The sequence below is a fragment of the Monodon monoceros genome, unplaced genomic scaffold, assembly GCF_005190385.1.
Source record: "Monodon monoceros isolate NGI ecotype Baffin Bay Population unplaced genomic scaffold, NGI_Narwhal_1 Super_Scaffold_4, whole genome shotgun sequence".
Classification (NCBI taxonomy): domain Eukaryota; kingdom Metazoa; phylum Chordata; class Mammalia; order Artiodactyla; family Monodontidae; genus Monodon; species Monodon monoceros.
In genome coordinates, this window is record NW_021703781.1 from 71,474,890 (window position 1) to 71,763,247 (window position 288,358).

Genomic DNA, 288,358 nt, shown 5'->3' on the forward strand with positions numbered 1-288,358 from the left:
TGTGTTTCCATACAAATTGTGAAATTTTTTGTTCTAGTTCTGTGAAAAATGCCATTGGTAGTTCGATACGGATTGCATTGAATCTGTAGATTGCTTTGGGTAGTATAGTTATTTTCACAGTGTTGATTCTTCCAATCCAAGAACATGGTATATCTCTCCCTCTGTTTGTCTCATCTTTAATTTCTTTCATCAGTGTCTTATAGTTTTCTGCATACAGGTCTTTCGCCTCCTTAGGTAGGTTTATTCCTAGGTATTTTATTCTTTTTGTTGCAATAGTAAATGGGAGTGTGTCCTTAATTTCTCTTTGATTTTTCATCATTAGTGTATAGGAATGCAAGAGTTTTCTGTGCATTAATTTTGTATCCTGCTACTTTACCAGATTCATTGGTGAGCTCTGGTAGTTTTCTGGTAGCATCTTTAGGATTCTCTATGTATAGTGAATATCATGTCATCTGCATACAGTGACAGTTTTACTCCTTCTTTTCTGATTTGGATTCCTTTTATTTCTCTTTCTTCTCTGACTGCTGTGGCTAAAACTTCCAAAACTATGTTGAATAATAGTGGTGAGAGTGGGCAACCTCGTCTTGTTCCTGATCTTAGTGGAAATGGTTTCATTTTTTCACCATTGACAGTGATGTTGGCTGTGGGTTTGTCATATATGGCCTTTATTATGTTGAGATAAATTCCCTATATGCCTACTTTCTGGAGGGTTTTTTTTTTTTTATCATAAATGGGTGTTGAATTTTGTCGAAAGCTGTTTCTGCATCTATTGAGATGATCATATGGTTTTTCTCCTTCAGTTTGTTAATATCGTTTATCGCATTGATTGATTTGCGTATACTGAAGGATCCTTGCATTCCTGGAATACACCCCACTTGATCATGGTGTATGATCCTTTTAATGTGCTGTTGGATTCTGTTTGCTAGTATTTTGTTGAGGAGTTTTGCATCTATGTTCATCAGTGATATTGGCCTGTAGTTTTCTTTTTTGTGGCATCTTTGTCTGGTTTTGGTATCAGAGTGACGGTGGCCTCGTGGAATGAGTTTGGGAGTGTTCCTCCCTCTGCTATATTTTGGAAGAGTTTGAGAGTTAGAGGTGTTAGCTCTTCTCTAAATGTTTGATAGAATTCGCCTGTGAAGCCATCTGGTCCTGGGCTTTTGTTTGTTGGAAGATCTTTAATCACAGTCTCAATTTCAGTGCTTGTGATTGGTCTGTTTACATTTTCTGTTTCTTCCTGGTTCAGTCTCAGAAGTTGTGCTTTTCTAAGAATTTTTGTCAGTTTCTTCCAGCTTGTCCATTTTATTGGCATATAGTTGCTTGTAGTAACCTCTCATGATCCTTTGTATTTCTGCAGTGTCAGTTGTTACTTCTTTTTCATTTCGAATTCTATTGATTTGAGTCTTCTCCCTTTTTTTCTTGATGAGTCTGGCTAATGGTTTATCAATTTTGTTTATCTTCTCAAAGAACCAGCTTTTAGTTTTATTGATATTTGCTATTGTTTCCTTCATTTCTTTTTCATTTATTTCTGATCTGATCTTTATGATTTCTTTGCTTCTGCTAACTTTGGGAGTTTTTTGTTCTTCTTTCTCTAAATGCTTTAGGTGTAAGGTTAGGTTGTTTATTTAAGATGTTTCTTGTTTCTTGAGGTAGGATTGTGTTACTATAAACTTCCCTCTTAGAACTGCTTTTGCTGTGTCCCATAGGTTTTGGGTTGTCGTGTTTTCATTGTCATTGTTTCTAGGTATTTTTTGATTTCCTCTTTGATTTCTTCAGTGATCTCTTGGTTATTTAGTAGTGTGTTGTTTAGCCTCCATGTGTTTGTATTTTTTATAGTTTTTTCCTGTAACTTATATCTAGTCTCATAGCATTGTGGTCAGAAAAGATACTTGATAAGATTTTAATTTTCTTAGATTTACCAAGGCTTGATTTGTGACCCAAGATATTATCTGTCCTGGAGAATATTCCATGAGCACTTGAGAAGAAAGTGTCATCTGCTGTTTTTGGATGGAATGTCCTATAAATATCAATTAGTCCATCTTGTTTAATGTATCATTTAAAGCTTGTGTTTCCTTATTTATTTTCATTTCGGATGATCTGTCTATTGGTGAAAGTGGGGTGTTAAAGTCCCCTACTATGATTGTGTTAGTGTCGATTTCCCCTTTTATGGCTGTTAGCATTTGCCTTGTGTATTGAGGTGCTCCTATGTTGGGTGCATAAGTATTTACAATTGTTATATCTTCTTCTTGGATTGATCCCTTGATCATTAAGTAGTGTCCTTCTTTGTCTCTTGTAATAGTCTTTATTTTAAAAGTCTGTTTTGTCTGATATGAGAATTGCTACTCCAGCTTTCTTTTGATTTCCATTTGCATGGAATATCTTTTTCCATCCCCTTACTTTCAGTCTGTATGTGTCCCTAGGTCTGAAGTGGGTCTCTTGTAGACAGCATATAGACGGGTCTTGTTTTTGTGTCCATTCAACTGGTCTGTGTCTTTTGGTTGGAGCATTTAATCCATTTACATTTAAGGTAATTATCAATATGTATGTTCCTATTACCATTTTCTTAATTGTTTTGGGTTTGTTATTGTAGGTCTTTTCCTTCCGTTGTGTTTTCTGCCTAGAGAAGTTCCTTTAGCATTTGTTGTAGAGCTGGTTTGGTGGTGCTGAATTCTCTTAGCTTTTGCTTGTCTGTAAAGGTTTTCTTTGTTTGTTTCTTTTTGCTGTACGCGGGCCTCTCACTGTTGTGGCCTCTCCCGTTGCAAAGCACAGGCTCCGGACGCGCAGGCTTAGCGGCCGTGGCTCACGGGCCTAGCCGCTCTGCGGCATGTGGGATCTTCCCGGACCGGGGTACGAACGCGTGTCCCCTGCATCGGCAGGCGGTCTCTCAACCACTGCACCACCAGGGAAGCCCGTCTGTAAAGGTTTTAATTTCTCAAATCGGAACGAGATCCTTGCTGGGTAGAGTAATCTTGGTTGCAGGTTTTTCCCTTTCATCACTTTAAATATGTCCTGCCACTCCCTTCTGCCTTGCGGAGTTTCTGCTGAAAGATCAGCTGTTAAACTTATGGGGATTCCCTTGTATGTTAATTGTTGCTTTTCCCTTGCTGCTTTTAATATTTTTTCTTTGTATTTAATTTTTGATAATTTGTTTAATATGTGTCTTGGCATGTTTCTCCTTGGATTTATACTGTATGGGAGTCTCTGTGCTTCCTGGACTTGATTGACTATTCCTTGCCCATATTAGGGAAGTTTTCAACTATAATCTCTCAAATATTTTCTCAGTCCCTTTTTGTTTCTCTTCTTCTTCTGGGACCCCTGTAATTCGAATATTGGTGTATTTAATGTTGTCCCAGAGGTCTCTAATACTGTCCTCAATTCTTTTCATTCTTTTTTCTTTATTCTGCTCTGTGGTAGTTATTTCCACCTTGCATCTTCCAGGTCAGTTATCCGTTCTGCTTCAGTTATTCTGCTATTGATTCCTTCTAGAGAATTTTAAATTTCATTTATTGTGTTGTTCATCATTGTTTGTTTGCTCTTTAGTTCTTCTAGGTCCTTGTTAAATTTTTCTTCTGTTTTCTCCATTCTATTTCCAAGATTTTGGATTATCTTTACTATCATTACTCTGAATTCATTTTCAGGTAGACTGCGTATTTCCTTTTCATTTGTTTGGTCTGGTGAGCTTTTACCTTGCTCCTTCATCTGCTGTGTATTTCTCTGTCTTCTCATTTTGCTTAACTTACTGTGTTTGGGGGTCTCTGTGTCTCAGGCTGCAGGTTCATAGTTCCCATTGTTTTTGGTGTCTGCTCCCAGTGGGTAAGGTTGGTTCAGTGAGTTGTGTAGGCTTCCTGGTGGAGGGGACTGGTGCCTGTGTTCTAGTGGATGAGGCTGGATCTTGTCTTTCTGGTGGGTGGCACCACGTCCGGTGGTGTGTTTTGGGGTGTCTATAAACTTATTATGATTTTAGGTAGCCTCTCTGCTAATGGGTGGGTTTGTGTTCCTATCATGCTAGTCGTTTGGCTTAGGGTGTCCAGATCTGTAGCTTGCTGGTTGTTGAGTGGAGCTGGGTCTTAGCATTGAGATGGAGATCGCTGGGAGAGCTTTCGCCATTTGATATTACGTGGGGCTGGGACGTCCCTGGTGGACCAGTGTCGTGAACTTGGCTGTCCCACCTCAGATGCTCAGGCCTGACACCTGGCCAGAGCACCAAGACCCTGTCAGCCACATGGCTCAGAAGAAAAGGGAGAAAAAGAGAGAAAGAAAGAAAATGAAGGAAGGAAGGAAGAAAGAAAATAAAGTTATTAAAATAGAAAAAATTATTAAAAATAAAAAAGTAATAAAAAAAGAGAGAAAGAAGAGAGCAATAAAACGAAAAAAGAAATCCACCAATGATATCAAGCGCTAAAAACTACACTAAAAACATAACAAAACCCAAAATGCACAGTCAGAACCCTAGGACAAATGGCAAAAACAAAGCTTTTTGGAAATCTGAGGTCTTCTGCCAGTGTCCAGTAGGTGTTCTGTAGGAGCTTTTCCACATGTAGATGTAGTTTTGATGTATTTGTGGGGAGGAAGGTGATCTTCACGTCTTACTCCTCTGCCATCTTGAAGGCGCCCCTTGAGATCTATATTCTTGAACACCTTTTCTTTCTGTCCTTCCTCCCTCAGTGAAACACAGTAGCCTAGCATTGGATGGGGCTTTGAGATCCCCTGGTCCTGCCTAATGTGTCTTACAAGGTGAATTTCTCCACTCTCTGTTTTTGTCTCAGTCTTCTTCAGGTATAGAGTCCCTACAACCTTCCCTAGAAGACTTTTCTATTTTTTGTTTCTCACTACAAACAAAGAGCAAGTCCCTTTCTCTCACCTTCTTCCTTCCCTCCCTCCCTCCCTCCCTCTCTCTCTCTCCCTCCATCTGTTTACATCATTTTATTTCTACCAGGGAATGTTATGTATTTAATTCAATTCATAAACTATTTATTAAGGATGCCTGGGGCTTAGCAGAGTGCTCTCCATAAATATTTATTGAATAAAGATATGTGCTAGGCTAAAAAGAAGACTAATTTAAGCCAGACAGGATCCCTGGCCTCAAATAGTTGCCCACCAGCTAAGGAAACTGACACAAAAACAGTTCCTCACAGTACAAGGCAGGGAGAATCAGGCACTGACGAGGCAGTTCACTTGGGGGGGCTCTCCAAGGATTCTGCCCTGCAAGGTTCCAACAGGTTGGGTTTGTTTCACGATTCCATTAGGAGCTCACTTCAGTGGTCAGCTTATCTTAAAGCGCTGATTCGTGGTTTGCCCCAAACTGTGTCTAATGATCTTTTGCCTCAAAAGAAGGAAATTAAAAAAAAACTCATATAAGGCTCTTCAGGCCATTGTTCAGGATGGATTTAATAGCACTGTTTCCAGTGGCATGAATTTGTTAGGGTGGCTTTGCTGGCAGTAGTGAGCAGAGAGGTGACAAAGCGGGAAAGAGAGTGTGGACGTGTGAGACTCGCTCAGCTGTGTGCATTTGACTTTGTTACACAGTCAGCGTCCCCTAAGTCAGTGATTTCCACTTGTATCATTAGCACGTCAAAGAATTGGATGGACGTTTGCAGGTGAGTGTGTAATTTCTGACCTCCTCCGTAGAACGCTCATTCCACCAGTGAAATATATGTGCCCTTTACTACAGCTCTGCAAGACTCCCTGCCGTCCTCGTAACATGCTCTTCTCTCTTACCACCTGATGTTAGCTTCCCAGGGTTGCCAGAACCAATGACCACAAACCGGGTGGCTTAAAACCACAGAATTTTATTCTCACACTGTTGTGGAGGCCAGAGTCTGAAGTTAAAGTGTCGACAGGCCTGTGTCCCTCTGCAGGCTCTAGGGGAGAATTCTTCCTGACCTCTTCTGGTGGCTCCAGCCATCCTCGGTGTCCCTGTCTTGCAGCTGCATCACCCCAGCTTCCTCTCCTGTGTTCTCTGTGTCTTCACATCTTTCTCTTCTTAGGAAGACACCAGGCATTGAATTTAGGGCCCATCCTAATCCAGTATGACCTCATCTTAACTTGAATACATCTGCAATGACGCCATTTCCAAATAAGATCATGTTCACAGGTATTGTGGGTTAACACTTGAGCATATGTTTCTGGAGGGACACAGTACAACCCACGCAAACCTCACCCTCCGAGATGTAGCTGGACTCTGAATACTTCTCAGCATCTCCAGTGTTACCACCGCAGTCCCGACCACTTGGGCGAGGATAAGCCTCCTGAGGAGCTTCCTGCTTCCTCTCCAGTCTCCACCGTCCGTTCCCTAACCTGCAGCCACAGCTGTCTATCGAAAATACACATCACTGTGTTTCTTTCAGGAACTGAAAACCAAACCAGAACCACCACAAGTAACCCTGCAGTGGCTTCCCATTGGCCTTGGAGTAACACCAAGTCCTTATGAGGCCTCTCCCTTGGTTCACTGCCACCTGCCACTCCCTCCCACTCCTCAAATGCCCTGAACTTCCTCCTGTCTATGCTGTCGGCACTTGCGGTGGCCTCTGCCTGGGAATCTCTGCATGCCGTTTGCAAGCCAGGCTCCATCTTTCTTCCAGGTCTCATTTCCCATGTTGTCTTTCCGAGAGAGGCCATCCCTCATCTGATCCACAGTATCCATCCTGCCCTGATTCCCACCCCGCGTCCTCTCATCCTTCACACTGTTTGCCTTTCTACCCAGCAGTTACAGTCGCCTACATCATCTTATTTTCATTTACTTTAATTAGGTGTTGTCTACCTCTGCTTCCCTTTAAAATGTAAATCCCATTAGGGCAGGAGCCTGGTCTCTCTTGGTGCCTTTGTGTCCCCAGTGCCTGGACAGCATCTAGCACAAGTAGGTGCTCAAAATTATCTGTTGAGAGAATGAATGGAGGGATGGAATGACTACATTTTTTTTTTGATCACAGCAGAGCTTTTCAAGTAAGTTGATGGCACTGGGTTTTCTGATCTCCTAGACATGGAAGATGAAGAGAAGGCAATTAGAAGAGGAAGGGGGTGCTGTAGGCAGTGAGGAGGGAATCCACTCAAAAAGCACCACCAGTGTTCAAACACGTAGTGTGATTAGGGGACATTTCACATGGGGGCAGATGGAGCTAGCCCCCCAGCAGCCCAGGAAGGCATGCATGCACACATGAGGCTGTGTGAGCAGCAGGGACTCTGAGCCCTGCCCCTGCCCCTGTCCCCTCCCAGCTCCTGCTGTGTCCCTCCTCCCTCGGCCGCCTGGCCCCAAGCCTTTCCTGTTTCCCCCCGACCCGCTCCCACGAAGTGCAGGGCAGGCAGTACCGCCTCCGGGCCTGACGGTGGTCTCTTGATGCTGCCCAAACCACTGGTCACGGGGAGCCACTCTGTGCTGGGCCCCAAGCAGGGCTGGGGGAAAGGCCCTTGCTCTGGCTCTGATGAGAACAGCAAACATTCCTTGGTTCATTCTCTGTACCAGACACTTTACATACATAAACTCACCACATTTCACCAAAGATGGTTTCCTCCCATCCCCCACAGTGTAACATTTCTAAAATGGGGGTGTGTCTTACAATCCGTGACATGATCGACCCAGTGAAATCCAGCCTTCAGTCCTGCCAGCAGCCCTGTGAGGAGGGCAGTATCATTCTTCCACTTAAGGAAGGGGCACAGGGGCTTATGTCACTGGTGGTACGGGGTCGAGCTGGGATTCGGCTGGAGCCCAGAGCCCAAGCTTTTCACGGCTACACTTCATGCCACACCTTGTTACCTGGACACCAGACCACACCATTATCTGCCCCTTCCTCCTGTCCGTCACTTTTGTGACCAGGAGGTCTATGAGCACACACCTGTGTTAAAAATTAATAAACAGAAACCTCAGTTAAATAGAGTAGGGAGACCAGAATGCAGAGCTCTCATGCCCTGTGAGGAGAGCAGAGCCCAAAAGGAAGAGGAAAGGTTCCTCTTCTTTCCTGACAAGAACTCAGCCAATGACAAACCATAGACTCTGTGTACTATATCCTCCACCTTCATTGTCCTCTCTATACAAGAGTTCTCCTTCCCTCCTTCCCTTGCGTGTGGGGACTCGCAGGTGGCTTTCCGTGGTTTTAGACCCCAAGCTGCAATTTTCTGCTCATGCTGAATAAACCCATCTTTGCTGGAGAGATAGCCGGCAGTCGTCTTGTTCTAGATCGCCACCTGCAAACAAACTCTTTCATACTTCTCAGTCCAACAAAAGACCACCCTGAATGGTCCTTTACACACTCAGAAGGGCCACTGGGTCACCTGCTCCACAAAGAGGTTGTCTCTGAACCCCAATCTGGGCTTTCCTGGAGACCTTGCCTATAAGCTAAGTGCTCTTAGATGCAAGGAAAGGATCCCTGGCCTGCATCGACTTCACAAGAGGACACTCATTTTCTCACTTACCCAGAGATCCAGGGTAGAGGGGAGGTGGGGTCCTGTCCAGGCTTAATTCAGTGGCTTACTAATGCTTCCAAGGACTCAGGTATCTGCCATCCTCAGGGTGTTGTCATGGCTCCCCTCACGGGGGACATAATTATGTCCCAAAGAGAAGAGAGTCCTTATCTCCTTCTCATCTCTGTTAATTTGGACACCAAACCAAACCAAAATAAAACACGCAAAAAACAAATGATCAACCGTCCCCACCCCTTCCCTGAAGTCCCCCACGATGTCCCATTGGCCGAGTTTGGGTTACATGTTCAGGCTGTAGCTGTAAGGCAGGCTGCGAGAGCAAGTACCTGGCCATATCGGGCTGGACAGTATGATGTGACAAATAGCACAGTTTCGTGCAGCCATGGATATTCAGTGATGCCGAACTTGAATCCCCAACAAGGTTTAACTGAGCTCATTATCCTCAGTATAAGCAGCTGGGGAAGTAGGCTGTATATTTTAGAAAGCGTTGTATCCTTCAAGCTTAAAAATAAAGGGTTTCGGGCTTCCCTGGTGGCGCAGTGGTTGAGAGCCCGCCTGCCGATGCAGGGGACACGGGTTCGTGCCCCGCTCCGGGAAGATCCCACATGCCGCGGAGCGGCTGGGCCCGTGAGCCATGGCCGCTGAGCCTGCGCGTCCGGAGCCTGTGCTCCGCAACGGGAGAGGCCACAACAGTGAGAGGCCCGCGTACCGGAAAAAAAAAAAAAAAAAAAAAGGGTTTCATCTTTATGTGTCACTTGTCTGAGAAATTCATTAAGTAGAACCCCTCATCTTCTGAAAATTCCATATTAATTAGGTATTATTTTAAGTGAATAACTTGATCTTCCAGTTGGCCGTTCATGGCAAAGAAATCCTGGTGCATGATTGCAGATTTTTGAGCTCTGACAAATTTGTACAGTCTAGCTGATTCTTAAACAGACTTCACGGATTGCTTTTAAGATGCCTCCATTGTTTTCCTTTTCTCTTGATTTTTTTAGCAGAGTAGAGAAAAATGGACAAAAACTGAAATTTAAGTAATGCCCAGGCGTTTTTGCTCTGGGCAGAGTATTGGTGGAATGAGACACTTGAGATGCACGGTTTCAGAAAGTTTTGGGCTTATTCTTGAGCAGTTGAATAAAATATGTCCATTTTCTCTTGTGATTCTTAGATGTCCCTCATCAAATTGATAGAACTGTTATGTTTTACAGTGGAAAGGTACATCAAAAATCCAGAGATAGTTTCATTTCTTAAATGAATGATTAATAGTGTATCAACGTGCTTAATATTCATATAATCATATATATTTTTTACTACTGAAGAAACTGAGGCCCAGATGACTTATTTAAAGTCACAGGTAGTTACTGGCAGAAGAGCATAAACTTAACCAAAGCACATTGCCACACCGCCGCCTGGATGGAACATTTAACAAGCATTATAGTTATGATGACTTCTTTGCCTTTTCTCTCATTTTCTTCTCGTGTTGTATCAGGAAATGCATCTGGGAAGTGCAAACACTGTAACCCAAATTATATCTAATGATGAATAAGAGTCACAGTAGCCTCCTTGCCAGTGAAACTTGCTTCTAACCTTTACAACTGCACTGACTGGAATAAATGAAGCTCTGGAAGGGTCTGTACAATCATATTTAGTTACCTTGGTGACCTTATCCCGGAAAACATTATAAAGGCAGGTTTTTCTGTGTACAGGGAATGTGTAGAATATAAGATTTCTGTCAAAAAGCACTTGAATGGTCTTTAAACGATTGATGTTCCCATATGACTGTCTGCTTAGGATCATAAATATTTACAAGGCTGACATTTGATATTTTTTATGAAAGTAGAGAAAACACTTGAGCTGCCATTTAAGCTTTGGAGAGGAATTTGCTTTTGCTTTTTGGAGATGAATGTGTTTGTGGTAGTCCTTGGTATCGATTGTCTCATTGCTAGCTTTTAGGAGACTTCCATCTTGAGGCAGACACAAACGTCATTAACATCTTGGAAAAATGTGCTGGTATAAGCTCCCCGAAGGTCAGCGGAATATCATACGCATATTCAGAGACCCTGCAGCACTTAGCGCTCTATCTAGTTAGCAGAAATGTTTATTGATTCTCTTTTATGGGCCAGGCCCACACCGTGCTGTGGAGTAAGGGATGAGTGAGACATACCCAAACTTTCAGACTTCGCGGGCCCAGTGTGCAGCACGATGTTGACCATGCCCCATTCAGTTCCTTATCAGAGTCAATAAGAGAATGAAAGACATTTTTCCTCTGGTTTGTAACTTCGTTAGCAGCATGCAGTGTGGATAAGTGAGATGGAGTTTTTATTATCATTACCATCAGATGCATTAGCAGGTGATATTATGCACCAAGCGCTTTCTCATTTTACTTATCCACTCAATAACCCGAGGAAGAAGGTACTGTTGGTTACATTCCCATTTTGCAGATCACGTTCAGAGGCATAGAGTGGTTATGTAACAGGGCCAAAGTCACAGAGCTAGTAGGGAGGAACTGAGTTTCAACCCAGGTGGTCTGACTTCTGAGTTTATCGTTATTAGCCGCTGAGTAAATCGCCTCTCATTTCATCTGCTGTACTCTCTATTCACCCGCTGACTAGCTGCTGTTGTCAATATCTGGCCAAACATATGCATGCCTACCGTGTTCTCTTCTCTCCTTTGTGTTGTGCTTGGATGCTCAGTTGCTGAGGAGGCCAGGAGAAGGTTGGACAGGAGAAGTATGTGAGCCGCAGATCCCCTCAAAGTACAGCTAAGAAGCCTTGATCTAGAGATCTGCCTCTCCATTGAATGGGACCAACAATTTCAAAGGAGCATCATGTTGAAGAATGAAAAGCCAGGGGTGTGTGGACCACTGCTACTGACTGGTTTTCCAGCTCCGCGGCTAGCGACTTCACGTCGTTAGTTTGACATCGGCCTTGGTAGGAGTACTTACGCTGTGGAAATCAGTAAACTCTACAGATCAGGCCCTCCCCCAACCAGAGCCAGCAGTTAAATATTGACTAGCACACCTTTGGAAAAGACTGAAAGTCACCGAAAATCACTTTAGCTTTAATTCCTTCCTGAACAGCAGGATGTCCCTGCTCTGGAGTCAGGCTCCCAGATCCCAGCCACAATCACCGCCTGGCACCGCTGGTTTATTTTCCTCCTCTTAATCACCTCTCCTCTCTTTCTGAAATTCCATTCTGAAGGTTCCTCCATACTTTCCCATCTCCATCCCAATGCTTCGACCAACTTCTGGGCTCTCCTCTGGACTGTGGTAACAGCTTCCTAGCTTGTGCCTCTGGACCAAGTCTTGCCCTGTCCAGCAACTGTCAACACCCTGGTTAACCAGTGGAGTGTGATCTTTCTAAAACACAAGTTCGATCTATTGCTCATCACCTATTTTAAAAGAAGCACCCTCACTCGTTGTTGGCTTTTCAGATCTGTTTCTACCCTTCGTATCCAGCTTCCTCTTGGGCTGCTCCCCCTGCACCACCATATATTTTAGCCTCACTGAGCTCTGCTGCTGGAAGGGGTCACTCTGAGTCCCCACAGGATTTTGTACAGGCTGTGATGATCATACTCACCCCTTATGTTGAAATCTGTGAATTCCTGTGTCTTTCTCTGATCTCTGTGGTCCTTGCGTGCCAGGAAGATGAGTTACTGAATCACTGTTGTAGGTATCCGTTGGTTTGTTTACTCCTTACCAGTCCATCGTTTCTGGGGGGAACCGATCATCTGACCCCAACTCCTACTCTGTTTCTGTGGTTCTATGTGGCAGCACTTTTGAACCCCCGGCCAAGATGTTACAGGACCTTGGTTCAAGATGGACCACGCACTATCGTTCCTGATATCTTGGAACTGAAAGACAGCAAGAGCAAGAGACAGAGAGAGAGAGCAGGGAAAGGAGAGCAAGCTCTTAATGCCTGGATGGTGGGATGTGAAATTCAGAATATGGCAGCCATATTCTGAAGAGTGGCCCCAGGTTAAAAGGAACGTAGCCTCCAGTGGAAGACACGACCTGCCGATGTATACAGCAAAGCATAGATGAGAGACTTGAAAAGAGGGATTCCTAGCTGTGTTCTGTCCTTGAGGCTGGGCTGCCATTAAAATACTGTGATATCACAGCATCTTTCCAATAAAGAGAACTGCTTGGTTAATCTAGTTTGGGTTGGTATTCTCTAGCAATCTCTATCAGGTAGGCAGAGTAATACCTGCTCTGAGATAACCACATCCTAATCCCTGGAATCTGTGAACATTTTACATTGTATAGCAAAGGGGAATTAAGGGAGCAGATCAAATCAGAGTTGTTAATTAACTGACTTTAAGATAGGGAGATTATCCTGAATTATGTGCATGGACCCAGCATAATCACAAGGGTCCTTAAGGGTGGAAGACGGAGGCAGCAAAGGAGGTCAGGGTCCCCAGGTGTGGGGAGGATCCAGTTTGCTGTTGCTGACTGTGAAGATGCAGGAAGGGGACACGAGGAAAGCAGGTGGCCTCTAGAAGCTGGAAAAGGCAAGGAAATAGATTTTCCCCTGGAGCCTCCGGAAGGAACCCAGCCCTGCATTCCTTGATTTTAGCCCCGTAAGACACATGTTGGACTTGTGATCCACAGAACTGTAAGACAGCACATCTCTGTTGTTTTAAGCCACAAGGTTTGTCACAGCAAAAATAGAAAGTTAACACCTCTAGCAGCCTTACAACCTCGGAGAACATTTCTACTCTCAGTATTTCAAACTTTAAAATTCTTTCTCTGAACACTTCTCTCCATTTTTGCTCTGTGGTCTTAGCAAGTTCCTTAACTATTGTTTATGTTCTTCAGTCTCTGCCTCCATACGCACATATTTCACTTTCCTCCTAACTATGCAAATCTTCTAACAGCATTGCTGGCACATGGAGAGATAGCCAGTAGAGTAGCGATAGTAGCGGTGCTTTTTGCTATTATCCTAACAGAGGGATTTCTCGTCTCTATAGAACCTAGAGTAATGCTCCTCTTATAAGTAGTTCCTTAAAAAATATTTGTGAAACTGAACTAAGAGTATGTTGATAAAACACACAAAAACAATTTCTTACAATTTCTGGCTAGCTTTAATTAAGGAAAACTTCAAAATGTTAAAACCGGTCAAACTCCCACCCACCACATTTTTAGGTAAAATTGTAAAGCAGCATCAGCATATATGTCCTACATCTCCTGTATATTTCTTTTTGAGAACTCAAATGTTTGATATTTATCCTTCTTTTCTGGCTTTTCATCTTTAAGTACAAAATATATTGGTTTCTGTCTTATGATGTTTCAATGACAAACTGAAGCCATCTATGTTTCTTAAAGATGAAATGAACCTATCAGCACATACAATTTGTTTAATTAAGAGCTCCTCCTGGGGCTTCCCTGGTGGCGCAGTGGTTGAGAGTCCGCCTGCCGATGCAGGGGACACGGGCTCGTGCCCAGGTCCGGGAAGATCCCAGGTGCCGCGGAGCGGCTAGGCCCGTGAGCCATGGCCGCTGAGCCTGCGCGTCCGGAGCCTGTGCTCCGCAACGGGAGAGGCCGCAACAGTGAGAGGCCTGCGAAAAAAAGAACTCCTAATTTATATTCAGCCGACCAACTTATATGTCTTAAGACCTTCATATTGATTTTACTTTTATTTTTCTTCAATATTTTAAATGAGCAGGATACCCCATAGCTCAAGAGATTTAGTAGCCGTTCCTTCTCTCGAGTTTTATTGCCTCCTGAAGTCTGTCTATAACGTCTTTGTCATTAATGTGGGACTTTAGTTGCTATTTACAACATTTAATTACATTCTGAGTTGTCACAAGTTTGTAAATAGCAGCTAAATTTTTATAGTAAAATAAGCATTTTGTTTAAATTTAATTCAGAGCTCTGCGTGAGCTACTATAGATGGGATTAAGTTAATTTGCTTGGGTTTTAATTAACACATTACTGAAAGGAAAGGACACATAGTGAAGTTTGTAGCCAGGCTCGGGAGCTGGAGTTCAGATCTCAGTTTGAACTCAATTTCAGTTTGATGTAAGAAATAAAACATTGCAGATCTATGTAAAATCCCTGTTTCTGCCCCTCCCCCATCCTACTTCTCTCCTCCTTAAAGAGTAACTTGTCATAAAGTTGGTGAGTGTCATTCTTATGCTTTAAATATTAATCTTACATGTTTTTAAACTTTGCATAAACGGTATCCTACCATGCATATATTTTTTTCCAGCTTCCTTCTGTTATATAACATTTTGCTTTTGAGGCTTATCCATTTCAATGTAGCTCTTATTCATTCATTTGAAATGCTTTGCCATGATCGTTTATTCTTCCGTTCTCCTATCAGTGGATTTTGAAATTGTGTCCAGTTTTTCGCTTTTAGAAACAATGCTGCAGTGAACATTTTTGTATATGACCTTGAGAGAGAGGTTGTCTAGATTGGAAACACAGGTATGAAAATGCTAGACTTCAGCACGAGTACATCTTAAACCTTCCCTATCTGGTCAAGTTGCCCCCCAAAATGATTGGCACACCAGCTGTGTGTATAAGTCCTGTTTCTCCACATTCTCACTCTTTCAGGGATCCCAAGACCACTTCTTAGTTCATTGATTTCCTAGAAGGACTCACAAAATTCAGAAGTAGTTTTTACTCATGGCTATGATTTATTACAGTGAGTGAATACAAAGCAGGATCAAAAAAGGAAAAGGGCACTTGGGGCCAAGTCTGGGGAGACCAGGTGTGAGCTTCCAGAAGTTCTATCCCATTGGAGTTGTACAGGACATGCTTATTCCTTTGGCAGCTAACTGCAGCAACATGTATGAGGTGTTGTGTGTCCAGGGAAGGTTTACTGGAGCCTAAGGGTCTGGAAATTTTAATGAAGGCTGGTCATACGGCGCATATTGCCTTTGTGATCAGCCATAGTTACTGAAGCTCCAGACCTGCAGAAGGAAAGAAGCTGTTCACATAAATCACATTGTTTTTGCATAAATTATCTAAACAAGCTGTGCAACAAAGTTAAAGTATATAAAAAGCCCTTATCAGTTAGTAGCGTAGGGAATAGTCCAATATCCAATAGCTCAGTTCCCAGGAGCTAGCCAAGGGCTAGTCATACAAGCAGGCCCTCCTGAGAATGTACAAGATTTGAGCAATCAGGCCTGCTGAGTTAAGTTTTCTACACACTTGCCAACACTGATATTTTCATTTTAAACTCTTAGCCAATTTGATGAGTGTGAAATAATCTCATTAGTATTTCAATTTGTATTTTCTTGATTACAGGTGAGACTGAATGAGTTTCCTCTTCCGTGAATTGTCTGTTCATATTTATACCTTTTTTTCCATTAGGATTTTGGTCTTTTCCTTATTGACTTGCAATTCTTTCTGCATTTTGAATATTAATCTTATGTTGGATATGTGTTTCAAATAGTTTTGCTCCATCTGTAAGTTACTTTTTCCTTACATTCCTAGTTTTTAAAAGTTATTCTATGAACTAGTGTTGAATGTTAGAAAAAGATTTTTCTTCATTCCTTGATGTATTAGTTTCTTGTGGCAGCTGTGACAAACTGCCACAAAGTGGATCACTCAAAACAATACAAATGTATTCCCTCACAATTCTGGAGGCCAGAAGTCTGAAATTAAGGTGTCAGCAGGGTTGGTTCTTCTGGAGCCTCTAAGGGAGAATCCATTCCACGCCTCTCTCCCAGCTCCTGGTATCTACCAGCAATCCTTGACATTCCTTGGCTAGTAGCTGAATTACTCCAGTCCAGTCGGTCTTCACCTCATCTTCTCTGCTCTGTCTTTCCAGTGTGTTTCTTATAAGAACACTTATCATTGATTTTAGGGTCCACCTGGATAATCCAGGATGATTTCCTCATCTCAGAATCTTTAACTATATATGCAAACACATTTTTTTCCAAGTAAAGTAACATTCAGAGGCTCAGGGGTTAGGACAAGGACATACCTTTTGGAGGGCCACCATGCAACCTACTAAAATTGAGGTAATCCTGTCATTTTCTCCCTTAATCTGTTAATGTCGTAGATTATATTTATAGATATTCTGACTTCAAAGCATTCTTGCAATCATAGGATAAATCCTAGTTGGCCCTAAGTTTTAATAGAATGTGTGTGTATGTGTGTGTGTGAGTCAAATGCAATTTCCTTCTATTTTAGTCAGCATTTTTTTTTTTAGAGGTTTTTGTTTTTTGTGGTACGCGGGCCTCTCACTGTTGTGGCCTCTCCCGTTGCGGAGCCCAGGCTCCGGACACTCAGGCTCAGCGACCGTGGCTCACGGGCCCAGCCGCCCCACGGCATGTGGGATCTTCCCGGACCGGGGCACGAACCCGTGTCCCCTGCATCTGCAGGCAGACTCTCAACCACTGTGCCACCAGGGAAGCCCTTATTCAGCATTTTAAATTTGTGTTCATAACTAAGATTAGGCTGTAATTTATTTTCTTTTCCAGTTTTATTTTCAATTTCCTATAAAATGATTCAACAGCCTTCCCTCTTCTTCTGTTCCCTGGAATCGTTTGCGTAAGGCAAGGACACTTGCCTTTCAAGCCAGTTTGACCTTACTGGGGCTCAGTTTCCTCATAGGTCAAATGAGGATAATGCTGGTACCAACTTTGAGGATGGTTCACATTTGATGAGATAAGACTTGTGGTGAAGAGCTTGGCACACAGTGAGTGCCCGGCAAGGTTGGCCACTGGTACTGAAGGTGACACTTCTTTTGCAGAACACCTGACTTTGCAGTTGTTGATTCCTCCTGAAACTGTCCTCTCTTGAGAATTCTCTGATGTTAGCCCAAGCTTCAAGTGAGGAGCAGCTGGTTTAGAGGAAAGAATATTGGACTAGAGGTCAGAAAATCTGGCACAGTGGTTTATTGCTTGGGTACTTTTGATCAAAACACTTATCCCTCTCTTTCCTGTTTTTGAACAGTTTTGTCTCTACTGCTTCCTGTACAGGGTCAGCAAGAGTATGAAAAAAAGTTCCAGGGACTTCCCTGGTGGTGCAGTGGGTAAGACTCCATGCTCCCAATGCAGGGGGCCTGGGTTTGATCCCTGCTTAGGGAACTAGATCCCACATGTATGCCACAATTTAAAGTTCGCATGCCATAACTAAGCAGCCCTCCTGCCGCAACTAAGGCCTGGCGCAACCAAATAAATATTTTTTTAAAAAGTTCCAGAGAGATTTTCTTTTACAAAAGCAGCTCTAAGTCCCACAAAATATTCCTAAGAGGTGTTGCTACTCTCTGAACCTTAGCCCATCCTCTTCCTGCCTGAAGAAAGAGCCTCATAGGTTGCTTTGTCCCCATCCACTCAAGAAAAGGGATTTACCTTATCCCAAGGTGACAAGGAACTTTGTCCATTAATGGATCAAGCAGATTTAGTTTGTCTTCCAAAAGGATTCAAGTTGATTAAGAACAATATTTAATGACTAAGAAGCGCTAACTGTTGATTAAAATACTGTTCAACCCAAGGAACCCTGCTGAGGTCACTACATGCATCCCACCAGCCCTCTGAGTCAGGTACTTTCTTATCCTCATATTATTGATGGGGACGTCAACACTTGGAAAGATGAAATAATTTGCCAAAGGTCACAGAAATGCAGACATTTATCTAATTCTTAAGTGTATTCCCAAATTTGACCACGACACAGACTTGCCAAAGAATAGGTGATGGAAATCCCAGAAAGTCTCACTCAAAGAGGAAGAGACTGGGAGCCCCAGGCATCTCTGAACAGCCAGTGTGGTGAGCTGGGGTCTGACCAGATGGTGGATGGAACATTAAAGGGCCTGCTGGGTGAGTGACCACTGTTTACTACATGCCATTCCCCATGCAGTGTGCTTAGGTACATCTATTCCCTTGATCTGAGCATCAATGCTAAAGAAATATAGACAACTAAGCTCATCCAGGAGGATCCAAAGCACAAGTTCAGACTATCTGTCCCCAGTAGTCATTGCCTTACTCAAAAAATGGGAGGAGGGGCAACAAACCATGAGCATACCATTAGTAAAACATGAGTGAAGACCCTAACCACACCTCACTTCGTTAGAAATTTCACACATAAAACATGACGATGACTGTGCAGTCTGCTCCAAAGATGAACAGACCCTTCACTGGTGTTCCCCAAAGCTCTGGGGACTGATTCATGGGCCTCGTGAGCCGCTGTAATCGGGCGTTATGAGAGCTGCTGCTTCTGCCGCCGTGGGAATAACAGCTGTCGGCGCCAATGTGTGGATCAGCCCTGCTATTAATGAGGCTCACAAAAGTCGTAAGGCACTTTTAAAAATTACAACTTATCTCCTATTTGGGTTGGTTAAAAGAGAAATGAAAACAAATTGGACTGTCAGATTGGGTAGCCCCTTACGGCTGGTGTAAAGGATTCAGAGAAAGTCATTATCTCAGTTGCAGAAGGCTTTCCTGTTCAATTTCTTAACCATGGTAATGAGGAAAATAAATGTGAAAGGAATGGCTTAGTGATGATATATGTCATCCTGAAGCCGTTTTATCACAGGGTGCCAGGATGTCCCAAAGCCTGACAGTATTGCTTCTGGAAGGCAGTTCTTCAAGGAGCAAGGACATTTTAGTTGTTATTTGTTAAAAATAGCATCTTGCACTTAACTAACCTAATTTCTGGGCCTACCTCTTTGGCCTTTCAGACTGACCCTTGCAGAATTTCTTTGGAATCAGTGCTATAATATATGCTGTCATCAGAGTTGGTCTCATAAGTGTTTGTTGAATGACTCTTAAGATTCTGGACGTGGAAGACCAAGTCTGATTTGGTTCTGTATTCCCACATCGTTGGGGAAGGTTTGATGAATGTATATTAAAGTTCTGGAGTGGAAAATTAGTCTAAGTTGCTTTCTGTACCTGAGACAGGGGTAGGTACTATATGGGATACAAAGATGCAGAAGACATGGTTCCTGCCCTTCAGAAAGCTGACCGTCAGAATTAGGATGAAAGACAGGCTTCATGTCACATGCCACTGCCATTTGGTTGGCCAGTTGGTAGTGGCTGCCTGGAGTGTGTGTTGAGAAAATGTTGAGATCTAGTCTGGGCTCAGCGGGAAAAACACTGTGATCAAATATAACATCTGCCATGGGTGAGTGGGGAGGAAGGTGGCAGAGTGCTACATCCATCCCTGCTTCAAAGAGCATAAATAACATAACGTAAAATAACATAAACAGCATAATGCAGTATAGCAAGTGTCAAGGAGCGCAAGAACTGTATAAATAATACTTGGTGGTAGTTCCACTGAGGGCAGGAATACCTTCCCTCTTCAGGGCCAGTGGTTGTCCTGGCCCACTGTGGACAGACTGCATGCACATCTTGGGGAAGGTGGCAGGTATCACCGTGCAGTTCAGACACATGTGATAGCAGCTGGACTCCAGAGATGGTCCTGAGAGCCAGGTAGAATAGCTTTGTGGTCATCTTGTAACTGACCGTATACCCTCTTCCCAATGCTGACAAGCCCCAGATGTTCCTTGGTCTTTGGAAGCTTCATAGAATTTGTCACATAGAAGAGCTTGCCCTTTAAAATCAGATGAAGGGGTTTTATTTCTTATGCCTAAAATGCAGCTTTGAGAAGCCCTCCAGGTTTGTTGATGGGAACAGATTAGAAACTCTATAGACTGAAAAGCTTACCATGCCATCGGCATACGGAATTCAGAGTAAGACTGACATTAAACCATAAACCATTATTTTTCAAAATGACGTGACACTTACATACATGTTGACGTTTAAATGGTTTCTTGCTGGATTTTAAAATTTCTCCTCACTCTCCCTTCTTTGCTGCTGCCTTTGCTCACTGGATAATCCAGTCCTGACTGCAGACCTCCCTCACAGACAGGCAAGGGGGTGGGGTGGGACCAAGAAGAGCACCTTCTGTCACTCTTGGACCATGCCCATATTTACTCCATGCTTCACCTGTTCCAACTCCAGTCTCTGAAAAATATACTTTCTATAAACTCTTCTTGATGCTGTTCCCAGTGGCTTTTTCGCTCTGCCCTCAGAGATAGTGAAGGGACAAAACAGAACAGGGTCAGAGGACGTGCTTGGCACCCAGAAGGAACTGTAATTCATCCTGACACCTTTGCTTTCAGGAGAGCTGAGGCTGCCAGAGAGGGGCATCTCCTGGCAGTCCGGTGGGCATCTTGGCGCTACTCCCACTCGGCATTAAAGCCTTCTCGAGTCCTCATAAGCCTGCTCGACTGAAACTAGACTTTGGGGAAATTCCTTGGCTCTAAATAATTCCAGTTGTAACACTCTGAAAAGACAGATGTCTCCCCCTAGGTATCAGGAGATATAAAAAGTTAATTCCATCTGCCACCGCATTCGTGAGCAAAGAGGGCATTAGTATCCAGCACTTCTCACATCCACCCCTGGAAGAAGAGTGTTAGTGGTGTCTGGTGACTTACCTATCCAGAGAGGAGAAGCTGAGGGCTGCATGGAGATTCTCTCCCCGCCTCTGCCTTGTTTTCCCAAGTGATGCCAAAAAGCCCATCTCGGTCCATTAATAAAACTCATGGCTGAGACACACTCATTCCAACCATCAGACTCAACACACATTTCTTGCTGTGTGTCCTGCCCTAGGCTGGACATTGGGAATCCAAAGACAGCTTCTGTCCTAACCAAGTCACAGTCCAGTAAGGGAGAAAGACACATAAATGAACATGTATGACCCAGTGTGATAAGGGCTGGGGGAATGTACCCCAGGACCATCCTTTATCATATTTCATAATCTATCCAATAGGAAGTCCTGATAAGATATTCAGAATCCGATCACCTCTGCTCAGAATCCTCTAATGTCTCCCCATTTCTCTTGTCACAAAACCCCAACTCCTCAGAATGGCCAACCAGGCTGCCACAGCCCGGTCCCCATGGCCTCTGTGAGCACCGTCTTGCTCATCACTTTGCCCCAGCCAAACGGGTCTCTTGCCCTAAGCCCTTGTAACTATCTGGTCCTCAGCCTGTAATGTTCCTCCCCAACATGGGTAACTCCCTATCCCCCTCAGGTTTGTGCTCAGATGTCATCTACTCAGTGAGGTCTACCCTGACCCCCTATTTTACATTGGAAGGCCCTTCCTCACCCCCCTGCTCTGGACCCGTCTTTCCCTGCTCTAAATTTCCCCGTGGCATTCATCATTGTCCAGTGTACTCTATTTCATTTACAGGTTATGTTTGTTGTTTGTGGTCCCCAGCTGAAGTGTAATCTCCACACGGCAAGGTTTTTGTCTGTTGGTTCCTGGATGTATCCCAGGGCCGAGGGTGGTGCCTGGCGCATATGTGGTAGATCCTCAGCGAATATTTGCCGGGTGAATGAGTGATGGCAGGCACGCACATGCTGCTGTGGGATCAGGAAGAAACAATCACAAGGGACTGGTGTGGATATCTGAAAGATTTCAGGCACGAGGATGTGGCTTCTGAACCGGGAGTTTTACAGGCAGCTAGAGCCATGGTGAGGACAGAGGAGTTGGGCTGCTTCTCAGACAGTGGGAATAGCGATCATAAAGGCACGGGGGCCAGGAAAAGAAAATTAAGAGAGTGCACTTGTTCCAATGACAATTTTATGACATCTAACTCTGCCTATCCGCAGACTCCTTATCTTAAATGATTCATCATGTTCTTTTAAAGTTCTGATATCTTGTAGGTTTAGCTGAACCTGAGTCAAAATTCCTTGGGTTTGCCATACTGCTCTGAAAACCAAATTCCTACCAGAAGATTGAAACTTGAAACCTGAAAATACGGGGTATTCTCACCCACTCCAGACAGAATCCTAAGATATTCAAAAGCATGAATCTATACATCTAAAGCTGTGTAGCTAGAAATCCAGAGATTCAGATTTATTGGAATTGATTCTCACGGGGAAAGGGGATGAAAATGTCCATTAAGTCAGCTGATTGCTGGTGGAACTCTCTCCACCCTGCCTTTCAGAGAGCAGAAGCTGGTTGAGTTTGACAACGTCCAATCCACATCTTTGAGGAATGTGACAAGATGCCAGCCATATGGAATGTTGGCTTGGATTTCACTCTGTGGGGACTCAAATAGCGTAGGTGAAGTGATATTGTCCAAATTTCTTCAGGATTATAAAGAAAATTATATTAAAATTCAGAAATTGTATATGTGAAACTTAAAAAACAACAGCAGAACTCTACAAGGTTGAGGTGTGGCATAGTAGAAAAAGCACTGGATTTTGAGGTCTAAACCCAGTATTAAAGTCCTGGCTCCATCTCCAGGGCCTTGACCAAATGACTTCACTTTTCCGAGCCCAGGTTGTGTCAGTAACAAACAGTAGGGTTGTTGTGTGAAAAGGCCCCACCAGGTGCTCAAAAATTATTAGTGAAATTGGAATCTGGAAGTTATAATTCAGGCAGGCATGCATGGATGTTTTGTAAATAAAAAGGAAGCTAAATCTAGAAATTACTTGTCAAAATGATGGAATGCAAAGATTACAGAAGGAGATGACAGTGACTTAGAGAACACCATTTTATATTCCCTAATGTTATTGATGAAGTTGGTATTCATTACTGTAACACCGATTCACTTGGGATTGAAATGGGATGCCAGATGCCTTGCTGAGGGAGCAGAGTCATAATTCATTACTGTTAAAATAAAATCATTAGGATGACATATTGCCAACATAAGGAACACAGTCACAAAGCTCTAGAAAAATAAATAGCTCATGAGCGAGCTTCCATTGGTAGGAATGCTTGAGTGATTATGATACTATAGCTCATTCTTTATCCCAAACTCATCACCAGACACTGGGCGAAGAAAACAAGAAGAGAAAGATTATGTTTAGGGAGAAAAGGCTGGAGCACTGTGTGCTTAACTGACCTATTTATAGTCTGTTTGCTGTGCAACTTGTCCTCTTTGGCTGAACAGTATCCAGACATCTTCTCATGTTTGAGCAATCTCCCACCTTCTGTGGCTTGGGAGGAGGCAGGGTCCACTGGGAGAGGGTGACAAAGTCACATCCTCCCTTTTGATGACCCCAGTGACAGAGAATGATCTCTGGTTTCATGTGCTTCCCCCGGGTATGGGATAAAGAAAAGCTCATGACTGAACAGTGTTTGGGGAATATTTTGGGGGGTACTTGGGGTGGGCAAGACACCTGTATTTATGTGAAAGTGTGAAGCAGCACATGGGATTTAGAGGATGAAAATACATTGCTCTTTGCGTATGACTTGCAAGGGAATGAGTGACAGGATTTGAGCATAAAACAGGGTAGATAATGAAAATGAAAGTGCTTTGCAAATTGTAAAGTACTGGAAAAATGATTTTCTACCTTCCAGGATTATTTACAAACTATATGAGACAGTATGTACCTGAAGTTGCTTTGTGGGTAATACCAAGTGCTGGCAAACATGCAGGAGAATGAATGGGAAACCTCATCCCCTTGCAGGAGCATGGTCAATTGGTGCTGCTGTTGGGAGAGCAATTTGTCAGCCTTTAGGGAAACTGGATATGCACATATTCTAAGACCCAGCCATTCCACTTCAAGGGAAATTTCTTACCTCCCAAAGAGACTTGTACAAGGATGTTTATCGCAAGGTTGTTTGTAATAACAAAGGGTTGGCAATAAATTAAATAGGCAGCAGTAAGAGGAATTGATAAATGTAGTATGTAAAAAGGAATATCATACAGCTGTTAAAATAACCATCTATGTACCAATCAAGCCCAACAGAAGAAAAGACAAAAGCCTCGACCAGTCACTTCACCAAACACTGAATAAACATATAAAAAGATTGTCAAGTTCATTGGTTAGCAATTGAAATTAAAGCCATATTTTACAACATTGGCACAAGTTTAACTCTGACACTGTTGAGACTTTGAGAAGCTTGGCGCCATTGGAATACTGGCGGGATACTCCCACTGCTGGTGGGAATGCCAACTGCTGCAACCACTTTGGACGATAATTTGGTATCGAGTGAAGTGGACGATGTGTGTACTCCTGACCCAGCAACTCCACTTTGTGGCATAGAGACCCTCCTGCACATATGCTTAAGAATATTCCTGCCAGCTTTGTGATAGTAAAAAACTGCAAAGAACCCAAACGTCTGAGGATGGGACATGGATAAATAATGATGTACAGCTATGAAAATGTTATTACAACAGTTACAACCATCTGCAGGAATGAATCTCACATACATAATGTTGATTTTAAAAAGTTGCATAAGAATACATATAATTCTCAATACTCTGTAATAACCTATATGGGAAAAGAATATGAAAAAGAATAGATATATGTGTATGTATAACTAAATCACTTTGCAGCACACCTGAAACTAACACAACATTGTAAATCAACTATACTTCAATATAAAATAAAAATTGAAAAAAGAATACATATAATTCCATTTATGTAAAGTTGAAAATCATGCAAAAGAAGATAACACATTATTTTGGAGTATATAATATATATGGCAAAAACCAGTAAAGAAAGGTAAGGAAATAATAAGCAAAAATTTGGGATTCAGTTACCTATTGTGTGAGGAAGTTTGGTCGGATTGGGGGCACCTTATTTCTATGGTACCGACAATCTAACAGCAGGTGATGGATCACCAGGTATTCATTTTATTGTTAATCTCAATACTCTTTATGTATATTAACATCAGTAAATCTCAAACATGTAATACTAAATGAAAAAAGTAAAAAGCCAAATGATATACCCAGCACAATACTGACTGTGGAACAAGAATCATCCACACTAGTCATGTATTGTTAAGAATGCCTCTGGGTGTAAATGAAGCCATACAGGGCAGCTATATGTTAGATAAACAAGAGTGTAATATAGCAGAATGGGAAGAGAATTAGGAGCTGGGTGAAGGAGCCAAAATAAATAAAATTTTGAAATATTAATGATAAAATGGGGCTCTTTGTGAACTCTTGATGCTAATATGGCACAAACTGACTTGAGGTGGGCATATTAACCACCACTCTAATTCTGTGATGCATTTGAAATCCCAAAGGAAAAGAAAGATTTCTTTTCAAACTGGAATAATCAAAATAAAGTGGTAATTCTTATAACATGTTTTGCTTGTTGGTAGGTTAAGAGTTATACCATGGAGATGGACCTAGAAACTATCATACAGAGTGAAGTAAGTCAGAAAGAGAAAAACAAATATCGTATATTAACACATATATGTGGAATCTGAAAAAAATGGCATAGACGATCTTACTTGCAAAGCAGAAGGAGAGACACAGATGTAGAGAACAAACATATGGGTACCAAGGGGAAAAGGGGGAGCGGGTTTAGGATGAATTGGGAGATTGGGATTGACATATATACACTATTGATACTATGTATAAAATAGATAACTCATGAGAACCTACTGTATAGCACAGGGAACTCTACTCAGTGCTCTGTGGTGCCCTAAATGGGAAGGAAATCCAAAAAAGAGGGGATATATGCATACGTATACTGCTTCACTTTGCCATACGGTATAAACTAACACAATATTGCAAAGCAGCTATACTCCAATAAATAAAGAGTTAAACCAAGGATACACAGTAGAAAAAAAAAGCTGTTTGCTAGTTGTCTCAAATTCTTAGTTGTAAGTCTGCCATGAACTGAAATGCATACTTAATTTCCTTCTCACCTCTTTTAAGATAAGTTATAAGGGATACCAGGGTTGATTCAAAATAGAGCTCTTTCATGGTTATTGTCAACGGAACCACCAGCATTAGGAGCCGTGGTCTACATTGATTTTGCCTTCTCTTATCACAATCCAACATTCTTTCATCTAAAATTTCTCTCAGATATGTCCCTTCTGTCTGTTTTCTCACTCCCCAGCAGCCATTACCACGTCACACCTTGAAAGGCTGATGTGGCCTGTATTCTGTTTATTCTGATTATAGCTGCTCTATTCCCAAGTCTGTCATTTCCGGGTGGTCAAAAATTCACCACCGGTATCTTCATTGTAAAGAATATTTGAATAATTTAATAATAGCCAAAGTGATAAGGCAGGGGGATAAAAACCATTATAGCAGCTAGAAAGGAAAAAATAAAAGTGTCCTTATTTTCAGAAGATATTATGCATCTAGAAAACCCCGGTGAATTTGTGGAAAGCTACTAGAACTAATAAGACACTTCATTCAGTGAGGTGGTCAGATGTGAAATAAATATGCAAATATCAGAGGCTTCCCCAGATGTCAGCAATACATTATTTAGGACGCATGATAAGAAAAAATGTCATTCCTGTAGCCCCCCTTGCCGGGGATGCTGGGTTCTCTTGTTTGAGCCCAGAGTGCCACAAGGTCTCTCATGAAAATGATCCCATCCACCTTTTGCCCTCAGCCCTTACCACCCCCTTCCAGAGGGCTTGGGGAGGGCAGATGTCACAGGAACTCCTCCACTGTCCTTGGCACATTTTTCCCACAGCACTTAAGAGCTGCAGCCCTGCCTCCAACACAGAGTCCTTCAACATTGTCCCTCCCAGTACGTTTAGCCCCTCAGAGTCACGTTTCCAACCACACTGCCAATTCAGAAGGCTCTCTATTCGCATCACTAAAAGGTCCACTTGGCTGGTTTTCCTAGGAAAATGGAACAGTCTCCTGAGATGGACTGTTGAAAACTCTTTCTCCTGCCAGACAGCAGTGGCTCATTTAGAGCTCTTAAATGACAGATTTCTTTCATTTTTTTAAGGCTCACCATTTCAGAAGCGATAGTTCTGGAAAAAAATTCTCTGTGATGGTAGAAACTCTGGCGTCATGTGTGCTGGGGGAGGGGGTTAAGTGGAAAGGGGCAAGAGAGGGTTTTCTGGGGGTGATGGAAGTGTCCTATACCATGTTTTGGGTGGTGGTTTCACAGGGGTACACAGCTGTCAAAAATCACTGAAGAGAATACTTGGGATCCATACATTTTATTGTCTGTAAATCATACAAAAATAGCCACAGCTCTCAAAAGTTAGGGTGCCTCACTATTGCCCAAAGGCTTCTTAATGCAGACATTTGGGGGGCTTGGGCCTCTCCCAGTGGAGTTTGGCGCTGTTCTGTGTGGTCTCAGACACGTGGACCTCTCGGGATGCCTTCACTGCAAGATAGAGTGCTGAGAGCATGAGATAAACAATTAAACCCTAAATGGCTGTAACACACAGGCCAGAGATGAACTCTGAAAGACATGTACCAGTAGATGGTCGATCTGAAATTTAAGTGAGGCAGAGAACTAGTTTCTCTTCCAAGCTCCTGAGAAATATTAATGTTATGTTAAAATATTAATGTTATGTGAAAATCACAGTGATCAAAAATCTCATTGTTCATTGGCCAGGTACATAACTACCTTTTTTTTCCTGTTGAAAATCTCTCTTATTAAGGAAATACTCTGAATAGTGCATGATCCAGGGTTCTTAATCTGAAGTGGTCAAGACAGAATGAGCCCCCTAATTTTAAATATATTAAATATACATCATGGAACTTAAAAAAAAAAATGCAGACATTTAACCCCAGAGATTCAGTCTGTGGACCATGGATGGGGTCGAGGAAGCTGCGCTTTTAACAAGCACTCGCAGGTAGTTCTTCCACCCTTTGGGAAACACAGACTTAGGCTCTGGGTTTTAGTCTGAGCGCCCCAGACACGGGTCTTGTTGTTTACAGGCTCCTGTGCAGTGTGGTAAGCATCACGTGGGCCTGCATCCTTTCCCCACGATACCCCTGACCCTGCCAGGCCTGGAAGCTTCTGTGGGCACATTTTAGAAGCACAGACCTGGAGTCATTGGCCACCTCTACTCTGGGAAGAACAGAAGCACAGCCTTAGCTAAGTCAGAAGAACTGTCACCTACAGGAAAGGTCAGGTCAGTTTGCTTTAAATGTCCAGAAAATGCTGTTGTCTCAGCAGGTACCCCACCCTTCTTCTGAGGTGGGATTTGAAGTTTGCCCACAAGCTTGCCCTCAATCAATCACAAGCCTTTCTAACTTCTCCTTCACCCTTGAGACATGGCTAGAAATTTCTACCACTAGAGTCACTGCCGTAGGGTGAGATGCAGTTTCTTTCCAGTAGGTCTATGCTAGAATGTAGAAAAGTGGCAAAGGGCAAGAAGAGGCTAAAGAAATTAGATTCAGGAAGAGACGCCAGGGTATCTAAAAGAGAAATAATCAGCACAAGAAAGGAAGAGGTTTGCCACATGATGGACCAGAACCAGTAACGGGGCCTCAGCGCAGAAAGAAAACAGGGGTTAAGTTACCCCCAACCTACCCCTGTTGGGGAATCACACACATCTTGGGGAGAAGAAAAGTTTGCAAAGTAAAACTGAAGTCAGTGGGCCCCCGGAAGTCCAAGTCATTCTGCTAGGGGTTTCTGTTAGTTATGTATTGCTATACAACAAATCACCCCAAAACTTGTTGTCCTAAAAACACCCAAACCTTATTTCGTAGTTTCTGTGGGTTGAGAGTTATTGAGCAGCTTAGCTGGATGGTATGGCTCAGGGTGTCTCACGAGTGATGTGCTGCAGTCAAGATGTCAGCCAGGGCCACTGTCATCTGAAGGCTTGGCTGGGCCTGGAGGATTCACCTCCAAGGCGGTGCCAGGCTGTGAGCAGAGGGCCCGGGTTCCTTCTACATGAACCTCTCCCCCAGATGCTTTGGTAGTCACAGCCTGGTGGTTGGCTTCCCCCACAGCAAGAGATCCAAGGAGAGCAGCAAGGAGAAAGCCATAGTGTCGTTTATGACCTAATATTGAAAGTCACACACCGTCATTTCCACCACATTCTATCTGTTAGACGTGAGTCATTAAGTACAGCCCACACTCAGTAAGGGCGGAATTCAGCTTCGCTTTTTGAATGGAGGAATATCAGAAAATTTGTTGATATATTTAAAAACCAGCACAGGATCTCACTCCTTCCTCCATCCCCCACAAAGAGAAAGAGGAATAAAAGAGGAAGAAGCTTACCTACAGTTTAGAGAGGTAAACATCTGAATTATCCCTTACGTGTAACACCTGTTATGATACGAGTCAATAAACCTCCTCATTGTTAAAGACATTTTGGGTTAGGTTTTCTGTCCTCACAGCCGAAAACATCCTAATGCTACAGGATGTAGCATGTCAGGGCTCATCATGCAAGTGGGCAGGTCGGATGGAGGTCAGTGAGGTAAGATCCTGTGCTCAGGAGAGCCCATCCTATCCCCAGGCCAAGGGAACGGATCATGATTAGTCTAAAGCCAGCCATGGTAATTCCATTCGCCTTGTCAAATTGGTTGGCTTAGGCCAGTGGTTCTCAAACTGGAGCAAGAGAGTCAGCCTCACCCCAGGATTTCGGATTCAGTAGGTCCAGGGTGGGCTGAGAAATGGCATTGCTAAGACGTTCCCAGGTACTGCTGCTGCTGGTCAAAGGACCACACTTCTGAGAACCACTGAATTAGGCCAGTGGAATGGTAAAGGGGGTCGTCTTCTAGGGGGCTCCTGGAGAAGACTTCGTACATGTTAAAGAGACCAAAAGAGAGGCAGGGTTTTGTTTGTTTGTTGCTCTTGGATGTTGGTGTGTGCAAGTGGGCTGCCAGGAGCCCTTCTGTGACTGTGAGGACCATAAGCCAGCAGACTCATGCTGGCAGAGCGGAAAGACGGTGAGAACGTGGGTCTGTGCTGACGTCCTGGAGTTTCCGAATTGACCAGGCCTGAAGCGCTTTACGACTACGCTTGATTTGTGAGATTATAAATTTCCTCATTGGTCAGGTCATTAGGAATTAGGTTTTCTGTTTTTTCAGCTGTAAAAAACCCCCAAACTCATACAAAATTTTAAGTTTATAATGCGTGTTGGCACATTGTCTTCCAAAAAACTGCACCAATTTACACTCCCTTTAACAGAATGTCCGAGTGCTTCCTTCCCTACACCCTTGTCGACACTGGGTAATAGCATTTTTAAAATCTGTACTAGTTTGACAGGTGAAAAATGACACCTCTTGGTGTTAACTTGCATTTCCGCGATTACTAGTGAGACTGAGAATTTTTTTAATATTCATTCTTCTTGAAGCAGATGCAGTGTAGACAAGAGACTGAGCTATAAGCATAATGTCTCTATGATAATCACCGTTGATTACTTTTGGTTACTCAGTTGGGACTGAAAATATGTAGCTTAGGCTATGAACTCTGTTGCAAGCTTGGGTCCACTGTCACACTTGGCAGTAGCTCTGTTTGGGCAGAGGCTTCAAATCTGTCCTGATCACCTGCAAAGAGTCTCATCCCCGAGTTTTATATTCCCCCCTTTGGATCTTTTTAGCTTGAGTTACGTGCTTCTGTGGCTGCCATTCCTCTCCTCTCCAAAGTGGTCAAGAGTATAAACAGTGCTGACAAAGGCTCCCTTTCTGAAGATGTGTTAAAAATTCATTCTAAAAGCAAGGGGGAAATCCTTAGACACTTTGCTGCTGCATAAAGCAAAATGCAGCAGATGACTGAGGCCAGATACGTGTCAGGTTGAAGATCATTGCTCACAGCAGGCTATTTGTATACAGCTGTACCTCCAGCATCATGTATTAGAGTGATGGAGCTTTAGAAATGATGTTTCTGACAAGGAGGCGTGGAGGCTTGGAAGCTGGTACAGTTTCTGCCAGTTCCCAGAAACAAAGACTTGTCAGGATTCTTGCTCAAAGTCTGCTCCTGATGTATTTTTTCCCCTGTTTGTGTTTGAAGTTGGAGGCAGCTAGGTAAACAAAAGATTGCCTTAAGGAATATGATTCTTCACTGGAGAGGTCAAAAAGTTAGACTGAATAAGCCACAGTGAGGGCATAAATTGTGTTTTCTTTATTAAACACACACACACACACACACACACACAAACACTGCCTGGCACACACTCAGTGCTCAAGCCTATATGCTGAGTGAAGGAATGAAAGTACACAGACATCTCTGGGCATTGCCGTTCTCTCATTGATCTGTAGTACGATGAAATCTCTGTTACTGGTTTTGAATTGAAGCTCCCTGGCTCATCAAATAACTAAGTTGTTGAGATTATCCATGACGTTCGTGGGAAACTGGGGCTCCAACCTGGCCAAAAGAATGATCTTGGGGTGGCTTGTTGCCCAGGGATGAAGGTTACTGGGCTGGCTGTTTCAACAAGGCTCCCAGGATATCTGCTGCGTTTACCAGGACGGGGCACCTGGGCATCAGCCGTGCGAACTGAAATCCCTGGTGTGGGGAAGCTCCTGGAGTGACTCTGCCTGTCAGGAGTGACTCACACTGACCAAGCACACAGAGCAGAGTCTTTATGAACTGACACCGAGGACTGTTATTGTGAAGAGGTGTCAGGCAACTGAATTGTGTGGCCAGAATGTTCTCTCTCGATGTGAAGGCACAATGGTAAGCCAGTTAGCATCAGGAGAGGTTGTTTGTCAAGTTAGAAAGTTAAAGGACATGTCAGGCAGGGACAGAAGCACCTGGAAAGCACAGAGGTATGAGAGAATGTCTCCTGTTTGAAAAGCCACAGTTATTCCAGTATTATCCGTGGGTGAAGGACCAGGGTGGGCAAGCAGGACAGGAAACTGAGGGAGGTAGGCAGGGGATAGATCACGAGTGATGTGGATCAGGTGCAAAAAAGTTGGAGTTTTTTCCCTCCTCCCACTCCCCACAGAGAGAAATCCCTTTATTTATGTCTATTATAAAAGCAATACATGTCTATTACAAAAAATATATATATAGTTAAGCAAAAAGAACAAAAAAAATCACCAACCATCCCTTCCACGCACAGATGACCAGTCTTATGTCTTGTTACTTGTTCTTCTACGTATGAACAATAAAATGCTATTTTCTAATTAGACTTTTCATTTAACAGTATATCCTGAACATATTTTGTATGTCGGTTTACGTATTTCGGCCGTATCTTGTAAAATGATACAAAGTATCTCCTTGCATGTACAGATAAAAGTGAGTGGTGGCCATTTAAGTTATTCCAACTTTTTCCTATTATAAATAATGCTGTGATGAATCACCCTTTGCCTGTATCTTTGGCATATGACTGCTGATTTCCATAGGATAAATTTCCATAAGTGAGATTGGTGTGTCAAAGGGCATAAATAGAGTTCAGACTTTTTGTCATATCCAAACCCTTTCCAACATTTTCTCAGAAGCAGCCTCACAGCACAGAATAGTAAACACATTCTGCAGGCTGAGTCCATACAGCCAGCCAGGAACAGCGTTATTTTAAAGCCTTTGGTTTCATCCCGAAGTCTTATACAACCTTTTCAAAGTAACTCCATGTTATATATACATTAAAAGAGAGTTTTCCCTCCCAAGTTTTTAAGTAAAATCATAGCTTCAGGAAGGTGTGCTGTGTTTGTTCTTGAGCTTCCTGTAGACCTAAGAGTTGGCACAATGCTTAGTATGCACTGGGGAGGTGTACCCCAGTATTAGAAGCTTGGTGTAGATGCTGAGGATGTCCACTGGACAACGATGTGATCAGATGGTCAGATTGGCAGGTGGAGGGAGGCACCTGGAAGGCGCTGGGGCGGGAAGCTTGGGAAGTGGTTACTGGAAGATTGAAGGGGAGCTGTGCTGAGGCTGAGTTGGAGCGATTGTGGTGGAAGTGGAGAGGAGGGATGGAAAGAGCGAGATAGGGTGGTTACCCTTTGCCTAACTGGTTATGAGGAACGAAGGATACTGAGGAATCTAGGATGATATGTATGTTTCTGTTTTAACCTGACAGATGATCAAGTGAAAAGTTTGTTCCTTCCCATCATGTTTTACCTTGACCAACAGAAAAGCTCCTTGGTCACTTAATGGTCAGTAACAGTATTTGTATTACCTGTGGTGGTTGACTTAGCTGGTTTTGATATTCTGTTTCTGGAAGATGTCTCTGATACGTGTATGGAACGAGGCAGTGCATAATATGTAGGTAAGTAACAAATAAATACAACCTGGCTCTTAATCTAGGCAAGTCCTTTCCATGGGTGACATGAACCCAAGGGGAAAGAACAACCAAGCATTTGGATTAAAGCCAGGCATAATGGGGCAGGAGAGGGTGGGAATTGGTTGTGAATTGAATGCACAGACCTCTAATCTCAGATACACTGGTCTGATACACTAATACTTTTAAAGTATTTAAATTTTTAAAACTTAATTCAACCAAGCAACTCTTTCCTCAGTTCTCCCTGTTTACCATTACCAAATAGCCAGTTTTACTAATTTTTGACACTTCTTTAAAATGTATGGGGTGGCTCATTGGAAATCTGCTTTTAGTCCTAATCTTATTTTATTTTAAATAGAGCTTTGAGTTGGAGTTCTGGAAGCTTTCATTTGATTGGATTTGATTCTTGTGGGGTAGCCCCTCATTTACTTTTGCCTTTTTAATTTTCATTTTTATTTTCTCTTCTCTTAACTTCTGGAGACAGAAAACAAGGCTCTAGCTTGATGCTGGGGTACTTGAAGCCTGACACTTGGAGAAGGAGCTACTTGTCCTGAGGCAGGCATAGGATCTTCATTCTTTATTTCCCTTTATTAAGAAATGTTTTCCCCTTTCTTTTTTTTTAAATTGTATTTATTTATTTACTTTTGGCTGCACTGGGTCTTCGTTGCTACGCATGGGCTTTCTCTAGTTGCGGCAAGCGGGAGCTACTCTTCGTCGTGATGCGCGGGCTTCTCATTTCACTGGCTTCTCTTGTTGCGGAACACAGGCTCGAGGCGCGCGGGCTCAGTAGTTGCGGCACGTGGGCTCAGTAGTTGTGGCTCGTGTGCTCTAGAGCACGAGCTCAGTAGTTGTGATGCTCGGGCTTAGTTGCTCCGCAGCATGTGGGATCTTCCCGGACTAGGGCTTGAACCTGTGTCCCCTGCGTTGGCAGGTGGATTCTTAACCACTGTGCCACCAGCGAAGTCCCTCCCCTTTCTCAGTGTTATCCCGAATTTTATTTTCAAAATGGCAAAAAGTAAATTGGATTTCCTCCAGTGATCATGCAAAAGATGATCCTGTGCCTCTCTGCTCTCTCCCCATCTCCCTTCCTTCTCTCCTGTTTTTCTTTCATGTTTTTGCTCTTTTGTTTTTTCTTAGGGGGATACTGACTACCCACTTTTTACCAACACTATATGTACCCCCAAAGAAAGGTCAGTCCCAGCTACTCAACCTTGTATGAGCTTCCCCATCACCAGCTATGGGTTTTTTTTGCTGAGATCCTTCAGGAAAAATTGTTGTCATACACAGTCTTTGTGTTTAGTTGTGCTTATCAGTTCAACTGTTGAAAATCAGCAGCTAATTCTTTGTAAACAGAATCTCTGTGTCTTGTCCCCAAGAATTACAGAGGAGACTATTCTACAAAATGTAGATTATTGCTCAGATGGTTCACATACTGATATATTGATAGCTACAAAAGAACTTTTTATGCCCCTCTAATGTTTCCAAGAGTGTGGACAACTCATCAGTTACTAAAGTGAAATTAAAAAATATATATAGATTTTAAATGTGCGCTCTGACCAACTTGAAAAGGTGTCAGAATTTTGTGAAAAAATATTTGGAAGTTATATTGTCCTTTGAGTGTCTCATCAAACTTAGTTATCTGATATTTTGCTATTATTCATTCAGTGATGCATCTCTCTGGTATGGAGGGACTAAACATGTAATAAATGTAACATATTTTAATAAATAAGGGAAGCAGTTTGCCCTGGTTAGGATGGTATATACTTATTATAAGGGTCTCTGGAGCCATTCTGTTTTCAGATTCATCCTCCAGTTATTTAATTCCTTAAAACCATAGACAAACATTGTATAAACTAGTAAATCTTTCTAAATATTGCCTTGTCGCAAAAACTTTCATTAGTTATTTTCCAGGTCAAGTGGAAATAATTAAATAAAATAACCCCAAATTATTAAACAAAACAAAACAAAACTTCTAATTATCTGGACCATTCCCTGATGAAGCAAAAAGAGTTCCAAGCTCATCCTTGAGATCTGAGGCAGGCAAACTATTTGGTTTCCTTCAAGGCAACTCACAGGCAAACAGAGTTAGATGGTGTCTGTACCAGCACAGTTTTTATACTGATGAAAAGGACCTAAGTAAATACCAATTCAAAGAAGAGAAACATGTTTTGGGAAAAAACAGGGAAGTATGTTTCTGAGACAATATCAGTGTGTTGAGTATCAGCTGGACCCAAAGAGGGTGTCGTCCATCACCTGGTGGGAGGTCTAGGGAGAATAATGCATTGGAAACTGAAGATGGAAGAGGCTGGTGATATTTCTTTGATTTTTATGAGGTTCCAGAGGTGAGAGTTATAACCAGGCATTCCCTATTGTAGACATTTGCCAGTTTATGCTCTGATGTCGCAATGAATCTCCAGAAGGACTAAGCATGGGCAGGTGTTATTATTAAAGCTAATTAAATCACCCTGAGTTATGGCTTATCCTGGGCATTATCTAGCAGAATGAGCATAATAAAGTCTGGAGAAAACAAATAGATGAGGCTTGGTTAAGGAAGCAGTTCCACTGGTTTTTCTTTCACTTCAAAAACAAGTCCTCCCCAAATACCAGAAATTATTAAGTCTCGCTCACTGTGCTTTGAATTTTAGTAGTAATGCGTAATTGCAGTCTGACCTGGGTTTATCGTGGAGAAGCAGGAACTGATTTTCTTGTCTAGTTTTTTTTAAATCACATTTGCCAAGGTAATTAAATAAGAGGTTAAATCACAATAAATGTCCTGGGGCACTATAGTCACATCTTAGATGTGAAATAGCAGTGTCCCTCTTTCTACATCTCAATATAGCAAAGTCATTGATGGCTGAGGGACAGGCAGGGAGCAGATTAGTTTTCTAGGCTCTAAACAATAACTACATAATGGTTTGAAATGAAAATGCGAGTTAAATATCATTATTATAACAAAAAAAGGGGAGATGTAATGAACTCAAAAGCATCATCCATAGGAAAGCAATTTAAAATGTTCACTTAAAATACAGCCAGTTTGGGGAGGCAATGAGCAGGGGAAGAGTTTTGGAGCAAATACATTTTTTACTGAGGAATAATTGACACACAACATTATATTAGTTTCAGATGTACAACATAATGATTTGATATTTGTATATAATGTGAAATGATCATCACAAGTCTAGTTAACATCCATCACCATTCATAGTTACAAAAATTGTTTTTCTTGTGATGAGAAATTTTAAGATCTGTTCTCTTAGCAACTTTCAGATATGCAATACAGTGTTATTAACTACATTTGCCATGCTGTATGGAGCAAACACATTTGAAAGTTATGTAGTATCAGATTGTGTGTGTGTGTGTAAATGGATGCCTGGGTCATATATATGTATGTGTGTATGTGTATATGTACATACACACACACATGCATACATGTAAAGTTATAAGTATATTGGCAAAAATGAATGAAATAGAGGACATCGTTAATTAAATTAATTTTTATGATCCATGTACCTTGCCAAATAATTCACTTGGCTGGATATGGCATGGGGAAAATGTTTGAAATGAATTGCTGGTTCTGCTAAGCCTGTGGTGATTGTTAATTTTACATGTCAACTTGGCTAGGATATACTACTTAGTCTAAGTGTTGCTGTGGAGGTATTCTTGTAGAAATGGTTTTAACATCCACAGTCAGTTGACTTTAAGTAAAGGAGAGAGTGGGGTGGGCCTTATCCAATCAGATGAAGGTCCTAAGAGCAAAAACGGAGATTTCCTGGAGAAGAAATTCTGCCTCAAGACTGTAGCATCCTGCCTGAGTTTCCAGCCTGCTGGTCCTATGAGTTTCAAACTTGCCAAGCATCACAATCACAAAAACCAATTAAAAAAAATAGATCCCTGTATATATTCTGTATACATACATACGTGCATGTATATTTGTACATATCCTGCTCCCTGGTTCGGGCTCTCTGGGGAATTCTGGTTTGATACCGTCTCAGTTAGCCTTCCATATATCAGACAGTTTCAATCCTCCTTATACGTTTCTTGATTTGAATCTGAATTTTCAGTGACGTCATTTGATCATATTTAAATTATTTTACATTGATTTAAACCCAAATATTAAAATATGGATGGAATTCTGAAGAAGGCTTTTATCAGGGAGGAAGGTAACTGCGGTGATACAGTGAAATTCCATACTGTACTTTTTTGTCAGAGATTCAAATTTGGGATTTTTTTTTCCTTTGAGGTCTACGTTCTGATCTAGAAATCCAAAGCATGCATTTCTATGATAATATGATTTAGGCAGCTTTTAGATTTTCTGTGCATATATTTAAGAGAAATATGGCGTGGTCAGTTTTCTTTCAAATGGAAATAGATAGAAAGCCAGGAGTTTTGACTTCTCCCAGGGGTTTTGAGTTCTGTGGTGTGAAGCATTAAATGAAAACTGCTTCTCTGCTCACAACGCTTCTGACATCAAACGTGTGGGTTTTCTACACCAAGCAGTTTTCCAATTCTCTGAGGACACCAACTGGGTATCCTACAGTTAATTCAACATTAACTGCTTGGCGTTAGAGCAGACCCCATAGGTTGAGAGCTCAGATCCACAAGACTCAGATGCCAGTTGCAAATAGTGGGTCGCCAGGTTACCCACACCTTGTGTGACTTGGCTACACATCCGGAGTTCCCAAGGCCCCCTCCTCAGGTCCGCTGATTTGCTGTAACAGCTCACAGAACTCAGAGAAATCTTTTATTTACTATTACCAGTTTGTTATAAAGGATATTACAAAGGATACAAATGCACAGCCAGATGAAGAGGTGCAGAGGGTAAGGTCCAGAGGAGTACCAGTGCAAGAGCTCCTGTCCACACAGTTTGGGGAGGGACATGATTGCATTCACCACCCTGGAAGCTCCCTGAACCCCTTTATTTCGGGTTTTTATGGAGACTCCATTACGTAGGCACGATTGACTAAGTCATTGACCACTGGTGTTTTTTTTTGTTTTTTTTTTTTTTGCGCTACGTGGGCCTCTCACTGTTGTGGCCTCTCCCGTTGAGGAGCACAGGCTCCAGACGTGCAGGCTCAGCGGCCATGGCGCACGGGCCCAGCCGCTCCGCGGCATGTGGGATCTTCCCGGACCGGGGCACGAACCCGTGTCCCCTGCATCGGCAGGCGGACTCTCAACCGCTGCGCCACCAGGGAAGCCCGACCACTGGTGATTATTAACTCCACCTCCAGCCCCTCTCCCCTTTCTGGAGGTCAGGGGGTGAAACTGAAAATTCCGTCCCCCTAATCACATGGCTGGTATCTCTGGCAAATAGACCCCTTCCTGAAGTTATCAAAAGACATTCCTATTACCCCTGTCACTAAGAAAATTCCAAGGGTTTTAGGAACTCTGTGCCAAGAACCAGGGAAGAAGACCAAATATGTGTTTATTATGTCACAATATCACAGTGGTAGTGTTAAATTTGCTACCCTACAATAAAAAGAAAAAGCTTGCCAGAAGTGATATGACTAAAAACCAGATGATATAAATGCACTAACCAGTCAGCAAGGGTCTGCCATTTACCCGTTTCCCTTGCTGCAGGCTTCTGGGTGAAGAAGCCAGCCTGCCTGGAGCAATGGTCAGGAGGTCCTGGACCAACCCACCCTCGTGGGCTGCGAGTTGGAGGATGACCACACGCCTCTTGGGATGAGCCTGCTTGCAGGCCCGGTGTGTTCTGTCCACCCTCTGCTTTCTCCTAGGTGGTGAGGGCCCCCATGGTGCTGAGCTCTGTGTGTGCCTGAGCTGTTAGTTTATTTCTAGAGTGAAGGATTCAGAGCCTCGTTGTGGTTGCACTGGAAAGCCATGCCATCCAGCCCAGCGTTTGCAGTAAGAGAATGGAGTAGACGTGACATTTTGATCTTTGTCTGTCGGCTATCTGGGTCTTATTTGTCAGTTAGTTCCTAACTCCAGAGGAGAAGAAAAGAAATGTCATTTGTGAACTCCCTAAAGTCCCAACAGTGTTAGCTCAACAGTTCTTGAGCGCTGTACCAGATGGGGTCTCCACTAAACAGAAACCTACCTTGCTTAATTTCAGCAGAAAAGGAATGTATGGGAAGGAGATCAGGAAGCAAAACGGGAAGACAGGGCACCTTCATTTGGGTTATGGCCTGGAGCAAGGGCAGTTGGGCAGCCAGAACAAATGGTCACCCACAGTTCTAGTCTGGTTAGAGTCCCCGGATGCCCACTGGCCCTGAGACCTAGGACATGGCCTGTTGCCCCTGGACCTGAGATGCAGCCGTGGTCACCAACAGAATGGAGTCTACGCTGCCCTCTCTTTTTCTACTTCCCTCACTCCGGAGTCACAGGTTTAGGACGGGGCATCTGAATGGCTGAGCTGAAGTCACGCTTCCACTGCCTCAAGGACAGTGGGAGCAAGTGATTAGCCTTTGATGCTTGACTTCCGTAGCAGGAGGTCCTTATCCGAAAGGAGGGCATTAAAATAAACCAGCGAAGAAAACTCAACGAACATCACTAACCAGGGCTGGGTTCGCACATTAAACTTCATAGTTACTATCATTATGCCCATTTGGCAGATGAAGGCATTGAGCTTTAGAAAGGTTATGTGCCTTGCCTATGGCCACACAGCTAACAAGTGGATTATAAAAAGGTGGAAGGTGGTTTCAAACTCAGATCTGTCCAAGTTCAAAGAACAAGTACTGAGCTGCACCAACAATTGCCCCTGTGATCTTAATTTTCATTCGGTGTATTTAGAGAAACCCTCTACTATATGATTAACGCCTCCTGGTCTTGGTGGTCTGCAAAACAATCTCAAACCAAAGTGGCTCATCTCCTAAAGGCTTTCCAACTTTTTTTTTTTTTTAAAACTTGGCAAGAACATCTTCTCACCAGATAGTTTGGAAAAATCTCTTAACTTTAACCTGAGGATGTGCGTATATTTTTTGGTTTTGGATTAAAAGTGTTCTCTCTGTTGCTGAGTCATCTCTTCAATGTTTACTTGATGCTAGACCTTGCCATTCAGTGCAGGGAGGTGAAAAGATTCGAAATTGTAAATCAAAGCCTAACCATATCCACCCCAGAAAAATCTCATCATCACGAAAAGCCTCCTCCCAAGCCCTGAAACTGCCTCCTTCTTGCCTTCTCTCCCTGTGCTTTTATTGCATGTCTGATAAATTGCAAGAGTTACTCTTTTGAGCATGTCTGGAAACTTAGCAGATGGAAATAGTTATGTTTAGTTAATTCCCCTGATGTATAAGATAGTGGTAACTAAAAAAAACCCATTCTGCATTTGCCTCCCATGTGATTTGGCCTCCTCTTTCCTCATCACTGTGTTTTTGGAATCGAGTACAATGCAGGTGAAGCCTGTATAGGAGGCATCCCACACACAGATCATGGGGTTTACTGTCTGAGGAGGCCATCTCGTTCTGCTTAGCTGGACCCCCACCCAGAAACCTGAGACATCACCCCTCCCGGAAAGGGGTCCCTTCTGTGACTGCACTGACCACAGCATCCAAAGGAGGAATATCAGTGCAACAGATGCTCTGTCCACAGATGTCAGAGGAGTAGGTAGGTAGAAGAGCACAAGTGGCAGGAGTGGGCATAAAAGCTGGTCACGATGGCTCAACATGCTTCTAGCTGTAATCTGGGGACAGAGTCAAGCTTGAAAACAAAAAGAGAAGTTATAAGATAGTAAGTTTAGCTATGAATAATGTAGACTCAAAAAAATGGTGTCATAAGAAAAATGGGGGGTTATTTTTCTCATCTAAAGAGAAATCTATAAGGTGGGAAGTACAAGTATGGAAGGAAGTTATGAGGGACCCAGGATTCCTATACCTTTCTGTTCTGTCAGTGTATGACTCTGAATCTTAAGGTGGCCTCTTGGGCACAAACTGGCTGCTGGATCTTCAGCTGTCACATCTAAGTTCCAGGCAGGAAGGATAAGAAGGGTACAAGGTACATATCAGTTGGATTAGCTTCTTCCTGCTTCTCCTTCCTCCTTCCAGTAAACTTCCCCAGAATCTCCAACTCCCGTCATCTACTCAATACTCTCTTTCTGCTGTATGTATAGACCAGAACTTGGTTGTTCATAGGCCAAAAATATGGCTACTCCTCTCTGTAGGGGATGCTGAGGGATATAGGTTTTTTAGCTGGACATATTGCCTTTTTTAGCTGGACATTTCCCCTGATGTTAGGCATCAGGGGAAATCAATATGCTCTGTGGGGTAGCTTGAGGAATTTGCCAAGTTGTCTTCTCTCCTGGTGTTGTCATTTATAAAATTATCAAAGCAAACTTTGGCATACAAGTTTGCTATGAGCTGACCTCTCTACTTGTCTCAAATTTTACGCTGTTTTTTCTGTCCCCCGCCCCCCAATAGCTCTCTTTCCAGGTCTCTATGTGGCTGGCTTCTTAAGTGTCACCTTTTCATGGAAGCTGTTCCTGAAATTTAATGTCCCTGCCTGCCCAGTCACTCTCTGATCACACCACTCTGTTTTATTTTCTTCTTGCCACTCTCAGCCTGGGACAGGTTTATTTGTCTGTGGTCCATGTCTCCTCACCAGAATATGATCCCCTGGAGAGCAGGCACTTTGCTTCTCTTGTTCGGCCATTTCAGAATTCCTGTAGAAACATAGTTTGTGAGCTTACCGGACTTTGAGAAGAAATGACATTTCACAAATCACTGCTATGGCACTTACTTCCTGTGTGACGATGAATGAAGAACAGTAGCTTGAAGAATGCTGGATCTCTGGGGTCTCTCTTGAGCGTATGATCTGCCTCACTGCTCTACATTTGCCCCCAGCTCCTGGTTCAGATTTGGACCTCAACCAAATTGCAAGTTGGCACCTGACTTTGACCCCCAGGGTCACTCTAGAAGAGAAGGAAACTTGACTACAAAATCCCAGTAAGGTACAGGTGTGCCAGGCACCTGTGCTCTGTGATGGTGGGAATGATGGCTGAGTCTGCGGTCAAGAAGAGATGCGTACATCCCTCTGATGGATGGTGGCTGTCCCTGGAGTGCTGAGGGCTCAGGAAATGATTCCAGGCCTGGGCCTGGGGAGGCAGCTGTGGGGAGGTTCAGGCTGGCATCTGGCCTGGTAGGGCTGAGAAGCAGCTGAGATTCAGCTGTGGAAGTCAGCAGGAGTGCTCCATGCAGGCAAGAAGTGGAGCGAGGCCCTCGCCTCCCCAACTTCCCGCAGCCCTTGGATGTGGGAAAGGCCTCCTGAGCCTGCACTTCTCTTAGGTGGTCCCTTCTAGGGACATATTTACATGTTCATTTTCTGCTTTCTGAAGCCTGGAGCCTTCATCATTATACGTTTGGTGTGGGAGAGGGTAAAATGCCTCTGTTAGTCAGGGTTCTGCAGAGAAAGAGAAACAGAACCAGTAGGTTCTCCATAAAAAACAGAACCAGTACGGTATATAATAAATATCTATACTTATATCTGTATCTATCTCTATACATATATATGAAATATATAATATACACACATATATGCACGTGTATAAATGCATATATGCAAATAGATGCATGTCCACGTATGTATGTAAATATTAACATACATGTGTGTATATATTTACATTCCTGTATATGCAGAGAGAGAGAGTTATTTCAAGGAATTGACTTATGTCACTGTGGAGGCTGGCAAGTCCAAAATTTGCATGGCAGGTTGGAAATTCTCAGGCAGGAGCTGATGCTGCAGTCTTGAGAAGAGTTTCTTCTTTCTCAGGAAACCTCAGTTTTTGCTAAGTCCCTTCCACTGATTGGATGAGGCCCACCTACATTATCAAGGAACATCTCCTTTATTTAAAGTTAACAGATTGGAGATGTTTACCCCATCTACAAAATACCCCACAGCAACATCTAGACTAGTGTGTGATTGAATAACGGGGAACTGTCACCTAGCCAAGTTGACATGTAGAAGTAACCCTCACAGTGCCCCTGGGAAGAGTCCTGATTCAGCCCTATGCTTCGCCCTCTGCACCGCTGAATGAGGAGGACAGCATCACGGTCACATTTCTGCCTGACCGAATATTCACACACTTCAACCAGGAGGTGAGTGACACCCCTCCCCACGTCTCCTGCTTAGTTTGAAGCCCTGGGTGCAGCAAGAACCGTGCCACAGAGCTGTGGGTGTTCCAGGGAGTGTTGCCCTGCAGCTGTGCTTCTCAAAGCTGATTTCCCTAGCTACCTGCATCAGAATCACCAAGTGTTGTTAAAGTTCAGATTTCTGGGCCTGTCAGTACAGCTGAATCGGAACTCTTGCACTTTGCACAAGCTTCCAAGGTGTTTCAGAATCATTTCCATTCATGAGCCAGTAAAGATCTTGTGGTTTCACCATCCAGCAAATTTCTCTCAGGCTGGGCTGAAATGTATTATTTTAGGGTAATTTTCCTGGCATATTAATGCTTAATGATTTCCTTTAAACTTCTTCCCCCTTTGAATCCAATTTCGCAGAGCCCATTGAATAATTCAAGTTCACGTAATTATCTAGAGATCAGCCTCCCATTCTTTCCTTGGAGATGGATGTAGGCGAGAAATAGTTAAGTGGAAAACTCACTTCTCTCCTTCTCCAAGCAGCTCTTTGCAGGCATGAGCGTTCTGCAGAAACCTCAGTGCCTTTGAGATGGAGAGTGTGCACTTATTTTATTCCCACTGTGTACCGGGTATGGGTCTGATTTCTGTGTGGGAGCTTCTTTCTCTGCTTGCCTGGGGCTGCCTAGTTTGAGCCTCCTCAGCACCCCAAAGCCCAAAGCCTGCAGTTTGCGCGTAATTCCAGTATTCATTTGCGATTCAATTTATTTCCATGTAATATGCATGTACCTACTATGTGTAAGCACCATGCTAGGCTCTGGGGGAAGAGGAGGAAACAGATACAAACGTAAGGAAAAGGAGGTCCCTGCTGTCTGGGAGCTGTGGACCAATTGAGAGAGACATTATTAGAGTGCAAGAAAATATCAAGTCAGTCTAAGAGGAGGAGCAGACTGCTTCCTTCACAGAGTGGGGGGCAGGCTGTATGGAGGCAGTGTCGTCGCTGCAGGGTGAGAGGGAGCAAGTCGTCCAGAAGTCAAATGGGACCGCAGCGGGGAGAGCAGGAGGGTTGACAACCATGGCAAGCCCTCTGTGCATAAAAGATGTCAGGCTGTATTTTTGTAACCGGTTTTAGCTTGTACGTCTGGACTGTGGAGATGAATGGGCTTTGAGAAGCTCAGTACCTGGAACAGAGGCTGTTAAATGAGCACTGTTCAGTATGCGGCCAGCTGTGCTGACCAAACCCTGGGCAGGCTGCTCTCAGGTCTTCTCTCTCATCGTCACCGCAGCCAGCATGCTGCCCTCAAGCTCCCGGGACTGACAAACGGAGCGGAAAAGCAACCTCCCAAATCCAGTTTTCTCAGAAAAGAAAGGTTCTCCCAAAGAAGGGGTATTGGATAGACATCCTGTGACCTCTGAAATGTCTGGGTTCTGTCTTCCCAAGTAACAGGCGCTCCCGACATTTGAGGTGGTGGGCACGTGAGCACTTTGCCTGAGGTGGGGGATGGGAATTCTTTCAGTCCCACTGCCCTCCTTTTCAGAGTGACTTCAGACCTCAAGGGCTGCACACCTTCCTTAGAGAGAAGAGGGGTTTCTATCCCAGGTCCCTGCACTGGCTTTGAAATCCGGTGTGGCTCTAAACAGGGCAGGACAGATGCTCTCCTGATGGTCCAGTTGATTTTTCAGCTTCAATCCTGTTAACCTAATGCTACCCCTTGGGTTGCTGAGTAATCCCCACCAGAGTCTTCGGTACCTACCTAACTTCCGTTTGAGAGATTTCCGTGTGAGTTTGGGCACGTTGTTACCATGTGCAGGCACTCAGCAGTGTTTGCGAATTAAGACTGATGACATGGGCAGCCACCTACACAGATTGCTTAAAAGTCATTAATTCATGACATTAACGTGTTTGACGGATTTCTTCAGATACGAATCAGCTCATTTCTGGGAGGGTGGGGACATGTTGCCTCTAGCGTTTCCACATGACAGATCACCAAGTGACGGGTTTTCCCGAGAGTGGTCCCTCTACCACCTGCTCCTCAGGAACCCAAGGAACTGGTTAAAACTGCAGATTCCAGAGACGCACCCAGGTAAACGGAATCAGGTTCTCTGGGAATGGGACCAGGAACCTGTATATTTATCAAGCTCCCCAGGTGGAGTTTGAGGGCCCTGCCCTGGAGGTTCCCTATGCTGATCTTTGGCTCTTTCAAGGATGGCAACATACAAGAGGAGGCTTTCTGGTCACTTGAGAGATGTGTGGCTCGCTAAGAAGTTGCTTTGCTGGGTGCACAGTCAGGCAATTCAGAATCAAGGAATGAGGACGAACAGAGAAGAAAGAACAGAAAGACACAGGAGGACCCAGCCCACGCTGCTCACTAATTTTGTAGCCGTGATGGGCCCAAAAGTTTGAACTTTGCTGTATCTTGGGATCCTCCAATCAGGTCAAGGGGGAGGAGCCAGCAAGCCTGGAATTCCTTAAAATAGTGCCCCTCAGACTTGAGACTGCAGAGTAGATCAGAATCACTTGGAGGGCTTGTTGAACCGCAGTTTCTTGGGCTCCACTCCCAAAGATTCAGGTTCAGTATGTCTGGCGAGGGACCAGGACAAACAGCGGGGCCCAGGTGTAGGGTGCGGATGCAACTTCTTAGGAAGGGAACAGAGCTCTTGATCCTGAATAGGATGCCTCTTTTGGGGGGTGTAGAGGAGAAAAAAAAAAACCCTTTTCTCTCCAACTTCCTAGATTCTCTGGCTAGGGCCCTGGAAATTAAACTGACTGATTAACAAGAGAAAACCAGAGCTTATAGCACGTGCAGTATGCATACACACAGAAGAAACTCAGTGCTGAGTAACTCAGAGGGTTGGTTAGAACTTAGGCTTATATAGTTAACATTTGAGCAAAGAACAATAAACGTGTAGAGAAGTGACAAGGAACAGGAAAAGGGTTTTAGGCTTCCAAGGGTAGCAAAGAGTGGGAAGGCAAATATGTGGGGAGAACTAAGAGAAAATAGGGGTTATTCTGGTAAGGTTTGTTATGTAGATTCCTCTGGGTGCCATCTCTGGGCTGGTAAGTTCTCTCCAGTGATTTAAAGTCTGAGGCTGCTTTTAGGCAAATGTGGGGCAGGCAGAGAGCGATTTTTCGGCATATTAGCTTTTTCTCAGTAGTCTCCAACTCAAAAACTCCTTACACCAAAGTGGTGTATTTTGGGGTTGCATAGTCTGATCCCCTAGAAGGGCCGTGCTCACTCTTGGCCCCATCTCTGGATTTCCTCTCTCAGAACTCCTTGTGGCCAGCGTCAACCTGGTGTCTTCTAAGATGAGTGTCCCTCCCCTCATTCTGTGCTCCGTAAGGCAGGGGTCCCCAACCCCCTGGCCGCAGACGTGCAGTGGGCCACGGCCTGTTAGGAACCGAGCTGCACAGCAGGAGGTGAGCGACGGGGCGAGCGAGTGAAGCTTCATCGGCCGCTCCCTGTCGCTCCCCATCGCTCGCATTACCGCCTGAGCCACATCCCCCCCTTCCCCAGCACCCAGGTCCGTGGAAAAATTGTCTTCCACGAAACCGATCCCTGGTGCCAAAAAGGTTAGGGACCACTGCCATAAGGGATTGTGCCTAGACTGGGTTTCTGGAGAAGATAACATTAAAGGACATGCCCAAGCTCATATTCTGCGTGGGTTTTAGACCCTGGAAAGATCTTAGCAATCACCTCCAACGTCGTGCCGTTTGACATTTTTGTTGCTTGATTTCAGACATTGTTAATTGATCTCTGCGCTTTTTCCCACCAGGCTTGGATGCAGCCTCACAGTCCTTTCAGTACAATACCAAGTTTGATTTATTTAGGGTGATGCTTATTTATGACCTCGATCTAACCAAACTTCAGCTTCTACTTATGGAGACGTAGAAGGCTCGAGGAGGAGAGATGACTTGCTTAAAGCACAGAGCTGGGTCTGGGAATACCGGTACCCCGGCTCTAGGCTGAGGTTTTTTTCTTGCCTTAGTAAATGTTTAGTTTTTAATAATATTTTCCAGAAATCTCTGAATTGGAGCATAAATTTTAATAGCTAAAACATAAATTACATGGAATATAATATTTTTTCGTATAGCCTGGAAATTGCCTAAATGTTATAAAAAATTATAAAGGACTGAGTATCTAAATAAACATTGTTAAGTGGTAAGTCAAAACATTGGCAACCTGTTAAATTATGAAAATAACGAGTAGATTCTGCACTATCTGTAATTTAGGGTTGTAACTAGTGATTCATTTATTTCACTAAAAAGAGGGGAACAAGATAGCTTAATTTGCAAATACTCAAGTACCTGGCATTTGCAAATACAGAGCATGTATCACCTTGTTGAACCCTCATCTCCCACATCATTTTGATGTGCTATCAGCCCCCAACGTGTACACTTGCTACTATTCCTGCTGAATTTACAGTTCTCACATGGGGAAGCTGCATTCCTTATGACCATTGACCAAAAGCTTTGCAGGGTCATGTCCAAAGTGGAGAGCTGGCTAAGTCCAGCATAGAAAGCAGAGGTCGGTAGAGAGACCTCTCACTCCTAATGCCGGCCGAGGAATTAGGAATTCCTTCCAGCTCTCACACTGAATGCAGCTTTGTCCACTTTCCATCATTCTTAGACATCAGGAAGAAGAATTTAGAAACTCAGTGGAGGTGATTCCCACTGGAGGTGGCAGGAGGTTGTACTTGAGAATCCTGCCACATACCTCACATCAGCTCCTCAGCTAACCTCACCATTCTTCATTCTCATTTCATCCTTAACCCCACTCTTCTCTCTCTCTGTGGTTGTTACTTCTTTGCCAAGCCGTCAAGGTGGATAAATTTGTAACTTTAATAATGTGGTAAAGAACCTGGAGTTATTTTGCTCGGAAAAGGTGTATAAAGAAGGCTGCATAATTTTTGTTTCGTGTTTCCCCATAAGCAGCCCATCTGCTTACTCATCATGGCTTTTGGAATTTTAGCCTTTGCACCGGAAAAGTGTTCGGATTACTTTAAGCTTCAGGGATAATTAAGTCTATAAAATGCATGTTTGTTGCTTTTTTGGTTGAAAGTAGTAAAAAGAGGAGAAAACTGGAAAATGGGATGAAAATGTTCTAGAAAATTAACTCATAGTACATCTGTTAAAAATTCTGTAGCGGTATTAAGATACAGTTTCCCAAGGCTGCTTCTGAATAAGAAAAAATAGAATGCCTTATAGTAATTTGAAAAAAGAATCTTCTTGTTGAAGAAAACATAATTTCTGACCTTTCATTTATTCTTAGCTTTCCAATATAATACCCTATGTATAATACATACACGTGTGCACGCGTGCATGCATGTGCGCACGCGCGCGCACGCACACACACACACACACACACTCTGAGAGACCAACTGGGAAAAATTTTGCTGGCTAAGGAAGTCAAGATCTTACAGATAGTCTATTAAGATTTCAAATTCACATACAGGAGCTTTGTATTAATAAGTGGAAGTGGATTCTTTACTTGAGCTTGAATAAATTGGAAACAATTTAGAATTAAGATTCGAAAACCATGCTTTTTCTTCTCTTTAGATTGAATTCAGACTTGCTTTGAATTGAGCACTGAATAGTCCCATAATGTTTGTATTAGTTTATGCCTTACAAACTGCTTTCCCATTCATTATAGCTTTGGATCTTCCTGCAATTCTAAGTCACGTAGTGTGGTGATCATGATTATTTTTTTCTCTCCATGTTACAGATGAGGAAACAGTGCTCCAGAGAAATTGATGACTGTTCAGCATGAAGCAGCAAGTAGTGGTAAGGCTGGACATTGAATCCAAGTTATCATCACATTTTGTCTGTTATCGTCTAGTATCCAGTGTTTGCTCTGGGTTGGGTGCCAGACTGGGCACAGGGGCCAAAGGCAATAGAACTAGTCTGACCACAAGGACTCTCAACAGTAGAAGTGCAGAGTATACAAACTATGTGAAACTGTTGGATTGGGGAGGATTTACTGATTGATTCTGTCCAAGGGGAGCTGAAGGCCCTATAATGCTCCCCACAGTGATAGGCCCCCTGGGGGTTGAGGATGAGCGGGGTCGTTGGGTGGGGAGTTGGAGGACAGAGGGCAAAGAAAGGGAGACACAAATGTCCAGCGGCTGGGAAGACACAAATAGTCCAGTGGGACTCAACCCACAGTTTTGTGCCTTTTGAGCACTTCTGTTCACTAAAAGATGAAATTACTATTGGAATCTGTTCTTATTTTCTTGCCACTCCAAACTATACAATGGAACTGGGAATCCCTGAGAACTGGAATTTCTTATTGACTTCAGAAACACTAATTCTCATGAGGCCACGCTGTATGGTTAGACTCCTGGCTCTTACTGATGCTGTCAAAGAAGAAAACTTGTCTCTTTGCAAAGTTTCAGTTCAGTTTTTCCATTATTTTCTTTGACATAAAAAGGTAAAATCAATCCAAGAAGAATATTGGCAAACTCAAACCTGTCCGATTCATTAGTACATCGGTTTGAATAATACATATTTACTGATTGCTTTGTGACAGGACCACAAAAAAAGTTATATATGATATTCTTAAATTGTAATGAAATCGCTGTCACGTCTTTAGGGTCCAATATTCCTTGAGCAGCAGGTGATAAAATTCAAAATATCAGTGTATGCAATTTTGTGGGCTCTGCTGGAATGATTAATGGTTTGGCCTCGATTTGAATTGGGAAAGAGGTATAAGGCAAGATCAGTTATAGGTGAACTTGGACTTCATTACCATGGAGCAATTGGTAATTCAGCGCTGTTCTCTGAACGTATCTGGAGCTAGCGGGAAGGGGACAGTGAGTGAGGAATGCATGGTCTGGGCCATTGGGCTCCAACTGGGCTCAGATGGGGCTTGCTGGCACGTAGTCTTCTAATTGAACTGATACTACAACATAAACTCCTGGCCTTATTAGCTGCTTCATTTGTTATTTTCTGCTTACAGAAGTATATATCCTCACTGCTAAACATTTGCATATTATGAAATATCTGGCTTGCTAAGTGAGAATTCACCACCCCTCTCGCTATCTCAGAGAAAACCACCATTATGAATTGGGTATTCTTGCAATTATTTTTTTTTAATTTTATTGAAGTATAGTTGATTTACAATGTTGTGTGAGTTTCTGTTGCACAGCAAAATGACTCAGTTGCGTATATATATATATATTCTTTTTCATATTCTTTTCCATTACGGTTTATCACAGGATATTGAATATATTTCCCTGTGCTTTAGAGTAGAGAACCTTGTTGTTTATGCATCCTATATATACTAGTTTGCATCAGCTAATCCCAAGCTCCCAATCCCTGACCCCCCCACCCTTGGCAACCACAAGTCTGTTCTCTGTGTCTGAGTCTGTTTCTGTTTTGTAGATATGTTCATTTGTGTCATATTTTACATTCCACATATAAGTTATATCATATGGTCTTGCAATTATTTTTGTGCTCATACTGCCACTCATTTATTTATTAACATAGGAAAGATCAAGTAATATATTTTGAGCTTGATTTGTAACTTAATATCTCTCTGCATTAAAAATAAATAAATAAACAATCTCCATGGGCCTGGGCCTGGTTTGCCTCAGGCTGTCTCTGGTCAGCAGCTGCCTGGCTCTCCGTCCTCACTGTCCTCTAGTCAGGCCTCTTTCAGCTGCCAAAATAGCATTGTTCCAGGATTAATGTTTTCCTCAACTGGGGTCACTTAAGCGCACTGGGCGTGGGACAAGAGGTTGGCTCAGGCACTGGCTTATTCTTGCTGTGTGTGCCTGGTGCCCTGGGACCTTGCCTGGGTTTTTGTTTCTTTCTTGGCGGGTCTTCCTGCTCAAGGAAACTAAATAGTGGAATGGATCAGAATTTGCATTCTGGAGTTGGTGGCATCCAGGTTTCTTAATCTCAGTAAGCCTCAGTTTCCTTGTGTGTAAGTGGCAGTAGTAATGGTACCTACACTACAAATTTGTGCCTGTGAGGATTAATTGAAATCCTTTATGTAAAGCACTTAGCCCAGTGCCTGTGACATTGTAAGCTCCCAGTAAATGACAGTTTATATCCTCTGACTAGGTGTGCAGGCTCAGGAGGACAAGGACTGGCTGTCTTCTCCGTGCTGCATCCCCAGTGCTCGGCTCATGGAAGATTCTAGATAAATATTTGTTGAAGGGATGAATTCCCACTGGTTGCCTGAATTGATCAGGGGTCCTTTAAGACCCCTTTAAGATCAGGCCAGTCCTTCAAGCTGGAAGGAGAATCTAGAAAGGAGAGTTGGAAGGTCGGAGAAGAGTCATTAACCAGCCCTCCAGAAGTACTAACCTGGGTGGAAAAGTCGGAGCTTGCGGGTAAAACTGAGAAACTGCCGCTTAGGTCCCGCTGCTGGAGCGGGGCTACCCAGAGTCGAGGCCAGGGCAGAAGTCTCTTGTCTCTGTCTGAGGTGGGCCTGGACGTGCTGTTGGTCAGCAGGGTGGCATTTGGGAAGAAGAGCTGGATGCACTTTGAGGGGAGAGCAAGGGGAACTGAAACCCAGCTGCACTTCAGCCTCTCTTTTCCCCTTGCGTAGCCATGATGACCTTCCCGAAGTAATGGCGCTGCTTCCCTTCCCCACTGCAGATTGTAGCCAAATTTCTACCCTTGCCAGCTCTCCGCCAGATCCATAAATATGCCCCCAGCTCAGCCATGTTGATTCAGCCTATGAACCACTCTTTGAAACTGATTCCTGTGCTGGAGTAAAACACAACACTTCGGTCATCAAGCTGCTGCTGAATCCCACGGCTTTTTGCCAGGGTGATCGGAATGGCTTCCAACAGCCGGCTCTACCACGCTAGATCTCCTTACTCCTGTGAATGGAAGGTCCAGGGCCCAGGATGGGTATGCACAGATGTCCACTGTGTGGGTCTCTCTCCGAGTATAATGATGCTGAAGCTTATTAGCTGTGGTAGCAGCGAGGTCTTCTGGGACTTCTCTAGTCTATAATTGGTTTTTACTGTTGTGGGGTTCGTGAGTGTCAGAAATAATGAGATGACATTAGGTTCTGACATGGCATCATTAGAGGACTGGTAATGTAGATTATGAACATGCATTCATATAAAGGAGGGTAATAAATCAAGTGGACAAATGCTCCAGAAGTAATGAAGGTCGTGTCCAAATATATACTCTTTTGAGGTACATTAATACCAGCAATGAATAATTCTTGGCCCTATCCTCCGGAGGTTTGTAGGTGCCCAGCTAAAATAACAGTTCTCTGGCCATCAGGAAAACCCATGGTGAGCGTCTTTGTTAAGAAGTCTGAAGATCGTTTGTGCCACGGATAGGGTTGGGTGGGAGGCAGGGCACGTGATGGCACAGCTTTCCAAAATGGAATTCTCCCCAGCACAGTCTTATATGCCTCTACACGATTCCAGCAATATTATGGTTCTTGAAAAAAAATTGTTTAGCAGTTTATAACAGTCATTAAATTGCTCAGACTTATGAATGAGCATCATTTTCCCCTCCAAGAAACACTGCAAGCTATGTATTTTACCGCACTCGAGAATGAACCAGTGCAAAGGTTTGTCTCTGGATATAGAAGCCCTTTTCTCATGTGCTGGGTATTTATGAGAATTTGTACTGCTCTGCTCGTTATAAAATTCAGAACTTTTAGCACCATTGTTCAGAGGAAAGGGAAGGCTGGGAGCTACATTTGTGGGTTGCCAGTTATGTGGCAACCCTTTCCTACAAGTAGACTGTCAATCCAGATAAAGTGTTTTCAAAGGTCATGTCTTTTGCCCCCAAGCCAATATATCTAGTACTATCCCAATGATAGCCAAGTAGCACAAGCTTTTGGGGAGCGTGGAATGTCCATCAGTGCTGGTCCCTGCCTGTCCCTGTCTACCTCCATCTGTCCCAGTGTATCTCTTTCTGTCTCCATCCTTGTCTGTGTTCACTCTGTCGGAAACCCTCTCCTTACCTTATATTTTTTTTATGCTGAAGGATAATACACATACAGAAAAGCGCCCAAATCACGAGAACTCAGCTCAGGGCATTCTCGTAAACTCTAATCAGCATCCTAGAAGTCCCCTTCTAGTCCCTGCCTCTCTGCAAGGGCAGCCACACCCCTACCTTCTAACAGCATAGACACATTTGCCTGCTTCTACGCTTTACATGAGTGGAATCACGTGGCTTCTTTTCAACGGACATTTTGCGCATGCGGCTTGTCCACATTGTGCGTAGCTGCAAGCTGCTGATTCCCATTGCAGGCACTGTGGCACTGAGTGTGCACACCACAGTTTATTGATCCATTCTGCCGTCAGTAGGCCTTGGGAAGTTTCTGATTCGGGGCTGTTAAGGAGAGTGTCCCTAGGAACATTCTAGAACGTGTCCTCTGTTCAGCGTATGCCCACATTCCTGCCATGTACGTATTCAGAAGAAGAAGCGTTGGCTTCCTGTTCTTTTTATTGCAGCGTTTACCTATCCTTCAGCCACCTCAGTCCTCATCGAAATGAAGAGGGAGACAGTGCTGCTTAGGCCATAAACTCAGGTGTGCAAAAATATCACTTTATTTTTTTACTCAAATCTAAACTCTTAAGTTCTCACACTACCAGGCTGTGGGAATCCCATCCTAGTCATTTAGGGATTCCCTTTATTCCCAGGATTGTGACTGGAGCCAGGAAGGGGAAGGGGTCTCTAGCCGCCGTCAGTCCCTCTGCCGACCAGGTCACCGTTCAGGCCAAAGACTTGTTCTGCGCTGTGCTGGGGGGGGGTGCAGCTGCGGGGAGGCTGGGACCCTCGCCACCTCTGACCATCTCCTTCAGGGCCCCCCCCCCCGGTCTGACTGCCTCCCTGGGGGTCTCCAGATCCCTGCCGCTCTCCTCCTCACCTCAGGAGATCTCTTCTTCAGTGGGAAGACCCTCACTGCATCATCCTGCTTCTCTGGGACCCCTCTGCCACTTCCTCAAGTTCTGCCCAACTTGATGGGCCCAGGATTTGGGAAAACAAAAGCCAAGATGTTTCAGGCTCGTTGCGTTCTGCTCTGGCACATTGCTGTCACCTGCTTCAGTAGGGAAAGGTGACAATTCAGGAGAAAAATAGAAATCATCTCCAGGTGTCACAGTCTTTGCTTGGCTAACAGGTCGGGAGGGTGGTGGCTGGAGGCACATGTGACGTGGGTGGTGCCACTTGATGAGAGCTGCTGTCTGTGGCCTCAGGCACTGCCCAGGTATGGCGGTCTCTCTTTTATGGGACTCTTGTGATCCCTGTTTGTCCTCTCCCAGGAAGTGGGGAAAGGGTTTCAGGTGGAGAGAAGGAAGGCATGAGAGACTGCGAGCGAAGAAAGAGAAAGATGGAAGCTGTTGGGGGAACATAGGCACGGAGAGATTGTCAGCGAGAAGACACAAGTGTCAAAATACAACAGTTACCAACCTGGGACATGTGCTAAAGTGGCTGAAATGTTGACAGTCTGACAGCCTCATGTCCTGAGAGATGCCTGCAAGCTCCCGTGGTGGGAGAATGCTCACCCCTGTTTTCATTTTCTAGGACTTCCAGAACAAAGTACCACAAACCAGGTGGCTCAAAACAACAGACATTTATTCTCCCACGTTCTGATGTCTAGAAGTTCAGATTCAAGGTGTTGACAGGGCCATGCTTCCTCAGCAGGCTCTGGGGAAGAATCCTTCCTTGTCGCATCCTCGCTTCTGGTGGTTGCCAGCAATCTTGGCCTTCCTTGGCTGGCAGCTGTGACACTCCAGTTTCTGCCTGCATCTTCACATGGCCATCTCTGCATGCGTTTTCTTCTAAGAATGCCAGTCATTAGCTTAGGGCCCACCCTAATCCAGTGTGACCTCGCCTTAACTCATTATATCTGCAAAGACCCAATCTCCAAATAAGGTCTCATTATTATAAGGTATTGTCTCATGTGATTATGGAGGCTAAGTTCCACAATCTGCCCTTCAAACTGGAGACCCAGGAAGGCTAGTGATGTAGTTTCAAGGCCTGAGAGTTCTAGGGCCAGTGGCGTAGATTCCAGTCCAGGTCTGAAGGCCTGAGAATGAGGAGCAGGGAGGACAGGAGAAGATTGATGTCCCAGCTCAGGAGTCAGGCAGAGGGAGGAGGGCAAAGCCAGCCTTTCTCTGTCTTTTTGTTCTACTCAAGCCCTCAGTGGATTGAATGATGCCCATCTACATTGGGGAAGTCAATCTGCTTTACTCAGTCCACCAATTCAAATGCTAATCTCTTCTGGAAACACTGTCACAGACATGCAGAAATAATGTTTAATCAGATATCTGGGCATCCGATGGCCCAGTCAAGCTGACACATAAAATTAAGCAACACAGAGGCCGTTTATAAAGCTGTGAGCAGGGTTAAGAGAAAAAACTGATGGTTAGTGCAGGACCCTGGTATGTTTCTATCACCCCTTGGCTAGAGAGGGCAGTCGCTAGAGCCCAGAGGAGGAGCTGAAGCTGGAGGAGAGGGCCTCCCAACAGGAGCCATGGCCTTTGGTCGAGGGACCTGGCCAAACTGCAGAGACCAAGAATGGGCCAAGGGGCATACATACCCCAGCCTCACTTTCCTCCCTCCCTCCATTTCCTGGCAGTGCCTCTCATGGTGGAACCAAGTGCCAGTCCCGTGGGCAGTGTCCCTGAGGAGCTTCCAGGACACAGTGCAGAGTAGAGGAAGGTGGAGGGTGGAATTAGTGGGGGTTAGTGTAAACCATCCAGACTTGAAGCTGAGGTTCTTCTGCTGGTGTGAGCATGGGGTGAAGAGCAACAAGCCCAGAGAGTGGGCCTTGCCAGCATCCTGGGCTGAGAAGGAACAAGCCCAGAGAGTGGACGGAAATCCATGCCACTGAGAACACCCATTTGCAGCTAATGAGCTGCAATTCATTACATGCAATTTTTGCAGGACAGTTTCTAGTTCTCAGCCAGCAGAATCAGTTTCTTCTTTCCATGAAAGAAAAAGCAATCTAGACCTTTTTGGATAGAGAGTTAAGAAAACACCAAAATCTTATGGCCACAAATGGTTTTGCCAAGAGTCGGAGCACTCCTAGAACAGAGAATGACAAAGATACGCAAAGGACAGCTGATGCGATTATATTAAAGTAATTCAAACCATGGCACCTTAGATTGAGTCTAATAGTCTAAACATTTCAAATGGATACTAATTTATCTGGATAATTAACTCAGATTTTCTCCTCGGAGCATGGTCTCCCTTTTTTTGTATAGAATATCTAATTTATGAGAAGTAAAATTAAATCAATAGATTTTTCAGTAATATGGCACGTCTTTCTTTTTTTCCTTTTCTCCTTTTGACAAATGAACTCAAAGGTGACATACATAGATTTTTTTTTCCACCCGGAGGCATTTAAAACACATTTTTCATGTGTAAGTCAAATGAAACATTACATGTTAATCTGTACGGTGAGATTTATTGAGGTTTCTGGAGCTGTTAGGAGTTTTCAGATATGTGCTTAAAAACTTCTGGGTCATTTCTGTGATTTATTGTGAGGTAATACATAAATACACGTTTAGGTGCCCATTAAGAATAGATTTGAGTCCCGTAATCTGGAAATTACTCAGTTCTTTGTACTCCGTAATACATCACATTAGCTGGTGGTATAGAACCATTATGATATTAATGGTAATAGAAATATACTTACAGGAAGGTTAAAAGACAAGATCCACTTCTAACGGCTCTTTGAGCCACTTGGAGCAAGGTAATGCTTTGTTGGCATATTTGTAAAAATTTGAATAATGAGATTGTAAGATTTTTAAAATATTGCTGAGTGCTATTTTAAAATACCATATCTTGTAAAGTATTTTAAAATACAAGCTTTCGAAATAGCCAGATGGGGCTATTTTTTTCCTTTTCCGTTGTGAAGATGTCCAGGAGCCTGTGAAATGTATGTGTGAAGGGAGTCCCGAATGAAGCGTGCCAAGGAAGCTGTCTTCTGCCCTTCTGGGGATGGATGGACGCTATGTGGAAACTGGCAACTGCATCTACAGAAGCTGTGGGAACAATGGCGTGGGGTGTAGTATGAAGACCAGTGGGTCACTTGCTAAAATATGAACAGTGGGGGGTGGGGGTGGGGTGGGGAAGGATTTTGCCCTGAGGGTACATTAAAGCTCTAATAGTCTGCAGGCTCTCAGTTTAGTTTGGTCTTGATCATGTTGGTTCTGTTAGTGCTTCCCCCCCCCCCCCCCCTGAACTCTGTTGAGATGAGTAAGCTTTTTCAGTTTTTTCATTGTGGATGAAGCAATGCAGAAGCAATGCAGAAGCAATGCAGAAGCAATGCGGAAACTGAGACAAACACCCTAGGAGAATTGCAGATTCTTCACTCTAGGTACCTGGTTCAAAAACATCTGAATATTGGAGTTACTGGGACCCAAATTCTGCTGGGTCTTGAGCTCACGTTTAATAGTTTAATATGATGGCTAGCTGGTTTGAAAACAATCCTTGGTATTCATGACCTTTTCTTCTTTTCTAGAAGGCTTAAGGTGATAAAATACGCTGACTTCCTCCTGGCCGTAGGGAGCACGTAGGCATTGCTTCTTGGCTGTAGATGCGTATTCACATCATTTAAGGACATTCTGATGAATAAGTATCAGTGCTTAGCCACCTCCCCAAACCTATCGAATGAGATTCGAACGGCAAAGGCAAGGTGGGGTGTAGACCACTCCTTTCCCTCGAGTTTAGGCCCTGGAGGTGTTTTGTTGAGTGGGGGGGTTTTGTACGGAGAATAAAAGATTAGGTTGGGATGAGTCTCTGACATTGATGGGACTGATCTGACCCAGGGACTGTCTGAGTCATAGAGAGAAAGGCTATGGGGAAAGAATGAAGTGATGAGACATGATGGCGTAGCTTTGGGTGGGAGCCGTGACAACATATGAGGAAGAGAGGATGTCCCCCCTCCCAACACCTATGCATGGGGCACTGCGTGGCTTCAGAGCAGGAAAAGCAGCTTGTTCTGGCCCACGAAGGCTGGTGGCATTGGGAAGATGGAGTGACTTCCCCCTTTACTGCAGAATTAGCATCAACACTGTGGACACTGGCCTGCAGTGGAAGGACAGAAGAGAGGGCATGGACTGTTGTGAGCCTATCTGAAGACTCCCTGGTGACTCTTCAAAGTAGGGACGTGTGTGTGTGTGTGTGTGTGTGTGTGTGTGTGTGTGTGTGTAGACATACACATGCATTTCTTAAGAAGTTTGAGGGCCTGCATTATGCACACGAGGAAAGAGCTAGGGACACCTGATCTGATGCCCCTACTGTGACCCTCACTTGCAGCCACAGGCTGGGAATGCCAGGGTCATATGTTGATCTCGTCTTGGTCTTGGTTCCTACGTCAACTCGTGGGTGGACATGACCCACAGCGGCTAAGGGGAAAAGCAGAGGAACCATCGACATTTGTACCTGTCTTTAGTCCCCAACAAGTCCATGCTCCATGAGGTGCATACAGATCCCAGGGTCAATGCTACATTCTGCCCAAGCTCCGACTCCTTGCCTCCGCCGGTAGCAATATGAAATTCTCTTCATTAAAGACCAGATCAAAGGTTGCTCTCTCCAGGCAGTCTTCTTCAAGCTCCAGCAGCTACAAACTTCCAGTTTACTGGGACATAGCATTTGTGCTTCTCTTACTGGGGTCTACCATTTTCTTATTTGGGTAACTGTCAGTCACATACACATGTGGGACACATAGTGGGGCTCATCATTTGTACTCTTCCACTTTGCTACCAGATGGACACTCCTGGAAAAGGCAGAGCCCAACTGTCTACTCTATGGTACTTGTACTTTCAGTATCTGTGAACTGAGAATGGATATAATGACAAAATACTAGGGATAACTTGAGGGATACTTTCAAAGTAGGTTTTTAAAAAGAATTTCTATTTAGTCTTAACAGTGCCTATAGGGCTTATACAAATCTGGTGTCATTTTATTTTTTATGGGCATTAAAGAAGGATAAAAATGGTGATGTCTGTTGCCACATGTGTTCATGAACTCTTTAAAACTACTCCTCCCCCCGCCCCTCCCCCGCCCCCTCAGACCTGTGGCTAAGGATTACCAGTCATTGGGCTAAACTATCCTTTTGATTAAATCACATGGTCAAGATATAGCACTTTTGGGAGTTCCCTGGTGCTCTAGTGGTTAGGACTCGGAGCTTTCACTGCCGAGGCCCGGGTTCAAACCCTGGTCGGGGAACTGAGATCCTGCAAGCCCCACAGTGTGGCCAAAAACAAACAAACAAAAAATACAGCACTGTTGAGGATTTGACCAATGGCAGAACCCACCAACCTCCTGGCTTTGTGCAATTGCTTTGCTTTCCCACTGCATGTATTTTACTTTCTGTATGTATGCACAGGTTAGAACCAGCTTGTCTGCAAAAAGGAAAAGGTGATGTGACTGTATCTGTTTGAAGATAAATCCCGCCAACTGTGTAATGCTACCTGAGACCAAACTAGAAACAGTGCCTTGCTGCCACCTCTATTATAGCTGGGAGTTTCTTATCTGCTCTGGTCCTCACTCCTTAGCTCTCCCACCTGGGCAATCTCTTGGCTGGCCAACAAGCCATTGAACTTGTAAGAATAGAAACCTGATATTTATTCCTCAAAATTAGAATGAGGGGAAGAATGTAGATAGTCTTCTATGACTATAGCATTGGAAAGGAATCCTCCCAAATCCCATTTGTTTACTAAGTTTGATGGTGGTTGTACAGGTCAATGTTAGATAAACCAGTGCAAAGGCTGAGGAGCTCATGGGGTACCACATGGGCATCAGTCTTTATTTCCAGGTGGACTTGACAAGTTGGAAAAGGGAAAGTGTGTCATAAACATAACAAGATTCAAGCATCCAAGTGTTTTGTGGCCATTTGTTTCTAAAAGGGAAATATTGCTTCCTTATCAACTCACTTTATGGACTGACCACGCATAGCAGTTTCTGTGGGATAAATGATTAACATGAGTCAAAGCATAAAAAACCTTCTGTCTTCAGATATTTTAGCACCTTTGTGGGATTTCTCCATTCTTGTCTGGTATTAATTTGCCTCTGTGTGTTCAGGCAGGACAATGCCATTGCAGTTTCAGCTTTCTTTTTTAATAAATTCACACAAATTTGCTTCAGTAGTTCAAACATATGCAATCTTTTTCCTTTATCCTCAGCTGTTTTTGAATTTAGAATCTTGAGAGTGATGGGTGTTTCCTAATATAAATTTTCCTAAATTATTTTATAAAATTGAGGACCAAATGTAATTTCTGAACTTCATACAATCAATACATTCTTGCTATTGCTGTAGCAAGATTGAAGAAGGTTTCAATTACTTGAAGAAAATGTTCTAATTTTAATGAAGTACATTGTCTCATGCAAAGTTCTAGCCTCCACAGTTTTCTCTATCACATTTCTGACAGGTTTTATAATGCTTATTTCAACTCTGACAGTGTTCTAAGGATATATTCAATTATTCATTAATAATACATAAATTACCTTTTTTTCAAGGGAGTAACTGGGGTCGGAACCCAGGTTCCAGGCTGCTGGACAGTTGATTTGGTGCTATTCATCAGGGTCTAGTAGACACCTGTAAGGAGAGGTGGGGGAGGGGAGGGGGCTGTCCCTTCCTCTCAGAAATCTCCCTTGTAGCAGTTTACCCTAGCAGCTTGGTTTCTGCCCCTTGGTTCTCTAGTTTATTAAACTAAGAGTGAATTCTAGACCCAAGCTGACCCAATTAGATTTGTTCTCTTGAGAAAACAAATGCAGAGCCAGAAGCAGGTCATGGAGAGATGTTGTGTGACAGAGAGTTTGGCCTCTGTCCCTAGTTCCTGGGAGGGAGCTTCTAAACTCCTAGAGTATCCTGAGTGGCAGGAATGTCTTTGTTATTCATGGTGGCCAACTGGACCACACCTCGGTTGATGCTAAAATGACTCCAGCTGGGGCTGGTCACACCTGAAAGCCCAACCGTGTAGTTAGAGGGTTGGGCACTGGGCCAGGTGGGCTGGAGATCAAGTTCTGTCACGTGGCTGATGATTCAGCCAATCATGTCTGCCAGGCGTCACCCCAACACGAAGTCTGGTCACCCAGGCTTGGATGAGCTTTCTGGTCGGTGAGCAGGGATGTGCTTGGAGGATGATGTGCCCTGATCTCATGGGGGAGGACCTAAGAGCTCTGCATTTGAGACCCTCCCTGATCTTGCCCTGTACGTCTTCTCATTTGGTTAGTCCTTTAAAATAAAACTGCAGTTGTGAGCATAGTGCTTTCCTGAGTTCTGTGAATTATTCTAGTGAATTATTCAACCTGAATGGTTCGTAAGAAACTTCTGAATTTGTAGCCAGTTGTTCAGCAGTGCAGGTGGCCTGGGGACCCCAGAGCTCATGGCTGGTGTCTGAAGTGAGAGCAGTCTTGCTGGGGACTGAGCGCTTGCCCTGTGGAGGCTGTGCTAGGTCCTGAGGGTTGACATCAGTACCGAGTTGGCAGTACAGCAGTAACCAAGCTGTATTAATGTAGAAATTTAGAGAGAAGACTTCAGGCTCCTTAGCTATACCACAGCTCATGAGACACTGCAGTATCCTTCCAAGAATGCCATTTTATCCTTCCCCCACACTTCCTTCTAGCTAGAGTGGGACTACCATTTGCAAATCAAAGAAACTTTGGTAGTTCAGGCGGGAAAGGAGGCCATCAGAAGCCTGTGGTGCCCTCTCTCAGCTGGGATCTTGTTAAGTCCTACCTGTTCTGGTGCCCTAGAATCCGGCCAGGTGTAAGACCATGGTTCCTGCGTGACCCCATCCCATCTTGCATCCTCTGCCCCAAGTCTGGTTTAGGGCTGCAGCCTGACTCTGCTTTTCCTTCCTGGACAACTCTGCTGTCAGCCTGTACTGTAGTAGATGCTTGTGGGGAATATGGACAGGAGGACCTTGGGATACTTCCTCCAACAGTGACCTCTAGAGGCTGCCCTGGGCTGCTTTTATGTTAAGTTCTTCCGTGTGCCATCAACACCATTTTCTGTTTGGCTACTGTTTGGCCTATGTGTTCACATTTTTGGTGTTTTAGTTTTATTTAATGACAGAATAGAAGGAATTTTATTGTCTCCCTTTTTTCTGTAATTTCTAAATATTAAAGGCCGATTTATGGGTTACTAAGGGATATCCAATGATCTGTATTTCCAATATGCACTAATGGACAGTACAATTAATATTTAAAATATTTTCTAAAATATTTAAACTAAATTTTAGGCATAAAATGGTACGTACTGTTTTTTTTTTTTTCCTTTGTGGCCTCCCCTTATTTCCTGCTCTTTTCAGATTCCTTATGTTATTACTGGCATGCAGTTAATTGGACTGTCAGTACTGTTTTAGCTTTCTACTGAATTTAGAAAATCTTCCAGTGATTTCACTAATCTAAATTACATGTGAAAAAATTTTAAATGTACATGAAAAATTTTATGTGACCATATATCAGTGTTAGGAGTCTTTAGGGATGGAGACATCTGCAAGTTTCTAGAGCATTTCCGATAAGTACCAAACTTGGAAAGACTGCTTAATGGTTTTGTAATTCTTCTAAGTGTATATTTTTATAATGCCCTATCTGTTCCTCATAGTTAGCAATAGACTTCTTCAGATAAACAAAAAGGGGGATTGTAGTGCTTATTTAAATAGTCAGGAAGTAACCGACTCGTATTTTATACCAGGGCCAATCTTGGAATAGGGAGAAGAACCCAGAAGATTGATTTGGAGGAGGTCACTGAAGAGGAAAGAGCAGAGCAGTGTGAACCCTGGGGGCAGGGGGAAGGAAGCCCTTAGGAGGATTTAGAGGAGTTATGACAGAGAAAAGAAGGGAAAGGAGGTGTAAGCTACCCTGCAGTCACCTGTTACTGCCCTTGGTGTCCTTCCTAACCCTGGCTACAGTTTGCTGCCCAGGGCCTCCCAAGTGAATAAGCATTTATTACGGGAAACCCCTCCCTGGTGGATAGATTGTGTTCACAATGGAACTGTTGGTTAGGGTCACTCATCCCAGAGCTTCATCTCAAAATTCCAGTGACAGGTAACCTACGTGATTTTTTCCAGTTGCTTCTGGTGGATAAATTGATTTCTGATGCTTCACGCAAAGTGATTGGCCAGGGCTCAGCCTTGAGTTTATTAAACCTCCATCCCTGCCCATGCATCACCCTTGTCCTGTGGCCAACAGTCAAGCCTGGCTGACATTCAAACCTGGAACCCCAGGAGAACCAGAGAGAAAGATCAGTGTCAAGGAATGCTGCAGTTTCAGAGAACTGGAACCTTGGAAACTTGCACAGCTGAGATCTCACTTGATAAATCAACAGGCAACAGATTTCATTTTTTGTATTGTTGATATGCTTTTTAATTACAAACAATACACACTGCTAAAAATTCACACGCAACAGAAGAGTGTATATAGTGGAAAGCTTTGATGCGGTCACAGCCTCTTTTCTGCCCAATTCCCCAGGCATAGCACTGTCAGCAGTTTGATGTGTACTCTTCTGGGCCCTTAGCCGCGCCCGTGAACGGAAGCACACAGATACACACACTTCCAGAGCTTTTGTCCTTTTCATTTTGGCACGTGTTTTAGAGTCGACCTTTGTACCACCGTCTTGCTCTGCCTCAGTGTATTTCGTCATTCCCTATTGGTGGATATTTGGGTTGTTGCCACTTATTTGGTCATTCAGTAAATATTTATTGAGCATTTATTAAATGCCAGCCTCCAGTGGAGGCCAAGATTCCTGCCCTCATGGAGTTTCCTGCAATGGACACATGCACCGCCTTCTTGATCACAAGGCACATTTTGGGGTACAGTGTGTCAGACAGTATGAGGATTTCACATGTTGAGGGTCCTGCCCAAATACCACGTATCTAACTCTGGATTGTGTCTTTTAAAACTCTGTCGCTTTTATTTCTATGCAGAAGAGTAGTTTCTTTTCCAGAATCCTGTCTCCTCTGGACCTACGTGAAAGTGATTATATTTTAATCAGAAATGCTGAAAGAATAATGGAAGTCATAATGGAAGAGATGGCAGAGTGAATCAGGAAAAAAAGGGGTCCTTTTCTACGTCGTGGACATCATTTCTCTGTCTTCAACCAGGTGCCTGGAGAGGCGGCCAAGTCTATTTGGCAGTTTCCTCAGAAGAGACACTACCTGTGCTGAAACGGAAATCATGATTCTTGGAAGACATTCCCCCAATGTTCCAATGAATGAATCAGTGCAAATAACCTCACTAAACAGTTTCATCTAAGTTGCTTGGGAAGCATTTTCAACTAGTGCCAACTGGGACGGCAGGCCCATGTGGTTTGTTCACTCACGTCCTTGTAGCTGCAGTGGTTGCCCTACTGAGATTATGACAATTTGGGTGATCAGTAACACGTTCCTTTGTACATTGACTAAGACAAATGGTCTCCCCTGCTCTTTGGTGCAGGATGTTGGAATTTCAATCAAGTAGGCACCAAGGCAAGTACAATGGCATGAGTTCAGTCATTCATTCATAATAGTCATCCATTCAACAAACATTTACTGTGCCCCTGTGCCACTGTGGCACTGATCTAAGTCATGAGGAAGAAACTCATTGCCTGCCCTGTGGAGCCTACAGTGTAGTGAGAACCATGTATCAGATAATCAAACAATGAAACCCTACAACAGAAACTGTTTATCATATGTGCTAAAAATAAGAGGCACATGGTGATGGAGAGGCTGTAGAGGGAAATCTGACCTATTCATGAGGGATAAGGATGTCCTGAGAAAGTGATCCTTGAATGGAGATCTGATAAAGATGGGCTTTGAACCAGGTTCAGGGTGAGAGAAAAGCATTCCAGAAGGATGAAGCAGCAAGTACAAAGAGTCTGAGGTATGAGGGAGCATGCGCGTTCCAGGAATTGCGACGAGGCCATTGACCGAAGGTGAACAAGTCAGGATGGGTCTGAAGAGGAGGCGCTTAAATCGGTTATGCAGAGCCTGGTAGACACCGCTGGGAATTCCTGCTTTTTTATCCTAATACCAACGGGAAGCTGTTAAAAGGTTTCAAGAACAAGTGTCCGTGTGTGTGGATGTGTGCAATATACATGATTTAATTTCCATCTGGAAGGCTCTCAGCTGTGGTGTGGGGAGGGGGTGGGGACAGAGGTGGAGGAGCAGTTAAGTAACCAGTGAGAGATGATGGGAAGTTGGACTGAGAGAGTAGCAGCAATACTGACCTTTGAATGCAGTTCAGGAGATAGATGTGACAAGATGCAGTTTTGGATTTAGAAATGGAGGTGATACAGAGGTTCAGGGTGAAGGGTGGCATTTAAGTTCCTGACTTGTATACCAGATGGACGGTAGAGCCATTCACTGAGATGGAAAACACTGGAACAGAACCCAGGTAGACAAGGGAGTTGTCATAACTCTTGCAAAACAATGAGTTCTTCCTTTCGGTGCTCTCTGGGGCTTGCTTGTACGTGCCCTGCAGCTCCTTTCCACACAAGGAAGGAGCTACCCCTGAATTTTATGCCACCAGCACCTCTGGGAATAAGCTCTCAGATTTCTCTTCAATTAGCATCACCAAATTGCTATATTTTTCATACTCCTCAGGGAACTCAATTTAACCTCTGGGACTTGAGGGATGAGTAAGAGTTCCTGAGGTAGAGAGGATGAGGGAAGGACATTTTGGGCACAGAAATAAGTCAAAGTGCAGGGTATGTTTGGGGAAGGGCAGATGGCTGGGAGCTCCTGGAATGCAAGAGCACATGGACAGGGAAGTGGTGAGAGAAGAGGCAGAAATTTGAAAGGACCGGACAGTAGAGGCCCTCCTGTGCTAAGGAGGTTGGATTTGAACCTGCAGATGGCCGGGCTGCGCCAGATTTCTGAGAAAGGGAGTGGAAAGGGGCCGTCTTATCATTTAGAAAAAAATGACTCAAGGGACAAATTGAAGAATGCATTGGAAAGGTGAGATTTTAGAGACAAGTTTCTAGATTTAGGCAGTTGTTATGGGTTGGATCATGTCTCCCCAAAAACATATGTTGAAGCCCTAACCCCCTGTACCTATGAATGGGCTCTTATTTGGAAATGGGGTCTTTGCAGATGTTATCAAGTTAAGATGAGGGCCTTAGAGAGGATCTTAATCCAATATGACTGGTATCCTTATAAGAAGAGGGAAATTTTCACAGAGACACACGCAGGTAGACACACACAGGGAGGATGCCATGTGACAGTGATGGAGGCGGAGATGGGAGTGATGGCAGCTGCAAGGAATACTGAGATTGTCAGTGACATGAGAAACTAAGGGAAAGGCATGGAACAGATTATCCCCTAAAGCCTTTGAGAGAGCATGTTCCTGCCAACACCTTGATTTCAGGCTTCTGACCTTCAGAACTGTGAGAGGATACATTTCCGTGGTTTTAAGCCACCCAGGTTGTAATTTTTTAGAGCAGCTACAGGAAACTAATATAGCAGCCTTCAATATTTCCCAAAAACCAGCTAGCCTGGGACTCATACTAAGAATCTTCACAGAGATGGATGTGCAACCACAGGGAGAATTCAAAACTCAAACTTTATTGGTCAAAGGAGGTCCTTACAACATTCAGTCGTGCAGGCAAGTCCTCATGAGCCATGCTGCTACCGGCAGTGGAGCCATGATTACCTTCTGCCTCAGTGGACTCGATGAAGCCACCCTCAGGGGAGAGGGAGCAGTCACACTGAGACAGCCACGTGCTCCACTGAAACCTCAGCTCACGCCTGGAGTGCTAAGAGCTACAATGGAAATGCAAGAGTTATGACATACTCCGGATGCTTCTGAGGCTTTATAGCCTGAGGGTTGGTCTCTCTGACAACTAAAGTTGAGTCAGACTTGCCACTTGCCTCGCATGGTGAGGTTGCTGGTGGGGTGAGAAGGAAGCTTCTCGTCCTACCTTCGGGTTTAAGCTGCTGCCTCCCCCGTCACTGACTGTAGTGACCGGGTAGAAATGAAAAGTGAGAACCTCACTCCATTTAAAGAATGCAAATCAGAGCAACTAAGGGAAGCCATTGTTCACCCATCAAATTGGAAAACAATGAAAGGAAGTGCTGTTGGGGACAGGGGAAGGAGGCTGTGTGGCTGTCAGTCTCAGAACGCTGGCGGGAGTGGAAATGTTTGCAGCCTCTTAGGAGGATAATCTGGTAATGTCTGCCAAAATATTTAATGCATGTACACTTCCCTGTACATTGCAGGTAAGTTCCTACACGAGTATGAATTCACCCTATGGTTATGCTTGCAAAAATTTGCTAATTCATATGTGCAAGGATGCTCATTGTAGCACTGCTTATAATGGACAAAAAGAGCTAGAAACAACTTGTGGTAGTTAGTTTTACATATCAACTTGACTAGACTAAGGGATACCCAGGTAGCTGGTAAAAACATTATTTCTGGGTGTGTCTTTGGGAGGGTTTCTGGAAAAATATTAGCATTTGAATTGGTAGACTTAAGTAAAGAAGATCTCCCTCACCAATGCACGTGGGCATCGTCTATAACTAAAACAACCCAATTCAAAAATGGGCCAAGGATTTGAATAGACATTTCTCCAAAGAAGAGATACAAATGTCCAATACACACATGAACAGATACTCAATGTCACAATCATTAGGGAAATGCAACTCAAAACCACAGTGAGATACCACTTCGCACCCACAGATATTATCAAAAAATGGAGGGGCTTCCCTGGTGGCGCAGTGGTTGAGAGTCCGCCTGCCGATGCAGGGGACGCGGGTTCATGCCCCGGTCCGGGAAGATCCCACATGCTGCGGAGCAGCTGGGCCCTTGAGCCATGGCCGCTGAGCCTGTGTGTCCGGAGCCTGTGCTCCACAACGGGAGAGGCCACAACAGTGAGAGGCCCACGTACCGCAAAGAAAAAAAAAAAAGAAAGAAAAAAAAAAGGAAAAAAACAATTGTTGGTGAGGATGTGGAGAAAATGGAACTCTTGTACATTTCTTTTTTTTAATTTATTTTATTGAAGTCTAGTTGACTTACAAGGTTGTAATTTCTGCTGTACAGCAGAGTGCTTCAGTTATACGTATATATATTCTTCTTCATATTCTTTTCCGTTATAGTTTATCACAGGGATATTGAATAAAGTTCCCTGTGCTATACACTAGGACCTGTTGTTTATCCATTCTATATATAATAGTTTGCATCTATTAATCCCAAACTCCAAATCCCTCCCTCCCCCACACCCCCTCCCCCTTGGCAACCACAAGTCTGTTCTCTATGTCTGTGAGTCTGTTTCTGTTTTGTAGATAAGTTCATTTGTGTGGTATTTTAGATTCCACACGTAAGTGATATCATATGGTGTGTGTCTTTCTCTTTCTGACTTAGTTCACTTGGTATGATAACCTCTAGGTCCATTCATGTTGCCGCAAATGGCATTGTTTCACTCTTTTTTATGGCTGAGTAGTATTCCATTGTATATATGTGTACCACATTTTCTTTATCCATTCATCTGTTGATGGACATTTAGGTTGTTTCCATGTCTTGCCTCCTGTTAATAGTACTGCTATGAATATAGGGGTGCATGTATCTTTTTGAATTATAGTTTTCTCCAGATATATGCCCAGGAGTGGGATTGCTGGATCATACGGTAACTCTATTTTTAGTTTTTTGAGGAACCTTTATTTTTAGTTTAATTTTGTTTTCCATAGTGGCTGCACCAATTTACATTCCCACCAACAATGTAGGATGGTGGAACCCTTGTACATTTCTGGTGGAAATGTAAAATTGTGCAGCCGCTGTAGAAAATGGTTTGGTCGTTCCTCAGAAAGTTAGACACAGACTTAACCGTGTGATCCAGCACTTCCTCGTCTAGCTATATGCCCCAAAGAATTAAAAGCAGGGATTCAACAGTACATAGCCAAAAGGTGGAAGCAATCCCAGTTCCCGTCACAGGTGAATGGCTAAACAAAATATTGTCTATCCATACAATGGAGTGTTACTCAGCCATTAAGATGAATGGCGTTCTGTCACATGCTACAACGTGGATGAACCTCAGGAATATTGTGCTAAGTGACATAAGCCAGACACAAAAGGACAAAAATTGTATGATTCCGTTTGCATAAGGTACCTAAAATAGACAAATTCATAAAGACAGGTTACCAGGGCCTCAGGGGAGGGAAGGAGGAGAAGCTACTGTTTGTGGGTGTGGAGTTTCAGCTTGGGATGATGGAAAGCTTCGGAAATGGGTAGTGGTGATGGTTGCACATGGTTACACATTCAACGCTGTGACTGAATTGTACTCTTAAAATGCTAATTTTTATGTTATGCATATTTTACTGCAATAAAAAAGTAAAATAAAACATAAATTAAAAAAATAGAGATGTATGTGATATGAAATCACCTTCCACACATATATTAAGGGAAAAGTCAAGAACAGCATATATATATTTCTATATAAATATTTCTATATATTTCTATATAAAATAACCTTAATTGAATATTTTTAAAGCATATGCAAATATACACAGTTACATGCTTTAATATTTTACTGGAAGAATGTGCAAGAAATGTTGATAGTGGTTGTCTTTGCAGAGGACTGGAAGTAGGAGGGGAGAGCAAATGGTCCTTTTTTATTTTAAACATTTCTCTGTATAGTTTGAGGTCTTCTTTCCCCTTTCTGTGCATGATTATCTTATTAAAATAATGATGATGTAACGTAGGAGCAGGGAAGTTCCCTTGGACTCACTTTCTCACAGTCACAGGCCAGTCCTCTGTGGAACAGTCCTGAGCCTGGGGGCGGTAACGAGCCCAGCAGAGCCACTGGCCTCCCTGGGCCTGGAGTCCCTAGTCCTCTCCAGGACCACACGACATGGGGCAGGCTGACTACTGCAGTTACATCCTGGAATGAAGTAAACCCATTAGCCTGGGGCTCCAGTTTATGGAAGACCAGTCCATTTCACTTTATAGGCCAAATTACAGAAGTGTAGTCGTTTCAGTAATAGATAAAAGGGCACCATACATTTACTGAGGTACCTTGCCTCAGTAAGAGAGAGAGAGAACTAGTTATGTCTTTGAACAATCATCTGCTGTATGTTTAATGCCTGCAAATCAGAGATGTTAGCAGAGTCAAGTTTCCTGGAAGAAACATCGCACGCTCCTAGATGTGTATGGACTTCGCAGAGATTCAGTGGAACTGTTTACATTAGCATCAGTGTGAGGTGTAGTCATCATTCCATCTAACCTGTGACAATTGTGACAATGGAGTGGGGTTCTGATGTCTCCTAACTGCCTTCTTGGGGGAAAACAAATTCCTTGGGCCTGAGCTATTTGGTTCAAGGAGTTGTTTGCTAAAGTATATCACAGCCTAACAGGAAAGCAGTCCCACGTTTTCCTAGAAATTCAGAGAACGTGGTTGTCACTTGTGTAGGTCAGCTGTTACACTGAGCTTTTTGAGCTGGAGCTTTTCACACTGTCAAATGGCCCCAAGAGACACAAACAGACACCACTCCAGAACCACAAGGATGGGATTTTATTGAAATACCTGATTAATAAGAAGTTTCTAATTGATTCAAAAGTTTAATTTCCCTTTGGAGGAGGATTGATAATTTTAGAAATTAAAGTGCTACTGAGTGGGAAAAGAATCAAGTTTTTCAACAGTAGGTTTCAAAGCTGGAAGAAAAATATTTTATTTTGCTTAAACAGAAACTCTTCATTGTACTCAGTCAAGGGTGTTTCAGAGCACACAGTATATCTCTGGGGTACATGTTGTAGCTTCCTTGAGCAATCTCACCATAAAGTTAGTTCTAGTAAGGTCCTCCTGGAGGCTCCAGCCTTAGTTCCATGAGATATTTCAGTTAGGATGGTTAGTAGTAACAGAGCTGGCATCGCCAAAAATCCACATTGCAGCTAATGCTTAGATGCGGGAGCTTTTTCTGTTAGGAAGGAGGTGCTCATGCATTTCATTTGAAGAGGCATAAACTCCAAGTAATGATCACTTCTCCAGTTCCACTTGACAAGGAGGGTGTCTAATCATCACTAATTCCTTTGGTGTCTGCACTGTGGCACCAGCTGTGTGATGAGCATGTTTGGAATTAATCTGGATGTAATGTGGCATCCTTGTCATTAGCACTGGTTCATCTCCTCAAAACTAGAAGCTCCTGGGTACACTTTCTATGCAAATGCCTAAGACAGAGGGAACAGACTTGGCATCGGCATTTGTGGGGAGACAGGAAGGTGACACAAACCTCATTTCTGTGATGCTTGGTGACTCAGATGAAGTCCTCAGTGCAGCCTCAGAACGGCATCATCCCATCCCTAGGAATGCAGTCAGGACGAGATGGGAAGAAGGCACTGGGTGACAGGGACCGAGGAGAGGGCCAGCAGATGATCCTGTGCGTCAGGTCTCGCTGCTTTCCATGTCAGAGCTGTGCTCGAGGAAGTTGGTCTCATCTGAGACGAGAAGAACACAGTGGGCCTATTAGCCGGTATAAATTAGACTAATGTGGTAATGACTGCCTGCCAGTCCTTTTAGGAGTTATACCAAGAGAGACAGAGTATAGCCTTTTTTTAGTAGAATATTCTGGAGACAAATCATGATTCACTGTCATGTGCACATTCATCAACTGTGAGGTTCCCCCCCTCGTGCATCTGAAGCCGTAATTTGCATCATTTCCTTGTTTTTATTAACTTTGTTTTAGACTCAGCGGTTACTTGGTTTTTGTTGTTGTTTGTTTGTTTTGTGGTACGCGGGCCTCTGACTGTTGTGGCCTCTCCCGTTGCGGAGCACAGGCTCTGGACGCGCAGGCTCAGCGGCCATGGCTCACGGGCCCAGCCGCTCCGCGGCGTGTGGGATCCTCCCGGACTGGGGCACGAACCCGTGTCCCCTGCATCGGCAGGCGGACTGTCAACCGCTGCGCCACCAGGGAAGCCCAGACTCAGCGGTTTTGTTTGCTCACTGACTCAACCTTTTCCTAAAGAAGATAAAAGGAGGAGCAGGTCCTTCCAAGGTTTAGATCCACAGGTGTTAAGAGGGGGGCCAGGTCCCTCATTCCCCATCAGGCAGTTTCCTGGGATCATCGTTCTTGATGTTACCCTGTGTCTTTGCATGTGCTGATGTCCTGAACAGCCCCGTCCTCACCGTGCACCCCTGGGAACCTGCTCTTCTTTCCAATGTCTCCCCTGTGGAGCCTTCTCTGCCTCCCCCCAGATACCTGTTCATTCAGAAAACATTTGAAATGATGTAACAGGCCCTTGCTGGAGCACTGGAATAGCACAGTGGTTACAGCAGACCCAGCATCTGCCCTCCTAGAACTGAGAGGTTGGTGAGGGTTTTAGACAAAAAAGTAAGTAAATAGATAATCATAAATGGTTTAAACAGTGGCAGTTCATAAAAAGATAACTGGATGCTAGGACGGAGAATGATAAAGGAACTCAGAGGTAAGGAGGTGAGAGGAGGCCTCTTCGAGGAGGAGACTTGTAATCTGTCCCTCCGAGAATGAGAAGGAGACTGCTGCCCCTAAAGCAGGGGAAGGGAAGCAGAAGGAAGGAGCTCGAGGAGTCTGAGGGACTGGAGGAAGCCAGCGGGATGGGCGAGAGCGTGGATTAGGGGCTCCTTGTCTGGGTCTGCCAACCTTTTGCGCATGTTCCCATGCAGAGCGTGTTACAGTTCCCTGGGTTTGGTGTCTGCAAATCTGTCACCTGTCTCTGTGATCCAGTCATCTGGCATCATCAGCTCTTGGTCGCCTACTGGGTGCGTGGCAGGTACACAGCAGGTTTTTGAACGGAGGAGTCAACTCGGTGTCCTGTCTGTGCTGGGGACTGATTGTGTGCCTCCTTCAAAGCTGCTACCTGTAAAGGCAGGCAGCAGGTCCTCTGGGCATCAGCGGGCTGTGGTGCCACAGGTTCCATGGCTGGGATCGTCTCTGGTACCCTCAGTAGACACAGAACTGCCCAGACTGTGTTTCGTGGTTGGTGCGTTGATATTTCTACCTGCAGTCCTTGCTCTGGCTGACTCTGGTTGCTTGGATAACTTTGCAGCAACTTTGGCTTAATGCTGTAAATGAATTCCAGCGATGTAGTAATATAGATATTCCAGAATTTGGGGCTGGAACAGCCACGGGAGATCATCAGCTCAGCTTTCTCATTTAATGAAAACCAGAGGGTTAAGTGACTCATCCAAGGTCACATGATGAGGTATTGGCAGGAAGGAGACTTGCGCCTGGAGCCCTTGACCCCCAGGCATTGCTATTTCCACTATATACCTGGTCTCCAATTAGGCCTCAACTCTCCGTGTAGGAGAGTGGCGTGAAAGCATGGGCTTTGGGGTCAGGCTTCCTAGCTGCCTCTGCTTCACTGCCTATGCTTGGCTATGACATTGAGCAATGCCTCAGTTTCCCTATCTGAAAAATGGGGTAACAGCTAAATTTATCCTTTAGTGCAGTGACAATTAAATAAAATAATGCATACAAAGAACCTGGTCTTCAGTAAGAGCTTCTTAAATGTCAGCTATTATTATCTTTTCTCCAAGCACCATGCTGGAGTCAGTCGGCACATATTTTCAACAATCCTTTCCTCTATTTATGCACTTTTTTTCTAGCTACTGAACTGGATTTTATTTATCCATCTCTCCCTGGGCAAATGTCTGTACTGTTGGAAAACTTATAAATCCCAAGCTATTGTTTCCTTATTAAATTTTAGGAAACGACACAATGCTTATGATGTATTCTTGCCTAATGCTGACAGTGTTGGAAGGAGGCTTATTCTGATGAGAGAAGTTAGTCATGCACAAGCAGTGCAAATCGCGTGGAGGAGAAGGAGGTCTCTGTGGGGAGAAAAATGGCTTGAACTGTGGTCTTGAAAATGAAATTATAAATGAGACAAGGGATTTACATGCATAAAATCCATCATGATAAAGAGAAATGGAGAAAACGCAATTGGAAATGAGAAAGTATGAAAAGGCTTCAGTTGTCTAAATGAAACACTAAGCCTCATGTCTTCCATTTATCAGGTGTTTAATAAGGGTGTAAAGGGATGGGTGGGTAGGTTGGGAGTCGGCAGATGGGTGGACAGCCGGATGCATAGGTGGGTGGATGGATTTGCGGATGAGTAGATGGATGAGTGGACAGGTGGGTGGGGGGCGGATGGATGGGCAGGTGGATTAAAACCGAAGGGTCACCTGATTTTTGACAGTAAGACACCTGGGGCTCCACACCTCTGGCTGTGACACTGTCCAGTATACATTGTAAATTTCCAGAATGACCTGCAGAGGAGGCTGTGATGACTGCGGGGTCCCCACCTGCCCCCAGGAGAGCCTCAGGCCTCTTCACGCCTTCATGCCTTACGCTCTGATAGGCCTCAGTCACCACCGGAGCTTCCCAGGGGAGCATAGCCGCTGTGGCGGTTCTCTGTGCAGCACTTCGTCCTTTGACCCAGCCCTCCACCTCACCTGCCTCCCCAGCTTTTCCCCAGGACCATCTGGGACACTGGGATTACCGTCAGCAAAATTCCATACAACATCAGCCACTTCTCTGAATGTTTCTTCCACCTTCTTCTATCAGCAGAAGTTAAGCTGTTCCCTGAGTATCTGGCTTCTCCTACAACCCTCTCAAGAGTGGGCTATTGTTTTCGTACCGCATTTCTCAGAGCCCAGGGAAGGGTTAGGTGCCTTGCTCGCTCCCATTGCTGGCCCTGCCCGCCTCCCTTCAAAATCCCAGCTTCTCTCCAGCACGCGCCTCAGGCTGGCTCCCTGCTGTTACTCAGTGCTGCAGTCGTCATCTGCTCCTGGTCCCCCGCCTTTTCCACCCCCTCCTTCACTGCAGGTTCTAGCACATAATAATCACAGCTAACACTTGAATAGTGTTTCCTATGTGCCAGGCACTGTTCTAAGTGCTTGCTGTATTAACTTACCTTCACAACAACCCTCTAAGGGAAGCATTATGATTATCGCCATTTTAACGGTGAGGAAACTGAGGCACAGACAGGCTAAGTAATGTGTCCACGGTGATGCACTGCTAGTCCTTGATGGAGCCAGGGTTTGAACTCAGGCAGCCTGGTTCATTTTTCTATACCCCAACGCTTTGGTCATAATTCTTACTGATTTCAGCATCTTCTAGAGTAGTGCTATCCAATAGAAAGTTCTATCACGGGAATGTCCTACATCTGCACCTTCCAATGTAGTAGTGTGGACCCTTAAAATGAATTTTTAATTTGAGTTATTTTAAATGTGAGTAGCCAGATGTGGCTAGTGGCTGCCACACGGGACAGTGCAGCTCTGGAATCCATGCAGTGTCCAACTTTTTAGTTCCTTGTCTTGTTAGTGCCCAGCAATCGTTGCTTCCATCCTGTGTAAGCCCCAGGATTCCCATGGTCATACTCTAGTTCTCGTTTCTGTTGAAATGTCACTAAATCCAAGATCTTGGATTCAGGCATCTCACCCTGAGACCTACCTCGCCTGTATTTCCAGCACATTGTCTCCAGTGCCATCACATCAACAATTTTCAACATGATCCACACTTTCTAACATTTACCCTGCCGTGTTTTTACTGCCCAACACCGCTAACATCCAGACTTCTCATCTAGCTTAGAGATAAGATGACCCATTATTACAGTTAACGCCTTAAAGACATGTTTGACTGTGTAGCTAGTGACATCCAGGTCCTGGGGTCCTCATTTGCAGGGGATCCTTCCAGGACCCTGGGAGAGGCCCTAGAAAGGTCAAAAGGTCACACGTTATTGCAAAATTTGCAAAGTGAGATATTAAACCACAATCAGTTAAAAATCGCTGTCTTTTTCTATTCAAACTTCCCCTCTGTTGCAAATGCCTTTTTGTTGGGTAGGGTTGAGTTGGCCAGAGGCAGTTTTCGGATGTGGCTAAGGGGAAGTTGAGTTGGCGATGCACTTATTTTGGGTAAGTGGGATAACATCTGTGTATAGTTATGATATTACTAGCTGTCCTCATGTAGACGTGGCTTCTGGAATATTCCTACTGCCTTCTATGCTGACCCGTCCATCATCACAACACAAGGGGTCAGAGCCTGAGGTCATACGGTGATATGAGCGTGCCTTACAGTGCCCAGTACAGGAGATGTCTGGGTAGTGGGGGAGAACCAAGCTTCACAATGTGTGGACCCAGAAAGCAGTCTGTGGAAATTCCTCATAGATGCCTTGGAGGAAAGAATATCCTCAATGACACAACATTTATAAAAAATAGTGGATTTATAAGGGTGAATTCATGGGGAGAAATGCTGTGTGTGGGCAAAGGAGAAACTCCTGGGAGTTGTGAATGCTTAATTTGGGGGAAAGATTCTGTCAAGTTCTAGAGAAGACTATATAATTCTTCCCCCAAATTTGGCCTCTTCCCTAAGCAAATTCATGCAAGAAGCTGAAAGCCTCAGTTACTTAGTTTGTTCCATGGAATCAGCTTTGTTCAGGTGCTCGAGACATCGAGGAAACCTGCAGAGGACTTTCTCCGATACGTGAAAGCGCATTTTAAATTTAGACTTTTTTTAAAAACAGAGGCAGGAGCTAATGTTTTTATTATGTCTTTATGAGTATAGCTTGGTGTAACTTCTTAGCATTGCCACATATTTTAAAATAAATTTACTTTGCATATGTATCTACGTATATACACACAGGCACACACATCTGAGGGATTTTTTCATAGTCATAATTGAAGAGGATTTCTTAAAAATAAATAAAACTTTAAAGCAAAAAAAACGAAAAACACTTATAAATCCACTATTTTTTTGATGGGCATGATATATATAATAGAATCTATCACTTTTTCTGTATTTGTAGCATAAAACCTATAGCAGTATTACACACAGTAAGTATATCTGTGTGGAGTCACATGTTTGATTTCTGCAACCCTCATAAGAAAACAGATTATCAATCAACCTTGTTAGAGGAAAGACTGACTTATCTTTCTGTTCTCTAAGATTATTGTCACATGAATAGGCAAAAGAGGGCAGGAAAGAAAGTAATACAAAATTGTAATACAAAGTGATACAAGCTTTTATTAGACAGCTAATAAAAAATCATGTTATTTTTCTGGATTTTTGTGATGTCTGTAGTAAGCATTGAGTTTTAAACTTTTTTCTCATTCTAAAAAATTTCACTTTTGTATTTAATTTCATATTTGTGATTTCGTAAACTTTCTCTTAAAGAGGGCACCCAAAACATCTACATTTCAGGCCCCCCAAACCTGGGTTCCTCCTAATGCCAAAGCCTAACCCTTAACTCTCTGGTCCCGCCCCCCCCAACCCCGCTTCACACACACCTGATAGTGTTCCAGCCCTGATTAAACCAGACTTCTTGTTTACTGCCACCTGAGTGTCGCTGGAAGAAGACACATGACTGGGATGGCAGTTTCTGACCTCAAAATGGCTCTCGGCACCATCCTGACCCACGTTGTTTTTTGGTAGATGCACCTCCTTACTCTGTTTGATGACCATTTCACACCTGTGCTTTCGTCAAGCCTCCAACACCTTTCCCTGTCCACTCCCTTAGCTGTTCTCATGTCACTGAGAATACAGACGAGAACCTCCCTTCTTCCCCTGTCTGCCAGCCCGACTCCTCTGTGTTGTCCCTCCCGTCGTCAGTGACAATGGAAGAGCTCATGTTACAGTCTAAGGCAGCTACTCCACCAGGGCGGTAGCCCAGCTCTTCTGGCAAGTGCAAGACCTGTGAGCGTAACAGGGGCTGTGGGTGTCCCGCCCGTTCCCCTCAGCCCACCCGGGGCTGGAAGCCACGGGGAACAGCGCTGTAACCTACCAACAGTCCCCAAGGCTGTTCTTTGGCCATGAGTGTGGGGACGATGTGGAAGGACCGAGTAGCCCTTGGTCAGTAGGGGGCAGGAGTGAGAGGATAAATGCTCCAGCCCCTCACCCTCCGTGAAGCGGTTCTGATTCGAGGAGTCCCTGGCTGGACTGAGCCCCACGTCCACAGCCGTCAACACAGCCTCTGTTGACCTCCATCCCTTCCATGTCTTACTTTCCCAGGCTCTCAGTGTGCTTCATAAGACCAGCCTCCCGAGTTTTAACTACTTACACCTGAATCTTTGCTCAGGGCCTTCTGTCTTCAAACGGTGTCCCAAGCCCACTTGGTTCTTACCACCTTCACGGTCAGCGCCCCAGCCTAAGCCACCTTCATCTCGAGCCTGTAACACTGTGATGGGCTCTCAACTCCTCTCTGCTGTTTGTGCCCCATGTGGTCTATTCTACGCAGAGCAGCCAGATGGTCTTGATCTTTAAAATGCATAAATCAAATCATGTGACTTTCTTGCTGAATATCCTTGGATAGTTGCCTGTCAAATCCAAGCATCTCACCACGGTCCCCTCTGCCTCTCTGACGCTGTCCCATGCCCTCTCCCTGTCACCCAAGCTCCAGTAACACGTGTCTTTGCTCTTGAACGTGCCAATCTGCTTCTGCCTCAGACCCTCTGCTTCAAATCCTCCACCTCCGTGCCTTCCTGTGGCTGAGTCCTTCGCGTAAATTAAATCTCTGCCTGAGTGTTACCTCCTCAGAAAGGTGACCGCTCGGTGACAGAAGGAATAACGGTGCCTTAAAGACGGCGTATCCTAATCCGCAGAACCTGTGAATGTTTCTCTTACGTGTGGCAGGAAGAGACTTCTGTAATTCAATTAATGATCTTGACATGGAGATATTATCCTGAAATGGATGGCCGGTGTAATCACTATGTAACCCTTTTAAGGCAGGAGGATCAGGGCGAGAAAAGGCAATATAACAAGAGAGAGATGGAGCGCGGGGGCAGAGGGGGGGGGGGTAGAGAGAGAGAGAGGTGCTCTGCTGCTGGCTTTGGAGGTGGAGAATGGGGTCAGGAGCCAAGGAGTGCAGTCAGCCTGTAGAAGCTGGAAATGCAAAGAAATGGGTTCTTCCCTAGAGCCTCTGGAAGGAATACAGCTTTGCCAACATCTTGAATGTAGGGCTTTTGCCCCTCAGAAATGTAAGAGAATAAATCTGTGTTCATCTAAGGCACTAAGTGTGTAGCAATTTGTTACAACAGCACTAGGAAAGAAATACACCCGCCATGAACCTTTATCCTGTGTTATCTTCTCCACAGCACTGATCACAATCTGATCAGTAACATTTATGATTTATTTGTTTGTTTACTTGTTTGTTCCCTGTGACGCCCATTAGAATGTAAGCTCCCCGAGGGCAGGGACTCTGCACTGTCACTGCTCTGCTCCCAGCCGCATGTGGAGGTGGGGCTGTGTCTCTGCACGGTGTGTGTGGTCATACATGTGGCCCTGGCAATCCCATGCCTCATGCTGCTTGTTGAACGCGTGATGAAGACCGTTCTCCAGGATGACCATTGAAATATGCTCTCCTTTACCTACAGAGACAGGCTACCCTCCCTCCCTTAGCTGAACCTTCGTTTGAGTGTTTTCCTTCCCAGTATTGGTAGGTGTGCCCTGAGCCAGCCGTACCTACCACCTGATCTCCTCATGGGACCATGACATTGGCTTGGATCTTTTACTTTCCAGGACCATTCAGGTTACGCCTAATAATGTGCATGATTATAAGTATACTTCCCAATTAGAAAGATAAATCAGTGGTAGAGCTGGGCCTCCTAGGGGGACCAGGAAGCCATTTGGATTCCAGTGTCATTCTCAAGGTCACATTCTTAATCCCCCCACTCAAGGTGGCCATTCACTGTTCCCTTTTCTGGAGTTCAACCCTCATGGTAATGATACTTTCTGCCTATTTTTGCTACTGCTGTGAATGTCTTTCTGTCCTCATAGCTTCTGTGCACATGGACTTTGTACTGTCTCACATCACCTATGATTGCTACACTCTCTGCCTTTCAGAGTGGGGTAAATGCTTGATTTACATGCACCAAGGGGGCTCCTTGTTGTCGCCAACAGTGAAGGAAATCCAGGTTTTGTAGGCTTGCGATGTAAAGGGCTCTTGATCAAATTAGCACATAGATTAGCGAGGCTGCAAACTGAGCCCTGAACAGTTTGCATTGGGAGTCAGAAATTTACCAACTCATCTCCTCATTAAAGGAGAAATCACCTTGAACAGCCACCACAGGCTTGGTGAAATTAGCATTTTAAAACAATTGAATGCATTTTTTCATCTTTTATGTCGTTATAGGCTTTAATGGAGTAAATAGAGAAGGAAAAGTTAGTAAAATTCGAAAGGGAGAAATTAGGCTGGCTGCTAATCTGTAGCAGAATTAAACACAGACGCCTCAAAGGTATTTCTAGGCTGCTTTACAGAAAATAGCTAAATAATTCACTTGATGAATCCTCTTGTGGCAGCAAATGCCATGTCTTTAAAATGTTGTGACGTTTCTTTCCGAGTTTCTCTGGAAAGTTACACGAGGAAGGGTTTTTAGGTGGCAATGTTCAGAATCTCTAAGACGTTTTAGCCCTGTCATTTAGGGGAAGTGGAAATTGTCCCGGTGGACGGTGCAGCTACCCCTGGCCCTGGGGTGTGTGATAGGTGGAGGAAGAGGAAGCAGATCGCTACCACTCCGATTTTCTGGGAGAAACGTCTTCCAGTGACAGAATGGTAAAGATATGTTGCGTCTGTGAAACTGTATACTTGGTTCTGGGATTGTGGGTCTTTAAATGGCGGAATCATCAAAGGCAACCCTGGGGAGTGGATGGGGCTTGTTACCCTGAATCATTTCCTCAGGGCAATGCATTCGTTCATCAACAAATGTTTCTGAGCACCTGCCTGGCGTGATTTGGTGGTCAGCATGCCAGGCCTGGTTCCTGCCCTTTGGAAGCCTGCATTCTAATGGGACCATTACTGAGCACGAAAACACATTTTGAGAAGTGCTGAGGAAACAAACTGTGTCGTGATGGAGATCAGCAGAGGAGGCTTACTTATTACGTTTAAGCTGAAACCTGGAGATGAACTGGGTGGAGATGAGGAGTCATTTCTAGCGGAGGGATGGATTTGTGCAGAAGCCGAGAAGAGCTCCGTGCATTCCAGGAGCTGGGGAAGGCAGGCCTGCCTGAGTTAGAGCAGGCAACCAGGAGGGTGTCAGGGAAGAAAGACTTCCTTCTACCTTCTTAGGTTCAGTGCCTGGGGCCTGTGAATTTAACTGAAAAGACAGATTAACAGGTTAATATTTTACGTGCACAGAAGCATGCAGAAGAGAAGTGAAACTCAAAAAAAACACCAAGACTCAGGGACTTATATACCATTTTAACAAAGGAAAAGGGGGTTTGCATTTCAAGGGATGATAAACTGTGAAGAAGTGACTAGGAAATGTATGGGAGGAGCTAACAGAAGGTAAGGGTTATTTTAGTAAGGTGCAGTTATAGAGATTCATCTTGGTGCTGACTCTCCATCTCTGGTAATAAAGTATAGGAGGGGAGGGCACCTTCACAAAAGGAAATTTATGATCCGCTTCTATGAAGAAAAGTGAGGTAAGAGAACTCTTCCTGCATCTGTTGATTCTCAAATCCTTCAGTTCAAAGTCATCTTTGTGCCAAAGTGCATATTTTGGCCTGGTTTAACCCAATCCCCTTCAAGAGGCACAGGTGATGGGGGGCAGAGGACAGAGGCTATACAGTGGAGGGCTTGTGGGCCATGGTAAGGCTTTTGGATTTTATTCAATATGTGACAGGAGGTACAATTGAAGCAGTTTAAGCAAGGGAGTGACATAATCTGATTTACATGTTAAAAATGTGCTCTGGGGGCTTCCCTGGTGGCGCAGTGGTGGAGAGTCCGCCTGCCAATGCAGGGGACATGGGTTCGTGCCCCGGTCCGGGAAGATCTCACATGCGGCGGAGCGGCTGGGCCTGTGAGCCATGGCCGCTGAGGCCACAGCAGTGAGAGGCCCGCATACCGCAAAAGAAAAAAAAAAAAAATTTGCTCTGGTGTCTTTGGGGAGAATAATCATCTCACTCCACTCGTCTCCATTGGGGAAGTAAGCTCAGGAGACAGGGTGTGGAAGCTAATGTGAGGTCAGCCAGTCAGCAGAGAGCAATGGGTGTACTTGGGGGGGGGGCTGCTGGCCCTGGCTAGAGGCAGAAGCTGGGCAGGCTGCCGAGCGCAGTGACTGCTGCTGAAGCCAGGTCCAGAGGACACTCAGAATGAGGGGGCAGAGGCCCGGGGTCACCACGGGGCAGACTCTGCTGTGGTGCTTCAGGCCCCCCCACTGGGAAGAGAGCCATGGTTGGGCGACCTCCATGGGGTCCTGGGGAGCACCGGGGGCTCTAGGAGAGGTGAAGGGAAAACCACTCCCCTCACTTCTCAGCGTTGGGAACCTGGGGAGAAACCCTTGGGGTCAGAATGGTGGAGGCCCATAGAAAGAGGGCAGATGCTGTCTTTCCTACCTGGTGGACGGCGGACCAATGCCAAGGCCAAACTCACCATTTTTGCCTAGTTCCCTCCTATACACCCACCCCCCCCCCCCCCCCCCCCCCCACACACACTCACCCCCAGTCCTGAGAGTGAAGTGGACATGGCTGCTGAGGTAAGGCAGGAGTAGTGTGGAAAGTGGACCCTGACCTAATTATCTCTGTCGGAAGCTGAAGGCTCCATTTGGAATCAGAGAATGTGCCTGAAGTCTGAGGTTCTCCCCCCCAGCAATGGGGTTAACTACTTTCGAAAGTGAGCCCAAGGGCAGGACTTTGAATACATGTGCAAAGGAAGAGCAGAGCACTGTAACCTACCACAACTCCCCCTGCCCCAGGGGGAGCTCTCCTTAATTCTTTTCCTTCTCAGTAAATCAAAAATAAGGAAAAGACATAAAGTTTTCAGTCTTCAAACTGAATCTCTAAGGGGAAAACAAGCAGGTCTTGAGAAAGATTCACTTGTACTGTGTTGAAATATAAGATCTTAATCATAATGAGTGAACAACAACAACAAAAACAACCAACATGAAAACTATGTAATAACGCTGGAGAGAAGAAGGGAATGCAGGGAAGGACAAAACACGCAGCAGAAGGAAGAGAAGGAAGTGAAAGATACTTCTAACAAATGCTTTGCTATATAGAGGAGCTTAAATTCAGAAAAATAAGAGCTTAAAGAAGAGATAAAATACAGTAGTAGATATTGGGTTATAGATAGGGGAGATATTGAACTTAAAATAATAATGAACCTGCAAGAAAGAATACAAAATAAAGAAAACAAAATAAGAGCTAGAATAAAAAGCTGACTTATCATAATGAATGCAGAGAATAAAAACAAAGATATTGAAATGGAATGATCCACTTCAGAATAATTGGCATCCTTGACAAAGAATCCAATAAATGGAACAGAAATATTATTCAAATATATATTGGGGAAAAAAACCCATTTTCTTCCTAAAATGAAACCTCTCCTGATAAAGAGGCAGTAATGATCATTGTGTCTTTTTTACTGCCCAAAATAAAAAAATACAGAATGATCAATCCTAAGACGTCCCAATAAAGATAATAAAATGCAAAAGGAAAGAAAGAATTCTTCAGGTATCTAAGGGGCAAAGCAGGTCACATCTGAGGTGGAGCTTGGGCAAAAATAGATAAATGGGGACAATGTGGCAAAAGAGCTGGGTGAGCATTGAACTCGTGGCTGCATATAAAAAGAGCAAGTTGCATACCATAATTGTAGAGGGCAAATGTCGTAAACCTTTAAAATGTGCTCAATACTGTGACAGCAACAATGAGAATAACAAAGAAACAGGTGAAGGAGATTAAGAGGTATTAACTTCCAGTTGCAAAATAAATGAGTCACAGGCATGAAATGTACAGTGTGTGGGATACAGTCAGTAACAGTGTAACACCTTTGTACAGTGACAGACCATAACTAGAATTATCATGGTGGTCATTTTGAAATGCATAAAAATATCAAATCACATGTTGTGTTAACAGGAACTAACACAGTATTGTAGGTCAATTATACTTCAAAAACAAACAAACAAACAAACAGAAAAAGAGATCAGATTTGTGGTTACCAGAGGCAGGGCATGAGGGGAGTCAAAAGGTACAAATTTCCGGTTTAAGGTAAATAAGTACTTGGGATATAACGTACAACATGACAAATATAATTAACACTGCTGTATGTTTTATATGAAAATTGTTAAGAAGAGCTCTCATCTCAAGGAAAAAACTTTTTTCTATTTATTTAATTTTGTATCTGTATGAGCTGATGGGTGTTCACTAAACTTACTGTGATCATCATTTCATGATGTACGTAAGCTGAATCATTATGCTGTACATACATAATACATAACAGTATTGTGTTGTCAACTATATCTCAATAAAACTGGAAGAGAAAAGAACAGTAATATTGTAAATGAAAATTAGGGTTGTATTTGTGTGCGAGATGAGAAGAAGGAGAGAAATGTTTTTATTCATGGGGAGGATTAAATAGATGTATCAAATATTGGTAGGTCAACTAATAGAGATGTTCAAGCTTACTTATAAATGTATAAATATAACCACTTGAAGAACTAAAAGCAGATGAATAAGACTTTAAAAATATCAAAAGAAAAAGCAAATGCTCTAAATAAGACTGAGAAAAGATAACCCATATAGCAAAAAGAAGCACTGACAACTTAAAAAGAAGCAACACACAAAAGAAGACGATGGGATGAGGCAAAACAGCACCAGTAACTGTAAAAGAGCCAAACTCATTCCACTAAAGAAGAAAACCTCAGGCTCAGGTTTTTAAGAATTCAATTTTTGAATGAAAGACATTCAAAGTAAGTGATTTAATAATGTTAAAAGCAAAGGGCCCTGCCAACACCTTGATTTTAGCCCAGTGAGTCTTCAGATCTCCAGAACTGTAAGATAATACATTTGTGTTGTTTAAGCCACTAAATTAGTAAACTAATACATGTACCAAATAACAAAGCATCAAATTATATAAAGAATAAAGGGCAGAGACTACAGTGAGAAATACACAGAAACGTAAAAGAGATTTTAACTCACTCCTGTTAGCGTACAAAATTGAGTCAGAGATTGCTAACTGCTAGTCAGAATCTGTGTGCTCTTCTTCCCAAGGTCACAACTGGACTACATTTCCCAGATTCCTTTGCAGCTAGATATGGCCATGTGACTAAATTCTAGCCAACGTGATGTAAGACATTTCTGGGTCAAGAGTTTCAAGAAACTCCCTCTGCTCCGTCTTCCCTCAAGGCAACGATGAGGCCTTGGGTGATAGAGGAGTCTCAAGGTGGAAGGAGCTGAGGTTTTGAACCACTGACTGGAGGAGTACCACCTTGTGACCAGGACGTTTTATGAAAGTGAGAAATAAACTTCTAGTGCATTTGAGTCATTGCATATTTGGGGGTCTTTTTGATACAGTAGTCTAGTTTAAGAATTAGGTAAAATAGAGGAAAATGTATTTAAGAATTTTAAAAACCTGGGAATTAAAATTAATCAGATCAGTTTAATACACATTGGCGTATCAGCTAATGGAGGCTACCCTTATTTTCAAGTGGTCTTTTCATATTTATAAAAAATGACCATATAATAATCATGGAGAAAATCTCAATAAATTCTATTAAGGCAAAAGTGTAAGATTATATTTTCTAACCACTATGCAGTAAAGCAAAAGTAACTGACAAAAACAATAGGTTTCCACTTTTCCTTCCAACCCCAGTACTTTCACAAAAAAGAAGAAAGTATTTCTTAAATTACCCTTTATCTCTCCTTTCATACTTTTCTATAATATTTGAAATTTCTTACTTGATTCTTATATTATTTCTTAAGAATCGGGGCAAAAATGTAGGGGCAGAAATTGGGTTGGTGATTTCCAGGGACCAGAAATGGGGAAAGGAGATGACCTACATCTCCTTTAGGTAATGAAAATGTTTAGGGGGAATGAAAATGTTCTGTATCTCAGTTGTGGTGATGGTTACATGGCCTTATCCAAACTCACCGAACTGTATACCCAGAAGGGTAAATTTTGCTGTATGTAAATTATACCTCAATAAACCTGAATTTAAAAAAATAAAGTAAATTGAGATAATAGAGTAAATTTATGGGCAATAAAACAGTGGGGTTTTTTTCTTATTCTTTTTTATATCAGAAAACACACTAGTAATGTAATGTAATGTAATGTAATTAATTTAGAATGCCTGTTTGAACCCAGTGCAGTCGCCCCTCCATATCTGCAGGTTCCACATCCTTGATTCAACCAACCATAGATTGAAAATATTTGAAAAAAAAAATTCCAGAAAATTCCAAAAAAGCAAAACTTGAATTTGTTGCATGCAGGCAACTATTTACATAGCGGTTACATTGTATTTACAACTATTTACATAGTATTTTACATTGTGTTATGTATTATAAGTAATCTAGAGATGATTTAAAGTATATGGGAGGAGGTAGGTTATATGCAAATATTGCTTCTACACCATTTTATATAAGGAACTTGAGCATCTGTGGATTTTGGTGTCTGCTGTGGGTCAGGGAACCAATCCCCTGCAGATACCGAGGGACAGCTGTAGTGCACCGAATCATCTGGGTTTCAAATCTGGCTGTGTTGCATTTGGAATTAACCATGGCAAGTTGGTACTGCATCCGTATCCTCTAGCATGGTACAGTGCCAATATCCAGGCTGTATTTCAGAATCCTAATATCTGGGAACATGTGGTTATTCTCTCACTTGAAGAGAGAGACAAATCACCTCTGCATAAACACATTCCAAACGCAAGATTCAGCAGGATGGAGAGAAATCCTTTAGGGCACATCCTGAGACTGGCACCATCGCCAAGCTCTGCACTTACCTCCTTATGACTGTAAGCCATATCAATGTGTGGGAGGCTGACCCTGAAAATCAGTCATCCTGGTGCTCATTATCTAGAACTTTCTAGAAGTGGACCATTTTATTTTATTTTAGAAAAGAATGTCAACAAGAATTTCAAATATAGTTTTAACCAATATTTTAACAACTATGACATCTCCCTCCCCCAACCCATTTGAATACAATATGGACTCAATGTAAAAGTGCTAAAATCAGAGGATTTTGGAGGGTCGCTACTGAAATGCCAGTTGGCGTGTTCTGGTGCAGTGGAAATGGTCTCAGTTGGATTCTAGGCCCTCTGTTGCCTGGGCCCTGCCTTCCACTCCCGTGCCATCTCCGCCACAGTCACATCAGTCATTGCCAATGTTTGAGCAACGTCAGTCTGTTCATTTCAAATCTCCAGGTGTCCACTCATGATTTTCCCTCTGCTTCCTCATCTTTCTCTGCCAAGATACTCTTCCTCACCCATCTGTCTACTCCAGGAAGCCTTCCCAGAATTTTCTGTCTAAGCTAAGGACCCCTAATGTTTGTATTCACAGCTCCTTGTGCATACAACTATTTTCATCACCCACCAAATAGTATGTGTTCTGTGTCAGTCTTCTAAACTGGACTAGAAACTCCAAGAAGGCAGGATCTCTGAGAAGTAGTCACTACTTTGCCCAAGCAGTCCAGTTCACGAAGACGTTACTTTATTAATGCAACTAAAAACTCAACCAACCAGAAGTGATTTTGCTTCCTTGTATGTTGAGCTAATCTGGAAAGAAAATGGAAACCACATGGACAGTTCAGCATTACAGTAGGGAAAGGGGAAATTCCAGTGGAAAACTTAGGCTTAACCTTATCACCAGGTAATGCTATGAATGTGCCCTTATCTCATCTATAGATGTGCTGAGTTTCTTTTCTCTCCAGCTGTGGGACTAAAGGGCTGAGGAGGACACTTTACGTTACTTCCCGGGTGAGGGTACAGGAACCTGTGGACAAGGAAAGTGAAACTACATTGACTGGTGCAAATCAGGGCCAGAGTTGTATGGTGGATGCACAGGCAGGCGTTCTGAACTCTGGATGAAGCTCAAATGCTGAGTCAGGAATAAGCCAGCGGTTAGAATGCAAGAACCACTGACCCAAGTGAATGAGGAAGCAAATCAGGACAAGCTGGAAACCCTAGTAAGGTGCTTCAGATCAAGCTGTGTGGCTGGGAGGGTTTTGGCTGGGTGGGGCCTCTATCGAACCCCCTGGGGATACTCTCAGGGGAATTTCTATTTACAGTAATAGCTTTTATCTTTTTATTTCAACATGAGATTTTAAAAAAATCACAGCAATATATGCCTACATTTTCATTATAAAAATTCAAACATTTCAGATTCTTTACATTTTTTAAAGTCAGAATCTTTTTTCTCCTTCTGTTTCCTCCCAGGAAATCGCAGATAAGAATTTGCTGAATGTTCTTTCAAACATCCCTAACGTTTCAGAACGTTCATTTGTATCTGTGTGTGTATGTGTGTGCGGTGTGTGCACACATGCGTAGCTTCGATTTCTTTTTTTTGTACCATTTTAAATATACGTTCAAATCGTTTGTCCACTTTTTAATTGGATGCTTGTTTTCTTAATAAGAGTGAAATTGGCAAAAGAAAGATCAATAGAGCATAAGAACTTAGAAATACATGTACATAATCAATAAATTTTTAACAAATGTGCAAAGGCAATTAAGTGGAGAAAGGATAGTGTTTTCAGCAAATGGTGTGGAACAATCAGATACCTAATTTTGATCATACCTCACACCGTATATAAAGATTAACTCACAATGGATTGTAGAGCTAAATGTAAAGCCCAAAACTCTAAAATCTCCAAAAGGAAACAAAGGAGAAAGTCTTCTTGGGTGAGGTAACAGTTTCTTCAATGCCGAACCAAAAGCACGATACACGAAAGAACAAGTTGATAAATTGAACTTCATCAAAATTTTAAAAACTCCGGCCCATCCAAAGACACTGTTAAAGAGAATGAAAATGCAAACTATCCACTGAGATAATATTTGCAAATCATATATCTGGATAAAGAACCTGCATCTATCATATGGAAAGAACTCTGATCAGAGTTTTAAAGGACAAATAAAAGTTACCTGGGCAAAGGAAGACATGGTATTCCAAGGCAGATGGACAGGGCTAGTAAAGGCAATAGGTCAAGAACACCACAGTACACAGAGGGAAAGGCAGGATGTAAGACTGGGGAAGAGGCTAGGATTCAGATCATTTTTGTAAAATATTACGTTAAAGAGGTTGAACTTTATTCTGGGGGTAATGGAGTAATTTAGAATATTTTTAGTAGAGTTATGACATGGACTGATTAGACTTCTGAGGTAGCTCACTCTGAAGCCTATGTGTAAGATGTATTTGAAGGAGAAAAGTATGAGCCAGAGCTGTTGCAGCAGCCCAGGTCAGAACTAAAACAGTAATAGTAAGAATGAAGAGGAAGGGGAAAACACGAGATGTTTAGAAGATAAATTCTACAAAATATTTTATTGCTTGGATGTGCGAGATAAATTTAGGAGGCAGAAGAATAAATACTGGCTCTCAAATTTCTTTGCTAGTGATACACAGAATACAAAAGGAATAGTTTGGCAAGTTACAATCAGTTCAGTTTGGGATACATTGTTTGAGTGTGAGTCTGAAACTCCAAGAAGAGTCCTAGATATAGAATTAAGTTGATTTTTTTCATACAGAATTATCTAGCACAATATACTGATTAATCAGTATAACGCCAGTTTATAAAAACAGCAAGTTCTTATTATATGTGGGTCATTTCTTGAGCACTCTGAACTGTTACATTGACATACAGTACTTGCCCACTCCTATGCCAACATTACACTAGTTTTATTTTAAAAATCTTGTTATTGCATAAATAAATCTCCACACCTTATCACTACATCTTCTTCTTCCTCTTCAAAATTGTCTTGGCTGTTTTGGTTCTTTTTTTTATATAGAGCAGGTTCTTATTAGTCATCCATTTAATACACATCACTGTATACATGTCAATCCCAATCGCCCAATTCAGCCCCCCCCCCACCCCACAACGGCTTTCCCCCTTTGGCGTCCATACGTTTGTTCTCTACATCTGTGTCTCAATTTCTGCCCTGCAAACCGGTTCCTGTACCATTTTTCTAGGTTCCACATATATGCATTAATATACAATATTTGTTTTTCTCTTTCTGACTTACTTCACTCTGTACGACAGTCTCTAGGTCCATCCACGTCTCAAATGACCCAATTTCGTTCCGTTTTATGGCTAATATTCCATTGTATATATGTACCACATCTTTTTTTTTTTTTTTTTTTTTTTGCGGTATGCGGGCCTCTCACTGCTGTGGCCTCTCCCGTTGCGGAGCGCAGGCTCAACGGCCATGGCTCACGGGCCCAGCCGCTCTGCGGCATGTGGGATCCTCCCGGACCGGGGCACGAACCCGCATCCCCTGCATCGGCAGGCAGACTCTCAACCACTGCGCCACCAGGGAAGCCCCACATCTTCTTTATCCGTTCATCTGTCGATGGGCATTTAGGTTGCTTCCATGTCCCGGCTATTGTAAATACTGCTGCAATGAACATTGGGGTGCATGTGTCTTTTTGAATTATGGTTTTCTCTGGGTATATGCCCAGTAGTGGGATTGCTGGATCATATGGTAATTCTATTTTTAGTTTTCTAAGGAACCTCCCTACTGTTCTCCATAGTGGCTGTATCAATTTACATTCCCACCAGCAGTGCAAGAGGGTTCCCTTTTCTCCACACCCTCTCCAGCATTTGTTGTTTGTAGATTTTCTGATGATGCCCATTCTAACTGGTGTGAGGTGATACCTCATGGTAGTTTTGATTTGCATTTCTCTAATAATTAGTGATGTTAAGCAGCTTTTCATGTGCTTCTTGGCCATCTGCATGTCTTCTTTGGAGGAATGTCTGTTTAGGTCTTCAGCCCATTTTTGAATTGGGTTGTTTGTTCTTTTAATATTGAGCTGCGTGAGTTGTTTGTATATTTTGGAGATTAATCCTTTGTCCGTTGATTCGTTTGCAAATATTTTCTCCCATTCTGAGGGTTGTCTTTTCGTCTTGTTGATGGTTTCCTTTGCTGTGCAAAAGCTTTGAAGTTTCATTAGGTCCCATTTGTTTAGTTTTGTTTTTATTTCCATTACTCTAGGAGGTGGATCAAAAAAGATCTTGCTGTGATTTATGTCAAAGTGTTCTTCCTGTGTTTTCCTCTAAGAGTTTTATAGTGTCCAGTCTTACATTTAGGTCTCTAATCCATTTTGAGTTTATTTTTGTGTGTGGTGTTGGGGAGTGTTCTAATTTCATTCTTTTACATGTAGCTGTCCAGTTTTCCCAGCACCACTTATTGAAGAGGCTGTCTTTTCTCCATTGTATATCCTTGCCTCCTTTGTCATAGATTAGTTGACCATAGGTGCATGGGTTTATCTCTGGGCTTTCTACCTTGTTCCGTTGATCTGTGTTTCTGTTTTTGTGCCAGTACCATATTGTCTTGATTACTGTAGATTTGTAGTATAGTCTGAAGTCAGGGAGTCTGATTCCTCCAGCTCCATTTTTTTCCCTCAAGACTGCCCTGGCTATTTGGGGTCTTTTGTGTCTCCATACAAATTTTAAGATTTTTTTGTTCCAGTTCCGTAAAAAATGCCATTGGTAATTTGATAGGGATTGCATTGAATCTGTAGATTGCTTTGGGTAGTATAGTCATTTTCACAATATTGATTCTTCCAATCCAAGAACATGGTATATCACTCCCTCTGTTGGTATCATCTTTAATTTCTTTCTTCAGTGTCTTATAGTTTTCTGCATACAGGTCTTTCATCTCCTTAGGTAGGTTTATTCCTAGGTATTTAAAAATATCTATAAATAGGATCCTTCTGTACATAGTGAAGTGTTACTTGACTTTTTCCACTTGGCACTATGTCTTGTAGATGTTAAAGTGCCATTGCATCTTGACAAAAATCATTTAAAAAATTGTTCCGGAATATTCCACACGATATGGTAGTACCAAAAAATATTTAATCTGTTTTCCTCTTGATAAATATTTGTTTTTCATTATTCAATTTTGGGCCATTTAAATGGCTACCTTCCTTATACATACACCTCTCTACAGATGGGCAAGTATATTGGTAGCATAGCTAGTTAAAAGTGAAATTGCTGGGTTGAAAAGTGGGTATCATTTAGTCTGCAAACTGTTTATAGATAGCATGGATTCTGCAAATTGCCTTCCAGAAAATTTAACCAATTTTTGCTCCTACTTTGATATACTCCTTGCCTGTTTCTCCACATCATTACAGAGAGATATTATTCTGAACCTGAGGTCTGACACTTGTGTTCAGCTGCCTTCTGTTTCCAGTGTCACCAGCAGATCACCTGATGAATGACCCTCTTCTTCCTCTACCTCCCACTGGTACTTCACACTGTCTGAGTGTCACTTCCCTTGTCTGGTCTCCCCTGATGCACTAAACTAGGTTTGATCTCTCTATCAGAAACTCACATTATAGTGTACACTTTTTGTACTTATGTATATGTCAAATAATTATTTGTTTAATGTTTGTCTTAGATTCATTCATTCATTCTTACATTTATTCATTCAAAACACTGGGTGACAGATTCGGTACCTGTCAGGTGTAGGGGTTGGGAGCCCAGTCATTGGACTCAGACTTCCTGGGTTCAAAAACCAACCTCGTTTCTTACTAACTGTATGACCAAGGTACGTAACTTCCCTGTGCCTCTGTTAGTACCCACTGCATAGGCTTGTAGGCATGATTAATTGGGAGAGTGTGTAAAATACTCTAAAGGGCAACTGGTACATAGTGAGTGCTAAATAAATTTAATCTATTACATCTTATTATATGCCAGGCAGTGTGTCAGGTCCTGGGGATCTAGCAGGGAAGAAAACAAAACTGTGAAAGAAAAAACCAAACTAATTTCGCATTGATTATAAAGAAAATAAATGCAGGGTGGTGGGGAAAGGAAATTTCTCTTACATAGTGTGATCAGGGGAGGTGTCTCTGGAAAGGTGACTTGTGTCAGTATTAGCCCATGTGATGGGAGAATGGAGAGCAAAGGTGAGAGTTCAGGTCTGGGTCTTGTTCACTATAGGATCCCAGTGCCTACTCTGGGGCATATCACGGTGTAGGTATCTGGCAACTTCATAGAATAAGTGTATTAGTGACAAATGGATTAATGAGTGAAGAAAGGATGATATGAATGGGTTAGAGGCCTTCTTTTGCTCGTAGGTACCATCTACCCATTTTCATTTACTCCAGCCACTGGAGAAGAAACAGGTGAGCATGGCCAGTTGGAGAGTGGGAGCTGGGGGTAAACATTTCAGTCTGGATAGGATTTGAAGGTCCCTCAGATCATGCATAGCACCTAGGTATGGTCACCTGTCAAGAAACTGATATGCATCTGGAAGAAGGAATTTTTTTGGATCATGTGCACAGAAAAGGTGACAATGGACATTTCAACCGGACAAGCCTGGAAGAGTTTTCACGGAAACCTCCTATTTCCAATTTTGAGTTTGCCCGAAAGCAAACTCAGTGAATGCTCGGAGTTCAATCCCCAGGCATTTGCTTCCTGTGCCAGGATGGCCTGGGGTTTCTGCCCAGTGACTGGTGTCCCGATTCTGTGTCCACTCATGCACAGACGTGCAGCCAAGTGCCCACAGAGGTACCGCCTCTGCAGACTGCACGCTGGTCTAACCCTCTGGTTGGAGGTGATTGCCTAAGGCAGCAGAATAGCAATATTTAATAACCATGTAAAAGAGAAGTAGGGTCCAATTTAGCAGAAACGCAAGAACCCGAGTCTGGTGAGATGGGATTAAACAAAAACTATTAGCATTGGTTTAGCACTGTAGATTTTCCAAGCTGTTTTTAAGCATATGCTATCTTATTTATTATCATGACCACCTCAACTGAGAAAAATACCTCACTGCTAGACTATGATCCTAGGCCAAAATCCCAAGCTTTTCCCATCAACCAATGTTCATGTTCTAATCATAAATTACAGTGCATCAGAAAATCCAACCTTCAGAGCTACTTTATCTTTCTAGGCAGCTTTAACATCTCTATATTATACCTATATCTGTTAATAAGAGAAGTCAATTTTAAATTGTCAGTATTAAATACATTTCTATTTTTATGAATTGAAATATTTCATTTTAATCAAGTCAATATTTAATAATATTCCTTTCTTCATTCATATATTCAACATGTAGTTTTTGAACCATCTGCATGCCAGAGCAAAGGTTTTTGATTTTCACAAATCCTTAATAAGTGGGATGAAAAATAAAGCACTTAGCATTGTTTTCCTGTTCATATTTACCAGCCTTCAGAGTCCTTTTATCTTGCGGCTCGCTTTAGGGGAGAAGTCCTCCAAAGAAAGTGTACCCCTCCGCCCCAAACCTGGGGTTGAGTCAGACTGGTTTTTTTTTTTGTTTTGTTTTTCATGAAATCTTTTAACACCGGGGTGATCTTGTTCATGAAACTTTCTGAATTTAAAGGGCAGGGTTGCCACGGCCACTAGTGTAAATGGACAACACCTGTAACCGGATGAGCAGCTGCCTGGAACATTTCTCCTACTGGGGTCTGCCTCTGCCTCCCTGCAGTCATTGCTTTACTGGGGCTTTGCAAGAGCTCAGCTATATATTCCAACCCCGAAACAGGCCATGCCTAAAGCCCCTGCTATCCTGCAGCCTCGGGGCCAACTCTGTGAATACTTAGGTTTTCTAGTATCTTCACCACAGTTTTTATTCATGTCATCATAGGACTTGCCAATAGGATGAGAGACTTGTGTGATGGTAGAATTCATGTTCTATCTGGAGAGATGAAAAAAATCTGTTCTAGACCTATAGGAGCCAGAAGAACCAGAGAAGAATAGGAGAAAAGCTCATATTTTCTTATGCTTTGTTTTTTACAAGACAGATGGCTCTAGAAACACTACAAACTATGCTCTCTAAAAGGGGAAGGAGAATGGACAGTCTTTCACTTAACAAATATTTATTGAGCACTACTGTGTGCTACACGCTGTTCTAGATGCTGGAGATTCAAGGTGTAGGAGTCGGGTGGTTTCCAGTTAGCACCTTGCTAGCCATGTGTGAACAAGGGTACTTTATGACTTCCTCAGTGGAGACAGCGCCCTGGAGTCTCTCTTGCGTGGTGTCCTGTATACAGTAGGTGCTTGACAAACACTGTCAATGACAGTAATGAGGATGGGGAACAGGAAGGTACAATACAACGGACATCAAACAAAGAGGCCTGGTGACCCCAGGCCAGTCACTTCGGCCTCTCTGAGCTGCTTCATTTTAAATGTGGGACTAGTAATATCTCCCTTGCAGAAGTATTGTGAGAATTTACCAAGGTAACGTCCCTGAACGGGTATAGTGTAGTGGCGGGCAGTAAGGAGCCTCTGGAGGAATGTCTGTGAGGCTGGAGCAGGCTGTTGGGGAGGAGGGTGGGGAAGCAGCAGGAGCTAGATCAAGCAGGCTGCCAAAGGGGGCGTATTTGCCATTTTGGACCATAGGGAGCCCCGGAGGGTTCTAAGTTACAGGACCAGCTCGGTTCTGCCTTGTGGGAAGCATCCTCTGGCTGCAGCCTGGACAGCAGCCTGGAGCTGGGAAGGACAGCCGGCAGGCTTCTGCCCTAATGCGAATGATTCCTGTTGATGACCTGTATAAGGGAACATGGCCTGTGTTGGAGAGCAGTGGTTGCATCCAGGTGGGCACGCTGGGAGGTAGAATTAGCAGGACTTGGCGTTGGTGAGATGCGGGTGGGAGATGAAGGAGCTGTTCAAACGCAGAGGAGACAAGATGACATCCTGATGTTTTGCTTGTACAGCTGGGTGGAGAGCGGTGCCTCCAACCTGAGACGTGGGGTAAAGGAGGAGGACTGAGTTTGCGCGACAAAGGGCAGAGTTTAACCTTGTACACGTGGAACCTGAGGGGTCTGCAGGCTGACCCCCAGTGGGGTGTCCAGGAGCTGGCACCGAGCCGACAAGCCCCGAGGGGGAGTGTGTTTCTCCACCGAGTCTGGCGTCCGCTGGTCTGTGCTTGTCTTTGAGCACATGCCTTCCTAGTCACATCACTCATGTTCCCTCGGTACCCCCGGCACACAGGTGAAAGACAGGTCTGGACCCACCGGGGTTTCCACTCCAGTGTGGGCGGCATATAGCCGACGGGTGACCAGGATGTGGATGGGATAATTTACCCCCATTTGGAAAAATGGAGGCAAAGAGGTTGGAGTGTTTGACAGTAGCTGGTGTGGGTGGTGCTAGGGTGACTTTATACAGGGCAGTTAGGGAAGACATTTAGAGTCAGGTGACTATTTAAAATCAGGTCAGGGGACTTCCCTGGTGGCGCAGTTGTTAAGGATCCGCCTGCCAGTGCAGGGGACGCGGGTTCGAGCCCTGGTCTGGGAAGATCCCACATGCCACGTGCGCCACAACTGCTGAGCCTGCGCTCTAGAGCCTGTGAGCCACAACTACTGAGCCCACACACCTGGAGCCCGTGCTCTGCAACAAGAGAAGCCACTGCAACGAGAAGCCCGTGTACTGCAACGAAGAGTAGCCCCCGCTCGCTGCAACTGGAGAAAGCCTATGCGCAACAATGAAGACCCAACACAGCCAAAAATAAATGAATTAATAAATTAATTAAAAAAAAAAAATCAGGTCGGAAGAATAAAAGGCCTCGGGCAAGTCACGTCGTCTTCTGGAGCCTCAGTTTCAGCACCTGCGGGAATGATGGTGCTTTCTTTACAGATCAAATGATACTGTCTATCAGTGCAACTCTAGGTTCCATGATCATAAGGTGCTGTTACCAGGTGACAGTGGAGGTGTGGGGAGGTTTGGGCCCTCTCCTAATGCCCTTGATGGTACCAGAAAGAAGGAAGGGCATTTGCTTACTGCCCAGCAGTCTCCTTAGAATCAGAGGTCCTGGCCTGGTGAAGGAGTCAGGCCTTAAACTCAACACTCTGGCCCCCAGCTCGATCTCCTCTAGGACCAAGGGCTTGGGGTGGGGATGCAGGCCTTGGCTGCATTGTGCTTTGTGGCCACAAGAGGGCTCACAGCTCCCAAAGTTTTCCTCTAATAAATCTTCCCCGCTCTCTTTGTTTCACTGACTGTTTGAAACGAGCGTCAGTCAGTCAATTATAAGCGCTTCCATAATAGCTAAACATTAATTTTAGCATCTTAATTTTATAAATGTTTAAATGCATTACTCATGCATAGCTGTTCAAATGCAGATGGTTAAATCAAATGATTGCGTTTGTAATCTTCTGGAAGTTGTTCCTTTGAAATTAAATGTCCCTATTAAGAGTTTTCTTCTGCTGTCATCCTCAGTCAGCTGTTTGGTTCCATTCTTGGTGGTGATTGTTCTCTCCGCACCATATGCACGTTTGTGCCTTGATTTCCGTCGCCAGATCTGTTAGGCATGTGGCGTGTGCATCAGTCCTGCTTAATGATTCGCTGTCTGACCCTGCAGAGTGTCAAGCTGGAAATAAGCAAAGAGAGGGACCTCCAACAACCGGAGCTCTGGGAGTTTGGAAGGCTCATCACTGTGCAATAGAGTTCATGGTTTTCAGGTTGGCACACGCAGAGGCAGGGGAATTTGGATGCAGTGCCAGCCTTTGCACAGATGGAAAAAACATTCCACGGTCATGGTGACCCCTTCCGTTGATAGGAGCCCAGCAGATGGCCATGAACTTCCCCCCCTAGAGGTCACTTTCCCGCTGCAGTTCCTCTGAGCATTGGTCACGGAGAAGAGCGGTGGGCCCAAGGCAGTCGTCAGGGGGAGACGTTTCCAGCCCACTGACTCCAGAAGCATTTGATCATCGTCCTTGGCCACTGCACGGCCATCACTTGTGATAAGGACCTTGTCACCTGGAGGGCATTGGAACCTCAAGTCTCAAGCCCTCCTGCGTAGAGGGGACCTTTGCACAAGGCTGTTGACACTGGCACCAAGGAAGAAGGCTTCAAGAGCAGTCTGAATCATTAAAGCTGAACCATCCCCTGAAGAGGCAGATGCTGGTTTGCCTCTATCTTGGACCCCTCGCCAGCTGTTTTCATTCTGGACTCGCTCGTCTTCACGATCTCTGTCGACCTGGCACGGGGCGGATCTGTACAAGTCGAACTCGGCAGCTGTTGTGGACGGCGTGGATTTGGGAGGAAAAGGAAGGGCATCCTGTGTTGTGTGCGTCTTGGTGGCAGAGAAGATTCTGCCAGAGATTCTAGAAGCTGAACGAGGGTTTGTCCCTGGTCCAGACTCAGCCACTCTGATGCCCTACCTGAGAGTATGATACACCGATGGAGGGACACTGGGAAGTGACTCAGAGCCAACAGGGTGCAGCTGAGGGTCCAGGGATAGAGTCCTAATCGATTGTTCTTTGGTGTGTGGGCACCGTGTATTCCTTGCTGCTTGGATCTCATTTGTTCGTGCTTATTTTTGTTTTTTGAGTCTGGTTCTTTGTCTTTTCTGTCGATGTTATAAAATCCATTCAAAGAATTGCTGCTAAGAACTTTGGTTTCCTCTTCTTTACCGAAACCCTTGATTGATGTAGCTACTGAGAGAGCTGCTCATCTTCTTCACTCTCAATTCTTTTGTTTTCATCTGAGACTGTTTTCTTTTTTCTGCACGTGCTGTGGGCCCAGGTTCCACAGACTTTCTTCATCTCACGCAAATCATTTCCTGAAGCTAAAACCACTTTCCCAGCACTTAGTGAACCTGCCAGCCAGCACCACTCCCGGCTCTCCCTGGATGGCTGTTGCTCCCTCTCCCTGGAAACTCAGTGCTTGGGACGGTGGATTTTCTGGTCAGTCCCTGGGTTCGGCTCCAGCTTCTGCTATTTACTGCTGTGTGACTTCGGTTCCAATTCTTACTTTCTTGCTGTCTCAAATTCCCCATCTGCAGAATGGGCATAGTAATGGTCTATAGCGTATACAGTTGTAATAAGAATTAAACTCAGGGCTTCCTGGTGGCGCAGCGGTTGAGAGTCCACCTGCCGATGCAGGGGACGCGGGTTCGTGCCCCGGTCCGGGAAGATCCCACATGCCGCGGAGCGGCTGGGCCCATGAGCCATGGCCGCTGAGCCTGCGCGTCCGGAGCCTGTGCTCCGCGACGGGAGAGGCCACAGCAGTGAGAGGCCCGCGTACTGAAAAAGCAAACAAACAAACAAAAAAGAATTAAATTCATGAAGATATGTAAAGTGCCTGGGCCAGTGCTTGGTACACGGTGAGTGCTCAGTCGATCCCAATAGCTCTTGTTATTATTGCCTTTGTCTATTTGTTAGGAGGCTTCACTGACGGGGTGGATGTAACGTGTTCAGCGTAGTTCCTGGCACATCGTAGGTGCTCAGCTGTCGTTATTATTATTGTCCTTCATCTGATGGATTATTTCTCATCCTTCAGCTGTGGGTCAACTCACCTCTGACCTAACTTGCTGACCTTATCTGCTGTTGGTCAGCAAATGTCCTGACCTTCCTTGCTGTTGGTTGAACTTAGCCCAAAAGGAGCAAGTGGGAAGAATGAAGAGATGTAAGTTAGGGTTAGCAATTCAGATATGATAGCAAAAGCCTGCAGATCAACATGGGCTCCCCTTGGATGGTGGCACTTCCCTTGGGATGGGCCCGTGATTCCAGTTTAATGGGAAAAATCAATTCACAGGTACTTGTGGAGGTGTTGTTGTAGGACCAGACCCCCGTCCTTGGTGAGCACCACTGGTTTTCTGGGGTTTGTATTTGTTTCTCTGATATCTTCATGTTGATTTTCCTTCCCCACCTCCTTCTGTCTCCTTGGGATTTAGTACAGTTTTGGTTGGAAAATTGCTGCCTGTGTGGGAGGGTTTGAGGGAAAGGTTTGTGTCCAGGGACAGGAGAGTAGCACATTTTAAAGGCAGGCCATGGTGGCTGCAGGAGGACAGAGGTGAGGGGCCTCGGAGGAGTGGGGGAGGGGAAGAACTGGGCTCTGCCCAGGATGGTCCCACCTTCCTCTTCATCCCCATCCCTGTCCACCCTGTTCCTCTCGCAGCCCATGGCCCTCCCCACCCACTGTTTTCAAATACTTCCTTGGTAGGAGAAGAGTCTGGCTAGAACTGTCTATTGAAAGGACCATCTCTGCATTCTAGGGATCTTCAAAGTCAGGGATGCTGATGCTTTAGGCTAATATCAGGCCAGTGGGAAGAAGAGTTCGGCCAGGCAGGCACATATTTTGAACAAGATGGAATCTGTCTACAACCTTTGCCTGGATGCTCTCTGAGAATTCTCACCCATAGCACGATCCTTCTCCTTTGAAAATATTCCTTAACAAATGCTATTGCACCCATAAAGATGCTAACAGTAATAATACCAACACAAACATATCTTGAGCATTTGTCATATTCTATGTGCTGTCAGCATCCTGGTTGCATGTTTTCCCAGGTAACATCCTGTATATCGTCTCATTATTCGGATTTGCAGAAAAGGGAACTGAGATTTACAGAGGTTACATGACTTGCCTAAAACCACATAGGCAGTAGAATGTAGAGCCAGTATTTAATATCAGATAAGCTCTTAGAAACCTAACTTGTGGTAAGAAATTGACATGAATTTTTTATTAAAGTATGCATGATATTTGGTAATTTTTTTTCTAGACCAGTTTTCTCAAATTGGGAGGACTAGTTAAAACACAGAACATTGGGCTCTATTCCACAGTTTTCGATTCAGTAGATCTGGGGTGGGCCAGAGAATCTGTACTTCTAACAAGTTCTCAGGTGATACTGTTCCTGCTGGCTCAGAGACCACGTGTTGAGAACCACTGTCCTAGACCAACTGATGGCTGTGCATTGATTGGAGATGTTCAACTATAAAAGCATTGTCAATTTAGACTCAACTTGCAGAGATTCTGATCACGTGACTAGGGCGAAGATGTCAGTTTGCCCAAAAAAGATAAGGTCTTGTCAGTGAATCCACAGCATGCATAGTTATGAAGAAGAGGTTTAAACTATAAGAAAAGAAACTGCTCTCTGGCATTGACAGGTGGGCTAAGTACAAACCAATGATTTATCAGCAGGTTGTTTCCCTAAAAGGTGCCGTAAATTGTGCCCTTGGTGGCATTAAATAGCACTGACCCACAAAATGAGAAAGTTACTTGTTTTACAGTTCTCTTTCTGTTCCAGTGATGTCAAGGAGAGAGCTTTAGTTTTGTGCTTTTTCCTTTAACACCTCTCAAAAATGCTCTTTAATTTCCTCTTTCAACAAAGCCTCAAGACAGGGAACAGTAACCAGAACTTAACACACTGTTTGTTTTTACTGAAGTGCTTTATTTTATTTTTAACTCATATATACCCTATTTAAACAGCTTGGCACAGATTGTGAAGACAGACTGCCTTGGCTTTAACCGGTTCCACCAGTTACCAACTGTGGGCAAATTTCTGAACCTCTCTGTGCTTCAGTTGCCCCAGTTTTTAACAAGGGTAAATAGTCTCTTCTGCTTCAGTGTTTTTATAAGAATGGAATGAGTTAATATTTATAAAGCACTTAGAAGACTGTCTGGAGCATCGAAAGTGCTATATTAAGTACTTGTAAATAAATACGTGAGTAAATAATTCACAGAGGTATGAAAAATATTGTCTTAAAGCAATTAGAGGGCAGAGAGGGTGTGCTAGGAACCGGATGCTGCCATGCCCCTCTCAGCCCATGCCAGGCATCGCAAATGCAAGGTAGCCACAGCAATAGCTGAGACTTAATACTTAAGACAAAGATCCTTTTGCTCACCCTGGTCCAGCCACTCCAGCAGGCCCAGAAGGGGGCTCAGGTTGAATGAAGTGTGGCCTGGCAGCAGCTCTGGTCAGGGCAATGCCCACAGTGGTGAGACCCGTCAGGGAGGCTGAAGGAGGGCAGTTGAGGCTCCTGCCCAGACTGGCCATTACTTTTTTGTCCTCATTAACTAAGGGTCCTGAGGGAGCAGTGGTCCACTGTCCACTCAAAACCAACCAATGGGAGTGTCTCAGGATACTGGAAGTGGAGGTGTTGGGGCTGTGAGGCACATGGGATGGGCGCCCAGGTCAGGGGGGTACTGTGGAGCCAGACAGGCCCTGGGTCCACATGTCTGCTCCTCATTAGCCAGCCTTTTGACATGCAGCCCTCCTGGCCAAAACCCAGCTGTGTCTTGTCCACCATCTTGCTTTAGTCCAGGCTTCCCTTAGTTACCAGGGACCTTGTTTAATAAAAAGTGGATCCAGAGCCAGTGTTCCCAGAGATTCTCATTCAGTAGGGCATCTGCATCCTTAATCAGCACATTTGTGATTCTGATCCTTCCGGAAATCCTGCTTCGTCTCTCTCTCTTTTTTTTTTTTTGGCCACACCCTGTGGCTTTCGGGGTCTTAGTTCCCCGACCAGGGATCGAACCCGGGCCCTCGGCAGTGAAAGAACGGAGTCCTAACCACTGGACTGCTAGGGAATTCCCTTCTGTCTCCTTTTAAAGGGGGATGTTCCTTTGTCTTTATTGTTTTAGAATTTTCTGTGTAATTTTTTTGCTGGCACCACGTCCCTTTTGAAAGGAAGAAAGTGAAAAAATGCTGCCAGATAGATATGAGTGATGGCATTAAAATGAAGGATGAATTTATAAAGTGCAGAGAGCTTTGAAAACATTAAGTTACTTTCTCCATTTGACCTTTTCATTCCTTGCATATTATGAAAAATTAGATAAATTGCTCTTAAGTTATTAAGCAGAAAGTTCTGGGTGCCTAAAATCTTTAGCCAAAAAAAAAAAAAAGGAAAAAATCAGAGCTTTTATGCTTTTATTATCCTATATTAAAAAGTTTAACCCAATATGAGTTTCTGTGCCAAAGTACTGAAGTAGGAAGCCTGGAGTGTTAGGATATTACAACCCAGTTTTTTGTTTGTTTGTTTACATCCAGTGGAAAGTGTACTCCATGGCGCTTGCAATTTAGAAGAAGTCAGTTGCCAAAAAAAAGAACGCATTGTTAGGCACGGAAAAGAGGAATTGAAAACACAGATGAGAATGGAAATGAGAACAAAATGGTAAACAGTATTAGGTTTCAGAGATGCTGTGAATCATTGCTGTGCATGGTTCTTTCGTTGATGGAAAAACACCAAGATGGGAAATTCTTCCAGCGGGGGATTTTTTTTTTTCACTGTGGTAAGATAGGTATAACATAAAATTTACCATTTAAACCATTTTTTTTTCATTTAAACCATTTTTAAGTGTACAGTTTTGTGACAGTCAGTGCATTCTCGTTGTTATATAACCATCACCAACATCCATCTCCAGAATGTTTTCATCCTCCCAAACCAAAACTCCATACCCATCAAACCCTAATGTTTGATTTCTCTCCCCACCCCGAGACAATGCTACTCTCCTCCCCATGAATTTGACTACTCCTGGTACCTCGTATTGTAAGTGGAATCATATACTTGTCTTCTTGTTTTGGCTTTTTCCACTTAGCATAATATCCTCAAGATTCATCCATGTTGTAGCAAGTGTCAGCCTTTCTTTCTTTCTTAAGGCTGAATAATATTCCATTTTATGTATAATCACACTTGGTTTATCCATTCATCTGTCTGTGGACACTTGAGTTGTTTCCATCTTTTGGCTATTGTCAATAATGCTGATACAAACATTGGTGTACAAGTCCTCCAGCAGGGGATTTTAATAGTAAAAAGCGGTGACCCTTTCCCACCTCCCCCTGGCAAGTCTGATCTGATATTCCAGAACTGGCAAGGCTGCAGCTGCTTGAGTGACACTCAGCTTGAGGTACACTGAGTGAATGGCTGAAATCCCGGAATCACTGGCTAAGCTCTTCCTAATTTCTCAGGAGGCTGAGTTTGCTCATGCATTCTGTCATTTAGAAGTTCTCACATTTTTCCCCACAAGGAGAATGTGGGGAATGGTCGTCAGCCTATTCCCTTTGAAGGCAGTTTTCAAAGTCCTTGACCTCTTGGGAGCAGTGGTGGGTGGTCACACGAGAGCACCTGCTTTAAAGGATGCCGCTTTCTTGGTTCTGGCCCCTTCAGGGTGCCTCTGCCTCACTCCTCCCTTTAAAACTGGCTGGCAGAAGCGCTCCCCTGCGGCACTTCCCGGGAGGTCGGGCTGTTTTCAAATTCAGTTTTTGAAAAGGGCTTTGAGGATAAAAGGGGGTGCCTCCTCTTCATGCTGCTCCCCCCTTAATTTAATCTGGTCTTGCAGGCTCTCCCTAAAACCAGCCTTCCGTCCCCACCCTGCCGCGATGGTGGGAGCTGTCAGCTAAGATGCTGCTGCACCTGTCCTGGCAGCCCTCCTGCTCCTGGAGTGTGGCCTCGATTACACCCCAGAGGCTGCACAACCTTCCTCCCAAAATGATCCCCTTGGCCCTTCAGCCATTTCTCTCCGTCTTTTCCAAACTCATCTCACTGGCTTAGAACTTTTGCAATGGGGAACCCGGCTCTGCCAGGACACGGATAATCCAGATCATTGAAATAGACTCTTTGAAGCACAAACCTGGACAACGCTCATGATTCTTATTGGAAGTCTTTCAGAAACCACATAGCATCCTTAGGTCCTGTTTTTTTTTTTTTAAACATCTTTATTGGAGTATAATTGCTTTACAATGAATGTTGTGTTAGTTTCTGCTGTATAACAAAGTGAATCAGCTATATGCATGTGTGTATCCCCATATCCCCTTCCTCTTGCATCTCCCTCCCACTTCTCCCTATCCCACCCCTCTAGGTGGTCTCAAAGGAGCTGATTTCCCTGTGCTATGCAGCTGCTCCCCACTAGCTATTTTACATTTGGTAGTGTATATATGTCAGTGCTACTCTCTCACTTCGTCCCAGCTTACCCTCCCTCCCCCGTCCTCAAGTCCGTGCTCTACATCTGCGTCTTTATTCCTGTCCTGCCCCTAGGTTCATCAGAACCTTTATTTTTTTTTTTAGATTCCATATATATGTGATAGCATACGGTATTTGTTTTTCTCTTTCTGATTTACTTCACTATGTAGGACAGACTCTAGGTCGATCCACCTCATTACAAATAGCTCAATTTCGTTTCTTTTTATGGCTGAGTAATATTCCATTGTATATATGTGCCACATCTTCTGTATCCATTCATCCGATGATGGACACTTAGGTTGTTTCCATCTCCGGGCTATTGTAAATAGAGCTGCAATGAACATTGTGGTACATGACTCTTTTTGAATTATGGTTTCCTCAGGGTATAGTCCCAGTAGTGGGATTACTGGGTCATATGGCAGTTCTATTTTTAGTTTTTTAAGGAACCTCCATACTGTTCTCCATAGTGGCTGTATCAATTTACATTCCCACCAACAGTGCAAGAGGGTTCCCTTTTCTCCACACCCTCTCCAGCATTCATTGTTTGTAGATTTTTTGATGATGGCCATTCTGACCGGTGTGAGGTGATCCCTCGCTGTAGTTTTGATTTGCATTTCTCTGATGATTAGTGACGTTGAGCATCTTTTCATGTGTTTGTTGGCAATCTGTATATCTTCTTTGGAGAAATGTCTGTTTAGGTCTTCTGCCCAATTTTGGTTTGGGTTGTTTGTTTTTTTGATATTGCGTTGCATGAGCTGCTTGTGTATTTTGGAGATTAATCCTTTGTCAGTTGCTTTGTTTGCAAATATTTTCTCCCATTCTGAGGGTTGTCTTTTCTTATTTACGGTTTCCTTTGCTGTGCAAAAGCTTTGAAGTTTCATTAGGTCCCATTTGTTTATTTTTGTTTTTATTTCCATTTCTCTAGGAGGTGGGTCAAAAAGGATCTTGCTGTGATTTATGTCATAGAGTGCTCTGCCTGTGTTTTCCTCTAAGAGTTTTATAGTGTCTGGCCTTACGTTTAGGTCTTTAATCCATTTTGAGTTTATTTTGTGTATGGTTTTAGGGAGTGTTCTAATTTCATTCTTTTACATGTAGCTGTCCAGTTTTCCCAGCACCACTTATTGAAGATGCTGTCTTTTCTCCATTTGTATATTCTTGCCTCCTTTATCAAAGATAAGGTGACCATATCTGCGTGGGTTTATCTCTGGGCTTTCTATCCTGTTCCATTGATCTGTCTTTCTGTTTTTGTGCCAGTACTATACTGTCTTGATTACTGTAGCTTTGTAGTATAGTCTGAAGTCAGGGAGCCTGATTCCTCCAGATCCATTTTTCTTTCTCAAGATTGCTTTGGCTATTCAGGGTCTTTTGTGTTTCCATACAAATTGTGAAATTTTTTGCTCTAGTTCTGTGAAAAATGCCAGTGGTAGTGTGATACGGATTGCATTGAATCTGTAGATTGCTTTGGGTAGTATAGTCATTTTCACAATGTTGATTCTTCCAACCCAAGAACATGGTATATCTCTCCATCTGTTTGTATCATCTTTAACTTCTTTCATCAGTGTCTTATAGTTTTCTGCATACAGGTCTTTTGCCTCCTTAGGTAAGTTTATTCCTAGGTATTTTATTCTTTTTGTTGCAGTGGTAAATGGGAGTGTTTCCTTAATTTCTCTTTCAGATTTTTCATCATTAGTGTATAGGAATGCAAGAGATTTCTGTGCATTAATTTTGTGTCCTGCTACTCTACCAAATTCTTCGATTAGCTCTAGTAGTTTTCTGGTAGCATCTTTAGGATTCTCTATGTATAGTATCATGTCATCTGCATACAGTGACAGTTTTACTCCTTCTTTTCTGATTTGGATTCCTTTTATTTCTTTTTCTCCTCTGACTGCTGTGGCTAAAACTTCCAAAACTATGTTGAATAATAGTGGTAAGAGTGGGCAACCTTTTCTTTTTCCTGATCTTAGAGGAAATGCTTTCAGTTTTTCACCATTGAGAATGATGTTGGCTGTAGGTTTGTCATATAAGGCCTTCATTATGTTGAGGTAGGTTCCCTCTGTGCCTAGTTTCTGGAGAGTTTTTATCATAACTGGGTGTTGAATTTTGTTGAAAGCCTTTTCTGCATCTATTGAGATGATCATATGGTTTTTATCCTTCAATTTATTAATATTGTTAATAGTGATTAAAGGGATATCTGGCTGCCCTGCCTTGTGGGACCACTGGGACTTTGTCCTATTATTAACCTTGTGCTTCAACTCACCAGGACAAAACCAAAGAAACTCTTCTGGGTTGTTGGCATCTCTATTTTGCTTTCTCTCTCTGTGTAGATTAAGGATGTTGTTGTCATCTAGATCTACTGATGACGAACTTAAAAGGGAGGGAGGGCTGTTACCTTACTACTTGGACAAAGGTTGGGAAGAGGGGAGATATGGCACCCATTCTCATTAGCACCCTTGGCGTGGAGAAGGGGAAAACATCTTGTGAGTATCACTTATTACTCAAGTGTCAGAACACCTTCTGTCCTGGAAAGTTACAAAACAGACCTGTGAACTGAATAAAGAGGTGAGCTTCAGGTAAAGTGGGAAGGGGCCAGCTTTGTCCTGGTGATATCGCTCTCTCCTACTGTCCCTTGCTGACAATTCCTGGTCATGCACGTGGATCGCTAGAGGCTAAGGAGAGAGGGAGAATCATTCTGGAATGGGATTTTATTCTACGGCTGATGGATGGACAGAATGGCCACTCTCAACTATCCTTGCTAGTGCTGGTGCCATTGACTGTAACCCTTAGTCATTGGCTTTTTGCTTCAGGGGAGTTGATGTTGCTCACTAAACTTCTGTAGCCCCTGTACCTCTTTGTCCCCCACATATCCCTCAACAGTGCTTGGCACATGGTAGATATTTGGCAAACACTCTGTGATTGATATAAGAGATTTTAATGATTCAGTTAGGTCTCGATGACAGAAGAAAATCCTAATCAAGCTGTCTTAACCAAAACCAGGAATGCTGTGGCTTAGAGAACTGGAAAGTCCAAGTATTAGTAGCTTTAGGCCTAACTTCCCCGAGGGCCTCTTACAATGTCAGTGGGGTCTGATCTCTCTAAATCTTATCCCTTTTCTCCTCCATACTAGCGTAATTCTCAGGATCTTTGTGGTGAAATGGGCCAGCTCCAGTCCCACCTCCTCCAAGGTCTAAGTTGAAGCAAGAAGAGAAGTGCCTTTCTCAGCAGTGGGAGGAGATGTTGCATTGTATCTCATTGGTTCTAACTAGGTCATGTGTCCATCCCTGACCAATCACTGTGGCGGAAAGAATGTATACTCTGATTGGCCAGGCCTGAGTCAAATGCACATCTTTGAGGCCAGGGTGAGGTCAGCTTTACCGGAAGCACAAGATACGAGGGTGGAGATGCTGATTGTCTTAATCACCTCCTATTCCCCTCTTTGGTGAGGGAGGGGTTCCTGACCTGGGATTACAGGGATGGCCAGCGTAGGACACATGACCCCTGGCACTGGATAGGTGAGGTAGACAGTGGTTTAGTAGTGACACGCACTCATAGTCCCAGGAAGGAGGACACTGCATGGCACACAGGGCTACATGAGGGTTGCACCCGGGAATAGCATGAACAATTGGAGTGACCCCCAGTTTCCATGGGAAGATGTGATTGGCCTCTCTGAATAATTTTGCAGGTTGGTAGGGAACTGAAACCTGGCACTTGGGATAAGCAGAAACTGTGCCTTGTTCCTGAGTGACAGGGTGGTCATTGTCTAGGGGCCTTATCCACAAGAGCAGAGCAGAGAGGGAAATTAGCAATTAGGCCGTTTGAAGCCCTCCTGGTTTCACCAGATGTCCAGACAGCACATAATATTGGATCTTAATTTTAGGCTCTTACACCACAGTTGTCCCCAGAAAAAAATGAAGGACTATTAGTGTAAGAAGGACTGATTGATGCTGGGTAGAAAGACGAGAGACATCCACTATCCCTGAGTCAAGAGACTTCCAGAAAGTGGTCATTGGCAGCCGGTCATCAAATGCCAGTTCTTTTGGACTGGTTTTCCTTATCCTGACCCGGTCTTGGGAATCTTGTATAAATGCCTCTAAGGTCCCAATGGAGAAGGTTAGGCAAGAAAGTGTGGATGGCAAACTACGGAGCAGGTGAAGGTGGGCCTTGTCACCCCTTCCTGCCTGTCGTCAACCCCTCTGCTCACTCTCCAATATCCTGCCCCAGGCAGCCTTCCTGCCTTTGTCAGGCACCGGTCCTGTGTTCCATTTCTGCTCTCCCAGCATCCCATCAATCCCCACTTGGATGGTGAGGGCCAGGGGCCTCGGCATGCTGGAAAGGACACGGAGCCTGTTACTGGAAGACTTGCCCTTTAGTTCGGCTCTACAACTGACCATCTAGGTGGTCTGGGTGAGCCACATAACCACAAGCTTTATCTTCTAAAAAAAGTGGTGGAGATAATAATAATAGTAATAAAAACTTTTCTTCCACGTGTGATCTTGTGGTGAGGATCAAAGGAGGTAATGCATGGGAGTGTGTGTTGTAAATAGCAAATTGACATATGAAAAAGCAGACCTTTCCGTTTGGGTCTCTGAAAGACAACCATGGCAGTTGTGCTGAGTGCGTCTGACCCCACTGCAGTCAGAATACTTGGACAAACTGAGGAGTTGGCATTGTTTGCTTGGGGGATCCCACTGAGAATTTTCTCCGCATCCCGTGACCTAATTTTTTCCTTTGTTTTCCCCCTTTTTAAAAAAAGTTAGGATATAACTTACACACAATTAAATACATAGATTTACAGTTGGATGAATACTAACAAATGTATGTACCCATGGAGCCAGCATCCCAATTAAGCATAGAATACTCCTAATACCTCAGGAAGCTCCCCTGTGCCACTTGCTTGTCACCACCCAGAGGAAACCACCGTTTCCCTCTCTATCACCATAGCCCAGTTTGCCTGTTCTAGAGGCTCATATAAATAGAATCATATGGTATGTTCTCTTTTATGTCTGGTTTCTTTTTTCTTTTTGGTACGCGGGCCTCCCACCGTTGTGGCCTCTCCCATTGCGGAGCACAGGCTCCGGACACGCATGCTCAGTGGCCATGGCTGACGGGCCTAGCCGCTTCACGGCACGTGGGATCCTCCCGGACCGGGGCACGAACCTGTGTCCCCTGCATCGGCAGGCGGACTCTCAACCACTGCGCCACCAGGGAAGCCCCTATATCTGGTTTCTTTTGCTCAGAATATGTTTTTCAGATTTATTCATGTGTTTGCATGTATCAGTAGCTCATTCCTTTTTATCACTTAGTGGTATTTCATTGTATGAATATGCCACCATTTATCCATTTCCTGTTAATAAACATTTGGCCGGTTCCAATATTTGGTTCTCATGCATAAAGCTGTAATGAACATTGGTACAAGTCCCCTGGTATTGGCTAGCACAGAGCAGGACCCCGAAGAGATGGGTGGATAAAATGAAAAGATTCGAGGGGACCAATACAAATTGTCAGTTTTTGACAAAGCTGTCAAGGTAATTCAACCTGAAAAGATAGTATTCTTAACAAGCAATGCTGAGTAACCGGATATCCTTATGAAAAAAAGAACCTCAGCCCCTACTTTATACCGCATGCAAAAATTAATTTGAGACATAACATAGACCTAAATGTAAAAGCTAACATTATAGAGCTTCTAGAAGAAAACATAGGGGAAAATCTTCACAGATGTGGAACAGGCAAATGAACAACCATAAAAGAGGAAATTGATAAGTTGGACTTCATCAAAATTAAAAATGAGTGCCCTTCGAAAGGTACTGTAAAGAAAATGAAAAGTTAAGGCACAGGTGGGAGATATTTGTAATATGTATGTCTAAGAAAGGATTAGGGTTCAGAATATATTAAAAACTCCTTCAAATCAATAATAAAAACCAAAATCCAATTTAAAAATAGGCAACAAACACGCAGAGATACTTCACAAAAGAAGATGAAAGAATGGCCAAAACTCACATGCAAAGATGCTCAACATCATTAGCCATCAGGGAAACACAAATCAACGTAACAATCAGATTTCGCCCAAGATGCAGCTAGGTGCCATTAAAAAGCACAGGACTGCGAATGAGGGAACTTGGGTTCTGGTCCGGCTCCTGGTCCTGCCCCTGACTCCCTGAGGGGGGTCTTGGCAAGGCCCTGGACCACCCACAAGCGAAGGAGCAGAACTGGCTGTGCACTAAGAACAAAGACTTCTTAATCTTTAATTTTTTTCCCTTGCACTAATATTCCAAGATTCTAATTTGTGACAGAGCATCTATGTCAATGAGAATCCTATTGATGGGTCCCTTACAAAGATTTCTTTTTGGACAAAGTAAAGGTAGTGTTACTCTGACTTTTCACATGATGAATTTGAAAATAAGAGACAAAATCCTGCTAAAAAAGAAAGTTTCTAACTTAAAGCTTTCTAAGAACTGAAGTAACGTTTTTCCCTGAAGACTTCATTAATTCATACATTTTCTCCTTTGATGGCCTAACAACTACTCTGAAGATATTAAAGGGTTAAATCACTTTCAGTGTGCTTTATCCCTTTCCAGGAAGTAGGAACATTACCTTTTATTCTGTGGAATTTGGCTTAATGCACTTCAGTGTTGGGTCTGCAGTGCTATATCCTCAGAGGTCTTATAAATATTACTACCAGAAGGTGAAAGAACTGAGAATATTTAACTTGGAAAAGAGAACACCTGCTCTCTCTCTCTTCCTCTCTGTCTCTCCCTCCATTCTTATCTCTATCTCTCTTCCTTTCCAGTTGTAGAATAATTAAAGAGCCATAACATAGAAGAATAGGCATCGAATATATTCTGTGTGGTCCCCAAAGCACAACTTGGAGCCATGGATGTAGGCTACAGTCAAGTCTGTTTCTACTCAAACGTCAATGACAGTAGGTCTCTCCAGAGATGGAATGAGCAGTGAGTGAGTTCCTCATCCCTTGAGGTGTTCAAGCAGACAGATATTTATTGAGACCCTTTTGGAAGATATTCATGAACCAAGTTGAACTTGATGACCTCTTCTGAAATTCCTCTTTTGATCCCTGGTGTTTTAGGCACATCAGCAGGTTCATACCAGGCAACCACAGTGGAAAGCCTGGATGTGTGGGTCTCCATAGTGAAGGATCACCATGCTGGCTACCTGTTTCCAGGCCACACTCTTAGAGCAGCTAGGTGGGTATCATTGAGATACAAAGTATAACTTTTGGAAATGACATTATAAGAAATGGTTGCAAATTTGTGTTTTCTGAAAGTGGCTTTGGTTTATAGAAAGAGCCAAAAATCTGATCAATATGGGATCATCATACTGGACAATACCATTTGGGAATTTAAAGAAAAAATCCAACAGCAGAGGCATGACTACGAAGGGATGAGGGTGATTTTCTTGGCATGCCCATAAGCTCAATATGAAATATGAGAGATTTGCCCCAAGTGGCACTTTGAAAATGTGTGCAGCCACAGAGGCATTGAGGGAAGCTGCACCCATTCGAGTGTCTACATTCTGAAGTGATTTTTCAAAGATCAATCTCACATTTTACAGTTACGGTGCTCACTCTATCTTGGTAAGGGATTGGCGTGTTTATTTCTTATGATAGAACGTTTCTGAGACTGCTAGAGCCTCTGACCCATGCTTCCTTCTCTAGAGAACTCATCACGTTCCATGGGAGTCTTCTGAAGACCCAGCAGGGGCTGCCAAGCTGGGCACCTGGCCGGATTGCTTTTTGTAACCTGCTTTTACTTCACTCGCTTGTCCACTCATGCATGTGCTGCTGCAGCACCATGGCACTTTGAGGGTCTCTACTCTCTGGCACACGTTCACAGCTGGACAGCTGCTGGAGCTGGCCACCCCACGCCCATGGGAGTGGCCTCCCGCTTTGTGGGATTTGGGACACCGAGGATGGCATCTTTAGTCCCTTTCACGGGGACTGCCCTTCAAGAGGGACCTGGCTTAAATAATAAATTCTCTGTGTGAGAGAGAGAGAGATGGACAGACACACCATGGAATATCCTGATGCAGGTTTATGTAATGAACAAGGCTAGAGCTTTCCCTTGACAGCTGGCTTTGGTAAACAAGAAAGGGGATTATTTGAGCAGGTGACAGAGTTGCCAAAAGGCGTGGAGATGGAAGGGACCGGGCAGCTGAAGAGGAGCCTCTGGGTGACATTGAAGCTTTGTTTAAAGGCAGTTCTGTGAGTCTGCATGACAAAGCAGAGGTAGGGCAGCCTTATGGTGGATAACTCCTCTACTGGTTAAAGACTGAGGGGCAGGACAAGAACTCAGGGAAGCACGCTAGTTTTCTGCAATCTGCACGGTTGTGGCATGGAAGGGGGGTATCCTGGCCTATGTTAGTTTGCTCTACCTCCAACATTTTCCCTCCTCCAAAGCATCAGCCCTGTATTTGTGGGTCCACTTTCTCCCATTCTCAGCTCAGGGGCACTGGGTGAAGGTTCCACTCCCAGCTTAGGGATGAAGCATGTGACCCAGGCCTGAGACAATCAAGCCATCATGATACCCAGACCATGGTGATCGCTTCAGGGCTGGGCAGTGCCAGTGACATTTAGTGACACTTTTGTTGGTACTGCTGGCATCAAGATAGAGGTCTTTCCCGTTAAATTTGATCCTGAGAGCATGGAAAGCTGGATTTCTGGCAATCATCTTGTAACTACCAGGAACCCGAGACTGAAGCCAATACAGTGCAGACAGAGCAGAGGTAGAAAGAATCAAGTCCTGGTGACATTGCTTAGATCCTGAATCCAGCTGTGCCTGAAGCCTGATCTTCCCCTGAACTTTCAAATTCTTCTTCTTCTTTTTTTTTTTTTTTTTTAATGAATTTGGGTTGAGCCATCTGTTCCTTGGCACCCCAGAAGTTCTGACGGTGTCAGTTCTGTGCAGCTAGCAGGCAGGGGGCGGGAGCAGGCGGAGCAGGACTAATGCATTGATATAAGTTACAGGACGGCGTTTTGTTGTGATTCCCTTTAAGGAAGAGATTTCAACAGAGCTGTCTGAAGAGGGTACAAGCTCCCTCAAGGGTGAATTCTTTATCAGTGGCAGGATTTCCAATACGTACAGGATGACCACGTTGCGGGGAGAGCACAGAATCAGTTCAAGCATCAGATGGGGAGTTGAAGTGGGATCCTCCCAGACCAGGGCTCGAACCCGTGTCCCCTGCATTGGCAGGTGGATTCCCAACCACTGTGCCACCAGGGAAGTCCCTAATTCTGTGATCTTGATAACAGTTCCTGGTGTGCAGGACCAACACAATTAGGTCTCCACCATGAATTTAACCTTCAGCTCTGCCACGAGGTCAATCCGCTCTGCCCTCCAAACCCCTTCCACCTTCTGCCCGCTTCACCTACTTGTGCTTTTGCCCTCACTTGGAATTTCCTTTGCCTTTTAAGAACCAACTCTCCTTGGCAAAGCTTTGTGCTCTGGCCTCCCCAGACCAAAGGAATGACTCCAGCCCTGATCTCTGAGTGATCCAGTTTTCTGAAGCACTCCTTTGGGACTGCTTTGCATAGTTCCTTAATGCTTCTTCATGGCTCCTTGTCTGCCTGTGTCTCCTTGAGGGCAGATTTGGATTGTGCATCCTAACACCCAACACATGGCTTTGCAGAGGCTGTGCTCAGTTGATGCTTATAGGTAAGTGATGTGTTAATATCATGGGCTCTTGTTAGTAATCTGGAATCTGGCCACCTGACAGTCTCGGATCTGGGTCCTTAGAGTTCACTGAGTTACTATGGGCTCTCCTACACCACAACCCAGTCCAGTTGTGTCCAGGTAGTTGTAGGGCCCAAGGCACAGAGGAGACAGACCCACACCTCCTTCCTCCAAGTCCTTCCTACTCTTTCCACATCTGACACCCCACGTGACTGATTTATATAGTCCATTCATTCATTCATTCATTCACCGAATACTTACCAAGCACAGTGTGCCAGGCATTGTGTATGCAGTAACAAGCTAACTAGATACAGTTCCTGCCTCGGGGGCTCCCGGGATGGAGTCCCTTCCACACAGAGCCAGGATTGGTCCTCATCTGTCTGCCTCTCTTTCCTAGATCCTGAGATGTCTCGGCTCAGGAATCTTGGATCCATCATGTGTCCCTTTGGAGGTAGGGTCTCTTTGCCCTCTGCTGATGCCTAAGGCCTCCTGCTAAGGTCTTCTTTCTTCCTGCTCTCCCTCTTGTCCGAGGCTGAGCTATTCCTCATTCCCAGGAACCACATTCGAATCCATTTTCCCAGCTCACAAAACCCAGAAAGAGATCTGGGCTCCCCAGAGACAACCTAATGGTTATGGTTAATATGAGTTTTGCATCTTGAATGTCCATTTGGTTTAAATTAATAAAGACAAGTGCAAATTCTGAGGACTATACACAGTCCTGACAGGTGATGGGAAAGCAAAGCCTAACCCTCGCTGGGCTCTGGCTTGAGGTCCCGACCCTCAGGTCACCAGTGAGGATCTGGCCTTTGACTCTGAACCCTGAGGATGAGGCTTCTGGTCCTCCCTGCAGCCCCTGCTGCCTCGGATGCTGATGACGGTGCTGTGTCAGCGATGAGCGACACTGACGGCTGGGGTAGGGACTGTGCCAGTCTCTTTTTTTTCACATTTCACAGCGCGGTCCAAAGCTGCTGGGGGCTGCGCGGGAGGGGTCCCCTGGCCTGGCGCTGGTGGCATGGCGAGGAGTCAGGCTCGCCTTTGCTCAGTCTGTGCCAGGACCCTGGAGTGTGGCTGGCTCTTCCTGAGGGCAAAGCAAAGCCTGCGAGTAATCTCGGGGGGACTTCCTAGAAAAAAAGAAATGATTCCAGGTTAGAAAGATGTAGGAAGGGCAGAAAACGGATGGAAGGAAGCGCTGGCTGGCACGAACAGTGAGTGCCAGGGCTGTCTGGAGCCGGAGAGAATTCCCAAAGCGCTCTTCTACTACCTGCCCACGTGCGTGCGTGTGCCAGGGAGCGAGAGACCAGAGAGCGAGAGTCAGGGGCCGAGCGAGGAGACGGGCCGCAGGCAGATCCCAGGGAGCGCGCTGCCCGGGCGCCGAGCCCAGGGGCCGCCCACTGGCGGGGAGCGCGCAGGGGAGGCGGCGGCGGCGGCGGCCGGGCTTCCCCGGGCTTCCCCTTGCCTGGCTGCGAGCGCACGGCGAGGGCTCAGGACGCGGAGGCGGTGCCCGGCGCAGGGGAGCGGGAAGTCCCCGAGGCGTCCTCCACTCGGGGCCGGGAGCGTCGGGAGCGGCCAGCGCGGCGTCCCTGAGCCCCGGAGCCTCAGGCAGGAGGTTTGGGCTGAGCCCTCCCCGCCGCCCGCCCCTCCGGGCGCCCGCCCCCCGCCCCCGCCCGCGGCCTGGAGCGCGCCTCCCTCGCAGCCCCGGGTCTGAAGAGCCGGCGCCGGCCGAGCTGCGGGGGAGCCGCGGATAGCACCAGCCGCAGCCGCCACGGGAGCTGCTCCGGCCGCACCATGCGAGAACTGGCCATCGAGATCGGGGTCCGAGCCCTGCTTTTCGGGGTCTTCGTGTAAGTAGTGGCGCGCCGCGGGCGGGGACGTCCGGACTCGGGGATCCACGGACCGAGCGTCTCGGCGCCCCAAGTTTGTTTGCGTCCCGCCGGGGCCAGGATTCGAGGGCCCCTTTCCGCGCTAAGGATGTGTCCTAGGGGACCAAGAGAGACCCTCCCGGTCTCCCTCCTGGGACTCTGGGCGTGAAGGGACCCGCGTGCGCGAGGCTGGGACCTGTTCCCGTCACCCGCGTCGCGCCGGGGAGCGGCTCCGGCTGCCGCTCGGGTCCCCTCGCTTGCGCCTGTCACCGGCTCCGCACCGCCTGCCGGGGGATTCTGGCTGCTTCCCTGGACGCAGACGCGCCCCTCGTTGGTGTCCTCGGGAAGTTTCTCCTTGTGTGTGATCTTCGAGCCCGACGTTCGCAGCCTTCGCTCCTAGCCGCATCGCTCATTGCCTGCCGCGTGCGCGTCCCTGGCTTTGGCGCCGCGGGTCCGGGTGAGCGTTTTCCCTGGAGGCGTTTGCGGTAGTTCTCCCGCTGGAAAACTGTTGCTGCGGAGGCTCGGAAGTCCGGGGCCGCAGCCCTGGGGTGCGGGCTTCGTACGCCCGGAGATCTGTGCCGAGTCCGTATCCGCTTAGGGCAGCAGCGGGACGCCCGGTGGGGCCCCGAACAGTGGGTGCCCGGAAAGAGCGGTCTCGGAGGGGGCGCTGGCGCAGGTTCTCTCAGAGACGTCTGAGCCCCGGTGCGCCCCGGGGACCCGCCGCCCGCCTCCCGGCCCCTGTCGCGTCGCTGCCTTTCAGATCCAAGCTCAGAACACCAGCTCAGACCCACTTCACAGCCTCCTGTCATCTCCTGTCACCTAGGCACCCACATCTACACTTGTCCCTCCATTAGGGGGTCAGGTTCTCTGTCTTCCTGTGCCCATGGCTGTTTTCAGACACATTTTGCATATTTAAGTTGCATGAACTTTATGGATTTGACTTCTTTTTAAAGCCCACTGAGCTATTCCAAACAGGAGGCCCCTCTCTGGATTTCTGCCCCGGATATGGAGTCATTGGTGGCAGGTGGGAGACTGTGAGATGACTTCTATTCCGCGCAGCCCAGGGTATACACATACAAAGAAATGCCCTTTCTTGCATGTTTTTGTTTATGAGGGGCGAAATTCATCTAGAGTGTTTATTCACACCGCCAGAACAAGCCGTGAGCTCCCCCAGATGCAGAAAAGACCCTAGCTTCTGACTAAACACTAGTGTTACTCAGTGGGAAGAAGGAAGGAGAACTTCAGGTGTGTCCTGATGCACTTGGGAAAACAGAAAACACTTTTCCCTCCTCTTAATCTATTTTTCTACCTTTGGAATATACATTAAAACTAGTACTTGCCTTGTGGTCAGTTGGGGACAATTTCCAACTGGCAGATAGGCTAAGCCCCGTTAAATTACTGTGTGACAGAAATGATAAAATAGTGCTCAGTGCACAGTAGAATTTACCATTTGTTGGGGGAATGTTTGTGTGAGTAACACTGAAATAAAGTGCGCAGCCTCTTTTGATTGCCACTGGGAATTGTCAGATAAAAAAAGGGTCCAATAATATGTAAATATTTGTATTATTTTCAGATATCCCTTCAAACGTCCCCCCCAGACATTCTCGAGATGTTTACAAATATATAATGAATGGTCTATGCAGTGGATTCGGGAATTTTTGATAATTGTTATTTTATGTGCTTCTTGCTTCCTCTAAGGATGTTCTGTAAAAACCAGGTAGTTCATATTCTTTTCTCCAAACTTCCCCTTTGTATGAATTACTTACTGGGGGATCTGCTATCACCCAAAGGGATACTCTTGGGCGCTGATGGCATTTTTGGATGATCCCCTGGTTTCATACCAAATTGGAAATATTAACAGTGAGTCCAACTGTGGCTCTTTTACCTGCAAAGACCAGCTTTGGTATCTGTGCAAGACTCCCTGGGAACCTTGGAAGCTCAGATGCTGTTATCATCAGGCAGATAACGACTTCCGGAAGAACCGGTTTGGAGCACACAGATACAGATGACCCTTTGTTTTCTCAGATAAGCTTCTGGCGAGATGACAGAGGCTGACTTTCGGGGGGAGTTTTATTCTTCCTTTTGCCGGCGCTGGTCTGATGGCAGGCTTCAGTGGCTTGAACTCCCCTCTGCTTATGAAGGTGGTCATCTCAGTAGCAGGGCTTCACTCCAGTAGGCTTAGAAAGTCCCTCTGGGCAAGCCGAATCCAGTTGCTCTGCTGTGGGGTCCAACTTAGCTGATACTATCTGGTTCTGCTTGGTATAGCTACTTTATTTCTCAGGATAAGGGAATAATCTTTGGGGGGGGGGAATACCTTACGTCTTTGCAAACTTGTGCCTCTGGGGTAACATCATCTGTGGATGCGCTTGTTCTCTGATCAGATTTGCTCTGCATAAGAGTAGACTCCCTCCACCCAGTGCCCACGTGCTCCCAGAGATTTGAGGTTAGTGCTAATGCAATGCGTTTTTGGTTCCATAGGTAGTAGGGATATCTGCTTTCCCTTGTTCTCTTAAGGAACTGGTTCTCTGTCTGTAGATGAGGCTTAGTGCTGAGGTTTGATGATTCAGGATTCCAAGAGGAGGCTTTCCATGGGACACTCTCCATAGAGCACCCGAGAAGTACTTGGTCCTGGCTGAGAAGCTCAAGCCACTGAGAAGAAAATCAGTAACGAGTAACGAAAATTAGGGCTGGCACATAAAGTTTAACCTAAAAGGAAATAAATTGGTTTGAGGAATCAATGTTTAGGATAAATCAAATTATGATGTGTAGCTTTGAGGCTGAATTTAGTGCTGGGAGGCTTGTGGGCCTAGAGGTCCAGTGCTGGCTTTAGCAGGTGCAGAAACACTCAGAGAACCCCTGCTGGCGTCTTGGGTGGCAGCAGGACGGAATGAGCCCGTGGGTGCACCTTCTCTCTGCCTTTCCTGCAGTCCCTAAGTAAGAGCAAAGGGGCCTCTAGGCAGGACCTGGGGTCTTCAGTCTCTCCCTCTGTGCCTCCATCCCCCCCTCCTTCTCTCTCTCCCTCCCTGTGGTCCCTGGAGGCTCCCTGTCTGGCATGTCCTTCCAGGAGCTGGGGGTCTGCTTAGGATGCCAGGCTGCTCAGGGAACGGTGTTGCCTCACCTCAGATCCACCCAGCATCCTTCTTTGAGCTCTTCCTATGCAGGAGGCGTGTGCAGGCGCCAGAGATGGTTGGAGACTGAAGGCCGGGTGCCTTCAAGGAGCTCGAAGCCTGGCAGAGCAAGCACACCAGGCACCACTATTTGTTATCCCCCTGCCTCCCCATCCAGTCGGCAGATGCATATTTGGCCTCTTCTAGGTGCCTGCAGTTGTAGTAATTTTCTTTCTCTATCATTAGTAAACTTCAGTGTGTATAATTCCAAACAGGCACAAGGAAACTTGGCACTTTAGCCGGTTCAGGTGACTTGCTCCAGGGCCTTGGCTGTCAGGAGGATTTTTGGAATATCGGCAGTAGCTAGCAGATCTTTCTTCATTACCCCTAAGAGTCCAGTTTAAGACTCTAGGTGGGGGATGGTTATGGTAGGTGGAGCAGAGTGCTCAGTTTTACTTGGAGGAATTAATTAGTCCTAGGAGGAATGACAAGGAGAGACAGTTGCCAGGGAAGGTTGCTTAGAGCTGACCTCTCTCACCTGAGTGTTGAGCAGTGCATGGTAGGTGCAGAGCGCCTGGGCCCAAAGACATTCCTGCAGACGGAGTGTCCTGGAGCAGAAGCCTGGAGGCACATTTTGGGTGGGATCGGGTCACCACGTGTGGCTTTAGCACAACATGTGGGTGGTAAGAGGGGCAGGAAGTGATCCTGGGACAAGAACGTGGATGGTCTCAGTGCCCTGTCAGGAAGCGTGGACGTTCCCTTGTAGGCACTCACTGGGGAGCCCTGGGAAGTTTGAAACAAAAAAGCACCGTGATCAGATACATGCCCAGTGCGGGGTAACGGCAGTTCCCTTGGGCACCTAGGCCCTGTTTCCTTCTGGGAGTGACCGTGTACAGCTCTGCCGCCGCCGCTGGGCCCCTCTGTGCTCTCCAGGAGCCCATGGTTTATTCCACCTTCTGTGCAGGTTACACGTCTGGAGTCTGCATGTCTGTCTTCTTTGCTTTCCGCATTCTCCCACCTGGGCCTTGGGTGGTCGGCACCTCGGGAGAGATCCCCAGAGGGCACTCAGTTTCCACTGATTGTGTTTATAGGCCTCTGAGTGTTTTGCATCTATCCAGAGCAAGGCTTCCTGAAGGGCAGTCTGCTGACCACCTGCACCTGGATTACCTGGGGCTCAGTTCAGACTTACCTGGATCAATCTATGGAGTGGAGCCCCGGGAATCTGCATTTTCAACAGGTGAGCCTTCTCTCCACCACGTTTGGGGACTGCTGATGTGCAGTTTACAGTAGCTTGAGACCCTCTTGTGGTCAAGTGCTGCCTATAGTTCTTTTCTCCTTTCTGGCTACACGGAAGACCAACGTTCCCAAACCCCTGCCTTTAGGTGGGACCATAGGGAACATGGGAAGAGTGACAGGTGTCACCTCCAGGTTGAGGCAACATCATTCCCGTTTAGTGGCCTGTCATTGTCCTTCTCTGTTGATGGCGAGCGTGGAGCTCTGTGTTGAGATGGCAGAGCTGCCAGATGCCAACAGCAGGACAGCTGCTATTGGAGGTGAGCTCTGTGGAACAGAAGGAAACTTTTTGCATTTGGGGACTGATTAGCTCCAGTAGCAAACGTCTATTCTGTTGTATCTAACTAATACACCCGTAATAATTTTGCTCCCTCTCTAGAGAGAGCTGTTTGAGGCAAAGTGTAAATGTTAGACCTTGGGCTTTGGAGCTGGAAGGTCTGGGTTTGGATTTTGGTTCTGCCACTAAGTAGCAAGTTTCCTAAAATCTCTGAACCTCAGTGTTTTCATGGGGTAAGTGGGAGTAGTTCCTACTTCATTGGGTTAATAAGGTGCTGTGAGTGCCTGCAGTACATATACCAACAATTAGGTGTCTTCTTCCCACTCTTGTGAATTCCTGTTACTTATATGTAGTGTCTAAGGATGGCAGTGTAGCGTAGTGGTCACAGTCATGGCCTCTGGCACTGGGTTACCGGGGCTTGAATCCTGGTTTTGCCACTTAGCTGTGTGAGCCTTTTAGCAAAGTATTTATCCTGCTTCAGTCTGTGCTTCTCCATCTGTTCGACAGGAGTATTAACTGCATCCATGGATGTAAGCCTTGCGAGTATTAAACGAGAGAGTCTCAACAAATGGTAATGTGATTATTATTATCCTTTTATTAAGATGAAGCCAGAATATACACTAAAAAGAAATGCCATAGGTAGCTAATGATACTCTTATTACAAATGATTTACTACGGGATTTCTATAAAATAATAGACTCTTTTAAATATATTTCAGATGATTCCTTTTAGCCCCCCAAAGTGAGGTATGTAACTTCCCATGAGTTCATTCAGTGAGCTGTACCCCCATTTCTCAGCGTGGGCTGCTGTCTGTCTGATGGAAGGTGGCAGGGGGTATCTCAGCCCTGTAGCTTCTCAATGGTGACAAATTGCTGGCCTTTTACAGCAGTGATTCTAGGACATTGAAATCAGAAGTGTTATCAGCCTAACAGCATTTGATAATGTGTAAGGAAAATGCTGTGTTCCCATCATTTACTTCTGAGTCTGTGTTCACCATACAGAGTTCCGCTAGAAGCCTGGTGCAGACAGTTCTTCCATCAGACACCCTCTCCACCCCCAGCTGGTGCATGCTGGACCAAGTATGCCCAGCACTTCTCCCCCGCCCGGGAAGGCGTCTGCTTTGTTATCTGATAAATGGAGCATCCTTCTGTTTGAAATATTATTTGCCACTGTAAAATGAGTCGGCTGTACCCAGAATTCTGAGAATTGTTGATGTTTTTCCACAGGGAGATAAATGCTTATAACACCATAAAAGGAGATCATTAGTTTCATAGCTTTTGGATAAAGTTATCTCAATTAGTCATAAAGATTATGCCTTTTATGACCCATACAAGGCTTGGAAAAGCTCCGTGCCTCTATTTTTCTGTGATTGTGTTTTTAAATATGAAAATCATCTTAGTAATATTGCTTCTTTAAAACATATAATCTTAGTGTTCTGTGGATGAATTAGAAACACTGGTTCACAGTGAGGAAGTGAATTCGTACAGGACTTGGAGATGCCCGGGATGGGTGAGCAGGAAGCCGGGAGGGGCTGGGTCTGTGGAGCCCGGGGACGGCTTCATCACAGTCTTTTAATATGTGACTGTGAAAAATTGTCCCGCCAAGGTGAGGCACAAGTTGTTACTATGTCTTCAGCAAAAACAAAGTAGCAAGAAACAGGGTCAGAAGCTGCAGGAGCATGTAGGTTGGTTTTCAGAGAGGGTGCAGTCTGCTAATCAACGCTAGATATTTCTTTCTCCTTTTCCAGAGGGTTTTTAAAATGTGTTTTTATTGAAATATTAGTTTGAAACATATAAAATTGCTGACGTTTGACTGTTTTGACCTACAGAAATGGGAATTTCATTTTAGGCCAACCTAAAAATAATATACACAAAGAAAAGTGTATGATTCATAATTGTACAGCTGCCCAGAATACCTTCCACCCTCTGAGCCCCCTTCTGCCACCCTGAGGGTCTCCATCACTCTGACTTCTAACAGCATTTTTGAACTCCGTGTAGGTGGCATCATGCAGTGTGTACTTTTTTCTGTGGCTTTTTTGGGTTTTGTTCCCGGCTTCTTTTGAGACTCATCCATGTCGTGCATAGCTGCAGTTTGTTAATTTTCTTTGCCGTAGAGCATGTGATTGCATGACGGCACCTCTTCATTCACTCATTTTATGCATATCATTTATGGATATTCGGGTTATTTATGGGTTTGGCTATTAAGCATAATGCTGCTTTTGTTTTTAATGAACATATTTGTAATTCCTGTGGCGTATGTCCTGAGGAGTGGAAATGCTAGGTTACTCATCTGAGGTTTTTAAAGAGGATTTGGTTCTTTTTGTCTGTCTCAAATTTTGAAAGAGAGCTGCAGTCTGTATGCTGCTTTAGTCTCCATTCGTTGGTCAGTTACTTTGTGTAAAGTATGTGGTGGCCCTGGTGAATGACATGAGGATGCCTAGAACTGGGTCCCTACTCTGCAGCAGGGTGGGCAGCGTGGCACCAAAGTCAGCTCATGGGCTTTGGAGTTCAATCCTGACTGCTGATGATAAAGATGTGCCTCAGCTTCCTCATCTGTAAAGTGGGGACAAGATATCCGCCCAGGAGGCTTAAAGATGAGGGTATGTAACATGTGACACATGGTAGTTGTTTAAGCCAATCTCCTTTCCTTCCTCCATCTCTCTTCCTTCCTATGGGGAGGCCGAGATACAGGTCAATAAAAGATATCTAATGTCACAGTGTAATAATAATAATGAGTGTAGCTTTCAGTGCCACAGCAGCGATGAACCTGGAACTGGGATTTAGGAAGTTTGGGAAAGTGTTCTGAATAATTGTCCAAGAAGCCATTGAGAAAGAGAAGTGGTTGATATGTGTGTATGTGTAGGTATCCTTTAATAGACCTGTTTCTCCATCTTGGTTAAAGGAAACAAGTTTCAACACTAACAGTGTGCCAGCTTTGTACTAGGCACTTGTCACACCCTAGATGACTTAATCTTTGCAGCCCCCACCCCAAGAAGTGATACTGTTGTCCTAGTTTCCAGAGTTTAGAGTTAATGCTTCTCAAATACAGAGAACTCTTAACAATCAGTATGAGAAGAAAAGAGCTTTTCCAAAAAAAAAAAAAAGACAGCTTACAGAACAGGGAACGAACAAAAATACAAATAACCAATCTTGTTTAAATCTTCGATTTCCATAGAAGTGCAAAATATGTGTCTAAAAACAATAAAATATATTGCATATAGATTAGCACAAGCTTTTTATGGACTACAATGAACGAATGCAGCCACTGAAAGTAGTTTTGTAGATAATGTAGATAACTATTTGTTAGCTTGGAGGATATCCATAAACTGTTAAGTGAGAAAAAGCAGGTTACATAAGTATGCATAAGGCTACTGTAATGTGTTAATTAATAAAATCAATTTGTATCTATGTCTGTAAGAAAATAGCTATAAAGATAAACAACAAAATCTTAATGGTGATTATTTCAGGCTGATGGGATTATATAATATTTGCTTTTTTCTTTATACCATTTGTTGTGTGATTATTTTACAGTAAACATCTGTTACTTTCACACGTAATTAGAAAAATTGATTTAGATTTTTCCTGTTATGGGGAAAAAAAGAAGCTAATGAAATATCCTAGATAGGATACTGGATGATTGTTTTGTGATTGTTTTAGAAATATCTGAAGTGGGAATGTGTCAAAAATTAACCCTCCTATATTTCATATCAACTAAAATAAAGGAAAATCAGAAGGTAAGAATTAACACGCAGGACGTGCAAGGTGGAACGGATATGATCAGATGCTGCAGGTGGAATTGTAAAAGGACATAACCGTTTTGAAGAGCAATATGGCAATGCACAGACAGTCATAAAGTTATTCCTGTCTTTGACTTAGAACTCTTAAAAAATATGTTGAAACACTGATGTAAAAAGTGCAAAATCCTAAATCCTCATGTATAAAGATGTTCATTACTGTGTTTCATACAAAGCAAAGTAAATATACTTGTCAAATAAAAATAAAACTCAAGTAGTCAACATTTGAAGAATGGTTTCATAAATTATGGATACAAAGAAATACTATATAGCTATTAAAATAATCATTTTGAAAATCAGGGTAAAGTTTTATGATATAACAGTTAAAGAAAGCACTATAAAGAATATATCATATTTCCAGACTATTGGAAATATATCTGATTTGGGCAAATATTAGAAAGGATAACACAAAAGTGAATGTGATGGGAATGAATGTGTTTTTCCTCACTTGAACATTATTTTAAGATTATAAAATAGTTTTAAAAATTAAAACAGTACAAAAAGTGTAAGTTTTCCTGAACTCCGTCACTTACCTCTGCCAATTCCATTCCCTTCACTTTTTAAAGTTAAACTTTTAAACACATATTTATATATTTTAAAAACTGAGAACACATTTTATCTATAGTAATTTTTTTTTTTTACTTAATGTATTGCTATCTTGGAGATATTTTCTGTCTCTGTAGATCTACTTGTTCTTTTTGCTGGCTGCGTGGTGTTCAACTGATTAACCTATACAAGGAGTTATAGGGTGTTTTCATCTTTTGTTATGACAAACAGCATGGCAGTTGTGCATATATTGTAATGTACCTGTTAAAGTACTATTGTCATAAACTTGTGCAAATGAAATTTCTGAGTCAAAGGCCACATGTGTTTTGAATTTTGATGGGTACTGCCAAATTGCCACCCAAACTGTTGGTTTACGTTCTACCAATAGTTCAAAGGTGTCTACTTTTTGACATTCTTGCCAATGTTGGATATTATTAATGTTTTATATTTATACCATGGGAGAGAATATGACATTTATATCTTTTCACTCATGTATTGGAAATTTGTACTTTTTTAGGTGAAATATCTTGTATTTCCCTTTATCCATGCTTTTATTGGATCTTCAAATTTATCTTACTGATGTGTAGCAGAGCTTTATTCCTTATAGTTGTTGACCTTTTATTTCATAAGTTGCAAACACTTTTCCTCTGTGGTTGACTTTTAAGTTTCTTTGCAATTTCTGTTATTGTGCACATTTTAATGATGTAGTTAAATATATCAGTCTTTTCCTTTATGGTTTCAGAGTTTCTCTTCTATTTAGAAAGTCCGTTCTCATCTAAAACAGAAATATTCTTCTGTTTTGCTTAGTATACTTTTATTCTTTAATTTTAATTCTTTAATGTATGAGAATTTTTTTAAATTTATGGGGTGAGGTAGAGAATTTAACTTTTTTCTTGCATGTGGTTTGTCAATTATGAAATAGACATTGTTTTCTCAGTGACATCTTAAATCACATACAAGCTTCCATATATCCATGGACTGCAAGTGAATTCTATTCTGATTATCTGTTTGCCTGGCTGCTCAATATAACATTTTAATTATTGTAGTTTTATAGTTTATTGAGATATCTGAGGGGAAATGGCCCCTTCTCCCTGAAAAGGGACATAGGATGATGGTTTAGACTACAGGATCCAAAGCCAGGATGCCTGAGTTCAAAGCACTGATCTGCTATTTACTAGTTATGTGAACCTGGGCAGGTTGCTTTATCTCTCTGTGCTTCAGTTCCCTAGTCTTAAATATGGGGGTAATTATAGTGCTAAAATAGTTTCATTGAATTGAGATCAGAGGCTGTGGCTCGCATGATTTCTGTGTTTTATAAGTTGTTATGATTTTCTGTATGGCCACGTACATAGTCAATTTTTAAATTTACATACAGTGTAAATTTTTGTAAATTTATATAGTTTGAACATAATGAATAGTTTCTGTATGGTGGGTACAAACCTCTAAATATATTAAAGCAAGTTAGCTGTGATATTCAAATCCTCACCCTTTTAAATTTGTTCTTTTTAATGTGAAGATATGCTCCCTCTGTCAAACTGGGGTAATTAAAGCTTTCACATTTTTTGAGATAACTAATATTTCATCGTATTGCTGCCAACTTATTCTCTGTTTTCTTTAAGTGGTGCTTCATTTCTGTGTTTTTTTCCCTTTTGTTTCTTGCTTTAGCTGAATAGCTTAAGTTTTCCTTGCTACCTCCCATTTTTTCCTTTAGTGATTTGGAAGTCAAATTGCTATGTCTACACTTCTAGTTAGTGTTCTTAAATTTTCTTTCCTTCTGATGAATTGAACGTTTTATTATTGTGAAGTTTCTATCTTTGTGTTAATATTCCTTATCTTAAAGTCTACTTTATCTGATATTAATATATAGCTACATTATCTTTCTTGAGATTAATGTCTGCACAGAATGTATTTTTCAGTCCTTTTACTTTCAACCTATCGGTATTTTTATGTTTAATGTATGACTCTTGTAAACAGCTTTTAGTTGTACCTTTTAGTTTTATCCAGTCTGGCCAGTCTCTGCCATTTAATTGGAGTGGTTAAGTCATTTACAGTTAATGCAGTTGATATGGTGGGGTTTAAGCCTACCACCTTGCTATTTGATTTTTATTTGTTCCATCTGTTCTTGTTCTTCTTTTTCTTTCTTCTTTTAGGCTAATCAAACACTTGCTGCTACAGTAAATCCCCTACATACGAACGAGTTTCTTCCAATAGCGCGTTCCTAAGTCCAATTTGTTCGTAAGTCCAACGAAGTTAGCCTAGGTACCCAACTAACACAATTGGCTATATAATACTGTATGTAATAGGTTTACAATACTTTTCACACAAATAATACATAAAAACAAACACAAAGAATTAAGAAAACATTTTTAATCTCACAGTGCAGTACCTTGAAAAGTACAGTGTACAGTACAACAGCTGGCATGCAGGGGCTGGCATCGAGTGAACAGGCAAGAAGAGTTACTGACTGGCGGAGCGAGGGGAGATGGGAGATGGTAGAGCTGAAGGATGGTCAGCAATAGGAGACAGAGGGCAAGATGCAGTGTCACTCATGCCTGTCGTTGGTGGAATGCACATTCGCATCTTTGAAAGTTTGCAACTTGAAGGTTCATATGTAGAGGACTTACTGTATTCCACTTTATCTCCTTTATTGTATTTTAGTTTTACCTCTCTTAAAAATTTTTAGTGGGTTCTCTACACATTACAATATGCATTTTTTTTACTTGTCACCATGAAGTCAATATTACACCATTTCACATACAATGTAAAAATCTTTCAAAAGCGTTTTTTCCCCATGTCTTTGGTACATTGTCATAGATTTCACTTTTATGTGTAAGTCCCATAAAACATTTAAATTTTGTCTTTAGTAATCAATGTGCTTTAACAGAAATTAAAATTTTAAAATAGATTTACCTACATATCTACCATTTCCAGTACTCTTTATTTCTTCTTTTCGTATTTGGTTTTCCCTTTAGGATTATATCCCTTCAGCCTGGATAACTTCCTTTAGCATTTCTTGTAGGGTAGGTTTGCCAGGAATGAATTCTCTTGGCTTTCGTTTTGTCTTTATTTTGCCTTTACTTTTGAAATATTTTTGTTGGTTATAGAATTCTAGATAGACAGTTTTCTTTCAGTACTTCAGAGTTGGCTTTGAATTGTCTTGTAGATTTTATTATTTCTGATGAGAAGTCAGCTGCCCCTGTTTTTGCCACTTTCCTAAATGCCACATGTTTTTCCTGTTAGCTGATTTTAAGACTTTATTTTTGGTTTCCAGTAGTTTGGCTATGATGTGTCTAGGTTGGTCTCATTTGTATTTTTCCTGCTTGGGTTCATGGAGATTCTTGGAGCTATGGTTTGATGTCCTTCATCAATTAATTATTCTCAAAACATAGTTTTTCAAATATTTCTTTTGCCCCACTCTCTGTCTCCTCTCCTTCTGGTTCTTCTATTACACATGTATCAGACAATTTGATATTGTTCCACAGGTCTTGGATAATCTGTTCCATCTTTTAAAAAAAATTTTTCTTCCCTGTGACTTAGTTTAAGATAATATCTATTGACTTTTCTTCAAATTCACAAATTCTTTATTCTGCTTTATCTATTTTTTCTCTGGTAAGCCCATGTCATAAATGTTTTATTTCAAATGTTCATTTTTTTCAGTTATATAGTTTCCCTTAGATTCTTTTTTTAGAGTTTTAGTTTCTTTGTGATGTTATCCGCCTGTCCACCTAGTCTTTTCATCTTTCCCTAGAATTAAACATATTTATAGTAGAAAGTCCTTTTCTGCTATTCCCAGCATTAGGATGATCCATAGTTATTTTATTATTTTTTTTTCTGTTGATTATCGGTCACATTCTCCTGCTTCCTTGCTTGTGTAGTAATTTTTAATTGTATATTGGACACTGAATCACACATTGTGGAGATGCTTGATTGTTATTGTCCTCTAAAGAGTGTTGAGTTTTAGTCTTGCATGCAGTTAATTTACTGTTGGGTCACCTTAATCCTTGGAGCCTTGGTTCTAGGCTGTGTTTGCATAAGTCTATCTTGGTTTTGCCTTAGATCCTAGGGTGCATCCTTTAGTCCTAGGATGTGTTTCTTACTCCTATGGTTTGGCCCTTCTGGTTTCAGAAGAAAATGTATCTTGGGGAAACTTCATCTCCAAACTCTATCTCCTAGTACCATCTAGCTGCTGAAGTCTCTCCTTCACTCTTTAGACTGTGATTGTTGCTTTCCATTGGGGTCCTTGTAGTCTCCTGCATGTTGCAATTTCTGAGTTTGCCAATGATTTGAAGGAAATTTGTACATTCAGTTTTGTGTACCCCTCTCTGTCTAAACTCCTTAACAGGGATGTATCTCATTTGTTGTATCATCCATTACTTTCTTCCCATATGCTTTATCTTTTCCTTAATTTTTTTCATATTCTGCTTTGCTAATTGGCACCCCTTGAGGCTCTTCAGCTTAGCTCTGGATTTTATGTTTTTCATTCTTTTTAGGGAGGCTTTGAGAGGGAAGGAAGACAAAATGTATGGGTTCAATTAGCCATCTTGAACTAGATGTCTCTTTAAAAAACATTTTTCAGGGCTTCCCTGGTGGTACAGCGGTTGAGAACCTGCCTGCTAATGCAGGGGACATGGGTTTAAGCCCTGGTCTGGGAAGATCCCACATGCCACGGAGCAGCTAGGCCCGTGAGCCATGGCTACTGAGCCTGCGTGTCTGGAGCCCGTGCTCTGCAAATGGAGAGGCCGCGATAGTGAGAGGCCCGCGCATCGTGATGAAGAGTGGCCCCCGCTTGCCACATCTAGAGAAAGCCCTGGCACAGAAACGAAGACCCAACACAGCCAAAAAATAAATAAATAAATACATTAATTAATTAAAAAAACAAAACAAAAACATTTTTCAAATTTTTCTTTGATACGTTTACATTTTTCTATTTAAAATTATATTAAAATCCATTGATTCTTTCACACATGAATATTTTTATGGTTTTCTGAGTCATCATGTAAGTGGCCTCTTCTTTGCCTATCTAAAATCCTATTTTCCAAGACTTGGCTCAGAATTTGCTTTTCTGTGATATCTTGTCTAAATATATTAGCTCTGACTAAATGTATATAATACTGATGATAGAGTTATATAGAAGTCCCACATATATCTTTTTTTTTTCTTTGATGATGGAAATAGTTGGTTTTCTGGAGGTATTGTGTTTTAATTCAGTCTTGTGGACCAGTGAAAATATCTTCAGTCATGTAATGAGAACATCTTAAATTAGATTTTAAAAATATTAATACCTTATTTATGAAAAACCACAAGAAACAAAGATACTTTGGTTTTTTTCCTGATGCAAAATATCCTTTTATGGTTTCCTAAAAATAGCAAACTGGGGGTTGTTTGGCTCCAGGGATGACGATGACGACGATGATGACGATGACAATGATAGCAGTAACTAATATCTATTGACCACTTAACTGTATGCCAGGCAGTGTGCTAAGGCAGTTTACTCTTTAAATCTTCAAATGATACTATGAGGTAGGAATTTTATAATTCTTCATATTTTTGGATGAGAAATCTAAGGCTTAGCGAGGTTAAAGAACTCGCCCAGTGTCACGCTGTTAATAAGTGGGATGAGAGTGCTTTCAGTGAAACATTTAAATTGAGTGTTTAATGCAGTGGAACAATTTACATCAGATTTGGGTAGAGAGGGGAAGAAAAGGGACTGGTGGTGAGGCTTTCTGGTAATTAAATGACCCTGACAACCTCAGTGAAGTTATGGACGTGAAGGGGATTGACGTACACTGAGCAAATGGAACTCTGACATTTTACCAGAAGGCACCGCGGAGTGAATTATATTCTACCCGGTGTCTGACCTGGCAGAGTCTCTAGACCTTGTCTCGTCTGTCTTCCCCTCCTTTGTTTTTTTTAAACAGAGGGCGTTAATCAGACCCTCCCTGTTCAGCGGCAGAGGTGAACCTAGAACCACAGTCTCTTGACTCCTGGCCTCAGGGACTGCTCAGCGTGTGACTTCCTCTGTTCCTAAGAAGGCACAGGTCCTGCGCACTTAGGATCGTCTTTTCCCCATCCTGTCAGGATCATTTGAATGCAGCTGTTTCTCGACAGCCTCTGAGGGGCAGCTAGCAGGGGAGCTGCTTTTTTTTTTTTTTTTTTTTTTTTTAAATCAAAACACACTGTTGCTCAAAAGGAGCAACATCTTTGTCCGACATCTCCCCTCCCCACCCCCGCTTCCGGTTATGAGATAAATAAATTCTGGGGATCTACTGTACAGCATGGTGGTTACAGTTAATGATACTGTACGATATACTTGAAAGTTGCTCAGAGAGTAGCTCTTAAATGTTCTCTTCACAGAAAGGAAGTGGTGGTTATGTGACACGATGGAGGTGTTAATTGGCATTACTGCAGCAAGCATTTTGCAGTATATGCATTATCAAACCAGCACATTGCACACCTTAAACATACACGATGTCAACTATATCTCGATCAAGCTCGGAAAAAAAGTCCTGACAGCTCCCTCCCACGTGTTTGTCACGCTTCCACAGGACACTAGAGAGAGAGGTGTCCCCAGGCCGCAAGAACATGAGGTGACGAGCCAGCCATGCCTGAGGGTGGTATCCGCTCCTCGTGGCTAGCCTGTCCTGAGGCTTCCTGTGGACTTTGTTCTAAGTGTCAGGACAAGGGACAGAACCTAAAGTTCAGAGTTGGGTGTTTCTGGAGGTGTTTTCTCTACAAAGTCCAGCTTTAAAAATTGGGGGGGGGGGCACCACATGTTACACTCAGAATATCTGTACCTTGGGCAGAGTATCTCTAGATGGTGACACGTAGCTTTCTTTGGTCCAGTTCCCTTGTCCTGGGAGCAGAAGTGGATGACATATAAGGGAGCCGTTGCCCTCATTTAAGGTAGCGTTGAAATCCCCTCCATTCCTTCACTCCCGTAGCCTCAGAGGTACATTGACTGTGTCCCATTGTGCCAGGCCCTGGACACAGAGATGAAGAATGCCACGTGCCTCACTAGCCCAGGTCATGTCGCCAGTGGACAGCAGAGCCCGTGGTTATTGGGATACAGCCGGACCCGTCTTTCTGGCCTGGGGACCTGCCAGTGCAAGAGGACTTGCCAGGAGTTCGGGGGTGCAGTTGGGGTTGAGGACTTGGGTGGAAGAATGGCAGTGCTCAGAGGGGGTTGACAAAGTAGAGTGGAAGACATCAGGGAACAGCTCTGCTGGCGGCCAGCCATGCCTTCCTCTCAGTAGACCTTGCCGCTGGCTCTTCAGCCCCAGGGCCTGCCCTTGGAACTGCTTTGCCATGAGAAATAACAGCTTCTTTCTTTTCGAGTGCTTACCCTGTGCCAGGTGACGTTCTTATGCTCTGTGGGCAGTTAGCTCATCGCATCCGTACAGCATGATGTGGGTGCTACCATTTCTTCACTTTGCAGGGGTTGGGGAGTGAAATGCAGGGAGAGGAGTGATGTGTCCGCGGTCATTTGCACGTATGTGGTGGAGGTGGAATTGGGGGCCAAGCCCGCCGGGCTCTGCTCTCTGTTCCCATTGCTCTGCTGCTACAGCTGGGTGGCGGGTTACTTTGTCCCGAGTCTCCCACACAGTGGCCTTCTGCCCACCGTGCCTGGCGTGGATCTTAGTCACAACAAACCTGTAGTGCACCCGAGTCCAGGGTTGAGGATCCCAGGCTGCCGGACGTCCAGTGCTGCCTCCATCTTGGCTTGGGTCACTTTAACCTCTCCTTCAGTTTACTGATCTGCAAAGTGGGGATAGAAATAGTACCTGCCAGAACCTGACAGGGTGTAAATGCTCGCAGAGCGGTGCCTGGCACGCAGGAGCACAACACAGATGTAAGCCGCTATCGTCGTATTCGCAGGTGCTCGTCTAGAAATTTCCCTTCCCTTCTTCTCGCCCCGTCTTCAGAGCAAAATGTCTTTTTCTGTGCTCTTCTGCAATGGCCCTCTTATCACCCTGACCTTATCTTGCCTGTGAGAGCCATTTGTTTATAAGAATTATGTGTCTCAGTTCACCGTAATCACTGTTTCTTTCTTGACCAAGTGGAACCTCTCCCTCGATGTCAGCAGGCATTGTTGGAAAACAGTGCCTGCCTTGGAATAGGCAACGTAAAAAGCATCGGGAGCCTCGGAAGAAGCTTGATTAATTATCTGTGTACCTTATGCCTAAAGTGTGAATTGTGGTTTTCATCTTCTCAAGAATGTGAGCCGCCTGCTTTGAATTAATCTGGGAGAACAGTGTTTTAAAAAAACAAAACAAACCAAAAAAAACCTCCCCACTGCTGTGTCAGCACTTAGAATTACTGCCTGAGGCTTTTCTTTTCCCTTCTTAGAGAATCTAAAGGTATGTTGAATAATTTTTGGATTAAGTTTAATGTTTTTTTTTTCTTTTTTTTTTTTTTTGTGCCGTACGCGGGCCTCTCACTGCCGTGGCCTCTCCCGTTGCAGAGCACAGGCTCCGGACGCGCAGGCTCAGCGGCCATGGCTCACGGGCCCAGCCGCTCCGCGGCATGTGGGATCCTCCCAGACCGGGGCACGAACCCGTGTCCCCTGCATCGGCAGACGGACTCTCAACCACTGCGCCACCAGGGAAGCCCTAAGTTTAATTATTTCAAGTTTGAAAAAAAAGAAGGGAAAAGAACTTTGTGAAGACTGTGCTCAGGAAAGAAGTGTTCCCATTGTCAATTTTTTTTGTTTGTTTCTAAGGTGTTTTGAAAATCGCTCTGGGTTTTTCTGCTGGTTATGCTGGAAATCACAAGTCCTTGCTTACATCAGGAAATCAGAAAGCAGGGCTCACTCTGGATTGAGCCGGGTTCGATTTAACACTGAACGGAGTCAAGTCCTAAGTACAAATCAATGTCAGATATAAATAAGTCCAGGCAGAATTTCTCCGCGTGGCCTTGGGTTATGAAAGCATTTTCCCACTTGACTACAAGCTTCTCAAGAGGAGAACCCTTGATTTTTGTGTCCACCAGTCTGTCTCCCACCCTGATGTGTACCTGGCACATAGTAGCTGCTCAGGAAATATTAATTGAGTGAATGACGTAACTGTGGTGAGGTGACTTCAGGTCACACTTTCACCTACTGGAGGAAAGAGCTCTTCCACCTGGGACCCCCTGGGCCTGCATACAGGAAGACAGAAGCCAAGGCTTGTCCTTTAGATGCACAGAGAAGCTCAGAAGAAAAGTTGCAGGAGAACATGTGTCACTAAATGGAAGACAACTTTTCATCCCCAGGAAGAAACACAATGAAGAAAAGGCCAGGAGCTGCATTGAGACGCTCTGTGGGTTTGCAGCTGCGTCAGCTCCCTGGGAAGCATGGCAGACCCCTCATTGGGCTCTGTCATTGTTCCTCTTGTAGGAGCAAGCAGGGAGGTGGCAAAGGTGGCAGTGGGGTAGTGTGGCCTTGTGTGCGTTTGACTAAATGTCCAAATGCACACCAGGCTTTGCCAGGTCTCCACTGCGGCAACCCCCCACCCCCCGTCCAGGGCCCACGCCCACAGCTGTCTGCACAGCCTTCTCGTAAGGGGTCCTTAGTGGAGCCATGCCTGTTTCCCCATGTGCAGACCCCACGCTCAGTTACGTCCCATCTCTTCTTGGGGGTTAGCTGCTTTGTGTGGTTACATCACCTCTGAGCTCAGGTCTTCCAGGACCTCAGCTTTTAAACAAATTATCCTTGCTAGTCGTCTTTCTTTTTACTTTAAATAAATGATTATTTAAAATTATGAGACAAGTGTAGGCTCAGTGCAGGAAACTTAATAGAGAGAAAAAAATTGAAAGAAGATGGAATTATTTATGATCCTACAACCCAGAGAAAACCAGAGTTAACATTTTGGTTTGTATTCTTTTGGTCTTCTCCTGCTCCGCCAACCCCCCACTCATGCCGTAAGACGTAATACTTTTTATGCACAAAAGGTATGCCTCGTCCGAAATAAAATTTTATAGGCTGCCTTTTTCACTTGACATTACACCCTCAACATCTTTCTATACCAATAAATATTCTTCCCCAACTTGCTTTTTTAATAGCTGTGAATGGTGACAGAATATGCTGCCCCCAAATTGGCATAAAGATTATCTTGGGAAGAGGGCAACTTAGAGGAGGCAGACGCAGGAAAGGCTCCCTGCCCTCCCCCAGTTTTCCTAAAAGCAGGGCATTAACTTTCAAGGGTGTCCTTCCTCCCCTCTCTACCAGGAAAGACAGAGATTGGTCACTGGAGACAGCACCAGAGGAGTCTCCATAACAAACTGCACAGTTAGCCTTTATCTGCCATTAGTTTCCGTCTATGTATTGACTTTCCCACAGTTTGCTGCCCTTAGAAGCCTAAAACTTCTTTCATTTGTCCTGTCATTTCTTCACTAATTCATTGCTCTTTATTGGGAATGCTATATAAGCTGGAGTTCTAAGCCACTGCTTCGAGCTACTCATTTTTCCCTGGGTATCCCCTGTGTATATATGAGGTATACATGTTAATAAACTTCTGATTCTTCTTCTCTTGTTAATTTTTTTTGTCTTTTGTTATAGGGGTCCCAGCCAAGAACTCAGAATGGTAGAGGGAAAATTGTTTTTTCTTCCCCTGCATCTGCAACACAGTCCATTAAATTAGGCAAATAATCTAATACAATAAGTAGACTAGAGTTGGACATTAGTGGTCTGTCTCTGGTTTTTGGTTGATGTAGACAACCCTGTGTTGAACATCCTGGCTCATGCCTTGCCATGCACATCTCTGATTAGATTCTTAGGCTTAATTCCTGGATGAGGAATTTCCCTCTGCTTTCATCAGCTTGCCCTCCAGAAAGTTTGTACTAATTAACATTGCTCCTTGCCTGCTCTGCTGCGGCTCCTCTCCATTCCTGCTCAGACGGCTCTCGATGGAGAAACCTCCACTGAACATTCTGTTCAATGTCTCATGCCCCATCCTATCACGTTATCATATTACCCCATTTTATTTTTTAATAGCACTTATTTTAATCTGAAATGATGCTGTCCATTATTTATTGGCATCCCCATTTATTGGCAGCTCACTCTGTGAGTGCAGGGACCTTGCCTGTTGGGGGTCAGTGCTGTTTGGCAGTGCCTCTCAACCATTCACCCATTTCCACCACACTTGTGTATCTCGGTGTGCAGGACAAGTCTGCTGAATGAACATATGTTTACCCACAAGGTCAATGACACTTGTATTATCATGCATTAAAAAAGTTGTCATCTTTATTCTAAAACAAAGGATGCCAAACATAACTTAACCCATTGCTGGTGACCAGTGGTCCCAGGATCCTTTGGTGTACTAAGGTATAAGGCCCCTTTCCCAAGCAGTAACTGGGTTTTGTAATTACTGTGGTTTGTTTCTTTTGGTTTATTTTTTTTCTCTGTTCTTGAAAGGCTGTAGACAGTATGCTTACTTGAAGCAAGTTATGTTTCCACTTCTGATTTGCTGCTACTAACCTGCTAAGGCTTTGAAAGGAGAGACTCACCTTACTTAAACAGTGTATAAGACAAGAGTGAATAGATTTAGCTTGAAGGACTGAATAGCTCTGCTGTGTTTAAGTGCGTGGGTGTTCTTTGTGCCCAGAGGCTTTTTTCACTGTTTTCTGTTTCTTATAGAGGGATGGTGTTGATAGCTGAGTTCTATGAGCGAAGTATTGCAATTCTTGTTACTGAGTCTGTCCTTCCCTTGAGTACAATGAGAGAATGGCTAATATAGTAGTTAGATGTTGAACAAGTAGTGTATCCAGAGAATACTGGCAGTGGCTGTGCATCTGGGACATGGCTGGGCGATGCTGTCAAGGGCCATGCCTCTGGACCCTGAACCTGGCCTCCTCCGTCCAAGGTTTTTATCAGCAACTTGGATAAAGACATAGAAAGCAGGCTTATCAAATTTGCGAATGAAACAAAACCAGGATGGAAGGCTAATACGTAGGATAATAGAATCAAGATTCATAAAAACCTTGGCAGGAATGATGGGTCTGAAACTAACAAGGTAAGCCCTAACAGGATTACATGTGAAGTCCTGCGTCTCACTTCAGCAGAGCCAGCCACAGCTGCCAGTGACGGGAGGGGCCTGGCTTGAAGGCAGTTTGTGTGCAGAGGACTTCGTAAGGCCGGTGGGTTTCCTAGATGCTAATTAAAAAAACTAATTATGCCTTACATACTATTAACAGCAGTAGGACCTCCAGATCTAAGGATGGCAAACTGCCTCATAGCAGTTCCTTCCTGGAGCTCTTCTCCCAGCCATCCCTCTCCCCACAGCCTTACCCAACTCACATGGTGTTCAGGCGCTAGCTGGGCTCCTACTTTCTCTGAGGAACGTTCCCTGAGTCTGCAAGATGAAGTGAGTTATGCTCTCCTGGGTGCTCAGATAGCACCTTTTCTTCCCCATTACAGTCTCCCCAGACCTCATGGCCATTGTCTGTCTGATTGTCCATCTTCCTCTTTGGACCCAGGGCTCCTGGAAGGCAGGGACTGTATCTGCTTTCTTGGAAGCTCCATCCCGAGCAGTGACATTGTGACCGGCACACAGCGGATGCCCAGTGGATGCCCTGGTTGGGGGTGTGTCCATTTTTGGAATATGGGTTAGGGTTTTGGACTCCACACAGTTGGATCTCGTACCCCCATTACCACCAGGTAGTGACAGGTTTGCAGACCTTGTTCTGTGGGGAACAGGTGATGGAATTGTGGCAGCTTAGCCAAACCACGCTCAGGTGTGGACCACCAAGAAAGGAGGGTGTGGACCATCGCGGGGGTTCCAGGGCAGTGCAGGGAATGGCAGGGAGAAGGGACTCCTTGGTTCCTTGAATGGAAGAGCGTGAAAACAATTGGAGCTGTCCAAGTGCATACGACCCCTTGCTTGGTAGGAGTCTCCCATCGACTGTGAATGCTGAATTGGGGAGAGGATTTTTAAATTGACAGTGGAGGAGTTGAAAGCTAATGATAATAACAACAGCTAACCTCTCCAGGGCCCTCCCCAGGCATCCGGCGGTTTGCTTAACTGAGTCCTCATGGCCTCCCTGTGGGGTTTGGTGCTCCTCTTTTCTCTGTTGGGCGGATGAGGACTCCAAGACCTTGTGTCAGGTCACCCAGCTAGTAAGTAGCAGATAACTAAAGTCTGTTCCCATGCTAAGGGCGTCCGATGCTGGGATTCTGCTGTCTGGGGGTTAAGCAGTGTCTCCTCTAGGATCTGGTAAGTGTAGAATTCAGTGGCTGTGGAGTTGTGCCTGCCTCGTAGAGTCCCTCCCCACCTCCTCCGTCCATGTCTTTGGGGCGGCAGCTGATCCTTTGCTGGCTCAGTGTATGACCCGCTCTGGTAGGACCCCCCCCCCCCTCCAGCCCCAGGAATGGCAAGTAGCCAAGTTTGGCTGCATTGTTAACACGCAGATGATGGTCTTCTGTGGGCCTCAAGGCATTGTGGGGTGGCGGAAGACCTCACAGACCCGGAAGCCAGACAGCCCTGTGTTTGAGTCCCGGCTGCTACTTGCTGGCTGTGGGACTCCGGCCCAATCGCTTAATCTCTCTGAACCTCAGCTGTGCAATGTAGAATTCGTCTCCAGTTCTGTAAAGCACTTGACCCAGGAGGCCCCCTGACAAAAGATGGCTCATCTGCTGTCGGGCTCTCAGCTGTGCTGCTCATGGCTGAGGTGGTTAGAAATCTGTTGTCCGTGTAAGCTGAGCCTGTCCAGGAAAACAAAATTGACTTAAAATTTCCACACCGTGTATGTGGCACATGGAGCTTTCCCTGCCTAGTAGGTGTCAGGGCGGAGGAAAGGGGGAGAATCAGATTGTTGAACTCTGCTGGCCTCGCGCTGCCCGGAAGGGTTCCGTGTCCAGGCCTTGCTGCCTTTTGTCATCCTGACTGCCCTTGGCCTTCGCAGTTGTCTGGGTGTGTGTGTGTGTGTGTATCTCCTCAAGGTGTTTTCTATATCTCTCTTCTGTAGCCAGAAACATGATTACAGACCATTTATTAGAGGAAATATCAGTAAATATGTGAGTGTTTTTTTTCTCTGAAATGATAGAGGAGGATCATTCATTCCTCAGCAAATTCTTCTGAACACCTGTTAGACATCAGGCAGAGCTCCAGACCCTAATGATATGGCAGTGAACAAAACAGAGCCCTTGCCTTCATGTAGTTTATATCCTAATCTGGTGAGAAAGTACCAGATTAATAAGGATGCAAGTAAAAATACGGTCTGTTGGATGGTGATGAAAAGTAGAAAAAATATATGGGTGAGGAGGAGAGAGAGGACTGATTTGGGATGGGGTGTTGCTGTTTTATGGAGAAATGTTTTGAGAAAACCTGGTGGACAAGATGTTCCCTGAGCAGACGCTGAAGGAATTGAGGAGTGAGCCGCGCAGGTGTCGGGGAAGAGCATTCCTGGTAGAGGGAACAGTATGGACACAATTCCTGACGCCGGGCCTGCCTGGAAGGTTCAAGGAACCTCAGGGGGGGCCAGTGTGATCAGAGTGGAGTGAGGGAATAATGAGGACGATGGCAACACAGGCCGACTGGGCAGTGGATCCTGGGCCCTGGGTCCAGCTGCCTTGTGCATCTCTGCTAATCCCCACTGCTCAGAGACCCTGGTTCTCCACCAAGAGGCAGGGTGGGGAGGTCACATACCCAGGTCACAGCTCCGAGTGGAAAGCCCAGATTCTAACCCAGATCCACATGGTTCCAGTATCCTTGCACCTCCCCATGCTGGGCTGGTGGCAACTCCACTCTTCTTCTGCTCTGCAGAGCCATCCTACTGCTTCCCTGTGCACCATCCCCAGCCTGGGGCTCGAGTCCTGCAGAGGCATCCACTGCGCTGACCATTAACAGAGACCCGCTCCCTCCTCCTCCCCGTGAGGCGCTTCCTGCCCAGGTTTCAATCTCATCCCTGTGGAAGTTCTGTGGGAAGAGTATTTATCCAGGTCAGAATTGGAGTAAATTAGAAATTATTGTTTGAGGACAGGACATGGAGTCAGTACTGGCCCCTGTTAGCAGGGGCGGGTGTGAGTGCCAAGTGACCCTTTCCAGGGCCCTGAGGGTGCCCTTGAGAGCGGCAGGCTAGGGTGGTTTGCTCTTGCGCAAACAGTGGCACGTAACAGGACCGTGCTCTGAGGGGTCTCATGAGCACTGAGACAGTTAATGCATATAAAGCACTCAGGACGTGCTGGGCATGGCGTGAATCCTTGGTCAGCGTCCACCGTGGTCACCACCATGGGCCTGGCACTGCTCCGGCCCCCGGGATGGTGGGGAGAGACAGACAAGGGCTGTGTTCTCATGGTGCTCCCAGCCTGGCGGGGCCACCGGCAGTAAGCAAACATTTGCGTGGTAGTAACTGCCGCGGTGGAAATTTACGGTGTGATGTCATAGCGACTGAGAAGATACAGCTGTGTTAACATTTGGGGGATTTTCTTCTTGTCCCTCGTTTTATCCTTTGAGTGTTTGCATGTCGTATAAATACCAACAGCAACACAAAATGGGAGAACACGGGATTCTCCTTTCACCTAGGCAGGCGGCATCTGGAAAAGGCAAGGAAGTGCATTTCCTGTCAGAGCTTCCCGAAAGGAATGCAGCCCTGCTAGCGCTTTGATCTTCGCCCAGTGAGATCTGCATCAGACTTTTGACCTCCGGAACGTGTGTTGTTTAAAACTACTAAGTTTGTGGTGATTTGTTACATCGGCAATAGGAAGCTAATACAGTCGGTTTGTACGCCTGTGCCTCCCCCTAGACTGTGAGCTCCCCGAGGGCCGGGGCTGTGCCTCATTCAAGCTACACCCCAGCGCCTGGCACAGCCTTCGGGCTCAGCAAACGACTAACCTCTTCGCACCTGCTCAGGAGCTGCCCCTCGGAATTAGGGCTGGCGTGGCCCCTTTGATTCTCTTCCCCAAACCCAAACTCTAGTCTTGGTGCTGCCCATTGCGAAAGGCCTCCAAGGCTTAGGGACCTGCTGCCAGGCCAGACCAGTCTCAGCCCATAACAGGTGACACGGATGGAGAGAGCACCGCCTGCTTGCTTACCTCCCATCTAACGGGGCCACCTCGAGAAGGGGAGTCCTCATAAAGTAGAAGGATTCATGGGCAGAACTCAAAACATGCACATGCTTTTTGATGTTGGTCACTGTGGATTCCTTGTAACATTTTGTAAAGGACCATTATTGATTCATTCAGCAGGGAAATAAATGAGGTAAAGACAAGCCAAAGAGAGAATCCAAACAAAAGAAAAAGGAACAGGAAAAGTGAAAAGAATGAAGAGATATGTCCTGTTGACCTTCCGAGCTGCCTCCTGCCTGCCTCACTTTGTAAGGAGGCCCCAGAGCAGGGGTGCCTCACCCTGGATGCCCAGAGAGTCTGATGTAATTGGTCTGGGGCCGGGCAAGGGCAGTGATACTTTTTAAGAGTTCCTGCAGTGAGCGTACTGTGCAGCAGGGGTTGAGAACCGCTGCCCCAGGGCGTTCCTAGCTCGGCTCTGCTCTTCTGTTAGAAGGTCTCCAAACCCTAAAGGTCATTAAATGATATTTCTTAGAGGCCATTCAGGCATTTTACAAATGGAAAAACCAAGGTCACAAGGCACTTGGCGGCCCAGTTAAGACCAGGGCCTCCGTCTGTGGACTTCTCATGCCCTCCATAGATCCAACTGGTGCTGCCAACAGCCTCAAATCAGGATGATCGCACCAACTTCCATCTGTGAGTGGCTTTCTTTCAGTTTTTCAAACTTTTTTTTTGCTTCTTCCCAAATGTTCCTTTTAAAGATCTGCTAATGCTTTGGTATGAACATGGCCCCTCTGTCTCCGCCCTTCCCTTGATCAGGCAGGACCACTTGTTGAGTATATGAGCACAGGCTATGAGATCTTGCTGCACTAATACCGTGTGGCCTCTGAGAGCCTCAGTTTGACCATCTGTATAATGGTCAGATAGTACTAGAAATACTCCATAGTGGTTGTGAGGTTGAAAAGACATATGGTACATTCAGAATGACCAGAACAGTGTGTGGTAGATGAATGCCAGATGTTATAAATAATATTATTGTTTTACATTACTGTTAATATAGGGAAGAGAATGGGAGTTGAAGCGTCAGAGCCAGTAACAAGTATCGACGGGCACATCATTTTTCACTGTTGCTCTTTGGCTTGCTTTGGACTGTGTCTGGTGGTGGTCACTCCTTGACTGGACATGGTGAGTCCTCCCTTGGAGGAAGTAGTTGTGAGTTTCTAAGCGAGTGTAGGGTGAGGGGAGCCCTCACTTTGGAGCGAGGGCTCATTGGGCATTTATCCCGATTCAACCTACCTGTCTTGAGGTCAGCCTGCCCAGGGCCGTCTCCTGTAGGGACCCAATCTCCTTGGGCAGAGCTGAGCCCCTCCCTCACTGTAGGATTCAGAAGGGACCTGCTGCCTTCTCCTGTGTGTCTCCATTACATAAAAATTTTCCATGCAAGTAATTGCAGAATGGGGGAACAAGGAGGATAATAGGGGGAGATGATTGTGGATAAATCAGCTTGATTACACACTTTCCCAAACTTGATTATACAAATTTGCAGGGCTGTGCAAAATCTTGAAAGCCAATTAAGACCTTCCAGTAATGACTGCAGATTCCAGGGAAGTCTGTCATATGTCTAGCAGGTTGACCATTGAGAATGGTGAGTATAACTCTTCTGCTTTTGATTTTTTATATTTCAGAGACAGCCATGGAGTTTTACTGTAATGTTTTTAAACAAAGCAGTTACACTTACAGGTGGGAAGGTACCCACTCTTCTGCTGACTGGGCATGGAGTGATATAGACGCACCTTTGGTATTTTGCAAGGGGATCATTCTGGTTGGTAATATTACCAGTTGCACTGGGTGCTGATCCGTTTGATCCATTTGATCCATCACCCTCCGATGATACCATTGATAAAATAAATAAAGGACTTTGGGAGGTCATTTAAGGCAAGAAGCAATAGTTGATTTATTTAGTAGCATACTATTAGCGTCCTTTTACCAATATTACTTAACCTTTAAATTCAGTTTTTTTTCCTTTTTTCAGCTTTACTGAGATACAATTGCCATATAACATTGTGTAAGTTTAAGGTGTACAACATGTTGATTTGGTACACTTATATATTGTGAAATGACTAGCGTTAGCTAATACCTGCATCACATCCCATAATTAATATTTCTTTTTTGTGGTGAGAACAGTTAAGATCTACTCTCTTAGCAAATTTCAAGTATATAATACAGTATTATTAACTATAATCACTATGCTCTACATTAGAGCCCCAGAACTTATTCATCTTAATAGTTGGAAGTTTGTACCCTTTGACCAACATCTCCCCATCTCACCCACCTCCCTGGCCCCTGGTAACCACCATTCTAGTCTCTGTTTCTATGTGTTTGGCTTCTTTAGATTCCACATGTAGGTGAAATCATATAGCATTTGTCTTTCTCTGTCGGACTTATTTCACTTAGCTTAATGTCCTCAACGTCCAGCCATGTTGTTGTGAATGGCAGGATGTCCTTCTTTCTCAAGGTTGAATAATATTCCATTGTGTATATAGATCACATCTTCTTTATCCATTCATTGACAGACAAGGGTTGTTTCCATATCTTGGCTTTATAATCCTGTGTGAAACATGGGAGTACAGATATCTTTTTGATATCCTGTTTTCATTTCCTTTGGGTATATACCCAGAGTGAGATTGCAGGTTAACACGGTGGTCCTTTTTTTAAAATCTTTTGAGGAACTTCCATACTGTTTGTTTGTTTGCTTACCAGTTTTATTTTTAAAAAATTTTTATTGGAGTATAATTGATTTACAAATGTTGTGTTAGTTTCAGGTATACAGCAAAGTGAATCAGTTAATACATATATCCACTCCTTTTATTTTAGATTCTTTTCCCATATAGGCCATTACAGAGTATTGAGTAGAGTTCCCTGTGCTATAGAACAGGTTTTTATTAGTTATCTATTTTATATATAGTAGTGTGTATATGTCAGTCCCAATCTCCCAATTTATCCCTCCCCCCTTAGAGTCACGGATGTAGAGGAATTTCCATACTGTTGTCCATAGTAGTTGCACCAATTTACATTCCCACCAGCAGTGCCCAGGGATTCCCTTTTGTCCATATCCTTGCCAACATTTATCTCCTGTCTTTTTTTTTTTTTTTGGCGGTACGTGGGCCTCTCACTGTTGTGGCCTCTCCCGTTGCGGAGCACAGGCTCCGGACGTGCAGGCTCAGCGGCCATGGCTCACGGGCCCAGCCGCTCCGCGGCATGTGGGATCTTCCCAGACCGGGGCACGAACCCGCGTCCCCTGCATCGGCAGGCGGACTCTCAACCACTGGGCCACCAGGGAAGCCCTCCTGTCTTTTTGATGATAGCCATTCTCATAGGTGTGAGTGATATTTAATTGTGGTTTTAATTTGCATGCCCTAAACTCAGTTTCTTAATAGGCAAAAATTACCTTGTAGGGTGTGGTAACATCTGAATGAAATAATATATGTTAAGTGCATAATTCCACAGCTGGAATGTAGGTGTTCCATAATCGTTAAATTCTGTATTGTTTGGGAGGGGAGATTTGCAGCATTTGGACAGAAACTCTGAAGTTATCCAGTCTAGTTCCTTAATGAGAAAAATGAGGAAAAGACTTACTCGAGTTGATTTACCAGCTAAGCCACAAATAGGTGTTCTGGCTCCCAGTGTTGGTGGCCACTGCCTGCCTGGGACTGGTTCCCAAAGCCAAAAAGAAACCCGTGGCTGTTAGCTCATAAGCAACTAGAGATTCAATCCAGGATGGGGAGTGAGAGCTCAGGGTTGGAGATGTCAATTTGGGAAGACCAGAAGTCAGGGGCAAGCGTGGCCGTGGAGCAGATGTGGTCCCCACTGCCTGATGGCCTTTGCCTTGCGGGGCCAACATTATTCATGAAGGGCCTGGAGGGAAGGAAGGGAGCTTGAGAAAGAGAATGTGAGCAGGGAGAGGGATGGAAGAACAAGAGAATGTGTCCCAGGAGCCCAGGTTCACAAAACCCACTCAATGGGTGGGGTGTCAATGCTTGCCGAATGAATGAGAGGAGTGGGTGATGCGTGTTGGGCCTGCTTTCTGTGTGCCAGTCATCTCGTTTATAATAATCCTTCTGCAGATGAGGCACAGAGAAGTAAAGTGATTTGGCCAAGCTCAGGCCCAAGGAAGTTCTTTCAGAATCTGCTCTTTTCATTTAACTACCTTGCTGTAACTGCAAATGAATGGATGAATAAGTGATTGAATTTCCATTTTACCTATAAAGAAGTAACAACATTGAAGGGCAAGTGACTTTCCTATAATTACAGAGTAATCAGTGGTAGAGTCAGAGCTAGTTAGCTCTTTTGATTCCTAGTTCAATGAGCTGCTAACTCGGGCTGTGTCTCTGTACCACCTGGGCAGGCCCTGGGCCCTCCCACTGCCCCCTCCACTGAGCCAAGTTATTATCTGCAATGCAGCCGTGGCCACACGTCTCCCTCAGAGCGCTCTTGCCCACGTTTCCAAAAGTGGGGGCAGTGGAAAGAGCCCAGGATTATGGTTAGAAGATCTGAGTTTGGGTTCCAGTTTGGCTGAATGACCTTGGGCAGGTGAAGAAGACTCTCTGGGTCTCAGTTTCTCTCTCTCTGGAAAATGGGGATAACAGTGCCTCCTTTTCGGTTGTGAGGCATGAGAGAAGGTGTACGACATGCCGGACAGGCTGCTGGCAGGTAGGAAGCACTGAGAAAGTGATCAGTTTCCCTCCTTCAGTTCCCTCTCTGCCTTCTTCTCTTTCTCCCTTCCTCTGACTTCAGATTCCATGTGGCAGAGGATTGGCTCTTTATTGAAACAGCTGGATTTCTTTGTTTAATCTTGATTCAACAAATAATTATTTATTTGTTTTTAATTGAGGTATAATTGATTTATGATATTACATTAGCTTCAGGTGTACAACAGAGTGATTCAATATTCTTATAGATTATACTCCATTTAAAGTTATTACAAAATAATGGCTGTATTCCCTGTGCTGTACAATATATCCTTGTAGCTTATTTATTTTATACGTAGTAGTTTGTGCCTCTTAATCCCCTACCCCATCTTGCTACTCTCTGCTTCCCTCTTCCCATTGGTAACCACTAGTTTGTTCTCTATATCTGTGCGTCTGTTTCTGTTTTGTTATATACATTAGTTTGTTTTATTTTTTTAGATTCCACATATAAGTGATAATATTTGTCTTTCTCTGTCTTACTTTACTAAGCATAATACTCTCTAGGTCCATCCACATTGTTGCAATCGGCAGAATTACATTCTTTTTGATGGTCGAGTAATATTCCATTGTATGTATACCGCATCTTCTTTATCCATTCATCTGTTGGTGAACACTTAGGTTGCTTCCATATCTTGGCTATTGTAAGTAATGCTGCCGTGAACATTGGGGTGCACGTATCTTTATGAATTAGTGCTTTCATTGTCTCTAGATATATATCCAGGAGTGAAATTGCTGGGTCATATGGTAGTTCTGCTTTTTTGAGGAAGCTCCATGCTGTTTTCCTTAGTGGCTGCACCAATTTACAATCCTACCAACAGTGTACTAAGGCTTCCTTTTCCCCAGATCCTTGCCAACATTTGTTATTTTGTAGACTTTTTGATGATGGCCATTCTGACAGGTGTGAGGTGATACCTCATTGTGGTTTTGATTTGCATTTCTCTATGATTAGTGATTGTGAGCATCTTTACATGTGTCTGTTGGCTGTCTTCTGTTGGTATATCTTTTTTGGAAAAACTACCTATTCAGGTCTTCCAGCTATTTTTTAATTGTTTTTTTTTGTTTGTTTGTTTGTTTTGATATTGAGTTGTGTGAGCTATTTATATATTTTGGATATTAACTCCTTATTGTTCATACTGTTTACAAATATTTTGTCCCATTCAGTAGGTTCTCTTTTTGTTTTGTTGATGCTTTCCTTTGCTCAACAAATATTTACTGAGCACCTACTACATACCAGGTGCTGTTCTAAGCCCTGAGAATACAGCTCTGATAAAATGTAGACAAGAATCCAGGGTGCCTCTTGGAACTGATGTTCCACTGTGGCTCTTACTCTGCCTCATGCTGCTGTATCTTTTCAGCTGTGACGAGGACCTGGTTATCTTCATCCCTTTCTTAGGAAGATTTCGAGTGAGCAGCTTCATCCCAGCCATAGAGCCCGGTTATACCAAGGGGAAGCTGTGGCTTGGTCCTTGACTCAGGAGCTGGCCATTGTTGGGGCCACAGACGCCAGCATGGGGGTGTCTCCAGCTGTCCAAGGTCAGGCCCATGTCCACAGGCCCCTGGCTCAATGTGACTCTGTACTGAGGAGCTCAGGGTTTGCAGGGCAAGTGGCTACGAAAACACTTAGTGATGCTCACCATCAGCAACAAACTTTGGGAGCAGAAACGAGGCTTTATCTGCTTAAAAACCACAGGCCTGGCCATTCCTGTTCTCAGTGCTGACCTGGGCCCTGCCATCAGCCTCTAATCTGAGCACTACTGTCCCTGGCCCTCAGCCCTTTGATTCATGGCTGTTCCATCTCACACATCAGCTTCCTCTCGCCTGCCAGCCTCACTGAAGACCGTTTTAGGAGAACATGACCTTATCCCTCCACCGGGGAAAACTGGTCGTGGAGAGAAGGTCAGGGGCTTAGTCCAGGTCAGGACTTGGCTGCTTTCTGCGAAGGACTCAGGTAAGAAAGGCCCGATGCTGCCCTTCGCTGTTGGTAATGGACACCAGGGGAAATCAGATGAGGTTATAAGGGAGGGGAAATCTCAAAGACATATCACAGTCTCCTGTTTAGAAACAAGTGCTCTCTGGCTGGTGTATTTTGTGTGTGTGTGTGTGTGTGTGTGTGTGTGTGTGTGTGGTACGCGGGCCTCTCACTGTTGCGGCCTCTCCCGTTGCGGAGCACAGGCTCCTGACGCGCAGGCTCAGCGGCCATGGCTCACGGGCCCAGCCGCTCAGCGGCACGTGGGATCTTCCCGGACCGGGGCACGAACCCGCGTGCCCTGCATCGGCAAGCAGACTCTCAACCACTGCGCCACCAGGGAAGCCCTGGCTGGTGTATTTTAATTAAAATTACAGCTCCGAAGCCTCTTAAAATTTAAGTTCTGTCTTCACTGTGTTTTGCACTGAGTGTTGAGGGGCATTTCTTCTGCCCCAGTTCTCTGCTCAGTGGTGTGTCCTGGGATATCTTGCTGTGACCTGGTCTGGGGGTGGGTATGTAGAACGTTCCAGAGTGCTTTACGCTCTGGCTAAATTCCTAAAGACTCCTAATTAATCCAGGAATGAACGGTTCACTGGGCATTGTAGAGTCGAAGATTAATTGGAGACTGAGGTCTCTTAGCAAAGAAATTATACACTTTTCTCCCGCTTGAATCTTTTACTAGTTTTTTCTTTGGAGTGGCTTTTGTTTGCCTGTGGCTCAGATACAGCACAGTGGTTTCTGCACCAAACATCATTTTCCAATGGGAAGGGTGTCTGGCCCGGAGAGTATTCAGTCCTGGAGGGCTTTGTGTCGCTGGCCCTGCTGGAAGATGAGGAGCTTGTGCTGGGGTGGGGATCTGGGCTCCAGGAAGTCCTGGCAGCCAGGTTTCCCTGAATCCCAGACTCAGTGGCCTGGCTCTGCCCCTAGTCACCGGCCGCTGCAGGGCTCATTTCCACAGGCCCTTCATTATCCTGCTTATTAGGCACCTGCTTTCCAAGGCAGCATCTGAGCCGGGGAGAGGGCTTCTCATCACCCCAGGCTCTGGGGCAACTTTAACCTGAGGGTTTCCAGGTATGTCCAGGTATGTGGCTTTTTGAAGACTGCTCCATTTCTCTCCTTTCTTCTTTCTGTTTTTTTGCATTAATCTTCCCATTGTCACACTTTACTGAAATCCATTCAAAGCTAATAGTACTTTTCAAGAGTATCAGTTGCTTTGGCTGGTAAGACACAATTTTGTAGGTGTCTTTATAGCCAATGAGTGAAGTCATTAGAAAAAAAAAATCCTTTTTGTTGTGGAATTTTACAACACTGTCCACCAGTTATCAGCACTTTTGTTTCATTTGTTTTCCTCCACTGTCCCTGTCTTTTGGTCTTTTTGTGGAGTATTTTAAAGCAAATTCCAAATATGGCATCATTTCACATCTAAATACTTCAAAAAGTAACTTCAACCAGTGAGAACTAAAAAATAAAATAAGCAAAACCTTCAGTTGCCTGCCCGCCTCCCAAACCACAATACCATTTGTAACACCCAATAAAATTAACGCTGATTTCTTCGAATCAGGATCCAAATAAGGTCCATACATGGTTACTCGGTGTGCAAGTATTTTAGGAATGATTTCTTTTAATTTGGAATTTTTCAGTGATTACCGTGTCAGTGCCAGTTGTTGAGTGCTTCCTGTGGGCCCTGATGATGATACTGAATACTCACTACATCCCGTTTTATAGATGTGGAAGGGGATTCAGCAGCTTGCCCCAGGTCATGAAGCCCCAACTGGCCCCGACGTGTTAGCTTTTGCAGCTTGAGTTTATTGTAGAACAGGATTTTCTGTTTGAGTGCAGGCAGTTAAAACATTTCCAGTCTTCTGCTGCTTCCTTCCAAAGGGAAGGCACCCTCGGTAGAAGTGTTTGGACTTCTGGGGTGAAGCATATGGTTTCTGACCATTGTGCTTCTGCAAAATAAGCTTCCATCTATGCCTGTGCTCCATCGCAGGCATGTCCGAATGTGTTCTGCTTCTTCTGTGAAGCAGTAGTTTTGAATATGCCACTGCTGTTGGAGATGACTCCTGGGGGAGGTGACAACTGAGCAGAGAGCGGCCCGGTCTTATGCTGAGTCCATGCTAAGTCCTCACACTCATTCCTCATCATGGCCCTCCAGGTAGGTGGTATGGTTATCTCCATTCCCCGAGGAGGCAGCGAGGGCTCAGAGAGGAGATGTCACTAGCCCAAGGTCAGAGCTAGTAAGTGGCAAGGGTAGAAGGTAGGCTTTTCACTCCACAGCTCTGGATGCTACCATTGCACTTTCACGGCAACACTACCTTCTGTGCTGTTTCCCCCACTCAGGGTCCTGCTCCAGGACCTCACTGTGCCAGTGTTTTATCCTGGAAAATTTTAAATATACAGAAAAATTGAGAGAGCAAAACAATTCCCCGTATACTCCACCTAGATTAAGCACTTAACGTTTTATCCTATTTGCTTTATCTCTGTATTTATGTTTCTATATATAATTTTCTGAACTATTTGAAAGTAAGTTGCTGACGATCATGATCCTAAATACCCTAAATGTTTCAGCTCCTTCTCCAAAAATATTTTTCCACATTTTTGACCACATTGAAGGAAATTGTAACATTCCCTTACTGTCACCTAATAGGCAGCTCATTCTCCAGTTCCAAAATTTCCCCGAGTCATCCTCAAAGTTTCTTTTAAATAGTTGAAAAAACATTTTTTTTGACCTAAGATCCAGTCAGAGCACAGCGGTTACACTTGGTTGTCTTATCTCTTCCAATTCTTGTAACCTGGAACATTACAACTTTATTTCTGGGCTTGTCTGTTCCTTTGCCCCTGTATTTCTGACAAGCTGGCAGCTGAGCCCAAAGTTCTGATTAGGTTCAGAGTATACATGTCTGGAAGAATGCTTCATGGGGATGCCGTGCGCTCCATATAGCCTGTGTCAGGGGTCCACAGGGGTCTGTGGTCCCAGCACTGCTGACCACAGGTAGAGTGTGCAGGTTAGTGACATTTTTCTAAAAGCTGAAGAAGAGTTGGTATGAGCAGAGCATCTTTGAGTCAGTAGCTTTGCGTTATCCATGCAGCCTGTTCCTGGTCCTCTCTCTTCTTTCCTGGGCACTGGATAGATGGGGGACATCTCCAGGCTTGGCCCACACGTTTCCACTGTCCCACCACTTACCCCATCCCACCCCGTCATATTTAGGAGGGCATAGCTGAGGAGTACCTGTTTTAATCACCTCTTATTTGCCCCCTTGGCAAGGGAGGGATTCCTGCCCTGGAGTTGAGTTATAGGGATCCTGACCGTTCATGACAGCCAACACTGGACAGATGAGGCTGAAAGCAGTTTATTAGTAACAGATTCACAGCCCACTGCATGTCACACAGGGTCACATAGGAGCACACTAAACAGCCGGGGGCAATGGGAGGCAGGCTTTGTAGTATCAAGGGGGTGGGGTGCCCACTGCTTCCTGTAGGAGGATGTGATTGGCTTGTTAGAATAAGTCCACGGGCTGGCAGCGGACTGAAACCTGCTGCTTGGGGATAAGCAGGTACTGTAACTGGCCCCCTTGATAAGCAGGGTTGTTTGGCTGAGGGAGCTGAGTGGGAAGGAACTTGTGGTTAGGACATTCGAAGCCTTTGTGGTTTCAGATGTCAAGGGAGGACATCATATCAGGCCTTAATTTTCGGCTTTTTGCTGTAGTACAACAACGCACCTACAGTATACTCTCTCCATGCAGGCACCCCCCTCAGCATTTCATCTTAGTCATTCATCTACTGGTCATACCAACCCTCTGAGGCAGGTGCTGTTATCAGCACCACTTCATAGATGAGGAAACTTAGGCCCAGGAGGTGAAGTGCCTTGACCAAGGTCCCACAGCTGGAAGGGATGATTGGAAGGCTCCTCCAGGCTGCCCTCGGGAATCTGTGCCCACACAATTGAAAATGACGTGAGATCTAGAGTGAGGGGAGGAGGATGAATCCAGGCTCCGCCTCGGTGGGCAGTTACATTTGCTAAGCCCCAGTCTTTTCATTTATTGTGCAAGAGCAAGAGGGACCATCCCAAGAGGGTGCTGGTGACTCTGGGAGATGCTCCTTGTCTGGTCCACGGCTGGTCTCCTGGATGCAATTCTCCTCCATCCAGGTGAAGGGCAGGTTGCTTTGATTAAGTCTACTGCTGCGGGGAACCTGCTTTTCTGAATGACAGGGAGGAGGGAGGTGGTGGGAGCGGTTTCTTGGGGGTCTTCATTCCTCTTTCCACCTCCTTCCCAGTGTGTTATTCTTTCCTTTTCTCTTTCACAACAAACAGCGAACTGCTCTCTGCAAGAATCTGATCTCAGTCGTTCACACTGCATGAGAATTGAGATCGACATGTTGCATTTTCCCAAGAGTGAGGCTGTATTTCTAATTGTGGAAAATTATATCTCTTAATAAAATAATTGCAGATGCCATTACATTGGTGGTGTGTGTGTGTGTGTGTGTATGTGTGCGTGCATGCGTGCACGTGCGTGCATGTTCCTTGACCTCCTTAGAATTCCAGACTATGCGCTGAGGAGGACATGGAACAGTGGACATTCTATAGCCCATAGAGTTGTGCAGACTTAGGTAAGACACCCTATGTCTTGTAGCCTCAGTGCCCTCATCTCTAAAATGGGAATACTGTAACAGTAATTTCTACCTCATGGGGTTCTTATGAAGATTAAACAAAGTAATGTTGGAAAGCACCAAGTAAAGCCCTTGGCACAAGACGGCTCCAAATGTGATAAGTATTTATTATTATAATATAACTGTGATAAATTGTTATTATTATAATCGTTATCCTTGTCTTTGGGGGTGGCCAAGCTCCCCGACCCAGGGTAAGTCCTGTCCGGTGGCTGGTCTCCGGTTTACTGGCTCACAGGGATAATCCATCAGCGTATTCTTTCAGTGGCCTGTCCCCAGGACTGATGGAAAATCCCAATGCCTCCTCCCTGCCGGTGGAGCTGCCTGCCTGTTCTGCTGACCGTTTGTAAGTGTTTTCCCTCTTGCATAAGAGAGGCCCACTAGAGAGGAAAAGTCAATAGTGCAATTAAGAAACATGCTTTGCTTTTTGCTGTCGCCTGGAAAGCGTGTCATGTTTTTTCCTCAGTCGGATCTCGCAAGGTTCAAAAGTGACCTTCTGGGCCATTGTTTCCTCATAGAATGGCTAAAGGATGTGGTAGTTGTTGACATTCACCTGTGCTGTTCAGTCTCCTTCCTGCAGCATGCAACCTCACTGCCCTGGGTGGGGCAGAATGGGGGAGGGGAGAGCTTCTTAGAGCCAGTCATCATGTCGTCAGCATCCTTCTTGTTCATGTTTGCAAGAACAGCGGCCACCTTTGGCTGAGCCCTTTGGTGCCCCAGGCGCTGTGCCAAATCCTAACATTTATTACTGCTGACGATAGCAGTATTATTACTGCCCTGGGAGGTACGGCCATCCTGGGATACGAGGAGGGAGATCTTAAATCTCAGAGAGGTTAAGTGACTTTTTTCAAGTCACCCAGCTGGCAAATGCCAGATCAGAGATTTGAACCAAGTTAAAGGTCTGATTAAGTTCATATTCCCATACGATCTTGTGTTTTTTATGGTTGGGGGAAAGGATGTTGAAATCTGAGTCTAGTATGTGACAGAAATGTTAACCTGTCTTGAAAGAAGCATATTATCAAGGTACATGAGTTAAAGGTCATTGACAAATCTATGGAATCCATTATCCTTTAGTTAATGGGGAGACCCTGGGGCTTTGAGAACTTGACTTTGAGTCAGAAGAGGCACAGGGAGCAGTAGCATCGTGGTCGCTTGTTCAGGGACTTGCTGTTCCTGATACTGTGATGTCAAGAGTGGCCATTCCTCTGGGTTCCCAGATTTGGGCTGAATCCCTTGCTACATTCAGCAGGTGGACAGTAACAGATTCACACCCTGGAGCATCCCTAGGGGCCCAGGGTCCTCACATGCAGTTCCAGGTTGGAGGCCACCTCATGGGTCTAACTAGTGAGGCCCCCCAAAGTAGAGTGGGGTGGCGAGCTTCTGTGTAGTCAGAGTTCTGATACCTGTAACTAAAGACCTTGACATCTCATTCCTCAATCAGGTGGCACTTAGCAACTCTTGACTGTAATCTCCATGAGAGTGGGACTGTATGTGTTCTATACACCAGGGTTCACAGGACGGTGCCTGGTACATCACAGGCACTCAGTAAATGTTTGTTGAGTGAATAAGCAATAGGCAAAGATGGAAGTCCGCTGTCTGTCCCTACTGCGCCCCTTCCTCTATAAGCAGACATGTATCCTAGGCTGCTTAAGGGCAGGGTGAGCTATGCAAACAGGACCAGCCACCAGGAGAGAGAGTGTGTGTGTGCATGTGTATGTGTGTTTGCGAGCATGTGTGAGCGTGGTGTGTATCTGTCACCACTCTAAATCTAGCTGGCCCTGGTCTGGGGGTCCTCCAAGGGGCAAAGTGATGTTTTTATTTGATGCCCGGCTGGGCCTGGAGAGCCTCCCATGGTGCAGTGCGTGACAGTGGAATTGCATCCACTTCTCCTTGGTGAGGTTTAGGGGACCACAGAAGGGCGACAGGCCATGTGTTTGTGATTTGGGGAGCAGGAGTAACTGGCTGCCTACTTGAGAACACCAGGATGTTTTTATCTGCTTGGCGGTGGCTTTACTTCTCCTTTAGCCTTCTGCCTGGGGGAAGAAGTCAGTTATTTTGAGGCTGGACTGGCCCTGGCTGCTGAATCAGAGTTTATCAGTAACAGTGGAGAAAACACTGCTTTCACACCTGTGTGGTCTCATTAACTAGCATCTGTTCTTTGGAACAATTAATAAATGATGCTTTCTGACCTGTTAGATTTCCTTCTCACATAGAGCTCTCCCTTTCTGTTTACTTCTGGTTGTCAAGTCTGACCAAGTCTTAGGAGTCTTCTCTGCTCTTCAGCCTGTCAGGAGTGAAAATGGATAACTGGGCCAGTTAGCCACGTCATTGGAGTACTGATCGTCACACCAAATCTTCTTTTTTCCATGAGTCTCTGCAGTGATGCAGAAATGCCATTCACAGTGAGGACAGTTTTGATTCTCAGCCTCAGACTATGAGGAACTCTGCATCCGTGGATCTGTCAGACTCCTTCTGGGCATTGAGATGTTTTTCTCTGCATTGAATTTATTGGAAACGAAAATAAGCAAAGTGGTTTTACACACCTCACAGTGGTCAAAGAGTTGCTACACTTTCTTCATCCTTTTCTTGGAAACTCAAGGACATTGGTCATTATACTGGCCTGGGATGTGCTGATGCTTGCAGGCATTACTAAGACCAGTGGGGCTATTTTCTTCTCTACCGAATGGCCCCAGATTGCTGTGCTTTTGAGTTGTCACCTTTGTTTTTCATTTTTTTTCTGCCTTTCCTGTGACACAAGTGGTGCTGGAGAGGATTGTAGGGGCTTTGCAAGGTGGATTTAGATTACACATGGATGTGATCCACCTGACTCGACACCACGGAGGGGGCACATGCGCCCCGTCTCCTCTCCTTCCATCACGAAAGGTCTTGTTGACCCTCACGGGGAAGGCGGGCCTCCACCCAGAGGTAAAAGCATCAAGGTAGAATTTAAGAGCATGCTTTTGTTTTCATTGTATTTATTCTGACGTTTACCAGCTGTTTATAGAGGGAATCCTGATTTCATAATTCAGCAGCGTCATGAAGTTTCTTCTAGAATAACCGCATTTTCGTTTACAAAGTCTGAAGAAAAATCACAGTACAGGTGGAGGGCGGATCAGGCAACACCGGCCAACTTGGTTCTTAAATGGCCGAAGTTGGGAAGCGCTGGCTTTCCCTGAGAGCTCTGTGTCTCCAGCTGTAGCACTCACACCAATCTTGTTAAAAATGAAGATTCTGAGTCAGTAGATCCTGGCTGGGGCACAAGATTCTGCATTTTTAACAAGCTCCCTCCTAGGTTATGCTGCTGCCCTGGCCTCTGGCGACTCCAGGTTTGATCCACAGACCAGCAGCGTCAGCATCAGTGGGAAGCTTGTTGGGGTGCCAGCCCTCAGTCCCATCCCTGGACCTGCCGTATCTGCACTCACCAGACCCCCAGGTGGTTCCCGGGCACATTAACATTCGGGAAGCCCTGATCGTGCATGCTGCTGCTGGGGTGTCCTCAGTGTGTAGTGAGGCCTGCCGAGCAGGCAGTTAGAGCCCGTGCCTGAACTACTCATGTGGAAGCGGGGTTTCCATTTCCTTGTTTCCAAATCACTTTACAAAGAGCTCATGGAAGGATGTTTCCAGGCCTGGCATTGCCCTCTCTTAGGAACACACCTTCCAGAGCTTTCCATTCCACCACATGTCCACCTCTGCTCCTGTTTGCACTTTGAGACCCATGTCCTCTGCGTAGCTGCCTCACTATCTGGATTCTCAGAAGCTGACGCCTGTGGCTGGTGCATGGCTGGACAGGGGACATCTATCTTTCTTGGCACTGCTGCTCCCAAAGGATATAATTGGCTTGACAGATGTGTTCTGGCTGCAGCCACTCAGGGTGGGGTGAGGAATCGTGCAAAAGGCTGGGTGCGCGAGGCTTTAAAAAATGGCCACGAGGATAGTGTCCCTGGGGAGGCAAAGGAGGTGAGGAAGGACAGTGCTCAGCGGTGTGCCAGCTCCCTGCCCCTGCGGCCAGCTGTGTGGGGAGGACACAGGAATCAAGGCTCTGGGGTCTCTGAGAGTGGGAGCTGCAGGACCATTACAGCGATGACAGCCTGTGGGGTGGCAGATTGTATATGGAAGGTGGCTGCAGCCATATCTCTCATCTTACCTGCTTTTCTGTAATGCGGACTTTGCCACACCCCTGCCAAGAGGTAGAGTAGGGTCCCCTCTCTTGAGTCTGGGCTGACCTTATGTAACCCAGTGATGCCACAAGACTTCGGAGGCTGGGTCAGAAAAGCCATTCAGCTTCTGCCTGGTCCTCTTGGAACCCGCAATCTGGATGAAGCCAGCAGAATGAAGAATTCTGACTATGCTGAGACTGCGGTGCTGGAGAAGCATGTGAGGTGCTCCAGGCGGCAGCCCCAGCTGAGCTCCTGGCCAACAGCCAGCACCCACGGTGGCCACGTGACAGGCCATCCTGATGTCCAGCCCGGTCAAGCCTGCAGGTGATGCAGCCCCAGCTGACATCTAACTGCTGTGACCACATGAGAGATTCTCAGTGAACTCTGCCTAGCTGGACCCTTCTCAGTTTTCTGATCCACAAAATCATGAGCAAAACAAAATGGTTGGTTTCAGACATTAAGTTTTGGGGTAATTTGCTATGCAGCCAGAGTAACTGGAGTGTTCTGGAAGCTTTGGTTTTTACAAGTATATTCTCAAAAACAACTCTAAAACAAAATTCTTTTTCCTTAGTTATATTTAAAATGTTTTAAAAACACTGGGGCGCAGTGAGTAGGTTGTTACAAAATGAATCCCCCCACCCCCCCAAAAGAAAGCCTGAAAACTGTCTAGTAAAAACTTGCAGATGGAGGCAAGAGTAAAATGATAAGGGTGATAAACTGCTGCTTTCTGTTCATGCTCTGTTAGGTACTTTATATTCTTTCATTTTATTTTTACTCCCACACTTTAAGGAGTGCCCATTTTATAGATGGGACGACTGAGGCTCAGAGATGTTAAGGAACTCACTAAGAGCCACACAGCCGGAGCTGGAGTTTGAACGTGGATGGACCTGACTCCATAGCCTGTCCTGCAGCAGATGGAAGAATTGTTAACATGGAGAGCTAAATCTCTAAGTCTCCTTTCCTTAAGGACAAGGGCTCAGGACCCTTAGAGATCATTCCGTTCAGTGCTGGCCCTTCAGGGTCACCTGGGGAGTGTTTTAAAATCCACATATCAGGCCCAGTCTACTCTACTGTAGGTCTGGGGTAGGGTGTCTCCAGTGGTTCTGACCCATCTCCATTTGTCACCTATGGCTTAGCCCAACCTCCCGTGTTGCAGGTGAGGGCACTGAGGCCCAGTGAGGAGAAGTGGCTTGTTCTGAAGTCCAGAGCAGCTTAATGGCAGAGCTGGGGCAGAGAGCAGGTTTCCCAGCGCCCAGACAGCATGCCCCCCTGGGTCTCACTTTGGAGGAGGCTTGGAGGGCCGTTAGCAGAAGTTACCTTACACACCAATGACGGGATCTCAGGGCACTTGCAGTAAGATCCTGCAGTAGGAATGTTCTGGACACAGTGCTGAACAAAACACTCAGGGGCCGGCACCGCTTTCTTCTTGAAATTACATAAATAAACGGATGGAGGGACAGAGTTTTAGGACTTAAAACCTCCGCTGGGGGGAGAGGGAGGGGAGGAGAGGAAGAGAGAGAGACAGAGAAAGAGGGAGGGATATGTATAGAGAGACACAAAAGACAGGTTGAATTTTAGGTCTCTTGTAGGTACATGATAGGATTCAGTGTGAGGCTGATCAGACTGAGGGTGTTTTCTGTGGCAGCTGTTCAAAGTCCTGAACAGACATCAGATTGTGCGGTCACTGGGCTCTGAGGACACAGCCCTGGAGTGACCCCCAGCCTCTACACCCTCCCAGTGCAGCTGGACATACAAACAAATGATGATCATACAAAGGCCCAAGTCTACGGTAGAAACCAAGGCTGTGAGACCCCTGATTCTGTCCCAGGGCTGGGATGGCTTTAAGATGACCCACCATCTAGGTTTTTCCTAAGACGGGCTTTTCCGGGGACACAAGACTTTCAGTGCTAAAGCCAGGAGAGTCCTGGGCAAACCCAGACTGTTGGTCACCTGGGTGTGGTTCCCTAGACGAGAGGACAGCTGACCTCCGCGTCCTCCCCATCCTGGTGATGGTACCACTTTTCCTGGAAGCCCAAGCCAGAGCCCTTGGAATCTGCTTTGACCACCCACCTCCCATGTGCACGTTCTTCCATTCTGTCCTGCCCTTTCCTTCACTCTGCAGCAGTCTCTTGCTGGGACAGCTGCCGTAACCTCCTCACTCTCTCTGCCTTCCCTTCTCTGTTCTGCTGCAGTTCCCCATCTTCGCCGCTATCTGGAATGGGGAGTTTCATTCTACACTTCTCAGTAGAACCAATTCTCATTCTACACTTCTCAGTAGAACCGATTCATCATTGGTTCAAAAGCCAAATTCCTTAGCCTGGCACTCAAGCCCTGAGTCACCTGGCCCCTGTTCTCCCTCCGGCCGCATCTCAAGCCATTCTGAACTGAATTCACCAGGTGAAGAGCTGAGCTGGAGAGCTGGGAGGCGGCCTGATGGCCAAGAGCTGACAAAGCAAACCTGCAGTCTCTGTCTGTTCTTCCCCCCAGGTTTTCTCTTGGTGGTAGTTCTTTTCATCCGCCTGGATGTTTTGGGCTCCCAGGATGCTTGAGGGGTCGGGAGGTGACGAGATGAGGAGGTGGCTGTTTAGAGCTGTCCAGTTTCCTGGTAGCAGCCCCAGAATGTACCGCATCCCCCTCTCCCTTCCTTCTTTCCTCTCCTCTGTGTTTCTCTCCTGTCTCTACCTTCTGTCTTCTCTTGAAGCTCAGTCTGCCTCCTGGTGGTGCTGATGGTGGCAGGGTGCCGTCTGGGGGAACGTGGAGGGAAGAACACCGCCGGTTCTTCCTCTAGTCCTGCCTGCTGCTCCCTCACCTTTGTTCAACTCAAGTCCATTTCGTTCCCAGAGACTGTGCTGCTGGCCTGGCCTTGCCCCAGTCTGAGCCACCATTCTGGACTTCGACTCCCAGTTCACTTTGGATCCCCAAGTTTCTAGAGTCTTTGTATGTCAGCCTCACAGCTGTTCTCTCATGCCCACAATTAGTCCTAGGTGGCAGGTGGCGACAGAAGATTCTACAGTCTTGGTAACTACCTCCATCTTTCCCCGGTTGGAACTGGCCGAGAACCATCAGCCGGGCAGCCTGTCCCCCCCCCCCCCCCTCCTCCCCCAGAGGCCAGATCGTCCGCCTGAGCGTGTGCAGCAGCCACCTTCTCCAGTGCTAAGCCCTCACGCCTCTTTCTTTGTTTCGTTTCAGTTTTACGGAGTTCTTGGATCCATTCCAGAGAGTCATCCAGCCGGAGGAGATCTGGCTCTATAAAAATCCTTTGGTGCAGTCAGACAACATACCTACCCGCCTCATGTTTGTAAGTACCATGATTTCATGGCTGATTTGACCGCTCTCCCAAGTATGAACCAAATGGCTTTTCATTTCTGCATTTCCAACCCCTGCTGATGATGGCAAGCAGCCTGAAAAAAAAAGAGGCGAGCTGCCCATCAAATTAAAATTCAGGCCCAGATCAGGATGGTCGCCGCTTGGTCATGTGAGAAGCAGTTGCCCGACGCTTTGGAAAAGAAGGGCCCTGCTTACCTGAGCTAAACCCAAGTTGTTCCAGATACTGAGAGTAAAATAAGATGAGCAACTAGTGAACAGAGTTTCCTGCTCCATCTGTTTTTAAAAAAACCTCAGTTTAGCTGTACTCAGGTAACCACTTTTCTGGGTTTTGCTGGTCAGTTGACCAGTGGTGAGACCACTATGTGTAGTTCACCCCTGACAGCATCTCTGGTCCTAGGATAAATGGGCAAGCATCCAAATAGCTGGTGGATATATTGGGACATTTTTACCTCTTCGCTCTGTCCCTTGTCGATTACAGTCTCTTACACTTCCTCTACTATGTGCCGGGCCCGTGGCTGAGAGCTTAAGAAAGGATTATCTCATTTAGTCCCACCCAATGTCCCAGTGAGGAAGATGTCATTATTGCCCGAATTTTGCAGGTGCAGACCTGCATCCCAGAGAGATGAGGGAACTTGCCCAAAGCCACACAAGCTAGAGAGCAGCAGAGCCACGACTCACATCCGAGCAGCCAGCTCTAAGCCCTGCTCGCAGCCAGGAGGCTGCCCTGCAATCAGGAGCCGAGTGTCCAGGACTCCTTGCTGGAGCTCACTGGCTCCTGGAGAATTGCCTTCAGGCCTTTCTGTAGCAGAGGAAGTATTGAAGCTCCCTCTTGTTACAGAGCAATAACGCAGCTTCTGGATGGGCAGCCTTGTAGCTTGAAGCTTATTCCTATTGAGCAGCCATTGTGTGTCTTGCCTCGGGGAACTTAAATGACTGTTCCAGAGCTTTTATAGAGGACATGAGGAATATTTTTGCATTTTGAAACAAATCCCTCTGATTTTGTGGAGGAAATCTTGTTCATCGGTGATGATGGGAAAGATCTTTGTGTCTGCAAACATCCCAAAGTGCCCGGAACACTGCATGAGTATCACAGTATTATTTTAATTGCTTTTTCATAATTACTTTTCTGCTGGAAAATAAACTGGATTTTTGTAAATATCGGGGAAATTGAAAAAAGTAGGGTGCTTGTGAGTAGGGTATTACCTTACACTTGAGTATTAAAATCAGATTTTTTTCCATTTCTGCTCTAACTCAAATCTTCCATAAATCCTAGAAATAAAGTAACTAGTGTGTGTCTAACTAGTTTACTCCGTGGTTTTAATAGGGGAAGCTTCTGTTGATCACTTGTTTCCGTTTTCAAAGATTTCACATTTCGCGTACTGTAAAACCCAATTTGGAGTGAATGTTCATTTGGTATATTGTGAGAAATTTGTGGCTGTGTCCTAGATTTGTGAACAATGGATTGTTTTGAAGTCTAGATAAAAACCCCACAAATATTCTGGCTGCAGACACAAATAGGATGGAGCACGTTTGCATGCTGGCAGTGAAGAGAAGGAGGCAGTAAAGGAGTTCTTCAGTGCTGTGATTCTCGGAGAATAGAGGGGTATTCAGCCACAAACACTGATTCATACCCTCTAGCCTCCTAGTGAAATAAGTTCAGCCTTTTGTTTTGTTAATAGTAGTTGATGAATTTCATTCATTTGGTCACAAGATTTAGTACGATTCCATAATAACACAAGGAAAGCAGTAGATACATTCAGAATATGTGTAACACAAGATGAAAAATGCTTTGTCACCACATAAATTAGGTTTGTTCTCCTGGGTTTTATTAAGAGTTTAATACAAGACATCATTTGTCTGCTTTTGATCCTTTTAAACCTTCTGGTGTTTATAGAAGAATTTGTAATAAAACATATTTTCACTGTTTTTAAAAAATAGCTTGGTTTCCTTAGAAAGCTCAAATTTCATTATTTCACGCATAAACAGAATCCTGGGATCTCCTCTACTTCTGTTTAGAATGTTTTACTATAAAGGCAAACTTGCTGTCTAATAACCAAAGTGTTTTTTAAAGGCAGCTGCTATAACCCAGATGTTTCTTTATTTGGGAAATCAGTGTCTCTGGAGTTGTGCCTATTTGCGCGCGTGCGTGTGCGTATGCACGCGCGCGCGCGTGCGTGTGTTTTAAAGGAGCTACTTGTTCAAATGTCACAAAAATAATATCAGAATGTTAGGGAATTAAGTGAGCAGTAATGACATCACCAAGAAGCCCCTGGCTGGCATTTCCTCTGTCCTTGGCACCATCAGCTGAGGTGACTATATCTGTCAACGTGAAACTTGGGTGTGGTTGGACCGTTTGATTCCAGGAGCTTGTCTCCCTTGATGACTCTGAGCTCCTGTGGACCAGAGAGGCAGGCTGAGCACTCTTTTCTCGCACGCTGTGTCCCGACTTAACATTCCCTGGATGTTCCCAACCATCAGCTGCTCCCTTATGCAGAAGAGGTCATGCTTCCTTTCTGAGTGTGTGGAGGTTATCAGATCATCTTTGAAAGCCTACTTTTTGGTGTAGGAAGACTCCCTTGGTGTCGGGTGTTGCTTTTCAGTACTCTCTTTGTGGTCTGTAGTAGTCGTGTCTTTGTGTGTCCAGAGAACAATCCCAGGGGCTGGATGTGGGTGAGGAAAGCCATAGGAGCTGCAGGTGATGGGAAGTCAAATCAGATTGGACCCCTGCAGGCTCCTGGGGGACGCGGTACTCTACAGCAAAGTGGAATCTGGAAAGAGCCGGCGGAGAGGCTCAGGTAAACTTTTAGGGATGCTCATTATCGCCCTCCTCCTTCTCATCATGGTAGGAACAACCGCAGGCAGCATCTCTTGAGTGCAGGCACTGCGCTCATCGTTTTACAAACAGCATCTTAGTGAATTCTCTCAGAATCCTTTGAGGTTGGCACTTTCGTTATCCCATCATTTCAGTGGAGAAAATGCAACTGTCATGAGGTTAAACAGCTTATCCAAGGTTTACAAGCATCAGTGGCTGGACCAGGATCTGAATGCCAGCAGTCAGAGCGCAGACGGCCTTGGAGCCGCTCGCCTGTGCTGCCTCCTTGGGGGCTCAGGTGAGGTGGCCAGGTGGGGAGTGCAGCGTGTCACACACAGAAGAGCAGGCGTACAGGCACAGGCACAGCAGAGCCAGGGCCGCGTGGGGCCCACGAACAGGCATTTGCTTGGAGTGCTGTGTGCTGCAGGGGGCCGAGGGCGGCAGGGATCCAGGCAGATTGTGGACAACTTCACGTAAGTTAATTAGTAGTTCATTCAGCAGAAAGTTACGAAGCACCTCCCTTGAGCCAAGCCCAGCGGCGGGTAGCGGAGGTGCGAAGCTGAATAAGGTGTGGTTTCTAGTCTAGTGGGGGCACAGACATGAACATGAGTCAGGTGGTTCAGCATCACAGGAAAGCCCTGGAAGGACAGGCAGGACTCAGGTAGGGAACTGAAGGAATGGTAAGTGTTTCCCAATTTCTTTCCCTGGCTTAAAAAAAAATGTACCCAAGACCTGTCCTTTGCCCCTCGTTTTGCTCTGGCCATGATACTGATATGTCCAGAAGATTTACTTCTGTAGAATATCGTTGAGGTTGTGTTGATTTGATAACAGGGGTTTCTATTCTGGAATAGGATGCTTCTAAGGAAGATGGAAATAAAGTCAATTTGGGGGGAGGAGGGAAGGAAAGGAGACAAAGCTGGCTTGTGATAGTTTAATTTTTAGACACCTTTGAAAAGTCTTCACTCTTGGCTTTGTGACGGGCTATAATTGTTTGCCCACAGCAGGGCCTTTCCCAGGTGTTTGCTTGTCCTGAGTTGTTAAAAGCACTGCGCAGCACACCTTTCTGTCAGATGCTGGGAATTAGGGCACTTTGGGCCCACTGTTTTGTCTGATGTGGTTGAACCCCAGGGACAAGCTCTTCTCTGGCTAGCACCCTAACATCAGGTGCCCTGGCTTCAGCCCCTTCGGTGGTTAAAAGTGCTTGGCACATTCATGCCCTTCCCTGCACACACACTGCTCCATGCTTGGCAGATTCCCAGAAGCATGCTGGCCACACAGTGCCTTGTACCAGTGCCCAGGTTTACCCACTGTCTGCGTGTAGCAATGGCCGGGATGGACGGCACTTCCTGTGTTGGTTTCATTGGTGGATGCGCAAGGCAGGGCCCTTGCTGGAGACACTGGTCCTGTAGGGCACGGGCAAGGCGCCTGGAGTAATGGGGCTCTTCCCTGCGCCTGACCTCCCTGCACAGATGGGCTGGAGCTTAAAGCGCTCTATTCCCATGTGTCTGGTTACAGGATCCTGGCATTGGTCATCTGTTCACAGGTTTCCCTGGGAACAACAATCAGAATTTCCTGGATACTAACTAACTCTCTGCTGGGCCTCGTGGGTGAGCAGTTGGCAGGGGCTCTAGAGTGGACTGCCTCGGTCCACTCCCAGCTTTGCTAATTACTAGCTTCGTGAATTGGGAAAATCACCTCCCCTCTCAGTGCCTCAGTTTCCTTATCTGTAAAAGGGGGCTTTAACAACACTTTCCTCCCTCCCCAGGGTGTTGAGAGCTTCAAATAGGGTGATAGACTTACAACACTTCACTTAGGGTGTGATCTATAAGAAGCATTCAACAACTACTCAGTGAATTTAAATCCTTGCAACCATGCTTTGCTATGTATATCATCACTATACCCATTTGATAGGTGAGAACACTGAGACTGAGACTCAAAGGTGAATAGGTTAAGTGACATACTCAAGGTCACAGAGCTGAAAATATCAGAGCTGGGGCATGAGACTGGTTCTACTAGATCTGAGTCTGTTCCCCACATTCATTTTGCTCCACAGGAGCTCTGGCTTCCTTGCCGGTGGGAGAGCATCATGCAAAACCAGCCACATCCCAGGCTCTGCTTAATGACTTTTATGTGTTACCTTGATATGTGGGTGCTGTGTAGCACATTTGATTAGCAGCTTACAAGACGTTCTTTGATACAAGGTGATCTCACGCTCAGTTTCCCCACCTGTAAGATGAGGCTGTCGGGCTAAGCTGATCACTCTGATTCAGGACTCCAACCCAGGTAGCACGGCAGCCCGGATTGGAGCGTCATGGTCCCAGTAGCTGCAAGCAATTGTGTGTTCCCTTATCTCCCTGAGTTCCAGTTTTGTTTTCTGTACAAGGAGGATGTTTCCCCTAACGGAGCAGCTAGAGGATTAGACAATGTGAGGAAAGGCCCTAATACATAGTAGGTGCTTAATCCATGACAGCTGCCACTAACACTTCTATGACTTATCCATGTTCCTGGAAACAAGCCCCATTCTTTCCTTCTCCAGCTCCAGAGTAAAGGTGTTTACCATGCTTTATTAATGCTTCTTGCTTCTGAGGTGAGAACTGCTACAGCACGGGTTAGAAGCACAGAGCTTGATTTAAACAGACTGAGTGCAAATTCCCACTTTACCACTTATTAGCTGTGTGACTTTTAGCAGGTTGTTTGTGCCTTAGTTTTCTATCCGTTAAGTAAGGAGCCTGCTTCCTAGGGTTGCTGTGAGGATTGAATGAGTTAATTTACCGAAGTGCCTGTAACAGACCATGTCATTAGTGAGTTTTCGGAACATGTCATTAGTGAGTTTTCAGAAGAGCAACCCTTTTCTCATAACTAGTGGGGAAAACTCAAGCACAGAGAAGGGGTCAGTATGTTCCCTGCATCCTGAAGCAGTGAGTGGCTGGAGTTCATTGTCCTGGTGTCTCTCAGGTCCCATTTAATAAGCACAGACGATCAACTGTCTTCCCACTGGGCCATTCCCAGGATTTTCCAATTTTTTTAAGCCATGGAAACATTAATCTAAGGGAAACAATCCCAGGGGAGATTTTGCCTGTCCCTTTCTGTGCTCCATCTCCACACCTGTTTGGAGGTAGAAGTAACCACTCCCACCCCTGTGTCTCTGTGTCCATCTTCATCTCCTCCATGGGCTTGGGCAGCAGAACAGTGCCTTCTAAAGGCGTTTGTCAGAACGTGGAAGGGGCAGGCATCGGTTTAACTCAGTCCGGTTTGCTGAGTGAAAGTGGGGTGCTTCTTTTTTCTTCATTCTTTCACTCGGTTCAGAGGTGCTTTTGCCCCGGAGGACGTTGTTTTCCTAACGTGTTGGCTTCTGGGGCTCATCTCTTAATTCCAACTTCTGGTTGAAAGGGAGTTATAAAAAGTTGGGGGCAGCAGGTGGTAAATGTAAGTAAGTCTCTGTCCTGATCGGAGGACTGCGCTGCCCAAGGATATGGCAGATGTGTTTCCAGGAAGAAGGAGCGAGACCAGAACCCAGATGTCGTTAGCATGAGAGGAGCGGAGAAAGCCCCCTGACAGTCACGTGCAGACATTTCTGTTGCGGCCGCCTGGGCGGGGGCTGGGACCCTAGCCTGGTGGCTGCAATTCCTCACCTGCGAAGCTCGTGAGATGGGAAGCCCTGGGCCCTCCTGGTGCTTAGCCTTGGCCCGGGAAGCAGTTTGTCCTTGGTTCTAGAAGACAGACCGACGTGCATCTACCTAGGGGAGTTAAAGTGCTGTCTGGATGGGGATGTAATTAAGAGTGGGAGAGCTGAGGCAACGAGCAGTGCTGAGAGGGACCCCCTTGGCCTTGAAGCTCGGAGCCGCCGGGCAGCCCTGATGCCTTCCCCGGCTCCGACTCCCGGGCTTGGAGCCGCGGTCTCCCACACGGCGCTCCATCTCCTGTTTGGTCACCACAGTCCTGCTCGGGATCATCTCCTGTAGGCAGCCTCTGGAGCCTTGGAGGGAAAGTCTTCCGATTCATATTTTCTCTGCGGCTCCATTTCTGTCTAACCTCAGACTGTGCCAGCTGGGATTGTCCTACAGTGTTTTCTTCAGTTCTCCATTCTCATATTTAAGGTTTGACTGTCGGTGGGGTCATTGCAGCACTGTTCACTGTTCAGTGAGCTGCTTTCTCCTGTTTGGGGGTGGTAGCTGGTCTCTGGTGCCCAAAGTGAGAGGAAACAGAAAGCTCAGGACTTCTTTGGCCTCGACCGTAACTTTGGACTTACGTAAGCAGGGGCTTCAGCCATTGCTCTCTAAACACTGAATGTGTGAGTCAAAACTGATGCAGTGTTTCTCAGTCCCCAGCATCATTTGAGATGCTTGTTACACAGCACGCTCGTTCTTAACTCACAAGCGAGTGTGGCCTTTATGAGTCGCCCCTGGGGAAATCCCCTGCTTCAGTTCTGAATCTTCTCTTAGAGCTGTGTCACAGTCTTCTGAACACTCTCCGTGGTGATAGGACTTGCTGATGTGGCGTTTTAATAGCCAAGTCATTCGGGGCCACTGCCGATAAGGAGGCTCATCAAGCTGTTACTACCGTTTGTGCTCAGAAAGAAACCAGCCAGTAAGGAGAAGCGTTTTCACGTCTCAGGAACTGGCCCTGAAGACAGCTCCCAAAGAGGAGCTCCCAAGATGCTTTGAGCTCTGGCAGTCTGGCTGTAGCAAGTGCGCAGGGCCTCCGAAATTATTTTGAAAGACTGTGCATTTGGATGAATTCTGTTTTTTAAAAAAGGAGAGTATCTTCTAGCCATGCCTTAGTCTTGGAAAGCCCCTCTCCAAAGAGTGACACCGATCAGAGCCCAGGTGGAGATTTCCCAAAGTGGGAACGCTGTTTGGTTAATAGTGACACACCTCACCGCTCCCACCACCATCTGTGAGCCAACTGTAGATTTGTGAGATATTTAATCCCTTTTGATTGTTATCCTGAGACGTTATAATCATAAGGAAATAACATAAATACCTTTTTCTTGATTGTTGGAATGTTGAAAACAATGTACTAATTATAGAATGCTGACTAAAGATTAGACATGAGAGGCAGAAAACCTGACCTCCAAAGCTGGGCCTTCCTACTCACCAGCTGTGTGTCCTTGGGCACGTGATGTAGTCCCCAAGCCTGGCAAGGAATTGTCACAAAGCCAGCGTGAGGATTTAAGAGACTCCAGTGCCTGACGGTACCCAAACATAGTTCCTGCCTCATAGAAGGTTCAGTAGTGAGTGTCGCTTGCATCTGAATCCCACCAGCTTGGTTCATTAAGCGCTTACTGCACTCCCAAGTGCTTTGGTCCAGGGGAAGAAAGGGGGTGGAGGAAGGGAAGAGGAGAGACTTCATGGAAAAGGACTAACCTCTGCTTTGCAGTGGAAATCAATATTTGACAAAAGAACACCAAAAGGGAATGAATCAGGCGACTCTAAGCAAGTCCCATGTGCTCCCATGTTGCCAGGGTGCTGAGGATGGAGGCCAAGGGTTCTTCCGCGCCTCTGCAGGGGAGGACGGGAGGAGGGTTACTGGCAAAGATGAGTCAGTATAATTATGGACTGGTCTTTTCTGTTTAAAAAGCCACCACTTGGGGCTTCCCTGGTGGCGCAGTGGTTGGGAGTCCGCCTGCCGATGCAGGGGACGCGGGTTCGTGCCCCGGTCCGGGAGGATCCCGCATGCTGCGGAGCGGCTGGGCCCGTGAGCCATGGCCGCTGAGCCTGCGCATCCGGAGCCTGTGCTCTGCAACGGGAGAGGCCACAACAGTGAGAGGCCCACGTACCGAAAAAAAAAAAAAAAGCCACTACTTAAAACGTGGCTCCCAGCAATTACAAATCAGTTATAACCCATAATCAGACCTCTGATTTTTCAAGTCTGTGGAGTCTCTAAGTATAGATATAAATCCTTCTTTGTTTGAGGTCAGGAGTTCAGTAAGATCATTCAACTAGTGAGTCTAAACGAAGCTCACTGGAACTAGTTATCAATCAGCCCTCTGATAGCAAGCTGCTGTCCTCATAAGGGATTCTTTGTTATTTCTTCCAGGCAATTTCTTTCCTCACACCCCTGGCTGTTATTTGTGTGGTGAAAATTATCCGGCGAACAGACAAGACTGAAATTAAGGAAGCCTTCCTAGGTAGAGTATTCACAGTTCCTGCTTTAAGGGATGGGGCTGAACTTAATTATTTAGGTCGCTAGATTTTGAAAGTCTCAGTTGCACCCAGCTGATTTTTCTCTTCGTCAAATTAAGTTTGGAAACACAAGACAAGGTAAACTTTTACCCCTAAGAAGAACCCGTGCACGGGTGGTTTAAGTACCCTGTCTTCAGGGTCAGCCCATTGCCGCTGTCCCGTGTGCTGGAAGTGAGTGTCAGACTCCCCACCAGAGCTCTGTGCTTCCCCGGCACACCAGAAGGGCAGCTCTTGGCTGTAAGGGAAAGTGAATCTGAAACTTTGTCACCACTGACTGTCCAACCCCACATCTGTGGCTAATAGGCCCATATTTAAGGGCAATTCAAAAATCAACCACAGACTCCTTGACCAATCACCATTGGCTAGAGGCAAAAATGTGCAAAAGCAGATGTAAAATATAATATAAATTGGAAACAAACTCCATAACTCTTCTTCAGTTTGGGGACATTTTGGCAGTTAATCAACTGTTATTATGTAAAGAATGCTCCAATCTTTGCCATTGATTATAGCACCATTGTTATCAGTTCTCCCCAAGCTGAGCCATACCTGCATGTGACATGAGTCGGACATTTTTAGGGTTAAACCCATGTTTTTTCTGATCTGCATCTTAATCTAAAGACTGAGTAAATGACAGCATTAAGAGAAAGCAAAACTATTTGGCTTGTTTAGCAACCAAAATAAACCACCCGGAGGCCAGGTTTTTAGCTTTTTGATGGTTACGAAAACTGATTTAGGTTTATTTTTTGACATGACACGTTAAATTTACCCAACCCGTCACACACATTGTGTTTGTTGGTGTGTTGTATAGGCTCACCATTCAGTTAGGTAGTAATTCTGGAAATATGAGATTCTTAAGTAAAGGTTATGTTTGTTAATTACTGAGCTTTGAGGAAATGAAAATGTAGCGAAACATGGTCTCCCTTGTCCTTTGTAAGGGAAGGAGGGTGAGGGTGAGATCTAGGGAATGCAGAGCAGTAAAGGGACAGGGAACATTCTTACATAATCAGGCTTTGGTTTGGCTCTGTCTAGTTGAAAAGAACAGAATTCCTCTGAAATTACATCAAATAAGTTAGAGGTTTGCTTACAGGGCTATAACAAGCAATCTCACAGACATCCAGGAATAGGGAGCAGAAGGACAGAGGAGCCTCGTGGGGACGGAATAGGTATCCAGGCCACGAGGGGTGGAGGCGCCCCTGCCACCTCATGGCCCCTCCTCTCTGCGATGTGCCCTTCCTCTCCTCTCACTCCCTGCCTCAGTCTCCTGTCTGGACGTCGTTTCTGCTGCCTGCACCTTTGGTCTGTGTGAGGTTTGGGCTCGCAGTGGTGGGTGCCCCTGGCCCACCCCTGTATGACCGTTCAGCTCCAGGGCCACCTCGAAGTTTCACTGCATCTCGTGGTCTAGACTTCCCAGGTGGAGACTCTGGCTCGACTCATTTCTCAAAAAGCCTGGACACGAAAGTCCCGAGTCTCTGGGCAGCCTGTGGACGCCTTCCCTGAAGTCAGGTGTGTACCCCTGGCTGCTTAAGTGCGGGTTGATGCTTTGTTCGTCACATGGTCTCTGTCTCCTCAGCTGAGGTGGTGAAAAGGTCAGGTTTTCCAGGAAGGGCGTAGGTGCCCTCCCACATGGGGCTCGAGCATCTGGACAGATACCACTGTGGTCCCCCAAGTGTCCCTTTAGGAGCCCTCTCAGTTGACCTGGAAATCCCTCTGCTTCACTTGTTATTGTAGTCGCTCCCTTGACGCGGAGTCCCGAGATATGTGACTGTGGGTAGGAACTGTCTTTCGTGGTTATGGTTATAATTTACTGCCCGCTCTTGGAGCTGGGCTGTTGTTATGGCAGTGAGTAGCTTACAGTTACTTTCCCTAGACCTTTCATTCTCCGCTAAATCTCCCTTAGGGTGACATCTCAAAATTGCACCCCATACCCGGCCTCCTATATGTTAACAGAGAAGGCGGAGTTATTGGATGTTCTGTTTGCCTAGATAAATGAGAGCCTGCCTTGTAAAAATGATGAAGAACCTCCCACTGTACACAGTTTGTTTTAAATTGCTGCTTTTAGGAAGCCTTGGAAGTAGGGGGTGGGGAGAGTGATCTTTAAAAACCAAGGACAGAAAACTAGGTGTAGCTTTTCCACCATTACCTGGGATGCAGGACTTTCTCAGTGAGGGTGGTTTAGTGCTGAGGTCCCTTCTTTACCCAGGCATCTTCAGCAGACCCGAACCCCCAGAGCTCCCCTGATCCGCCTGTCCACAGCAGCCCCCCTTGTGCATCTGCTCTTGGACAAGTGAGGCCTGCCCCACCCAGCATCGGGCTCTAAGGGATCTGGCTGCGGAACAGCCAGGTCTGTAAATCGGAGAACCCCGTTTTGGAAGGACTGTGGTGCTGAATTCCCAACAACAAAAGTAACAACACCAAAAGCCCCTCTTAATCCTCTGGGGTGCCTATAAGCAGGAGTGCCCTCCATATAGGCCACTTGCAGGCCAACTCACATGACACACTGCTTTGAATTTCTTTTTCAAACACAGTCTGGCTTGTCTTTCTGACTCTTCTCTCAAGCCCGCAGTGCTGTGGGATGCTGTAAACACAGCCCTGAGGAACCAGGCCCGCTGGGTTATTGTTAATCAACAAGCCACCCCCTGCCCCCATGATTGGCGCCATTCATTTCCCGCTTGGCCAGCCTGTCACACATCCAGTCTCAGCCCAGCCTTCCCTCTGGTATCAGTGAGAGGTCCCCTATCTTGGTCCCCCTGGGGGTTGTGCTATTCAGATGAACATAATAATCAATTCATTTCACTTCCGGAAGGCTGCAGTGACTCCCACCCTAAGGACTGTCGTTGCAGATCCCCACTCTCTTCTGTCTCCTTCAGGCTTTTGGATCAGAGAGTGAAGCTGCCAGCTGTTGGTGCTTACATCACATCCACACATTTTCTAGCTCAGCTGCTTGAAACTTTGCAGACAATTGCTCTGTGCTCCAGTAAACCCAGCCGGTGCAGAGGTTGAGGACGTGTATGGTGTTTCTGGGCTGATGTAGCAGTCTCTGAAGTTCCCCAAGGGCGCTGGGAGATCAGCTAGTGATGCTTGTTCCCAGAGACCTTCTCTGTGCAGAGGCCATGCTAGGACCAGGACACGAGGGAGTCTGGCCCCTCTGGGAAAACACAACAGTGAGCCCGCTGGACTAGCCCTGAGAAGAAAAGCCCCTGTCATCTCAGGGCTATTTCACAGCCTGTTAATTGTCGTAGCTCTGGGAGAATTCTGCAGTGGAGATGGCCCGGGGAATTTTGCCTCCTCTCTGCAAAGGAGGCCTCTCAGCAGTGCTGTGAGCTTGTGAGAAAGAAGGGAAGCCAGCGTTTTAGGAAGGAAGGGTCTGTGCGTGCAGAATGTAATCATATCTCTCCAAGTCCCCCCACTCTTGCTTCCGGTTTATATACCCCAGTTGCGTGCTCGGTATTTTAAAGGTGGTGCCGCGCTGCTGACTCATGCTCTGCTCCCCACCCCGGTGGCCCATCCCTCCTTTGCTGCCACAGTCAGATATGGCACTGCTGCCCATCCCGCACTTAGGGGATTAGTTTCCCTTTGACAGAGGTGTTCATTTGAACCGGTCCCTCCCGTTCTCTTTGCTTCCCATGACTTGTTAAAAGCGGGTGGGTTCTGTCTCCATCTCAGTGGCCTCTGCCCTTGGCGACTGTTGACGGTTCACAGTACTTTCCGTTTGTAGAATAACACATTTGTCTCCCTTGATGACCATGAATTGCTCCAGGCAGCTCCTTTCCGAAAATGGCCCTCCACTGCTGTTTTCTTCCGTAAATCTCAGCTAGTATTGAACAGTTAACACTTGCCAAAGGGAAATCGTAACTCATATGCTTTATTATTCAACAAAGCAATGGAACGGGGGCATCAATAAGTTTTTATTGCTTATGCAAAGCATTTGGCCTTCCATCGCATTGACTTGCCTTTTGTGCAGTCTTGATAAACACAGGAGAGAGGTGCAGGGTCCTTGCAGGGAAAGCTCCGTGACTCATTTCATCTGCACCCTTTGGACGATCTGTGCTTCATCCAGCAAAGTCCTTCCAAGCTGCTGGGAGAAAGTCCCTGTGCTGCCTATTTTTAAAGAATGTAATCCAGAAATGCCTACTGTTTTAGGTGGCAGGAAGCACCACCTGGGCAAATCTTTTCAAAAACGAACGAGGTTTTGGGGACACTTCACCTTCTCGGAAACGGTGATTTGTTTGGTAACAAGTGGAGAGCCGTCAGCAGGAGACGCGGGTCAACAAGGAGGTGATGGCTGAGTGGGCACGTCCTACCTGCAGTAGGATTCCAGCAGCTGCTCTGATTAGAATTGTGTCTGAGAAGATTGCCAGAAGGAAATAAAAAAGTTATGTTTCTTGCTACCAGTAAAAGGGATTCTACATGCTGTCCTATTAAATCTGTTCCTATCAGGCCAGAACATGATAGATGGGCTTCTCAGTGATACTGAAAATTTCATTCAAGGAGGAGAGATCAATTTCATGTCACAGGGGCTTGGAATTTTATGAGTCACTCTCCAGAGTCCTGTTCCAGTTACATTTTCCTTTAGCTGCTCAAACTTGCCTCCCTTTTTTAGAGTATGCGCTCATATCTGCGGTCATAAACTAAACAGTAGTATATGATGGGACAGAGGTGACGGTGGTGATGATAACGATGATGATGACGGTTTTGATTTGCGAGCCCGCTGGTTATTTTTCTGTCTGTTGGTTTTGTTTTGTAGCCGTGTCCTTGGCTCTTGCTTTGAATGGAGTCTGCACAAACACTATTAAATTAATAGTGGGAAGGTAAGTTCCAAAAAAGAAACAAATAGTGACTGATTCTCAGGGTTTTCTATGTAGGAGCCTTGGCCGCAGGACACTGGATGGGACAAATTTGAGCTCTTCTGGTTTTCCCTTAAGTTATTGTCCTTCTGAGATTTCTGTCCTCAGCACAGATCTTTCCTCTCCTTTGAATTATGAACTCAGTATTTCAGAAAGCAGGGCATCAATAGTAAAGCGGTATCCACTGACTATACTTTCTTGTGGACCAAAGCCCACTGCTGGCATCTCTGGTCCGTCCACTGATGTTCCAGGGCCTCACCAGACACCCACTCACTTGCCAGTTTTGGCCTCCAAAAAACAAATAAGCTTTCTTCTTTATCGTTCTCTTTGGAATAAGAAATCTGGATTGGCATTTGAGCTTTGGCTCATGGCACATTTCTCTTACTCCCCTGGGAAGTGATTTCTCTTCTCCATTTATCTTGCCTCCTCCCTCAGCCGCTCTGGCAGTGAGCTAATCTCTGTAGAGACGAACCGTCAAAAGACCCGAATTCAGGACCTGACCTTGGCCCTGCCTAGCTGTTGGCCTTGGACAGGTTGGTTCCCCTCTTGGAACCTCAGTATCAGTGATCATGTAAATACTTGGTGCGTGGTGCTGGCCAGGCATCGAGGGGGCAGAAGAGGGATACAGATTGCGCAGTGCGTGGCTTGCGGCTGCAGTGTCCTTGCAACTTTCCAGGCTTAGAGTTGCTGTGGGGCCTGATAAAATGCCGATCCCCAGGCCGTGTCCGCTCTGAGGTTCTGGTTCAGTAGGTGAATAGCCACACTTGGAGGAACACTAGCCACACAGGGGAGAGACAGTAAGCCAGCAGTTCTGGTAGATTACTGATAATTGATATGTTACAGATACCGATAGATTGCCACTGGGCCCAGATCCCAGAGCTGGAGGACCAGTGAGTCAGTCTGTGTGAACTGTAACCCAGTACGTACAGAAAAGGGGGATTGTGTTTACAGTGCTAGACCTTGTCCACGGCAGGCGAAATTCGGCAAAGGTTGAATTAATGTGAAGTAATTCGCCATCACACATCTGTGTGAGAGTCCACACTTGAGTGAGGTGGACAAGCATGGGGTGAGCTGTGCAGGCACAAGAATCCAATTTCTGGGGTTCAGAGCTTGTCTTTGCCACTTACTGGTTGTGTGTGACCTTGGGCAGTAGTGTAATCTTTCTGAGCCTTCATTTTCGCACCTGTGAAATGAAGGCGGTCCGAGGGCCTGCCCCAGGGTTGTCATAAGAATCGTATGACACACAGAGTCACAGATGTAGAGAGCAAACTTACGGTTACCAAGGTGGAAAGAGGGGTGGGATGAATTGGGAGATGGGGGTTGACTTATATACACCGCTATGTATAAAATAGATAACTAATGAGAACCTACCGTTTAGCACAGGGGCCTCTACTCAGTGCTCTGTGGTGACCTCACTGGGAAGGAAATGTAAAAGAGGGGAATCTATGTATACATGTAACTGATTCACTTCACTGTACAGCAGACACTAACACAACATTGCAAAGCAACTATACTCCAATAAAAATTTTAAAAGGAAATAAAATTTAAAAAAACATGCACCCATGGGCGGTGCTTAGTGCTGGGTCTGGTATGCAGTACGTACTCAGTACACGTTATCCGTGATTGTGGCAGGAGGCTCGGCCTCGGAGCCGGCTTGTAACCGCCTCCCTGTAGAGCCTCCCCCGCAACCTGGACCAGGTGCCAACCTGGCGACCGTGTGCTCTGCATCTTGGAGCTGGGCTTCCAGGTCCTCTCAGTGAGCTTAAGTGAGACTGCTATTTAAGGCAGTTGGCCATCCAAATTCAAGCTACAGGGCCACGAGGAGCCTGGAGGCTTGGGTCCTGGAAGCAGCCTCCGAGTAGCGGACCCATAGGTGGAGGCAGGAACTACCCTCTACTCCGCCGGCCCTGGGCTTAGGTGGCTCCTGGAAGTCACCTCACTTGACCTGCAGGACCTCACCTCTGGGTAGGTATTGATCTCCCTTTTTTACAGATGTGGAAACTGAGGCTGGGGTGGGGGATGGCTACATGACCTTCCCAAGGTCATAAAACTAGTAAGTGGCAGAGTGGGAGTTGCAGCCCAGATCTCTCTGACCCCAAAGCCTGAGCTTTGCCTAAGCCCATAGTGTCTTCGGGGCGGGGCGGGCTGCGCTGTTGACGGCAGCAGGAGGAGCTAGGCCAGCGGGGGACAGCGGGGTTAGCTTGGGGCTTGTTTGTGATGGCAGCGTTTTATATTGAAAATGTCCATGGTGTCTTTTGTAGACCTCGCCCCGATTTCTTTTACCGCTGCTTTCCAGATGGAGTGATGAACTCGGAAATGCACTGCACGGGTGACCCCGATCTGGTGTCCGAGGGCCGCAAAAGCTTCCCCAGCATCCATTCCTCCTGTAAGTTCAGTGGCTGGGACACTAATTCCTGGGTCGTGCCTCCTCATCACTTTCTTCGGGAGTTGAGAGGAAAGAGTTGATACACGAAGGTCGAGCACCGTTCACTTTTCTTCACTGGTTGGCTTAGAAACTAGATATTCAATAGGAAATAATGAGCCTGAGGACAAGGCTCTGGAGTTTACAAAACATTGCGTATGTTGCTTTTGTGAACTCGGCGGAGTGTAACATGTGACACTTTACCCTTTGGCAGTACCAATCAGAACTTGACAGTGCGAGGGAATTAACCATGTTCCCTGGGACCTTATGCCTTTCAGCTCAGTGTTCTCTCTAGTTTACTCCTTCAGTGAAGGTAGTGTATGTGTGTGTGTACCAACATATAGTATATATGTGTGTGTGTATATATATAAATGAACATACACCCTCCCTAATACACAGTCTGATTGTGGGCATGTGAGCTGGGACCAGCCTTAAGCAGAGAATAACTAACATGGATCAGGTGCGGGGTGGTGTAGTGCAAAGCATACAGCTCTTTAGAGCGTGACAAATCCTGACTCTGCCAGGTCCTAGCTCTGTGACTTAACCTCTCTGTGCCTCAGTTCCTGCTGTGTCAAGTGGGAATAAGGCCTCCGCTATTGGCTGGAGTGAGGGTTAAAAGAAGAGATGGGCGTCACTGACATTGCTGGGCGTCTGCCGGGCCCAGGTGTTAAGAAGGTGCGTTATCTTATTTAGTCCATCAGCGTCTGTCACGTCCTTGGTGTCGTGCTTCGGATAAAGCCCCGTCATCCACGCGTTGTTCAGTCTCAAGGCTGAGGTTCCCAGAGTGTTCCGGTTTGTGTCTTCATTCGTTCCATCAGTGTTTACTGAGTGACTTAGGTGCCGGGCACTGACTGTGATAGGTGCTGGGGACACAAAGATAAGCGAGACACAGCGCGTGTCCTGGGGAGTCCACGGGCAGTGCAGGCTTTATATTTAGGTTGGTGATTCTGGGATCATTGGAGAGGAACCAGGCCCACAGGTGACCACCTGGGAGAGGACAGCCTGCTCTCCTGACCGGGGGTCCTTGATTCCCCACAGGTCTGATCGTTGTTTAGCTTTGGCGAGCCTGTTACCTTAATCTTTTCTCTTTTTTCTAAGTACCCAATACACTCCTGGTAGTGGCTGGATCAGGGAATAACTGGACGGCCTTTCCTGCAGAGTGGTTGTTGGGCATTTTGCTCAGAGTCATTAGAGATTAGGGCCTGTCAACAATACAGAGGTGCCCGGCCCTCTAAGTGGATCTCCATCAGCCTGTGCCACAGCCCTGCCAGGTCCGGTTGTCCCCACTTCGTGTACAGGGACAGTGAAGCTTAGACGGGCTCAGCAACTTGTTCAGGGACACTTAGCCGACTTCATGCCAGCCTCTAACGTGATAGTGTCTTGGGCTTTAGGTGATTAAATACAACAGGGTGTTCACAGCCCACGTGCATTTAAATAAATAACTCATTTTCTCCTCTAGTTTACTGGGGACTTTAGTGGGTTGAATAATGGCCCCCCAAAAGATAGTCCAAGTCCTAGCCCACAGGGCCTGTGAATGTGACCTTGTTTGGAAAGAAGCCTTTGCAGATGTAATTAAGTTAAGGATCTCGAGATGAGATCATCCTGGCTTTAGGGTGGGCCCTGAGTCCAATGACAGGTGTCCCTACAAGAGAAAGGCAGAAGAACATTGAGACTTAGAGATGCAAGGAAGAAGGCCACGTGAAGGCAGAGGCAGTGATTGCAGTGACGCAGCCACAAGCCAAGGAGCACCTGGAGCCACCAGAAGCTGGAAGAGGCAGGGAAGGAGCCTCCCCTGGAGCCTTCACAGGGACCGTGGCCCAGCCAACACCTTGATTTTAGACTTCCGGCTTCCAGAACTGTGAGGGAAGAAATTTCTTTCATGTTCAGCCACCAGGTTTGTGGTAATTTGTCACAGCAGCCCTGAGAAAAGAAAAAGGAGACTTAGATTGAACACATTGGTTCATGGAGAGGGTTTGGCTTTGGAGTCATGGGGGAGACTGAGAGAAAGCACACTCCTGGGCATGCTTCCCAAAATGCCCTCTGAGGTTAGTATCGCCAGGGGCACAGCCTGCATGACGGCGCAGGGCGCTCCAGTCACGCCCGCTGTTTAAGGTCACGCATCCATTTGGATTCACTTCCTGTCCGAGTTCGTTCTTCCTCTCTGAAGTCATGTTTTGTTTTAAGTGAGTCTGTGTCGGAGGCAGTGTAGGTGCCAGCTGGAGGAATGTCTGCAGTGTTGATTTCCTGTCTCCTTACTGTCAGGGATTCCTGTGCTGGCATTGTTTAGAGGTACCTGGGGTGGTATTCACCTGGGGTCCGCTTCTATCTGGTCTCCATCTGTCTCCTTGTGGGGTCACTCAAGTTCTCTGTGATTTTAAGACATGTTCTGTTCTCCCAAAGACTCGGTGCTGAGCTTCAAGGGGCTTCAAAAATTATAAGCAGTAAGAAGTGAAGCCCTGTGGGAAAACCTTAATCCTGGCTTTCAAACTGTTAACTGAGGACTGACTGCAGCACAATTTCGTAGCTACTGTTGCATTTGAACTTGGGAGGGAAATAGGTCTTATGTGAATAACTCAAGCTAGAAGACTGCTGGACCACAAAGAGTAGAGGCCAGGCCCCACAAAAGTGTTTCTTTCAGAGGCTCACCCTCCCTGTCAGATGCGTTTCCTGACAAGTCTGCCCACCAGCTGCCTTGTCGAATGCGAGGCTGATGTCCCATCTGTGCTAGACAAGTGTTTTGACAGAGGCTATTACTATCTTTTGCTTAAGATGTACTTATAATGTTACAGATTTTTACTACTTGCCAGACACAGAATCCTCCCCAGTCTCTAGGCTTTGGTGAGTATTTTCATCTGCTCTCTTGCTCTTGTATGACAGGTCAGAGGTTGCCTTGCAGGGAGCTGCCGTGTCCACTTAGAAAAACCACCAGCGCTGTTTTCTGGATCTCTTATTGTAGCTGATAGGAAGCCTAGTGGTTGGTGTGACTCTCTGCTCCTCGAAGAGGTGGCAGGCCTCAGAGGGGGTGACCTCAGTGGACTCGCATTTTGTATGCACACTCTTTCTCCCTTCAGTAAAATCAACTTCGTGGGTTGCATTTGGGTGAGTGGACACAGGGGCTCTGGACCAAGGGATCTCCGGAGACAAACGCCCCATTCTAGGTAAACGTGGGTTTGCTTCTGTTCTGTTCACGGGTAATTGGTGACTGGAGGGTCGTTGAGGTCCACATGTTGTTCTGCAGAACAGTTGGTTTTCTTTGAACGCAGGAACAAACGTTGATTACTTTTGGAAACAAAAGATCTTGTTCTCAGTTTACCGTAAGCAGTCCAACGGCACTGCCCTGAAGGGCTCAGGTGCCAGACTTTGAGCAAGTGGCGCGTCCCTGTGGTAGCCACGCTGTGGGACTTGCTCTGTGAGGCAGCCTAAGCCACGCTTGCTGGAAACGCAGAGATGAGAGTTTCGAAGAGCGAGTGATTTCCTTCAGAGTTTCGAGAAGCTTGGGGTTTAAAGTGGAGAAGGGCAGTGTGGCTTCAGAGCAGGGATGTTCTGAAAAGGGGACCGTCTTTCAGCATACCATCTCAGCTTTTGATTGGGTGTTGTTTCAACTTCCAGAAAGAGGATAGATTTCAGAGAGAAAAATTGAAGACGAAAACAAAACCAAAAAACCTTATTGTTGCCAAGTCAAGCTATTAAGAAACTTCTTTTCTGTAAAATGGCGGGAATGAATAAAGTGATACTGTTGTCCAGGGGTCGGCAGATGACAGCATGTGGGCTGCCTGTTTGGTAAATAAAAGTGTTACTGGTACACAGAGATGCCCATCGTTTACGTATTGTTATGGAGGCATTTACTTTACAACGGCAGAGTTGAGCAGTTGCAGAGAGACCTGGCCCACAGAACTGCAAGCATGTTGCCCATGCTCCAAACCAATAGTATCAAAAAGCATTACCACGGGGCCCAGTGGGGAGGGACGAATAGGCAGAGCACAGAGGATTTTTAGAGTAATGGTGGACGCCTGCCGTGATACATTCGTTGCAACGCACAGAACGTGCACCACCAAGACCGAAGCCTAATATAAGCTGTGGACGTTAGGTGATTATGATGTGTCAGTGTAGGTTCCTCAATTGCAAGAACTGCTGGAGGACGTTGCTAATGAGGGAGGCTCTGTACGTGTAGGGGCTGGGAGTCTCTGGGAAGTCTCTGTACCTTTTAAAATTTGCTGGGAACCTAAAACTGCCCTAATAAACTAACGTCTAAGAAAAAGGCTTTACTAAAGCAAGACCACTGCTCTTGAGTTGCGCACATAGATGTTTCATTTTAAAACAAATCCATTATGGTATAAAAAGGGGGCATTTATGGGATAATCAGTGCTTGTGGGATGCATTCTTTAAATGACAGACAAAATTTCAAGGCATATCTGGCCCATGGTGATTTAACAGATTCTTCTTGAGTACTTGGTGTTTTATAGGTACAGGCTTGCACTTGGCGGGGGGGGGGTACAGGATGCTCAGACGTGGCCATGTGCTGTTTGGGGCCAGGGCAAATACAAGGTGCTTTAACACAGTGCTCTGGGATTGGGGAGCTGGGAATTCCAGTTGGGGAACAGGGAGAGCCTCTGCAGGACAAGCTCTTTCTCCTGTCATTTCCCAGGAGAGTACGCATGAGCTAGGTGTTTTGGGTCATTTATGTTTGAAGTGTCTTTGTTCTATTTTCTAGCTGAGTGTAGAATTCTAGGTTGAAAATCAGTTCTGTGCAGGATTCTAGTTTACCGTGTGCTTCAGAGAGACCCAATGACATTCCCTGCTTTCATTTTGCTTTTCTCTTTCTCTCTCTGGAAGCTGTTAGGAGCCTTTAGCTCTGGTCATCTGAGATTTCACAATGATGTGCCTTCCTGGGACTTTATTCTTTGTATTTACTGTTCTGGTCTCTCAATGGGTCCTTTTATTTTGTAACTTTGTGTACCCCCCTCTATATTCCCTACTTCTTTTCTCTGGATCCTGTATTAGGCAGATACTGAACCTCCTGAGTTGATTTCATCTTTTAATTTTATTTCCTATTGTCTTTGTCTTTTTGTTCATCTCTCTAGGAGATTTAAAATTTTTTATTTGCCAGCCCTTCTGTTGAATTTATTATGATTTTTATATTCTTAATTTCCAAAAGCTCTTTCCTGAACTCTGATTTAAAAAAATATAGCGTCGGGTTCTTTTGTTGTAAGTACAGTGTCTCTGTCTTCTTTGTCTGCAGGTGTCATCTGCTCTCACCTTCTCTTCATCTGCATGTTCTTCGTCATCTCGCTTTCCTTAAATACCTGGAGATCTTCGGCCGGATGTTCTTATTTAACGTGGGAGCACTGAAGCTAACCGGACGGAGCCCATTAAGTGGACTTCACTGAAGGGTGGGTGGGGAGTGAACTGGTTGACCCTGAGTGTTAGCATCTGGCCTTTACTTAAAGGCCGTTCCATTCCCTGGAGGAGGCACGCCCCTTCCCTGTCTCTGGCCAGGTGTACATGAACCTGGCATTCTGGAAGCCAAGCCCAGGGACTTGGTTTCTCACAGGTCACCTTGCAGACCTTCCCTCAGGCCCCTGTTTTCGGTCTGATTGTTCAGCCCTGTTTTCTACTTGCCTGCTTTTTCTGAGCCCAGAGCCTTGAATGGTTAAACCTTCTACCTCCTTCAGAGGTTGGGGAGGTGACAGTTTCCTGGTTTGAGGATGGAGTGGGGACCTGGAGAGTTTAACCGCTGTCTGGGGACTTTCCAGCTACTTTGCTGTCCAGCCCACGTCTCACCCCTGCCTCCTGCGGTACCGGTTCAAAGCTTTGCAGGGCCCTGCCTGGTGAATTAGCGCTTCTCACCAGCGCCACTGTCCGCAGGCGTGGAGGTGCGCCTTTCCCCCGCTCTGCCAGCTGCTTCCCATCCTCATGTATTGTGGGGTGCAGTTGAGGTGCTTCTAGCTCCATTTAAGGTAGAATTTGTTTCCCTATTTGCATTAGTCAGGGTTCTCCAGAGAAACAGAACCAATAGGGTATATGTGTAGAGAGAGAGGGAGAGGAATAGTTATTTTAAGGAGCTGGCTCACAAGATTGTGAGGGCTGGCGCGTCTGAAATTTGCAAGGCAGGCCGGCAGACTGGAAATTTGGGTAGGATTTCTCTGTTGTAGCCTTGAGGTAGAATTTCTCACTTGGGAAACCTCAGTCTTTGTTCCTAAGGCCTTTAAATGATTGGATGAGACCCACCGACATCATGGAGGGTGAGCTCCTTTACTTAAAGTCAACGGATTGTAAACGCTCATCATAGCTAAAAAATATCTTCAAAGCAACTTCCAGACCGGTGTTTGACCAAACATCTGGGCACTGTGACCTAGCCAAGTTGACACATAAAATTAGTAATCACGCTGTTGTTCCTTCCTTCCCCTATCATTTTAAATTCAGAAATACCATCATGATGCCCTAATACCTGGTAGTTGCAGGGGCACCGTATGTTAGAAGATCCTCATGCAACCTCGGCGCTACTTTGATGACGGAGCCCTTGAGAGTGGAGTGCATAACCAAAGGGTCTTTGTAGGCTGAGTGTCTGGGAGTTTGCCTTTGTGGAACAAATCTAAATGGGTTGTAGCTCTGGACTGGGAAATTATCATAAGATATCATCTATGCTAAGCAGCCAGGTTTAATTCCATCGAGCATGAATATTTAATATTATAAACCAGCTGGTTTTTGGAGAGGTTAGGCAGGCTTTTGCGTAAAGAAACAGGAAATAGGAGAGCAGAAGACATTGCAGGATTTGTTTGTTTTGCATCATTTAATGAGATGAAATTGCTATCCAGGGCTTTTGCTGGTAGATGGGAAGCTGCTGCTGCTGCTTTTGAAAATGGTATAAAATGGCATGGGCTGCTTTGGGTCATTGGTTCAACCAGCACAAATTGCTGGTCATTTGTCTGAGGTCAGTTCCATTGGTGTGGTTTGTCTTCTAACTGAGAAATGAAAGCTTCCAGATTCACCATCATGTCAAGGGACGCATCAGACTTGGCAAGAGCCTCTCCTGGCTTTCTTCCTGATTTTGTATTGTCCTTTATCTCAAACTTCCAAGACGGTTTCCGAGGTTCTGGGAAGCAACTGCACTTATTTTGCAGCTCTTTCATCGTTCAAATGAAGACTCCCCTGAATGCTGGGAAGACCTGCTTTGGGGATGCCCAGCCCTTGGAGGCAATGATTGCTTTCAGAAGAATCAGACCTCTTTGTAGGACGATGTTCCTCAATCTTTTATTCATTATCACCCTTCCTCATTTTATAGGCTTCCCCCCGCCCCCCGCCCAGTTTCTCTTCTCTACCATGAAATAGTAATTCCACAGGTCGATTGTATATCTGTTTATGTACTGTAGCCCTCTGGAGGACCACAAACAATTGTACTAGCTAAGATTTTCTCATCTCCCCAAGAACCAATTTTTGTCCCCTTGGGGGCAACACTGTCTTGGTGGGGAATGGTGTTCTTGGTTTCTCTTACAAGCAGTAAGCTTTCTCCTCCTGAGTACAGGTAAGACTTTCTTGTTTCTTTGCATGTCTCATAATTTTGTTCTTGTTGTTTTTGGAAATTGGGTAGTTTGGGTAATATATTGGAGCAGTTGTGGGTACTGATCATTCCTCATTCTGGGGCTTGTTTTTGCTGTTTGCTTATTTGTTTGTTTAGTGACTGGTTGGGTTATTTTAGTGAAGCCTGTTTACCCTACTGTGTGAAGCCTCAGTGTGACGTGGCTCCTCAGAGGCATGTGGAGCGTGCCTCTGGGCACGTGCACACTCACCTGGGATGACAGTGGTTTTAGTAGGGTTCTCTTTGACTGTGCTTTTCCCTGACCACACCCCAGTGCTGGGTTCCACTGATTGACGGCTCTATTGTTTTCAGCAATGCTCTGGGACATAAATTCCTCCACAGACTCATCCAATTAAATTCAAGCTCCTTTTCAGGGATAGCTTTTGAGGTCATGTTTGAGATTTGTCCGTCCCCCAAGATGAGCATCCCCTTCTTCTTTCCCTGGTTCTTGCTGGTAAACTAGCTGGCCTACCATTTAGTTCATATCTCCAGTGAAGTTACTGTTCTCTTAATTGCTTTTCATCACAACCTTACATACAATGTCTGTGAGAGTACCCTTGGGCTTGAACGTTACCAAGTTCCAATAAAGTCAGTCCCTTTGGGAAGAGCTCCAGAACTCTCTATTTGAAGGTCTGCCTCTCCCCGAACCTTGTCCCTGGGGCTGAAGACAGGGGCAGTGGCAGGTTCTTTCTAAGTGATGCTCATGCCTAGGACTTGGGCACTGGATGGAGGGGAGCACAGTAGCTTCTGGTCTTCTTGGGAGGTGCTAACAGCCTGTCTCTCCCAGCAAGATAACATCGCCCTTGACTAGAAGCTGTGGGAAGAGGGAGAGGGAGCCCTGTGTTCTGGGCTGTACCCATCTGGAATGGACTTTCCATCACCCTAGGCTGGGAAGGAAGGAGGAAGAATGGATCAAGGTTCAAATGCCACAGATTCTCACTGTCCTTACTGAGTTTTAGTATATCTTCTTAAATTAATGTTTCTTCATTTGCTGTATGCCCTTAGGACCACTTCCAGAGACTTAATTATTCTTTCAGTAATTTTCTCCAGTTTAGCTTGGGAGTGGGGTCCACAGAGCCATTCTGGAAGTGGAACTCCCTTATGTCAGTTTTGATAAATTATGTTTTTAAACTAGTTTGTACATGCATCTAGATTGTTGAATTTGTTAGTATAAAAGTGTTCATAATATTCCTTTATTGAATTTTTTTTTTTTTTCGGTACGCGGGCCTCTCACTGTTGTGGCCTCTCCCGTTGCGGAGCACAGGCTCCGGATGCGCAGGCTCAGCGGCCATGGCTCACGGGCCCGGCCGCTCCGTGGCATGTGGGATCTTCCCGGACCGGGGCACGAACCCGCGTCCGCTGCATCGGCAGGTGGACTCTCAACCACTGCGCCACCAGGGAAGCCCACCTTTATTGAGTTTTTGATGTCTGTTAAGAAAGAACAGTAGTGATAGGCCCTCTTCCATTTCTGATATAGTAACTTGTATTTTTTCTCCTTTTTTTTATTGATTAACTTTATGCGTGGTTTATCAATTTTATTAAACTTTTCAAACAATCAACTTTTGTCTTTATTTTCTCTATTTTTCTGTCTTTACTGCTTTGTTGACTTTGGGTCTTATCTTCACTGCTTCCTTGTTTTTAGTTTGTGTTCAATTTGCTCATAGTCTTAAGTTGGAAATTGAAATAATAGTTTTTAAAGTCTTTTTTCCTTTCTAATGTAAGCATTGAAAGCTATAAATTTCCCTTAAGTCCTGTTTTAGCTGTATCCCACAAAATTTGTCACATTGTATTTTTATTGTTATTATGTTCAAAATATTTTCTAACATCCCTTGTGGTTTCTTCTTTGATCTATGGGTTATTTAGAAGTGAATTTTTTTACTTTCCAAATATTGAAGGCTTTTCCAGCTATTTCAGTGTTATGAATTTTTAATTTAGTTTTATTGTGACTAGAAAACGTACTATACAAAATTTCAGTCTTTTGAAATTTATGGAGATTTGTTTTATAGCCTAGTATATACTTTATCTTGGTTGGGTCTTTCGTTCACACCTGAAAACATACTCTGAATTTGTTGGGTGTGGCATTCTATATGTGTCAATTAAGTTAAGATGTTGTGATTCAGAGATTTTTGATTCTTTCTTTTCTTCTTTTTGTCTCGTTCTGTCAGTTGAGAGTAGAGTTTGATGATGTTCAACTATGATTACAGATTTTGTCTGTTTCTCTTTTTTGTTTTGCTGGTTTTGCTTCTTATGTTTTGGAGCTCTTTTTATAGGCACTTACACATTTATGATTGTTATATATGCTTGTTATCTTGACCCTTTTATCATTATGAGATGTCCTATGCTCTTCATTCTCTCTCCTCCTATTTCATGTAATGACTTCTTGTGGGTGTGAGGTCCCTAGGCCCATCAGAGATCTTGTTCTTGGCCTGTGGTGATAGAATGGACTTGAATTGTAAAGGAATTGTTGGATAGGCAGCTGTTTTGTGTGGGTTCCTTTTATCACTGTTTCAAACCATTGGCTTTTAACTCAGTCTTCCAAATTTAAGCCGAGAAGTCATTTAGGATGTTAGGCGTGTTCTGAAACTAGAAATTCAAATGACCACGTGTCTTCTGTAATGGCCATCTTTTGGGGTATAGATAGATGGGAGGAAGGAAGGAGGGGAAGTAGGTAGATAGATATCATGAGACAACAGTGTTCCACAGTCCCCTTCTCTGGAAATTGTTCCAGTCCTGATGTGGGACTCAGGCTCAGCTGGGGCACCTGCCATAGAATTATTATCTTTTGGGTTCAGAACCACCCCAGGTCCTTTCTTTGTGTTTTCGCAGATTCATATCTAGTGTGCATATCCTTAGAACCAGTGTGTTTTCTTTTCCCTTTCGGGTAGAACTCATAAACATACATACGTTATTCCCACGAGGGTCTCTACAGCACATATTTCATTCCAGACTTGCTTCCTTATGCCTCCCACTGGGCCTGGGGGCCATCTCTCTTGCCTCTGTTGGCATCTACTTGGAAAATGCAAAGTCATTTGAGTGTTAGCTGGAGCCAACTTAATTAAGAAGTTAAGTCCGCTGAAGGAAAATGAAACATCATTCTGCAGCCAAGCGTGTGCAGTTGTTGGACGACTCAAGCCAATGCTTGAACACACTCAAGCTGTCAGAACCCACTCATATTCCTTTAGCACTTACTATGTAATACACATCAATTTCTAGCTACCAGCACCTGCTTCTCTCTCTGAGGGCTCCTGTGGCTGCCGGAACCCTCTCTGCCTGTGCTTAATGACAGACTGGGCACATAGGGAATGAATGCTTACCCAGTCCCCTAGAGCAGTGGTCCCCAACCTCTTTGGCACCAGGGACCGGTTTCGTGGAAGACAATTTTTCCAAGGACCTGGGGCTGTGCGGATGGTTTCAGGATGACTCAAGCGCATTACATTTACTGTGCACTTTATTTCTATTCTAATTACATTGTAATGTATAATGAAATAATTATACAGCTCACCATAACGCTGACAGGAGGCGGAGCTCAGGCGGTAATGTGAGCGACGGGGAGCGGCTGTAAATACAGATGAAGCAAGCTTTGCTCGCTCGCCCGCTGCTCACCTCCTTCTGTGCGGCCTGGTTCCTAACGGGCTATGGACCGGTACTGGTCCATGGCCCAGGGGTTGGGGATGGGGACCCCTGCCCTAGTAGCCTACAGCCAATGATTACTGGGGGATGATGTATAAATACCCCAGCTACCTTACCCCTTAGGTGGAACAGGTCTGAGGTGTGTGTTTTTACACTGTCTCCCAGAGTTCCCCAGTGGAACTGAGCCCTTGCTGCCCACAGTGGTAACTTGCTTGATGTCACACGCTTTGCTGGCTTCCTCCCCATCCCTCTCACTTCCCCACTGATGTTTCCTGGGACCATCTTCCTATTAAACTACTTGCAGTTGAATCCATCTCAGGGTCTCATACTGAGGGAACTCAGACTAAGACATTACCATGGCTAGCTCCTGCTTATTCTTGAGTTTCAGCCTAAAGGTGGCTTTGTTTAAGAAAACCACCCTGAATACCCCGAAACTCCTATCATCATTCTTTGTCACAGCACACAGTTGAGTCCGTCATCATCCTGGTTGTTTACCTGTTTTTTGTCTGCCTCTGCTTCATGAGAGCAGGAACCTTGATTATCCCCACCACTGATGTGTTCCCAGGGCCTAGCACAGCGAATGGCTCATTATAGGTGCCTCCAAATATTTATTGAACTAATTGATTTGTTAGCTTAATTGAAAAAAGACTCAAGTGAAGCTACATTTATGCTATAAAAAATGGGTCCCAAATTCACCATGGACGCTGAGTTCTCGGAACACCCATGCCTTCCTTTGTCTAGAGCAAGAAAGAGACCTGAGCTGTTAGGGTAGTGTGGTCAGCTCTCCTGCTAATCGGCAGTGTAATCTCATGGCAAACCCTTGACCGCTCAGCCTTCTCTTTTACTCTTAGAAGATGAAGGGATATAGTTGGGGTAGGGTTTCATAACTCATTTTTAGTGATGGGATTCTGGGTCTTTTTCAACCTCTCTGTCATCAGCTTTAGAAGAGGGTTTAAAAATACCTCCCAAAGGCGTTGTGAGTATTGAAAAGGATAAAGGCTGTGAAGCCCCTTGTACTGTGCCAGCACACAGTAGGTGCTTTGTGACTGGATCCCCTCTCTGCCCCCTCCAGCAGAGCTGGGGATCCTGCTAATGCCTGCAAAGACCAAGATGACACTGTGGGACAGGGTCCTTTCTGCTTGGAAGCCCGGGGTGGGACCTTGGGACTGGGGACTCCTGGGAGGAGAGACCAACAAGCTTCTTTACTCCAGAGCTTAGATATTCCAGAGTCTTTGTTTCTTTTGTAAGCAGACATTTTCAGAAGTTAAAACTTCTTTGGGAGCCTTTTTGTACTTGTTTCCACCAATAAATGATTCCGTTTCAGTTGGTTGTCTCTCATAGGATTTTCTCCCTCAGTTTTCTAGGCCATGAGGATCTCTACAATTTTTCATCAAAAAGAAAGGAAGGAAGGAAGGAGAGAAGGAAGGAAGGGGAGGAAGGGAGGAAGAACCCTTGCTTGCGTTGTGGTTCGTTTACTAACTAGAAGCTAGGTGAAACTTGACAGATTCCAGATCCCACGGTGATTAGTAACTTTGTAAAAAAAAAATATGGCTCATATTTTTGTCCTTCACTAATATGGCCTTTTGGTCAAATGTTTGAGTATTTTGGCCTGGGTGTTATTTACCACACCTTACAAATAACACAAGATTCCGTTTATTTTCTTTCAAAATTATTCCCTTCTGGAAAAGAAGAAAAGTGACTGGCATTTGCTGACTGGCTTGAGCCAGGGAGCCCAATGAAGAACTGTCCGTGTCTCCCCATTTCTTGGTCTTATGGTCAGAGGATTCGTTTCCTCTGACCATTTATTAGGGTCTAGCTATAAAAACAAGTGAGATGCTGCCATGTATTTCACGATCCGGCCTTTGTCATGATGTCTTAGGTAAAACTCCCAATACTCACTAAGTGCTTCAGGAAGTATTCATTCACTCATTTCTTTAGTGATTCCGTCATTTATTCAACACTTGTTTAGTGGACCTACTATGTGCCGGGTCTGCTGTGGTATAAGAGGAGACAGATGCCATCCCTGTCCTAGCAGCGTTTACAGGACACAGCCACTGTGAGCCATATGGTGCCTTATGCCAGTTAGGAAAAGGTATCTCTTGCTCCCAGCAGATGCAGTCCCAGGTACAGGGTATCATCAGCAGAAAGCAGGCATCCCTTATCAGCTGGGCACCCTTGGGCAGTGAGTGTTCGGAACAGCCATTCTTGGCAGCCCTGATGGACAGCAGTGGACATTAAACAAACCATTACTCAAATAGCTAATTACAAGCCTGCATATACAAGTGGGAAAAGTACATAATAACTAAATGGTGTCTCTTACATAATCAGAGGCATCTGGGACAATTAATTCTGAAGGAAGAGTGAGGCAAGACCAGAGAAGAGGGGCTGAGAACATTTCTCACTGGGAGAACCCCAAACATCCCTGCCTGGTGCCTATGGAGAAGAGAGCCAGGACACTTAGATAATTTTAAGACTTTTGGATTTCTAGTCTAATCACCGTGAGCATTCATTTATTTTCTCTTTCTCTATATGTTCATAACTACATATGGCTGAATGTCAAAAGAATGCTATTTTAAGACCTATCCTGGGGCAAAAAATGATAAATTTGCTTTTATAGTCATTAGATTTTTCTACATAAATACTTTGATATTTAAGAACATTTCTATATTGGTTATGATAGAGAATTATTATTTTCAGATGCAGACAGACCTGAGTTTGGCCTGGCTCCATTACTTAGTAATGATGTGATCGTGGGCAAGTTGCTTCATGACTTTCTGCCTCAATTTACTCATCTGTAAAATGGGAGTTCTAATCTCTACCTTTTAAGGTGTGGGGAAAATTAAATGAGATGATTTAGTGCCCATTCCCCCTTGAACTCTGACTCTGGGAAAGATCGGAAGAGGCTGGTCTCTGTTCTCTTTGGCGGAGATAGGAGGGCAAGAGTGAAACAAAGTCTGCCCACGTGTATCTATGCAAATGCGTTTGTTTCTGATACAGTAGGACAGCAGGCTACAGATGCATCCAGTTGAGTTCTCTACCGAAAGGTGTGTGTTTGATTATTAGATTCTTAATAATGTCCTTCATGGTATGTGTTTTACCGTGAGAGTCGTGCAGTATATTCAGTCAACATATTTTTTTTGTGGTAGTTCTCATGTCTACACCTATGACATTAATTTGATTCTACATACAGATCTGTACACTTCAGAAACTCACTGTCTTACAATTTTTCAAAACAAAGGTAAAAAGTTGAAAAAAGCTTTTCTCTTATCATGGCCTGCTGTGTATTTAAGAATTATGGCGTGCCACTTAGGTTATTCCCGAAAACCAGTGTGTGTTTCAGAGAGCCTCCCTTGAGCTGGGCTTATGGACAAGGCCAAATCGATGACCGCAGCATGGCGCCCTTGCCTGCCAGCCACAGGTTTGGAAGTGGGAGGCCTGCTGGAGATTCATTTCCCAGAAGGTTGGCTAACAGTTGTAACCACACTTAGAAAGGTCACAGAGGTGGGGATACCCAGAGTGAGGTCAGCCAGAAGGTCAGCCAGCATGGACCCAGGTACAGACTGCCAGGGACATAGCCTGACCTTCGACCGTGGGATTGGAGTCGTCACCTGCTGCCTCATCCGCTGTTCTCCTCGCTGGGTGGCGGCTAAAGCTGAGGAACAGAAGCACCAGTCAGTCCTTTAAGCAAATAACAGTTTGTGGAGGCACAGGAAGCCTCTGGGTACAGCTAGGATGGTTGTTCTAAAAAGTTGGAGGCCACCTGGGAACCACTGGTTACTGGGCCTCCTTCAGTCTGTTTATGAGAGTTAGGATTGGGGGTAGCACAGGCATCGCAGTGCAAGTTCTTGCAGAGGAGCTGGCCACCTCCCCCAGGAAAAAAGAGGTGCTTTTGGAGGCCTTTGGCCCAACACAGGAACTGTTTAAGCCTCGTGACTTTGTAAAAGTATATTCAGTTCCTTTCGTGCATCCAGCCCATCTGTGCTCTCATTCTTCAATTGCCGCTGAGAGATTAACTGGTAAAAGCTTTTCATGTGGTAACAAGAACCACAAAACCCACTGCAAAGTGACTCTCCCTGATGCTTCGTTCTCATCCCCGACATTTGGAACAGTTAGACCCCTGATTGTTGGTAAATGATGTCTTCATTTCTCAAAGTCTTCAAAAATTCTTCCACGCACGTGCAACACTCACTTGGATGGAGTCTGTATGTCCTTCCTGATCAAGCAGCACTGTCCTTGCCTGTAGATGGCTGAGGCAGAGGAGGGGTGGAGGCCAGGTGACCCTGGCACCCTCACAGCTGCCTGTCACAGAGTGCCCTGCCTGTGTGGTTGGCCGGTGGCCCCCTGCCAGTTCCGGTGTTGGAAAGAGCTGGAGCCTCTGCGGCCCGTGAGACCCAGAGGTGGGTCCTTGGCATGCTGTCTCTTTCCTTCACTCTGCCCTGGAAGTGGCAGTGCAGCTTAAAGGTGGGTGGGATGAAGGCTTGGCTCTCCTACAGTTTTTCATTTAAATCCTTCCTGAGAAGACCTGGATTCTGCACCTCTTCAGTCCCCAGACTCACTATACAACCTTCTTCGGTTCTCTCACCCATGATGGCACCAGCAGCCCTAAATGTTCCTCTGTGACACCAACCTTGAGAATGTAGCGATCTGTATCACTGCAGTCACTCACCAATTTCTTTAACAATTCATTGGGGAATTCTAATCTGGGTATTTTCCCAAGCCGTGCTTGAACCAATGTGAGTTCTTCAGAGAAACAGGACCAACAGTGTGTATATAATGAGATTTATTAAAAGGAATTGGCTCACATGAGTGTGGTGGCTGAGAAGTCCCACAATCTGCCATCTGCAAGCTGGACCCAGGAGAGCTGGTGGTGGAAATTCCAGTTCAAGTTCGAAGGCCTGAGAACAGGAACGATGATGTGAGTCCCATTCTAAAGGCAAAAGGCTGACTGACGTCTCAGCTCTAGCAGAGGGAGAGGGCAGACTCTCCCTTCCTCCACCTTTCTGTTCCGTTCAGGCCCTCGACAGAGTGGACGATGCCCACCCTACTGGGGAGGGCCATCTGCGTTACTCAGCCCGCCACTGCAAATGCTAATCCAGAAAGACCCTCACAGACACACCCAGAAACGACGTTTAGCAAAGTATCTGGGCACTCTGTAATCCAGTCAGGTTGATACATAAAAGTAACCATCACACGCTCCTACCCTCTTGGGGGAGAGCGTGTTCCTGTCCTTTCCAGCACGTACCCTTCAAACCAATCAGCCTCAAGACCCCATAGTCACTGCCTTAGCCAGTGGTTCATTTTCTCCATATCATCTACTTCGTTTCTCTTGCAGAGTGGACGATGCTAGAGAATACGCGAGAAAGCTCTGCCCATTGTAAATTCAAACGTAAAGAAGAATAAGTACAGTTCTGACATTGTTTTTAGCATTAAATAATTCGTTATATGCATTGAATAACAGGTGAAATGAATAACAGAAAGTCACAAGGAATAAATAGGTCTAACATGTATGTCCGGTATTTTACTGGAGCTCAGGAAGACTGGACAGCACATAATGGATCCTATAATGGATGTCCCTGAAACTGCTGCCTTTTTTTAAATCTTTAAAAGTTACGAGCAAAGATAATGGATAGGAAAATTATTTGTCTCCATTTTCTAAAAGAAGACAGTCAATAAGTACTGAAATTAGTGTTTAGTTAAACTCTAGTATTTCTTTTTTTTTTTAGGTCTCACTTTTAAAAAAAATTTATTGAAGTCTAATTGATTTACCATGTTGTGTTTAATTTCAGCTGTACTACAAAGTGACTCGGTTACACATATATATATTCTTTTTCATATTTTCCATTATGGCTTATCACATGATACTGAATACAGTTCCCTGTGCCCTGCAGCAGGACCTTGTTGTTTGTCCATCCTCTATATAACAGTTTGCATCTGCTAATCCCAAACTCCCAATCCTTCTCTCCCCCACCTCCTCTCCCCCTTGGCAACCACAGGTCTGGTCTCTATATCTGTGTAAACTCTAGTATTTCTTGACTAAGAGGAAATAAGTGCCTTTCAAAGAAATGTCTAGAAATTAAAGGAGAAAGCATAACTCTATGAGGACCTATTATTAGATAAACAGAAATGGCATGATTTTCATCAAATATAGCATGACATAAGCTTGCCAGTGACGTTTCCCATCCCCATCAATCATAATTTTTGAAGTGAAGGTGGAAAATTGTATTTAAAAAAAATAAACAATTGGCAATTTGGAGAAGAAACCCAGAAAGAGAATGATCGATCATCAATAAGTCAAAAAAAGAACTACATTCATTTCAACTTGGCCAAAATGTTGCTTTCTGTAATTTCCATCAACGATAGCATTTTATTCAGTACAATGTAACCCTTCTTGGCCATGTGAAAAAAGAACTGGGGGACATTTTTTTCTTGTTATGTTCCTTTTTCCAGCTGCATTTAGCCCTGTTTCATGAGGTACGATACCTTTCCGAAGGCAGGCTGCTCAGGTGCTGGTAATATCCTGAATCACTTGCTCATGGAAGCTTCATGGTTGAGTTGAAAGTTCATGGGTGTTAGAATCAGAAGGACAAGACTGTGAATCCAAAATAGCTTTTGTGACTTTGGCAATTACTTAATTTCTCTAACGTTTGGGTCTTTGAAGTGGATGCAGTAATATTTCATAATATTATTGTGAGGATTGTATCATTAAACTTTCAAGATATGCTAATTTTAAAATTTGAGTCACATTCTATTAAATTTAAGGATAATGAGTACATACGGTCCAAGATTTTTGGTGTTAGATTTGGGGGATTGATTTAGATGTCATCAGTTGTTTAGAATGCCAGCAGTTGTTTGTAGGTAAAGGATTTCCAGTTCTAGCCATGGGGGAGAAACCAGTATTGGACTTGTCCTTATTGTTATTTTTATGGTTAATAAAATTGATAAACTCCTAGCACGACTGATCAAGGGAAAAATAGAACACACGAATTCCCAATATCAGGCAAGAAAGATGAGCTACTCCTATAGATTCTAAATCCATTGAAAGAGCAATAAGGGGGGCTTCCCTGGTGGCGCAGCGGCTGGGAGTCCGCCTGCCGATGCAGGGGACACGGGTTCGTGCCCCGGTCCGGGAGGATCCCACATGCCGCGGAGCGGCTGGGCCTGCGCATCCGGAGCCTGTGCTCCGCAACGGGAGAGGCCACGGCAGTGAGAGGCCCGCGTACCGCAAAAAAAAAAAAAAAAAAAAAAGAAAAGGAAAGATTAAAATGAATGGACCAGAAAACCTGAATAAAAGTATGAAAAAAATTAACTTTGACCCTTACCTCACTATATGTAAAAATTAATTCAAAATGAATTATATACTAAAAGTTAAATCTGTAAATCATCTAGAAGATGATGTAGAAGAATGTCTTCTGTACTTTGAGATAGAGAATTCTTAGAAGGAACACAAAAGCACCAACAATAAAAAAAGTGATAAATTGAACTTCACCAAAATTTAAAAGTTTTGTTCTTCGAAAGATATCATTAGGGGGCTTCCCTGGTGGCACAGTGGTTGAGAATCCGCCTGCCAATGCAGGGGACACGGGTTTAAGCCCTGGTCCGGGAAGATCCCACATGCCATGGAGAAACTAAGCGCATGCACCACGACAACTGAGCCTGTGCTCTAGAGCCCGCGAGCCACAACTACTGAAGCCCACGTGCCTCGAGCCCGTGCGCCACAACAAGAGAAGCCACCGCTGTGAGAGGCCCGTGCACCACAACGAAGAGTAGCCCCCGTTCGCCGCAACTAGAGAAAGCCCGTGCGCAGCAATGAAGACCCAACGCAGCCATAAATAAATAAATAAATTTATTTTTAAAAAAACAAAAACATATCATTAGGAAAGTAAAAAGGCAAGTCAGACTGAAAGAAAATATTTGCAGTTCGGATATCTCACAAAGGACTTGTGTACTCATATTCGGAATATATAAAGAACTCCTACAGACACGCAATAAAAAGACAACCCGATAAAAATGTAGGCAAAAGACCTGAACAGAGACTGCATAAAGGAAGACATATGAATGGCCGGTAAGCACTGTGAAAAGGTGTTTGATTATTGTTCATGAGGGAAATACAAGTTAAAGCCGTAACAAGATACCACTTCACAGCCATTAACTAATGGCTAAATTGAAAAAGACTGACAACATCGAATGTTGATGGGTGTAGATTGAAGTGCTGCTGATGGAAGTAGGAATTGGTGTAGCCACTTTGTAAATTGGTAGTCAGTTTCTTATAAAAGTAACCATATATTTACCATATGACTCAGCAAGTCCACTCCTAGGTGTTTGCCCAAGAGGAAAAAAGCACATGTTCATAAAAGGACTTGTGTAAAATGTTAATGGCAGTTTTATTACTAAGAGGCCCAAGTCAGAATCAATTCAAATGTTTATCAGTAGAAGAATGGGTAACAAAACGGTACAAACTACTAATATATATAGCAGTATAGATGAATCTCAAAAACATATTGAGAAGAGGAAGCCAGACGCCAAGGAATACATACTGTACAGTTCTGTTTATATGAAGTTTAAGAACAAAGCTAGTCCATGGAGTAGAAATCAGAGTGGTTGATCCCGGTAGGGGGAGAGGTTGTAGGCTGGGGGAGGACTGAGTGGGAAAGGCTATAACTGTCTTTTGGGGGGGTTTTGCTTACAAGAATGTCTGTGTTTTTCAGGACTTAAGATCTGTGCATTTCACTGTGTATAAATTTAATCTCAATTTAAAAAAAATTAGACCAAGACACTTTAACATACAGTATTTTCAGACACTTTAACGTACTGTCTACATTTTTATTAGTGACTCTCAAGGATGTTTAAGAACAGCTTGGTAATTGATGAAGGCTTTCCCATAGCATTTATTTTAACTTGAAAAATAAGCAGGTTGTGAATTGTGATTATATTTAAGCGCTATTTGAAATGACAGTATGAGATAGCAGGGTGACCTGAGGTCAGTTGCTGTCTGCAGACACGGTTGTCCAGACCATTGCGCTCTTATTCTGTCTTCCGTCTTCCATTTCGCTTCCCAGTCATTCACACAGCAACCAATTGATTTTCTGCTACTCTTCTCTTTAAAAGTCTTAGCGTAAAAATCCAACTCTTGGAATAAAATTCAGGTGACTTTTCATGTTCCACAAAGCCCTGTAAAAACCTAGGCCCTGCCTCATCCTCTAGCTTCATGTCAGCCATGCTCCACTCCAACCTACTGACTTGACAGTTCCTTGACTGTACTGAGCTCTCCCTCTCCTGTTGCTGTTTCCTACCTTGGACACACACTAATGCCCTGTATAGCTCCTTCTCATCTTTCAGATGTATATAAAGTGGTGCCCCCCTCCCTGGCCTTATCAGCCATTCTCTCTTCCAAAAGCCTGTTTGTTCCTTTCCTAACACTTTACATAGTTTGTCATTATTTCTATTTCTAGATTCCATAAGGCCAAGAACCAAATTTGTCTCATTATCCTCCAGACCTGAGCGTAATACTTGGCCAGGCACATAGAAGGAACTGAATAAATATTTGTTGACATAATGGCTTCATTATAAAGCTCTCAGCCTTATCGCCCTAGGTGGTGTTGTTTTGAGTAAATGTATGTGTATGTGTGTGTCTCTCATGAAGTCCACACATTTTTTTCAAAATCCTGGCGGTCCAAATTCTTATTCGTTGACATAAACTTGCATTATCATAGGGAATAAAGTCATCTTTCTCTAAACTCGGATATCTGGCTACCTACAGTTAAGTGACCTTTCACTTCTTTATCTAATGGATGAAACACTGAAGCCAAAATCGGGGCAATACAGCATCATCCCTCCTCTGAGTAGAAAGTTGGAATCTGGTTTGATTGTAGGTTTTTGATATTTTCTATCTTCATTCTATCACCATTTGCCATCAAAGAGTATCTTGGGAAGACTCAGGAACTTCATCATTTCCTGCATTTCAAATGCACATACTTTAGTGCTCATTCCCAGGAAAGCAGTCTGGCTGGTGGACCAGATGGACCATTTTTTTGGTTTGTTTGTTTTGTTTTTTTGCGGTACGCGGGCCTCTCACTGCTCTGGCCTCTCCCGTTGCGGAGCACAGGCTCCAGACGCGCAGGCTCAGCGGCCATGGCTCACGGGCCCAGCCGCTCCGCGGCATGTGGGATCTTCCCGGACCGGGGCACCAACCTGTGTCCCCTGCATCGGCAGGCGGACTGTCAACCACTGCGCCACCAGGGAAGCCCACTACTAATATTTTTGTTAAAAAGATCTTCCTGGTGACTTTGAGGGAAAAACGTTGTATTTTGTGGTTGCACACTTTTATTTTTTAAGTTATGTCAGACCCCCCAAAACTTGACTTATTCTGTTCTAAAAATTAGCTTAGTTGCAACTATGACCCACATTTTATTAAATGTAAGACAAAATTAGTTTTATAAGTTTTAGTTTAATTTTTTTAGTGGAATCTCAGCAAAAGCTTTTTTAACACTGTTGAATACAAAAGGTTGCTCTTGGTTGTGAGCGAACTCACATTAAGTAACTTTTTGCTGTCAGGGAGATTGTCCGTCCCTGACAGCAACCTGGATTCCATGTACCTGGGGCCTCCTGATGCCTGTGGGTGTCTGAAATTCCTGGAGAATCACAGAGTTAGAGAGAGGGGTCTGAGAGGACCAGTGCAATGGCCTGAGCTGTGACCCAGACTTGGCCATTCCCCTCGGTGTCCCCAGCACCTACCCACCCCTAGATCCATAGCAGACAACGCTGCTGCCCACTCTGGGCAGCATATGACTTCCTTGCCTGTCCTCAGACCTACCTTCAGGAAGTTCTGGGGATGCTGATAAACTCCCAGAGGCTGGGAGTTAAACTGAGTGTGAAATTTGAGGGGTGGGAGTGGAAGGGAATGGAGAATAGTTCTAGTAAGGCAGAAACAAACCTGAGACACCAAAACCAAGCAGAACCCAAATAGCAAAGCACTTACTTTTGCCTCTCAAGAAGAAAAGGGAAAAACCCAGCTCCACGGAAGAACTTATACTTCCATAGTTAGATTGGAAAAAACTGACTTTGTACTATGGTTGACCTGAAAAATGTAGAAGCTTACAAATGGTGAGCTGGCCCCAGTTGGCTTTTTTCCTTAGTGTCTGAGTCAGATTTTCTATTGTCCTTGCATTGTACCCAGGGCTTGTGAAACTGCTTAGGTAAAAAGAACTTTGACTTCTCGTCAGCATCACAGGGACTTTATTTGGCACCTCCCTTTTCAACCTCTTTTATCCAAATCATCCAGGAAGACTTTGGACAGAAATAAGACCAAGGGCTCCTTGGTCAGGTTGGCATAAGTACTCTTCTAGTTTTGTTTTTAGGTCAGCTACTGAAACTCCAAGACAGCCCTCTGTTGCTCAGCCTAGTAAAGTTCTCTCTCAGGTGTGGCTTTGGCAAATGCCTCACTAAAATTAAGACCCACCGAGTGTCATTGTGCCAGGCGGAAAGAGCATGGGACCTGGGAGGTCTGACTAGCCTAGTACCCGTTTGCCTGAATGAGTGAATGGATGGACGGATGGATGGATGTACTTTTGAGTCTTATATCATTTCCAGCGGTGACCTTGAGCCGGTTACTGACTCTCATTTATTCACGCAGCAGATATTAACTCATTGCCTTCTGGGCTCCAGGCACTGAATTAAGTGTTGAGGCTACAAAGGTGAATAAGACATCATTTGTCCTCAAGGTCTTGTAAGGTGATAAAGACAATAAAGGAGGGATTCTTCCAGGAGAGTAACCAACTCTGTGTACTGGGAGACCAAGTCATAGATGTAGTTACCCCCGGATCTGTTGTTTCTGCAGGCTAGTGGCTTGCATGACTAACACTTTCACCCATCTTTGCCTTAGGAAAGTGGTGAGCACTGTTAGGAAATAACACTCCCTTCTGTGAATATTTCCAGAGACTGACATCAGATATTTCAGTCTTTAACTTCCAGAATCTAATTTCTTCTTGAAGCATTTTTTAAAAGACGGATCAGGATATTTCCCTGTCATCAGGCTTCTGGCACCTTTCCTGTTATCCATGCTTTTGCAAAGATTCCTGGAAATAATTTTTCATCAAATAGGGAAGGGCTCTTTTGTCCTGGGGAGAAACTGTTCTCTTTCTCATGTTGGAAATCACAGTGGGAGGGGAAGAGTTAAACTATTTCTCGTCCAAGCATCTGTGGATGCAGGTATGCTCAGATTTCATGGGCAGAATGTCAAATGGTGTGGACATGATAAAATTTAAGCTTGCCATTTGCAATAGTGGGGACACAGAAAATTCAGCCTCCTTTAGAGCATATTAAACTAAGCATAGAGTCTTTCTACTGACTTTATACAGCTGTTTATTGATTCTTTGCAGTTACAGAGCTTTTACTGTATTCTGGGCATGCATCAAATGTTCCACATGCATTAACCTGTTCAGTCCTCAGGAAAAACCCATGAGGTAGATATTCTTATTAATCCCATTAGACCCAGAGGGTTAAGTGTCTTGCCCCAGGTCACAGCTAGTAAGTAGTGAAGCTGAGATTCAAACCCAGGCACTTAGATGCTGCTTTGCCTATCTACCTGTCTGATGTTTAATTCAAGACATTAGTGAAGAAATCTCCAACTGATGATTCATGCAGGAAGGGACTGTTTCCTTCCTCGAAAACTTTGCAACAAAAGTATTTTATGTTATGTTCATGTTTGTGGGGCATGTTTCCTTGATAATAATTTTCAAAGAAAATAAATAATCCAAGTCCTGGCTTAGCATATTTCTGAGCCCATGCAAATCATGCAAAGCATCATAGCAGATGGCACAGAGCTGCAGGCCTGTGTTGCACTGAACAGGACTACAAGGGTTGAGGTCTGCCTTTTCACCTTTAAGAAGTAGCTACGTTGGAAAAATAAAATATCAACAAAGTTTGAAATACGTCATGGTGTAATATCTGTAACAGGCAGCCTGGCCAGTTTCATTTATTCTGTATTTATTCCCATTACAAGCCTTGAGTGCTCCCTGGGCTCACTCTTGCTGAATCAATTTTTCAGAATTCTCAGTGGCTTGAATTTTGTAATCTGAGAAATCAATCAAGTGCCTCGGGAGAGTGCCATGTCTTATTCTGCTCAGAGCCTCCACACGTCTCTTATAATTAAGTATTAGGTGGAGTTCATTGCACTTGAATAATGAGGTGATGTTTGGGTAGGCTTCCTTTGTTGTTTTTTCTTGAAGAACATTGCTTCTGTTTCTGGTTAAACAATCACTGTCATCATAAAAGTGCGATTTAAAGCCTGCATAATCATTGACGCTTAGCATCTCCTAAAACCAAATCCAGTAGTTCACGTTCACTAGTGAGCTGCTTGAGCCAGCGCACGTAGCCTTGGCATGCAGAGCGCCTGCCTGGGGTCCTGGAGCTTTTACAATGAAAGAAGGCCAGGATTGGGGGACTTGAACTTGTTCCTTTTTTAATGGCCTGACTTGCTTAATGACCAAATGAACGGCTGAGTAGTCTCTGTTACAGAGACTATTACAGTTTGGTGACTGGTTCTAATTCTGCATTTGCTCCTGGACCATATAAATTTCTTGGTATCCTGCTGTTGTTTTACAGGGATGATTAGTTAACAGTGAAAGATACATACAAAATCACACATAAAACATAATCTGTAATAATATCTGTAATAATGTTATGCAATAATATTGTTATTACTGTTAAATAATATTAATAAATGTTAAATAATAATAGAAAACAGACCCTCCTGTACCCACCACTTGGATTAAAATATGGAATTTAACTATACCCTTAGAAATCCTGTGTAACCACACCCCCTCCCCCCCCCACATGGCTTATTGTTCTTACTCCCAGTATAGCCATTGTCTTGAAATTTTAAAAATATTTTATTTGCTTTTCTAGATAGTTTTACACACACACACACACACACACACACACACACATTCCCAAGTAATATATTGCTTAGTTTTGCCTGGTTTTGAACTTAAATGGAGTCATATGGGATATATTTTTGTGATTTGCTACTTTTGCTCACTGTTGTTTTTGAGGTTCTTCTATTTACTGATGTACGTAACAGGAGTTTATTCATGTTCATTGCTGTATGGTGGCATTCTAAGACATAACTATACCACAGCTTTTAAAAACTCATTCTATGTTAATGAAAATTTGGGTCATCTCCAGTTTGGAAAAATTATGAACAGTGTTGCTATGAACTCCTTTTTGCAAAAATAATTCTCAGATGTATTCCTGGCAGTGAGATTTCTGGGGCATTTTATCATCATCAGCTTTAAGAAATAACGCCATACTTCTTTTATATTCTCGCCCGCAAGTTATGAGAGTATTCGTCACCCACAGCCTTGTCAGCACTTGGCATGGTCAGAATTTAGTTTTTGCCCATCTGGAGGGTCTGATAGTAGCTCCAGGGGGTTGTGATATGTATCTTCCTGATGACTAATGAGCTGGACCATCTTCTCATAAGTTTAATGCAATTTAGTTTCCCTGTTTATATGACATTACTATTCATGTTTTTGCTGATTTTTCAGTTAGGTTGCCTGCCTTTATATCATTGACTTACAGGGTTAAAAAAATTGTGGATATTAGTTATTAGTTGGTTATGTGAGCGGCAAACATCTTCTCCCTCTCTGTGCTTGTCTTTTTCATTATCTTTATTTGTTGGTTTTTGCCTCCCACAGTTTGTATATTCATTCTTTCTTTTGTTTATTTATTCATTCATTTATTTTAATACTTTTTATTATTACAGAAGCAGTACATGCATACTATAGAAAGTTAGGATATACAAAGAAGCAAACATTTTTTTTAAAAGAGAACTTGTATTCCTACTGCCCAAAGGTCACCAACCTTAACATCTTAATTCATGTTCTACTGAGTTGCATTTGTGTGTGTGTGTGTGTGTGTGTGTGTGTGTGTGTGTCTGTGTGTGTGTGATCAAAATGAAAGTGCAGTTAACAATTTCCATCTTTGCATTTGAGTAAATTTTCATCTCGTGGCATATGCAAACCATCAGATTTCCCCCATTGACCACCAATATCCTTTACAGCTGTGGTCAAACCAATATCCAGTCCAGGATTTATTGTGTATTTGGAAGAAACAAGTTTTCCGTATTAAGTGTAGTCAGTTTCATCAGTTCTTTCCTTTATAGTTAGTACTTTTTGTGGCTTTTGAGACATGTTTCCCAAGCCTAAGACTGTGTTATCTTCTAATTGCTTTTCAGTTTTGTTGTCTCTTTTAGGTCTGTAATCCATCTGGAATTGTTGATGGTGAATAGTGCCCAGTACTGGTCCAATTTTATTTTTCCTGTGGATACCCATCTTTCCCAGCACTATTTATTGATCTATAACACAACATCTACCGCACCTTGTGTCCACACAGGATGGGTCTTTTACTTGGCTCTCTCTCTTCTGATCCATGGGGTCAGTTTGCTTATTTCTGTACCAGTGCTGCAGTGTTTTTATCCTTATAGCTTTATAAAGACTTGAAATTTAGTAGGGAAAATCTCCTTGTTAGCGAGGATAGGTGGGCTATCTTTGAATATAAATCTCAGTGGCTTAAACCAAAAAGGGTTGTTTCTTGCTTATGTTACGTGTGTAATTGTAGTCACTCGGGGCCCAGACAGACAGAAGCTCCATTGCCATATCGCCCTGTGCTTCCAAAGGGGAGAAGAGAGAGTGAAGAGTCAGCCCTTGACGCTTCCTCCCAGGAGGTCTGTTCTCCTCATGTTTCATTGGCAGAGCTAGTCACACGACCACACCTAATTTCAAGGGTGTAAGGGAATACAGTTTTTCTATAACTAGAACTAAAGGATTGTCTGCCCTCTCCAACTTTGTTCTTTTTCAGTAGTATTTTGACTCTTCTCAGCCCTTTGCTCTTCTGTAGGTGTTTCAGAATCAGCTGATCAAGTTCCATGAAAATCCTTATTGAGACTTTGATTGTTGCTTTATTGAGTCTAAGGTTTACTTCGGGGAGAAATGATATCTTCCTATCTAAGTGCATGGTATTTTTGTCTATTTAGGTCATAATATCTTTTAGTCATTTTATACTTCTCCCTTTAAAGAACTTGCCCATTATTTATTACATTAATTCTTAGGTACTTTATATTCTTATTGGTATTGTTAATTTTATTTATTTATTTATTTTTTAAATTACTTTTTCTATCCGATTTTTTTATAGTGTCCAGAAATACAGTTGACTTTGGTATATTGATTTTTTTGGTGCAGAATTTTACTAAACTTTCCTAGTAATTCTCATTACTTATTCATAGATGATTTTGGGTTTTCTACAAAGAAAACCATATTACCTACAAATGTTTATTTTTTTCCTTTCCAATTCTTAAGCTTTTTATTTAGTTTTCTTATCACTTCATTACCTAGGACCTCCCTGTAAAAGGTTCTGGAAGTGGGGATAGCAAGCATCCATGTCTTATTACTGATACAAAGGGAATGCTTTAAACGTTTTACCATTAAGTATGACTTTTTTTTGGTAGACATTCTTTATCAAGGTCCTTTTATTCCTAGTTTGCTAAGAATGAATTTTGAGTTTTGTGCATCCGACAAGTTGGTATTTTTCCCTTTAATGTGTTAATGTGGTGATTAACTTTAAAAATATTAAACCAGTGTTAATTTCTATAATTAACCCACTTTGACTAAGATGTATTCCCCTTTTTACCTAGTGCTAGTCACTGTTATCAAACCAGACAGAAGTACAAAAAAGAAGTACAAGACTTACAGAATTCCCCAAAATGGTTGGAAGCTTGAAATATTCACTTCAGTGACTAACAAATCAAACATAAATGGGAAAATATATAAGACTTGAACAGCACCGTTAACAGGCTTCATTAAAACGAGCGTTCCCTCATTTTTAATTCTCTATAAAGAGTCTGTGTAAGATGATTTATTTTCTTTTGGGGTGTCTGGCAGATACGCCCATAAAATATTTGGTCGTAGAGTTTAAAATACTGAATCAGTTTGCTTAAGGTTATAGAATTCTTGTGTTTTAAAATTATTTTCTTGAGAAATTTTTGGTAATTTCTATTTATTTTTAGAACTTTATTCTTTCACATAAACTTCCAAATGTATTGACAAAGTATTTCATAATATCATTTGTTTTCAATTTGTATCTGCATTATTCATCTCTGTATTACTTACATGTACTGTCTCTCTCTCTCCCCTAAATTTTTTTCAGGCTAATCTTGCCAGAGGTTAACCTATTAGTCTTTTCAATGAGCCAACTTTTGCTATGAGCCTCTTTACCACGTGTTTGTTTTATTTTTCGTTATTTCTGCTGTTATCTTTATTATTTCCCTCCATCAACTTTAAATGTATTCTGTTCTTTTGTGAATTTATTAAGTTAACTTAAATGCATTGCTTAATAATGCTAGTCTGTCTTCTTTTTCTAAGTTAAGCAATTTGTGCTATAAATTTTCCTATAAATGTTTCTTTAGCTACATTCTATAAGTTTTAATGAATATTGTTTTCATTAAATTTACTTTTGAAGATTTTCTAGTTTTGATTTTTCTTCTGTGACTCATAAGTTGTTTAGAAGAGCTTTTTAAAAAAAAAAAACAACCCTAAACATGATTTTTTTCTTGTTATATTTTAAAAATGATTTATAGTTTAATTACATTGTGGTCAGATAATGTGATCTGCAAAAATTATCAATCTTTTGATCTTGGGGCTAGCTTTGTGGCTTGGCATATGGTCAGTTTTCATAAGTATTCCATAGTGGTTAAAAAGAATGTAAATTTTTAAACTGCTGGAAATAAAGTTGTATATATGTCCATTGGACTAAGCTTGTAAATTGTGCTGTTCAAATTTTACATATCCTCTCTAAATTTTCTGTTTATGATTAATTAATGCTTAGTTTATACCATTAAAGTATTCATATTAATTTATGCTTAATTTATTTAAATGCACACTAAAATTTTCCACTGTTAGAGTAGATGTTGTAGTTCTGTGGTCTTTGTAATTTTGCCCATTTTTGATTCCTATATTTTGAAGTGATATGTAAACATAGTTTAGAATTGTCATACTTCCTATTATACTCTCTACTACTTTTATAATTAAGTCCATGACTATCTTTATTTCTAGTGCTGTTTTTTACAGTAAAGAACATTTGACTTTAATATTGAGGCCAGAGACTTCCCTGATGGCACAGTGGTTAAGAATCCGCCTGCCAATGCAGGGGACAAGGGTTCAATCCCTGGTCCAGGAAGATCCCACATGCCACGGAGCAGCTAAGCCCGTACACCACAACTACTGAGCCTGTGCTCTAGAGCCTGCGAGCCACAACTACCGAGCCTGCACTCCACAGTTACTGAAGCCCGCGTGCCCTCGAGCCTGCATGCCACAACTGCTGAGCCCACACACTGCAACTACTGAAGTCTGCACACTCTAGGGCCCACGTGCCACAGCTACTGAGCCCACGTGCTACAACTACTGAAGCCTGCACGCCTAGAGCCCGTACTCCACAACAAGAGGAGCCACCGCGATGAGAAGCCCATGCACCGCAATGAAGAGTAGCCCCTGCTCGCCACAACTAGAGAAAAGCCCACGTGCAGCAACGAAGACCCAATGCAGGCAAAAAAAAAAAAAAAAAAAATATATATATATATATATATATAGAGAGATAGATAGAGAGAGAGAGAGAGAGAGAGAGAGAGGCCAACTTTCTATTGGTTAAAGTTTGCTTCTTGTGTCTTTTTCTGTCCTGTAACTGTTTGTACTCTATTTTTTTATCTATATATTTTTTTAACTTTTACCTGGGGAGTTGTTTTCAATTATAGTTACTGTTATTACTCATATATTAGGATTTATTTATATCATTCATTATGTACTGTCTCCTCTTCCTTCTTGCACCATTTTCATCTTCTGATTCCATTATTTTCCTCCTTTTGTTTGCAAGTTCTACCAAGCCTCTTGGTTAACACATGTAGTTAACAAAGTCTCAAATTAATTAATATTTTTGTTTTTCTTCTTCTGAGCAGCATAAAGACTTTAAATGCTTTAGCTCTGATAAGTGCATTCTAATATATCTGGTAGTTTTCTTTGGTGTTTAATTCTAGCCTGATTCTTCCTCTCTCTCCCCCAACGAAACCACCAACCTGTGCATAGTTTAACCATATACATACCATTCTCTTTTCCATCTCAGCCTTTCCGCTTTCTGCCAAGAATATATCCTTTAAATTTCCTTCTTTTGATATATCTTTTGTGGTAAATGCTCTGTTTTTGATTTTTCTAAATTTTCTTTGTTTGACCTCATTCTTGAAAGATAACTTTATTAGATATGGAATTCTTAATTGACAGTTTATGTCTCTCTCAACCTTTTCACCATATTATCCTTGTCACTCAGCCTCTCTTCATATTCTTCACCTCTCTCTCAATCCTCCTCTCCCTCTCCCTCCCCTCCCCCTCCTTCCCCTCCTTCTCCTTCTCCTCCTTCTTCTTTTTCCTCTTCAAGTGCATTCTGGAAGAATTTTGAACCTACCTTCCAATTTACTAACTCTCTATTCAGCTTTGTCTCACCTACTATTTAATCTATTTATTTTTTAATCCTATTTTAAATTCAATACTCATTTTTTATTTACAGAAATTCTATTTGGTCTTTTTAAAACTCTGCTTCATTATTTTTATAATGCTTCTTCTTCATCCTTATTTTCATGCTTCCCTATAATTTCCTTAAACATATTGCAAGTAATTACTTTATATTCTGTGCCTTATAAAGGTTGTTGTGAATATGTTTTTCCTTTATATGCCCTGGAATCTTTTGTGTTTTGAGTTTTCTTATGCTGGGCTTTTAATTTTTCCTAGAACTTTATTTTGGGGAGTATTTTGATATCTGGGTTGAAGATGAATTCCTCCAGAGAGCACTACCTACTCCAGGGCCATCCAAAATTAATTCTCCACTTTAGGTTTTTTGGGGACCATATGAGAAGCATGCATGGGACAGCAAAAACCTACAAGAGTTGTATTTATGAAATCTCTCCACACAGCAGAAAAATGGAGACAGCCAAATTTCCTTGCTGTTTCTTTCTGAAAATCAAGCTTCCTTTCTTACTTAATCTAAGGCCTTTAGGACCTAAGGTTTATTCAGGGGTCTTCTGTTATATTTTCGCACTTGGATAGGCCTGAGACTTTGTTTCTTTACTCCTGTGCCTCAGGGACACATCAAAGTGAAGCTCAAGGTCTGCAGGTTTCCACAGACACACTCAGGGCACCATCTGGCCTTGCTGTTTCCTTGTGTCTAAGACCCTTGTTTTCCTTTCATTTTGGGAAACCTTGCTTTCAGTAATTCTTCTCTTAATGTCAACTCAGTGATAGGTTTAAAAGCTTGTTTGTTTGTTTTATATTTCATCCAACATTTAATTATTTCCATCAGGATATATAGCCTGCCACATCGCTGGGAATAGTGTCTTGAGTTTGGAAATTTCTGGATAATTCTGTATGGGAAAAGAGGATTAAACTGGGGCTTAGAAGCGGTCAGATCTGGGCTCGAGACCAGCTTCAATATTTCTAGTTACCTGTTTCCTCAGCTTTACTAACACCTTCCATTTGTTTCTTGAATTTCTGTTTACAAAGTACTTTCACCAATGCCATGTGTTTTGAGAGTTCGGTGATGTTGTCCCCATTTGGTGAATAGATGAGACCACCTGGGGGGACACCACCCTGACCTGGAACCCAGATCTTCTAACACCTAGAAGAGTTCTCTTTTTGTTCTAATTTGTGCTGTCCTGGATGAAATGATTTAAAAGCCACCAGGGTGGATTCCACCTTGTTGTGTGGGGCAAGTCGCTGCTTGGACACTGCCTTGACGGAGTTTCTGAGTCCACAACTGGCTTCTGGACGAAGTCCCTTGCTGCCAACATCACAGGAGATGAAATGCCATATATTTGCTTTCCAAAATTTAAATGGCCTTTCTAACTTAAAAAAAAAATCCACAATTCTCGTATGAACGTAAAACAAATCTCTTTTGAAGTAATAACAGGGGGAGACAGGCTTTGTGTACATCAACTAAACGAAGCTCTTGTCCTATTTATGATCAGTTTCCTTAGGGGTGTAAGTGAGAGATGAGCCTGGTTGGTCTTTGGTGATGGGAGTTTGGTGTCAGAGAAACAAGGATGTGGGGGAAGGTTGGGAAGCCACCTGATCGGCCACCATGTCACCTGGGGCTTCAGTCCTGGGACTGGTGGTGCAGTTTTCTTCAGTAACCAAAACACTGACCTAGCCTAACGTAGGGCAGAAATGTGAAGTCCATTTGTCTTCCCCTTTTCCATTTATGCAATATTGGGAAGGTTTGATTGGGCTGTGTGGTCAGCACCCATCACAGGCTGCCCTGGTAGTCAGCATTTGAGCCAACTACCTTGGAGGTGGTACAGATCTTTTTTTTTTTTTTTTTTTCAAGTAGATGATGTACTTTTTGGTAGATCTTCTTAATGCTTAGCCCATTTACAGTCTGTGTCAAAACCCCAGTCTTCCTCCTGTGTTTCTTCTCTCTTCCATCACACTACTGTCACACTCACGGTGCTTCTGATGCCAGATGTGCACGGCTTTCCCCACCAAGCAATTCTCTGCTGGGCGTCCTACAATTTAACTCATTTCCAACACTCTCTATCTGGAGAGAGCCTCAGATCCCACAGGTGAAGGGCGTAGTCCCACCAGACTGCCCGCGTTTCAGGCTCCAGTCACAACTCCAGGTTGTCACTTGTGTTTCTGATCAAGCAGCTACAAATCTGAGGTTCCCATGACCCCCTCCTCCGGTTTGATTAATTTGCTAGAGCAGCTCACAGAACTCAGGGAAACACTTACTGACATTTACCATTTCATTAAAGGATTTGATAAAGGATGCCGATGAGCAGCCAGAAAAAAAGATACATACGGTGAGGTCTGGGAGAGTCCTGAGATAGGACATTGTGTCCCCATGGAGTTGGGGTCACCCTCCCGGTACCTGGATATGTTCGCCAACCTGAAAGCTCTCTGAATCCCCTACTTTTGGGATTTTTGTGGTGGCTTCATCATGTCGGTCTGATCATTCATGAACTGTTTCTAGTCCCCCTCCCCTCTCTGGAGAATGAGAGATGAAAATTCCAAGCTTCTAATCATGGCTTGGTCTTTCTGGTGACCAGCAAGCACCTCTCCAGGAGCCCCCAGACTCTGCTCAGTAGAACAAAAGGTACTCCTCGTGCTCTTACCACTTAGGAGTTTACACAGATTTTAGGAGCTCCGTGCCAGGAACCAGGGGCAGAGAGCAAAATATATATTATATATATTTTTTCTATTATTTTACACATCCCCTTCCTGTTCAGGCTGAGATCCCCAATCAAGGCTGCTAGGGGCAAGTTAGAAGGGTTGTTTTCCCTGAGAAATCATACTGCAGGTGATACAACATTTCACAAAAGGCAGATGTCGTTGAGGCCACTTCCTTAGAAGACAGCTAGGCAGTAGCAGTCATTAAGACTTCCAGGTTTCTCCTGAAGACCGTGAACCCCATGGAGAGGCTAATCAGATGAGCATACTGGGCAAATTAATGGCTACTGCCTTTTTAGTTGTTTCTCAGATGTGTACCTTACTATTCAAATCTCGCCATCAAATTTATGCTCTGCTAAGGCCGTTGGTCAGAGGTAAAATAAAGTTATTTTCCATTAAAGTGTTATCTTTATCTGAATCCTGCCCATGCTTTTATCAGCTCCGCTAACAGTGTTATGGAAAAAGGTAATTTCTCCCTTTTGAAGGCTTACTCTTATATTTATGTTTCAGGTCATTGTGACATATAATCAAGACTGAAAAAAAGCATAAGTTGCCCTGGGGGTTTAGACCTTCAGTAGATTAGGATGTTGTGGTATGCAAAATCACATCCCATCTTGGTGACTGTTCTTAGCTCTCTCTAGGGTGAGGAGTAATATTTATGATTCCTAATAAGAATTTTTCATCAGTCAGTGTAGGGTGGATGCGGGGAGCCAAAGTGGCTTCTGTCATTTAAAAACCCTTAATCCTCCCCGGCTGATGCTTTGCTGCTTCCCAGGATTGGTGCTTCCGGGGCTTGACAAAAGGACCACCATCTTCCTCTCCTCAAGTCAGTTTCTTTCCCTACCACTCGTGCTTCCTCTGCACTTTTCGCACATTGTGCCTGGGTTGGTTCTTTTTTTTTCTTTTTCAGAACAAAATCCTCTTTGGAGATGCAGACTGGGGTTATGCAAGGAATTTACAGTCTGCTTTACTCTGTTTGTATTTCCTGCCTCTGACATTTGCTTTCAGACTAATTATGAGCTTTTTGGTACCTTCTCCTTTTCCCCATTGCTCCTTCCTTAAACAAGGCTGAGCGATCCTTTCCATCACGAGATGGAAATCTCGTCTGGCTCAGGTGGCTGAAGAATCACCCTGCCTAGAAACAGGGAATGGAGGACATGACCTTTCATGGCCATATAATGCCTTTCTGTCCCCAAGGACCTTGGCCTTTTGCCAGAGTACTTAATTGAGTGAAGTTATGTTTGTGAAAGAATAAATAGTCTCTACCATTTATATATTCATTCAGTCACCGAGTTTTGCTGACTTCTCCTCGCAGGCAGTGTGCTGGGTCCTAAGGCTTCAACAGTGACTCTGATAGTCCCATGCCTACAGGGGCTATAAAACAAATAGGCAGTTAACATTGCTATAACTACAACTATGCTAGGAAAATCTGTGATTTTTTTTCTCTATTTAGAAATAATTCACAATTTCTTAAGGACTGCATTAACCTTCAGAAGGTAATTTGACCTGAGCCTCCATTTCTCATCCATATAACAGGCCCAACTTCTACATCATTGTGTTGTTCTAGGGATGCAGTGAAGCCAGGTAATAAAAGCTTCCTAGCACAGTCTGGCAGATGGAGGCTCTCAATGACTGATGGTTTTGTTGTCCTTCTTCTGATGGAACACTCCTGGTACCTGGTAAACAGTTTCCACTTTTCTTCTTTTCTCGTTCATTGAAACAGCACTCCACCTGCCCTTCCTTCAGACCCTTAGAATCTCGTGTTGCTTCCCTTTCTGTAGCTTCTTAAATTTTTCCCCAGTATTTAGCCCAGATATCTGGGAGGTGGCTGTCAGTCTCTGGAGAACACAGGGACTCCTGCTCTGAAGGCTCTAGGAGGATTCTGGGGTCATCCTCATAGGATGAGCCCAGGGAAGAGTGTGTGTGTGTGTGTGTGTGTTACACACACACACACACCATATGTCTGGAGGGTGGGCTGTGATAAGGAAGAATTCAATGAAGGCCCAGCTCACCTCCCTCTCTCACGTTATCCTGAGCCAGTGAAGTTCCAAGCCTGACTCTAACCCTTCTCCTCCATTGGCTGCAGCCCTGTCTTCTTCCTTTGTGAAACCTCCCCTGATTATCAGGTCTTTAGCCATTCATTCAGTATGTACATTTATTGAGCACCTAGTGAGTGCAGGCACAGGGTACACAGCCTCTGCCCTCGCAGAGCTGAGAATCTAGTGGAAGGGAGATAGATGCTAGACAATCACATAAATGAAAAGAGTGGTGCTAAGTGTTACGAAGGACAGGTGCAGAGGGCAGTCAGAGCCTGTTACACCTGCTGGTGGGGCCGGGGAAGGCCTCTGAGGAAGTGACATTTAAAGAGACTTGCAGGGTGAGTAGGAGTTTGTTAGGCAGAAAAGGGATGCTCATCACTGTGTTTCCTTAGAGCCCTGAAGAGTACACATCATCTGGTCCAGTTTTCATATTACCCTTCATGTCATTAATTTGTTCGTTCACTTGTCTTTATTGAGCACCAGTGATGTGCCTGGCACTGTTCTTGATGTGAAGGATATAATGGCAACAGACACAGACACCATCTTGGTGTCTTGGTCATGGAGCCATTCTGGCCCGTGGAACTCGCATGCTTGTTATCTTTGTATGTGCATTTGTTTTGTTTCCTCTTCCATGTTCTCAGATGCACTGTGGGGAGGTAGCATGGTTTTGAGAAAGAGCATAAGTAGAAAAAACAGATGAAAGGGAAAAGAGATCAGATTTTAACTTAGGGCCTAAGGCGTGCCGGGCGCTTTGTCCAGTGTGCCATGGACACTCTATCATTGGTTCTCTCAATTGCTCTGTGGACAGCTGTTGACTTATAGATGGCAAGGCTGAACTTCAGGAGTTAAGCTCCTCTCCTTAGGTCACACAGGTAGGAGGTGATGGGGTCAGGTCGCCTACCTGGGTCCATCCAGCTGGGCTACAAGAGCACTTCTTACCTGTGCTCAGTCCCTACTTCACCTCTGCCTCACTGTAGGTTCTCAATTCATTTTACATCTCTGTGGTTGTATCCACTAGGTCTTCTTGGCTACCTTCAGTGGGCCAGGATGGTTCTCTCCATCCCTCTGGATCAGGCGGTCAAGTGGTGTTGGCTTCAACAGCCTCAAACTCTGCCTGCCTCCCCCAAGGAGCTTAGGACCCCCCCATTCTCCTTTGTCCCAGCTCCTTACCAGCTGAAAGATTTAACTCTTGTTAAATCTTAAGGCTGATGGTACCAGAGTAAGTCATTCTACCTGAGGCTGTTGGCCACTCTGACCTGCCTGGAATCACAGACAGCTCTACTGCAGGGATGAATAAACTTAACCCCCCACCCTTGGATTATATCAATTGCAATGAACTCTTGTTTTTAAAAGAAATTTTAGAGGAATCATTGGCGTGAAATTCAGAAGATTTCGGGGATTTTGAGAATTCTCTTCATTCCAGCCAAGACAGACTTTTTGTCTCCTACATCAGAGCAAAACGATCGCATTACTGCTGGATTAGAGGGAAGGAGAGACTTAAAAGAAAAACCACTGTGGGTACTGAGTCTATTCTGTAATATTATCAGAATTGCCCCTCGAAATTATAACTCTGGTTCGGTAGCTACATCAGATGCTAATGATCTTCTGTCAGTCATTTCATGAGGAATAATAACTGGCTTTCCTGTTCGGTTGAATGAGTTAGGTTACAGATGCACTGTGGACCCACGTTCTAAGATTTGTAGCAATCTTCTTTCATCCTTTTTTGAAAGTGAAATCTCTTAATCAATAACTTAGAATGTTAATGAATATAGCTTGTCATAAAAAAGAAAACAGAACAGGCATCTTAGCTAGAATGAGCTATGCATTGAGAAACTATGAAACTGAAACTATGAATGAGAAACTAGTCCTCTTAAGGGATTTGGGGCCACGGGGACATAAAAATAGGTTTCAACACAGTGAAACTTGGAATCGTAGAAACAAGCTATGCGATGATGGGTCATGTAGCCTAAGAATGGCCTGCTGGTTGCCTGACCCTCTCATCTGAGAGCTCCAGGCGTCTGCAGAGTGGGGTGGGAACAGTATCTCCGCTGGCTCCTTTAAGTTTGTTCATTTGACCAGCTAAGATCATTTTACATCTGCTGAGGGCCACGGGGGCTGCAGAATTGGGAGAGGCTGAGAACCCGGTTCCAGAATTCTCTGTGAGCAAGCATGCAGTTATGTAACTGAAGAGCTGCAGATTGCAAGAGTGGAGCTTGTGAAGGCTTTTCCTTGAGGACGGAACTTTACGGAACCAGGCCGGGTACGGCAGGAGCATGGCAGCTGCGGCAGCCGGCAGTGTTAGGAGAGCGATCACCCGGCGCCCAGTAAGGACGCTAAGCACGTCACAGGTCCTCCTGAACGCATCCTCAAGATGGCTTTGTGGGTTGAGTGCTACTAACCCCATTGCGCAAATGAGGAAACTGAGGCCCCCAGAGATGAGCTCACATGGGAGAAAGTGGCAGAGTTGAGTCCACATATGCTCGGTTTGCCTGAAAAGCCCGCTTTCTTCAACAGCGCACAATACTCCCTCCGGTTGAATGGATTATTCAATCCTCAAATCTCCTGTGTAACTTAATTTGTTGTTGTTATTGGTTTAAACAGAACCACCCCAAACTTATCGAGTGCTTCTTTGCTCTAGTGTGAAGAGAAGGGATGGATTGGTGTGCATGATGCTCAGCGCAAGCTTAGGAGGTCATTTAAACAGTGGACCGTTAGCACCGGAAGGCGGGTGAGCTCTCGAGTTGGCAGCCTGCAGACCCAGCCCCCAGCCCTGCTGCCCCGTGGATGAGTTCATTTGGTCTGTACTGTATTCATTTTTGATGAGTTGTTAATATTTAAAATGGAGACATTTCCCATAAATATCAGGGTTTCCTTCTTCTGTTACAAGATCAAAACTTCTGAGAACACTGAGCCCACGTGGTAGACACCAGCTTGAGCAGAGGTGGGGCTGCACCTTTAAACAGGCAGGTGTTCCCCAGTTTGCCCCAGTCCTCACTACTCTCAGATGTCTCCCAACAGCAAGGCCAGGTATTAGTTGCCATTTATAATCACAAATGAAGCATTAATTTTTTCTGGAAGTGAAGTACTTCCTGGATCTGAGCATCTAGCAATAGAACCCGGGAGGGTTTTCTGTTGCAAAAAAAATTGACTCAACATCCAACTACTTTACTCATGTTCCCCATCTGCCTGGCTCCCCCGGGCGTGATGTGGTGGCCGCTTGTGGTTCAGCCTCTTATTTTGCAGAGCAACCTGAAGCCCAGAGAGGGAAAGCAACTTGTCCAAGATCGTGCATTCAGTTAATGGCAGAGCCAAGGTGGGAACCTGGATCCCTGACTCCCAACAGCCCTCTCCTGCTTGTCAGGGGTCTGCAAAGTGCTGACTAGGCATGCTTGTTCCCACATCCTTGGTTTTGGGTGGTCTTGTGGAGATGCACTGGCAAACTCAAAACACCCTTCAACATGAAAAGTTATTCAACCACCTGGTATTGCCCTTCTCCATCTTGGAAAAGAAAATACTAACTCTTTGAGGATCATATAATGAAAAATTCATACAACCGCATTAGAACACAATTCCATTTGTGGTGCCAGGAATTATCAGTTTGTCTGGGGAAATTCATTATAATTAGCAGAAGTGAAAAATACAACGCGAAAAGCTGGGTCTGTCCTCCTGATTCTTATCTCGTTTGCTTTTAAAGCTTTTTTCTTTGGTGCTGGTTTTCTTATTTCTTGCAGTCCTTGGGGTCCAAACCTCTTCCACTTGGTTGAAAAGTCAACTGGGGAGGAAAAAGCAAAACAACATTCTTTCACCTAAGCTGTCTCAGTAAGTAGACCTTTCTTTGCAAAGGGAATGTTGTAAACCTGTGACCATTCATCTGTGCAGCTGGAGAGAAGAATCAGTGATTTCCTTTCAGAATCACTGCGCAGGCAGATAGACCTGTTAATGCGACATGCCTGGCATCACCACCTGGACCAGCAACTGGTACTGTGATGCTTTGCTTATTGACTCTTCATTGATGACAGCCAAGTGAGCACTGAAAATGCCGGAAACGGGGTGGGGGGGCGGGGGCGGAAGCCACACTCTTTCATCTGCTTCCTAGTTTAGAGGCTCCAAGAGCATCTTTACTTTTCACAGCCAGATCAACACAGAAATATTTACAATCAGCTGCTTCCAGCCAAGAAAACCTGCTACAAGCTCTGAAAGGAAGGAGCATATGCTCTTCCCACCATCACCAGGAGCGCTTGTGTGTGTGTGTGCGCTAAACTCTGTTCTACCCCTGAAGAAGTAGACTCAGTTTTCTCTCACACCACTGGCTTGGGACTGTTCTAATCATATTTCTGTTAATAATTAGCAAAATATGAATGCATTTATCCTGTTGTATAATCCCGATCTTCCAAAATGTCCAGTGCTCTGCCTGCATCTTTGCTCAATTCTCAGTTTTATTTCCTAATCATGCTGGAAGCAAGGACCGTGTTTCAGGGGGAAGACGGTCACTTGGAACGACTGTCATCTCACCTGCCCCTCACTAGCATAAAAACTTCTACAGCCCCTCAGGGTCTCAAATGCATGTTTCTTTGAGAAGAGAAGAGGGTGGTGTTTGGCTAGAATTGGAAAGAATTTCTTTAAAAACCTTTCTGTTTTCTTTTTCTCCCAGTTGAACTTGAATCTGAGCCTTGGTGAGTCCCAGGATCTCAGAGCTGGAAGGCTCATGGGAGATTACATCCTGGTCCCAAACCCCCAGCCTCACAGGAGGAGGTGGCAGAAAAACTGGGATCCTATGAATTCAGGATGGTTTGGTAGAGCCTAATTCTTATTCAGTTGGTATTTGGGAAAGCAGGAATTTTGACAAAGCACCTGAGCTGCCCACAGCTGGGACGTGCCTCCTGGGCCAGAAGGAAGTGCCTCAGAAGCCCTTTGCCAAAGGACATCATGCTGGTTCAGTAACTGTAGGAATATCAGTGAGAAAGTGACAAGCGTAAGGTTTAGCATGGAACCTGAGTCTCTCATGTCAGCTAGACAAGGGTGCACAGTGCTGCTTTAAAAGTGCTGCCCGGAGGCCCAGTAGGATGTGAGACTGGCTGCTGCTGGTTGCCCACATGATCCAGGCAGTTGAACTCAGCCTTTAAAATGTCTTTGAATTCCTCCTCCTTTTCAAAGAAGTAGATGCTTCTCCATTTTGGAGGACCTGCAGCGTGGGTCCCACTGAGCAGGAGAGAATATGCTTTACCTGCTCTCCAAAGAATGAGCCACAGCCTCCACTGTCAAAACTGGCCAGATTTGAGTTCCTGGGGGCAAGGAGGTGACCGGGTGGAAGTTGAGGGTCTGGCCTCAAACCACCTGCCCCAGGACTTGACCTTGGAGGGTTTTCAGCGGCCCCTTCTCTTGTCTATCTTGTGAATATGCCCAGAGGCTCAGGGCTGTTGGCTGCTGAGCCGGGACTCATATGTCTTAAAGTCTCCAAACCATTTTTTATGGGGACACATACAAATTCCTGCTCAACATCCCCTCTACGCTCATTGACCTTCTTTTTAATGAGACTTCTTTTCCCAAGAGATGACAACTTGGCAACACCCAGGGCTGCCTCTTCTCTGATTCAAATCTTGGAAACTTTCATCCATAACCCTACAAAGCCCCAGGGCAGATCTTTTAGGCTCGCCACATTCAATGTACAGTCATCCCTCAGCATCCTTCGGGGAATGGTACCAGGAGCCCCACAGATAGCAAAATCCATGGATGCTCAAGACGCTTATATAAATGGAGTAGCAGTAATTAGGTGGGTAGACTGCTAAACTGTCAGATTTGAACGAAGTGCGTTACTCCTCCTGTAAGAGCTCAGAATGAGGCCGGTACCCACCAGAACCAAGTGTCCAGCCCTACCCTACTCTGTTACCTCAGGGCAGAGTGTGAACGAAAAGCAGAAGCAGAGCAAAGTGGGTGAGGATGGGCAATTAAGAACCCGTTGCACTTGCTAGGAGGGTGATGGCCAAATGGGGCCGCTCTGGACACCCTGTAAATGATTTAATACCCTTCATCATAGCAAACAATCTAGAACAGGCCTGGGCAATGCAGCTTTGCGCATAGTTTTACTTTAAACAGAATATTCAATATATGTTGGCACTGCTTTCCTGTTTGAGTACAAATCATTATTCAAAAATGTTTAAGTGCTTCATTTTTATTCCTGAGATAAACCTGGCTTAATATCCTGTTTAAAAACAAAAATACTCTGTTACTTGTTTAATTTGATTGCTGAAAAAGTTCTGCTTTGGTACAAGCTTGTGTTCATACTTGGGGAACCTCGTTTAAGAAGACACATTATTATCAGAGGTAATTTGTTAAAGTTGCAGGTGATTCATTTTTATGTACTATAACCATGATTATCTTGAACCTACAATTTAGGCTCTTGCTTTTTTCTCTTAACATTGTGTCCTAAGTATTGTCTGTAGTGCTACATAATCACAATAATTTCCATGGTGCATCTTAATCCATCGAATGGAAATATCCCAGTTCTTTATCTTTACATTTTCCCATAATTATAAATAACTTTGAGCAGAATATCTTCTAGATTTCTCTATAGTTTTGTATTATTTCCTGAAGATGGACTCTCAGAGATGCTGTATAAAGAGGATGAATGTGCTGTAGGCCAGACCTTCTCAGACTTTGGGGCACACACAGCTCGCTTGTGGATCTGGTGAAATACGGATTCTAACTCAGTAGGCCTGGGGTGGGTCTGACATTCTGTATTTGTGACAAACTCACTGATGCTGAGGCCGCTGCTCAGGTTTCAGACGGTCTCTTAAATCCTTGGTGTTATGACATTAGACCCATTCTACCAAATCTACCAAATCACTGTGCGGTCTGGTTACCTAGGAGCTCTGCTCCTCAGGCCTCAGGAGTATTTTTCTCATCAAGAGAAAAGTTTTGAATAGGCTGATGTCTAGAGAAGGTGGGAGCTGTAGCCCCTGCCTTCAACAAAAGCACCTAAACTCACTCCTGGCTGCCATTAGACTCACCTGGGGAGGACTTCCCTGGTGGCGCAGTGGTTAAGAATCAGCCTGCTAATGCAGGGGACACGGATTCGAGCCCTGGTGCGGGAAGATCCCACATGCCGCGGAGCAACTGAGCCCGTGCGCCACAACTACTGAGCCCACATGCCACAACTACTGAAACCTGTGCACCTAGAGCCCGTGCTCCACAACAAGAGAAGCCACTGCAATGAGAAGCCTGCGCACTGCAGTGAAGAGTAGCCCCCACTCGCCGCAACTAGAGAAAGCCGCGTGCAGCAACAAAGACCTAACGCAGCCAAAAATAATTAATTAATTAATAAATTAAAAAAAAAAAAATCACCTGGGGAGTCCCCCCCCCCCCGGCACACACACACACAGGCACGCACGCACGCACACCACTAAGGTCCACTCCAGACCAGTGCAAACAGAATGTCTGACAATGATACCTGGCTACCAGTAGTTTTGAAAGCTTCCCAGGTTTTAAAGGTGACTCCGTGTGTAGCCGGGGTTGAGGACCGTTGTTCTAAGCCCACAGAAGACCCACCTTACTCACTGAGTTCAACTGTGGTTTAAACCTGACTGGATGGAAAGCTTGGGGTTCACATACTACCCCCGACTCCACACTTTTGACAATGGATTCAGCACAGCTATGAGTTGTCTTTGCAATTCTAAAAATTAATAACCATAATCTGTAAGAGAAAATAAGGAATTTGTCATCATTGGTTTCTCTGTCAAACTCACTTCTCCACCGCACTTGCTGTTCCAGCTTTACTGAGTGCCACCAAGCCAAAAATTCCTTACTTTCCCTCTCCCTTCAAAGCTATGCTGTCATCACAGTCATTTGTTTTGCATGCACTCTTTTTTCTTGTAGAAATCAACACATTGTATTAAAACTCTCTATTAGCGTGGCCCTCTCCTTCATTCAGACCGTGAGCCCCTTGAGGCCAGATATAGACTCTGAGGCATCTTTTTATTCCCCCCCACCTTGATCAGTGCCTGTCTGGCACACAGTAGGCACCCATTAAGTCATTGTTTAATGAATGAATGAATGAAATAGAATAGATTTTGATCACATGCGAGCCTGGAAGGTCATTCTCATTGTTGACCTATTCTCATTCTCATACCAGCGTGGTTCTAGCAAGAGCACAGATTGCCTAGATGGTGCCTGGTGCCAACATGGCCTTGGCCCTGGTAGTGTGCAAGATGGCAGACAATGCTCAGGGTGCCCTGTGTCCCTGCTGCTTCCCACCTGCTAGAGTAACACCTGCTGTTTCTCTTCGGCAGTTGCCTTCTCAGGACTTGGCTTCACGACGTTTTACTTGGCTGGCAAGCTGCACTGCTTCACCGAGAGTGGGCGGGGGAAGAGCTGGCGGCTCTGTGCTGCCATCCTGCCCTTGTACTGCGCCATGATGATCGCCCTGTCCCGCATGTGCGACTACAAACATCACTGGCAAGGTGAGTTCCTGCCTGGGGCCCGCCCAGTCCTTGGGCCGTCTGCCTGTCTCCTGCAGGGAAGCGGGGAGACATACACCTACTGGGGAGAGGTAAGTGCCCACTGTGAGAAACCAGAGTAGGCTGAAATGACAGAGCAGACACAGTTTTAAAGAAAATGCACCTGTTCAGGTGAGTTCTGGCCTTCATACTGTCCTTGCTGGGGACAGAATCGGAGTTCCTCCCCCTCATTCATGCCCCAGTAGACCCCTCAGGTCCTGCTAGGATGGCAGGCGCTCAGTCACAGACTCAGATGGACTTCCCTGCTGGACCCCTTGCCTCCATCTCAGACTTGATGGCAGGTGGTTGTTGGCTCCTTTCACATCTCAGATCCATCCCACAAGGACATATCTGTCACCATGTCCAGGCCAGGGATGGATGCCAGCAGCCACTGCAAGGCTGAGTGAGGCTTACCTGTGTGTATCAGTCCTGGGGTATCTGTGCAAAGTCAAAATAACACAGAACAAGTGAGGGGCTTGTTCCTGGAATAAAACTAAACCATGCCACGCCCCTCTGCAGATCGGCTGCAGCTCTCAGCTTGACTGGACCACAGTAGCATCTGCCACTGCAAGAAAGGGAGCAGAGACAGAGGCGTTGTCCACAGGATGTGTGGCCTCGGGGAGCGCAGGGCCTAGGGCTGTGTTTCCCAAAGGCCGATCCTCAGATCACCTGGACCAGGCCGCTCTGAGCTAGGAGCTGGATTCTTGGGGGTGGGTCTGGAGTGGCGGCCAGGAATCTGCATTGTTAACAAGCCAGTTTGTTAATTCTGATGACATCTGAGAATTACCATGGAGAGCTCCACTGTGTCAGCTTTCAGCAAACGCACTGAATTAAATGCACCTAATCCAGCTTCCCTGGACGAGTGGCCTCTTCTGCGATTGGTCTGTGGCCTCCACCTGCTCTTCCTTTCCCGTCTTCCTACTGTCGGCAGGCACCATTCCCCTCCTCCCCCTTCTCACCTCTTCCCAGGTGTTCCAGTAGTAGTGAGGCGGCAGTTGAGGCTAGAGGTGAGGGGAACTCCTAGTTGGAGGTGCCTTTGCCCCACCTTCTCCAGAAGCCTTCTGCTCCTTCTCTGGCCTCAGCTCCACCCTCCACCCTCCTGGAACTCACGTTCTGGGTGTCGTGAGCCTCCAGCTTCAGCCTGGCGGGTGAAGGGGCAAAGAGAGACTGATGCATGGTCTGGACAGGTGGAGGCATCAAGCACTGATGGGGGTCTTGAGGCCATGCTGATGGGGGCAGTCAGTCGAGGCCCATCAGGCTGGACCCGGAGCCCTCCCTTGTTCTCTGCTTTTATCAGTGACTTGGATGAAGCTCTGGATACGTGAGACCACATAATGAGAGAGGGGCAGGGAGAGGATTGCTGAGCCAACAGCACAAGGGCATAACCATTGCACCCTTGGAACTAGGAATATTTTCCAACAGAATCATTGTGGCGCGTGTGATTAGGGCATTTCCCCATGAGAACTGTTATGGGCTGGATGGCATTTCACGGACTGCTTCTCATTTATCCTTGTAAACTGTAGTTTCTTCTTCTGAACATGGGAACAATAATCCCCCAATATTTCCCAGAGCCGTTTCACAGGCTGAATGAAATAATGGATCTGAGTGTACTTTGTAAATGAAAATGTATTGCGCAAATGTGAATCGGTATTGTCGTTGCTTAGTGCATCATTTCTAAAGAAGGATGTGTGTGTTTCCCAAACCACTGATTTCGAGGTGGACATGCTTTTGGAACATGGTCTGTTTGTAAGCCGTGAATCCCTGGTTTCCACTTTTATTCAGCCACTTAGGACCTGAGAAATGATTAAGGGTCTTAGAGTTGAAGAGATTTTGGCTTCATCTTGGAAGGTAGTAAGAGCTTTTAGGTAGTGATCTTGTCTTGAAAAGCTAAGACGTGAGGTTGGCCTCTATTAAATGCTCTTTTGTTACTCGTTACCGAGCTGCGGCTGGCGTGTCATGAAAGGATGAAGGATCACAGCTCTTGGCTTTGGGGAAATGCTGGACTTCTGATGCACCTGGTGCACTCGAGGCCTGCTGGCAACAGGGCTTCACACGCATTCTATCCAGCTGGCACAGAAAGGAACTTGGAGCAGTAGAGGGAGAATATTAATGCTCTGTGGGCTGATGGGAAAGCAAAGCAAGAGAATCTATGATCAGTGATGTTTAGGGCCATACTTGGGATGGGGGGGGGGCAAGCCAAAATTGCATCATGGTAGACTCCTGCAGCCAAAACTCAATGTGCCTCGGTTGGTACAGGTCATGGGTGTGGCCCAACTATCCATTCGGCTGTGCCATCGTCTGTTCAATTTGTACCCAGGAGTCAGCCAGGAGTGGAGTGTGCCTTTCCTTGGATCCTCTAATGGGCTCTGAGTCAGGCTTATTTCACCTGAATTCCTCTTTATGAGGCCATCCGTCACTGTCTATACCAGTGGTCTCAATGGGGGCAACTGAACCTCCCAGGGGACATTTAGCAATGACTGGAGACATCTTCACAAGTAGAGGTGGTGGTTGTGGCGGGTGCTACTGGCATGTCGTAGGTAGAGGCCAGGGATGCTACTAGACATCCTACAGTGCACAAGACGGCACCTTCCCCACAGCCCCGAATGTCTGTTGCTGAGGTTGAGAAAGCCTGACCTGTAGCCACATCTCAGCTCCATCTTTCTTTCCCTTATTACGTCTTAAGAAGAAGCAATGTTCAGTAGTGGAAAATTGTATTCATTCAACACTCACTTATTAAGGGAGAAATCATAGAGGCTGCCAAGGTTTCCAGCTTGGAGAAGGGATGGATAGTGAGGCCTTCGACTGCTGTGCAGGTGGGTGTTTGAGGCAGGATGCCCGACCGAGATTAATAAGTTGTTGCTCTTTGGGGGACTGAGGTGTCCAGTGCCCGTGGGCGGGGGTCGTCTGTCATGATGAGAATTCACGGGGAGACCCATAGGCAGCAGCACAACCTGAGAACCTCTCATTATAGACTTTAGTTAACAACATTAATATTACGAGACTTTTATGACTCCATTCCAGTTTTGATTTAAGCAACTGCGCCTGATGTGGCAGGATATCCAATTACTCGATTACATATTCATATACAGTAAATAGCCCGTAATCTCAAACGCTTTGCTCTGTTCATTATCATAGGGGTTTTCTGTTATCGACGCCCTTCTGGTCTTTTCTGCCTTTCCAGCTCCACTCCAAACACACAAGTCTGTTGTTTCATTAAGTGAGGAAAATGGAGGGCACAGGCCATGGTCTGGAGGGGCAGTGAAACACTTAGCAGGACCTCTTCAGAAATAAAAGCGCTGGCTGGATAATAAATCTTTATCTGGCTAAGGTTCTCCACGTCTTTGTGACATGCTGGCTTTCGGGTCAGCCAGAAGCTAGAGAGTCCATGGGTGAGGCCGACCACAGGGCCAGTGCTTCACAAAGAAGCTTACCTTTGTGATTAACTGTGTGTTTTCAGAGTTAAAACTTGTGGAATTTCCATGCTGGGAAGAACATCTGTAGAGAAAAACGCACAGAAAGAACAGAGCACCTCACTGAACCCTCTTCTGCCCCAACTCACAGTCTTGTGTGAGTGTGGTTCCCAGTCAGTGGACAGTTATGGCTAGAAGTGGCAGGAGTGTGTTGCTTTTCTCCATTAATGGACATGATCAGGAGCCGCCTCTGCCCTCAAATCCCTGGATCTGGGTCCAGGCTTTCCTTGTGTGACTCCGGCTTTCGGGCAGCCTTCTAACCAACGCTGATTCTCTCATCATAGGTCATTTTAAGCAGCGCTGAGTGCCTGTGTAGTGTTTCGTCATAAGAAAGAGCACCTCCCTCTGAATATAATCCAGAAAACCATGTCTCAAGGGAGGAAGCAGTCATTTGTTTCCACCCAGCCTGAGGCTGGAACGCATCCATGTCAGTCACAGATGCCATGCTTGACTGGGCTGAAAATTTCAAGATGGTGCCATTGCCTTTGCCAGGTTTCTCTGACTGGGCTGTGAAGGGTCTGTGATGTGAAATGAATTTATGTGTAGTTTCCAGTCTCTGCAGATGCGGTGTTTGGGGACAGAGACACAGCGCCCGACTGTGCATGAGCCACACTAAAAAGCCAGGTAGAGGCTGCTCCCTCCTCTCCCCCCACATTCACCCTACACACACACACACGCACGCGCGCGCGCGCACACACACACACACACACACACACACACACACACACACACACACACACAGTTGAGGGACACACACTATTCACCAGGCCTCCCTCCCTTGGGCTGTCAGAACCAATCTCTAAATTTTCTAAATGAAGTGACTTGAAAAGGAGACTTTGGAATGAAACCATTGTTCCCACCAAAACCCACCAGCCTTACACAGAACAAGAACACTGAGATTCTCCCTCCGAGATCCTCCGTCCTGAGTGAACTGATCTCCCCTCATCTTCCCTCTGCAGTCAGCTGTCCCGGGTGGTGGCGTCTGCATTCACATTTGTCTTCAGCTGCCAAATGCTGCTTGGGGTCTGGGGACCTCTGAGCCTTGACTGCCCATGAGTCTGCCCATCTCTGCCTTCATACCCAGGGCATCCCCGAGGGAGGGCTCGAGCGGTCTGCAGCCCCAGGCCACCCCCTCCCTTTTAATCAGAACCCACTGGACAGGGAGCTTTGGGCCTCAAGAGAGGCTTTCTCAGCCAGGCCCTCTGCCCTCTGCCCTCTGCCCTCTGCCCTGGCGTCCCTCATTCCTTAGTTCCCAGGGAAGATAGGTTTGGGCTGCTCCCAAGTCTCGTTGACCACCTGGCTTCATTTATTCGAGGGAACGCTCCCCTCTGTTTTCTGTGATTTTCTCTGGTTTCTTCTGTTGGCTCTATGTTCAGAATCGTTCCAGAATCCAACTTCCTTTTCCCACTGTAGTCCACCCTCACCTGTTGCCTGGATTATTGCTGAAGCCCTGCTACCATTCTCCCTCCTTCCTCCTTTGCCCCTCACACTGCAGCCAGAACGAGCCTTTAAAGCCCTGTCACATGTGGGGCCTCACCTCCGCGAAAAGCCCCTGGTCACTCCCCATTGCTGTCAGCGTCAAAGCCCAGGTCCTGCAGTGGCATTAAGATCTGGTCCCTCGGTTCCTGCCTCCCTGTTAGTATTCTGCACTGCCCCTCCTTGTTCATGCCAGTGCTTTCCCACCTCAGGACTTTTGCACTGGCTCTCTCCCGTGCCTGGAATGCTCTTCTCTCAGATGTGTGTGTGGCTCCTTCCCTTCCCCCTCCTAATCTTAGGTCGAGTGAGGCCGTCTTAAGTGACCATTCTGCTGAAATTGCAGCCCATCCACCACACTCCCTGTGGCTCTCACCTTTGCTCATTTATTACCACCGTCTGACAATCGCCTTTGCTCATTTATTACCACCATCTGACAATCGCCTTTGCTCATTTATTACCACCGTCTGACAAACTAAGTCATTTCTTAGTACTGATTATTGTCCGGTCTTATCTACTTGAGTAGGAGTCTGCAAACTTTTTCTGTAAAGGGTCAGATAGTAAATATCTTAGGCTTTACGTGGGTCATACAGTCTCTGTTGTAGCTACTCAAGTTGGCAATGGTGGCGTGAAAGCAGCTATTGACAGCATGTAAATGAATGGTGCACATAGTTTGCTGAGCTCTGTACTAGCATATACTCTCTCTGTGTGCAGGGATTTGTGTCTCTTTTGTTGGCATGACACTTAGTAGGTACTTGTGTTAGTTTCCTAGGGCTGCTGTAACAAAGTTCCACAAACTGAGTGGCTTGGAAGAATAGAAATTGTCTCATGGTCCTGGAGGCTAGAAGCGGAAAATCAAGGTGTTGGCCGGCCACACTCCCTCTGACACCTGTACGGGAAAGAGCCTTCCTTGCCTCTTCCAGCTTATTAGCCCCAGATATTTCTTGGCTTATGGAAGCATAATTCCAGTCTCTGCCTCCATCTTTACGTGGTATTTTCCTTGTGTTTCTTCACATCATCTTCCCTCCGTGTGTGTCTGTCCCTGTGTCCAAATTTCTCCTTTTTATAAGGACACCAGTTATAGTAGATTAGAGCCCATTCTACTGATCTGATTTTAACTTTCTCATCTTTATACGGACTCTATATCCAAATAAGGCTATATTCTGAGGTACTGGGGGTTAGGACTTCAGCATATCTTTTGGAGGAACAATTCTTGATGCATAACAGTGCTCAATAAATATGTGTGGAACGAATGAATGAATGATTTTGACTACATCATATTCCTTTCTTACTAGTATCATTTCTTCTGTACACTGGTTTTACTAAAATTATTCTTTGCAAGTTCTTTCTCTTCAAAAAGGAACAAAAGAAGTGAACTTTACAGTTCATCCATTCACTCATTCACTATGTTGCCTGTGTCCCAGGCATTCTCTGATAGAGGCACAGTATTGAGGTAGACAGACTTGGCTCTGCCCTGCCAGCTTACAGTGTGCCAGGTGGATTGTGCGTTCTCTGTGCTATGTAAGTTCTTTTATAGCAACTCAAAGTCACAAAAACAGGACGCTTCATTAGTAGTAGAATAAAAAGAACAGAAACAATCATGTGAGGTTGTTGAGTTATCCAGAGCTGGTATTTACCCTAGGGTCTTGGGTCATAGAGCCCAAGGCACACAAGGTCCCAAGTCACACCAGCTGAGTGATGTTGGATGTTGCCATGGCAACAGAGAGGGCTGTGTTCCTCCCAAGGACTTGACAGCACATCTTCAGAAGCCTTTCTGCTTGTTTGTGTCAGAGCAGGTGAGCAGGGCTGTCACCTTAGTAGGCCAGACTCCATGAGATCCTTTCCTGTCCTTTGACCTCATAAGAAGGGGTTGGGATCATGTCCATTTTATGGGTAAGGATTCAAATCCAAGTTGCCTGATTCAAAGTCTAGCCCTCTTTCTACTACCATTGGAGCATACTAGGTGTTGATTCTAACCTCCCCTTTTAAGTAGCTTTGTTGAGGTATAATTCATAACTCATAATTCATAAATTCTCCCTTTTAAAGTACACAATTCAAAGGTTTTTAGTATCTGCAGAGTTGTGCAACCATCACCACCATCTAATTCCAGAAAATGTTCATGTCTTCCATCCACTGCAGCCCCTGGCAGCCATGAATCTACTTTCTTTCTCTGGATCTCCCTCTTCTGGACATTGCATATTCTGGGCATCACACAATATGTGGCCTTTTGTGGCTGGTGGTGTCTGTTCTTTAGTGCATCTTGTAAATGTTGTTCAGTGCATCTCAGTTCACCAAACATTTACTGAATGTTTGCTGGGCTCCGGGGAAATGAAGGTGAGGCAGTCAAGGGGGGAGTCAGCACCGAGAGGTAGATGTGGGCTGAGAGGTGCACAGGCAGCAGCCCAGAGAGCCAGTGGGGACCCTGGTCCAGGCTGAGGGGACGTGGAACACCCTTCTTTTCCAGCCCACACCAGAAGCCTAGTCAACTGACATCCTATAGACTCACAATGACACCGCCCCCTGAGAGAAGATGGACCTTCCTTCAGTTTCTCAGACTTGCCACGCCCCTTCCTTCCTCTGCCTAGAAGACTGCGCTGTCCTCCCTGCCTCCACTTCCCCCTCCCCCGGGTTCACACCTGGTTGTCCTGCAGGGCTGGCTGGTGGGTCTTGTCCTCAGTGAAACTCCCCCGGTCCGGACAAGCCAGGCCACTCTCTGGCTGATCTCACAGACCCACCTGCTCCCTCATGGCGTGCACTATAGCTGCAGCTCACTGATAAGACTGTCACTTCCCCTAGGACTGGGAACGTGTCTGTTTTGTTCAGCCTCGTGTCCTAGGACCGGGCATCACGCCTGACACCTGATCCCCGTGCAACATACGTGATGGATGAATGACATGAAGGCTGAGTGAGGAGACTGCAGCGTGTGTACTCCGGGGACACGGAGCCCCACATATGCCCCCATTGAATCACAGCCCCACCCTGTCCCATGCTACCGTATTTGGGGTGAAGTCAAACCCAAGTAGTTTCTTTCCCTAATAAAGGCCCACTTGTCCCCTGCCTGCTTTTCTGTCAGCACACGCTCTATAGAATGTGAATGTGATTTCATCAAGTGGCACTTGGTGGCATTCTCTCTCATAAAGTAAGTCATTTTGTAAATCTTGTTCACCACCTTTGTGATGAACAAAGCCCCGGATGACTTTGTTGAGAAGGCGCCTTCGCTAGACCTTTCATTGCCCTGGTTACTTCTGATAACTGTGGTGGCACCTATGATACCACTTTTTACTCATTCCATTAAGTGGGAAAACAACATTGACAGCAACCACCATTCTGTGGCTTGCTGCCGCACCAGTCAGCCTGGGGAACATATACTCAGAATGATTTGATGTCTTTTGGTCAGTGATGCACCTAATAAAATGCCTTGTCACAGAAAATAGAAAGCCAAATGGCATTATTTGTAGGTTCTGCTGTCTGGTCTGTTCAGTAGTCAGTGGCTTAAACGCAGGTGTCCTGGATCATTTCAGACACTAGTAAAAATAACACTCTGTGGGGCTGTACTCTGGGGCTACTGGAAAAACAAAACAATAGTGTGACTCTAAGACCTTGAACTGGAAAAAGCCCTGGCACATTTCACAGGCTGCTGGCCACAGGCTGTGTGAAGAGTTTCTCAGTTTAAGGAATTTGATTTAATCGCGTTAATTATGCCTCGTGACTCCACTGAGGAATTCATAGTACATATCACTTTCCAGTTTCTTGGGTGACAAATGTTTTTTAAGTTCACGTGTTTATTTAAAATGCTGTGAAAGTTTGGCCATGCTAAAGAGATGACGACTGTGGACGGCTGAGTTGGTGTGTGAGAAGAAGGTTGGGAAAGGACTAGAAAGGCCCCAGTAGTGCCGGAGAGGAACAGAGGAACAGTGATAGACACTATTTTTTTAGACAATGTATTTTAAGGTCTTGTTTTGTGTTGTGCTCTGGGATATACTGCTCAGAAGCAGTTCTCATTAAATCATTGTCACGACTCAATGATGTGGATATTGAGATTTGCGTCTGAGAGCTGGGGAGACTGAGGCTCCGAGGTGCAGTCTTGCCCTGGTCAGGGCTGCAGTGTCTTTGTCGAGGATTCCTCAGCTGGGAGGATTCTCAGGCCGGGGGTGAGAGTAGATGCTGGATACCTTACCATGGCCCCAGATGCCTGCTCTGGGAGCAAGGATGGGCCCCTGGGTCTCACTGATGTCTCTCTCCGATGGTCCTCTCCTCCCCTCCTACCTTGGAGGCTACTCACCAGGGCTGAGTGGCCACTCATCTGTTTTCCTCGCTTTTCTGCCAGGTGGTGGCTACAGTCGCACCGTGTTTGCACTCCTATGGAGAGGAAGTAGCTACAGTTATTCATTCTCTCTCTGACCTGTTAGAATGACCTTTGTTTGTAAGAGATGTTTTATCCCAATCAGGGATAGGACCTACTTTCTGAATATGCCTTGGCAGCTTCCAAATGATCTGAAGGCAGTCTCAGTAGGCTGACCCTGGGGACCAAATTCCTGGGACGCTCACATGAGAAGGCCTCTCAGCAGCCACGCACTTGCTCCTAATGAGGGAACTGAGGCCCAGAGAGGGGAACGGGGCCCACACAGGACGCCACAGGACAGTAACCAGAATCTAGCCCCCAGTTACTGTGCACGTATTCATTCATCCACTTCCTTCCGCCAACTTAATTCTGCGTACGGTGAGCAAAGTGCTGTCCCAGGCACTGAGGAATCAGCAGCCAGTGACCCAGACAGAGCCCCTGCCCTGGCAGAGTGTAGAGTCCAGGGTTAAACATTACATTATTGCACAGCTCGGTACAATTTGCCATTCTTATCCCCCGGGGGCTAATGGAAGTGTATTCCTGGGAGACAGGGTCTAGTCTGGAGGTCAGGTGATGCACCCTTGCACAAGGATGTTGAGTTGAGCTTGGAAGGATGAGTAGAAATTGAATAGGTGAGATGAAGGGAAGGGCTTCCCAGGATTGAAGGGGAGAAGGGGGAGGAAGCAGACGCATTGGAGAAACAGAAGGAAGATGGTGGCTGCAGCAGAGTGAGGGGACGGGGGTGGCTGGGAGGTCGGCAGGACCAGGTATGTGGTTTTGAAGGCCATAGGGGCTTAATCAAGTCCCTAAGAGCAGTGGGAAGGCGTCTAATTAGGCGGATAACCTCATCTATTGTTATGGAATAAGATGTTATGGAAAAATCCAAACAAACTTTTTGGCCAACCCAATATTTGCACTTGGGAAACCATCACTAGCAGCTGTGTCCACCCTCAGATGCCAGAGCAGGTCTGGGCACCTGTTCTGCACACAGTGGACCTTCATTATGCCATCATAGGAATGCCTGTGTTCCTTACCTGTTTTGATGCTGTTTATAAATAAAATTACATGCACTAAATTACTATATTTATTTAAAAGAGCTTAAAGCTATTTATTATAGTGATTTTAAACGTTTTACTCTTAGTCTAGTAAAAATGCTGAAGGTAGAAGCAATTCTTCAAAAGATAATAAAATACCAAAATATTGTCCTTTTCCTCAAAGATGATACCGGTTATTCTAGATGGAGCCAGAATACCTATCACAAAAGGGCTGATAAGTGGGGTGCAGATATCTAAGCGGTGAACAGTTTGTTTTCTTGGAAGATATATTTCTTTGACAGCCACCCCAAATTCCCCTGCAGGAGACACAGGAGAGTCTGAGGTCAGTACACAGTGTGTTGCTTACTGGGAAGGGTCTGGAGACTTAACGTCCCCGACACTGGTAAAGGAAAGCTGCTGTCCCCCATCTGAACCCAGGCGCCCTTCAGTCATGGCCTGCGGTGTTCTGAAAGCTGGGACAACAGAAAGCCTGGGATGAACCTGCCAGGGTTCGAGCACAGCCCCGAGAAGCAGTGCAGGCCAGAGTCGGGACGCCAGAGTTCAAGGCCAGTTCCATCATTAACAAGGGGTGGGGCCGTGGAAAGTTCTGTTGGCCTCTCTGAGCCTGAATTTCTTCTGTAAAATGGGGCTGATGCTCCCTGCCCATAGCAGGTGTGGGCGATTCAACAAGGTAATGCAGGTGAAAGTGGAAACCCCCAAATGGAGGCTGACAGTTCAGCCTGGCAGCGACCCTCATGAGAGTGCGGTTTCTCTTGTCAGGGGAGGTCTTCCATTATTTTAGGATCTTTTTGGCAAGGATAACCCATAGTCAGTTTAAAGGGCACGCGTGCACACGACACACACGTGCACACACACACACAGTGAAGATTGTTGGGATGGGCTGCTTTCATGGGGTCTCTACTGGGAACCAGCTGAATGCCCTTTTTGGCAAGGGGCCGCCATAGAGGTGGTGAAGAGGCCTGTTTCACCTGCAGATACCCTCTCCTGCCTTGTCTGCCCCCCCAGCGCCCTCCAACTTCATAAAATCTGCAGCTTTTTGGAGGCATTGGGCCCCTCCCACCGGGACTGTCGAGTTTGCCAATGCTGGTGTATAATAAAATGTTTCATTCACTTTGTGACTCAGAAGTTTCATTTCATCCCTGGGAAATCACTGACTGTGAGGCCCCACTGGGTCTCTGTGGTGCACCGGCAGCATTGTAGGAGTCCAGTGGGAACTTGCTAAAGGAAAAGAAATGACAGCCCCTGAGGGTATCCAGATCCCATGGAGATGGCTGGAATTCTTCCAGAATTTGGAATTGATTTTCAAAATCAAGAGTGCAAATCTGAGTTCATGCTGTGTTCAGCTGCATATTATATAAGGAGAAGACTCAAGTACACACTTAAAAGGGATGTTTAAGCTCTAAAAATGATAAGAGTTTGCGGAGGCCACAGGATCTATAGATCCAGTGAGGTTTCTCTCTCCTTTAGTCTTTCAGGGGGTCCAATCAGCAAACCAGTCATTGCAGCCGGTAGGAAAAGTGCTTTCTGGAAAACATAACTGGCCGCATTTGAATGAATCATAACGCGTTTCTCCCGGTTTTGCTCTTCTGTCCTAGATTCTTTTGTTGGTGGAGTCATTGGCCTCATTTTTGCCTACATTTGCTACAGACAGCACTACCCGCCTCTGGCCAACACAGCTTGTCACAAACCCTACGTCAGTCTACGAGTCCCGCCGTCGCTGAAGAAAGATGAGAGGCCCACGGCCGACAGCGCACCCAGCCTGCCCCCTGAGGGGATCACCGAGGGCCCCGTATGACTGGGACCTCGGAGGACGGTCGCTGAGCCCAGGCCACGCTCTACCACCTCTCATAACGCAGTAGAAGAGCGTTTCTGTAGTGTGCTCCTCATCAGTTGTTTATCCAAGTTATCCTCCTGCTTCCACTTTGCCGACGGTGTTCCTGCTACTTTAAATGTCTACTTTCAGCTCCCCTGAATTTGCAAGGGAAGGACCCAGGAACGTTCTCTGAGAGACCTGTGGGTTTGGAAGGAGGCTGCAAGGGTGGGCGGGCACAGCTTGGTCGATTCCTCCATCTGAAATGTTTTCTATCGCAGCCAGTGTCCTATGATTTCACGGTTGTAAAGCATAATAAAATGTCGCACCTGGAAGACGTGGCATTGGCCGTTCAGCGCACAAGTCATTCGGGGCCGCAGTGAGTCTCACATCGGCCGCCGCGTGAGCATCTGGCCCAGCGCTAGCTCTGGCTGTGGTCATTCTAGGTGCTGAGCTGGGGGCAAAGGCTGAGAACTTTCACAACAGTCAGCCACAGCTTATGTCTCTGAAATGGACTTGCAACTTGGAGATGCAGCCTTAGTATCTCCAGGGCTTTTTGAATCGTTGAATCAAGAGGGAAGTGAGATGAAGAAGCTCACGCATAGGCTTCCACCAAACACGATGAAAATAGAGATTCCAAGTATGGGGAGGGGGTCACTGCAGTTTTCTGAGGGCCCTGGCTACCATATCCTTTCAAGGGAACGGCTGGGTGACGATGAAGTAAGAAGCAGCCTCCAGGTAGGAGTTTTTCCCCTGTAGGATCCCAGTGCTTGAAAGCTTCTTCAGGTGGTGGTCGCAAGTCCCCATTCCTATCTGGCAGGTGGCGTTACAGCATGAGAGGGCGCGGGCAGAAGGTGCCGGAGCACGATCGGCAATATGCTGTCTCTTGCTCGGCTCTTCGAACTGTTTAAAAGCGGCCAGTCGAGAACCGTTTTTAGTCTGAGTACAGAGCCTGCCACTCCTCGGCCAGCTGGTTCTCTTCAAAGCAGCGGGCGTCCCTCCGTTCAGTTCTGATCACGCGCACCAAGTGGTTCTCCAGATTCCTGGGCCTGCTGCGATGGGAAGCGTTTCTGGTGTCTGAAGACTGTCACTTTCCAGCAGTCCATGGAACAGACTGCATTTGGAAAGACTGTACAAGTGGTCACCTGCATAGCTCTGCCCTGGGTGTGCCACTTGGAACCATCAGGATGTCTTTGATCAGCCACGTCCACTGCGGGCTCAGCCTGGGAGTGTGTGAAGATCTTATCAAATGAGCCCCAGTGCAGCCCTGCAGCTGTGGTCCTTCCAAACCTGTGTCTGCACTGAGCCAGGGAGCCACCATCCTGTTGTGGGGTCGGGGGAGGGGAAGTCTTGAAGTGACATCCTTCCAAAGTCAGATGTTTTAAAATTGCAGCAGTTACACTCACAAGCAACTTTGAAAACACATGTGAGATACTTTAAAAGCTAAGTCGTAGCAATTCATGAGATCATTTTAAACCCAGAGCCAAAATTCATGTAAAATTTTAAACAATATTCTGATCTAACTAAAAATTTCATAATTTTCAAAATAAAGTCAAAAATAAAAATGCAGGAAAAGGAGCCTTTGCTACCTACTGTTTAGAAAAAGAACACCCAATGCAGCCCGTATACTTCTTTGATTCCAGTTTTCCCCATACTCCGCACAGCAAGCAGAATGAAAGTGAGAGTTACACTTCAGCTAATGATGACAAAATCCTGGACCATGAAATGTAAATTTAATATAAACACATTGAAAGATAGATGGAAGGACTCCGGAAAGTAACAAGAACAGAGCGTTGTTAACGCTGACGATTATTCAGTAGAAAGTCCTAAGACAGCCCATGTAAATGCTTTCATTAAATTGTAATTAAAATCACAAAGGACGTAATAACCTGAAGTGTATGGCAGGATCCTTCGGAGACATAATTAACAGTATGAGCCAGTTCACAAAAGGCAGGTGTTTTGGTGGATCCATATATTTTAATTTCACGCTCCATTAAGGTGAAGGAAATGCAACATCGCAAGGCACTAATAAAACGGCCAAGAATGGAGGCATTTGCTCCCCAGACCCCGGTCTGTTTTGGATGTGAGGGGTTACTAATTCAGTCTCTGGCAAAGCAAGCTGCAGACGGTGCAAACGGAGCCCAGCTTGAAAGCTGTGCTCCGCGAGACTCTTCTTCCCTCCCGGAGTGAACGTGCTGAGAGTCCCTCTACACTGGCCAGCGCTGTGTCCTCTGTCCTGTGGCCAGCCCAGAAGTAAGGGGGCTTGGAAGGGAGAGTCCCCAGCATTTTCCCTCGTCGCCTTTCTCCAGGTCCTCAGGTTACCTGTACACGGGGGCGGGGTGGTTTCCTTGTTCATTTTATTTTATTTTATTTTAGTATTTCATTTTTGGCTGTGTCGTGTCTTTGTTGCTGCGCGCGGGCTCTTCTCTAGTTGCGGTGCGCGGGCTTCTCATTGCGGTGGCTTCTCTTGTTGCGGACCATGGGCTCTAGGTGCGCGGGCTTCAGTAGTTGTGGCACGTGGGCTCAGTAGTTGTGGCTCGCGGGCTCTAGAGCGCAGGCTCACTAGCTGTGGCGCTCGGGCTTAGTTGCTCCGCGGCATGTGGGATCTTCCTGGATCAGGGCTCGAACCCGCGTCCCCTGCATTGGCAGGCGGATTCCCAACCACTGAGCCACCAGGGAAGACCCCCTTGTTCTCTTAATTACTGATTCCCCGGTGCCACCCTGTAGCTCCTGAGTTAGAGGGGAAGGAGGGACCCGGAATCCGTAGTGAAGACCCGCAAGCAATTCTCAGGTGCTGTGGCTGGGAGCCCTGCTCCTGCCTCCCTTTTTCCCTGAGGACAGGATAGGGGAGAAGGGGACTGTGCCATGGGGCTGTTCTTAGGGTGTCCTCTACTCTGGGAGTGAAAGATCTCGGAAGCGATCACGTTTTATTTTTGGTTGATATTTCAGTCAGTGCTGTGTACTGTGTCCTGTAGGGCCGCTATCAACTCATCTGCTGAAGCCCCAGAGTCCCAAGTATCTCCCTTGATGGTGTCTTTTCCCCGATTCCCTTCGTCAGATGCATAAGCAACTCCTCTTGGTTTTACCTTCAAAATACACCTCACACCTGCCACTCCTCACTTGCCGGCTCCTCCCCTCCTTTGCTGTTGCCGCCCCAGTCCAAGGGGTCACCCTCTCTCACCCGAACTGCTGTGATGCCTCCTACCTGCGTCACCACGTCCACCTCTGCCCCCCAGTCCGTGATCCACTCGGGAGCCAGAGTATCCATGTGTGTGCACATGCATGTGTGTGTGTGTTGCAGGGCCCAGCATTGAGGCCAGGTAAGAATCATGACCCTGGAGATGTACAAAATATAGTCAGTATTTAATTCACAACTCACACGGTTTATTGCACCCAATCAGCACACAACACAGGTCAGACGGAGTAGGGAAAATAGAAAAACGGGGTAACGAGCCCTCCTAGGAGAAGTCCGGGAAGGAGGCGTCTCAGCACAAGCGAAGGTCCCAGGTCAGGCACAGGTCACAGGGCCTTGGGCAGCTCCATCTGGAACAGCTCCCAGCAGCCTGGAGTCAGGTCCTTCCAGCAGAAGGGCCTTCCAGCCGCTTGGCGTGGGGTCTCTTTTTAAGGAGCAACAGGGGAGGGGTTTGGCTCTACCAGTTGTTCCTTGTGTTCCAGTGATGTCCGTGGTGCATCAGACTTCTTATCTCAGTACCGCTCTTAGTTTATCCCTCTAAGACACTCGCAATCCTACAGCAGACGTTTCAAAACAACTACATGGACGTTTAGGTTGGCCGCTGTGACTCCATTTTGAGCTACTTAACATGTCTTAACATGGCTTAAATCCTGTAAGTATCACACAGAAGAAATCACATCATAACCGTGTGTTCTTTTTTTATTTGGGTATTATTTATGTAGAATACACCTCACCTATTTTGAACATCCAGCTTTTTGAGTTTTGATCATTGTACACGGTTGTGTAACCACCACCGCAAGATACAGAACTGCTCCCTCCTCCTGGAAGTTTCCTTTTCTCCTCTGCTCGCCACGCCCTCCTCTGTCCCTAGCCCCAGGCAACCATGGATCTGCTTTCTGTTGTTAAGGTTGTACCTTTTCTAGAATGTCATATAAATACAACCACACAATACGAAGGTTTTTGTTTCTGACTTCTGTCTGTTTTTGAGATCCACTCACCTCATTGCGTGTCTGCTCCAGGCTCCTTCCCCTCTGTTCATACACCAGCTGAGCAGTTTATTCCCTCTGCATCCCTGTGCCCTCTGCACCCAGCAGCTCTGCCTGGGCTCCTCCTTGCCTGGCTCTTTCTCTTTCTTCTGGTCTCAAACGCCTCCTCCTCCGAGCATCCCTCACCACACCAGTCCTCTACTCCTCTTGACACACACACACACACACACACACACACACACAATTATTTTTCTCTCAGATTCTCCTATTAAGTTCCTTCATGTCACAGTTATATTATTCATATACTCTTGCAGGTTGAATTGCATCCCTCAAAATTCATCTGTTGAAGTCCTAACCCCCAGTACCTTATGATGTGACCTTATAAAGAGAGGGGCTCTTTACAGAGGTAATCAAGTTAAAATGAAGTCATTAAAGTGGGTACGAATCCAGTATGACCTGTGTCCTTTTAAAAAGGGGAAGTTTGGAGATAGACCTACACAGAGGGCAGACTGTGTGAAGATGGCCGTCCACAAGCCAGGGAGAGAAGCCTGGGACAGACCCTTTCCCTCATAGCCCTCAGAGGAGCCCACCCTGCTGACACCTTGATCTTGGACTTCTAGCTCCAGAACTGGGAGACAATACATTTCTGTTGTTTAAGGCACCCAGTTTGTGGTACTCTGTTACTGCAGCCCTGGCAAACAAATACATTTTTTTTTCCTTTCTGCCCTCACCAGAGTGTAGGTCTGGTGGGAGCAGGGACCCCTCTGTGTCATGCACAGTTCTGTCCCCAGGGCCCAGCACAGAGGAGACCCTTGGTATGTTGCTGAATTAAAGAATGGGCACATCCTCTTATTTTTTCTCACCATTATCCCTCCAAGGTTGGCTTATCAAATTTAGGTTACCTATTTGAGGTGGAGGTGACACAACTAAAAGCGAGAGAATTCTTGATTCCTAGTCCCGTGTCATTCCAATTACTCCACAGTTCCCTAAGAGCCAGCTTGAATAAAAGAAAATCTACCAGCCTTCCCTTCTTATAGAATACAGGGTGCTTGTTCTCCTGAAAGTGTTTCAGAAGGTTCAAAGCTATCACATTTGAGCTGTGGAGAGAGAAGTAAAAATAGCAACAAAACATAGCAACCAAACCCAGATAGCTTGAAGGAGGTTATTTACATTAAACAAAGCAAACCAATCTACTTAACAAAAGCCTTCTTTTCTTAACCTAAGTATTGATCATCACACTAATACCCCAACCCATCCTCATATAATACAATTTATTAAAATTAGATCTTTTAAAATTTTTATTGAAATATAGTTGATTTACAATGTTGTGTTAGTTTCAGGCGTACAGTAAAGTGAGTCACTCATGTATAAATATATATATTCTTTTTTTACATTCTCTTCCATTATAGATTATTAAAGGATATTGAGTGTAGTTCCCTGGGCTGTGCAGTAGGTCCTTGCTGGTTATCTGTTTTATACATAGTAGTGTGTATATGTTACTCCCAAACTCCTCATGTATCCCTCTTCCCCACCCCCCAATCCCTTTGGTAACCACGAGTTTGTTTTCTGTGTCTGTGAGTCTATTTCTGCTTTTTAAATAAGTTCATCTGTGTCCTTTCTTTTAAGATTCCACATATAAGCAATATCATATGTTTGTCTTCGTCTGGCTTACTTCGTTGAGTATGATAATCTTTACGTCTATCTATGTTGCTGCAAATGGAATTATTTCATTCTTTTTTTATGGCTGAGTAATGTTCTGTTGTATGTATATGTACCACATCTTCTTTATCCATTCATCTGTCGATGGACAGTTAGGTTGCTTCCATGTCTTGGCTATTGTAAATAGTGCTGCTATATTACAATTTGATTTACAGAGATCTTTCGAGAAGCTGTCCATTGTACACTTAGAGCTGCAGGCCTATCGATTAAAACACATCTGTAAACTGTTGACCTGAAACAAATAGACCACCACGTATTTCTCCAGCAAAGATGGGTTTATTTAGGATCAGCAGAGAATTGCAATTCAGGGTCTGCAACTACAGCAAGCCACGGGCAAGTCGCCCCATGGCAAAGGAAGGAGAACACTTCTGCAGAGGGGGAAAGGAAATTGGGAGGGCCACAGTAAACAAAAGGTCATGGCTTTCCACTGGCTGAGTCCTTGCCAGGAAAGAAGAGTCTTTCTTCTTCTTCTTGGACTCTGCTCTCCTCACAGGGTGTGATAGCTCCCCCTTCTGGTCTCCCAACTCTATTTAATTGAGGCTTCTGTTTATTAATCTTTTACAAAACCAAGGGGCATTTGCCAGAAAGACAAGAAAAGGAGAGGACAGAGTAGTTTTTAATTTGATACCTGAAGGGCCGTGAGAGAGCAAATTCAAAACACCAAGTACAGGCACGCCTTGTTTTATTGAGCTCTGCTTTTTTTTCCCACCATTGAAGGTTTGTGGCAACCCTGCATCGAGCAAGTCTGTAGGCACCATTGTTCCAACAGCACTTGCTCACTTCGTATCTCTGTCACATTTAGTAATTCTTGCAATATTTCAAATTATTATTTTATTATATTTTTATGGTGATCTGTGATTGATGGTTAGCAATTTTTTAGCAATAAAGCATTTTTAAATTAAGATAGGTACATTTGTTTAGACGTAATGCTATTGCACACTTAGACTACAGAACAGTGTAAACATAACTTTTATACGTACTGGGAAACCAAAAAAATTCAAGTGACTCGCTGTATTCAATATTTGCTTTATTGTGGTGGTCTGGAACCAAACCCGCAATATCTCCGAAGTCTGCCTGTACATGTGGAGAAGTGCCTGGGAGATGAGGGCAGGCAAAGGACAGCAAATATATTATTTCTTTAAGTGGCTGAACCTTGAAGCAGGTTTGCAGTGAGACAGCTCATTCAATGAAATCATTTTTTCTCAAGGTGCCTAAGTGGTATAGCTACTACTTTAATGTGAAATTAGTTAAGTCTGGGGAATGATAGAGCATTTAATTTGAAGTTCAGCACGGGTGTGTTCTAACTCTTGCTATTTTCTTTTTAGTGGTTCCTTCTCCTCTGTCTCTATGTACTTCAGAGTGTCTTTTCTGCATTTCTGTGCACTGGTGTACGTCTGTGACTTCTACACTTATCTTTCCTTCTGCCAGGTACGTCTGCCTCCCTCCCTCCCTCCCTCTCTCTTTCTCTCTCTCTCTCTCTCTCTCTCTCCCTCCACGTGCACTGATGGTGCTGAGCCTGGCGGTTTGTAGAGAACTTCATCAGTCTCCCCCACATTGAAAGCTGATCTCTTTTGTTCCACCGAAGAGAGAGAAATCCCTCTAAGTGTACGAGTGCTATCTCATTATCCTGGGGCTGGAGAGAGGAACTTCTCAAACTTTGTCATTTCAGTAAGAAAGACCTTTGAAATCTTTATAATTGTCTTCACACTCATGTCTTTCCTCTTTTTCCCAACAGCTAAAACATAGGTAAACAGTGCTGAAATCTCATTGGCATGTCCACGAAGGGTAGGGTGATTTATTCAGATATTAGTTTGGGTCCTGTCTTTGCTGCAGGGGAAATCAAAAAGAATGAGAGCCTTTATCATTCTGTACTCTGGGTTTCTTTCTCCCCCAGGTCCCGAGAACCTGTTTCTCTTGATGGCCTTAGGTTACTGTGGGGACAGTGTTGGGTTTTCTGGGGGGACAGGGAGGCAGGAAGGGCTTTCTGGGGGCGGGGGAGCAGAAGCAGCAAAGTCTGCGTGTTGAGCTCTGGCTTAGGCGTTGAGGAGACATCAGTACACAAAACAAACGTTCCTGTACGTGTGGAGCTCACATTCGGTGGAGACTGAGAATGATGGTCTCAATGACGAGAAGAGAGCCTCCTGGGTAATGTGGGAGAGCAGTGGAGGCTTGGCTGTGTGATCTGCCTGGAGAGGGGGGACCCGCACTTCTTGGAGCCCTCAACCTCAACCAAGATTGACAGATACTGGGGATGTAAGAAGGCAGCAGAATCTCTATACCTGAGGAGCCACATGGGTTTGAGCAGTGAGTGGGTTGGCAAGGACTGGAAGCCATGGGCCCCCCTAAGCATTCTCCTCTGTGTAAGACCCCCAGCTCTGGGTAGGGACAGGCCCCAATTCACTGGGCCTGGATTCCTTGCCACGCCAGAAAGATTGGGTTGGGGACTTAGAATCAAAATTAATTTGAGTTAAAGAAAATAAAGTAACTTGACATGTATTGCCCACTTAAGTTCATAATTTCCAAGTCTTACCCAGACTTCAGTGGAAGGTGTGTGCTCAATGGCATTGTACAGGTATGTGACTTTTTGTCTTTCAGAATATTGTCCGTTACTCCCTATATATTTGTTAACTCAGTCCTACTCAGTTTGGGTTGAAAAACTATAGCTGAGTGTGTAAGAGTGACACCTCTAGAATTATTCAGATCTTATCTCAAACACAGATTCATACCCATAGATTTATATCTCACCTGTACCATGTGGCCTTGGGCAAGTTACCTAGATTCTCTTACCTTCAGTTTCTTCATCCGTAACATGGTGATAATGATAGTATTCATCTGAGAGGTTACATGAGAATTAAACAAATTCAATGCATGTAAAGCCTGTAGGTAAAAGTGCTTGGCAGCTGACAAGTACCTGAGAAATGCTGACTCTAATTTTTACTTTTTCTTACTGACTAATCTTGGAGAAAGGGACCATTAGCGATCACCCACCATGAAGTTTTGAACTAGACGACTTCTAAAGTTCTGTCCTTCTCTAAATCCCAAGGACGATGGGTCTCTCATAGGGCTTAGTCTCTTCTCTTCCTTCAACTTACACTGGGTTAAAGCCATGATTGCAAACTAGACTAAGAATACAGTGGCTTCATCCTTTAATGAGGAGGATCTGGGGTTTGCAGGAGACCAGCCAACAACCTGAGGCATGTCAGGGAGAAGATAAGGCAAGGTCTGGGGTGTGTACACTGCAGCGTTCTTAGCGCAGTTCATAAACACATCTTCCCTTCTTTGGAGCATTGTGCCTTCCAGTAGGTAATGAAAATTGCCCCAAAGAGTGAGTAACTAATTTGACAAATAAATGAAAAAGAAAAAGAAGAGCAGAGAAGACATCGAAACAAGGAAGTTGGCTCATCTTAGTCCCAGAAAATAATTTGCTAGAGGGCAGCTGCTTGAGGGATGGACATGTGGCCCGAAGTAGACCAATCAGAGCTGCCAAGACTCAGTTTCAGGATTTCTGTGAGAACCACTGAAAAAGAGAAGTTCTCTTTTGCTTGAGACGGCTGTGAGGATGCGATGGGAGCCTCAAACAGCTACAGCCATCTTAGCAGCAGAAGAGGGCTTCTGCTTGTAGGTGGAGCCCGCACAGAGGAAATCAGAGCCCAAAGACAGAGAAAGTGAAACGGGTGACATTACCTGGGCCTCTCGACCCATCTGTTCCAGAAGCCAGTCCTGCCCCTGGCTTTTTAGTCACTTGAACCAGTGAGTTCCCTTTTCCTATTTAGCCAGGTTTCGTTTCATTCTGCATCCTAGGTGACCAACAAAATGGACACTGCTTTCAGCAAGGGCCAGTAACCACAAAGCCCCGAAACACAAACAGTGCCCGCTTCCTCCCTGCGCCCTGGTCTCCTTTCTCTCGAGTGTGAGTCTGTCTGAGCCTTGCATTTCTTTTATGAGTTTCATTTGCTCCTAGTCCTATTTCTGGCTCAGCTTCGGCCCTCAAGCCAGCCGTGGCACTCCATTCTCCTGGCTGATGCCTGGAGCCTGTCCAGTGGAGCTTTGTGTCATTCAACTTTCTCCCTCATCAACACGCTGTTTTCTGTCTTGGGTGATGCAGGCTGAATGCAGAGCACCTCAGCATGCTGGTTAGAATTCCAGAGCCTTCCTTCATCGGCCTGAGTGTGTACATGCAGCTGGGCTACGACTTCCATTTCCGGCTGGTGGCCCAGAGCCACAATTTTACCCTGTTATTGATACCTGCTATGTCCTTTTAGAAAATGTTGGGATATGGCTGTCCAATTTCTCCAAATATGTGTATATTAATCCATAACTACACACTTAAATCCACACTTACTTTGATGTGATATGAAGGGAAAAGGCAGCCTCGTAGTTTGTTTTCCAAAGAAGCAAGAAGAAAGTAAGTTAATACACCATCAGTTTCCCAAGCAATGATGAAACACATTAAATACTATTTGAGAATTATTTTTACAAGTATGATGTTAGTTTTCCATGAAGAGTTGTGACACTTGCCTTGATCTGTGAATGACATATCCGCCTGCAGGCAGGTGGGGAGTTTCTAGGGTCTCAGTTTACGCTTATGAAAAGAGAAGCACCACATTTAGTGGGTGAAGGAGTCCCCGAGCTTGGCGCGCGCTCGGAGGCCGCGCCTTCACCCTGTGCTGCGGTGTGCGGGCTTAGCACGCTCAGCAGGAGGCCTCATGTGCGTAAAACTGTTTCTTCTCTCAGCTACTATATGCGACCCAAAGTTTGTCATCTGAATTGAACCAAGTGATTTCTTGACTCTCAGCTCTATTTTGTGCTCAGGAGATGTGTAGCGAAATGAAAAGTGGGGGCCGGAGGCTGACATTCTGGAAAAAATATGATCCCAAAGCAACATTTCCACCATGCTTCTTTGAGTAAGTAGGATCCAAGAGTCTATGGAGCAAGAGAGCTACCACATTAGCAGATCTGAGTCCAGTACTTCCAAAGAGACTTGGGGAATACTAGAGGCACGTGATTGGCGTTTCTGAACAATGCTTCAACTTTCTATATATATGTGTGTGTGTATTTTTATTTAAGTATAGTTGTACAATGTTATAGGAGTTACAGGTGTACAGTATAGTGAATCATAATTTTGAAAAGTTATACTCTGCTTGTAGTTATTATAAAATATTGGCTGTAATCCCTGTGTTGTACAATATATCCTTGTAACTTATTTTATACCCAATAGTTTGCACCTCTTAATCTCCTACCCCTGTGTTGCCCCTCCACCCTTCCCTCTCTTCACTGGTAACCCTTAGTTTGTTCTCTATATCTGTGAGTCTGCTCCTTTTTTGTTATATTCACTAGTTTGTTGTATTTTTCAGTAGTATCACACAGTATTTGTCTTTCTCTGTCTGACGCTTTTTAGTAAGAAAGGAAGGAAAGAGGGAGGGAGAGAAGGAAGGAAAAAGGACAAAAGGAAGGAAGAATAGAGGAAAAACAAAAAACAGAAAAAGAGGGGAAAAGAAAAACTGAGAGGGTCAGAATTCTATTGCAGTGTCACTGTCTCGAGGGGAGGACACTTGGGCTGTGACCGGGTTTGGGGCATGGTTGAAGGGGCTGGAGCAGAGTATAACATAAGAGCCGTCATTTGGAAGCCTGAGTAGACTGTTTCTTGCATGAGAAGGAAGAATTAGAACCAGTAAGCAGGAGAGATACTTCAGTTCCATTTTAAGAACTTTCTTAGTAGAGAAATGGGCTTCCAAGTGAGGTAGTGCGTTCCTTATCTGGAGATGTGCAAGCCGAGACCAGACACATGCAGGGTGTGTCTATGGGAATTCATTCACTGGGAAAAATGTAAGACTAGCTTACTGCTTAGAGTCTGTGTTTCAAGTTCGACACTTGGAAATTGAGGTGATCTTGATGGGATACCTAAGAGAAGCTCAAGCCTTTTGGGAACAAATACGGGCAGACCTCAGATATGCTGTGGGTTCAGTTTCAGACCCCCACAATAAAGTGAATATTGCAATACACAAATTTTTTGGTTTCCCAATACATATAAATATTATGTTTACACTATACTGTGTACTGTAAAAAACAAGGTGCATACCTTAATTTAAAAATACGGGGCTTCCCTGGTGGCGCAGTGGTTGAGAATCTGCCTGCTAATGTAGGGGACACGGGTTCGAGCCCTGGTCTGGGAGGATCCCACATGCCGCGGAGCAACTAGGCCCATGAGCCACAACTACTGAGCCTGCGCGTCTGGAGCCTGTGCTCCACAACAAGAGAGGCCGCGATAGTGAGAGGCTCTTGCACCGCGATGAAGAGTGGCCCCCACTTGCCACAACTAGAGAAAGCCCTCGCACAGAAACCAAGACCCAACACAGCAAAAATAAATTAATTAATTAATAAAAATACGTCATTGCTAAAAACTGCTAACCATCATCTGAGCCTTCAGTGAGTTGTAATCTTTTGCAATAACATCAAAGATCACAGATCAAAGATCATCATAGCAAAAATAATAATGAAAAAGTTTGAAATAGTATGAGAATTACTGACATGTGACACAGAGACATGAAGTGAGTAAATGCTGTTGGAAAAATGGTGCTGAGAGACTTGCTGGATGCAGGGCTGCCACAAACCTTCAATCTGTGAAAAAAACGCAATAGCTGTGAGGTGCAATAAAAGGAGGTACGCCTGTAACTCAGGCTCCTGGTGAGTTCAGAGGAAGAAACAAATATGGCAGCAACCACAAAACACATCAAGTAACACTTTGCAATAATGAGGAGGTGATTACTTCCCTTCAAAAACCCCACAGGGAACAATAGTAGGTAAAAGTTAAATCACAGGCATTTCCCTTCGTTATCTAGTCAAATTACTTGAGTTGCCTTTCTAATTAGCCTTGTGCTGTCAGCTCTGGAGAGCTCTCAGAACCCAGTGAGATGGCTGTAAAAGTCACTCAGGCCCAAACTGTGTGTGGTCATTGTTGGCCAGAACCCCGCTACCCACACAGTGACGTGACTAAGAGGCACAGCAGAAGCCACTTCAACTCCAGGATGTATAGTATAATAACATTTGGAACTATTGAATGGCCCTGCAATTCAGTGTGCCCAGCATATCAAAGAGGGGACAAACATCCTTCTTAGGGTTAGAGATTTGCTTTCACACTCAAAATCTACACATCAAGAGCCTTGTGTGTGTGCCAGTGGTGGTGGTCAGGGTGGATGACATTTAAAATAAATGCTTAAATTTGAACTGATTACTTGGTTAAATGAAGCTAAGCAAAAGCTTAGTTCCTAAACTACCGCATAGAAGCTGAGATGGAAAAAATGTCCTTCTCCCACCTGTTCTTCGCACTCTATATCCTGTGTACTTGGTGACTGCCACTTTCTGCAGGCTGTGCTAGGTAGCTATGTGTAAGATCATAGTGATTGAAAGTTGGGTTGCTTTTCAATGTACTTGTTAAAGTAAAGAAATAATTTGGCACAGTTCCCCAAGAATAATAGAGAAAACTGAGGTACAGTCCAAATAGAGTCTCATTTTGCTTTTCCCTACTTTCATCTTTTGGGCTCTTGCCAATATTTGCTATGTGTGTTCTCATTCATTGGCTTTGAAATCACTGTAGGCACTGTGGGGAAGTAGGAGTGGGAGACAATTTTACAAAGCCCAGAGAGGCTGAAAAGGAAGTTGGCGCATCACCTCCCTGGAAAGAATTTATCTAGTATTTATTATTGTCACAGCTGGGGATGAGCAACTTTTCTTTATCTCACCCGTGCAAGCCCAGCCTTTGTTTCTTCCAAGGCAGAAGCTATCAGGTGGCCTCTGAGGACTTGTTGTAAATTTTTAGTTAATTACCTGTCAAGCACGTCAGATGGTAGGTAAACAGGAGTGGCTTTGTATTTAAAGAGTCTGACAGGAGTAAAGTGAGTTGCTAATTATGAAAAGGAGAATTTGGATAAGAGACAAAAATACACCTAAAGGATTTAGGCTCTTACTCTCTATTTCTATGAACTAATATTTTTCTCCTGGTTATAGGCCACCATCCTTGCCTCATGACTTGTTTCGTAATTTTTAATTGTATGCTGGACACTGTAAATTTTACCTTGTTGAGCATATACATTTTGTCGCCTTCCTTTAAAGAGAGTTGGTCTTTGCTCTGGCAGGCAGTCAACTTATTTGAAGAGCAAACTGTTCCTTTGGAAGATCCTTTGTGTTTTAAGTTTTATTAGAATGATCCTAAAGTAGCCTTTATTCGAAGGCTAGTTAGACCTACTAAATGTTGTGGCCCTTGTAAAACCTCTATTAAATACCCTGGGTATTCACTGTGGTCTTTCCACTCTAGCTGGTGGAACTAAAGTGTCTCCCAGCCCTATGTAAGCTCTGGGAATTGTTCATCTTACAGTTCACAGGTTGCTGTTCCTTACCCAGTCCCATGGAGTTTTCACTCTAAAAACACACAGCTTAATATCCAGTCAGATTCAAAGGGATACCTAGACAGGCTTCTGGAGCTCTTGCTATCCATAGTTCCTTCCTCTCCAGTACTCTACCCTGAAAAGCTGCCTCAGTCTCTCCGAACTATGATTTCTGTCTCTTCAATTCAGCAAGATTGCTGTGTTCTGCTTGGGATCTGTCTCCCTGCACTGAGATCTGGAAAGTGCCTCCAGGCAGAAAACCAAGGTGATTTTAGAGCTTACCTTGTTCACCTTGTTTATCTCCCTTCTCTAGGGATCACATTCTTACGCTGCCTGTTATCCAGTGTCTGAAAACAGTTGTTTCACATATTCTGTTTGGTTTTCTAGTAGTTCATGGTGGGAAGATAAGCCTGCTACCAGTTACTTTGTCATGACCTGAAATAGTCGTTCTCAGTTTCCCAGTCTCTGGGTGCATTTTTGCACTGTTTCTGCCCCAACAGTTTAACAGAAAATAAGCAGTTGAATGAAAAATAAGACCCTGTAGTGGGAGGAGATTATAACTCAGCGGGAAGACAGTCATAAATAACTCCACCGTCGGGGAGAACAGTAGAGACACACAGGCTGACCCTGCCCTGAGCTCTGTCCAGGACTCCCACATTGATACCCACCTAAGCCTGGCTTAAAAAATTCTTCCTCTTTCCCATTGTTGATATTGGCCCACCCTTCTCCTAGTCGTTCTTTTCTAAGGAGTGATAACAGGTGCTAATTTGGACTATGTATTGTCTTTGTCCTGGGCCCTTAGCCTACATAAGATGCACATGAAAGATGGTGCCTTTATGCCGCAGGGACGGTCAATGGGAGAGATTGTCATTAGAGGTGGCTTTTCTTAGGCTATACTCCTTCCCCCACCCCCAATCAGGAAGACCACATCTGTCCTCACTGTCTACCTATATTCTAGCCTTCAAGCTCAGCTCCAGCCCATCCCCACTGTAATCTTATTATATCATATGTTCCAGGATCCTTGCTGGGATATAGTGTTTCTTTCCAGCATGTATTTTGCTCCTGGAACTGATTCCTAGTCAAGTTAGAGGATAGACCACTGGAGTGTCACTGTTTGACTTGTGTAAGTTGGAACAGGAACTTAAAAACTGTTTGGTGGAGAATAAAGAGAAGTTAGCTCAAAGGATGAAAACAAGTCGGAGGAAATTCCACAAAGCAGTAAAAATAATAAATATTAATTACGATCAAATGGACTTGCATGATGACTGTTAGTTCTTTGCAGTTTCAGCTACAAGTGTTGGGATTCCATCTTTTTAAAGAAGGTAAATTGCAGTTCCATCTCTGGGCTGCATTTGCAATTTCCCAAGGCTGGCTGAAGAGTGTTACAGCACCTTCACATTAAGAAAGCTTTCCAAAGCCTTTCCCTGGGGAAAATCACCCTGGGGGTGATGCCTGTATTGACACAAAGTCTCGTACCCAGTTAATGTGGTCTGTAGATATGTCTGCCCTGAGTTTCAAACCACTGAAAAAACAGAAAGGATCCATATTTTTTCTTTATATCCTGTATTCCACTCAGAAAAAAAGAAGCCTTATTAAGACAGAATTTGTAGCAGTTAACCTGGTGTAAGCAGCTATGACTTTCAGAATCTTGATTTAATAAGACTAACAGGGTCCACCCAGATGCTGTATCTACATACTTGGGTCCTTGCTAAAGACATCATGGAGGTACCAGGAGAACGTCTGAACCTGCAACTCTGGGAGGAGAACTAGGTGCAGTTCCTATTGAGACTACTTATGTGCCAGGCTATGTGTCTGAGCTCTAATTTCTTTTTTTTTTTAATTTTTAAATTTTATTTTATTTTTTTATACAGCAGGTCCTTATTAGTCATCAATTTTATACACGTCAGTGTATACGTGTCAATCCCAATCTCCCAATTCATCACACCACCACCCCCACCACCCCGCTGCTTTCCCCCCTTGATGTCCATACGTTTGTTCTCTACATCTGTGGCTCAATTTCTGCCCTGCAAACTGGTTCATCTGTACCATTTTTCTAGGTTCCACATATATGCGCTAACATACGATATTTGTTTTTCTCTTTCTGACTTACTTCACTCTGTATGACAGTCTCTAGATGCATCCACGTCTCTACAGATGACCTAATTTCGTTCCTTTTTATGGCTGAGTAATATTCCATTTTATATATGTACCACATCTTCTTTATCCATTCGTCTGTCGATGGGCCTTTAGGTTGCTTCCATGACCTGGCTATTGTAAATAGTGCTGCAGTGAACATTGGGGTGCATGTGTCTTTTTGAATTATGGCTTTCACTGGGTATGTGCCCAGTAGTGGGATTGCTGGATCATATGGTAATTCTATTTTTAGTTTTTTAAGGAGCCTCCATACTGTTCTCCATAGTGGCTGTATCAATCTACACTCCCACCAACAGTGCAAGAGGGTTCCCTTTTCTCCACACCCTCTCCAGCATTTGTTGTTTGTAGATTTTCTGATGATGCCCATTCTAACTGGTGTGAGGTGATAGCTCATTGTAGTTTTGATTTGCATTTTTCTAATAATTAGTGATGTTGAGTAGCCTTTCATGTGCTTCTTGGCCATCTGTATGTCTTCTTTGGAGAAATGCCTATTTAGGTCTTCTGCCCATTTTTGGATTGAGTTGTTTGTTTTTTTAATATTGAGCTGCATGAGCTGTTTGTATATTTTGGAGATTAATCCTTTGTTGATTCCTTTGCAAATATTTTCTCCCATTCTGAGGGTTGTCTTTTCGTCTTGTTGATGGTTTCCTTTGCTGTGCAAAAGCTTTTAAATTTCATTAGGTCCCATTTGTTTATTTTTGTTTTTATTTCCATTACTCTAGGAGGTGGATCAAAAATGATCTTGCTGAGATTTATGTCAAAGAGTGTTCTTCCTATGTTTTCCTCTAAGAGTTTTATAGTGTCCGGTCTTACATTTAGGTCTCTAATCCATTTTGAGTTTATTTTTGTGTATGGTGTTAGGGAGTGTTCTAATTTCATTCTTTTACATGTAGCTGTCCAGTTTTCCCAGCACCACTTATTGAAGAGGCTGTCTTTTCTCCATTGTATATCCTTACCTCCTTTGTCATAGATTAATTGACCATAGGTGTGTGGGTTTATCTCTGGGCTTTCTAACTTGTTCCATTGATCTATGTTTCTGTTTTTGTGCCAGTACCATATTGTCTTGATTACTGTAGTTTTATAGTATAGTCTGAAGTCAGGGAGTCTGATTCCTCCAGCTCTGTTTTTTTTCCCTCAAGACTGCTTTGGCTATTCGGGGTCTTTTGTATCTCTGAGCTCTAATTTCTGACTGCAGCTTTTTCTTCCTAAGAAGTTGGTTAACACACACACACACACACACACACACACACACACACACACGACCACCACCACCAACAACAACAATTAGTTTGGATCTCCTGGACTCTTCTTTTCCCCAGAAATGGAGCCTCCCATATGCCCCAGACCATCACGACCCATCCACACTCCCCCTGTAGAAATATCCGCTTCTTTCCTTAGGGCCACAGGATGTTGCCTGTGCAGTTGCTCGAAGCACATCCTCTAAATGACCATGCCTTTATCACATCATTTCTTTGGAAGTTGTTGCCTGTTGTAACATGCCCTGCAGGATGCTAGTGACTTGCTGGAAGGGGATGGATAAGTCCACCCTGGTCCGTGGAAAAATTGTTTTCCATGAAACCGGTCCCTGGTGCCCAAAATGTTGGGGACCGCTGATTTAAAGGGTGACCATGGAGAACTCTGAATGCCAAGGTTCAAAAGAGTAGGCAGTGGAGAGTGGCTGATGACTGTTGATTAGGTTAGAGAAGTGGCAGATGAATGAAGAATTTGGGGGATACTGATCTGGAGGAAAATTGTCCCATGGGTGAGGAAAGCAATGAGACCAGTTAGGAGGCAGTTGTAAGAGGGTAAATCTAAGGGAATGAGGTTCTGAGTTAGACCATGCGACTGGGATTGATAAGAAAGGGAAGGCGGCTGGAGACCTTGCCGTGAACAAGTAAGCAGGCTTTAGGACAAGCTGGGGTCCGCAGAAGGAGAGGGGGGCAGCCCCACACTGAAGTTTGGTACGGGAGTTGGGTGAATGATGGTGTTGCTGGCAGAAAGAGGAAGGTCATTTGGGGATGCTGGCTTGGAGAGAAAGAAAAAGATCTCTGTTGCAAGCATGTTGCCTGTGAGCAGGCAGCAGAAAGAAATGCAGACAAACAGCTGGAGATGCGGGATTTTGTTTAGGAGAAAGTTTGAGGCTGGAGTCGTCCCCACAGAGGTGAGAGCTGAAGTTGAAAAGTGAAGAGTCACTCATTCATTCAACAACAATTTGGTCTGTATCTGTTAGTGCCAGGCACTTCCAGACATGCTGGGGATACAGCAGAGGGCAAAGGAGACACTTCCCTTTTGGAACTCGTATCTTATTGCAGGAAGCTGACCTTAAACCAGCAACTTTACAAAGATCTGGAGGAAGGAAGCTGAGAGAGAGAGGAGGAAGAGGTAATTCCATTTTTAGGAGGCGGGAAAACAAAGCAGGACTATTGTGGAAACCAGGAGTATTCTGAACTTTCCCACAGAGGACTCAGAGAAAGTGGAAACTCACTGCCCTCTGCCCAGGGCCTCTCTGGGGCCCTGCCTGCTTGTCTCACACGCATGTGTTTTCAGGCAGAGGCCCTGCAGTCACAGAGGCAGCTGCAGCCCACTTCTCTCCAGAATCTGTTCCCACCTTAGATTGTGATGTAAGTGAGGAAGCTGTGTGACTGATGTCTCCAAGTGGGCTACCAAAAAGGGGCCAGGAGAAAAATCACCGAATGGCAAGCAATCTTTATTAGCCTCATGCATTTAAAAGGAACCGATGAAGCAGTTGGAAAATGAATCCATCAATGGTGTTCCGCACATGAACTCTTCACGAGGTCCAGTGATTCCTTCAGAGCAGCCGGGGGTGCTTCCTGATGAGAGCTGGGCTCATGTTCCCATCAGCTAAATGAGGCCTTGCATGCCGTGGGTCCCCTCAGAGGGAGAGCGAGTGATGTTCATGTGACTGACACATAGGCATCACCTGTTTAATCATAATGGCAGAGAGCTGAGGTCCTCGTCTGCATTTTGCATGAATCCGTAACAGTGACAGGAATCAGTGATGGATGGCAGCTCTCCCCTTAGCACAGCTGGCCCTGAGCAGGTGTATGGGGCACACTGTACGGCAGAAGAGGAAGAATTCTCCAGAATTCCAGGAGACCCCTCTACCTCTCTGCAGCCTGTGTCAGAACCCCCGAACACCTCTCTCACATGACACGTGGTCCACAGTCATGCAATGAATCCTTATTTCCCTCTCTTGCCTCCTGGTCTTGGAGTTCTTGAGGTCATGGACTGTGTTTTACCAACCCCGGCATCCTCAGTACTTACTTCAGTACCTGGCGCTCAGCACAGGTGCTCAGGATACGTCTGGAACACGTGTGAGCCCCGCTGGATGCCTCCCCTGGTGGAGGCGAGGAGCGTGGAGCAGCTGCAGGTGCCATTGCGTAGTCAACCCCGCCAAAGGGATCTTGGAGCAAAAGGTTCATCTTTTCAGATTCAGGAGTTACCTTTCAGCCCACCTAGAGGAATAGGTGAGAGAGTGTGCACACGTGCAGGAAAATCTCAAACACCACGCAGCCCTGGGATAACTCAGCTTGTAAATTCCTGCTGGGAAAGGGGTGTAAAATCTGGGAAGTGAATGGGCTCAGCCGTGCGTGAAGGCTGCTGGGTAAATCAGGACCACGCATCATGCACAGGCTGGTCGGTGACACCAGGGGCTGTGCAGGAGACTCCAGGACCCTCTGTAGCTTTCCTCTTATTTGTTAGTCCAACTCCCTACTGGCTTCCAGAGCACTCAAACAGCCTTGTATAAGCTGCGTGCTTCACCCCCACTCCAGGCCAGGATCAATGAGGCCAAAGACCCTGGTGAGAAGCAACAGCTACGGAGGCCGTGTGAATGGAAGGAAGCGGGTCATTCTTGGCAGTAGCTGGAGAACACAGAGGGCACCAGGGGACAGGGCTGGGGCTGGGGGAAGGTCTGCCCAGGGCTTTATAGCAGGGGCTCCAGGGCCACCCAGGAGACCCAGGGGACTGGGGCAAAACACTAAGTTTCATGTTAGGGATTTAGCAGAAAAGAAAAACGGAAGCAAATGTCCCCTCCCCAAGAATATCTTCCACTCTGTGTCTTGGGCTAAGCGAAGAATCAGCCCAACTTACTGTGCCTTTTACGTTCATTTTTAGGAGACCCAAATTTTTCCATTAAGTAATATACTATGTTGACATATTCACTATTGTATGTAATATGGCAGGGATGTGGGTGCTATAGATTTTAGAAGGTTATTACAAAGATTGATTTTTTAAAGCAAAACAGAGGATTCCTGTGTAATAGTGATAGATACCTTGGATTCTTTGCTTACAAGTAAAAGAAACCAATTTAAAAAATTTAAGACGAAAGTAGGGATGGGGGTAGGAGTTCATATCATTGGAAAGAAGGAATTGAAGGTACAGTGGGACAAACAGTCCTGAGAAGGACAAAGCCCATGGCCCAGCCCCGGGGCCTAGAGGTAGGAACTCAGGGACTGTTTTTGAGGGTCCAACCCTGAGAATGACTTACTCCAGCTGGCTTCCTGCTTGTGTAATTTTGCCCCAGAGTTGGGGCAGAGAGCTAGTAGTTTAGCTCAGATTAGGTGGCCCTCCCTTGGTCACTGATACCATCCAGGGAAGAGGCCAGTGGCAGTGCCCCAGCCCAAGGCAGGGGCTGTCCTCCCAGTGGAGAACTACCATCTTAGAGGCCTAGGTACGAAAACCAGATCTGCATCAAATTTTGGAATGAACATCCCTGTACGATGGGGATGCTAACCGTCAGAGGGTTTGTGTGAAGATTACGTGAAGATAGTGCCTGTGAAATGTCTGTTACCGCTCCTGGCATGAAAGAAGTACTCCAAAAGCGTAGCTTTTAGTTGTAAAATTAAAAAATGCCATAAACTTCAGTTAGACTAAACTCCCCATTCCATAGGGTTTCTGGCAAATCAAGGCTTTACTTTTCTAACTTGTTTTAATTCCTAGAATTTAATTGCACCTCCCCCAAAACACACAGAATCACAAAGAAAGCATTTAAGATTCTTTGAAGTCAAAATGTTTAAGCTGATGAAAAGATAAAATGTCCTCAATATCGTTATGTGGCTTACACAGAGAACGAGCTTGGTCTGGGGGTCTGGCCTCTCCCTGGAGCCCCAGCTTCCAGGCGTGGCTCTGCCATCTTCCTGTTGCTGACTCCAGGATGACAGTCCCCTCTCTGGGCTTCATTTTCTTCATCTGTAAGAAGGGGTTTGCACTGAATGGCCCCAAATAATGACTAATGTCTCAATGCCACCTTTCAGGGTGAAAAGTTCTTTGACATCTATCAGGATATTTGATTCTTCAAGTATAGCACTCAGTCACTGCATGAATTTGGTTTAAACCTCTACAACTCATCACTTATCAATGAGAAGAGCCGGTGTCTTGCTGTTCTAATGGTCCGTAAGCATGTGGGTTACTGCCATCCTTCCCCATAAACCTGCAGACAGGACAGCCTCATCTCAGTCTCATAGAGAAGTAACCAAGGCAGGAAGAAGTTGAGCATGACAGGGTCCTGGGGAAATTCATCTGAACTAATAAGCCTTCCACACACACCCTCATCAGGAAATGAGGCGCTCTTGTAGTATCTCAGAAGCAAGACTCTTCACATTCCCTCTCATAAAAAGTAACAAGAGGTTCAGTCACAACAGGATCTGTTTCTTTTTCCAGGTGGGCGGGGAGGGCATATAGCATTAACTTCCTGTTCTCTATCAAAATTAAGTTTACCCTTGGACCTTTGCATATTCCTAATTTGACTTAATTGTCCTGGTGGTGAACGGTAGTGTGAACTTGCCCTTGGAGACTCTCAGAATATAATTCACGCAGCTCAAGGAATGCCTCGGCAGGCAAATACTTCCTCCTTACTGGTCCTGGAAACCCAAACCCTTCGTTTAATTCTTCCACAATAATGGATTTTTGGTTTTACTACCATTATTCTTTGCAAACATTTCCTGTTCCCCTACATAGGGTTATAGATTTGGGGGCTACAAGGGATCTTAGAGGTAATCCACTCCCTTATTAAAGTTAATTGAATTCCCAAGAGGTTAAGTGACTTGCTGAAGGTCACAGGGCCCAGAGTTCAGGTTTCCTGACACCCATCCAGAGCCCGTTACACTTCACCGGTCTGCCCAGAAGATTGCAGGAATCCTCTTTTATCATCTCAGGTGTCATTTCATGAACAAATAGTGAGAAAGAGCCAGAGACGGGAAAGAGTGGAACAGCGGAGGGAAGGCGTGGGACGGAGGACAGTGTTATAAAATTAGACGCGGGTTATAAATTACAGTAGGGCAGTTGACAACCCTAAATTATAAAGTCTCACATTGTAAATCCCTCCCCCAAACAGCAGTGTGGGATGAAGATGATTTCAGCCCCAGCTTTCTTAACTTTCCACACTGCATTTTCTACCTGCTTTGGAATCCCAGCAAGACGTTTTTAGGCACCTGTGTTTAAAACTATCTAGCAAGGCACTGGGCTGACAGTTACTTGATGTATGCTGTGTTCCTGGCCATCCTAGCAGGGATGTATTCTTTCTCTCCTGGGCTGGTATGTGGGTTCATCAGGCAGCATGGAAGAATGGCCCCAGCCAATCTCTGTTCTGGTCCTTTAAGGAAGGGGGCAAGAGGAGATCGGGCTGGCCCGTCTCCACCCAGCCCTGCTTGAAGGCCCCAGCTCTATGGCAACTCCTTTTGGGAGGGAGAAGAGAGGAAGAAAACGAAGCCAAGTCCTTTTCTCTGTGCTCAAGAACTGTGGGGCTTTGCACTTTGCAAGGGTCCTGATGGGGCTCAATACTTGCACTACCGGAGGAATTTACCTCCCAAGCAAAGTTTCATTCCCATCCTTACCCTATTGGCCGAAGTCCCTGGGAATAATTGAAGGATCCTGGGCACCTGAAATCAAACTTGGACCCTTGGTTACTATGCATTCTTTTACAGGGACTACCTCTATTTTACTCTCTACCTCTGCTTTGTTACACAGCATAGAAAAGTAACACATGATGAAACTCCAAATGTTTTGAGTCTGTAAACAACACACCACTGACCACCAGACCAGCTGGGTTTATTTTCACTACAGGGATGTTTTCCAGTTGGAGCCCACCCCCGGATGGTGACCCAAACATCCCCCCCCCCCCGCCAGCCCATAAATATGAAACCTCCCCTTACCATACCCCAGAGAAGGCCCTTCCGGGTAGTTGTCTTTGAGCCCCTGAGGCAGACAGAGGGTTTGGGGTGGGCTCCAGAACCATTCTGTAGCAAGAGGATTTGGAGGCTGTCTACCTGCCCTCAGCCAATGGTTTACCTTTCCCCAAAGTGACTCCCCATAAAAATAGATGTGATTGCAGCAAAGGAATGCCTGGTGATGGGGATGCTGCCCAGCCCCACAGTTGACTTCAGTCATCCTGGGTCTCTAAACTAACCATGGAAGGTAGGAGACAGAGGAAGGAAGGGAAACAAGGTCCCTCCTTCGGTGGTGGGCTTCTTTAGGCTGTGAAGGTGTTGGAGATATGAGAACTCCGATTGCTCCCTGCTGGTTGGGGGCAGCAGAGAAGTTCTCTCTGGGGACAGGCACTGGAAGTCATCCTTCAAGAGATGCTTACGGTGACTGGCCATCTGGTCACTGCAATGTGGCTCCTTTGTAGGGGGGCTTTTTTCCCCTTGGGGGACATAGAGGAACCCAGGCTTACAGAAGAAGCCAGTTACTTTTCCTTTTTACAAAAATATAAATTTTTACAACCAATACAAATGCTTAAATACTTAAATCATTCAAGAAGCACTTGTAATCAAACCCCTTATACTTGAATATGCAGTTCCTACCAGGACACAGTTTGAAACCTCACTTTAAATAAATAATTTGTTTACGATGATCAAGTCTGCTAATGGTGAGGCTTCTTGCTCTGTCGCTGCGCTCCTAGAGTGTGCCAGCCACCACCCCGCCCCGAACCCCACCCTGGGCTAGGCAGCTAAGTGCTGTGGCCGGGACAACGTTAAAAAGCGCCCCTCCCCCCAAACACCACCCAGGCGGAAGTGACTCCTGGGAGGCAAATGCCCAGCCCTGGACCGCTTTGACCAGCCTTCCTTCTGTGCAGCTGTGGTCATGAGACTATTCCCACACATACAGCGCGTTTGTATAACAAGCTGATTTCAGAGCCAGGTTTTAAGTGGGTATCCCTTTTCCACTATTTTTTTTCTCCTTGTATAGTTTCAGCAGGAAGAAAAAAAGAAAGAAAAAAGTGGTTTCAACTACCACCTATTGAATCGAAAGTTTGCCTGCAGCTCAAAGGGTAGAGGAAGCCCACCTCAGTCCAAATGAACTTGGAGTCCTCTTCTTGCAGATGTAGGTCACACAGCTTTGACTGAAAAGCTCTAATTTAGGCTCCTGGACCCTAACTTGCTTCTGTGGAAGTTTTCTGGAATGTGGCTCACATAGAAGGGAGTCAAATTTTAAAATACAGAAGAAAAATAAATTGAGGGTGGAGATGTGTGTGTGTGTGTGTGTGTGTGTGTGTCCCTCCTCTGTCCTTATGGCCCAGCTCTGTATGAGTCTAGTATGCAATTATTTTTAACTAATTAATTAGTTTTCTAAAAAGAAATAAATTTATTTAAACTAAAAAATCAAAACCAAAACCAATTCACCCGTTTCTCCCACCCCCCAACCCCCATCTCTGATCAACCACCAATCCGTTCTCTGTACCTATGAGCTTGGTTTGTTTGTTTGTTTTAGATTCCGCATTTTTATTTTTTAAAAAGTAAAGCTAAACCACTTACAATTAATTACTTAAGTAATTTCTGTATGTTTGGTCTTAATTCTTCATCTTCTTCTCTATTCTTTGGGGATTTTTTGGATGGGGAGATGTTCTGTTTGGTACCCTTGCTATTACCTTGGTCCTGTCCTCTGTGTCATATTCTTTGTGATTTGTTTGACTTTATTTTCTAGTATGAATGAAAGTCCTACATCCTGTTTTCAAGTCTTTTAAGGAATAGTTAAACTATAATTTCTGATTATCAAAGTCAGGAGTGAAGCTGTACCTTGTGACTTGATCTGGTATAAAAAGGAAAATTAGGTATGTTTTACTCACTCCATTCAGGTTTTGGTAATGTAATTTTGAGATAAGAACCATTATCTTTTTAAAAAATTGTATTCAAATTCCTCATATTCATCCTTTGAGAAAGGTTGTCTTCATAATTAGTTGAGCCACTTGTCAGAATTTTCCAGAGTTCATCTTTTTTTTTTTAACGTCTTTATTGGAGTATAATTGCTTTACAGTGGTGTGTTAGTTTCTGCTTTATAACAAAGTGAATCAGTTATACATACACGTATGTTCCCATATCTCTTCCCTCTTGCGTCTCCCTCCCTCCCACCCTCCCTATCCCACCCCTCTAGGTGGTCACATAGCACTGAACTAATCTACCTGTGCTATGAGGCTGCTTCCCACTAGCTATCTATTTTACGTTTGGTAGTGTATATATGTCCATGCCTCTCTCTCGCTTTGTCACAGCTTACCCTTCCCCCTCCCCATATCCTCAAGTCCATTCTCTAGTAGGTCTGTGTCTTTATTCCTGTCTTACCCCTAGGTTCTTCATGACATTTTTTTTTCTTCTTAAATTCCATATATATGTGTTAGCATACGGTATTTGTCTTTCTCTTTCTGACTTCACTCTGTATGACAGACTCTAGATCCATCCACCTCACTACAAATGACTCAATTTCGTTTCTTTTTATGGCTGAGTAATATTCCATTGTATGTATGTGCCATATCTTCTTTATCCGTTCATCTGTCTATGGACACTTAGGTTGCTTCCATGTCCTGGCTATTGTAAATAGAGCTGCAATGAACATTTTGGTACATGACTCTTTTTGAATTATGGTTTTCTCATGGTATATGCCTAGAATGGCCATCATCAAAAAATCTACAAACAATAAATGCTGGAGAGGGTGTGGAGAAAAGGGAACCCTCTTACACTGTTGGTAGGAATGTAAATTGATACAGCCACTATGGAGAACAGTATGGAGGTTCCTTAAAAAACTAAAAATAGAACTACCATACGACCCAGCAGTCCCACTACTGGGCATATACCCTGAGAAAAGGAAGCTTCTTAAAATGTTTCAGTTCTTCTAAAATGTGAAGCACAAATAAGTTTCTTCTGGAAAAATAATGGGCACGTATTGACTAATTCAGGTTTGTCCCCATCTACTTGTATTATGGGGGGTGTGGGGATGTCTTATCACTTAATGTTTTTGTAAATATTGTCCATGAGTTTTTGGTTTGGTGTCTAGTTTCTTTTATGTATTTCTTGGTGGGCATTCAGGTAGATTCAATGACTATCCCACAATGTAGATGTCATCCTATAGTGTGACCATCTTCCTAATCATATTTTAAAATATTTTCCAAGGGAAGGATAGATTATAGAATTCGCACTGTCATGATGAATTTTCTTGAGTGCAACAGCAGAGGAAAGAAAAGTATTCCTACGTTCTAAGAAGGTTCTGTCTAAGAGAACTTTCTGTGATGATTGAAGGAAGTGAAAGGAGGCAGTGGGGCATCTGAAGGTCTTAAACGAGGAGAACCCCGAATACCCGGCGGGTATTTGCTGGAAAATGAAATTCTTTCAATTTGTGAACGGTAGATAAAACTGTTAGTGAGTAAATGGAGGAGTTCCTTGGCAAATTCTGAAAGGAGATGAGGCAGTTTGAATGTACTTGAAATTGATTTATCAGGACTACCTTCCAGGACAGAAACCTACAAGGAAGAGAAACACCTGGGAGTGGAATCAAAATTGAGCAGAATATGGACAATAGAGAAAAAGGAAAAAGAAAGTCCAGATAGAAGTAGAAGAGGGGAAAACACCAAGAAAATTCAGGAAACCAGCCATCAGATGTTTGCACACTTTTTAAAAACAAACAAACAAGCGGGAACTCTGAGAAAAGCTGTTCTGAACCTTGCCGCCTGCTAAAGGTTCAGGAGAAAATAAATTCATATAAAAATGAGCAACAAGTACAATTCAAGGTCAAGTCCATTCAGAGTTAATAGAAGAAACACTGAGAGTAAGGAGCAAAATAAGATCCCTAAAGACGATGAACGCATGCCAGAAATGCAAGCCCGGAAAACTGTAACCCACTATTTCAAAATGAGCAAAATGACATTTGGAAAATGATACATGACATGAAATAACAATATACATTAAAATTGGAAAAACTCAAAAGGAAACACCAAACTCAGAAAAGATTTAGCAATAAAATAAAGCTAGCAATGTACTATCAACATGCAAGAACTCAGTGAATATTGTTTACATGCTCCTTCCTGAAAAATATACCAGAGAATGAGCTTCAGATCATCAAAGGAACTAGAGATACATTTACATAAAGCCTGGTGATGAGCATTGAGTATACAGTTACTTGTAGAAAGAATACTAAGTGAGGGTTAAAAAGGAGAGAGTATTTACAGGTATATATCTGCTGTGACAATGTAGATATTGTACAACTATTCTAAAAAGGGAGAGAGGAGAGCATATGTAAGAAATTAATTATTTTTCATAATCATACTGGGAGTTGAAGTACTGGTATTGGTATTCTGAAGTTGGTGGGTGTATATTGTGAAATTAGGCAAATCAATAAGCCTCTGGTTCTGAGGATTTCATCAGGACGCTTAGGGTGGAAAAAAAGAGATATAGATCTACATGTAAAAGGACCCTATAGTCCTTCATTTAAATTAGACATATCTGTATCATCTCCTGAAGTATTTTATCTTTTAAATATATATAGGGTTAGCCAAGAAGTTCATTCAGGTTTTCCATAACATCTTATGGAAAAACCTGTGAACTTTTTGGCCAACCCTATATTATATATTTATTTATATACTTTTTAAAGATATATTTATTTAAAGATATATATATTTATATATCTTTATACAAAGATATATACATCTATATACAAAGCCTGTATATAGATATATATATCTCTACATACAAAGATATATATATTTATATATATATAAATATATATATATTTTTATATATTTATTTAAAGATATATATATCTTTAAGCTCTTTCCACTTAAAGCCTAGAAGCATGACCTACCCACAAGTAGTCTTGAGATTTCATTCCCTATTAAAAGAGATCTTGACTGATCCCAAGTCTGGGGCAGAAAAAAAGGCCAATAAGCCTGGAATATATTGTCACGCCAGTTGGCAAGAAAGTTATCAAAGACCACTAATGTCATGTCAAAAGCATTCATCAGCCAACCTGAATAGCCTCCCAATTGACATATATGGTACTATTTTTGCTCTAAGAAGGATAACAATTGAAATGAATTAAGACCCATCAAATATGTTTTAGGTCCACGAGTTAACAATAATAGTTTTAACAAAAACTAACTGGCTAACTTCATGGGCTTTCATTATCTTAAAAACTGGTCAATAAAGAGAAAGAAGGATGCATTTATTCTTCTTTTCCTGCATGAACTGTCTTACTGGCTAACCAAATAGTTGATGAGGGAAAGCATCTCTGTTGTAAAAACATTCCAATTAAAAGCAAAAAAGAAGTGATAGAATACCTCCATTTTGAAATCCCCAGGGAATGAACAGACCTAGGCATTATGGATTAATAACTGCTAACATCACAAAAAGAGAGACACTAGATGTGGCCTCCTAATGAAAGAACATAGCCCGCCTATAGTCTTACTGATGCGATCAACCTGGAGTCCATTCAAGCCTTTGGACCCGGCTGCAATTTTCAAGAAACATATAGGAAAGAGGGACATACTAACAGCAAGATAAGCACACAACCAACAAAATCCAGACTGTTGGAAACCACAGGTTAAATGGCCTGGGTTTTTCAACACATAAACATAGGGAAAAGAAAGGGATGGAGGTAATTCTGAAGATTAAAAGAGATTTAAAAGCTGTATCAAATAATTTTTGAAATGGCAAGACGCAACTAGTGTCTAGGGATACATAAGTATGAAAACAAAACAAAACAAAAAGAAACCAAAGAAATGATTACTGTAAAAGTCAGGATGGAGGGGGCTGTGACTGGGAAGGGGTCGGCTCTGGGTGGCTGACCAAGTTCAATTTCTTGACCTGTCTGGTGGTTACGAGGATACTCACCATTTAATAATTCACTGAGCTACACATTTGGTTTGTGTGCTTCTCTGTATCTATTTTTTATTTTTTAAAGGTGGTGCGAGCATCTATTTCAGCGAGGTCAGTTTAGGTACTGTGTCAGGACAGGTTACTGTGTCTCCTTTAGCCCTAATTAAATCAGACACAGGGGAAGGAGCTCCAGGTTGCCAGCTCTTAAAGATTCCCCAGGGGATTCTAACGCACAGTCAGTGTTGAGCAGTACCAGGCATACCGTGGTTCTCCAAGTATTGGACTAGCAGCTTCAGGATCACCTGGGAAGATTGCAAGAAATACATTGTCCTCACCTGAGAACTTACTAGAACTGCCAATTCTCAGGCCTTACTTTACCCACAAAATCAGAAACCCTGGTGATGGTCACAACAATGTTGTTTTAACAAGTCTTCGGTGATTCTGAGGCGAGCTCTAGTTTGAAAACCACTGGGTTATTCCAATCAGAGCTTCCTGCGGCACGTCAAAAAGACCCACACCTATGCTGGGATGAAAAGGCCAAAGGCTCTAGCAAATGCTTGGAGTGGCCACGATAGCGCTAATTCATCCGTGGAGAGGCACTCTGGCTCGCCTTCCCAGGACAACAAATACCAGAGGGAATGCAAATGCACGTTTCGGCCATTTTTCAAATTACGGCAATCTGGTAGGTCCTCTCTGCTCTGATAATGTGATATATGGAGATGGTGATTGTTGCTTTAGAGCAGGCATATGTTCAACTCTAAGCTGGTTCCATTTACTGAACCTAAATAAATCTTAATGGTAACATCACCCAAATCTATATGCAGATTTAACATGGAGAAATTATCTTTTCAGAACAACTAAACGACAACAACAACAATCCGTGAATCTGTGCTCTTTTGAGTTCTTAGAACGTGGCCCCCTCTGAAACCAACAGGAGGTAGGCACAGCGGAGGCTTACGCCTCACAGGCTTAGGTCTCGGCCAAGAAAGCCATTTCTCACTTACTTGTAAATGCTGGGGCAGGTTTTATACAGTCTTCATCTGAGCAGTGTGTAAGTGAAAAAGTCTGAAAATTGCTATTTTTCTCTCAAAGTACTTTTTAGAAGATCTGGCTTTAAAATGGGGCAGCTTCATTCCGTTTGATTATTTGCAAAGGGAGATATATTTAAAAGTGATGTCAGGGAAAAAAATATAGTTATCCCCCTTCGGCTTGCCTTGTTTGTCTGGAGTGATTCACTCGTGAGGGATGGATGTTCTCCACTGACCACACTCCAGGAGAGTGATTCACCCGTGAGGGATGGATGTTCTCCACTGACCACACTCTAGGAGAGTGATCCACTCGTGAGGGATGGATGTTCTCCACTGACCACACTCTAGGAAGGCACGGGCTTTGTGCTGTTTCTCCAGGACGAGGAGAGATTTGCATCGATCTTTCCAGAGTCTGCTGAGTCACAGATCCCCACCTCCAACCCAAGCCTGAGCCACAGCACACCTGTGCTGCCCGGCTCCTGCCCTCCGGTTGGTGCCAGTCACTTCTTCGTAGCACATACAGACCCTGAGATGCCCCTTCCAGAAAGGATCATAAAAGAAGTCAGGGAGAAAAATGACTTTCTCCAGAACCATCTGCATCACTGTTTTCTGGTTCCTGAGATCCGGGGCAATAATTACATCAACACATACTTATCAAGAGCCTAGAGTGTAAGCTTGCACAAGGATCTATGGATACCATGGTAGACAGAGGTGATCCCTAGTCTCAGGGATCTTGCAATCCAGTGAGTAGAGAGTCACTAAAACAAGAACAACACAGTGTGATCATTGCCTGGTGGTGGCATGTGCCTTAGTTCAGAAAGAATGTAGGAGAAATGTCCCTCCTGGGGGGAGGGGTGGATCCAGGGAGGTTTCACAAAGAAACTAGACTTTGAGCTGAGTGTGAAGAATGAGGGATGTTCAGTGGGAGGGTGCTCTGGATAGAACGATTAGCGCTGACCAAGGTTTGGAAGTGTGGAGCAGCATCTAACCCTTGGGCTCGATATATTCATACGTAAACTACAAGGTGAGGGGCAGCAAAGATCATGTATGAAAAGGTTCTGTAGCTGAGTCAGAGGTGAGTTTCAATGTAGCATTCAAGGGAAGAGCCTTTGAGGAACCCTGAGCAAGGGAGAAACGTGAAAATGATAGTTGTTCTCAGCATTATTATTACTGTCTGTGCTACACCTGTCACGTGCTAAGCGCTGTACTCATTCAGTTAAATGAATGACTCTATGAAATGAATATTAATTTCCTTCTACATTTGAGGAAATAAATTCAGAGAAGGTAAGTTGCTGGCCTATAATCACTAATTACTAATAAGTAGCTTAGTCCTGACTAATACCCACGTGGGTCTGCCTCCAAAGGCTGAATTCTTTGGAGTAAACCTTTCGGCGGTTTGAAGAACAGTCGGCACTCCATATCTGCCGGTTCTGCATCCACAGATTCAACCAACCATGGATCTAAAATACTGGGGAAAAATTTTCCAGAAAGTTCTGGAAAGCAAAATTTGAATTTGCCTCACACCAGCCAATTATTTACATAGCATTTACACTGTATAAGGTATTATAAGTAACCTAAGGATGATTTAAAGTATACAGGAGGGTATGCATAGGTTATATGAAAATACTTTGCAATTTAATATAAGAGACTTGAGCATTTGAAGAGTGTGGTATTGACAGGTGTCCTGGAACCAATCCCCCATGAAGACCGAAGGTTGACTGTATATGGGGCGTTGAGACGACAGAGCTGGGGGAATTGCCACGTGAGTTAGAACTAAAGACATGTAAATGTAGAATTTTTCAATAAAAATGATGTCATGCTAAACTGTGCAGAAATTACATAACAGGACTCATTCCTTCATTCATCTCATTTACCATATGCCAGGCACTGTACAAGGTGCTGGAGGCTGAGGGTAAACAAAACATGCACAGCTGCTCCTGCCCCTCCTGGGAGCTTATATTTTAATATGAGATTCAATCATTGATCAAATACTTACACACATAAGGTAAGTATTTATATGAATAACCACGACTTGTTCTCTGAGGTCAAGTCTTTCTGAGCTTTGAGACCATGTAACAGGTGGGGAAGAGGGTAGTCCAGTCTAGAGTGGGGGGCATAGAAAGACCTCCCTAAGATCAGCTCTGAAGAGTGGGCTGTAGCTGAAATGTGGCCTGGTCAAATGGGGAGGGAAGGATGATCTCCACAGACAGAACCCAGCGTACCAGTGTCCTGTAATGGGAGGGGTGTTGGTAATTGAGAAACAGAAAGAAAGCTAGTGTTGCTGGAAAGCCAGTGGAGAGAGAGTCGGGGAGTGGGATAGGAGAGGAAGCTGGAAGGCAAATGGGGGCTATTCCATGAGGGTCTTGTAACCATGTAAGGATCTGGGCATCTGGATTAAACCACTGGGTCTCAACTTTGGTGCACATTGGCGTCACCTGGCAAGCTTTAAAAATGCTGAGTGCAAGACCCTGCTTCCAGAGCTTCTGATTTTAATTGGTCTGGGGTACTGCCTGCAAATCAGAATTTTTAAAGATGGTCACGTGATTCTAATGTGAAGATAATCTTGTGCAGCACTGGATTAAAATGTTTTAAGTGCGTATAACCATCTGATTTCCATTTTGAAAGATCAGTCTGGCTGTCGTGTAGAGGATGATGGGCAGGGCAGGGTAGATGAGGAGGGGACCCTGGTGAGGAGGCCAGAGCAGTATCCTTGGCAGCTGTTTAAGCGGATTCTTTGAGGGCATCTCACTGTCTATCAGGGCAGTTAGGAATTTGTCTGTAATTGTTAGAAACTTGGCAGGTGGGGTGGGGGTGGTTCTTGTCCTTCTCTTTCTTCTTTTTCTCCTTTTTTTTGAAAGAAATGTTAAGTCCAATCTGTCTCCTTAAAACTTAAAAAAAAAAATGGCCTAATTTCTGCTTCTTGAGATAAGGCAGAACAAACCTTCTTCCCCTTCCAAGGAACAGTTTGTCAATAATGGAGGATGATAATGGTGCCCTAAAGCCACCTCTTTGTACACTAGATGCTTGAACTTAGAAACTATTTCTCATACCGTGGGTTCTAGATCCCTTCACTGAGTATGTTCTAATTTGTCTCTAACAAGTTCTCTTAAAATTTGCTACTTTTTTGTTACACAGTTGTTTCTTTCTCTATTTTATTTTAATAAGCCGTTTCAGTGGCTAAGGAAAAATGCTAAGAAGAATGATCATATCAAGAACAAAGCTTTGATTTTAAAAAGTTACCCATTTTCTATAACAAATGATATTTAAATGATATATGTAAAAAGGTACTTAAAATGTACTCTTGGCTTCGGAAAGAGTTGAAATCAGCGTTTGAAATTCTAACTTTTATATCTGGTCTCTATGCTTAATTAACATAATTCCTTTTCAGCAAGAAAGTGGAACCTACAGGGAATTTTCCCTTTCATTTTTCTCAAAAATTAAACATTCTTGGGCTTCCCTGGTGGCGCAGTGGTTGAGAGTCCGCCTGCCGATGCAGGGGACACGGGTTTGTGCCCCGGTCCAGGAAGATCCCACATGCCGCAGAGCGGCTGGGGCCGTGAGCCATGGCCGCTGAGCCTGCGCGTCTGGAGCCTGTGCTCCGCAACGGGAGAGGCCACAACAGTGAGAGGCCCACGTACTGCAAAAAAAAAAAAAAAAAAATTAAACATTCTTTTTTTTTTTTTTTTATTTTAAACATCTTTATTGGGGTATAATTGCTTTACAATGGTGTGTTAGTTTCTGCTTTATAACAAAGTGAATCAGTTATACATATACATATGTTCCCATATGTCTTCCCTCTTGCGTCTCCCAAACATTCTTAATTGAAGAATTTGAGAATACAAAACAACCTTCCTTTCTTCTGTCTCTAAGTGTGGAGAAGTAGCATTAATCAGCATCACTACTGTTTACTGAGTGGTCAGTGTAGCTGGCATTGCGCTCCTGAGTTGCCATGTGTTTGTATCTCATTTAACTTCTATTGAAATTCAAGAGAGAGGCACGATTCTTATCTCCCTTCCAAAGATGAAGAAGGAGTTGGAGGGTTTGCCCAAGAGCACACCAATCATTAGCATGCCGACGTCTGTCCCTCCAGCACAGCCTAGCACCCCTTTCTTATCCTGCAGGTGTCTTTGACTTCCACCTTCAAAAGAAAGTTTACACCTTGAGTAAAGAACAAGGGGCAGGTTGGGTCCATATTTCTTCTGGAAGCTTCCCCAGATGACCCAGCATCTGGGTCCCTCCACCTAGACTGTAAGTTTCCTGGGGAAGGACTGTGTCTTATGAGTCTTTGTTTTCCCATAGTGCCAAGCCCGTTTCTCTCTCTATCTATGAGACAAGCCATGTTATTTAAATAAATAACATGAAGAACCACTAGTTCTTCTGGAAAACATGGTATATACATGCTTTGGTAAAGTGCCCTGAAAGGCTAACTGTATAGGCATAGGAGTTATACACTTTGGGGTTTGTGCTGTTTTCAAACCAGGGAAGTGTTCATTTTAAGTACACTCATGGGCGTGGATGTTAACGTAGCTATAGCCATTAGCTTTGATCTGTCTGATGCTAAATAAGCCTGAACAAACATGAGGCAGAATAAAATTAAGCCTTGTTTGATTCCTCACTGTGTTTACCATTAATGAGGAACTGTGAATACTAACTCAAAAGAAGTGCAAATCTTTTTTTATTTTTGTACACATCACACATTCTTTATCCATTCATTTGATGATGGACATTAGGTTATTTCCATATCTTATTAAGAGGCCCATTTGAGGCTTTGTTCCTCTTTAGTATGGCCTGAGGTAAGGAAAAATGGCCTTTGTGGTCCAGGGAGATAAGAGAGATGGGGAAAACACATAGAAACAGGGAAATTTATACAGTGAGCTATAACTCTGCCCCACTAGCCGTCACCCATAATACTACTTCCCAGAGCTTACTATTTTGTTAACATTTTGATACATTTCCTTCCAGTATTACATAGTATATATTTTCTATACTTGGTAATCATTCTTCCTGTATAACTAAAAATCATTACCCTTATTGCTGAAAGTTAGAAAGAGAGAATATCAATGGTTGGTAAAGATGCAGGAAATTGGCAACACAGTCTGTAGGCGTGTGACTTAATACAACCACATTGGCAAACAATTTGGAAATCATGAGGAAAGTTGAATTTTCACAAACTCTTTAGAAAAACCCTGATGTCCCTAAAAAGGAGGTTAAGTACAAGAATGTTTTTTAGATCATTGTTCAACAAATTTAGTGAGTACCTAGTATGTTCTAGGCATTAGATACATGGCAATATATAAAAAACAGAAAAAGCCCTGTACTTACAAGGTCATGCAGGCAGGTAGAGGAAAGACAAATGAACGAAGAAATGTATGTGATGGGAGGTGACATTTAGAAAAGTAAAGCCAGGTAAGAGGAATGGGGAGAGATGGCTATTTTATCTAGTCAGAAGAGGCCTCACTGAGAAGATGACAAGTTGACATTTAAGCAGAGACACAAAGAAGGTGAGAGATTCAACCATGCGGGTACCTGGGGGAGAGGCTTTCTTGTCGAGAGGCCAGCCCCAGCCCCATCCATTTTCTTACTGTAGCCTGAGTGGTCTTCCTAATGTGCAAACCTCCTCATGTTTCTACTTTTATGCATCTCTGTATCTTTGATTATGTGGCATTTAGGAATAAGAGAGGTCCCAGAAGGCTCTTGTGTTCCAAATACAAGTAATTAAAAGAATGGTGGTCGTGTTCAATGGGGAGTGGAGTCCCAGATTGGAATGGGGAGTGGAGTCCCAGATTGGAATGGGGAGTGGAGCTGGTTTGGAGGAGAAGTGGCAAGGTACACATATACAAGGCATTCGATTGAGTCTGGTGATGTCAGATGATCTGAGCTGTGTAACCAGGCCTGCCAGTCTCCCAGACAAGGAGGACAAGAGGTGTGTAATAGGTGGGAGAAAGAATAGAACAAGCAAAGTCATACCTGCAAAAGAGTTGCAGAACCCAATACCTTAGCTTCCCCTTTCTAGGGGTTTTCTCACCTATACAATGACTGGGTTGTATCAGATGGAGCGCGAGGACCACTTCAGGGCGAGAACTGTACGTTGTGTGGGATTCAGTGATGCTCAGGATGGTACTTAGGGAGCAGACAGTGGGTGTTCGGAGAGGTGGATGTAACAGTGACCAACAGTGAGCGCACACCCAGTTGTGGTGGGACCATGGACAGCCCTCCTTTCTGGGGCTAGGCAGGGCATCCTAGGCAGGGCATCATAGTGCTCTAGAGGTGGGGTGTTCACTCCTAGGCAGGGCATCATAGTGCTCTAGAGGTGGGGTGTTCATGGGTGTTTTACACACACACACACACACACACACACATGTGTCTATGTTCAAATAAGTTTGAAAAACGCTATACTAAATAAAGTTATAACTTTATAACTTTTTTAGCCTTTAATATGCTTATTTTCTCTCTAGGATGTGAATGTATGGGCTATAGTTCCTTAAAAAAGAAAGGAAGGGGGCTTCCCTGGTGGCGCAGTGGTTGGGAGTCCGCCTGCTGATGCAGGGGACGCGGGTTCGTGCCCCGGTCCGGGAAGATCCCACATGCCGCAGAGCGGCTGGGCCCGTGAGCCATGGCCGCTGGGCCTGCGCGTCCGGAGCCTGTGCTCCGCAACGGGAGAGGCCACAGCAGTGAGAGGCCCGCATACCGCAAAAAAAAAAAAAAAAAAGGAAGGAAATTGTAATCAGGCAAATCTCAGCGGGCAGAATAGGGAGGGGGCAGCTGCCTGCCTGCAGGCTTGTTGAAAGCCCTCGATGACCCCCTTCAGTGACCTGGCGCTTGGTGGCTTCATTGAGGATGAGGATCAGGAGGGAAAGCACTCTCGCCTTCTGAACCCACGTGCCTCTCAAAGGCTCAAGGACGCTTCTGTGGATTCAGCACGTCCATCTGCCCCCTGCGTCCTGAAGAGAGATCAGGACACGTGAATGCTCCATCTTCCAAATGCATTTGGCTCCCAGGAGTTCCATGATGTCAACCATTCAGCCACATTCACCTCCAAGCACACATCTTCCTCACTCCCATCCTGCCTCCTTTGCTCATTTCTTATTCTGTGGGCACTTACACTTTTGCAGCCTAGAATAGTGAGGACCCTGGGGACCTCTGGCTCTGAAAGCTGGGATGGATTCAGAAAGTTCGCCACCAGGCGGCAATTTCCCGAGTGGTGTGCTTGCTGTCCGCTTCCATTCGGCCAGGGGCACGCTCGGGTGTTGGCCTTTTACGCCTTTAGCACAGGGGGGTAGATGGCGGCTGGGTACTTACGTGCTATTTGATTGCTCACTGTGTCTGTGGTCCTGATTATTTTGGGCATGGGATGAATGCCATTTGTCAGAAACAAAACTTCCTCTCTGAGAGCTGTTTGTTAAATCCAATCAACGAGCACTGGCCCAGAACTATTGAAGTGGATCCCTGCTATTTTGTCTCTCTCTCATCCCTTCCCTTTGTGAACCTGTCCCTCTCCCACCATATGAATTCCAGAACCTACTTATCATAATTCCCACAGGACTCTGAGAGGGGAGAAAGCCCTCGGATAAAAGATTTTCGGAAGCTGGGAGAGCAAATAGCAATTATAGAGAGGGATGTGCAGCTGTGACATCCAGGGTGGGACACACAGGGTGGGTGGAGGCCTGAGGGGGGAAGTCGTATGCGTGCCCTGAAATGGTGCCTGAAGTCTCCATCCCAAACAGCCAGAGGGCTTGTATTAGGCCTGGAGCCACGTGGTAACTATGGTAACTAGTGTCTGATTCATTTCCGTGTCCCCTGGCATGACCACTTAGTAGGAGGCCAGCAAACATTAAAAGCACCAATAGATAAACACCAATCAATAGTTACCACTCGTCACACTCTGTACGCCAGGCTCAGTGCTGAGCACATCATCACCTTGACTCTCACGTTAACCCCAGGCGGTAGGTATTAGAATCACCTTCCCCATTATACAGATGAGGAAAGAGGGGATGAGAGAGCTGAAGTCACCTGCTGGGGCACAACATCTGCAGTTGACAGAACCAGAGTGGAGCCCAGGTCCCTGAGTACAAAGCCAGTCCTCTTGACCACAGGCTGTGGAGAGAGCAGGTGGGGAGGAAGTGCCGTAGGGTTGGGTGGGGAGGGGAAGTCTCTTCCTTAAGCCAAGTTGGAGGTCACCACTGGGAACGCAATGGACAGGAGGGGATTTCCCATCACCAGGCATATGCTGGAATCCTCATTCTCAGCCTGTATCTGGGGCCCCTCTGGAACTTGTCTCCTTATCCTAGCACTTCAGTGCCTGGGTGTCCCGGGCGTGTCCACGCCTTTCCCTGGGGCAGACAACAGCATGGTATTTTGTGCTTGGGCACCTGGCTCTTTGGGACACTGAGAGGCAATGTGGTCAAATCCTTCCTTGTTTTATCACGGGAGGCAGTGTTTCTCCTAGGGTTCAGGCCAAGGTCTTTCCAAAAGGACGGCTATCAATAACATGCCTGTCTAAAATACTGATGGATGTTTTTATTCAACTTTGAAGTAGTATATTTTATAGTCAATATTTTCAGCGGCAAATATCCAACAGAATTTAGCCAGACTGAGATTGCTACCTACAGACTTAATACCTGTCAGCTGGCAACCATCTCCTGAATTACAGGAACAAAAATCCAGCAATTCACTTTTTCTCAACCAAAAAATACAATAATGGCAGTAAAATAATTACCATTTTCCTTTTCACTGAGTTCATATGAGGGCATTCAGACTTTGCCAAAAGTATTTTCTTTGTCCATAGGTCTTCCCTGCCTTTGACAAATATCCCTCCCCAACCCCAAATGTTTTTCAGTTGTTATTTTCATTAAAATTTTTAGCTTAACTTTAGTTTTATTTTATTTTCATTAAATAAAGTAGTCCTAAATAAAGATAGTTTTATTTTAGTTTCATTAAAACTTTTCATTTAGTTCATTAGAACATTTAATTAACAAAGTCCTTTCCCCAGTGGGAGAAAAAAGTTAAAATGATAATTAAATCTCCAAAAATGTAACAAGGAAATGATAACCTGGTGCAGTCCTCGTACAGGTAGGTCTAGGATATAATGTGGATTTTTCTCCTCTTGTCAGAGTTGGCAACAGAATACCAAGGTGAAGTGTTGAATTCTTCTATTTGCTTCAGCTCTGTGGGAAAGGCCTCCTGGTCTGTTCTGGGCAGCCACTTCCTATTTTAGAGGGATGGAGAGAAAATGATTTTGATACAAATTCATCTCTGCATTTCAATTTCAGAGCTTGCATTGTATCCTGTTCCTACTTTGAAATGTATTTAGCTCAAGAAGATGCCACCAAAATGAGTTACGTTGATTTATCTTTCTGGATGAAGGTGTTTCTAACTGAGCAATTATATATTTGCCTAAACATTCACCTCATTTCCATCCAGAGCTTCCTCTACTTTGCTTGCAAAATGGAAGATACAAAATTAGTTATCTCAGTTCCAAGAACAGAGGATGTGTTTAAATTACATACAAGATCCTTTAGGCCAAAGCATCTAGAATGATGACTGCAAAAGTAAACCAGCCAGAGGAAAGAGCACTGGATCATTTGCTATCTCAGGGTGAATTTTACTCTATTTCCTCTTTCTATTAAACAACCTTTCTCTTGAAAATGAGTCTACTGAATCTTAATGTTCAGTCTATCCTCATTCTGATTGTGTGACTTTCTCACGATAAAAAAAATTAACAAATGGAAAATGGGAGTCAAGTATATACTCCTGTTTCTTAATATTATAGGAACTGAAAATAGTACAGGGTGATTCAGTACTTAAAACCTTTTAAATTATACCCAGAAATACAAATAGGGCAAAGCAAAATTGGTTTGGGGGACAATATAAAATCTCCATTTCATAGTTACCACACACTTGGTAAATTGTTCCATAATACTAGCAAAATTAGATTTCACCACTTCAACTCAGGAAAGTAGTGGTAGTCAATATTCTCTGGCTCTTGAAAGTTGGGGTGGTAATAAAGCACAATTTGACATTTTGCAATTACTGCTTAAAGGTATTGAATACAAATTTAACATCAGCTGTCTTCTTCAGGTGATGACACTTACCAAAGAGTTAAGCCTGCAATTCATTTAGATGATATGACATTCAGGAATTTATTTACAGTACTATTTCCTCAGTTATCTGTGTTAGGCAATACTTACTGACTTTCTACTGTAGTAATTGACTATTAGCTCTTTTACCATCACTAGCAATTCACCACCTCCAGTTGTCCCAATAGAATTGTTTCACACTTCCTGGTAAATATCATATATTTAAAATGCCTAAATTGTGATCATCTACATTGCTTACTACTGCACCAAGTAATGACATGATGACTGTTTACTCTCTTACATAGAGTTCTGTCTTCCTTGGAGTTGATAATTTGCATAATTTTCTATTATTCTATTGCCAATTCACTCCTAAACTCACCTAACGGTGTGTCATATTAAAAAAAAAATACCCATACACATTGGATAATTGTCTTAGTCAGTTTGAGCTGCTATAACACAGCATCAGAGACTGGTGGCTTATAAACAACAGAAATTTATTTCTCATAGTTCTGGAGGCTGGAAGTCTGAGACAGGAGTCAGGATGATCCAGTTCTGATGAAGGTCCTCTTTCAAGTTACAGACTGCCGACTTCTCATGGTGTCCTCACATGGCAGAGAGAGGGTGAAAGAGCTCCTTTGGGGCCCCTTTTATAAGGGCACTAATCCCATTCATGAGAGCTCCATCCTCATGACCCAAACAAATCCTGAAGGCCCCCACCTCCTAATGCCATCGCATTGGAGTCTAGGACTTCAACATATGACATTTGGGGGAGGGGACAAAAACATTCAGTCCCTAACAAAAATCTGTCAGTCCCAGTTTTTGCTGGGGACATTTTTCCACAACTCTCTATGTTCTTGTCCCAATGTCCATGTATTGTTCTCTAGGACTCTGTCCGGTTGTCCCTAGACTGCCCTTCACCTTCCCCTGGACTGGAATTTCTGCTTCCAATGTTTTCTTTGGTTTGCTCTCTCATTTTCTGAAAGCACATTCTCTAGCAGCTTTCTAAAGAAATGTGCACTTTGGGTAAATCTTTGAATCCTTACACATCAAAAAAAGTTTTTATTCTACATTCAACCTTGAGTCAGTGTAGAATTATAGGCTGAAAATAATCTTCCCTCATCATCTTTTAAAGGAATTTCTCACCATTGTCTAGCACCCAGTATTGCTACTGGAAAGTCTGATAACATTCTGACTCCTGCTTCTTTGCATACAGACTGTTATTTTTCCTCCCTGGATGTTTTTAGGGTTTTCTTTTTATTCTAGTATTCAGAAATATCATCATGATGAGCCTTGTTATGGGTGTTGTGCTGTCCATAGGCCTGGGCACTCAACAAACCTTTGCAGTCAGGAGACCCAAATTTAGTTCTGAGAAATTTTCTTGTGTTATTTCCTTAATGATTTCTTCCTGTCTGTTTTCTCTGACCTCACTCTTAATAGAACTCCTATTGCATAGACCCTCACAGATATATCCTCTCGTTGCATTTCCTCTCTCTTCCTTTATTCATATTTTGGTTTTATTTTCCTAGGTGACTTCTGGGTTATTCTTTAAAACTGTCTTCAAACCCTTCTCAGATTTTTAAAAAAATTTAGGTTAATGTATTTGTATTTTTAAGAGTTTTATCTCATTTTCTATTTGTTATTTTCTAAAAGCAATTTATTCTTGCTTTATCGGTAGGATAGCTTCTTCATCTCCCTGAGGACAGTAAAGTAATAACTGTAATTAAAAAAACCCCACAACTTTCCTAAATCAAGTATACTTCAACTAAATTTTTTTCTCATTTCCGCTTCATCTCTGTTTCCTTCCACCTTTATTTTTCTCAGATTGTTTTCTTTCATCTTTCATTTTTCTCAAATTGCTATTCTCCCACCTTTTCTTAAGGGATAAGCTCTAATAACACTCACTTAGATCTCTGTTTGCCTTAGATTGGGGGCAGAGGGCTGATTAATTTGTAGGTTCCAATGTGGGTGATCCATCCGCTATCCCTGGGGGAACTCAGAATGGTGGTATGTTAAAGTGTTTTCTCTGGGACCAGTAAGTGTTTTCTTAAATTTATACGCCAATCTCCAGCTTAGGAGAGTATATATTTTGATTTAGGGTCAGGGGAGCAGAATTTGGCAGGCGGGCTGGAAATTCCAATATTCAGAATGCAGACCTTGACTTAACTTACTCTATCCTATTTTTATCCCTATGCTTCCTTCCTTCCCTGCTGATGTGCCTGAGCTTGGAGATTTCTGGATACATTTCTCCAAATACTAAGCAGCCCATTTTCTATAGAAGGAAGACAGGTGGAGCTAGTCTGTGGCTGTGTGGGATGACAGAGAGGAGGTTGTGGTGGTAGGTGTGGGGACAATTGCAATGTGCAAAGGCAACCAACCACCCCCTTTTGGATCCACGTCCTCCCTCTGCTTCCCATAGCCTGTGGTGCCAAGCTTGAGCTCCTTGAGGTTCTGTAGGATGATCTGACTCTCTTATCACGAGCATCCTCCCCTCTCTCTACGTCTTCCCTGAAACATACACACACAGGTGGTAACTTCCCGCCCTCTGCTATCATTATTTCATCTGCATTCTATCTTCCAAAAACACACTGAAATCTTTCAACAGCTATTTCCTCTTTCCCAGTCTCTCAGAACTTGTGGTTTTACTACCAGCAATTTAGTGAGTTTAGTGGGATTTAGTGAGAGGAGATAAACATGGGAAGTTTATGTATCATGTTAAAAAAAAAAGTCCCTTTAGTTTTCTGAATCAAATTAACATTGACTCTAAGGGATCCATGGTGGTGAGATAAGTGATCTCGGTTTGTGTTAAGATCATTCCCTTCCCCAGGGCTTAACAGGATCTCAGGGACTTGGTGCCTGGAAAATAGAAGACAGCCTGTAGATTTCTGTCCCTTGTGGTCACCACCAGGATTTGCTTCTTTCACAGCAACATCACAATGTGCAATTGCTTTATTTACTTTTTGATTATGACAGCTTTTACTTTTTACCGTTTTCCTCACTAAACTGAATATTCCAGTAGGTCAGGGATGATGTCTGCCTTGTTTACTGTTTTGTTCTCAGCTCCTCACACTATACCTGTCACATACATGAACGCAATATCTGTTTGTTCAATGAATGAATAAATAAATGAATGTGGTTGGGTTTTTTTGTTTTTTTGTTTTTTTTTTTGCGGTACGTGGGCCTCTCACTGCTGTAGCCTCTCCCGTTGCGGAGCACAGGCTTCAGACGCGCAGGCTCAGCGGCCATGGCTCACGGGCCCAGCCGCTCTGCGGCACGTGGGATCTTCCCGGACCGGGGGCACGAACCCGCGTCCCCTGCATCGGCAGGCGGACTCCCAACCACTGCGCCACCAGGGAAGCCCCTAAATGAATGTTTTTAAACAAGACTTCCAGGTGATTCTGATGCAGTTGTCCCCTGACCACATAGATAGATGCTACAGTGTATTTGCTTTGCCTCTTTTTGAAATCAGTAGTCCTCAATTAAATTCAATTTGAGTCCATTCAATTCAACCCACCTGAGAGCAGCACCACAGGGCAGGAACTACAACCCTGCTGACCTCCTAAGAAGAAGGGTCTTGGCTCCCCCAATAGACTCACCCATGCAACAGTCAGAGCACAAACACACACCCTCCAACCCCGAGGCACCAGCAAAACAGGTGTACAATGCGTGTGAATATTTGGGGTTTCTGGCCTCTTGGCATCCTCCTCCTTCCTAATGGTACCATGGATTTTTTTGGAGGAGGAAGGCTTTCCCCTCCACACTCAACGTAGACCTACTTTGGTGGGCCCGTCAAGTGCCGTCTGTCTAAGCCTGGAGCAGCCTCCTTATCTACACTTGGCTACTTGGACTCTTTTCCCAGCCTCCACATCTTGAGCTAAGTGATGCCAGGACAGGCAGAGCCAGCCAAGGGCTTCCACTTCAGTGCCGGCACCCAGGGCAGATGGTCGAGGAGTTCTTCCTGCCCTAACACCCCAGATCCTCTGCCTGCCATCTTGTCACTGTGCCTTCTCCCAAGTCTGTGCTCTGGTTTCCCGTAATCCTGCCTTCTCTTTCTCTCTGGCGTGGACTTCTAGCTAGGTTCTCAGTATCCTTCTGCTTCAAGAACAACTGATTGAATTGGGTGTGACGGTGTATGCTCCAGAAAGTGATATCTCCCTGCTTCCCTTGCCATCTGCCACAGTTCTAACCAGTGAGATGTGAGAAGTTGTAGGTAGATTTATTACTAAAGTTCATTGAAAGAATAAATACTGTCTTGAGTATTCATATCTCTGCCTCATTAAGGAAGGGCCCCAGGGCGAGGACAGATGCCATTCCTCCCCTTAGCCCTGGCCACGTGAGCATATGCCCCATAATGAGAAAATGGACAGTTGCAAAGATGTTAATTTATGCAACAGATGATCTGATTCATCACATTACAAAGTGTTTCATTTTACCCAAAATACTACTCATTTGGTTTCTTTGAATATCATGTCTCCCTCCCTCCCTCAGTTACATTTAAAATAAAATTTCAGGGCTGCCCTGGTGGCGCAGTGAATCAGCTATATGTATACATATATCAAAGTGAATCAGCTATACGTATACATATATCCCCATATCCCCTCCCTCTTGCGTCTCCCTCCCTATCCCACCACCGAGCTGATCTCCCTGTGCTATGAGGCTGCTTCCCACTAGCTAGCTCTTTTACATTTGGTAGTGTATATATGTGCATGCCACTCTCTCACTTTGTACCAGAAATTTTATAAAGAAATTAATTAGATAACAAAATAAAAGTTAAGACTAAGGAGATCAAATGGTGGGAAAATTAAAATTACACTTTGTGCTGAACATTATGGGATGGGTGGGTTTAGTATATAGAATGAGCCTGACTCTGCTTTCAAAGTCCAGCTCTACAGGAATTCTCGTTTCCTTTATTGACTCTAACTCAACCTAAATTTTGGATTCAAGTCCCTCAGTTGTTCTGAAGACTCTGCCCACTCTGCCCCCTGGTCATGGTGAAGCTCTGGCTCGTCTTCAGTGCCATGGCTGGTGAGGTAACGGGAGGGTGATGGCTGTAATTACAATCGTCTTTTCACACTGGTGACCACTGAGCATCCTCTACCCTGAACACCGGCCCCCTCAGTTGAGAGGCACCTGACTGACCTTGGTCCACCCAGGGATGAGGTCTCTTTGCTGATGCTGGGAGCCTGTCTCCAGATTCTGTCTTTTTGAACACATCATAAGACCATTCCCTCTCAGCTCTGGCCACCTCCTCAGGCTCTGCTCCCACAGGTCCCAAAGGCCTCTTAATACCCACCCCTTCCTCTCTCTGTTGTTCTCTCCCTGACTCTCCTTTCACCTGATGTGTCCCTCTGACTCATCTCAATTATCACCTTCAGTGGGCTGAGATCTTCAGAAACAAATTCCAGGACAGGAGATTTTTGATGGCAACTTCTTTCTCTCTGGCTGTAGACTCTTACTGGGATGAAACACAGAGCTTTCTCTCTGCTTTAAGGGTGGGGGGGGGACCAGGGTAGGGAGGAAAGGATGGGGAAATATAGGGAGGAGAAAAAGAAATTAATCTCTTAAGATATCATCCAGCTTTGTACATTACGTTAAAGTTAATGACATGGAGAGATACTCAAGATTTATAAACTGTAAAGAGCAAGGTTAAATGAGCATGTGTCCTATGAGAGCATTTCTGAAATATATAAACATATGCACATAGAGAAAACCAGGATATAAATATAATGTTTATATAAAATATAAATATGGAGAGAAAAGACAGAAATGAAATCCAGCTGTGTTTTCTATAGGGAGCAGCGTAGCAGATTCTTCTTCCCTTTTGACTTTTCTGTATTTTTTTAAACTTTTCCATGGTGAGCTTCCTTTAGCTGTAAGATAAAACAGAAGAAATAAGACCAGATAAACATATATATTAGCCATAAGAAGAGAAGATAGCCTTATAATACCTACTCTTTTCTTTCTGTGTCTCCCACACATCTTTTCAGGAGAGGATTCAGGAAGCTAGGCTAATGTCCTGCAGGGTGACTGCTTCCAGTGGATTAATGTCCTCTGCTTTGGGAACTCTGCATTTCTGCTGGTGAAGAAAAGGACCCACTGAGTCTCTGGCAGCCACATCAGGCCTGTCTTACTACCCAGGTCTAATATGCCGTTCTGTGCTTCCCGCCTGCTTTAGGAAGAACTCACGCCCCACTACACACTCTGCAGGCTGGGTGGGGTGGGGATGGGAAGCCAACCTCCCTCAGTGGTGAGGACCCACGCCAAATCCACTACTGAATCAGTGTAAAAATACACAGATGGCAGCCAGCATTTGGCTCCAAGTGTGTTTAGTATCCGCCTGTGGGCGCGCTTTACTTTTAGGGCAGTGGGATTGCATGGGACTTAGAGCAGGAAGCCTGCCATGCAGCTGCTCCCAGCTTTACCTGGTGACCTCAGAAAGCCCTGCAGTGAAGCACCAGCTCCTACCTGGTGAAAATCCTCTTCCAGCTAAAAGCTAAGTGGCCTCCAGCAGACAGTGATGGAAATAACAGGCAAATCCCACTTACGCTGCGCCTTGGAGCAGAAGCCGCTAATGAGTCTAATCCATCCACATTTCAGACGCCTCAGCTGTCTGCATCTCTCCCTCAGAAAGGCAGAGGCACACAATCCCCCTCTTTGGATGTCCATTCATTTACCAGCGATTCCATCAAACCCAGCTCCCCAGATTACATTTTAAATGATGGAGTGTTCCAGGATGCTCTCTGCAAACCAAACCAGGCTTTGTAAATGTGAAGGATGATTGTTATTGGCATCCATAGCTCCGAGGGCACATTCCCAAGTTGTAAGATTCTCTGTGTTTCAGGCGGACTTTGTACTCCTCCACTGCAGCCGGGCTTCTGACTGCAGGCAGCATGATTGATGGAAAGCTCTGATGAGAAGTAATTTCTTCGAGAAGTACTAGGACCCCTCCTTCCTCCAGCTTGGACTAAAGTGCAAAGAAAGCAGCAGCTCACTTTTAGTTTTCTTGTTTTGTTTTTTTTTGTAGTTTGGCATTTTTGTGAGCTCTCAAAATTGATTTCCTTTCACCCTCAACACTGTTGCTTCCCTGACAGTCAATTTCAAGTAGATACCTGTCTGTTCATCGTGTGATATGACTGTCCACTGCATATCAGCAATGGCTTGGAGCCTGGGGGTCATTGAAGCTTTAAGACCATCTGGAGGAGCTTCCTGGCTTGTTAGTTATTCCAAGTCTCACAACCACTTGGTTGAAAGTACAGTAAAGGAAATGAAAATTAACCCCATGTTAGGACAGCTGGTTTCTGGGAATTCAGTTTGTTGAAAAGAAAGAAGTAGATTCGTGACTGATTCCTCAGCCATCCAAGGAATTTAAAAATTATTTCTGGAATGTCTTAAGGCTGAAAGTTTTTGCAGATTCCAAAAGCAGGTTCTGACAGTGAACTCCACCTTACATGCCACCCAGAGTACATGCTAGATTATCATGGTGTCTTAAGGATGCAAAGCCTTAAGGATGCAAAATGCTTACCAAGCAACTTCTGGAATTGCAAAACACACTTCCTGCTCATAATTCTGCTAAGGGGATTTTTTTCCACCAACAAAAGGTAATTAAATTATTTTTTCCATTTGGGATAGGAAAAGGGGAGAGAGTAGGAAACAATTAGGATCTAACCTCATAGAGTCTGGAAATATTTCATGAAGTTATTTCTATTTTGCATAGTTTATGCAAAGAACAAAATTAAAGAAAATATGTATGTGCTCTTAATTTGTCTAGCAAGGAAATAAATCCAGTGGAGAAGTTTTTTGTTTTTTTGTTTTTTTTCCTGGTTTGGTTTTTTTTGGCCGCACCCCACGGCTGGTGAGATCTCAGTTCCCCAACCAGAGATCAAATCTGTGCTCCGTGCAGTGGAAGCACGGAGTCCCAACCACTGGACCGCCAGGGAAGTCCCAGAAGTTTTTAAAACTGGCTGAATTCAATTTCCAGAGGATGGTTTTAACAAAGCAGTGTAATCGTCGTCATCATCACCATCGTCATCATAATTTTCCCTTTAGTACCTCAAAGATCCATGTCAAGATGAGCTAATACATGAGGAAGGCTGTATTAAGCTCTAAAATACCGTTTACACACAAAAGCTTATCATTATTATGCCACAGTGTCAGGCCGTCTTCTTCGGCATGCTTCTCTCTGTGTGCTAAGAAACTAACAAAAGAATTTTTTTGGTTTTCAAGAAAATACACTGGTTTCTCCACACAAAGCGGTTACACGTGAGTGTGGATCTCCTGAACACAGAGCCTTATTCTTCTGACATGACTGGTGGTTGGTTCCCAGTTCTTCCCACACAGGTAGGAAATCACAGAGCACTGTCTTCTGTATTTATTTGTGTTTAATGAGCAGCTGACACGTTCCATTCAAGCAGTGGTTTTCAACCAGGGGCAAATTTGCCCCCAGGGACAGTTGGCAATGTCTGGAGACCTTTTTGGTGGGCGTGTGCTCCCGGCCTCTAGTGTGTAGAGACCATGGATGTAGCTAAACATCCGACGACGCGCAGATGCGCAGGACGGCTCCGCACAGCAAAGGATGATCCGCTCACTGTGCCACGTGTGCTGAGGTGGAAAACCCCTGCTTTAAGACAGGAAGCTTTCTGCCCAGTCAGTCCCTGGCCTCACAGGAAGCAGAGCAGGGGAGAATCAAGCCACGCCGAGAGCAGCCGGCTTGCTGTGCTGGGACAGAGTTGAGAGCAAAGAACTGTGCTGTGGGAAAACAAACATGAAGGTCGATGAGAGCCTTGAGCTGACTGGTGTGATAAGCCAGCCCTCAGGGAATGAGAGACACAGAGATTGCTTAAAGGAGATGCCAACTCCCGAGTATCGAATCTGAACAAGAGGCTTGTAGGCAAGAAGGCGGCCCACCCTCTGTTCCAGAAGAGACAGGATTCCGTGGCCTGGGAGCATAATCCTTAGCACGTGGCACGAAAAGGAAGGTGGTGAGAGGTCAAAACTCTGAAACGGGGGCAGAGAGTGTTCCCTTTTAATGAGAATTTGCTGAATTAGCAGAAAGGAGAAAAGACTATTGCAAAAGACAAAGAAGAGTTGGTAACCGTCAGCTTAGCAAATGCTGTGTTTTAAAGCTGAAAACATTCCTCCGAGGAGAAGCTGCAAAGTTCCTTTCACGGGAGAAGCTGTAGACACTTCTCAGAGGCTGTGGAACTTCAGCTGAATCTTGGAATGAAAGTCGACCCTAGCAGGGAGGACCCTGAATGCACTTTCCCATCACTGATCTGCTGAAAAGTCTGTTGATTTTTTGAGCCCCAATATCCTCCTTTATCAACTGCGATTATGGTACTAAATCTGATTCAGAAAACTTGTTGTGAGCCTCAACCTTAAGCCAGGAGGTTGTGAAGTATGCATAATTCAGCAAGACCCTGTCCCTACGCTTAAGCGGCTCAAATAGACATGATCTGGAAGCTTCCAGCTCTTGAAAGTCCTTGAAGAAGTAGAACTTTGTTTATGATTCCATGGTAGAAACACTGTAGGCAATTTATCATTCGTTAGGTCAGATTTTTATCCTTAGGAAATTGGAAATCTGGAACTTGCAAAAGGGGGAAAGAAATGGCATCAAAACCCAACAGTAGCTGAGAGCGAAATGACAAATGTCCACCAGCAGAAAGCAAAGGACAGGCTGATCTTGTTGCATGAGTGATATGCATGGGGTCTGCAGACCAGTCGCGTTGCCAGCAGCTCAGACATTCAAGGCCCTGGGGCCCGGGAGCCCATCAGTGAAATGTTCCCATAAGTTATCAGCAGAAGGTCTGTGCAGTTACCACATGGGATCAGGTGGCGGGTCCACAGTCGCACTCACCTGTCAAGGTTTAAGAGTAAGTCTGGGTACCTTTCCAACTTCACCCAAGCCTGAAAGCCAAAGACAGTAAAAAGGGAAGTGACCATTTAGTATCAGAGAGCAATGAACAAGGCTGGGAGTTCACATTTCTGTTAAAATGAAAGTGTATGCAGGAGACCATGGTCAATCCACTTTACAGGCCTCCTAACACACATCATAAAATTGATGAGTTTTCCTTGCTAATGAGAGACAAGTTGAAGCAGTAAGTTGTGACTGTTGTATAGTTTTTCACTAAGTCCCATCAGGCCCTGTGCCCACCTTTCTCTGAAGTATAAATTTCTCATTATTGCACCAAATGGTTCACATGATGCTTGCAAAGTTCCTACGAGAAATCTTTGCAAAGCTGTGCCAGCTGTTTGCCAGGCAAGATGGAGCAGGACCTGCCCTTTATCTGTCTTGGATGAGGTTCTAGAGTTGTCGTTTGTGTCACGCTGTCCAGTAGCACTCTGACCTCCTGTCCGTCCCCTAGAAAAATGAATGAGTCCAGTTCCGCTGGGACATGTGAAAATATTTGCCTCACTGTCAGAGGGCTGAAATCTGTGCATATATCTCTAGAAATTGGATTATATTGTTTTATTAAGAAGAAACGAGCAGCAGAATAATCCTTTGGTGGTTCTCCGGGTCTCCTGGTGTCATGGAATTGCCTTCTTTTTGCTTATTTCAAGAGAAAATAAGTAAGCTCAACCCAGAGAAAGAAGTTGGATCCAATTTTGTCGTGTCTGATACAGTAAGCTTTGAGTTGTAAATTTTTTTTTTTTTTTGTGGTAAGAGGGCCTCTCACTGCTGTGGCCTCTCCCGCTGCGGAGCACAGACTCCTGACGCGCAGGCTCAGCGGCCGTGGCTCACGGGCCCAGCCGCTCCGTGGCATGTGGCATCCTCCCGGACCGGGGCACGAATCCGTGTCCCCTGCATCGGCAGGCGGACTCTCAACCACTGTGCCACCAGGGAAGCCCGAGTTGTAAATTTTGATACATCCTTGTATGACTCTTCTCCCAACTGAAGTAACACTAGGCGATCTTAAGGATCATTTATGACTCTAAGATTTTACGGTTTTTCAAGGCCTGATAATTAATGTGACGCTTACACTGAAGCTTGATAAAAGTGAATACTTTAAAAAATTCCACCTACAAATAAATTATATACATATTAAAACAAGTTTTTTTTTTAAATCGGGGTATAGTTGTTTTACAATGTTGTGTTAGTTTCTACCGTACAGTGAAGTGGAGTTCCCTGCGCTATATGGCAGGTTCTCGTTAGTTATCTATTTTACATATTGGTGTATATATGTCAGTCCCAATCTCCCAATTCATCCCACCCTCCCTTTCCCCCCTTGGTGTCCATACGTTTGTTCTATACGTCTTTGTCTCTATTTCTACCTTACAAACCAGTACTGCGATGGGAAACTTAAACCCAACCATATCAATAATTACATTCAATGCAAATGGACTAAACATTCCAGTTAAAAAACATAAATTGTCAAATGGATTAAAAAATAAAAGACCCAGTTGTATGCTGTTAACAGTAAACACATTTCAATTACTATTAAAAAGCTGGAAAAATATATTATGCAAACACTAAACCTAGGAAATCTGGTGTGGTTATTTTAATATCAGATTAAGCAAACTTTAAGAAAAAGACTATTAGCAAATATAAAGGGGGCACTTCTTGCTGATGAGAGGATCAATTCATCAAGATCAAATATAGAACTTCTCAGTGAAGCAAGATGACTGGTGTGAACTCTTCAATAAACTCCAAAGCAAAAAGCATTACAAGTTACCAGGATAAATCCATATTCAATTGCTTAATCTTAGAAGTGAATTTGCACTGTCTGAACTTTTATACGGCCAGACAAAACATTGTCTTGGTAACAAGAAAATATCTTCCAACAAAAGAATACAAATGAGCTAAAAACTGCCCTTTGCTTACTCTGAATATGCCCCATATGGCAGAGAAATAAAGAATTAAGATGAATGGACTACTGTTCATCTCAGAAGGAAGGCTTTGGAGTTACTGAGTGTATGTGTGCGTGTGTGCGTGCGTGTGTGCGTGTGTGTATGTGTGTGTGTGGTGCAGTCTAGAGGTGCTTAAAGAAGCAGAAGTACCAGAGAGAAAGGATTCCTTGTCCCTGACTCAAACAGGGGAGGCGGGGACTTCCCTGGCCGTCCAAGGGTTAAGACTCCGCGCTTTCACTGCAGGGGGCGCGGGTTTGATCCCTGGTTGGGGAAGTTCCTCATGCCGCGCAGTGTGGCCAAAAAGAAAAACAAAAACAAAAACATGGGAGGTGTGAATAAGGGAATTGGCTCAAGTCCAATATTTTCCAGCCTAATGGACAAGATTTTCTGGATAAACACTTAAATCCACAAAGGAAATGAATAAAGTTTTGTAAAACAACAACAACCCAGAGTAGGTAACGTAGAAAGGATGCAAGCTGGGGCAGATTCTAACAGACCCGCACAGAAATGCACGGAAAACGAAAGCTCAGTGACAGAGAACACAGAAGCAGCAGGCAGAGATGTAACCCGAGCTAAGGACCAAGAGGAGAAACAAAGTGAAAGTGTCAGAAAATGGAAGAGGCTCTACAAGAGAAAAGGCTGGTGGTCAAGCTGGGCAGGGGAGTATGTGAGCACAGTGAGACCACACCTACAGGAGACCTGGAAGCTTGCATCAGCTCAGAATAGATGAGGAGAATAAGGAGCTGAAATGACCCCGTGGAAAGAAAACCCAGACTGAGGCACGTAAGTAAAGCCCTGGTTTCACCAGGTATTGGCTTCCTGTGGCTACTGTAACAAAAGACCACAAACAGGGAGGCTTAACAACAGCAGAAATTTATTGTCTCAGTTCCAGAGGTGAGAAGCCCCAAATCGAGGTGTCGGTAGGGTTGGTTCCTTCTGGAAGGAGCCTCCATTGCACAGCTCTCTCCTAACTTTTGTTGGCGGTCAGCAAGCCCTGGCTTTCCTTGGCTTGCGGATGCATCACTCCAATCTCCACTTTCCTTCTCCCCTGACCTCCTCCTCTGTATCTCTGTATCTCAAACCTCCCTTTCTCTTCTCCTATAAGGACACCAGTTGCTGGACGTAGGGGCCACCCTAAATCTACGATGATCTCATCTCAAGATCCTTAACGGCATCTGCAAATACCCTTATTCCAAATAAGGTCACGTTGTGAGGTTTCAGGGGGACATCAGTTTGCGGGGGACACAGTTCTACTCACTACACCAGGTGACTCCTTGGTAACAGGAATTGATCCAAATTACCTCAGACTCTAGACCAGCACTTCTCAAGTTTGAATGTGCCTATAATCACCTGGGGATGTTGTTAACACGCCGATTCTGATTCAGTAGTTCTGGGCTGTAGCTGAGAATCTGCACTTCTACAAGATTCCAAGTGATGCTGGTGCTGGTGGTCTGGACCACACTGAAGAGCAAAGCTTTAGTGTATATTTGGAAATGTACGCAATCATTTGGCCATGCTTCACCCCAATAAATCTGGTGTAACCGTGAATCATTTGGAAAAAATAAACTGACACTTTTTTTCTGTGAAAAGCAAGAAATAAACAGAAATCTGGGTGCGGGACAAACAGTTTTCCCTGAGTGAGAAACAGCAAGTTGGGGGAAGACTGTGTGATGTATATTGTACCCCTCAATCTTCATTAAAATTGTGAGGCCGGCACAATGCATCATGCCCGTGAGGCTTTCAAGGGAGTCTGAATGCACAGAGCTTTGAGTCCAGATTTTGCTTGGGAAAGGACAAATGTCCGTGAGGGAGAAGGCTCTGAGAATTTGCAAAAACTAGGACAGGGGAAGTATCAGGGCTCACATGAGTTGTGAAATCGAGGGTTTAAATCAAGTAAACAGAATACCTGAGAGGTGGGGAGGCACTAGCTGATACCTGGGTAAGGACTACTAGGTCCCACGTAATTGGTCTTCAGTGGCACAAGATTTAGGAGACTCTGCCTCTAGCTTTGTCATAGTAGAGTCTTTTTATCCATAGGTCAGAGAAAAGGGCAGCATGAAAAAAATAGATTTAAAAATAGTCAATTGAGAGAAGTGGTGGATGCGATTGCTTGGGTCTCAATATTTTGAAATCAATATCCTGTCTCAGTTACCAGGAGGGACACTGCAGCCTCCTGACCCACTTTTAGACTTGGTTTAATAAGAGGAATCTTGCAAAATAAATTCCTCTTCTTAAAACAAAGGACTTTTCACAGAAAGGGCTGTGGGACAGGGAAATAAGGGTTAATCTTTAGAAATGGTACCAGTAAATGCCCCATTTTGCTCTGACAATATTGACTTTGCTGGTACTCTGCAATCCCAGAAAACAGAGATGGTTAAGAAATTCCCCACTCCTTTGTGTTCCAGAACTGGCTTCCTGCCAGGAACCTTGCCTCCCCATAGGGCTTAGATGATACTCACAGATGCCCGCCTTGTTTACCTAGAACAAGACTAGACAGAGACCCTCCAAATTTCTATCCTTTGCTTCATAATTGTTAACGGAACTATCTGTGATCAATCTGAACAAAATGCTTATGGACCAAATTTTGGTTAAGATTCCCTTGGTGCCCTAAGGCCCTGAATTCGGCCGCACCCTCATCCTGAGCCAGCATACCACCCTCCTTAAAGGCCCGTCCTGAGGAATAGGCTGACCTCAGGGTAGAACATCCTCTGATCTAGTGACTTCACCTCTGCTCATCCCACTGCCCCACATCTGGTTCTTCCTAGACTTGCTTATTCCTCCCCATAAAAGGAAAGTCCTTTACTAGATGGCCTTTGAGACACTTGTAGAGTTATTGCTTGTAGATCTACTCCTATCAATAGGAGTCCCCTAGTGCAATAGCTTCCCTTTTCCTACAGCACTAGCCCTCTTCTCTTTGCTATAATCCTTTGAAACACAGTCTTTCCTTACCTAAGTCTGGATTTGTTTTTTGTCTGACAGCAAGAGAAATAAAGAGAAATTCGTGCCTGAGTCATTGTTTGCCTATGACTTGAGTTAGTTAAGTCAGCACAATCTCTCTCCCCCTGGGTTTCAGAAATGGTCATTTGGTCCCCCTCCTTGAGCCTTCTTAGGGTAGCAGTGGCAGAGTCAAGAGACCATCAACCTGGAAGACCGGACCCCAGTCTCTATTCCCACATCCACCAATTACAACAGGAACCTCGTGGCTGTGGATCCATCCTGTGGCTTCCTGGACCTCAGTGAAATAATACCTTAGAGGAAACCTTGAGCCTTTTATTTCAGGTCTAACTGCTGCAATTTGGTGATTGATTAGACTTTCCAACCACTAACATGTTGAATTCTAATAGTGTTTTTGATCTTTCACCTAGGCTCTGAAGGTGCACCCAGAGCACCTTGTGTGGTCCCCTGTCCCTCCTGACTTTTAGGGTGAATT

The 288,358-nt window shown here is 44.6% G+C and overlaps 1 protein-coding gene across 5 annotated transcripts; it reads left to right on the forward strand.

The window, feature by feature from the left end:
- The first annotated feature begins 115,777 nt into the window (after window positions 1-115,777).
- Window positions 115,778-232,803, forward strand: PLPP4 (phospholipid phosphatase 4). Of its 5 annotated transcripts, XM_029245630.1 has the most exons (7): window positions 115,778-116,177; window positions 159,910-160,018; window positions 168,899-168,989; window positions 173,789-173,852; window positions 176,150-176,274; window positions 220,097-220,267; window positions 232,239-232,803. In XM_029245630.1, exons 1-7 carry the CDS (start codon window positions 116,122-116,124, stop codon window positions 232,436-232,438), a joined length of 816 nt encoding a protein of 271 aa, XP_029101463.1. In that variant the 5' UTR covers window positions 115,778-116,121; the 3' UTR covers window positions 232,439-232,803. The 5 variants fall into 5 exon arrangements, with proteins under 5 accessions (XP_029101463.1, XP_029101465.1, XP_029101467.1 ...); XM_029245632.1 differs by lacking the exon at window positions 159,910-160,018 and having other exon boundaries at window positions 116,000-116,177; window positions 232,239-232,788; XM_029245631.1 differs by lacking the exon at window positions 115,778-116,177 and having other exon boundaries at window positions 176,185-176,274; window positions 232,239-232,788.
- The last annotated feature ends 55,555 nt before the right edge of the window (window positions 232,804-288,358 follow it).

What these genes read in the sequence shown, in the direction of transcription:
- PLPP4 (XM_029245630.1), top strand. Translation starts at nt 116,122, where the DNA reads ATGCGAGAACTGGCCATCGAGATCGGGGTCCGAGCCCTGCTTTTCGGG. An exon ending in CTGCTTTTCGGGGTCTTCGT is followed by an intron (nt 116,178 to 159,909) that starts GTAAGTAGTGGC and finishes GTTTCGTTTCAG; the next exon opens with TTTTACGGAGTTCTTGGATC. An exon ending in CTACAAACATCACTGGCAAG is followed by an intron (nt 220,268 to 232,238) that starts GTGAGTTCCTGC and finishes CTTCTGTCCTAG; the next exon opens with ATTCTTTTGTTGGTGGAGTC.